Source organism: Myxocyprinus asiaticus, chromosome 42 (assembly GCF_019703515.2).
Source record: "Myxocyprinus asiaticus isolate MX2 ecotype Aquarium Trade chromosome 42, UBuf_Myxa_2, whole genome shotgun sequence".
NCBI lineage: Eukaryota > Metazoa > Chordata > Actinopteri > Cypriniformes > Catostomidae > Myxocyprinus > Myxocyprinus asiaticus.
This window is the reverse complement of record NC_059385.1, coordinates 28,088,450-28,321,766: the sequence shown is the minus strand read 5'-3', so window position 1 is coordinate 28,321,766 and position 233,317 is coordinate 28,088,450. Positions and strand designations below refer to the sequence as shown.

General features: G+C 39.1%; 3 protein-coding genes, 2 long non-coding RNA genes and 1 pseudogene across 15 annotated transcripts; 3 read left to right on the top strand and 3 right to left on the bottom strand.

Annotated features, from left to right (window-relative positions):
* The first annotated feature begins 41,045 nt into the window (after nt 1-41,045).
* On the top strand, nt 41,046-48,472 carry LOC127432677 (uncharacterized). 3 transcript variants are annotated; one of them, XR_007895777.1, is made up of 4 exons: nt 41,046-41,162; nt 41,337-41,471; nt 43,969-45,870; nt 46,205-48,471. It is a non-coding gene; the product is annotated as an uncharacterized LOC127432677 (long non-coding RNA). The 3 variants fall into 3 exon arrangements; XR_007895779.1 differs by having other exon boundaries at nt 45,806-45,870; nt 46,205-47,810; XR_007895778.1 differs by having other exon boundaries at nt 41,076-41,162; nt 41,334-41,471; nt 46,205-48,472.
* Nucleotides 48,473-55,952: 7,480 nt separating this feature from the next.
* On the bottom strand, nt 55,953-69,085 carry LOC127432680 (uncharacterized). Its single transcript, XR_007895782.1, has 3 exons — nt 68,913-69,085; nt 65,108-65,157; nt 55,953-56,882 (listed from the first exon to the last, which is right to left on the bottom strand). It is a non-coding gene; the product is annotated as an uncharacterized LOC127432680 (long non-coding RNA).
* Nucleotides 69,086-108,056: 38,971 nt separating this feature from the next.
* LOC127432349 (phosphatidylinositol 4-phosphate 5-kinase type-1 beta-like) lies at nt 108,057-137,276 on the top strand. 7 transcript variants are annotated; one of them, XM_051683304.1, is made up of 15 exons: nt 108,057-108,186; nt 114,643-114,713; nt 115,592-115,660; nt 122,548-122,678; nt 122,823-122,940; nt 127,846-127,998; nt 128,408-128,704; nt 132,153-132,349; nt 133,728-133,808; nt 133,899-133,947; nt 134,040-134,124; nt 134,271-134,411; nt 135,437-135,572; nt 136,199-136,304; nt 136,563-137,276. In XM_051683304.1, the coding sequence occupies exons 2-15, from the start codon at nt 114,690-114,692 to the stop codon at nt 136,563-136,565; spliced, it is 1,590 nt and encodes a 529-aa protein (XP_051539264.1). In that variant the 5' UTR covers nt 108,057-108,186; nt 114,643-114,689; the 3' UTR covers nt 136,566-137,276. The 7 variants fall into 7 exon arrangements, with proteins under 7 accessions (XP_051539264.1, XP_051539268.1, XP_051539261.1 ...); XM_051683308.1 differs by lacking the exon at nt 108,057-108,186 and adding an exon at nt 110,833-110,981 and having other exon boundaries at nt 135,533-135,572; XM_051683301.1 differs by lacking the exon at nt 108,057-108,186 and adding an exon at nt 110,833-110,981.
* Nucleotides 110,475-111,258, bottom strand: LOC127432656 (NAD(P)H dehydrogenase [quinone] 1-like; annotated as a pseudogene).
* Nucleotides 137,277-137,702: 426 nt separating the features above from the next.
* On the top strand, nt 137,703-194,758 carry LOC127432329 (tight junction protein ZO-2-like). Of its 3 annotated transcripts, XM_051683241.1 has the most exons (24): nt 137,703-137,994; nt 156,657-156,786; nt 170,437-170,490; nt 174,282-174,406; nt 175,415-175,517; nt 176,025-176,727; nt 176,847-176,950; nt 177,388-177,541; nt 183,459-183,570; nt 183,877-183,995; nt 184,154-184,256; nt 184,440-184,590; nt 185,894-186,002; nt 186,138-186,357; nt 186,448-186,632; nt 187,267-187,362; nt 187,455-187,534; nt 187,621-187,831; nt 188,834-188,934; nt 189,186-189,407; nt 191,122-191,223; nt 192,969-193,253; nt 193,534-193,616; nt 193,714-194,757. In XM_051683241.1, the coding sequence occupies exons 3-24, from the start codon at nt 170,446-170,448 to the stop codon at nt 193,871-193,873; spliced, it is 3,573 nt and encodes a 1,190-aa protein (XP_051539201.1). In that variant the 5' UTR covers nt 137,703-137,994; nt 156,657-156,786; nt 170,437-170,445; the 3' UTR covers nt 193,874-194,757. The 3 variants fall into 3 exon arrangements, with proteins under 3 accessions (XP_051539201.1, XP_051539202.1, XP_051539203.1); XM_051683242.1 differs by lacking the exon at nt 156,657-156,786 and having other exon boundaries at nt 193,714-194,758; XM_051683243.1 differs by lacking the exons at nt 137,703-137,994; nt 156,657-156,786 and adding an exon at nt 161,747-161,825 and having other exon boundaries at nt 193,714-194,758.
* A 2,392-nt stretch (nt 194,759-197,150) lies between these two features.
* Nucleotides 197,151-229,388, bottom strand: LOC127432689 (amyloid-beta A4 precursor protein-binding family A member 1-like). The gene is made up of 16 exons (XM_051684044.1): nt 229,247-229,388; nt 226,257-228,142; nt 225,993-226,121; nt 225,394-225,792; nt 224,944-225,318; nt 224,397-224,498; nt 224,250-224,289; nt 213,944-214,089; nt 211,105-211,137; nt 210,760-210,846; nt 208,166-208,369; nt 207,885-208,064; nt 207,372-207,584; nt 199,029-199,148; nt 197,801-197,941; nt 197,151-197,648 (listed from the first exon to the last, which is right to left on the bottom strand). Exons 2-16 carry the CDS (start codon nt 226,578-226,580, stop codon nt 197,577-197,579), a joined length of 2,565 nt encoding a protein of 854 aa, XP_051540004.1. The 5' UTR covers nt 226,581-228,142; nt 229,247-229,388; the 3' UTR covers nt 197,151-197,576.
* Between the last annotated feature and the right edge of the window lie 3,929 nt (nt 229,389-233,317).

Genomic DNA, 233,317 nt, shown 5'->3' with positions numbered 1-233,317 from the left:
AGAGACAGATTGAAGCAGAGCAGAGCAGCAAAATAAAAAAAATTTGCACACATGCATGCAAGCTCTATTTTTTTTCTTATGAGAAACACCCACACGTTTTATACAACCAACCACTTAATGATTTTTGTACTTACAAATAAGTTTTTATTTAAATGCAATTGAATCCTTTTTCAAAATAAGTTAATTCAGAATCAACCTTAGATTTGATATGTGATAGATTGATAGATTGATTTTATAGGTGAATGTAACAAAGAAATACCCAGGACATACACAGGCGGCCAAAGGTTGTAAAAATGTTGCTCTTATGGAAAGAAATTGGTACTTTTATTTACCAAAGTGGCCTTCTATTGATCACAATGTATAGTCAGCACATTAATAATGTGAAAAATTCACATTTTAAACTACTTCAAAAGAGCTCTCATCAAAAAATCCTCCACGTGCCGCAATGACAGATTTGCGGATCCTTGGCATTCTAGCTGTCAGTTTGTCCAGATACTCAGGTGACATTTCACCCCACGCTTCCTGTAGCACTTGCCATAGATGTGGCTGCCTTGTCGGGCACTTCTCACGCACCTTACAGTCTAGCTGATCCCACAAAAGCTCAATGGGGTTAAGATCCATAACACTTTTCAAATTATCTGTTGTCCAATGTCTGTGTTTCCCACTCTAACCAGCCCATCTGGCACCAACAATCATGCCACGATCCAAATTACTGAGATCACAGTTTTTTCCCCATTCTGATGGTTGATGTGAACATTAACTGAAACTCCTGACCTGCATGATTTTATGCACTGCACTGCAGCCAACGAATGGCTGATTAGATAATCGCAAGGATGATTGTTGGTGCCAGACGGGCTGGTTTGAGTATTTCTGTAACTGCTGATCTCCTGGGATTTTACGCATAACTAGAATTCTCTAGAATTTACTCCGAATGGTGACAAAAAGCATCCAGTGAGCGGCAGTTCTGTGGACGAGAATTCCTTGCTGAGAATGACCAGACTGGTTTGAACTGACAAAGTCTACGCTAACTCAAATAACCACTCTGTACCATTTATGCCGGTTGGCGCTGTTTTGGCAGCATGAGGGGGACCTGCACAATATTAGGCAGGTGGTTTTAATGTTTTAAAGTTGTGGCATATCGGTGTATATGTATGTGTATGAGTGTTTAAATATATACACACATACAAACACACATTCATATACACTATTAGAGTAATAAGAACATAATGAGAATAATAATTTTCTTTATGCTAAATATAATTTATTACTATTTTCTTTTAATTGTGGGGTGAAATAAGAACCTGGCATGATCTTGTTAGGTTTCGTGCAATTCACAGTGTGTTAGTGAAATGCATGTTAAAATCAACAAAACACAGGTCCAAGTATTCTTGTGTTTTATATTTACATACATCAGCATATAAATTCACAAGTAAAAATCCAGATGAAGAAAAAAAAAAAAAAAAAAAAACAGAAAAACAAATGCATATGATACCACTCAGGCCAGTCTCCGAAGCAGCACCTCGACTCCTTTTGAGTTCTGGATCTTCTGTAGTTCAGGAAGGATGGATTTCAGTGCAACTTTCGCTTCTTCAGCAATAGTCTTATCTGCACTGTGGAGAAGGCTGTGGAAACCATCAAACAATCAAAACCCAACATGGGGCCGAAACTTCAATCAAATTCAAAATCAAACAATGCAAAGATTCATGAACAGTTTAAATGCGGTTTCGTTGCTGCATGGGGTTCAAATATTTGAAGTCAGATTGCTGGAAAAAGGGCAATGCTATGTGGAAATATAAACAAATAACCCAGGCTGAGCAAATAATATAAAGAAACAAATCTCACACTGCTTAAAGTCTTAAAGAGATTATAAGAGGTCAGGCACAAAGACTGAGGAGTAGACAGGGAGTGGAAAGAACCCATAATCCATCGCAGGGTGTCTAACTCAAGGGCTCGCCTCCTTCAACAGCAGCGGAGAGCCACAGTTTAGTTCTTTATTAGCACGCAGACAATAGAACGGAATGAGGCAGGACTGTGGAAGATGTGCTTAACTGCTGACTGTAAAAGCTTACTGTAGGGAATTCCTCTAGGTTTAAAAGACAGCATGATGGAAAAGCAGCAAATTTGTTGTGATAGAGCCTTTGTGAACTCGGGTCATTTAAATATGAATGGATGTACACGGATGTTCTTTTTGTGTATATTTAGCATATTTAAGAAACCAACGCTGACAGAATAATGGCCGTTGTGGTATGCTCATGTCCACTAATTAGAAACAAACTTTACAGCTAATGAGTGAAAATAAAAGTGAGTATTTTTTATTTTTAGATCTGTTTATTTTTTAGCCAATAAAATGTCTGTGGTAATGATAAACACACCAATAGAGAATGATGGCACCACGGTTGCCTGAAACCCATGTCTTGAGATTCTCTATTCCAACCTTCTCCAAAAGAATCCTGGAAAAACTGTTGGCTCTGTGGACCAAAATAAGGCACACAAGGTCAGTAATCCCTTTTGCAAAATCCTGAATTTCAACAAATGCTGAAGGCTGAAATCAGTGTCTATATGGAGACCAACTGGACCTCAGTATCCTCTGTGGGCATGGCTTGGGAGGCACTTAAGGAGGTTCTTAGGGGTCGGATCATACAGTATGCCTCATTCATCAAAAAAATCCAAAGCACAAGAACTCGTGAAGTTGGAAGGGAACAATAAAAGTGCAGAGGCAGAGCTGAAGCACCGAATGTCGTCTGATGGCCTCAGAGAATTGACCCAATTGAAATACAGATATAATACTATTTTGTTGCGGAAGGTGGAGTTTTGGCTATTCAGGGCAAGACAGTCCTATTTTGAGTCGGGGGACAAAGCAGGGACATTTTTGGCTAGATATATAAAGCAGAGAGTCTTTTTCTACCATTCCCTCAGTGAAATCTAGGGTGGTGAAATATTTACCTCCGCCATTTATATTAATAGTGCTTTTAAAGAATTCTATCTTGATCGCTATAGTTCCACGTCTTTGTCTACTGATGAAAACATTAGAAACTTTGTGGAACCATTAGAACTCCCTAAATTGATGAATGAGCAAAACAATTCTCTTGATTCTGAGATAACTTTGTAGGAGCTTGGCAAGGTAATTAAGGCCTTGCCTACAGGCAAGGCTCCTGGGCCAGATGGCTTTGCTGCTGAATTTTTTAGATCTTATGCTACAGAACTGGCTCCTCTTTTGTTGGAAGTTTATACGGAATCATTAAAGAATGGAAAGCTTCCGCCAACCATGACACAAGCCCAGATCAGTATGATTCTTAAAAAGGGACAAAGCGTGTAAGAATTAACATCCAATTTCCCTGATCCAGCTAGACATAAAAATATTGTCATAAATTCTGGCTAACCAATTAAGTAAAGTTATGACATCTCTTATACATACAGATTAGGTGGGGTTTATTTGGGGCCACAGCTCTTCTGATAACAATAGGCGTTTCCTCAGTATTATGTGGTCAGTGGCGAATGATCAGACTCCGGTCGCGGCCATCTCACTTGATGCCGAAAAGGCAATTGATATGGTAGAATGGAATTATCTTTTTAAGATTTTGGAAATATACAGGTTCGGGAATACTTTTCTTGGATGGATTAAGTTACTTTATAGACACCAGGTAGCGGCAGTACAAACAAATGGACTAATTTCAGATTATTTTACTCTGGATAGGGGCCCCCGGCAGGGTTGCCCTCTTTCCCCATTATTGTTCTGTCTTGTCCTAGAACCATTAGCAGCCACAATAAGAAGGGAAGATGATTTTCCAGGGGTGGTGGTGGGAGGTGTAGCGCATAAGCTTTTGCTTTATGCAGATGATATTTTATTATTCGTCTCTGACCCTACTAGATCTATGCCTTGCCTCCATAGAATTATTAATTCCTTTTCTAAGTTCTCAGGATACAGAGTGAATTGGTCTAAATCCGAAGCTTTGGCTCTGACAGCATACTGCCCAGTAACGGCTTTTCAGCCGGGCACCTTCCAGTGGCCCAAACAGAGTATTAAGTATTTGGGCATTTTATTCCCACAGATTTGTCTGATTTAGTTAGAGTTATTTTTGGCCCTTAATAAAAAGGTTTTCGAACGATGTGGGCAGGTGGGCTTCATTACATTTATCTATGATTGGGAAGGTTAATGTTATTAAAATTAATTGTATTCCAAAATTGAACTACCTGTTACAATCTCTCCCTGTCCCCCTCTCTTATTTCAAGCAATTTGACAGCATAGCGAAGTCCTTCATTTGGAATGGTAAGCATCCTAGATTACATTTTAATAAGTTACATAGGCCGATTGACAAAGGTTGGCTAGGCCTACCATGATTTTGTTTTATTATTATGCATTTGGTCTCAGACATTTGGCTAATTGGTCGCTTCCACCTGAGAGAGCCCCTCCCTCGTTTTGTATTGAACAGGAAGTTCTTGCCCCTATTTTTCCACTGCAAAGCCTTTCTATCAAATTAATCGTAGAAGTTAAGTTACACCTCGTTATCTCGCATTTGCACTCTGTATGGGCAAAAGTGTCCAGAGTGTTTAATTCTGACATTTATTTAAATGTTGCCTTAAGCATATGGCTGAACCCAAAATGATGTATTAATAAGTCCCCTTTCTACTGGTCAGAGTGGATTGTGAGGGGGGTTACTACACTCGGTGACCTATACGAGAGTGGAATGTTGAGATCCTTTGAAATTTTTTCAACATTTTGGGATTCCCAGATCTCAGTTCTTTAGGTATTTACAGCTGCGCTACCTGCTCTATATTGTTTTTGGGAGTAGCACAACCCCCCCTTAAAGCAGCAGATACTCTGGGAGAGGTGATTACTGCTTTTGGGAAAGGTCATGAGCCATCAGTGTGTTACTCCCTGCTAATTCAAAGTCTGGGGGACGGAGCTTCAAGTTCTTTCAAGAGATTATGGGAGAAAGATTTAAATTTGGTATTGGAGGAGGGAGTGTGGGCTAAGATTCTAAAAAATGTCAAGTCTGCATCTAGAGATGCAAGGGTTTGCCTTATGCAATTCAAGATTTTACATAGATTCTATTGGACCCCCTCTAGATTGTATAGGCTTGGTCTTAAAGACACACCCACCTGCTGGCAATGCCAATCAGAAGATGGAGATACAACCCATGTTTTTGGGGGTGTGTTAAGATCCAAGAATTTTGGTTGAAGGTTCAGAGTTTTATATGTGACGTTTTGGGCACTCGAATTTCATTCTGCCCCAGACTCTGTATTTTGGGCGATCATAAATTTGGGGGATAAACACATACAAAATTGGGTTCTGACAAGCATTATGATTGGCAGGCAAATTATTTTAAGGGGATGGAAGGTGGATGGAGCGCCCTTATTTCCAGAGTGGTGTGCGGAGATGGGGAGGGTGGCTGCTTTCTAGGAGATGTCAAGCAGAAGGCTGGGGGTTTGGAATTTGTTTGATAGGAAGTGGGGCAATTACTTAGTGTTTTTGGGGGACTCTCAGGTATGGGCTGTGGCGAGAGATGTTTAGTTTTAATTATATATGATTATAATATTTATTTTTTGTTTTCAGTTTTTTTCAGTTTTTTTTTTTTTTTTTTGGTATTCTATTTGGGACCACAGGGGTGTTCGTTGGAGGTCAGGGTGGGATTGGTGATTGGGGAGGGGGATTGGTGATTGAGGTTGGGGGGTTAAATGTTGATTCAATGTATATGTTATGTTTTTTATTTTGTTATACATTTATGAATCAATTAAAATGTTAATTGGAAAAACTCTTTAGTAAAAAACAAAGGGTAGCCTCAAACTTCCTATGAATCTTTTAAGCCCAAAACTGTGAGCTCTGTACTTGCCCTCTCTCTCTGCCTCCATCTTGACATCTTGTTCAATCAGCCATTTCAACACCAGATACCCAGCAGGGTGTTCTGCCATATGCAGCTATGATACAGGAAACATAATCAAACAATAAAAAATCTCCTAACAAATTCTGAAATTTTAAAAAAGGCAAGCTTTTTAAAGGTAAAGTGTGTAATGTTTTCAATGTTAAAATACTTTCTTGAGCATTCATAATAAATACTATTTGCCACTATCTTGCCTTGTTATACTCATGCCATCCCCGATGTGTATAACTTTCTTCTGCAGAACACAAACAAAATGTTTTTTGAAGAATATCTCAGCTCTGTAGGTCCATACAACGCAAGTCAATGGTGACCAGAACTTAGACGCTCCAAAAAGCACAAAGGCAACATAAAAGTAATCCATACGACTCCAGTGGTTTAATCCATGTCTTCTGAAGAAATATGATAGGTGTGGGTGAGAAACAGATCAATATTTTAGTCCTTTTTACAGTAAATCTACACTTTCACTTCCACATTCTTCTTCTTTTGTTTTTGGCGATTCACTTTCTTTGTGCATATCACCACCTACTGGTTGGTGCTGGTCAAAGGTGAAGATTTATAGTAATAATTGACTTAGAGTTACAAATTACTTGCTTTTATCATCTGATAGTGGCTGCATTTCTCTTCTAGTGCTTTTAGATCTTAGTGCTGCCTTCAACACGATAGACATTCTCTTGAATAAGCTGGAGAATTATGTTGGCATTAGTGGACTTGCATTAGCATGGTTTAGGTCTTATTTATCAGACTGCTACCACTTTGTATGTGTCAACGAGGAATTGTCAAATCAAACAAAAGTATGGAGTGCACAGTAAGCCAAGAAAAATCTATTAAGAAAGTAATTAGGGTCTACTTTGATTTCATGATGACTTCGGGCGTTTTCAGACCTGTAGACCGTTTGCTTTGTTCTGAAACGGGGACTAAATTGTTACAATGTTGCATTTTCTTCTTGATTCGATTCGCTTTCACAAGGCAACATTTCAAAATGGATCAAAACTATGTCAATAAAAGTCATATGTGAGCAAGCTGTCCCCTTATTGGTCACTATGTTTATTTGCTGTTCCAAGATTAAGCACATCCATTGATATACCGGTTAAAATGATTGTAACAAGGAAGGACACCGGGAACTGGATTCTTCAAACACAGGTAGGGAACTTTTAATTGACCACTTCTCTGGTTTACAGATTCACAATAACACATCAGCTTCACACTAACTCATCAGCTTAACACTAACACATCAGCTTCACAATAATACATCAGCTTCACAGTAAGGCTCTCGACCCAGTCTCTCTCTCCCGATTTGGCACTGGCATGGTCCTTTTATGCCACTCTCCCCAATCTCAGTACAATTAGAGACAGGTGTTAGTCATAATTTGGCTCAGGTTTATGCACCCTTACCGCTCGCTCTCTCCCGATGGACGCTTGAACACGCCCCCACTGCCACATATCCCCACCACCTGACTCAGGCCGGGGAGACATCCGGACTGCCTACCACTCCCCCCCCATTTCTGGACAGAAAGTCGGCGACAGCCAACTGCGCTCCCGGTCTGTGGACCACCTTGAATTTAAAGGGCTGGAGTGCCAGATACCACCAGGTGATCCGTGCGTTGGTATCTTTCATGCGGTGGAGCCATTGGTGTGGGGCGTGATCTGAGCAGAGAGTGAAGGCCCGCCCCAGCAGGTAGTAACAGAGAGTGAGGACCGCCCATTTGATGGCCAGACACTCCTTTTCCACGGTGCTGTACTTTGTTTCCCTCAAGGAGAGCTTGCAGCTGATGTACAGCACCGGGCGCTCCTCCCCCTCCACCACCTGCGAGAGTACGGCCCCCAGCCCTCTGTCTGAAGCATCTGTCTGTAATACAAAAGGGAGAGAGAAATTAGGTGCATATGAAGCGGCCCCCCGCAAAGTGCGGCTTTAACCTGCGTAAATGCCTGTTGGCACTGCTCCATCCACTGGACCGGGTCTGGAGCTCCCTTTTTAGTGAGATCAGTCATCGGGCTGGTGACGTCCGAATAGTTAGGCAAAATCTCCTAAAATAGCCAGCCAGCCGCAGGAACTGTCTCACCTCCTTTTTGGTCTTGGTCTCGGGCAGGTCGCAATCGCCACTGTCTTGTCAATTTGGGGACGCACCTGCCCTTGGCCCAAATGGAACCCCAGATACCATACCTACACCCACCCAATCACGCACTTCTTAGGGTTTGCTGTGAGCTCCGCCCATCGCAGCAACCTCAGAACCACCCTCAGATGCTGCATATGCCGCTGTCAATTATTGCTATAAATGATGATGTCATCCAAATAGGCAGCGGCGTAAGCCAAATGCAGTCTGAGGATTCGGTCCATGAGGCGCTGAAACGTGGCCGGAGTCCCAAAAACAAACCAAACCGAAGTGTCATAAATTGGTGTAATCCGAACGGTGTGGAGAAAGCTGTTTTTCATGGGAAATTAGTGTCAAGGGGATCTGCCAATAACCCTTTGTCAAATCCAGTGTTGAGTAAAAACCGATCGAGCAACTCATCAATACGAGGCACTGGGTAGGCATCAAATTTAGACAACGCGTTGACTTTTCTATAATCCACACTGAACCGTACAGACCCGTCGCTCTTAGGCACTAGAACAACCGGGCTGGACCAGTCACTGTGCACATTCCCTTAGCTGAGTTTGCCTGTTATACAGTCGGCTCTGTCGTTCTTGAGCTTGGAGCAAATTCTCCTGTGTTAGTTGCCCCAAGGTGTGGAGTTTTGCTCTAAGATCAAGAACATACTGAATTTCATTCTTACTGTTCGAAGGTCCCTCCTCTCAAGCTTCGCGTATGATATCAAGCATCCCGTGCGGTCGCCGCCCATATAGCAGCTTGAATGGGGAAAACCTAGTGGAGGCTTGCGGGACGTCTCGTACTGCGAATAACAGGGGATCAAGCCATTTGTCCCAATTTCTAGCATCCTCATGCACGAACTTACGAATCATGTTTTTAAGGGTTTTATTAAATCGTTCCACCAGGCCATCTGTTTGTGGATGGTAAACGCTGGTGCGGATTGATTTAACACCCAATAATTCATAAAGCTCACATAGTGTTCGTGACATAAAGGTTGTGCCCTGATCGGTGAGGATTTCTTTCGGAATCCCCACCCGGGAGATTATTTTGAAGAGTGCCTCCGCAACACTTCATGCTGAGATGTTGCGCAGAGGCACTGCTTCCGGATATCGCATTGCATAGTCCACTAGGACCAATACAAAGCAATGTTCACATGCTGACCTCTCTAATGGCCTGATGAGGTCCATTCCAATTCTCTCGAAGAGGACCTCGATCAGCGGAAGAGGGCGCAATGGCGCTTTTGCTGCACACCACCTGCGGACATCGCCGCCAATGCCCGGCCAATAAAAACAGGCTATTAGGCGGTTCAGTGTTTTTCTTTCCCCTAGATGACCCGCCATGGAATTATTATGAGCTGCCTGGAACACCATTTCCTGACGGCTCCGCAGTATTAAGATCAGGGTTGTATCTTCCTTTGTTTGAGCATCCTGTGTCACTCTATACTACTGCTCATTTATAATTGCAAAATAAGGATATGAAAGTGCGACATTTGGCCGGAGTTGTTGACCATCGATCACTCTTACTTGATCAAAGGCGTGCTTGAGAGTTTCGTCTCGTGACTGCTCCAAAGGGAAATCCCCTTCGGGAAATCCCTTGAGGATGGGAGGGGCTGCAGCCTCTCTCCCCCTCACATCATCCTGACATGGAGCTGACAAAGATGGCCCCGGCTCCGCCTCCCCTGCCAGAGCGTCACACATTTCACATCTCGTCACTTTTGTGCAGGACCCATCCGCGCATATTCCCTTTAATACATTTCTGAATTCAGGCCAATTAGTCCCCAAAATCAGCGGATGGGTCAGGCGGGAACTAACAGTGGCCTCCACTCTATGCTTTGTTCCCCTAAATTTAATAACAAGGGTCACAACAGGGTAGTTATGAATATCCCCATGAACACATTTCACCCTCACCCTTTTAGTTGTGCCCAAAGCCTCGTGTTGAACCAAGCATTGGTGGATAGTGGTCTGGTTACAACCTGTGTCCACCAAGGCTTGGTGTGTACTCCCCTTGATTCTTACCGTTATCCTGTACCCTCCAGCCCGATCGGGGGCAGCCTGTGGTGCTTCGGGGATCTGGACTACAGTTCCCAGCTCCACCACAGGACACTGATCCCGGAAGTGTTCCGGATCCCCGCAACGTCAGCAGGCCAGCCCAGGCACTGCACTCGCACTTGTGGGGGCAGGGGGCTGCTGTTGTCCTGGGTCGCTGCCGGGGCTTTCTCCTGAGTGAGGAGGCTCCAAATAACCTGCTGGTCCTCTGCCTGAACTCTAAGGACCTCATGGAAGTGCCGTTCTTGATCCTGGCGGAGTTCAAGCAGAGCCTGTTGGTGGGTGTGATTTAGGTTGGCGAGGGACTTGATGATGTCAGACAGTGGGAAGGACTCCATGGGGCGTGCAATCTTCAAATCAGATCCCAGGTTTCGACACCAGTGTAACAAGGAAGGACACCGAGAACTGCATTCTTCAAACACAGGTAGGGAACTTTTAATTGACCACTTCTCTGGTTTACAGATTCACAATAACACATCAGCTTCACACTAACTCATCAGCTTAACACTAACACATCAGCTTCACAATAACACATCAGCTTCACAGTAAGGCTCTCGACCCAGTCTCTCTCTCCCGATCTGGTGCTGGCATGGTCCTTTTATGGACCCAATCTCAGTACAATTAGAGACAGGTGTTAGTCGATGCACCCTTACCACTCTCTTTCTCCCGACGGATGCTCGACCACGCCCCCGCTGCCACAATGATATGCCTGTAAAAAATATGTCAACCATTACAGATTTTTGAGAATTTTCGAGCGTCTCCAGTTAGAGGTTGTGCTCCAAATACAAATTATCCATCACTCGGATGGATATGAGTTGTAAAGTTTCCGTCATGGTTATTTTTATCTGTCATTAGTTGCTTTTGCATTATTTCTCCATTGAAACGTTCCTGTTCTAACAGATCTCTCTCTCTCTCTCTCTCTCTGTCTCCCTCTCGCACATACACACACACACACACACATAAACTGCAGAGTAAAGCCATTTAAAAAAAAAAATTATTTGTCAAAAAGTTGCTAACGCCATCCTACTCGTGTTTTGCCGCTATTCAAAAGAGAGAAATGATCGTACTAAAATTACCTCAGGAATTATAAAGCAGCTCCTATTTTCAACGTGCAATTATATCTAATATAGTTGCCAAAAGGCATTATATCCACGTTTTGATGATTACAGAATTACAGAGAAGTGCTGATCTACAGATGTCTTCTCCAAAGATCCCTCAGTTATGTTCATGGTTTTTATAGGGATATTGTTTGGTTTGTTGGTCCATTGGGTCAGTTTGCATTCTCACCACAAGCGAACCGCTCCAGAGTTCATTGGCACCTCGTTTATGTGGTCTTGGACCGATTGTTTTGATGCAGATCCGAGTGCGAATGCCGTGTTCATATTTGCCTAAACTAACTGAACCAGGGGAGAAAACCCACCAGGTTCCAAAACGAATGCTCAAAATGAGCCAGGTGTGAAAACGGCATTAAAAAAAATCTGTGACAACTAGAGATGGTTCCGGGCCAATAACACAGTTAAAGGGATATTTCACCCAAAAATGAAAATTCTCTCACTGTTTACTCACCCTCATGATATCCCAGGTGTGTATGACTTTCTTTCTTCACCAGAACACATATGAAGAAAAATAGAAAAATATCTCAGCTCAGTAGGTCCTTAAAATGCAAGTGAATGTAGATTTCTCTTTTGAAGCTCCAAAAATAGTTACTAAATTACTAAAGGTAAATTACACCCTGGTAAAACGGTCCTGAACTGACATTTTTAATTACTGAAAATGCAAATATTTGCTATATCAAGACATCAAGTACTGGTATCACAACAGTCAGTATGCTGAACAGCCTTAAATCATGAAGTCTGTAATCAGTGGATTAATTACCTGGCTTTCTTCATCGCCTGGTACGAAGGGATCAGCTGCCATGGCTGCCACAGTCTCCACAGCAGGTCTGAGATCTCCAATGGCGGCCCCGAGGATATCCCTCACAACCACACTGCTCACATTATCCATGACCATAGAGCAAGCGTTCTCACACAGATGTGGCAGCAGAGGAGACACAGCTTCCAACAGCTCTCTCCTCCTGACTGCTACATCCTTTTCAATGCAAGAGAGAAACATTTATTCTTCAAAAAACCTTTTCTATTTTGCATGATCCATTTCTGATCATTTTTTCACCCTCACATTGTTTCAAACCTGTCTGAATATCTTTCTCATGTGGAACACAAAAATAGGATTTCTAAGACTGTGCTTGTGATTCTTTTCTATGGAGTTACAATAAATGGGGACTGAAGCTTTCAAGCTTCAAATTAAAGGCAAAAAAGCACCATAACAGTATCATAAAAGTGGTCCGTATGATTTGTGCACTATATTCCAAGTCTTCTGAAGCCATGTGATTCTACTCATTATCCATTATCAACATCATGAAATCCACACTAGCTCTCCTTTACACATTCAGTAGCAATGTCCGTGATCTGTGAGCAAATCATTCTATTGGGTCGGATCTTTTCAATGAATTTGGAAAATCCGGTTCAAGCGACCAGGACTGTCTTCAAAATTTCTCCATTTGTGTTCCAAGGAAGAAACAAGGCAAATGGGTTTGGAATGACATGAGGATGAGTACATTTTCAGAATATAAAAAATTTTATGAGACCGAATTCTCATTTTTGGGCAAACTATTCCTTTAAGTAAAAGTAAAAATACCCTGAGACATACCTGTGTGCATTGCCGTCACCTTTCTGGAGCACCTGAATGATCTCCGGTAAGAGCAGCAATTTTTATCCATGTTTATTGCTGCTATATCAGACAAGGAGCTGAGCATTTCCTACGAGAAAAGTCATAAAAAAAACAAATACATAATGATGAGATAAATTACTAACTAATAAGGAATATATCAATAATAAATATCAAGTTCTACACTATAAAGAGCACTTACTGCAATAATGATTTGTTTAACCAACTTGGTGTCATCAGTGCAATCAAAAGCTGCCAATAGAACAAGATGAGCATATTCACCCTGAAAGAAACTAAATAAATTATCATTTTACTTCAACAAAAAACCTTCTGGGCTGAAAATAAGACAAAACTAAAACTATTTATTACACTATTTGGGTAAATCTTACAAAGCCTGTAATGAACCGGGTAATATTTCTCCAAAGAAAAGGGAAATTATAGCTTAAAGGGATAGTTCACCAAAAAATGAAAATTCTCTCAGAATTTACTCACCCTCATGCCATCCCAGATGTGCATGACTTACTTTCTTCTGCAGAACACAAATGAAGATTTTTAGAAGAATATCTCAGCTCTATAGGTCCATACAATACAAGTGAATGGTGACCAGAACTTTGAAGCTCCAAAAATCACATAAAGGGAACATAAAAGTAATCCATAGGACTCCAGTGTTTAAATCCTTGTCTTCAGAAGTGATATGAGAGGTGTGGGTGAGAAACAGACCAATATTTAAGTCCTTTTTTACTCTAAATCTCCACTTTAACTTTCACTTTCAGATGTGAAAGTGAAACAAAACCAGCACCACATGTAACTTTCAGATGTTCAGATTGATATTTTTTATTGGTTGATTTGCAAACACAATACAGAATAAGGCAAAGTATACATGCACAGAGACAACCATTATCCCCCTTTAACCCCCATTAATTCCTATCCCCCTCCCAGTCCCCAACCCCCAACAAATATCCCCATGTTCCAAGCCTTAGTATACATATATAAACACGAAGAAAAAAAAAAAAAGGTTTCTCTCCACCTGGTCCTCACCAAGAGACTTCCAGAAAGGTCATGTATTTGTCCCATTTCTTACCACATGAATCTAATCTGCCAAACTGTTTATATGACATCTTTTCGAATGCCGCCACCCTGCCCAATTCAGTGAACCATTCTTGAAATGAGGGAGTGCCAACTGACTTCCATCCTCTAAGAATTATCTGTCTGCCAATCATTAAACTAGTTTGGAGCTTTTTGCATATTTGTCACCAACTTTAATAACCACCCCCATCACCCAATATACACTGTCTAGGGCAGAATGAAATTTAGGTATCTAAAACCTCACAGATAAAATTCTGGACTCTTAACCAGAATTCTTTAATCTTAGCACAGAACCACAGCGCATGGGCTATCTCTCCATCCTCCAACTGACATCACCAGCAGGTAGGTGTGTCTTTTAAATCAAGCCTAAACAATCTAGATTCCAATCAATTCCAGTAGAAACTATGCATAATATTAAACTGAATAAGGTGTACCCTTGCAACCCTAGACATAGTTTTAAAAAAAAATTTTTTTCATTCTTTCCCACTCCCCCAATACCAAGTACAAATCTCTTTCCCATAACTTCTTAAGATCTGTTAAGGCCCCATCACCAAGACTCTGAATTAACAAGGAGTAATACACTGAAGCATCATGACCCTTTCCAAAGGCTGTGAGCACCATACAGAGTGTCTGCAGCTTTAGGGGGCTGTGTACTACCACCAAAAATAGTACAAAGTAAATGGCGTGACTGTAAATACCTGAAAAATTAAGACCTAGAAATTCCAAACTGCTGTGTTATATTTTCAAATGATCTCAAAAATTTGTTTTCATAAAGGTCACCAAGTGTAGCAACACCCCTCTCCAACCATTCTTTCCAGCAAAAGGGGTACTTGTTGATACATAATTTGGGGTTCAGCCATATACTTGAGGAAACATTTAGGTATCAAAATTGAACATATGGGAAACCTTTGTCCATATTGAATGTGTGAAATAATGGGATGTGTTTTTACTTCTCTAGGCAATTTAATAGAAAGACTTTGCAATGGTGAAACTGGGGCAAGGGCCGCTTGTTCAGTGTTGTACCAAGGAGGGGCTCTCTCAGGTGGAAGAGACCGATGGGCCAGGTGTCAAAGACTAAAGGCATAGTAATAAAACAAACTTTTGGGGAGGCCTAAACCTCCTTTATCAATTGGTTTATGTAACTTACTGAAATGTAACTGAGGTCATTTACCATTCCAAACAAAAAACGTAGATATTCTATCAAATTGTTTAAAACAAGAAAGAAGAACTTCTAGAGGGAGAGACTGCAGTAAATAATTGAATTTGGGGATGCAATTCATTTTTATAACATTGACCTTGCCAGTCATAGACAAATGTAGTGAAGCACACCTATCCACTTCACACGAGAACCTTTTCATTGAGTCAAAATTAGCTCTAACTAAATCTCTCAAATTTGCTGGAAATAAAATGCCTAAATACCTAATGCCTTACTTAGGCCATTGAAAGGCACCAGGTTGGAAAGCTGTGGCAGGGCAATGTGCTGTCAGAGCAAGAGCTTCCGGTTTATATCAATTCATCCTGTATCTTGAAAATTTGGAGAAAGAATTAATAATTGTATGGAGGCTAGGCATAGATCTTTTAGGGTCGGAGACAAATAATAATATATCATCTGTGTAGTATTAAAGGTTCATGCACCACACCTCCTACTGACCACATAACATTTATGAAACATCTAATATTATCAGAAGAACAACGACCACAAATAAACCCCACTTGATCTATATGTATAACAGATGTAATCACTCTGCTTAATCTATTAGCCATAATTTAGACAATATTTTTACATCTAACTGGAACAGGGAAATTGGACGACAACTTTTACATTCATCTGGGTCTTTATCTTTTTTAAGAATGAGACTGATCAGGGCTTGCATCATGGTTGGCGGTAGTTCACCTTTAATGACTCTGTGTAAATTTCTAACATATAGTAAGTGCAGCCAGTTCTGTGACATAAGATCTCAAATATTCTGTGGCAAAACTATCTGGCCCTGGTGCCTTACCTGTTAGCAAGGCTTTAATTACCTCAACAAGCTCCTCCAAATAATATCTGAGTCAAGAGAGTCTTTTTGATCATTCGTCAATTTAGGAAATTCTAATGGCTCTACGAAGTTGCCATAGACGAAGACGTAGATGTGGAGCTATAAAGTTCGAAATAGAATTCTTTAAAGGTTTTATTAATATCTGTGGCAAAAGTAAATATATTGCCTACAGAAGACTTCACTGAAGGAATGGTGGAAAACAAAAACAGTTTTATGTATCTGGGAAGAAGTTTCCTGGCCTCATCTCTCGACTCCAAGTATGTCTGTTTTGCCCTGAATAAGCAAAACTCTACCTTCTGTGACAAAATAGTATTGTGCCTATATTTTAGCAGAGTCAGCTATCTAAGACTATTGGATGACATTCGGAGCTTCAGCTCTGTTTCAGCACTTTTAATAATCTTTTCCAATTCCATGAATTCCTGTGCTTTGATCTCTTTAATGAATGAAAAATATTGTATGATCCGCCCCCTAAGAACTGCCTTAAGCGCCTCCCATGCCATGCCCACAGAGGATACTGAGGACCAATTGGTTTCTACGCAAACATGAACTTCTTTCTTTAACATCTGTTGAAATGCTGGGTCCTGTAGAAGGGATGTCTTAAAGCACCATCTATATGATTTTCTTTTCTCTATATGCGGCAACATCTCTAAACACACCAAAGCATGATCTGAAACTAAAATGTTCCCAATAGAGCAATCAGTGGCAAATGGAACAAGTGACTTAGATATATATATAAAAAAAATCCCTCCCAGATGGTTTCAGGAGTCTCCAAATGTCTGTAAGACCGAGATTTTTACACATCCTCTGTAGTGTCAACGTTGCTCTAAAGGGTCTACACGCTTTTGCATCACTTTGATCAAGGACTGGATCCATTAAAAGATTGAGGTCTCCACCCAAAATCATATCATGGAGGATCCCAACTGCTTGTAACTTTCCCTCAAGATCTATAAAAAAGTTCTGATCATCAGCATTGGGTGCATAAATAAGATTCAATGTGATGACTCCCCTGCTCTTACTTGAACTAGCACTGCAAAACACTTGCCTACCCCATGCCCTGCCAAGTTTTTCAGCTTCCTGTGGAGGAAGGTGCGTTTCTTGAAAGAACACTATATCAAATTTTTTACGCTTAAGATACCACCTTCCTTCTTTTATAGGGTGCCCCAGCCCACTAACATTCCACATGGAGAGAAACATTTTACTTTTAATTATTGATTAATTACTTATATTAAAGTGTGACATATTGACATGCAAATAAAAATTGTGTACCCAAGGCTAAATTATATAGACCACTATTCATCATTGATGTAACCATAAAATCCTTATTAACCCACAGAACAGAAAAAAGATGCGCTTCAACCCCATGCACAACAGTCCCAAATGGCATCCATCCCTCGGAAATCCGACAGTCCATGCATGCTCACGAGATTTTCTGCGACACTATTACTACCAGATTGCTCAAGTCTGGTGTTTTTTTTTTTTCTTTTTTTTTTTTTTTACGTAAACCATGCCATTAAATTACACAATGTATTCAATAAAATAGGCCCCAGTAAATAATAACATCTAACCCACAAAATGAACAAATGAACTCAACACTAAGGCAATAAAGAAAGAGAAAAAAATGAAAGTCAGTGGGCAGCCAATAGAATAACAAACCCTCTCAGACTGCATCAGCAAAATGTACGATGTGTAATCTATATTACTGATTAAGTGCAGGCAAAATTACCCACTCACACCATTGATTTAATGAAAGCCATAGCTTGTCATGGGCATGTAAAAGTCTTGCATCCATCCTTGGCGTCAATTTTCAGCTTTGCAGGATAAAGCAATGCAAAGCTTACCTTCAGTTCATGCACTCTTTGAATCTGTCCCGCTTCGCTTGCGTAGCTTTGGCAAAGTCCGGAAAAATCATAATGCTGTAATCCTTCCAGCACAACTTGCCTTTATTCCTTGCCGCTCGTAGACCAAAGTCACCCGACCGCAAGAATCTTGCCAGGATGGATCAGGGTCCGTCACCTGTTTTGGGAAGCTGACCGAGAGCTCTTTGTGCACACTCTCAAGCTCTTAAGCCGGCGGCCCGCTGTGTTGATCAAATTCGGTATGAGCCCCTCCAAAAACTTGACCATATCTTGACCTTCCTTTCCCTCAGGATTCCAACTAAACAAACATTATTACGTCTACTCTGATTTTCCATATCCTTTAGTTTTTCCCACACCCATTCCATGTCAGCCTTGGTAGCAGGCGGGTTAGCTTGTAGCTCTCTTTCCGTTGACTCCAGAAACTTGACTCGCTTTTCAACATCATCTATTCTTCTAATCAGGGTGGAAAGTTTCGCCTCCACGGATGTGGTTGCTCGATGTATTTCTGCGAGGCCCTCAATGTTGGTCGAAATTTTCGTTAGTGCTGCATAAATGTTCGCAATATCTTGACCTATGTCATGAAGCTTGCTGTCATTATCAACCTGTGTGCCCAGCTGTGGCACAAACACGCCCACACGGGATTGGTTCCAGTGGACTATGGGAACGAGATTCCTCCTCCCCCCTCCTCGGCCAATCTTACGGTGGGTGGCAGGAGCCAGGTAAGTGCTTCAATGTCCCTGGACTCAGCACGGCCACGGGGCTCGAGTCCCCTCGACGTGGCACCTCGAGTTCCACCCCGCCCGGCGAGACCCCACCCGCCGGTACGTCTGACGTGATCATTCCCTTGGTCCCCCTCGTCCCGGAGTTTGGCCGCATGGCCGCATGGCTTGCGTTTCCAACCCGTCATGATGGCTGACCCAGACCGTCTGACTCGGCTACGTGATTCGGTTTGCCAGGCACCCGCCCAGGTTCAGCGGCATCCGCTTCACCTCGGTGAAGGGCGAGAACACCACTACCTTGCGTGCGGAAATCGCTACCCTTCTGCGCAAGGGCGCGATAGAGCCTTTCCCTCCAGCCGAGATGAAGAAAGGGTTCTACAGCCCTTACTTCATCATACCAAAGAAAGGCGGTGGGTTGCGACCAATCCTGGACCTGCGAGTACTGAACCGGGCTTTGCACAAATTCCCGTCCAAGATGCTGACGCAAAAACGCACTCTAACGAGTGTCCAGCATCAAGATTGGTTCGCGGCAGTAGACCTGCAGGACACGTACTGCCACGTCTTGGTCTTACCTCGACACAGACCCTTCCTGCGGTTTGCCTTTGAAGGCCAGGCATACCAGTACAAGGTCTTCCCCTTCGGCCTGTCCTTGTCCCCTCGCGTCTTCACGAAGGTCGCAGAGGCAGCCCTTGCCCTGCTAAGGGAAGTGGGCATCCGCATCCTCCACCATCTTGACGACTGGCTAATCCTAGCTCACTCTCGAGAGTTGCTGTGCACACACAGGGACCTCATGCTCTGGCACCTCAGCCGACTGGGGCTTCGGGTCAACTGGGAAAAGAACAAGCTCTCCCCGGTTCAGAGTATCTCTTTTCTCGGTTTGGAGTTGGACTCAGTCTCGATGACAGCACGCCTCACGAACGAGAGCGAGCAGTCGGTACTGAACTGTCTGAAGGTGTTCAGATGGAGGACAGCGGTTCCACTTAAACTTTTCCAGAGGCACCTGGGGCATATGGTATCCTCAGCGGTGGCCACACCGCTTGGGTTGATGCATATGAGACCGCTTCAGCACTGGCTTCAGACTTGAGTCCCGAGATGGGCATGGCGCCGCAGGACACATCGCGTGACCTTCACGCTGATCTGTCGTGCCTCTTCAGCCCTTGGACCGACCTTGCATTTCTACGGGCAGGGGTTCCCCTAGAGCAGGTCTCCAGGCACTTCGTGGTTACAACAGATGCCTCCAAGATGGGCTGGGGTGCCGGATGCAACGGGCACACAGCCGCCAGCTCCTGGACTGGCACACGGTTGCATTGGCACATCAACTGCCTAGAGTTGTTGGCAGTACTGCTCGCTCTGCTGAGGTTCCAGCCGTTGATCCAGGGCAAGCACGTGTTGGTCTGGACGGACAACACAGCCACGGTAGCATACATCAACTGTCAAGGCGGTCTACGCTCCCGTTGCATGTCACAACTCGCCCGCCATCTCCTCCTCTGGAGTCAGCAGCGCCTCAAGTCACTACGAGCCACTCACATCCCGGGCGGCCTCAACACCGCAGCGGACACGCTGTCATGTCAGGTTACCCTCAGGGGAGAGTGGAGACTCCACCCTCAGGTGGTCCAGCTGATTTGGAGCCCTGAACAGGCTATGTGCCCAAGGTTCCCACAACTCCTTTTAGGGATCAGGTGGTGAACCTGCAAGCACTGCCCCAGGAGGAGGCAGACCCAGCCTTGGTGTTGCTGTGTCCGGTGCGAGCTTTACGCATCTATTTGGATTGCACGCAGAGCCTTAGAAGCCCCGAGCAGCTCTTTGTCTGCTTTGGTGGACAGCGGAAAGGAAGCGCTTTCTCCAAACAGAGGATCACCCACTGGGTCACTGACGCCATCACGATGGCATATCAGGCTCAGGACGTGCCACCCCCGAGCCCACCCTACCTTGTGTGGCGGCCTCTGATAGTTTCCCAAAATTGTTTCCATGTCCAACTATAAAGACAGGACATCTTCCATTTTATTCCAAATATATGATTAAAATGTAATTTCTACAACAGAATGAATGACAAAATGAGATGTGGTGGAAATGGCATTTGTTCATGATGGTTCAGGGGAAAAATGACAAAACCATTACAGAATTCTCCTGTGATGCACCTTTTGCTCTACTGAACAAACTAGTGTGAAAATGTGTTTTGAGGGAGTTTATTTTATAAAAGTCAGAAAGGGCCATAAGTGCCCATGGTTAAAGAAACCCACATACAAAACTGAACCAAATCAAACTACAGTAGGGGTAAAATCTTTCCAGTAGGGGAGACCTGCCACCGCCGCAGGCAGCGCTCACTCGGCTATTACTCGACCTGCCACCGCCAACGGCAGCTCTCACTCGACCTGCCATGGCTCTCACTCGACCTGCCTCGGCTCTCACTCGTTACCTGTGCCTCCCTCTCGATCCGTCAGCGTCACAGACAGCTCCAACTCGCGCCGTCACCATTACTTGCGCCTCTCTTGCGATCTTTAGTCTTGTTTTAAATATTTGTTAAGGGCTTATACATTTCTTAATCTTTAAATAAGTGTTCTTTGTCTCTTAAAGGATTCAAAGTTGCAGTCCAAAATGGTTCGGATGACTACTGGTATCTGCCTTGTAGCAGCATAGATCATCTGACAGGTGTCATCTATACATGCTACACAGGACTATATTCCAGCAAATTATACAATCCTCCTATTGATTCAGCTCACTTATTTGATTGGCTATCGATAGTTGGCATGTTCTGTTTTTACTTAAATTCTATGTTTTTTTTATACATTTTTATACCAAATGTATAAAAATGAGTATTTTTTAAGGAGATTTATTAAAGCAAGAGATGATGACATACAGCTAAACTTAAGCATATTATTTTCTACATATACTGCTTTTGTTTTATCATTAGGGGAGATCAGCACAGCATCTTACAGACAAATAAAACAGGCTAAATAAACAGGGGTAGAGTGGCACATTAACAAACACAAAAAAACATGTCAGTGCTTTTGCAAACCACAAACACTTTGCAAACAAATATGTTTAATGTTTTATACGCTGTGATACACAATGACTGGGGGTTTTAAAAAGGAGTGAAAAACATTAGGTTACTGTCATAACAAAAGCTATATATTTTCATTATACTACACTGTAGATTTTAGATAAAGCCTGTCCATATTGCGCTGAGCCTCTTTAACTGAATATGGAAACACCATAATGATTTTAATCCAAATCTTTTCTCAAATCTAGCCAACTGAATGTTAGATTTTGATGTTAAAATATTATATTATGTTATATAAAAGTTCTGCACCTGTGTATCTTGTTACTAGATAGACTAGCATATGTCATGGGATACATACAGCCGTACACCATTTCAATAAGCCAAAAGCAAAAATACTTTTTCTAAACACAACAACATTGGAGAGGGAGAGCTCTCACTGCCACGGCTCTGGCTCCACCTGTCACGGCTCTTGCTCGACCTGCCACGGCTCTCACCCCACCGCTGACGCAACGGATCGTGACGGATCGTGTGTGAGAGGTGACGCAACGGATCGTGTGCGAGAGGTGATCCAACGAATCGTGTGTGAGAGCTGGACTGATAATGGTATCCTATAAAAAATCTAACCCTAACCTAACCCTTTAACCCCATTGTTCTATATACATTTTTTAACTCATTATAAATTATTACTAAACTAATCTTTGTGAAGTAAACAAAAAAATTTCACCCAAAAAATGTTTTTAAAAAAATTAAAAAATCTTTCATTATTTACTCACACTAATGCCATCCCAGATGTGTCTGACTTTCTCTGTTCTGCTGAACACACACAAAGATATTAGAAGAATCTGTCAGACCTGTAAGTCAATAGAATGCAAGTCGTCACAGTACAAAATCTTTAAGCTCCAAAAAGCACATAAAGGCAGCACCCTTTATCTTGACATTAGCCGTATCCTTGCTGGTCTTTTCTGTTTGCTGCAATTGCAATATTTTTAGTGAAAAAGGAGTTACATTTTTGTCTGTTCTCACCCAAAAAGATGGTCTAATAAACAAAAAAATAAATAAAAAAAAAGATATTAATTAAGCCACTTGTGAGTTATTTATGGTGCCTCCTTTTTGGAGCTTCAAAGCTTTGGACCCTTTTGACTTGTTAGATATTCTTCTAAAATCTTTGTGTTCAGCAGAGGAAAAAAGGTCGTAAACATCTGGTATGGCATGAGGGTGAGTAGATAATTTTCATAGTTGGAGAAATTATCTCTTTAAATTTTACACTGGGATGTGTGGCAGAGCTCATTTCATGAACTCCAGTGGGAAAAGCAATATTTAAAAAAATTACTGGACATTGAGGTGGAATGTTTGTAAATGTTACATAATTATTTATGATGTAACAGTGTATAAGACATTTTATTTCAAAAAGTTTTATTTTTTTATAAAGATTTGCTAGATTTGAGAAAAGTTTTGGATTAAAATCATTATGGTGTTCCATATTCAGTTAAAGAGGCTCAGTGCAATATGACAGCCTTTATCTAAAATCTACAGTGTTGTATAGTGAAAATATATAGCTTTTGTTATGACAGTAACCTAACCGTGGCAGGTCGAGTGAGAGCTGCCTGCGGTGGTGGCAGGTCGAGTGATAGCCGAGTGGGAGCTGCCTGCGGTGGTGGCAGGTCTCCGAAAGATTTTAACCCCTCTCTCAAACTATACCATCTAAGAAATTCTTGTAGGTAACTGAAATAAGGCACTTACCGTCTTACAATTTCTCACACTTGCTTTGCTCTGTTTACAATCTGGTAACTGTCCTATTTATCATTCTGTTGGTGATTCTGTTTCAGCTTCTTCCCATCTCTGGGAGTGAAAGATTTTTTCTTGGCTTACACTCCATACTGAACTGCAATAGGAATGGCTGGTTATCTGTCAGTATATTGAACTTATGGATCAAATGCATTAAAAAACAATTAAAGCCCCAATCATACAACTATGTGGAAAATATATTATGTTGTTTTGTTCTCACATGCGTGTCTTTACAACGCCTTGCTCAGAAACGAGCACTGGCATTATACATTTTAAAAGTGCAGTAAACAGTTGTCGTAAAACATGACATGCGAGTAATCTAAAACATGTTCATAAACGTCACATTAAAGCAGTCCTAAAAAAGGAAATATCCCGTTATTCTTCAACCAATTTTTTTTTCTTTAACACATTTTACCTTACCCATATGTACGGACAAATGACTTTACGGCACTTGGGGTCCACTAGAAGTGTCATAATTAAGTTAAAGGGAGCGGTGTTTGCTAAATTGTTCGCTTAACTCGATTAAGTTAAAGGTCACAAGCAAATGTTTATAAAATCATCTAATAATTTGAAGAAAAAAACATTAAAAACAGCTCGTAAAGAAAATGGATATTATAGTTGCAATATATGCATTTCAGTTTTGCATAAACATAAAATATTTCCAAGATACAGTTGTTTGGTTAAAGGAATATAACATATAAATAAATAAATACCCTAAGTATATTGTTCAGTAACTGGAACGATGTTCTTTACCATAAAAGTTTTAAAATCAGTAAAAAACAAAACAAATCTCAAACAATTTTTATATATCCACCAGTTACATTTACAGTACAGACTGAATAAATAATACAAAGAGGTTAACAGTCATAAAATATAGAAATAAGCCTTAGATTAAAAAAAATTAAATAAAAGAACATAGAATAGAATAGCAGATAGATCTTTTCATCTGGAAAGCATTGCTTTCTAATTAGCATCTGCTAAACATCTTAAAAAGATCAGACAAACTTTCAAAATCATAAACATCTCAAAGACATCTGCTGAATGTCTTATTGACATCCAAGAGGAAACGTCTTATTCGTATTGCAGATGAGCAAATAACGTTAAAAAAATTCTTCTTCCAGATGTAAACACATCAAATAGACATCTGGGTGATGTATGTGTGCTATCAAGGGCATTACATAAATTTGAAAAGCTGTAGTAACTTAATAGTTTTTAGGAGATTTAGAAGTTTTTGTAGTTTTTAAATAGTGGTCTTGAGGTCAGTAGCGCAAACATTGCTCAATAGGATTTTGTGCTCTTCTCATTTCATAATCATAGCAGCATCCTTAGCTAAGATAATACATTTCACATTTAGAATATACTTTACATTTTATGATATGTATGGACTTCCAAGACAGCAAAATATCATATAGTTGCCAATTTTAAATGTCTTTATTGACTCTGCAGTGTACTTGTTCAAAAAAAGCAAAAAATATATTTATTACACTGCTGTTCCAAACCCTTTGATTTTGTAAAAGGAGATCAGAAGTTATGCAGAATGTCTTGTGAGTTTCAGTGCTGTTGTTTTGTCTCTCTGGCCGTGTGTGTGGTCTTAACAGCTTCACCCTACTGCATTAGTCTTTTGACAGTGGTTCCTCCAATATGTGGCAGCACAGAAAGAGTCACATTCTCTAAAGTGCTATAACAAACAAAATTATTATCAAGAATACAATTTTTGCCCTAATATCAAAGGTCTTACTAGAAAAAAACAAATTATTATCCAATGTGAATTTTCTTGATAAAAAAATATGATCGTGACTGGTAACGTGCATATAAAATGGCTAGAAATAGCATTTTAGCTTAGCATAAAGCTGACAATTTACACAAGGTTTGTTTCTATTTCTTCTGCTCCAAACTTACTTCAAACGTACTTCTCTGTCTGTTCGTATGAATGTAACACATCATAAGAAAGTGTTTCACCGCTGTTCAAATGCACTTTGGATCGCATCATTTATATGTATAAATGTTTTCCATCTGAAAGGACTAAATATTAAATGAAACAAATGACAATAAAATGCAAAGTAATCTCTTCAGTAATCAAAATACTTTTTGAATGTAACTGTATTCTAATTACCAATGATTTAAACTGTAACTGTAGTGGAATACAGTTACTTGTATTTTGTATTTTAAATATGTATTCCCGTTACATGTATTCCGTTACTCCCCAACCCTGTCTATGAATAGATATCTATGGTCACACCAGTCATATTTCTTTCTTTGTGTGCTGCAGTAGTCTAAAGAGAAAGCAGTCAAAATAACTCACATGCTCAGAATTATACCAAAAAATTTATTATGAATAGGATGGACGTTATGTCATCATAATTGTCTTTTTGTCATTAAATAAAGACATGTCTATTGTCTCTATTCATTCCAGTTCCACACGTCAGTTTCCCTTCTTTCATTCTCTGAACAGAAACAGTACATGTCCCACCTCATCTTGGACTCCCTCAAATATGCAGCAGCATGTCACTCAACTGGTCTGTCAGGACTGTAAGGGACTGGAAATAAAAAGACTACAAGATACACTGTCAAGCCTAATGTTATCATTACTAGAAATTAATTAAAACATTACTTAAAATGTCAAGTTTTGGGCTCATAACTCAAATATGTTCCTTGAAATTGTATATTTTTAAATTAAATTTTAAGTGTTAATAACTCAAATGATTGAGTACAGTTCTCCTTGTACATGTACAACTGAAGAACACACATGTAGTGTATGCATGTTTTCATTCAGTTAATTGAATGACTCACCTACAAATGGTTACAATCTTCTGTATTTAAGCTGTATTATTGTACTATTGTATTACCTAACTTTAAGTCAGTTCATCTAAAATTATTAATTATAACAACAATATTTAAGTAGAAAATCTGAATTAAGTACACTTGCATCTTGTTACCTTGACTTAAATACAGTAGTTAAGTTCACTGAATGCCAAGTTAATTGAACATAATTGCACAAGTTTTGTGCACTCTGTGCACTCATTGCTTTCTTTCAATAGTGTCTCATTCACAATTTTGTGTTTTGCTTTCCTGTTATAACAATTTGTTTCTAGGTTTCTTTTCCTTAAGGACTGGAAATAAAAAAGAAAACTCTGATTATCTTCATTTATACAGATTATAAGTGGTTGTGGCTTCACTGCATTTTCTGCCCAAATCTTAACCATCCTTTTATACCAATCAAATGTTTCAGTTTAATCAGTCCATTAACATGCATTCTCAATCTAAATTATTAAATGGAGAATTTATTAATTAACTCGTATTTCTGTAATAATATGTCTAACTAGACATAGAGTAGATCTACAATATAAATAAATAAATGTTACAAATGAGCATTTCATTGCAGGGACTTTTTTGTCCCCACATTCAGGTTCATATTTGTGACTTTCGGAGCATACATTTCAAATCAAAGACTATTTAGCCCAAGATAGACCACTTGTATTCAAATGAATGGAAGAAATTGGAATGCCTAATAGATGTAGAAAAGGAAGTCCTGCCTTTCAGGTCGAAGAGACAATCACTTTTCAGATACAGACATAGCCTGTCAGTCAAATCGAGAACGTGTATGCACATTAGCTGGACCAGCCTGAAAAATAGCTTTTTTTTTTTTTTTTTTTTTTGCGTAATCTGAGGATTATTGTCAGATTTTACTGCTGATTTTAAATATGTTCTTTGATGGTAATCTTGACCAACCATTTTGGAGATTTCGGTATTTCCCCATTTGGGAGCGTTCCAAAGATGGCCGCCGAGTGGACTGACTTGCCTAAAAAAGGAACTTTGTTCAAATAAAAAGCACATTGTTTTGAACAAAATGTTCACTGATTCTTGAGATAAGGGACAAAACATGCCATACATAAAAGTCTTCTTTATTTAAAAAAATCATGAAATTCATAATAATAAAAATACCGGAAAACTTAAATCTAAAGGAAATGTGTATACTCAGGGCATTTATTAATCATATTTGTAAATAATTTCATTAGAATTGTTTTAAAATGCATGCTCTATACTTGGAAACATGTCATTTAACCTTTCCTCAGCAAGAGGTTACAATGTCTGAGGTTCGACAATCGGCCTGAGTCTCCTCTCCAGCACCCTGGCATAAGCTTTCAAAGGTAGGCTGAGAAGTGTGAATTCTCGATAGTTGGAACACACCCTCCGGTCCCCCTTTTTAAAAATGGGAACCACCACACCTGTCTTCCAAACCCTAGGTACCACCCCAGACGTTCACACAATGCTGAAAAGGCGTGTCAGCCATGACAGCCCAACAACATCCAGGGCCTTCATAATCTCAGGGCGAATCTCATCCACCCCTGGCGCCTTGCCACTTCGGAGCTCTTTGACTACCTCAGTGTACTCTGCCAGGGAAATGGGTGTCAACCCCCCCATGTCCTCCATCCCTGCCTCCTCCACAGAGTGCGTGTTAGTCAGGTTTAGGAGTTCCTCAAAGTTTTTCTTCCACCGCTCAACTATATCACCAGGCGAGTTCAACAGTTCCCCACCCCAGCCAACAACAGCCTGGACAAATCCCCCTTTCTACGCCTGAGCCGCCTTACAGTTCATGCCAGAACCTCTTTGAGGCTGATCAAAAGTCCTTCTCCATGGCCTCCCCAAACTCCTCCCACACCCGGGTTTTCGCTTCCTCAACCGCTGCCCCTGCAGTCCTTCTGGTCAGCCGAGTCCAGAGTTCCTTAGCTAACCTATTCCGAAAACCTCCTTCTTCAGCCTAATGGCTTCCTTCACCGCAGGTGTCCACCAACAGGTTCTAGGATTGCCAACCCCGACAGGCACCATCAACCTTCCAGCCACAGCTCACAGTGGCCGTCTCCGCGATGGAGGCCTTAAACAGGGTCCACTCGGACTCCATGTCTCTAGCCTCCTCCGGGATGTGGGAGAAGCTCCTCCAGAGGTGGTGATTAAAAATCTTCATGTTTCGCCAAACATTCCCAGTTCACCCTCACAATCCATTTGGGTTTGCCAGGTCTATCTGGCAGTTTCCCCCGCCAAAAAGGAGGCCGCTGCAACACACCCCAAACAACCCAACGGGGGCAGCAATAGGGATCTCACCTAGGGTGCCAGAATGATCTGAAATGACCCTGAGTACATCACTGGAAGTCTCTCTGCAGTAGTTTGTAGTAGTAGTAGTTCATTAATCTTTCTGAACCCTTTAACTAGCGTGAAGGTCCAAAGGTGTTACCAGGGCCGTTTATAGCTATAAGCAGTAGAAGCAGCCGTTTAGGGCTCCCGAGCTACCAGGGGGCCCCGCAAAGCAAGATTTTTTTAAATATATTTTTTACATACACACATTCACGTGTGTTGAATTCATTTGTATTACATTTTAGTTGCTCTATAGATACTTGACTAAACTAAGCAGTTAACTTCTAGAATTGCAAGCTTGCCATCTATTTTAATATATGAATACTAAAACATATTTTGTTGGTCATTCTGGATAAAATGCTTATGATTTACGTGTCATAGTCTCAAACATTTTTGCATTCACGTCTATGTCCTTACAAACAGTACAGAATAAAGAAAAAAAACATTGACACAGAAAATTTTGTTTGCACTTCCTGTTGTAGTCCATAAAGAGAAGCAGAGAATTAGCAGATAATAAACTCTTGTACATTTTGTGATTAAATTATCAGGCATGTTTACAGGGCTAAACAGTAAGGATTTTTTTCTGCTGGTCAGGTTGGGCCTGTTCTCACATAGCCAGATCTTTGACTAAAACTGTGTTTAACTGTGTGGCAGTCCATGGGAGTGCCAGAAGTTCAGATTTTCAATTGCCCTGTATTTTTTTTCTCTGTAATTAGCAATAATAGCTGGACATGATACACCTATAATGTAACTCCATGACAGCTATACATTCTTAAATGCATATCTTCTGAAAGATGATAGCAAGTGATGCAAATCATCATTGATTGGTTTATAATTTTCAAACCATGCTGGTTACTTATGCTTTCACATGTCATTTTAGCAGTCCTTATTGTTGAGCTATGGCTTGTTAAAACTAGCCTACTGCAAACTTGCTCTCACAAATTAATTAATTATAGATTTGTTTTCTTGTATTTTTTTATCCTCTCATCACAACCTTCACTCGTTGCTCTCATGGGCTTGTGGTACTCCACACAGTGTGAAAACGCCTCTTACAGCTGATATAGAGTGTAAGATCAAGATGGATTTACTGTACAAGGCCTTTTATTAATAATATGACAAAAAAAAAAAAAAAAAGATGAAATCCATTAATGGTGGAGTAAGTGATTCCTGAGAAAGACTGTTGAACTCAACAGCCAAACAAACATACCCCTCCCTTCAGTGATCCTTCAGAAGCTCGCACCCCCCAAATTCATGCACGCACATTGCCAATGCTGTGTGATCGCAACAGTGGCCATGTTTACATGCAACCAAATAATCTGTTTAGAATCCAACTGATAGCTCAATCGGATTGAAAAGCCTTCTTGTAAACACAAGAATTATCCGATTGAGCTGGATCCGAATGAAATTTCCATCCGATTGAAGGGGGTGGTATAGACCTAAAATAATCTGATTAAAATAAAAATATTAGCCATGTAAACGTTTGAATCTGACTACTTTCTCGATCGTATTCAAAATACCTTGCGCTATGTATGTTTATGCATAATACTCTTTGTGTGAACCTACAAAGCAATGGCAAAACCCATTATTAAGGGGTATGCGGGCTCGTACTAAATATTCTGCAGGGCACATATGTTCTTTCATGACATCACATGAAGCAAAACAGAACATTCTGTCATTCTTAATAGGGACTTTAAGCAGCAGGTGCAGTTACGCCGTTCTGTGTTCTGTTACGTGAATGCGACATCACTCACTTCCTGACGTCGAAACCATAATTTCTGAATCATTTCTTCTTTGCCATAGTGACAGTCGATTGTACGTGACAGATTAGGAAAGTACATTTTAGATTATGTTTTACAAGATATGATGCAAAGTGAACACAGTAAATAGCCTAAACAACCACTCAAAGCTTGTTAAATTACACATGGTTATAGGCTTCGAATAAAAAAAAATAAAAAATATTGGTAGACTATTAATAATAATATCTAGGTTTTTGATGTAGGCTATTTATTTAGTACAAGAGTAAAACTCTTCTTCTGACAGTTACTTAACACTGCAGGCATCCTCTCTTACTGTTTTAAATAGCCTACCTTTTTTTCCTTGAATGATTAAATGCTCTGTTCTGCCGTCATTGTTGCTTAGTGATTTTTGCGTAGCGTTAAGTCAGACAAGGTATTAGACGCTGCTTCTAATTCATCGTTTGCCGAGTAGCAGAGGTGGGTAGAGTAGCCAAAAACTGTACTCAAGTAAAAGTACAATTACTTAAAAAAAAAAATAATTACTCAAGTGGAAGTAAAAGTACTAACATAAATAATTACTTGAGTAAGAGTAAGAAAGTATCCAATTAAAAGAGTACTCAAGTAGTGAGTAACTTGTTACTTTCACAAATGACATATTGGATGTTAACTCCCCTATATTCCATTACATAATATACATTTAACATGTATTACAGAATTATTATTTTTATTATTATTATTATTATTATTAATGGAAATTCTGTCATCATTCACCATCATGTTGTTCCAAAACTGTATTACTTTTTTTCTTCCATGCAACACAATAAGGAGATGTTAGACAGAATGTTTGCCTGAGTCACCATTTACTTTCAGTGAATGTGTTTTTTTTCTCCATATTTTGAAAGTGAATGGTGACTGAGACTGTCAGTCCCTAACATTCTGTCTAACATCTGTTAGGTTACACAGAATACAGAAGGTCATACTGGTTTGGAACAACATGTGGGAAGGGAAATTATGACAGAATATTAATTATGAACTATCATAATTTAAACTAACTAAAGTGAACTATCACTTTAAAGGGATAGTTCACCCAAAAATGGAAATTCTCTCATCATTTACTCACCCTCATACCATTGCAGATGTGTATGACTTCCTGTCTTTTGCAGAACACAAATTATGATTTTTAGTAGAATATTTCAGCTCTGTAGGTCAGTACAATGCAAGTGAATATATGTCAAAATTTTGATGCTCCAAAAAGCACATAAAGAAATCATAAAAGTAATCCATACGAATCCATATCTTCAGAATCAGAATCAGAATCAGCTTTATTGCCAAGTATGCTTACACATACAAGGAATTGTCTTGGTGACAGGAGCTTCCAGTGTACGACCATACAAAAACAATACAAAAACAGCAGCAAGACATAGGTAATAATAAAAAATAAAAAATAATTATACACATACCTACAGACACACACACATACATACATACACACATACACATGGGTAGTGCAAATCTAATACAATCTGTTATGTACAGTGCATATTTAATGTTTTTTTTTTTTTCTAGAGGAATGAAATGGCAGAGGAGGTTGGATGTGTTGGATAAATATAAGAAAGACTAAACTGAGTATTGCACATAGTTATTGCTCAATGGGGCAATTTAACTGTTCATGAGATGGATAGCCTGAGGGAAAAAACTGTTCCTGTGCCTGACGGTTCTGGTGCTCAGTGCTCTAAAGCGTCGGCCAGAAGGCAACAGTTCAAAAAATGTAGTGGGCAGGGTGAGTGGGGTCCAGAGTGATTTTTCCAGCCTTTTTCGTCACTCTGGAAGAGTATAGTTCTTGAAGGGGGGGCAGGGGGCAACCAATAATCCTCTCAGCAGTCCGAACTGTCCTTTGTAGTCTTCTGATATCTGATTTCATAGCTGAACCAAACCAGACAGTTATTGAAGTGCAGAGGACAGACTCAATGACTGCTGAGTAGAACTGTATCAGCAGCTCCTGAGGCAGGCTGAATTTCCTCAACTGGCAAAAGAAGTACAACCTCTGCTGGGCCTTATTCACAGTGGAGTCAATATGTGTCTTCCACTTCAGGTCCTGTGAGATGGTAGTGCCCAGGAACCTGAATGACTCCACTGCTGTCACAGTGCTGTTTAGAATGGTGAGGGGGGTCAGTGTTGGGGTGTTCCTCCTAAAGTCCACAATCATCTCCACCGTTTTGAGCGTGTTCAGCTCAAGGTTGTTTTGACTGCACCAGACAGCCAGCTGTTCAACCTCCCATCTGTATGCAGACTCATCGTTATCTCGGATGAGGCCGATGACAGTGGTGTCATCTGCAAACTTCAGGAGCTTGACAGGGGCTCCTTGGCGATATAGTCATTGGTGTAGAGGGAGAAGAGTAGTGGGGAGAGCACACATCCCTGGGAGGCACTAGTGCTGATTGTACAGGTGCTGGAAGTGAGTTTCCCCTGTCTCACAAACTGCTGCCTGTCCGTCAGAAAGCTGGTAATCCACTGACAGATAGACATGGGAACAGAGAGTTGGTATAATTTATTCTGGAGTATAGCTGGGATGATGGTGTTGAAAGCTGAACTGAAGTCCACAAAAAGGATCCTTGCATATGTCCCTGGTCTGTCCAGATGTTGCAGGATATGATGCAATCCCATGCTGACTGCATCATCCACAGACCTGTTTGCTCGATAAGCAAATTGAAGGGGATCTAGAAAGGGTCCAGTGATGTTCTTCAGGTGGGCCAACACCAGTCTCTCAAATGATTTCATGACCACAGACGTCAGGGCGACAGGTCTGTAGTCATTAAGTCCTGTGATTTTTGGTTTCTTTGGGATGGGGATGATAGTGGAACGTTTGAAGCAGCATGGGACTTCACACTGCTCCAGTGATCTATTGAAGATCTGTGTGAAGATGGGGGCCAGCTGGTTCAGGTTTTATGCTGAGGAGCCGATATAAGGTCCGGCCATTTCAGCGGGTAGTTCAGCGTTGTGGCAGGAGGGACACAACGTCTCGTTCCCTCCATCAGGGAACGGAGGTTACACAAGTAACCATGACGTTCCCTATCTGTCACTCACTCGATGTTGTGTCGATGTAGTGACACTAGGGGTCCCTATACGAAACGCCACAATTGGCTGAACTGTGTTACATGAACTGGCGGTGTGTGGTAGGCAGACTACTGTGTGCCTCATAGCCAGCACACCAGGTCGACACGTAACCTCCCCCAACATAGTTATGAGTGTCGAACAGCCCTTTGGGGACAAGTCGACTACCCAAGAGATAGAGACAGGCTTAACCCAGTCGTGAACGCTGTCTCTGCATGGGCAACGCCCAAGCACGTAAGACCGTGATCGTGGCCATTGGAAGCGGAAAGGTAACGACCGCAACCAGGAAATACACACAAACGGAGAGACATCTTAAAAAAGATGCTCTCCGTTAATGCCACTCTTTTAGAAGGGAAAATATACTCTTTCAGTAGGAAGAATATACTCTTTTAGCTGCTGTGGCGCCCAGTGGCATTCTCTGCACTTCACCAGTGCAAGAGTGGGAGAAGCCACTGTAATGCACCGTAAATCCAACAGCTTTTCGAGGTGAATGGATCGGCAGAGTAATTCAGCTCGCTGAACACAACCGCTCGGCTCCGAAGAGAAAATCTGAATGAGTGGTCGCAAGCCAGCTCCTTTTATACCCATATGTCCAGGGGGAGTGGCATGCAAATTCCACTCGCCAATTCCCATTGGCCTTTTCCCAAGAGTGACCCCTAGTGTCACTACATCGACACAACGTCGAGTGAGTGACAGATAGGGAAGCGTGGCTTAATGATTTTATCTGTACAGTGACAAAAGATGCTGCGTCCTGGCTTTTGTGTGTGTGTGTGCATGTGTGTGTCAGTTGGAACAGACTGACCACAGTGAGAGGGCAGGTAGGCAGGAAGACGAAGCAGAGCTCTTCCTCACAGCACATCAGTGTGTGTATTTTACTAATAATCCAATCTTCAGCAGTGGAAACTGACTTATTTAGACTTCTACAGGCTTTGGCCAGACTAGTTATAAATATGAGGATGAATCTGTACTGATCGCTACGAGGATGAAATATGATCTTTCAGGCCCTCTGCGGGTGCAGGGTGGCATGATTTGGGGCATCTTTCTCCCATTGCAAGCCAGGGGTGGGGCAGCACAATTCGGGGCACCTTTCTCCCATCGCGATCTTGCAGGCTCTGTGCAGGAGTGGCCAATCAGGTAACCTGACGTGCCGCCCCAGAGAGCATTGCCGCCCTAAGCGGCTGCCTATATTGCCCATTCCAGTATCCGCTACTGCAATGCGATATTGTGTTATTATTGTGTAATCATCTCTGTGCTCATTTTTAAATTCTCACATTGTTGCAGATTTTAGCATTGGACTCAAGCCATATAGAGACCTAAATATCATAAAGACTTGGGGTGGGCACTTTTGACTACCATCCCCCAGACATTTTTGCATTAACTTAATTGTGAACACATTTCCCTCTACTCCTACTGTTAGCACATTGTGAGAGCAACCTCCATAACACAGGTTCTGGTCCCATGGAAACCAGGAAGTAATTGGGTTCAAATAAACAATGGTGAGCGTGATTCAGAAGTTGCATTTTTGCTCAACTGTCAGTTAAGTTTAGGGTTAGAGTTTGGGTTAAGGGTCAGAGTTAATGAAATATGCATTCCTGTTGACTTACATAATTTACACCTATAACAAAACTTGCTTTGTAACCTGCTTTTGGCACCACTCTGTGGACATTTAATGCGGAAACTGAAAACTCACATGTGCCCATGCATTCAACAACACTTCCAGCCTTGGCCACTGGGGGCAGTGATTCATATTTCAGTTAGCAATGACTATTTTTTTTTTGTGATTTCAGCAGCAAAACATTTGACCTGTTGCCAAATTTAAAGTGTAAATATTTGCAATCACATAATAATTATCCAAAATGAAGAGGTAGACAGATAATGATGCTGACAGGAGCTTGAACACTGGAGAAGAGGAAGCCTAAGTGCTCAAGACATTTGAAAAATGTAAATGCAAATTATGTCAAGTAAAACTGGTTTGGTCACTCAGCAAATGTTAAAAATAGCCTGCTGCATAAATTGGAATTGTTCTTGCATACTTACCCACTAAGCACAAACTACAGTAGCTGTAAAGTAGCTGAAGAAAAATCACAGGCCTGATACATTTCTATCTACATTTGGTTTCAGTCCAAGTTAATTGAAAAGATGTCCCTTGCAGTTGTTGTTTTCCCCATTTCAACATGTATAGGCCCAATTCAAAGAATACAAAACATGAAAAAAAGCTGTATTAATGGTAATAAAAAGAGAATGTAAATTTGTATTGTCACACAATTGGACTAGTTGAATATGTTTTTATGAAGTCACCATCCAGCAAAATGGGGATTGTTCATGGATAATTTCTTACAGGGTTTCAAACTGCAAACTTTGGGTTACCAATCCAGCAGCCCAGCAAATCCCAGGCCACCAACGTACCACAATTCAGCGAGCCAGAACATATGCACCAACTTCCAGGCCTCTGCCCAAACACCAATTTCAATCTTTAACCACTAAACTACACCTTTAGTTCCTTAAATTCTTCATTTAGCCTTATTAATCCCTCCACTGACTCCCATGAATTATTCCTAGGATCCCTACCCTCTCATAATATGTCTAGCTACAGATCTGGGTTGGTAACCCAAAAGGTTTCATGTTCCAAATCTGATATGACAATCCATAAACATTCTTCAAGTATAGTGTCTTACTACAGTTGGTTTGTTTTTATTCATATACTGACATTCTATTTCTTAAAACCAAGTCATATCAAAGTCTCTTCAAGTTGATGCATTTTTTTTTTTTTTTTTTTTTTTTTTTTTACAATTTTATTTTACATAGCATCAAAAATAATAACTACAATAAAACTGTAACAAGAATGTTTAGTGTATCTTTATTTGATACTAATGATTGTTTGGCTACAATTCTTAGTAGTCGCCTTCTTTTTGTACCATTAGGCAACAAATCATTGAATATAAATGCATACGAAATACTACTATTTTGCACATTCAGCAGGCTGTTTGAAAACAATTTTTATTTTTGCAAATCCCTTTGGTGGTGCTAGTGGCACAGAAATTGCAGACTTCAGCTTTAACTTGCATAACACATTTGCACAATAGCTTCACATTAGTTGACTATAAGCTCTGTCAAATAGCTCTTAATCACACATTAAAATAATTTAGCAAAACCGATACGCCCCCTGCAACGTCACAGTTTGGCAACTCAGGTACCTAGTATTTCAAGTTTCCCATTGGTAAATGCACTTTGAAACTTGAGTGAACCCATCACGTGATGCAAACTGGCTTTTAATCTCAACCTGGGTATGATATTAACCAAAATGCTGGTACTTTTTGAACAGTGGCAGGTAATTTAGCTCATCTTCCCAACAACTTGTTTGTTTCGGACCCTGTTCGCTCCTGTATTTAGCGCTGTCCACTTGAGTTCTCATCTCCCGATATGGAAGATAATACCTGGTCTGAACAGAGTAAGAGTGACATTTGACAAGATATGTCATTGCTTACACACAAAGACGTTTGATTATAGAGGTAGACGATTAATCAATAGTTGCTTTTTGGAACTATTGGTTATCTGCTAAAATCCATGCCGATAATTGCCGATAAAACCCTTCTCTGGAGGGTTTTACAGTTAAAACGACTTGATTTTACAGTATAACAGAAGCCTCTAGAGATGAATTAATACAAATCATTGACACCGCATGGGGATTGGCTGTTTCTAATTCTTTCATCATTGACCGTATTCATTCATATTTTTAAACTCACTTCAGTGCATTTTTTGTAGATATATGAAGTTGTCATGATTCACTGTTGTTTGCCTTGTGTTTCTCCCCTGCCATCTATTCCTCCCGGACTACATGTCCCACAATTCCCTGCCCTCATCACTACCAGCTGTCCGCAATTGTTCACACCTGTGTTCCATTCCCTCATTAGTCTTTGTGTTTATAATACCCTGATTTCTGTTCATTCCCTTCGTAGATGTTTTGCTCTGTTGCTGTGTTTTCCCCTCGTGGATGTTTCTTTTGTTCCTATGTTTATCATGTTATCCTGTATTTTGTTTATTTTATTAAAGACTGTTTTGCTGCACCTAGATCCATCTCTCGTGACTTCTTTCCATACGTTACAGAACAACTGACCACAAAATGGATCTAGCGGTGTACTTCGTACAGCTGAGCCAGGCGGACCTATCAATAAGAGAGTTCTCCCATTTCTTCTCCACCGTTGCCGTCCACACTGGTTTTGATGATGACACCCTGAAATCCATCTACCGAATCGGACTAACAACACAGAGGGAATTGCCAGAGACCGGAGATTGCACGTGGGAGGCATATGTGAGGCTAATCTTAGAGACACTCGCTGCAGAAGATCCTCCTCTCTCAATCCCGGTTCTGGCTTCCAAGTCTTCCACGTCTGAGTCCGCTCCATGCCATGTCACAGCCATGCCTCAGCCTGCTCCATGCCATGTCACAGCCATGCCTCAGCCTGCTCCATGTCATGTCACAGACAAACCTCAGCCTGCTCCATGCCATATCACAGCAATGCCTCAGCCTGCTCCATACCATGTCACAGTCAAACCTCAGCCTGCTCCATGCCATGTCACAGCCACGTCTGAGTCTGCTCCATGCCATGTCACAGCCACGCCTCAGCCTGCTCCATGCCATGTCACAGCCATGCCTCGGCCTGCTCCATGCCATGTCACAGCCACACCTCAGCCTGCTCCATGCCATGTCACAGCAATGCCTCAGCCTGCTCCATACCATGTCACAGTCAAACCTCAGCCTGCTCCATGCCATGTCACAGCCACGTCTGAGTCTGCTCCATGCCATGTCATAGCCACACCTCAGCCTGTTCCATGCCATGTCACAGCCACGCCTCAGCCTGCTCCATGCCATGTCACAGCCACGTCTGAGTCTGCTCCATGCCATGTCGCAGCCACGCCTCAGCCTGCTCCATGCCATGTCACAGCAACGCCTCAGCCTGCTCCATGCCATGTCACAGCAACACCACAGCCTGCTCCATACCATGTCACAGAAAAACCTCAGCCTGTTCCATGCCATGTCACAGCCACATCAGTGTCTGCGCCACGTCATGTCACAGCCACGTCTAAGTCTGTTCCACGCCATGTCACAGTCAAATCTGAGTCGGCTCCACGCCATACCACAGTCCAGCCTTCCGCGACTCATTGCTTGAAAGCCTTCATGGCCCTTGTCTCCAAGCTGAATTATCCGCCACTGATATCGGTGCGTAGGGCCACGAAGACCCTTTCCCACAAATTTGTCAGTGCCCTTGCCTGCCACGGCCAACAAGCCGACACCCATGCCTGCCACGGCCAACGAGCCAACGCCCACACCTGCCACAGTCAACGAGCTGGAAGCCTCGTCCGTCCCAGAGCCAGCTTTGCCAGTCTCGTCCATCCCAGTGCAAGCATTGCCAGCCTTGTCCATCCCAGAGCCAGCGTTGCCAGCCTCATCTGCCCCAGAGCCTACGTTGCCTACTTTGGCCGTCTGGAGGAGGAGGAGAAGAAAGGCTTTCATTTCCAAGTCTCTGCTCATGTCCACAACCACAGAGGTCGTTTCCAAGTCTCTGCCAGTGTTCACGACCACAGAGGTCGTTTCCAAGTCTCTGCCCAGGTACACGACCACAGAGGTCATCTCCGAGTCTCTGCCCATGTACACGACCACAGAGGTCGTTTCCAAGTCTCAGCCCATGTTCAAGACCACAGAGGTTGTCTCCGAGTCTCTGCCCATGTACACGACCACGGAGGTCGTCTCCGAGTCTCTGCCCATGTACACGACCACAGAGGTCACACATGGTGCACATGTCTGATTCACTGTTTGTTGAGATGTTAAATAACAGCAGCACAAGCACATCTCACAGAACGTGCATATGAAGAGTTTTCTTTCTTTATGTCAGTGACCTGCAAACAGTTTTTTTCTATATGTGAGCACTGCAAATTATCTCAGACAATCTCAGGAGGTCCTCTGAGTTTAAATCACTTAATATCCAGCAGTTCACATTTTACATTACATGGATTGTGAATCGGATAAAGGTGGCTGTAAAAATCGAATTGGCCCGAAGTGTCAGGGGCGGAGCAAGGGGGTACCAGGGGTGGCCGTGGCCACCATGGACCGAAGCTTTACCACCCCATTGGCCACCCCACTCGCAATTGCCGTTTTGATAATTTTTTGTCTTGGGCACAATTGAGTTTTTTAGAGGTGGAACCGTCCCTGTACAACCGCAACACACAGGAGACTTAACATGTGCGCACACTGATCGCTGGCCCCTTTCTGGCCACCCCTGTGAAAAACTCCTGGCTCCACCTCTGTTTCATGGCCTTTTCTAAACCGAGATGCGGAAAATACCAAAGATCTGCCGTGGAGGCATTGTGGATATCACATGCGAGGGTGAATTAGCCCAACAATATTACGAAAATGCAATTGCAGGCTAACATGTATTTTCACTTGATCCAAATACACCATATTTTGCACTGCCTATAATCTGTGACACTTCCTGCATATTTATGAATGTAGCCTAAAATATGGGCTATGAGGTCTGTTACATTTCCTAATTACAGTTTCATTTTATGTTTATTTTACAACTCTTCATTTAAATAGAAGAACAGTGTGTAGAAGTGAGTTGTGGTTGATTTGTTTTAGGACTTAGGATTTTTGACTTATTCTAGAGGCTTTGCCTACCTGTTGCACACAATATTAGTTTTTAAGCCAGAATATTTTTAACTATAGTAAGGGTACGAAACTATTTAAAAGCAGATAGAAGAAAGGGCCAATAAAAGTACTTTTTTTTTTTTTTTTTGGCAACAGAATTACCTATTTTGCTTTCCTTATCTTTTATGGAACTTAATGTGTTTTATATGTCACAGTATGATGTTATACAGTTTACTATAAACATGTATGATGGTACGTATCATATCATGGCCTCTGTGTTGTGATGCATATCATATTGTTGTTGGTGATAGCCAGCTCTAGTAAATACAACTTAGCTGGGTCATTTATGTGCTTGTAACTCGTAATTACGATATTTGTGACTTCACCTGAAGGCCGCATTACTCCCCAACACAGCAGCATAGATATATCTGAATATGACTGAGTAATCAGCTAATCACAGCGTTGTAGTTACCAGTTACCACCTCCAGACTGAACACACTGTGAATTCAAACCACAGCCCTCAGTGGCCGAAGCACAACCCTAAACCTGACCATCAGTCAAGTAAACATTTTATTTTAAAGCGATATGCAACCTCCGAATCACGCTCACAATTGTTTATGAGAATACAATTACTTCCTGGTTTCCATGGTGGGACCAGAACTTGTGTCTTGTACAGTAGATTGCTCAGTAGCACCACAGGGAAAGGTGAACACATTTGAACTGATGCAAAAATTTGTGATGGGTATGGCAATAGTCAGTAATTCTGCAGAATGAGGTCGATTCCAAGCTACATTTATTGTACATTCGGAAGCAACATGTCAATTTCTCATGTGATCATGTTATCCCCCCACATTCACGCCACGCTATGAGAACTCTGTGCTTAGAGGAGTTAAAAGAGGCAAACTATCCCTTTAATGAATGTTTCTTTAGTGTCAGAGACATATTAGTCTCTTTTGATGCAAGATCTTCTTAAAAGGAAACCCAGCACTCCACAGAATTAGTCTGTTACTGTGTTGGTTACTGAAATTATCTAGATAACTGAATGAAGACAGTAGTTTAGACCCTCATAAATGTTCAATCCAAGCACACCTCCTGCACTTGATAATTGTTTCTGTGTTTATCAATATTCACCTGTTATAGAAGTTAATATGTAACTGCGACACAAAAGTGTGGCTGCGTAGGAATCTGTGCATCCCACCCACTACCTGTTTAACAAGTTCAAAGAAACATTTCCCAAGGTTTTGGCAGTAGAAGTGGGGCGAACCATTAGAGAACATACATACGTATAAATGCCTGCTGTTCAGGTGTAGCTTTTTCCCAGGTAAGAAACAAATATTTTTTCCATGTACTGTACAAATAGGTTTTTGAGTTTTACTTTAATTAATTTTTTACATTTATTTTCATGATGTTTAAATTAAAAGTGTAAAATGGAAATTGTGAGACTGAAGAGTAAGTAAAAAGTGTGCAGTACCTAAGACTGCAGTTTAATCAGCAGAAAGCAAGAAAAGAGAACAGAGAGAAAGAGAGTGAAAGATGGCGAGCAGAAAGGAACAATCACACAACCCCAGATCACAGGAGAAGGAAAAACGTATACTGACCAAACAGGACAGCATTGATAAAAGACTAAATTGTGAGTATAATAATAATTTATTTATACTGTGCTGTGTTTATGATGTGATTTATGACGAGGGACGTTATGCACTTTTTTTTTTTGCAAGTGACCAGTACGTGTATGTGACATGGTAGTTAAAACTGATGTGTGTAATTTTTCATGATTTAAATTACTTTTTTATCCCATCTAAATATGCAGAGAAAACTTTAAGTAAACCCTTTGTATAGGCTGATTTCCGCCTGACACAGCAACATTGACTCAACCAATGCAGTGAATTTGGGTATGAACTATCTATTTGTGTAACCAATCAAAGACATTGTTTAAAAACTGTTATTTTTGCAATTTCGCTACGTTTAGCTTGTGACGCAAAAATGCCACATTCCAGCCATTTTTCAAGACTACCTCTACAGCGCAGTGCTATGCAAAACGCGCCCAAGTCAGTGGGCATGGCCTTGAAGTTTTGTAATTTTCATGCAAGAATGCACCAAGTCTTGGAATAAGTGAGTTAGCAAAATTGTGTGTGTAAAGCAAAACAAGCAGTATGAATCAAGACAGCTGTACCAACCATACTGTAAGACGTTGGTAGCTAGTGAACGATAGAAATATAGAACAATTGTGTCTTGCGTTATTTTGCATAGTAACTGGGTCCTTCTTGAATGTCAGTTATACCATATGTGTGGAAAAGGTGGTGTTTATCGGGATTAACTGAACTGAGGCTCCTAAATTATAGAGAAGTATAATTAATCATATTGATCTACTGACATACACCACAATGGCTAGTATTAACTGTAGTTGTCAGGGACTGTAATTCTAGAGTTTGAACAGTCACTTTGATAGCACCAGCAACTGCAAATGCACAGACTGGGTTTAGACTTTGTGCTGAGAATAAACATGGTTCTCAGATGTGTAATGTGTAAAGTGTAATGTACGGTGACTCTGGGGTACATAACACAACAAAATTAAAGCAAAAAAAAAAAAAAAAAAAAAAACTGAAAACACAATGAAATTATGCCTCAACACAACAAAATTGTCTTTAAATAAAAGGCTTACCGGTAATTCCGTTGTGTTGTGTATTAATATTTTTTTGTTTCATCTTAATTGTGGTTTAATTTCATTGTGTTGTGGCTTAACAAGAATATTCCGGGTTCAATACAAGTTAAGATGAATCAACAGCATTTGTGGCATAATGCTGATTACCACAAAAATAAATTTCGAATCGTCCCTCCTTTTCTTTAAAAAAAGCTAATATTGATTTCCAGTGAGGCACTTACAATGGAAGTGAATGGGGCCTTTTTTTTTTTTTTTTTTTTTTGGATGGTTTAAAGGCAGAAATTTGAAGCTTATAATTTTATAAAGTTTTATAACATTAATTCTTCTGTTAAAACTCATGTATTATTTGAGCTGTAAAGTTGTTTAAAGGCATAGTTCACTCAAAAATACAAATTATCTCATCATTTACTCCTAGATTACATCTTAGATGTTTATAACTTTCTTTCTTCAGCAGAACACAAAAGAAGATTTTTAGAAGAATATTTCAGCTATGTTGGTCCTCACAATGCAAGTGAATGGTGAGCAGACCTTTGTAGCCCCAAAAATCACCTAAAGGAAACATAAAAGTAATCCATAAGACTCCAGTGTTTAAATCCATGTGTTCAGAAGCGATATGATAGGTGTGAATGAGAAACAGAACAATATTTAAGTCCTTTTTTATTCTAAATCTCCACTTTAACTTTCACTTTCAGATGTGAAAGGTTAAAGTTGAGATTTAGAGTAAAAAAGGACCTAAATTTTGATCTGTTTCTCACCCAAACCTATTACATTGCTTCTGAAGATATGGATTAAAACACTGGAGTCTTATGGACTACTTCTATATATTTTTGTAGGTGATTTTTGGAGCTACAAAGGTCTGATCACTGATTACATTGTATGGACCTACAGAGCTCAAAGATTTTTAGAAGAATATTTTTTGCATTCTGCTGAAGAAAGTCATACACATCTGGGATGGCATGAGGGTGAGTAAATGATGAGAGAATGTAAATTCTTTGGTGAACTATCCCTTTAAATTTTTATTTTTACAGTTGGATAGGGTTTGTTGACATTAATTACATCGTCATGGCAATGATGTTGTAAAATTGACTATAGCTTTACACTGAAAAGGTTAGTAAGTGATTTTATCAGACTAAAATCATGTTTACATGCATAGCCTTTATGTCTTGTGGCTGTACTTTTGAAACAGTGAGTATTTTAATGTTCAAAAAGTGGGCCCCATATTGCTTTTTATTTTTTTTATTTATTTATTTATTTTTTTAAAGAAAAGGCAGGGCAAGTCAAAATACATTTTTGTGGAAATCAATATTATGCCACAAATGCTGTCGATTGATCTTAACTTGTATTGAACCTGGAATATTCCTTTAATTGCATTGTTTTGTGGCTTAATCTTGTTTTACAGCTTCATTTCATTGTGTTAATTAAATCGAATAAAATAAATATGATTTGTTGTGGTTTCATTTCTTAGGGCGGCCCTAAGAGGCGGGGCGTCGATGACGAGCCGGAGGGGCGGATATGGTGAACAGTTGTTTGTGCCATAGCTGTTACTAGGAGGAGAAAGTTACACCTTAGCATTCCCATTCATCTCAAAATGACAGTTATTTGGGTGGCACCCCAGAAGTAAACCTTTCAATGCAACCTGGATTTTTTAAAGGAATGTTCCAGGTTCAATACCAGTTAAGAGCAATCGACAGCTTTTGTGGCATAATATTGATTACCACAAAAATTTATTTTAAATGGTCCCTCGATCTTTTTAAATAAGAACACAAATCTGGATTATGGTGTGGCACAACCAAGTGAATGTGGCCAAATTTGGAGGGTTTAAAGGGAGAAATGTAAAGTTAAGTCATATTAACATATTGTTTTTACGTCTCGTGGTTATACTTTTGAAACACTGAGTATTTTGATATTTACGGATAGGCCGCATTACTTCCATTATGTGACTCACTGACTGTAACCAAAATTTGTGCTATATTTGAAAAAAAATAAAAATAGGGACAAATTGTAATAAATCTGAAGAAGAAAATGTCCTCCACAGAAAATGTATGTGTTCTTTCCATTTTGTCAAAAATAAAACTACAAAACTGTACTCTGATGCGGAGGATGGATAATGATTGCCGTTAGACCAAGCAGTAAAGGCAAAATGTGTATTGTGTATGCAGGTGTTCACTTGGAATCTAAAACACTTAGCAGTCATATATTAACTTATTTAACAGCAGGAATTGAACATGTTCACCTGGAGTGAATCCACTTTGTGAACTAAAATGCAAAGGAATGGAAGCTTTGATACGTTTAAAGGTGCTGTTAGTGATTTTTTTCATGGAAGCGTATGCAAAAAAATTGTCCTGCTCCTTGAAAGATATTAGTAAAATAAGTGTTGTGAAATTTCTCAGCGATCTCTTTGACAGCTCTAGACTCTGTAAACAGCAAACAAAAATGTGTATGGTCACTCATGCTTTCTGCCTGTCAATCATTTTCTCGTTCATTTAGTATTGTACTTACAGCAAATTATTGAGGCTTTATGCCATTTTTATGGCATGTTGTTCATAACAGTTGTCAGTTGAGGGCGATATTTTGCTGCTGTTGTTTTTAACAACCGTTTCTGCTCTCAATAAAGCTCATTTTGGTATCTTTGGGGTGCAGGAAAGAGGGAGCACCGCTATTTTAACGGCTCAGTCTCTTGGAAGTAGAACGGCTAAAATCACTTACAGCACCTTCAATGTTTATTTATTTTTAAAGACACATTTAAACATTCTATTCAAGCGTTTTTGAGTGATACCAGAGACAGTTTAGTAGAGACAGGCCACTTCTATTTAAATGAATGGGAGAAATTGGAACACCCAACCAAGAAGCTCTAGCGCCCAACGGTCAACGAATGTAGAAAGGAAGTCCCGCCTTACAGGTAAAAGAGCCAATCAGCTTTTAGATACAGACATCGCCTGCCAATCATCTCGCTAACGCTCATGCACATTAGCTGTACAAGCCGGGAAATTGCGCGTTTTAGTGTAATACGAGGTAAAGAAACACAATTTATGATTCCAATATTTAAAATGTTATTGCTGTTACCCATTCAAGTAGATAGAAGCTGCACTGGCATGACTGAAAATAGTCTACCGAGAGTGTTGCAAAGATGGCTGATAGTGGACTGACTTTCTAGAAAGACTCTGGTGATACAACAGTGAAACGTTCCATTTGATAATATACAAAACATCAACACATTTGGAACGTCACTTGTCCAATCAAATTAGTGGACCACAACTGTTGTGTAAATGAAAATAATTATATGTTACCTTTTTGATTTTCAGTCTTGTATGATCATGGCGAACCAGTAAAGTGTCATTCTGGCATACCTAAGGCAGTCCAAGATAAGGTGAGAAATGTACAGTTCATGTTCAAAGAATAAACAAGGGAAAACTGACATGTGAAACTAAAATAAAGATACCGCCGAAATATGCCGGCATGATAATCGTGATATTTGTATGTAGGTCTGTGTCTTTGTTTATATCTTTGTATTTATTTGTCTATATGTTTCTATTGAGTTGAGTATTTTATTAATGAATTAATGCAATACACAACTCAAATTTTTTTTTGGCTGGAACAGTTATAGTGACATAAGATCACATCATATTCATAATTACATTTTTAGTATTCAACATTATTTGTTTATGAACGTTTATATTTATCAGACTCTGTATTCTCCATAGAAAACTCCAGCACATTAAAGAATCAGAATGTCATGACTCCACCACAAAGTGGATGAATGTGGAACTGCGTTTTCTTGCTGGTGCTGATGGTATTTTAGAGCTCCTTAGTGCTTATGAACTCTCAGTATAAAGCTGAGAGGATGATGGTGCCCATTGACTTCAGTTGATGAAGCTGTGAAGACAACACAGCTAGAGACAGACTATTTTTTTAGTCCCAGTCCTTTCCTATTAACCGTTATGCACGTGTCATTTGTAACTACTGGAAGTAAAAACAGTATTTGTGTTATATTTTAAGTGAACATATGCTGGTTTTGGTAATTCCCCACTTAAATTCTGCATATGGAATTATTGTGAATGTATTAAGAGTACATTGTGCATACGTTATATCTTTACAGTCACTACTTTCCCAGCGAGGTGTGATGCACACATGTGCTGACTTGCATTATTATTGTTGTTTAGATTATTAGTCCATCAGTATGGGTTATTCAGTGGCTGATTTTTCAAATGTGCATCACAGATGTAGAGACATTAGAAACCTTAGAGGTGTTATAAGAATGATGAAGGTGCATTGAAGCCGCACCCTGCAGCTGAGCAGCTCTGATGGCATTTTCACTGCTGTTGCCTTTCTTGTCAAAGGGACTGTTAAAGTCTGCGGAAATTTTACAAAATGTATTTTAACAGTTAGACAGTATTTTAACAATTCAACACTGGTTGTATGGCACTATTTTCTGTAAAGCTGCTCTTGAAGAGTATTCATTTTGAAATGCTCTATACAAATAAATCTGAATGGAAAATGTTTCTCTAATATTCTAATAAAGTTTTTTTTTATTATTATTATTATTATTCTTTTTAACTGTATGGGGTCTGGAGATGCCCAAAGGGATGCTAGAGGACCCAAGAAAAATTTGAGAGAGAAATACAAAGATTTTACTAAATGTATTTTTAGGGCTGCTTGTCAAAGGTAATGTGTTAATTAAATATCTGTTTAATTCTGATTTTTAATATTTTATTTTTTTCACATCCCCAGATTTTAACAGTAAGAAATAAAGATCACATCTGCATTTTATTGCTTATCTCTCCTTCCTTGTGACATACATTACGCACATCAAAGAACTGCATATGCATTGTATCTGAGTTACAGTATATCTACATGTCTATTTTCTATTCACTATCCTCTGTAAAACTGCTTTAGAATATTATTTATTGTGAAAAGCAATTCTTTTGGTTTATACATCTACCTTACTCTAATAGTGGGTAGAAAAAACATGCTGCCAACTTAATACAAAGTAATATTTTCCATAATATTTTGATAATTATTTTGGCTTTATTGTACAATGACAACATAAATGCAAATGATTTAATTTGTGAAACAACATGTCTTTGCACGCTTAATATTTTATACACATATAAAATATTATACATAGCTGCCTTTATATTTTTAAAATGGAAGGGGGCCTTCGCATGGGGGCCTAGCCTAAGACATTCTTTAGAATAGGGTTCTCATAAATCATTACTTACATTATAGGTGAGCCTGGGGCAAGTTGTCACACAGGAAAGTTGTCACGGGCTATATAACGTAGCTTGTAGTTTTGAGTCAAACGGCCAATTAAACTATTGCATGTTTTCTCTAGCAGTGATTTTGTATGTTGTTTTCAAAGAAATAGTTCAAAACTCTCTTAAATTAGGATCATTTTTCTTTTATTCCGTACCCCTAACAACTTAAACTACAATTCCAATATCATCATATTTCTGTTGGGTAAACAAGTTAACACAATAAAACCACACTGTCATACATTCATGCAAAGGTCATCTACGAAATGAAAGTAGATTTAAACCGAAAGTTTGTGTTCTCAGAATATCAGGTTGTGGCAAGTTGTCACATTTTTATTGGGTCAAGTTTGTCACATAAATGTTATACATTTGTATTATTTATTCATTGCAATATTTGTGGGCTGACATTTTTTTAATAATTAGTTTTAATATTACCTTTCACATTCCACAAGTTTCAAATGTGCTAGAAAGCCTACAATAGGCTGTTTAATGGCAGTTTTGATTGTAACAACTTACTCCATATAGTGTGAGATCAAACAGGATCAGCATGTGTTCAGTGAACTGTATCTTTTTTTCCCCTGTACAATAATGATGGGAATGTTCAATAGTTTTATGTCATCAAGACTTTATGCTATGTGCTTACCTGCTTCTCCCTAACTGACTTTAGAAAATAAACCTTTACTGAGAAATATTAATTGGAGTAAAATGTGTGAAAACAAGCCCCACCCACATACAAAAATCGTAAATAATTAGATAGAAATTTAGAATATAACAATAATAAAGTAAACATAAAAACTTTTAAGCTTTTCTTTCCGTACACTTTCTGCCATTTAGCCATGCACTGGCAACTCATTTGTTCCTTCTTTTTTCAGGATAAAAATGCATTAAGATAAAATCTCTTTTTTAAGAGTGACCTGTCCAAGAAGGCAGCAAAAAACACAATGACAATCTTTCAGTCTTTTCACTGATAAAACCTCCAAACTGGAAAGCCCAAGACTGCAGTCTGGAGAAATGTGTCACTCCTGCTTCATCCTCCGGTCCAAACTGCTCTATCTTCCTGAGTCCTGACTAATTGATGCCAGTTCTTGGTTATTTGTGCCCCAGTCTGGTGGAAAAATAGAAATTGATGACAAACTGCAGCATAAGTGTCACTGCAGTGGCATGGAGCATAAAGGCTCGATTCCGCCTTTGTCCCACTTTTTTTCCCATTCTGTTTCTTGATTTCACTCCTCATATTTCCTTTAATGCTACTTTTAATAACAGTAATAAAAATGAATATAAAGCTAGTTTTACTAAAGTAATAATGTAGTAATCATGTTTTTTGGCAGAAACTCATGCATGGGTTTTTAAAAACATGATTAGGTATGACTAATTAATAACTATATATAATTTAATTTTTCTAACTTGCTGTTAACAGTACCACTAGTTCAACCACTAGATGGTGGCAAGATGTTAGATCAAGTCTCGTTCAGTTTCAGCGAACCTATTTCTGTAAACTTGTTTTGGTATGCTGGAATATTGAGGGCCAAATTACTCCAAATTAAATCATTCAATAAATATTTAAATAAATCATTAAATACACAGTGAATTAATTAAATGCATCATTAAATATTTTAATATTTTAATAAATAATTAAATACTTATAATTAATTAATTACATGCGAAATTAAATAATTAAATACATATTTTGATATCATTTAAATATCACTAGATATATAGTGATAAATTTATATGAATGATATAAATTATAATTATATCATTAAATAAATATTTAAATAAAACATTTAATACATAATGAATTAATTAAATGCATCATTAAATAATTAAATAAATCATTAAACACATAGTGAGTTAATAATTTGCATCATTTAATAAATCATTAAATATATAAATAACTCATTAAATACGCAGTGAATGAATTAAATGCATCATTAAATCTGTACATAAAATTTCCCGTGTATTTCATTTCAGCACTAGCTTTGAATCAGTTTCATTTAAACAATAGCTCTCTGCCTCCATTTTCATTTAAGAGCTTGCTTTGGGATCTTTTTCATTGAAGCAAACGAATTACCGGCACGCCAATCAAAGCAGGTGGGTGTAATCATCTCTCCTTTAAGATCTTCCCATTGGCTGAGAAATGTCAGCAGTCCAGAGTGCGTAACGTGCAAAGTTTGGTTAAGAGTGAAGAAGAACAGAGACAGAAGCTGTCATATTGTCACATCTGCAAGAGTCAACAATAAATCTCGGATTGTACCAAGCCCAGCCATAGTTGCGTTGTGAGAGAAACGCGCCTAAACTAACCAGAAGGTCCAAAGAACTCGATTTGAAAGGTTTTTAAAACCCACGGTGGTTCAGTAACGTGCTGTTAGCCACAACCCTGAAAATGAAAAGACACGAAGCTCATGCGTAAATGTAAAATTAACTCAAAAAAGAAAATGGACGCAAAATAGTGCTAAAATTATATACCAGGTACATTTATTTATTTAATGATTTATTCATTAATTTAATATTTATATAGTTTTTTTTAAACAATTTAATTATGTATTTAATTAGATTTAAATTAGATTTAATTATTTAATGTCGCATGTAATTAATTCATTTTATATGTTTAATGATTTATTTAATTATTTAAATATTTAATTATTTATTTTATGATGCATTTAATTAATCCACTACTTATTTAATGATTTGTTTAAATATTACTCAATCATTTAATTTTGCGCTCTATACTGGAAAGATACCAGTACAGGGACTTTTAATGAACACTTACAAGATATTCTAAGATCCAACCAGACTGGATATTTAAATAACGCAATGTCATTTGCTTCCATCCAGATTGTGGTCGAACAATGCACAATTATCAGCTGAGAGAGAGAGAGAGAGAGAGAGAGAGAGAGAGAGAGAGAGAGAGAGAGAGATGCTAATAAAACCTACGGCTACAACAGTCTTTTATTGGTTTTATCGGTGTTCATTTGACTTATTAGCCTCACTGGAAAATTTAAGAGTCAGGCTATAGGGGTTTCTCAGACAACTGCTACAGCACAGTAAAGAATGAGAATGCAAGTGGTGCTTCATAACATCCTCAACCCTTTCTATGCTGTAGACCAGTGGATGAATTTGGTATTACATGTAAAGTTCATGAACTTCCTGGGTACTTATGATAAACACTCAGTGGCTGCGTCAGAAACCAAATGTAGCTGTCTTGTTGCCTTGCAGCCCTATTAGTCAATGACTCATCAGACAGCGTTCGTGTATCAAGTTACCTCCAGAAAAACTGGTTTTAGAAGCGTTATTCCTACCTCCATATACATCCTCTGGAGACAGCGTTTTCCTGGTTTTGGACGCAGCCAGAATAAATCCACTTTCATCATATATTTGTTATAGCACTTGGGTAAACAATAAAATGCAAACATTATAAAACCCCACTAGCATGCATTCAGACAATTATATTTTGAAGACAGATTTTAAACATAAGGTTTCAATATGTTCTTCAGACAAAAGTACTTTTTTGAAAGTCAGGTCATGACGTCGTCACATTTTTATCAGGGCAGGTTGTCACGTGTTTTAAATGCCTTAAATGTATAGGCTATTTATTCAATTACAATATTTGTTCATCAAAACAATGTTTAGATATTTTTTGAATGTCTTTTCCATTTTTGTTGTTTCAATCATTTCATGCCTTTTACTTTTTAAATGTTCGTTTTTATTTGTATGTAGGCCTACTGTAAAGTTAAAACAAGCTATAGATATGTGTATATGTGCATGACAAGAGGGGAAGATGTCTGTGTCTTAATATGGTTTGTACTGTTGCTGCAGTGTCCGTTTTCAGGTTCCTGTAGCAGTTCTTATTTTACAGTTCCACTTACTAACATTGTTATTATAATTTTTTACTTTACCATTTCATGCTTCATATGTTCAGTGCTTTAAGCTGTGTATTTCTTTGCTTTTGTTAATTTTTGTATTTTTATTGTTACATCAACTTCATTCTGTGTTTGCCCATGTAATACTTTTTCTTATTGTAAGACTGTACTGTAGATTGATTGAACATTGGGAGGTGTATTAGTGCACGTAATGGATTTATATTGGCGTATTACAAAACAGACAACTGGTGCCATGGATACACCCTTTTTCCAAGCCAGTAGAAGTAACAAGTTCAAGCACCATTGGAAACATCTCTGTTTTAGACCTAAACATGGTTTTAGATCTGTATAATGGCCCTGGTCACTTCTATACGTATTAAGTTATTCTTCTAAATAAGTTCATCAGTTCACTGAAAATGTACTTGGAGGATAAATGCACAGTGTGTTCTTAATTCTTTTAAGGATGAAAAAAAATAAAGCAATGTGGCAAACAACATTGCGCCAAACACCAGTCCAAGTATACAAAGATATAATCGAATTATCCAGATGCGTAGATCCAAAAATATGCAAAGGGAAGGAATGATGAATCCGCACTCAAAAATGGGCTAAATCTCACGTCAATTTATTTATACAGAGGCCCCAACAGAGTACAAAAATGTGTGCTCAAAAAGTGCCAAGTGCAGCAGCAAAATGTTTTCGGGTTTACCTCTTCATCGGTGCTAAATGTGATGAAAAAAAAATGTTATCTAGGTACCAAATTTGGAAACAAGTCGACATAATGACAATGGCTGTTTGTTCACTTATTAATTGCAAAACAAGTCATTTTTGTGCTTGGGTGCTTTCTCAATATCAAAAAAATTAAAAAGAAAGAAAGAAAAGAAAGGAGAACAATTGAAATAAGCTCATCAACTGGTAGTGCAACCTGACAATATAAATATTTGGAAATTAATGGGAGCTCATTGCAAAAATGCTACCAAAATTGACATAAATGTGGGGGTATTTACAAATACAAATACATAACACATTAAAAATATTCTTTTGAATATCTGATATACTGTATGAACTAAAATTTGATTGTAGGCCTAGTTATACATATTAACACACAAATTATGAGTTTATGCTAATTTAATTTTGTAGTGAACAACCAAATTACTCAGAATATATTTGTTAAATTCAGGTATTTTACATAAAAGGATGAGAATGAGAATGTGTTTTTATATGATTAGAAAAACAGTATATACCCCCATAAAAGTAAAAGAGCACCTGAAAACCAGATCCATCTGGGAGCAAATATTGCCCCTTAATAAAATATTACATTTCTGACACTGGCTTATTATTCCTCGTGGTACTATGAAGAATAAAAAAAGAACATCAAAAGCATTTTCTGCTCTTTTGAAAATGATAATAATAATCAACTGACCCATGCATAGTATAGTTTAATTCATAGTTTAATTAATACACTTTTAGAGAAAATATTGAAAATGCCTGAATGTATTTTTTAAAAATGCAAATGTGAATTTAACTGGCTACAATGAAAAAAGTGGTAATCTGCAATTGTTACCTTAAGGATCCAGTTCTACTTGATTGAACCCATAAAAATGACTTTTATTGGTGTAACTTAATTTGCCAAGTAAATTTAGTGAAGATAACACATTTTGAAATGTAATAAAAATCAGTTAATTTAGTTGTTACCGCATGAAGCACATTATTAGGTTATATCACAAAACGTTTTTATAGTGTATTTTAGTGCTATATTTTTATATGTTTTATTTATTTTTTATAGTTTTTTTATGGAGCTGTAATTATATTGTCTAAAAGTCAGTTTATTACAGGTTAGTGTTTTGTAGTGCAATAAAGCATGCTTTAATTTTATTAAGTTGAAAGCAATATAAATCACACAAATAAAAGACCAAGTCAAGTAACAAGTAAACTGTTTATTTTCAAATGGTTCTCAAGTCTTAAAAATGTGACCAAGTCAAGAAACCTGAACTCAAGTCCAGCTCACAGGAAATTCTTTCTAGACACTTAATCTGTGTCTGGGAAACCAGTCCAGGTTCATTTAAGGTCCAGGCATTTGAGGACATTCAGTTAGGGACAAGCACACACCAAGAACATACTTGATTCTTATGCAATATTTACAGGTTCTGCAGAAGGGTTTTTCATTGCTGTTTGAAGGCTCTAGAATGTGGCTTTAACTCTTTGACAACAGAATTGTCATGGGGGCCACACTCCTGTTCCTGCTGAACTGAGCCAGTAATGTACTAAAACTGATGTCAGCTCAGAAGGCACTGGAGGTCAGGTCCTGATGATGAACTCGACAAAGACTAGCATGTAACATTTAAAACAATAATGATAATCATACAGGTGAGTGAAAAAAAAATGGAGAACTTATAGGCTCTGTACATTAAGGTGGGATAGAAGAAAGTATTTAACATTGAAAATATTACATGCATCAGCTTTAATGTTCTTCTGCATTGAATGAAACAATTTCACGCAGAACAAAAGCTTGAGCCAACAGACACACATGGGAGCAGTGTTCTAGTTAGAAATTGAAACAGTTCTCTGTTTAAGCAAGACTTTTTAATTATGGTGTTTGAACATCTATCATCTTCAATTTATGTGTGTTTGTTTCTCATAAGAGGTAGATATAATTATCCACCATATGTACACATGTTTGGCTGATGTTGATCCCTTTCTTGGTAACAGTTTCTATATTGGCCAGAGTGGAAAAAAGTAATGTCTGATTTTAATGATTGTTTCAACATTGTCAACATCTGATAGTTCACCAAGCATGAAATTCTGTCATGTTTTACTCATCCTCATGTCGTTCCAGCCCCAAATGACTTTCTGTCTTCTGTGTAACAAAAGGAGATATTAAACAGAATGTCCACACTGCTCTTTTCAATACAATGCAAGCTTATAGCGACCAGCAGTAGCTGTAAAGGTAAAAAAAGGACATAAAAAATGTTCTATACAAGTATTCCATACTACTTGTTCACTATATCTAAGTCTTCTAAAGTCAAACGATAGCTTTGTGTGAGAAACAGAGTGAAATATGTAATTATTTGCTGAAAATAATTTATATTCAAACTTGGCTTGTTTTTAGTGACAACATACTGTATGCAGCAACCAATGACCTTGCATCATTGATGTCAGACACGTCTTAAAGTGGCAAGTTTGAAAATCCACAAGCAAATGAGGTTTATAAGAGCTGCAGAGGGGAAGATTTTCAATGAAAAACTACATAATTTTCAGTCTGTTCCACACACAAAGCTATTGAATGGCTTAAAACTTGGAATATAGCAAACAAGTCATATGGACTATTTTTATAGTCCCTTTGTGTGTGTGTGTGTGTGTGTGTGTGTGTGTGTGTGTGTGTGTGTGTGTGTTGTTGTTGTTGTTGTTGTTGTTGTTGTTGTTTATTTGGGGGGGGGGGTTGGTCACTATTTACTTTTGTTGTATGGAAAAGAGCAGCTTGGACATTCTGCTTAATATTTCCTTTTGTGTTTTGAAGAAAAAAAAAAGTCATACAGGTTTGTAAGCAACATTATAGTAAATTAATGAAGATAACTGTCATTTTTTGGGCAATCAAACACTTTAACAAAGTACCAAAATAAGGACACTAAACACAGAGACTATGCAGTAATTAACTCTGCTATTTAGAACCAGCACAAGGCATGGCCTCTCCATCAGGAAAACAACAAACTGCATACACTTATCTAAGTTTCCTTCCAAGTGAAGAACTTAGCCACTGTGAACAAAAAACAAACAGTACACGTTCACCAATCAGCTAAGCTCTGCACCCGCTCAGAAAGACATCACAAATGCAGTTGTTGCAGGATTGTTCAAATTTAAACACCCTAATGGAGTTCCCCCTTTGAAATTCTGCCATATTAGGTGATGCCTTTTTATTCAAATTTCCTCTGTTTTACTCAATTTCCTCATGAGCTGCTGCCAAGGCCATGGCAGTGTGGTAATCCCTGGCAATGTGATTTTTCACTACAGTCACAAATCAGCATGCCAGGAACCCACACAGCCACAACAAGCCGGTAACCCCCCACCATCCCACCTCAACTCTCATGCTTGGCTTAATGCTAGGTATTTCCTTAATTATCCTGTACACCCAGATAAGGAACTTGCTTGAATTTTCTCTCTATAAAAGCTAGAAAGATAAGGCTTTGAAATGAACAGTTAACATTACTTATTTCCTCCAATAAGAATATAATTTACTGTCTTTGTGAGGTAGATGTGGAAGGAGTAAGGAAAAGATGTTCATTAAAGATAAAAGCTTTTTTTAATATGAAAAAAGTTAAGTAGAAGCTATTGTGGTAGTTACAGTAAATATGATTAACTCTCTTAATACATTGGGAGTAAAGATTCATATTTGAAGTGGTTTGCCACATAAAAAAATGTACTGTGAAAGGTACTGTGAATTATTAAGGTACTGTGGTACTGTGGTACTGTGAAGTTGGTAGGTTTAGTCTTGGCAGATTAACTGCTGCTACACATTTAGACATACACAAGACAAGCTTCATCGAGCATGTAGGAAATGCAGCTGCTGTACAATTCGACACACAACCAATCCCCTCAAAGCAGATCAAGACAAGTGGTGCTGGGGAGGAGGAGAGTTTCAGAGAGAAAATTCTCATAGAGCGCTGCAGTGAAACCGGCTTACCTGCGAACAAACTGTGCAATTTAGATGTTAGACAAAGAGGGAGTTTGCAAGTTGATTGGCTAACAGAGTGCATGTCAAAGAACCTATGAACTATCAGCCTATCAAGAACCATAGCAATAATACTAATGTACCATGGCCATATACCTTGGTACTATGTAGTATGTGGTTTGAATTACAGCCATGTGGGCAGGTATATTGCATTATTACTACTCCCTTTATTGATTTATTTGTACCCAAGTTTTTGAGGAAACATGGGAAGTAATTTAAAGAAATCGCTCTGGACTTGTATAAACATGTGCATTTCATAAAGTGCTTTTTATGAGAATAATTTGTCAATTAAGCCCACCACTTGCCATTTTCAGATCTCTAAATTAAATGTTTTGCTTTTAATGTGTGGGGAAGGAAGTGTGAACTATGTAGATGCCACATAAAGTACGGAATGATCAAAAAAACTTGTAAAACACAGTGCAGTCTGGTGTTATGTGGAATCCATAAGCCTCTTAGATGCTCAAATACTCCAAAGCAGGACTGTAATTCTCTCTTGCTCTTCAGACATATCGAAAGATCCTTTCCAGGAGGATGGTCATGGAGTCTAGTGCAGTTATTAAGCAACAAAGAAAAGAAATATAAATTGGAGTTGAACATCCTATTCACATCTGTTGAATTTTTGTATTTTTGTGTTATTATTATTTTAATGAAAAAAAAAAACATTTAGCTGTGTCCTACAATTTGTGTGCAACCTAGTTACAGCATGTTGTCGCCCCTTTTAAAACCTAAATTGAGCATTCTATGAAATTTTGGTACCTATTTTCTCACTTTTTACACATTTAGTGTTGCATTTGTCAACCTCAAGCATTCAAACCTGTTACCAAAGTTACTGTAAGAACAACGATCAAACAAATATTTTCTTTACTTTATGGAAAATCAGCAACCCTGTTACTTACAACCCTGTTACCTCTTGGTGTTTAATATAATTTGGACCCTTTCTACAGCATGGCATCAAGAAAAGTAAACACTCTGATTCATTTTTCAAAGTTTTTACACAAATTATAGTGTAAAGTAAAACCATTCAACCCTGTTACCAAAAAGAAAAAAAATATCCTTTTTTTTATTTGTGGGTAGTAAAAGTTTATCAGTAACTACAAACCAACCATTTGGAGCCAAAACATTTGCAAGCCTCCACTAAGTGATAGCTAGTCAAATCTTAAAAGTGCTGTGGGCTTAAGTGATTTTTTTCATGGAAAAGTATGCAAAAAAATGTCATACTCCCTTAAAGATATTAATGAAATAAGTGTCCTGAGATATCTCGCCGGTCTCTGTTACAGCTGTAGACTTTATAAACAGCAAACAAAAATGACGCTTTTCACCTGTCAATCATTTTGCTCGTTCTCATAGTGTTGTATTTGAAGCGGATCATTGAGGCTGTGATTCATAATGTTTGTCAGTTGAGGACGCTATTGTGCCACTGTTGGATTTGACAGCCACACGAACAAACAATGCTGCTCTTTTGCTGGGTTTTGGTCTCAAAATTGTCTTTGGAGGGCGGGATTTTGGATTGAGGGGGCGTGGCTGATTCAACGGCTCAGTAACGTGAAAGCTTCAGAACGCTGAAATCGCTTACGTCACCTTTAAACCCTGTTACTTGCAACCCTGTCACCCATTCTGACATTTTTTTTTTATTAGTCTCTAATGCATCCTATCACAGGATTCCATTAATATGTTTATTTAGTTTTTATTTTTATTTATTTATTAATAGAAAATACCATGTATCACACTTTGGTGATGGGGTTGCAAAAATGTCAAACCTCAATATAATCTCAAATGTAAAATAAAAAAGCACAGATTTAGTTAAACTTCCTGGAGAGGTTAAGCACCCTCATTCAAAGTGTGTGGAAATAGCCTGATAGCATTCCCGTTCCGGCACAAATTATTTATTTTGTGTCTTTTAAAAAGAAATTGGGGGAGTATGCTTCTTCTATGTTGCTCTGAATACAGTCCAGAGTGTTTTCTTTAAGGACATGAACTCAGGCTTTGTTTGATAAGAATCTATAATGCTTTAATAATGTCATTATTGTGTCTGGAGCAGACCTTGGTTAAGGAGGCTAATCAAACGCTGCTTCCGTGCCCCTCTGTGCAGTGTAATGTGGGTGTGGAGGGGTGTAGGAGCAGAAATGGCCTTCTGTCGTCAACAAAATGGGTGAATATTACATTACGTGATGCATTGTGCATGTACGTGATGCAGCTGTATCCTGCTGTTCAGTATCACTAGTAATGTTATTACTGATTTGATACTGCCTTCTGTATAGCAGGAATATGACTTGATATACTATTAGACAATATTTGGAGTTGATTTCATAGACATTCCTTTTAGTTACAGATTTTAAATTAGATTTTTACATGTACTGAGTGGCGCTTGCCCATGCAAAACAGCCACAATGGTAGGATGTTGTGGGTGATTACTATGAAATTATATTATATAAGTTTTTCATGATATAACGGTTTCTAGATATACAAGTCTGTTTTCTTTTCACCTGTTTTAACATCAACCAGACAAAAATCATAAGTCCAATTGCTTTGAAAAGTAATAGTGAGCACCACTAATAACTAGGCTTGTAATTGCAAATCCAAGCACTTTGTCCCCAGTCCCAGCTGAGTTGTAAATTCTTTAAACGTTGCCTAAAATATGAGGTAGAGTGTAACTGATGCAATATGATCCTGAGACAGTTGCTTTAATGTGAAATAAATTATGAGTAATTGCATTACAGCTCATTTTTACCACAGATTTATGAAAGTCAGAAGACAAACTGTCAAAACTGGCAGCCAATGTTACATTTGCACTCTTTTCTTCAAATTTCAACAGCATGGTTGAGGCGTGAACTAAAACAAGATTCTTACATTTTCTGAAGAGAGCAAAAGTGGTGCTAAGCTCGCCGCCAGGGTGCTAGAATGTTTTGAATGATTGCAGGGTGTGCTAAAGTGTTCTGAGTGGTTTGTATCATGTTGTTATGTGGTTGCTAGGGTGTTCTGGCTGGTTGCTAGGTGGTTTCTTACACACCTAATTAAAAAGACAACATGATCATGGGAAGTCAGCATGTTGTTTCAAAGAGTTCCAGTACCCTAGGATCGGACACATTATAATGACTCACTGACAAGCGCCATCTCCCATCAGACATACTTGCTGTGGTTCAAGGGTTCAAGCATTTTCCCTCTAACATTACATTTGTACTTCACTGCTAGTTAGGTTTAGGTTTGGGGTTTGGGTTGGGGGCTTCAGTTTATAAAATATGCATTCCTCTTCAATGAACTACACCCTATACAGCTGAAAATATCTTGCTTTTGTCGCCTCTCCATGGACATTTTACCTGGAATATGGAGCTTACACATGCCCTTTCGCCCAACAACACTAATCGCTTTGGCCACTGGGGGCAGTTTATCGCATTTCAGTAAGCACAGACCGATTTTAGCTAAAGAAAAGTCAATCTACTGTTTCCGATTCCACAGTGAGATCAGTCAGATAAAAGCCCATCCCCAGGTCTCTATGAGATTCTGGTCCCTAGATATGGTTTGGGTCCCTCTTTTAATGTAAGTCTATCGTATTTGTTTGCCAAAAACACTTAGCACAAATAGCACACCTCTCTTCAATTAGCATGTACGTAGCACAAATGGTGTAGGATGAGTTACGCATCTAAGTTTAATACTCAGGGTTAGGGTTTTTTTTCAAATCCCTAAACCTAAATTTGAGTACCAGTAGTAGTGTTAACTCTGCTTGCCTTAGCAAGCTCCAACAACTAGGCTTCCAATTTAAACTCTGAGCCAATGACTCCAGTCCAAGCTAACAATGTCAACAACATCAAAGTTATGGGTCTGATTCCTAGGGAATGCACATGCTGATAAAAAATAAAAAACTAAATAAATAAATCTTTGAATGAAAGTGTCCTTCAAATAAATTTAGACCTAATAATGTAATGTAAAACAAGTGTAAAATGCAAAGGAAGTACCAAATTAATTGCTTTAATGCAAAATTAATTGTGAGTAATAGTTGTGTAATATATGTTTTTTTTAATGGCCCGTGCCAATAATAATATCTGCAGAGCAGGGTGGCCAAAGGTTGATGTAATGCAGATATATACATACAAGTTTATAATAACAAATAAGACAAAATTACACAAAATTGCTGAATTAAATGAACCACATCTGTTTATTGCAACCTGGTCTCATTGAATATTGTTACTTTACCTAAGTTTTTGCAAAATCACTTTTACGTTGCTCATTGTAAGTATTGCAACAGTTTCCAGTAATATAAACACTAGAGGCGCTACAACAACAATGAATTTTATAAATTGTATATTTTCATAAAAAACAAATGTAAAACGGCAGATTATCAGTTCATCAACACTTACTTTTACTCTGTTCCTCACACAATGCTATCTTATGACATCTAAACACTTTTACTATAGACCATGACTTACATTGCATGTATAGCATGAATTGCCGTTACATTTTGATTTGTGATACGTTTGCATTACATAACCAACTACATTTACAAGTGCTGAACTGCCATGATATGTGTAAGGAACCATGTAATATCATTTTGCAAAAATGTCGCCACAGCCACATAATTTTCATGAGGTCAGGCTTGTTCATTGGCCAATTGGGCACAGTTATTGGTAGAGGCCAAAAATCACAAAATATCGGCCGATTAATCGGCTTGGCCGATATGTTGATCTGTCACTAATTATGAGTAATTGTATCATAGATGGTGTTTGTAGTTGTAGCAGATTTATAAAACTCCAAAATCATATTTGTCGAAGCTGCCTGCCAAAGTTTTTGAACCCATTCAACAGAATAGTTGAGGAGACACATTCCAGTGTTTTAATCCAACCTAACTTGTGTATACAAGTGAATGCATGTCTTTTATGTTGAACAGAAATCACTTGACAGTAACACAGCATGGCTCCATCCAGAGAGACACCGGGCCCCACAACATACCCCTCATGATCTTCACACGTGATTTTTTTGTTTCAAAGCTGTTTTTCTGCCTTGTAGCCACCCATCTTCCCCTCTCTCACTCTCAACCCTTGTTTAAGTTTTCTAATGGTCTGTCCTGGAAATTAATGGCTGCTAATGAATGAGGGGGGAGGGCAAGTCTAAAGCAAAGTGGTAGGAAATTATCTTAGAAATTACAGGGTCTGCATCTCGATACCTTCATTAAAATCATGAATGTTCACTCTTAGTGGGTGTTTTATTCATGAATGATTCTGTGTTTTTGAATGAATATTTTAAGTTAATGAATCATTCTCACTCACTTCAATGCACTGATTTATTTTCATTCACTGAAGTCTTTCTTTCGAAAAGATGCTTTGGTGGGTTTTTCCTGCCTTTAAAAAATTACTTTAGCATAAACAAATTGCATTCGAATGCATTCCATGAAGGTGCATATCATTGGTTTGACCTACTGAACGAATACTCCCTTCACTGAACAAAATTAATCAAAACAGATCTGATTTTCAGACATTTCCTTTATGAATGAACTGAACAAATCTGCTGACCGACAATGAAAGAACGAAAGGGGGCATGTTGTTCGTTCAGTTCGGCATACAAGCCAATCTCGATCAGCAAGGAGAGAAAGACGGCAGAGAAATTATCCCAGAATTATCTGAATAATGATCCATTTATTTAAACTATTGTTGTCTCTTTCTATAGCTTGATAAAAGTCAAGCCCAGCAGCTGACAAAAAAGAGGAAATAAATGATCGATCTGCTTTGTTGTCATTTGTGAGTAAAATGTTTATGGTGCTTAAACACTGTTTCTCAAGTCTCTTAGTAGATCTGTCAACAAGCAAATTTTAATAAAGGAAAATAAGACTTGTTTCAGTTGTGAATGACATGAATGCTTTTAAAGTAATCTGTCATCCACTGACACACTCATAACACACAAAATAGCACTCAAGTACTCACCTACTGGTATAATTATGTAACCTACAGAAAGAGTCGCTTAACTAATTAATCTAAATGAAACATTCTGGTGAATGGATTTAAAAGATTCGAGTCACTAAGATCAAAAAGATTAAAAAAAATCCCCACCACTAACCCCTACCAACACTCTCTTTCCTTCTACAGAGAAACAACACTGACCCCCACCTCCGTCAAGACCACTCATCCTGAACACATAAAAGCCCAGACGACCCCAGCTTGACCTTATCATGTGAGAGAGCTGAGACTAGTGAACTTGGCCCCTCGGACCCCTCCATTCTTTCAAAGCAGAAAAACAACAGCTTATGTGGCAACGAGTCAAGGTTGCTTGTTTAAATTAGAGAGCAGCCTTTCACGCTTGACATTCAGTGCAGTGTATATCATGCCAGTTGGTTAACCTTATTTCCACCTCATCCTTCCGCCTGCAGTTCTGCATCCCCTGAGTCTTATTAACACACAAATGCTGTTTATTTTGAGCTGTTAATGTTCTTTTGAAATCAACCCCTCAACTAATAATACAACTCACTTTTGGCACCACACTGTGTACATTTCACCTTAATAATGCTTCCAGCTTCGGCCACTGGGGGCACTAGTTACATTTTAGTAAACAATTTCAGCAGCAGAACTTTCGACCTCCTGCCACCAAATTCAGTGTGATCAGTCTGAGCATCACCAGATGGAATTGCAAAAATAACCTTGTGCGACCCCTTGTATTTTGGCTTCGCTTTACACAACGCATAATTTAAATGAATCAAAACCAGCTGAATACTGTTCGCAAGACTCTACACTGTCATTTAAGGGTTAAACTTCTGCTGCATCGCGTCACGTGACTCAACAGCAAGACCTTGATATACAGGAAGTGCTGCTACTGGCACAGTGCCAACAAAAGTGCCTCTGGTAAGAAACCGCTTTAAGTTTTTTGAATGAAACATGTTTGGTTGTAAAAAGTAGCGTCTCTAGTTTCATTTGATATGTGGCTTTAAAAAATCCATTAATTTTTCACGCGCCAGCATGCTGATAAGTATGATGTCCACATATGTTGAAATTAGGACCGTGTTCCCACAAAAGTTGAAAATACATGTTAGTTATTTTGAATATTTTTCAACATTAACACATCTGTGGGTCAATTCGTTTCATTTTAATATACATTTTGTTATTGTATTATTTTGTTATCACTGTACAATATGGTTCTATTCATTAACATTATTAAATGCATTCCTATATATTACTATGCATTTTCACATTGAGAATAAATGTATGCATGCAAAAGCTAAAACAAAATAATTTGCTTTCAGAGGATTTATATGGAGTTAGTATGAACATAAGATGCATTTCTAACTGTTCTGAGACCAGTGCAGACAGGCAGCACACTGGAGGTTAAGTCATTCACTAAATAGGGAGCAAGGGTGCATCCTATAGCTTTCCATGCAGCTAAGTGCATTCACTCCTTAAATCTGACCAAAAGTTGAGTTTTTAGGCTGCAGATGATGTTTGGACCACTAAACATGTTTGGCAGACATGAGACAATGATAATCAGTATATAAATTTAGAATTTTAGAATGTACATTTTTATTTTAACATGGTTTGCAGTGATTTGATGATGCTGGCCATTACTTTTAATAAGAATGATTAATTCAGCTTTATAGAAAATCAGCTGTAATGTCTATAACATCTCAAAAACATCCTCCTGGACACATAATAAACTATTTGATGAAAAAAATCTGACTATCTATAGCTTGGTATTACTTAAAATGTCATAACTTAGTTCCGTTGTCCACATATGTGGACATAAATATTTATGAAAACTATTTGCTCTAGACATTTTTATTTTTTGCTTGTTTATTAGGTCCTACTAGTTACAAATCAAAAAGGGAATTGGAAAATGCACACAGCAGTCACACGGGGGTCTCAGGAGGATAATGACTGTTTTCAAACAGGTTTCCCAAACACTCATGTTTGTCATTGGTAAGACAAAAAGATATTCCAGCCCCAAACTGAACTTATAGTTATCTCTGCATATTAAGCTGAAATAGAAGAAAATATTTTAACATTTTTATTATTATTACACACTTCACCTTTGAAGTAAGCTAAATATTTAACAATTGTTAAATAACAGTGGTGCATATAACGACAAAGACTTGTCACCTTTCGCCACTAGTTCAAAATTTGACACAGTCAAGTAACTTTAGCAAAAATTGTTTGCAAATAGCCCTGATGATACTTAAATGCTGTAAGACAATGCTCTATAATAAGATATAGAATTACATACACAATGCACAAAATGCCAGAAAATGTCTATTGTAAGTAGGTACGTTAATACATGAAAAATGTGCAGTACATTCCCAGAGAAAAACTTATGTTATGTTTCTATTAAGTATCAACATTTTTGCAGATGTTTCTCCTGAAATGCCTGAAGAAAAAGAAAAATGGACACAAATAAGACACAAATTGTTACAGTAAGAGTAGAGAGCTAAATTTGTTGTGGATAGTGTAGGTCAAATCATTTGGTCTCAGAGGAATTTGATGAGAAATGTTTGAGTTCCTCAAATGTCTAATTGCAGGCTTTGACATCTTGGCAAATCTGAGCAAAGTTTGAGAAGTTGTTCTGAAACTCTATAGGAGATTACCGGAATTAGGAGAAAATTGTAAGCACGAAGCTTCAGTAAAAGTCTCTGTTTGCTCTCCATTTAATACCATTTCTTTCTAGGAGAAACAACTGCGATAATAAGGAGATCCCATTTGTCATTCTCCTTTCCAACAGGGGTGTAAGCTTAAATCTATTTTGACTAACCATCAGCTGAGGACTACATTCTAAAACCCTACATAATACAAACAAAAACCTTACCTTTACATTCCCTCTTTTAGCTTCTCCAAGATCAAAGCGAAACAGACTGCCTAACAGAGACAAATGTGGATTAGAGAATACTGAGGAAACTCCCTCTCCGGCTCGGCCAGTCTTCACATCATCTCATACTGCCCATTATAGCTTCACCCAGCTCAGGTTTCACACAGACAGTACAGCATCCAACACTGAATGACTCTGTGTGTGTGTGTGTGTGTGTGGGGAGGGGGGGGGGGGGGGGGTAAGGTTTAAGTGGTTTACGAGGAAATTGTTTAGGTTACAAACTGGTAATTACAAGGGTATTACGCTATAAATGTGGTTTATGAGGACATTTCTAGTGTTCCCATAATTTAAATCGCTTAAAAACCATACTAAACGAAGTTTTATTGAAAATGTAAAAATGCAGAAAGTTTTTTGTGAGGGTTAGGTTTAGGGGTAGGGTTAGGGGATATAATCTATAGTTTGTACAGTATAAAAATCATTATGTCTATGGAGAGTCCTCATAATGATAGCTGCACCAACATGTGTGTGTGTGTGTGTGTGTGTGTGTGTGTTGGAATAACTGACAGTAATCCTGTGAAAAGTTCTTCATCTCCGAGCCTTACTTTAATCAAATGCGCTCGTTAGATGAGGGGATCATAAAGGAGAACATGAGCTTTACAAATCACCGCTTTGCCTGCCAGTCCCACCCTTTTGTCTGTTGGATGCCAAGCATTGCTTTCTACATCTTTCTCTCTCTCTTTTTTACTCTGTGTTTCTCCCTCTGAAAGTTATAAGTGGCGTTTGCTAAGGCAAGCATCACTACTATTGCATGTTCTTAGGGTTAGGGATTTCAATAAACACCTCACTCAAAGTATTACATTTGGTGTATAACTTGTCCCAGGTAAGTGATCAGATTTTACTATTTTGCCTGACGGATGTTAAAAATTCCCAAACACTTATGTTGAATGAGATATCCGAGCCATTCCAGCTGAAAGGACCACCTTAAACTAGCCTAAGGTGGTTAGCTTGTCCCCCAGCCTGTTCAAGCTGTCTCTTTAGCTAAAGTTGCAATTCCGAGAAATTAAGTTGCAATTGCAAGATTTAAACTCACAATTGCGAAATGTAAAATCACAACTGAGAGATTTAAAGTAGTAGCTATGCAACATAAAGTAACAATTGCGAGATTTAAACTCACAATTGAGAGATATGATGTCACAATTTCAGGATACAAAGTCGCAATTGCAAGTTATAAAGTCGCAATTCCAAGAATTAAAGTCACAACTGCAAGATTTAAGCTCTCATTTGTGAGATATAAAGTTGCAGTTGCAGGATATAAAAGTCACAATTCCGAGAAATAAAGTCACAATTGCAAGATTTAAATTCACAATTGCAAGATATAAAGTGCCAACTGCAAGATTTAAACTAACAATTGTGAAATGTAGTCACAATTGTGAGACAAAAAGGCATAATTCTGAGAATAAAGTCACAATTGCAAGATTCAGACTCACATTTGCAGTGGCGGATTTAGGCATGGGCGACACGGGCATCTTGCGGGGGGGCAGCACGGTGTCACAATCACAATTCCATCACAATTCACAATTGTGGGATTTAAGCTTACAATTGTGAGATATAAAGTAACAATTGCAAGATACAGTATAATGTATTGCAAGATGTAAATACTATGAGAAATACAGAGATATGAAGCCATATAAGAAGATATAAAGCAATTCCGAGAAATAAAATCGCAATTGAACGTTTAAATCTCACAATTGCGACTTTATATCTTCTTATATGACTTTATATCTTTATATTTCTTGAGTTTAAAATATCTTGCAAGAAATAAAATAAAAATTGTGATATAAAGGCAGAATTAATAAAAATAAAAAATTATTCCATGGTGAGATCAAAACACCATACCTTAGCAACCACATAGCAACGCCATGGCAACCACCCACAACACCATAGCATAGTCATAATGGCAGCAAGTTTTGCACAATAAGAACCACTTACATTTAGTTAAGAAAATCTAAAAATAAAGTTGTTGTTGTTGTTGTTGTTGTTGTTGTTGTATTGCACTACACTAACAAGAGTACTCTGAAGTGTGACAGGAGACTTGCTTAACACACGAGCCTAAAGCCTAATCATGTGTGTAATGTGTAATCTGAACACTCCTCTAATCCATGCTTTCATGTAGTCATTGTGTGGATCTTAATCCCATGCACAACATGTAATAAGACCTTAAGACACACAGTAACAGCATATCCTGTTCACAGTTTCTTGTATTGGGAGAATACACTAACAACAGATTCATTACCGCTTTTCACCCCAGAGCATATTTCATCACCTGAATTCAGTGCAGTGAATCACAGTTGAGCCAGTGTTTGGACTTTAAAAAAACACACACACACACACATACACAAAACTAGATTTTTTTGGTGTTTGGCCATGCAAAACATGCCGCCGCAATGCTTGGGTGTTCTGACATAAATCTAGAGTTCTGACAAACTAGCCGCAAACTTGCCACAAATTTGCCACTCATTGTTTTCACATGCAAATGAGCTTGTGATTTGCCACAAATGTTTGCCAAAAGTTTGCAGCTCTTCACCGGTAGTGGTGAACCTGCAACAAATCTTTGGCAACAATGAAGAGTTTGACACAAAGCATAATTTGCATGTGAAAACAATCAGTGGCGAATTTGCGGCAAGTTTGTGTCAAATTTGCCATGAACTCTCGATCATATTCTGAACTCTAGATATTGCTTGAGCCCCTTCTTCAATGTAAATCTGTGTTGTTGTTTGTTTGTTTTTTGTCAGCCAGGTGAAAGTTGTTAGGGCCACTGCTTATGGTTTTTTGGAAATATCACAAACCTAGGTTTCTGAAGAATACCAGAGTGGTCCTTGCCCATGCAAAAATTGCTAGTGTGTTGTGGGTGGTTGCCATGGCATTGCTATGTGGTTGCTAGGGAATTATGGGTGGTTGCTAGGGTATTTCTAGGTGGTTGCTGGTGTTCTTGATGGTTAATTACTGACCCATGCCAGAAGAGTCCACACTTTAGTCTATATGATATTCTAGCAACATGATCTCATGGGAAATCGATGTGCTACTTCCGAATGCTCATGTACCCTGAAATTGACCTTCAAGTCTGACAAGTGCCATCCCCCATCAGACATTTTTTGCATTAATTCAAGTATGTGATGCTACTGATATTGCATCGCAAGAGCAACCTCTGAGACATATTCTGGTCCCACAGAAACCAGGAAGTAATCATGTTCACAAAAACAGTGGTGAGTGCTATTCTGAGGATGCTTTTTGCTCTAATATTATATTTAACTCCACTGGTGGTCAGGTTTAGGGTTAGGGTTCGGGTTAGGGCATAGAGTTAATAAAATATTCATTCATGTTGACTATGACATCATTTACAACAACATAAAATCAACTTGCTTTTGGTGCCACCCTGTGGAGATTTCACTTCAACAACAATTCCAGCTTTGGCCACTGGGGGCAGTGGTTTTAATTTCAGTAAGCACAGACTGATTTCAGTAGCAAAACTTTCAACCTAGTGTCACCAAATTTTGTATGATCGATCTAGGTCCCTAGATATGGCTTGGATTCCTTTTTCAATGTAAGTCTATAGGATTTTTCCCCCATTTTAAAATAATACATTTGATCGCTCTGAAAAGTAATAGCACACCTCAATATGAGCACAAATAATAGTGATGCTTGCTTTAGCAAATAATATTTGTATCATTCAGAATAGAACATTTGAATTGTGTAAACTGTATACATTCAGTATTAGTACACATTATATCAAACAAGTAGAACTTACCATACTTGCATCAAAGCACATTTAAAAACTAAAACAAAAAGAAATCCATGATGAAGAAGGTAAATCTTGTCCTTATGACTTGCTCAGATCTGAGACTGGAGTGTAAGGCGCCTGACTCCGCCGTGTCGTCCTCTAAATTGGGCTTTATACGTTTGCATTGTGCTGTTTGTGCATTAATCTTACCCCACAACAATTCAATGAGCGGTTTGTTGCCGTGTCCTATGTGACACAATGTGTTTCATTCACCAACTGCTCTCTGTGTGGGAAGTTCTGGACACTTTCTCTCTTTTTCTCTCTGACTGTCATGAGCTACTCCAGGCAAATAGTTTCTTTCATTCTTTATACCAGCTGCATCAAACATTCTTTGTTATTGCAGTTATATTTGTGTACAGGATGTTTATCAAACATGCAACGGTTGTAATTACCGTTGTTTAGAGGGTCTATGTCAAAGTTTGATGCAAAAACTACAAAGTAGCGTCATGACATCCTGCAGATCATTCATTACAAAGCAAAGTCACATAACAGTTGTTTATTTGTCACTGCAATAAATCTTTTAGTAATAGACTGAAATACTCAAATTTATATCGCCAAAGCACAATGAAAACATCTTAGCAGATCGTAACATTCCCTTAAAAGAATAGTTCATCCAAAAACAAAAATTTCATTCCAAACCCATATGCTGTTATTTTTCCTGTGGAACCCAAAAGAAGAAATATTGGAGAATTGTAATGTAGCTATTTTCCATAAAATTATAGCTTATAGAGACCACATCTGACAAGCTCCAAAAAACAAAAAACACCATTAAAGAACACTTTAATGGTGGTCCATATGAATTATATGTTATGGTCAACGTCTTCTGAAGCCATATAACAGCTTTGTGTGACAAATTTAAGTCATTATTTACCAGTGTTGGATGTAATCTGATTATCAAATCAATTTAATCAAATTACTTTGTCAAAGTCAAAATGTAATGCATTTTTATTTTAAATTCTTGTTATCAGATTAGAGTTACTGACTTTCAATTAAGGAAATTACTTTAACATACATATATTTTTTTTTGTTTGTTTGTTTTTTTACACATAATTACATCTATTTCTAAATTAATATTATTTATTTTTAATACATTTAAATATGAATATATATGTACATATGTATATTTGTTTGATTTTCTTTGACAGCTGAAGGGTGTGCGTCAATATGAAGTGTTAGTTAGGTTTAGGATTGGGGTTTGGGTTTGGGCTAGGGGTACGAGTTAAGAAAAATATATCATTCTTGTTGACTCTATTACATCATATACTCCTAAAGAAGACTAACCTTTGGTGCCACTCTGTGGACATTTCACATCAACAACACTTCCAGCTTCCGCAAACTGGGGCAGTGGTTAAAATTTTTGTAAGCACAGATTGAGTTTAACGGCACAACTTTTGATTTCTTGTTGCCGAATTTACAGTGTGATCAATCTGGTGGTCATTATGAACTGTTGCTGCATGGGAAAAAGATACATGAAGATTCTTCAAAATTCTTCAAAAGCTACAGAAAAAATAACAGCAATCAAATTTGGAACAGCAAGAGGGTGAAACAATAATGACAGAATTTTAATTTTTGTGTGAACTATTTCTTTAAATTGATGACTTCAAACATCTGTTATTCCCATCCTGCCACTGTTACAGACAAAGGGGAGACCAGTGCCCAATGCCAGACCACGTAATGCTAGCCAATGTACCCCAAAAATAAATATCAAAGAAACTGGGAGAGGGTGGAAGAAATAAATGTAGAAGGAGAGAAAGCAAGAGAGAGAGATGTATCCCCGGTCTTGCAGATGGTTTTAACTAATCAGGAACGCCGCCACTCAGCCATAGATGCAATCCACATGTGCTTCATGCTGTAATCAGGATGATCACAGAACGATTTTGTCTGTCTGCAGCAAAACCCTTGTGTAGTTAATGGGAATGGCCCAGTACTTCCAGTCTGCTCTTCTGCTTTGATAGGCCATGTGGGCCGACCTCTCCAATGTAGTTTGTATGACCTTCCTGTAATTTCAACACTTGGCACATTAAAATAACAAAGTCCAGATGTCCGATTAACGGGAACCCAAGTGCCCCCACCCCTCAACACTGGAAAAGTTTGGTGGAAAATTGTGTGGTGCTTTGAAAGAATGATGTTGGCATAGAAGTGACCATTAAGAGGCTGAATTTATTCTGCATATCATTTTCAGAATTAGGAGAAAGAGGATTTATAGAAAGAGGATTTTAGGGAGAGCGTCCATCATTACACAGGATAAAAAAGATACAGTTCTTGTAACCCAAAAGTGGGGCATGTTATCACAGAATATGGGGTAAGTTTTAACAATAGGAACTTGTCATTAAACAGCCTTTTCAGCAAACTGTAAACGTTAACAAATGTCATGAAACCCCTCTAATTCAGCACCAGTCGTTCACACCTAAAGAAAAAAATTGCGTTCAGTAAGGTACGTATTTGAAGTAAGCGGGTCCAATACACAAAACATTAACTACACACTGTTTTAAATGTATAGCTGCAATATTTAAACAAAATATATGTTAACATGACTATAGTGTAATAAAATTGCTTACTAATCTTGTCTGTGTAAAGTTATCCTGTATTTTAACTTCATTAGTGTACATCATTATTTATTTGCCTTATGATTAGTATTTAGCACGAGCATTCCAATGTCTAATTTCAGTTGATACCTGTTTCTCTAGCTCTGCTGCAGCTGATACTGTATCATGGTTTTATGTTCATCCATTGTGCACAGAAACAAATGTATTTCTGTTCTGTACGAAAATAGATTTCCAGCTGTTTATTATGTCTTGGGCAGATTATATTCTCGAGTGGCATTAATCATGTGGTTTCTATTGCCTTTAAAGGGGTCATGTCATGAGGAATCAAAATTTCCTTTATAATTTTTTCCTTTCCTTAATACATTTTCTGATATTTTGACATGTAAGAGGTTATTGTACTTTAAAAACATACTATAAGTTTCAGAACTCAAAACGTCCTCTCCAGCCCAAAAGAGCATTTATTGTTTCCACCCAGCAAAGACAAATTGGCCACATAGTAATGTCACAACATTGTGTTCATTTTAATAGCCCCGCCTCAACAACATACCTAATCGTTGTGGTGAAAGAGAGGGCGAGAGGTACTAAAATTCTAAAAGTGGTTACTGTAATTTGCTTTTAACCAATGAAAAGATTAAGATGTTGAGTAAGGTCCCCAGATGTTGTTGTGTTCCCCTTCTGTCACTCACTCGACGTTGTGTCGATGTAGTGACACTAGGGGTCGATCTCAGGAGCCCGAGACACCTTCAGATCTTTGAGAAAAGGCCAATGAGAATTGGCGAGTAGAATTTGCATGCCACTCCCCCCTGACATACGGGTGTAAAAGGGAGGCTGGAATGCGGATTCATTCAAATTTTTTCTTCAGAGCCAAGCAGTTGTATTTCAGCAAGCTGAATACTACTACTGAACCATTCACCTCTTCAGAAGCGTGTGCTGTTGGATATAGGGTGCATTCCATCGGCTTTCTCTCCACTCCGCACTCCACTGCAGACTACGCCCCTGGGTGCTTCGACAGCGCTTTTAAAGCGTTTATTTCCTCTAAAGAGTATATTTCCTCTATTAGAGCAGGCACAGTGACGTTCAACGTCTTTTTAAAGACGCGTCTTTTTAAAGATGCCTTCCGTCTCTGTGCAGTTCCTGGATGCGGTCCTTACTTCTCCGCCTCTGATGGTCACGATCACTGCCTCACATGCCTCGGCCAAAATCACGTTGAGGAAGCGTTCATGGATGGTTCATGTTCTCATTGCGAGAACATGACCATGGCAACGTTGCGGTCGCGGCTTTCCTTCTTTTGAGGGAAAGACACTTCAGCTGTCCCCTCCAGTGGTCCTTCTACCTACGGGTACAAGGCCACCCTGGTTGATGCTGAAGGTGATTCGGGGGCTTCAATGGGTACGGTTCCGCCGGGTAAACCCCCACGGACCGCCCACGCCCCGGTACGCTCGTTTGCGGCTGAACCTCATGCCCCTCGTGACAGCACCTCCCTGGAAAATTCCCCTGAGGAAGGACCTTCTTTTTCAGGGACGGGGCACCCTCTGGCACCCACGCCCAGACCTCTGGAATCTCCATGACTGGTCCCTGGATGGGACACAGAAGACCTAACTGGTCTACCGCCTGCAGTGGTTAACACGATCACTCAGGCCAGAGCTCCTTCTACAAGGCAGCTGTATTCCCTGAAGTGGTATATCTTCGCTAAGTGGTGTTCTTCTGTAGCGAAGACCCCCAGAGGTGCACAGTCGGGTCAGTGCTTTCCTTCCTGCAAGAGAAGTTGGACGGGCGGCTGTCCCCCTCCACTCTCAAGGTCTATGTAGCTGCTATAGCAGCATACCACGACGCTGTTGAAGATAAGTCTCTCGGTAAGCAGGACCTGATCATCAGGTTCCTGAGAGGCGCCAGGAGGTTGAACCCTCCTAGGCCGCGCCTCTTCCCTCATGGGACCTCTCCGTGGTCCTTTTAGGCCTACAGAGAGCCCTGTTCAAGCCCCTAGAGTCAGTCGAGTTAAAGGCTGTCTCATTGAAGACCGCCCTCCTGACCGCGCTCACTTCCATCAAGAGGGTCGGGGACCTGCAAGTGTTCTCTGTCAGAGAAGAGTGCCTAGAGTTCGGTCCGGAAGACTCTCACGTGATCCTGAGACCTCGACCGGGCTATGTGCCCAAGGTTCCCATGACCCCCCTCAGGGTTGTTAGGAATTACATGACGTTTTGGGGCATCTGGGGAGGCTACGTGCAGTCCGAGTGCATCTGTTCCTACACTCACAGTAGCTTGCCTACACCTGAATCGGCAGGTCACTTAACACAGTTCAGCCATTGTGGCATTTGTATAGGAACCCCTAGTGTCACTTGAGTGACAGAAGGCGAACATCTCGGTTATTGTCGTAACCTCCATTACACCACTGTAATGGCCAGGACCTTGTCTCGGCTCCTCAGTTCAAAAACCTGAATGAATCCGCATTCCAGCCTCCCTTTTATACCCGTATGTCAGGGGGAGTGGCATGCAAATTTTACTTGCCAATTCTCATTGGCCTTTTCTCAAAGATCTGAAGGTGTCTCAGGCTCTCAAGATCGACCCCTAGTGTCACTACATTGACACAACGTCTCGTTCCCTCCATCAGGGAATGGAGGTTACGACAGTAACCAAGTCGTTTCTGGTTGTGGAAAAACTGCATCTCTTCATAGCCTTTAGAAGAACCCCAACCATATTCAAATGAAATTCCTGAACGCATCAATATGGGATTATATGTTTGTGGCACATTTCTTTATGGATGCTTTTGAGAACCAAGATTCATGATTTGCAAAGAAAGTTGTATTGAAAGATGGCGTGGTGCTGTGCCAACAATATTAAACATGACAGTGATGCTGGTGAGTAACAAATGTTTATCTGCCTGTGTTTACACAGGCAGATAAAGTAAAGTAACAAATGTGAGTAACAAATGTTTATCCGCCTAATGTTTCATCTGCCTGTGTTTGTTTGATATGTAAAGAACTGTATAGTCAGCCATTTTTATCGCAACGTAACGACTCCAACGCGGAACAGATTGTGCTTATTGTACGGTTACTTGCCAAAGAATTGCAGAGTTGCTTACTAAATATATTTATTAGGGCTGTGAATCAATACAAATTTTTATTTTTTATCTAATTAATCACACAGTTTTCTGTAATCAATAGTGATTAATTGTGGTACATGGTACATTAAAACAAACATTAATATGAAAATATATAATTTATACTTTGTCTCAAAGAACATTAGTTTAATATAACCATGAAAATATTTAATTTATACTTTGTCTCAAAGAACATGAGTTAGTCATAATTTATTTTAATTATTTAAATATGTGCATGTTAAAATGTTCATTTTTTGGAGATATAGTTAACTGGACTCATTTTTAGGTGAAAATATTTGATGCAAGTATATGTATACATGCCATAAAATCAGTGGATTTTGCTGAGATTAAAAGTTGGGCAAAATCTTCATCCGTTTTCCTGTGTTTTTTAAATAACCATATTTGTGAACATCAGCAGGAGGAAACAGTGGTGGTGAATGGAAAAACACCCATGAAACGATATCAAGAAAAACCTCAATTTTGCTTTTTATTCATGCCAAGTCCAAAGAAAAGTTAATAGAGGTCTGAAGACAACACAAGTATTGCCAAATTGGACTTTTGCAGACATTTAAATATATTTTATCCAGGATTCATCTCTGTATGTCGACAAGTCTGATGTATGACCGATGAGTACACACCAGTACATCACCGTAAACATCTCTTATTCAGAAGTTACAAATGTTTTGTGTTGTTTTCAGGACTGATTTGGTCACAATATTACAAACTTCTGTAATATTCCCATCTGTATGAATGTAAGAGCTGCTTCAACTCCTGGAGAAGGCTTTTGTTGCATCCCACAGCGCAGCACACAGAAGGTATATGGAATTTTGGTCACAAACATGGTGGCGCAGTCATACAGTGACGTCACATGAATAGGAGCCGAGCGTCATGCTCGTGAGGTTGATTCTAATTAGAATTAATTAAAAACACCTGCTTAGCTTCGCTGACCACACGCCAGTGGACACTCACCATCAATAAGTGATTTCGGGAAATACAAAGAGATATGGCAGCTTGCCTGTAACTCCACACCTGACTCACCAGACTGTGGGTGAACTCACCATTCTCCATGTAGTAAATCCTCTTCCATGTTTATTATGCTCGAGGCATTGAGTGTAATGTAGCACAATCACTGCTCCACACAATCAGTTTCTGTGCTAGAATGTGCAGTGAGTCAAGCATGTACCTCCAATTTTAGCCACAGTAAGTGGGAAAAAATTGATACTGTATTAATTGCATAATTTATTTTTAAATGTTTTTACGTGTTAAACAGTCAACTCTTAATCACAGAAATGAATGCGTAAAATTTCACAGCCCTAATATTAATTTGAGATTTAATTATTTTATTATGTTAGAAGAACACAGCACAGAGTGCACTGGAAGACAACAGAGCGCAACAGTGCCTCGCCCACTAATTCAGCATCTGGGTTCCGTAAGTATTTTTTCCATTCTTTTTTTCCATAGACTTTTCCTAAAATCCTCCATAAAAGAGTTATAAGCCATGAACCAAACCAACTAGTGCCAAGGTGAATCACAACATCACAAACTTTGTTTTGAGGCAAAAAAAAGTATTTGAAAATCAGACAAAAAGACAAAGGTACAAGGCTGTGTATTTACCGTCTTTCATGAGGGTACAAACTACAATCCCATGAAGCATTCCGAATGATGTAATTTAATAAAAATCAATGGGAATATATCAAACTACTAATTTTAGGTTGTTGATTATAAGTGTAGAAACAATATATTTTAAGTTTATTTTCAAATATTCAGATATGTACAAATAGATAAATAGTTTAAGGGTGAAGGGAGACCGACTCGATTACGTCACTCACAGTCCATCATGGGAGTGGGCGGTCGCTCCGAGGCAAATTTTGTGCACTTTTTTGACCACGGTTCTCTGATTGGTGAACCATTCTCGCTGTACAATGGGTTATAAAGTTGTGCAGGAATTCAGTTATCAAACACACTATTTAAACAAAGAAGTTGAAATAACACCAACGGATGTCTTCATCAGAAGCATATACCATCGATAAACAACCTTAGAGCTCAAGGTATGTCTGTCTTCAAATGTTTATAAATTATCATTGAAAATCAATTCATCTATGGAAAAATTAAATGGGATTCTTACTCCAGGAACCAGACTGTTGTGCTCTATGGTGAAGTATGCTAGTAAGGCTGCCAGCTGTCTCAACACTTTCGCATTAGACAGGACATCCCGTATTTTGACTGAAATTGACACGTGGGATGCCCATTGTCCTATATTTAATGATCAAGGCAAAACTCCCTCCCCCCTGTCCACTGGCAATGCAGTTGGGGACTCCCCATAGCTGAATATAGATTTATTAACCCTTCGCAATTACACCTTCTGTTAGTCTGAACTATTTTCACTTGCGCCGCAAAGATGTTAACCAATCATAACAGTGGGTCTGTCATAAAGGTGAAGTTCACAGAAACCGAGCATTTTAGACAGAGGAACAGACAATAAAACGTCTCCAGTTACACATGTAACCTCGGTTCCCTGAGATGAAGGGAATGAGACATTGCTGTAAGCACTATGGGGAGTCCCTCTAGATGACCTTGTTGAAACCCATATTCAATCACGGCAATCCTCTAATTGGCAATTGTGTCAAAGCCCCGCCCTTTTAGGCGCGCAGTTGGCGTATATAAGCAGGTGCTCAGTCACCATTTCTTCAGAATTTTATGAAGATGAATAGTCCCACGTGGCGGATGTCAGATGGAAACTAATGTAGTCTGGGATCTATATGGACCATATAGATATACACAGTACGGATTATTAACCCTCGCACAACAAGGTTGGGAAAATAGGTTTTATTTCTTATGGGAGTGTTTATGACCTTAACAGAAGCAGTTCAACAGCATATAATTAGGTGGCTGTGTTGATTATTGTCGGTAGCCCACCCGTAATAAGGGCTTGGGCTCACCTGCTTGAAAGTAAGAAGCGCTCAATACAGAGAGTACTTGTGAAGAGATGGATGCCACGTCCAGGTTATAAAACCTCACAAACGTGTTTTGTGAGGACCATCCTGCTGCCAAACATATGTCCTGGATGGACACACCATTTTTCCACGCCCATGAAGAGGCCATGCCTCTGGTTGAATGCGCTTTGACACCAATAGGGCAATTCGCCCCCTATGATTCGTAAGTGACTGCGATCACATCAACGATCCAGCGAGAGAGCCTTTGTTTGGAGACGTACATTCCTTTTGTGCATCCTCCATAACAAATAAAGAGCTGATTTGACAGCCTAAACTGACGGGTGAGCTCAACATATGTATTCAATGCCCTCACCGGGCGTAACATATGCATAGATTGCTCTTCATCTGAATTAAATGGTGGGGGAAAGAAGGCTTGCAAACGAACCACCTGAGCCATGAACGACGTTGATAAAACCTTAGGCACATAGCCTTTTCTAGGTTTAATGGTGGATTTTGATAAATCTGGACCAAACTCCAGGCATGAGCTGTCAGTCGATAGCGCCTGCATGTCACCCACCCGTTTAAATGAGGCCAAAGCCAATAGGAGTAAGGTCTTTAAGGAAAGCAGCCGCAGCTCAATAGATTCCGGTGGCCTTCAGTAAGTTCAGCTTTCAGCCCCAGATTCAAGTCCTAAGTCGGCACCATAGCAGGGCGAGGGGGGTTCAAACGCCTTGCTCCCCTAAGTAACTTTATGACTGTTGTGTGCTACGTTCAGGAGCGGGTTTGGCCATTAGCAATAATTATCAAAGATAATTATTAATTATTAAAATCAATAGAACATTGATCAGAATCAATGTTAGCTTTTTAATCCTTTAAATCAACAATCAAAGATAACCATCAATTATCAAATTCAATAGAATATTAATTATTATCAAAGATAATAATTAATTATTATAATCAGTGAAACACTGAGAATTAACACTAGCTTATTGATCCTTCAAATTCAACAATCATCAAAGATAATTTTATTTATTTAAAATGTATTTATCATCAAAGATAACCATCAATTATCAAAATCAATAGAATATTAATAAGGATTAATCTCACCGAGGCACCACCCTGGAATCAGGGACTAATAAACAGACAGTATAACAGTCTCAGTATTAGATTGTTCTCTTAGGAAAGTCAACATCCGGAGAACATTGACGTTAAAAGGGAAACAATGAAGGCTTGAATCCGAGCACTGACATCCCCTGCCAGCCTTTGACACAGGTATATGCAAAACAAACCAAAACACTTCTCTTTGAAATATAACAATGTTTATTTCTGCAGTAATATCAATTAATAATCAATACAAAGCAGTCGATAAACTTCCGACTTACAACTACAAATTAACAGTGACATGATTAGATATGGTAACCAAAATAAGCCTATAACACATGAGAGGAAGGTATGTGTGTGTGTGTGTGTGTGTGTGTGTGTGTGTGTGTGTGTGTGTGTGTGTGTGTGTGTGTGTGTGTGTGTGTGTGTAAGGAGTGATGCACACAAACGTGACTCTCGTGGAGAGTACGTCACATGAGATTTCCGGCCAGAGAATATGGGTGGAGAGAAGCCAGTTAATTGTGTCTGCCCGTGTACCGCGTGTCTCCGCTTGTACGATAACTTAAGGAACAAAGCTGAGCTTTATCACTAAGTTATCTACAAGCCAAATGTGTGTGCAGGAATGTTTCTGAGGGGTCGCGTGTGTGTGTGGTTAGTACGAGAGAGAGAGAGAGAGAGAATAAAGTGGCGGCACCGAATCCGGTTTCGTGATCATGGGAGAGAAAGCAGCTGTTAGTTTATCACTCAGAGACGCGGTGAACGGCTCGTAAACCATCCCGTGGTCTTTGGTTCTTTAATGGATAAACTCAGTGTGCCGGTCTCACCCGCGATGGCGGAAATAAAAAACAGTCCAACGTGGCTGGACTACAACACAGCAAAATCTAATTCGTGATAATAGTACGTTACAGTAATACCTTAAATATTATTAGCTGCAATGAGCGGACTCGGCGGTCCGTAAACTGTACAAGCAATAACCATGATACACAAGAATAACACACTATAATATTCTGTCTCTGCCCAGACATAAACCTCTTACTTGGATCGCGTGAGGACGCAGGTAGAATGTGTGTTCATCCGTCCTTTAACACTGACTTGGTTCCTCGAGGCTGACAGGAGGCCGTTTCTTCGCTCTGTCAGCGGGCGGTACGGCTGCTGATTCTTGGTGGGCTGGCGGAGAAATCAGCAACGTCGACTCGGTTGAAAAGGGAAGAGAAATCTTCTTTCTTCACTTCTGCATGCAAACGGATGAAGATGCGTATTGCTCGGCAGTCTCCTTCGGATCCGTTAGAGTGTTCGGTGGAACACAGAGTAATCTCAACTCGTCCAGCGAGATGGAGATTGTATGGCCACAGTTTTAAGTCGTACGTTACTTCCTTGTGCCACGAGGCTACACCTGAGAGCAGTGATGAGCTGCGTCTATGCATGGCAAGCAAAGTTGCTGGAAACAATGCCCAGAAGGATCTCAGAGGTATTTCTACTCCCGATGACATCATGGTTGAGGGGCGTTCTGTCGTGTGCCTCATCCAATAGGAGTTGAGAGTTCGATCCTTTAGTAAGCAAGGCTTCATGGGATTTGAAGTCTGTTTTGGACTCCCTTTGTTTGATTTTGGCATGGTTTTTATCAGTAAGATTTATGACTTTGTGTGTAGGCCTCAGTCAGGCTTTACGACTGTGTTAGGCCTGCCTTTGTCTTATATCTGAATACATGAGGCCCAACATGACTATATTATGTTTGCCTATCAAAGAGCCAGCCTCCAAGGCGTGGTATGCTGAGATGGTCGCTACATAAACCTTGAGCATTGACGGGGTAAGACCAGTGTCCAGCCGCTCTTGAAGGAATGTCAAAATCTCAGCTATGGGGCAATTCATCAGGTCTTTAAAATGTGAAGGGCACCAATTTGCAAACACGCACAATTTAAGTGCATAGAGGCTATAAATGGTATTCATCACCAACTGAGCCAATTCTGGCTCATCCGATGTGCTCCATTCAGGGGCCACACATGTAGGTTCCACAGCTCTGGCTCGGGATGCCAAATCGTGCCTTGTGCTTGAGAGAGAAGGTCTCTCCTCAGCGGTATGTCCCATGGAGGGCGTCTAGTATTTCTATCATCTCTGGAAACCAGGAACTGATTGGGCCATTTTGGCACAAATAACAGAACTGTTTCCATGTCCTCTCGGACTTTACTGCTAACAGAATGAAGGAGGTGCACTGGGGGAAATTTTGCCGACCATTTGTGAACCAGCGCATCCATGCCCAGCGGGGCTTGGGACATGGAGTACCAGATGGGACAGTGGGCATTCTCCACGGAAGCGAATAGGTCAACTTCCGCTTTGCTGAATATTTCCCAAATCCTCATTACTGTTTGAAGATGAAGTCTCCATTCCCTTGGTAATACTCCCTGGCATGACAACAGATCCGCTCCGAAATTCAAAAGACATGTCGCAGGCAACGAGAGGAGATGACGCCCGCTCTTGGAGGAGGCACTGTGTCATGCTCATTAATTGTGGTGATCGGAGTCTGCCCTGGCGATTTATATACGCCACTACTGTTGTGCTGTCCAAAAGAATCAGAACGTGGTGATTCACAATGTCGGAATGAAAAGCTTTCAAAGCTAGAAAGACAGCCAGTAGTTCTAGGCGGTTGATGTGCCATGCCAGTTTCGCACCTCTCCAGGTGCCGAAAGCCGGGCATCCAACACACACCGCGCCCCAACCTATGTTGGAAGCATCTGTGGTCACCACTTTTCTTCTGAAATTTGACCCAGAATAACACCCTGTTGGTAGAAGGCCATCGCTGTCCATGGTGCTAGAGCAGCCAGACAGCAGTGAGTCACCACGATGCGCATGTGCCCGAGGCTCCAGGCGCAATGTGGAACGTGCCGCTTGAGCCAGTACTGGAGAGGTCTCATGTGTAACAGACCTTATGGTATGACGGCGGATGCTGCCACAATAAAACCCAGCATTCTCTGAAATGACTTCAGTGACAATGTTTTCCCCAGTTTGAACTGAGACAGACACCGGAGAATGGTCTGTACGCGCTCATTGCGCTCTTTGGCAGAAAATGTTTCATCGCTTGAGATTGCTTTTGCGCCATGATGAAGCAATTTAAAAAGCCTTCCACGGCGTTGCCAAAGAGACCGTTGGGTGACGAGAATATTGATATAATATATAGCCAAATATGCCGGTCCAGAACCACCAGGCTGCTCATCGCTTTGCCGATGGCCTGAGCGGTAGCTTTCGTGGCTCGCAGCGGCAAATTTGTAGCAGTGTGGAGCTCTTTGAACAGCTCTGGATCGGGGCATTGCTCATCCATTTGTTTGAGGAGCTTAGCTTGATATACCTGGAGCACCGACATGTTGTGGAGTGCTGAACCAGCTTGGACCGCTGCTGTATAAGCTCTTCCAGCCAGTGCGGACATCAGTTGACACGGCTTGTAGGGGTGGGCGGAGTGGGATTTCCATCCCATGGCAGTTTTATGGCAGAGGTAACCTGTGACCTGTTCCACCGGGGGAAGCTTTTGAGTAGCCTTTTTCCTCGGTATGGTCCACTTTAGTCAGGACGGAAGCATCTCCCACCTGAGTGCGCAAAAAGTAGGGCGCACCCTGGGTCTTTGTGAGATCCGTGTGGACCTCAGGGAAGAATTGTGCACTCCTCCGGACCATGGTCTGTTGCCGATGGCTGGTTTGCAAAAACCATTCATCCAGGTGAGACTTTTCTGGCTCTACTGGATGGAAGACTGAGCTCTTCAACTGCTCTTGAGAGAACGTGAAGAAACTCCTTGTCCATGAAGTGTACACGTTCTTCACCCTCGCCGGGGGAAGAGGCGGCAACATCCTCCGTGAACCACTCACCTGAAGCTGCGAGTGACACAGCATCATCCCCATTGTCAGAGCTGCCAAACGTAATGAGGCTGTGTGCTCCAATAGAGGGCCGGAGCTCATCATGTGCATAATGCACAGGCAAGGACATTAGACCGGAAGTTCGGGGGGCTTGCAGGCTTGCGCTGGCACAAGATCCTCCTCTAATTCTTCCAGCTCAACCTCACTGCCCCACTGTGCCTCCTCATGTGGTCCCTTGGGACATAACATAAAAGAGGCGGGTGGGTGGGGACGAGAGGCTGGATCTTCCCTCAGAACAAGGTCGATCTTTGAGCGCAAACTCTGGAGATTCATGCCCTTGCAGTGAGGACAGTCTGTCTCCACGAGAGCTGCTTGTGCTTGGGCACGGCCGTTCGAATAGGAAACACTTGTGGAACAACATTTTTAAAAAGACGTGTATCACACAAGTGGCTCTTTAGTTAATATTGTATATATAAAAAGACACAGTAACTACAGCTGGAGTGCTGTGGGAAGCAGGTAGATGTTTCGCTGAAGCACCGCGTTGAACCTGTTCACAGAGAGCATCTTTGACGGCGATGTGGAGAACTCTTCACCAGAACACACAAGGGAGCAGAAAGCCTCTCGGTGCAGGTGCTGAGCACAGGCATCGAGTCATCTTGTTCGTGTCTTGCTGATAAGTTCCATCCGCTGTAAGTGTATATCGACAGCAAAGCAGAAGGGTTCCAAGATGAAGACGAAGTTTATAGTCTTGAAGGAAGAAATTTCTGAAGAAATTGTGACTTATATAGGCCAACTGCACGCATAAAGGGGCGGGGCTCAGACACCATTACCAATAAGAGGATTGGTGCGATTGAATAAAGGTCTCAACAAGGTCGTCTAGAAGGACTCCCCATAGTGCTTACAGCAATGTTGAGTGAACTGAATCGAAAGGAAACTTTACTAACTTTAACTTTTAAATTGATAGGTGTAGTATATTAATAGTAGATAAAACACAGGTAAGAGTCCAGACACACCCCACAGGACTTTACAGCTTTGTGTTTTCTTCCAGTGCAGACATCACACTCCACATCTCCACATCTGAAGGTTATGCAACTGTCCTCCCCCAGTAACACCTAACAATCTGAGTGGCTATGATGTTTCGGATGACTCGGACGACCCGCGGATATACCGACACCAAGGCTTGCGCACTCGACAACTCAAGTCCCTCGCAAGGGACATAGAGCTCTTTGACCCGAGTAGTCGAGATTCAAACATCGATGATTATCTTAGAGAAATTGAGCCCTGCCTTGTTGACTTATCTCATGCTTCATTGCATGAAAAACTCAAGCTCATATGGAAGACCACAGTGAGGAGTGCCATGGAACCAATGTGTTCATGGAAATGTTACCGACTGGTACCTGAGACCGCTACTCAGCTCTGTGTAAAGCCCTACACGAGGAGTATTCACCATATACCAACGAAGCCTCCACTACCCTAGGTGCTTTCAAGTCTCTCTTCCTTCACAACCTCCACGAGAGCGAGCGATATGACGTCACGATGCACTACAGAACAGGCAACCCTACCATGCAGGAAATCAGAAGGTACGCACAACTGGCATGGGAGATGTGCGTGCGCCCTGCTCGAGGGCACAAAGGAGACGCCAGAGTCCTGGGGATCCAAGCCTCAGAAAACGCCGACCTAGCGCTTGAAGGCAACGAGATGCCTCGCGTTAAGGTGAACATTAGAACAGGACCCCAGGGGTGCTGACCACATCACAAGCAGGGTGGGCAACAGAACCAGGGGGGTGGTGACCAGACACACCCCCAGGATCACACCAGGCCAAAACAGCAAAACGCTTTCCGGACGAAAGGAAAGGTATGGTTTGAATGGAAATCCAAACAATAAGGTGAGTGGGAAGACAAGGTTTCAAACCCCCATAGAGGACAAAGTTTGAGACGGGAAATGGAGGGTATAATCAGGAGATGCCTGACGGAGACAGTAACGCAGCTTGACGTGCTCCGTCGTTCACTAGGGCCGCCACACTCCTCAAAGGAACACAGTGCTGACCCACGTCAGCATGATTAGACTATGTACCCCCTCCTGTTAATGCCAAAGTTTACTTTGTAGGTTGTGAAAGGGGAACAGGGGAGGCCAAGTTGCGCCCCAAAACAGTCACTCCTAACACCCCACATCCTCCTTTTCTGATCTTCTTGAGTGATCTGGGCCGTAAGAGCAACGCCCGACGCATATACACATCAGTAGTGGTGGAGGGTGCATCAGCTCCCACGCACTACTCGACACTAGTTCTAAGTCTGTTGGTTCCAATACCTTCACAGAGGTGGCTATAGTAACGCTGTCCCTCGGTAAACCGTTACAGATCAAGACCTGCAACATAAGCATCCGAAGCTAACTCAAGATAGGTCATCTATCACAAAACAGGCATGGATCGACATTACCTTTCAAGGGATTTGAAACTGGTACACTCCATTAACATATGTCCCATTAATATGGAACCATTGTTAATTGGCCAGGACCTACTGGACCGACTGGCTCCACTCATTGACTGCCGTTGTGGACACATGTAGGCTCAGGTTGACAGACCAAGTCCACTTGGTCCAGAAAACAGTTTTCCAGCTTCAGATGGACAAGTCACCATCATCCAGGAGTCCAGAGGTCCCTGACCAATGATCATGCATCCTCCAGAGCCTGACCCTGGCTCTGATCCTTCTTTGCCATCTGCGAGCCCACAGCCACCGCAGGTTGATAGTCAAAATTCATTTCATGATGACAAGTCTTTCCTTTATTCACTGAAGAACACAAACTTAACCCTGTACAGCCCCCACATAGTGGGAGGCATACACATCAATGATATAGCAACACCAGAAGCACTTGTAGTGCTCTGGTCAGAAAAGACCGCTATGAGCCAGGACCTATACGATGACTTGTGTCAACACAGTCCTCCTGCGTTCTTCACACCGTGAAGTCACCACATCCTTTCAGCAGGGTCACCACAAAGTCTCCTCAAAGCAATTGGGGTATGCACCCTCTCCGTACAGATTGGGAAAAGGCAGGTCATGCATTTCATGAGTGTAGTCCCTCAACTCCAACCCCTGTTCTTCATAGGGGTGGACTTTCTGGTCAGGCTAGGCACTCAGTTGGACACAGTCAACCAGGTTCCGAGGTCCCAAGCCCGGGCCGAATGGCATTCTTTGACCATTGAGGTAGAACACATGATATCCGGCCAGACCATTCCCCAGGTGTGCCAGGTTGCTAGCGAGGTAGATATGACTATCCCCACATGGACAGGAAGTGTTCCCATCCACCTGGTGATCTCTAAAGGACAGAAGAGCCCATCCCACAGGTTCACCCCAGTCATTTCCAAGGATAAGCCTTTTAACCTCTAACCCTCCTTTCCTTTCCTCTAACCCCTTTCCTCTAACATTTTGGTCCTAGTATCCATTGTCAGGTTCTACTATGATTTTTTGTTATGACCAAAGAACAGCAAAGGATTGTATAATGGTTAATGCTCTGCCTACCTATAACTTTTGTCTTTATGAGTGATGAATGTAGAAGTTTTAGTTATAGAACTCTATGAACTGTATGGACTGTTCAACCGTTTTCTTTTCTATCAAGAAGACATGGACGGTGTAACCCACAGGTTACTGTGAACCTACAGGAACTGTTTGGCCCTTCAGTTGCTCTAAAGACGCTGGACAACAATCAACTCTTCAGACCAAGGGGGAATGCTGGGCCTCATGTGCTCAGATAGGAGACAAAGGCAGGCCTACACACAGTCATAAAGCCTGACTGAGGCCTGTAGGAACACTCAAAGCCAAACAGCACCTAAATCAAACAAAGGGAGTCCAAACAGACTACAGATCCCATCAAGCCTTGCTTACTTTACACTTAGGTGTGAAATTCTGAAGGATTGAACTCTCAACTCCTATTGGATGAAACACACGAGAGAACGCGTCCCTCAACCATGATGTCATCAAGAGTATAAAACTCTGGAGACTCCTCCTAAGCTTGCTTCCAGCAACAGTATTTGCCAGGTCTAGTTGCAGCCCTGCTGCTCCCAGGTGTAGCCTCGCTGCCCAAGGAAGTAACGTACGTACCTGAACTTTGGCCATTTGAGCTGAGATTCTCCATGTTCCACCATTTATGCTAACAGATCCGAAGGAGACCGCTGAGCAATCCATGTCTCACCCTTTTGCCTACAGAAGTGAAGAAGATTTCTCTTCCTTCTTCACCCGAGTCGACTTCGCTGATATCTCCACCAACTTGCCGAGAATCAGCCGCCATACCACCCACCGTCAGAGTGAGAAAACGGCCTCCCGTCATCACCTGAGATTCGAGGAACCGAGTCGGAGTCAAACAACAGACGGACACACATTCTACCCGCAACTCAAGTAAGAGGTTCACATCTGGGCAGAGATAGTTTATAATAGTGTGTTATTCTTGAGTATCAAGGTTATAGCTTGTACAGTTTATGGACCGCCAAGTCCGCTCATTGCTGCTAATAATACTCAAGGTATCACTATAACTTACTGTTACCATGAATGAGATTTGCTGTGTTGTCGTCCAACTACGTTGGGCTGTGTTTGCATTTCCTCCATTGCGGGTGAGGCCGGCACACTGAGTTTATCCATTAAAGAACCAACGACCGTGGCAAACGGATTACGAGCTGTTCACCACGACTCTGAGTGATAAAACTAACGGTTGCCATCTCTCCCTCGATTGCTAAACCGGCTTTGGTGCCGTCACCCTGTTCTCTCTCTCTTGTACTAACTGCACACACACACACGACCCCTCACAAACATACCCGCATACACAGTTGGCGAACAGATAACTTGGCAATAGAGCCAGTTTTGGCCCTAAGTTATCATACCAGCGGAGACATGTGTTAAACAGGCAGTCGCCATTAACCAGTCTCTCCACCCACATTCACGACCACAGCCTCTGGCTGGAAACCTCGCATGACGCACTCTCCACGAGAGCCATGCCTGCCATTCTGTGCACTCCTTCTCTTCTTACACACACACACACACACACACCCACACACATACACCCATTCACACACACACACACACACACACACCTCTACCCTCCTCTCATGTATTATAGGCTTATCTGTTACCATATCTAATCATGTTACTGTTTAGTTTGTAGTTGGAAGTCATAAGTTTATTGATTGCATTGTATTGATTATTAATTGATATTACTGCATCAATAAACTTTGTTATACTTTAAAGAGAAGTGTTTTGGCATTGTTCTGCATGCACCTGTGCCAAGGGCTGGCAGGGGATGTCAGTGCTCAGATTCAAGTCTTCATTGTTCCTTTTTTGAATGTCGATGTTCTCCAGACGTCAACTTTCCTGAGAGAACTATCCTATATTGAGACTGCTATACTGTCTGGATATTAGTCCCTGATTCCAGGGTGGAGCCCTGGCAATATTAATTCTTATTAATATTCTATTGATTTTGATAATTGATAGTTAACTTTGATGATTGTTAATTTGAAGGATTAATAAGCTAATGTTGATTCTAATCAATGTTCTATAGATTTTAAAAATGTATAATTATCTTTGAAAATTATTAATTATTGCTAAAAACCAAACCCACTCATAAACGAAGCCCCAAAACTGTACCACTTTTTAATCTGGACAAGGATGCTTGTGGAGGTGAAGATTAGGGCACAACAGGGCTAATGGCACCCCTTGAGGAAATTTAGCTTCTTTTCTGGTCACAGAATGTATCAAGGTCAAACAAATAAATGTATTTATGGAATATTGATGGAGCAACATCATTTGTATGAAAATAAATAATTACAGAAAGGTTTTGATTAAAATTAAGTTAAATAAAAGGTGGTGAGGGAGTCTTTTACTCCACACTTGGGGTAAAAGTTTCCATCATATGGGGTAAAAGGCCGCTAGGGGGCTTAAAGTGATATCATGTAGATACCAGGAGATAGTTATAGGGCACAATTTGTCAACTTATGCAAATAATTTTGAGCAAGATGCTTTTTTGAGTAAAGAATTCAGATGGTGCTTACTCAAAATGACTACTTCAGAAAAAGTCAACCATTCCCTGTTAATTTCAAACACATTTGGCATTTTGTTACATCTCAAGTATTCTATAAACAAACTAATCTCTATTATGATTGGATGAGTCAATGTGAGCCCACTTTGAAAAATTTTCAAAACAAATCTATTCCCCCCATTTAAGAAAAACAATGTTTTTTATAGGGGCCTTTAGCCCCTGCAACAGGGGGGATTTCTACCCCAAATGCTATCCTTTCACTTATTGGTCAGTCACTTATTGTTTGATTTAATGACTTTAAACAAAACTGAAAAGGATAAATAAGTATTTTGTCTCATATTAAATGTGTCATTTTCATTAGCTACATAAATTTGCTATATTTAAAAAATAATAATGCACACGCAATGATCTCATGGAACAGGAAAATTTTCAAGTGTATAGTGACAAACAGGTGTTTAGGAAAGTGCTGTGGTAGTTTTTGGGAGAAAAAATAAAATCAGTGTAGCCTTTTACCCAGTGCTCGAATTGAATCAAGTCTTATGGGGGGTCCATAATTTATACAAAATATACAATATATTTATTTGATCATAATATGCATAAAAGAACAGGCTTTTGTTTTGATAAAGAATAAAAAATATATAAATTTTCAGTCCAATTTTATATAACAAAGAGAGATAAGCTACTATTCTTCTTTTAAATGGCTTACTCCAAGTAATACTGGATTTAGAGGGTGGCAAAGCAGCAGACCCAAAAGGGCAACTATGGCAAATATACCAGGGGACTACATATAAGGCACTTGAAGACCCGTAAAAGCATGTGACTTCAAAATACATTGAAATGTCTCAAAAACAGTAGAAAATAATCAGATGTCTTCCAGACTCACTAAGATTTCACAATATTACTGTTTTTACTGTATTTTGGATCAAATCAATGCAGGCTTGGTGAGCAGAAGAGACTTTTGAACTTTTGAATAGTAGTGTACATCCAACAGAATAATTCTAGCATTATTTACCAATGTAGTATTTACTACCCTAAAAACAACTGGGTGATTGATGTGACACATTGTGATAATAATGTTTGTTCCAAAAGACTTGTTTAAACGCATGAAACTAGTTTATTAGATATTAAAAATATAAATTGTGACAAGACAGGCTGTCAGTCTGTGTGTTAGTGTTGGTGGGATTTTTCAGTGATTTCAGTGCAGTTACATTGTTACGTCAGTAGGTGACGGCAAGGGACTGTTTTGAGTGTGTCAGTCAGCAGACTATTCAAAAAGGCTGCTTTATTCAGAAACAAACAATGCTATGGTTATCAATATGCACATTGCTATTTCAAGAGTGAATCCTGCATTTATATGCGGATGTAATTCCCAAAATTTTGCAGTGTGTACGTGGCCATTGGTCCTCCCCTTAGCAGCATGAAAAACAAGTTTTATACAAATTCTGAATGGATTATATATAGCCAGGCCCGGATCCAGATCAATATCACTGAGGGTGCTTCTGAAAATAGTGGGGGTGCTCTGTATAAAGTGGAGATGTATCATAATAACACATTTTGTAATAGATTAAATCGTGTTTAAATGCTACTTAAACAACGTAAAGAAAAGTTTGTTTTTTAATGTACAAAATATTTATTGCTTCTGGGTTTTTTTCCCCATGATCTGTTGCTGAAAATGAAAGCAAAATTCTGCACCTGCAGATTAGGACATACTGATTTGCAAAACCATGCATAATTTTTGATGCAGCATTTTGTGCCTTCACAAAATGCAAGGATTTTTGTGTGTTTGCTGGCATTCAAGAAAATCTGCTTGCCAATTTACAGTATTAGTCTTACATTTTCAATTGAGCAGGGGTGTGCAATTATTTTGGTACTGGGGCCACATCAGCCGTTAAGTAGAACATGGAAGAGAGAAGATAAAACTTTCTGCATAGTTTTATCTTTTAAGCCCAGACATGCACTCAGTGAATGATGCACAATTTTTTGAAGTGTATACAGACTGATGGGACCATTCTGCGATTGCTTTAAGTTTTGCTGCTATACTTTCTATCATGTGTTAGTAAAACTGAATAAAGGCTGAATAAAATTATTAATTTATTATTTTACCATTTTATTCAATGCAATGGTAATTTAGTATTCAATTTATCACTCTATATCAGGAGTCAGGTTTAAAAGTAAAATAAATTATTTGGAAAGAGATTCTAAAAGCTTATTTTAATGTTGGCCGCAAAGTGGACCCGTTTACTTGTTTTATTCTCAGAACACTATCAACCTGTTTACATGCTCATTGGTCATGATGTGGGTCTTGTCAATGTTTGGCACCCCGTTCAGCACACCACTGAATAACACAGGCTGCATGACACTGATAAATGATTACTGCCAGAGTAACATTCATATACAGGTGTGAGGGACTTCAGCATTTTACAAATAACACAAAGATTAAATATATTCCTCTCTCACTTGGTTTTACTCGCATGTACCCTCCGTGCACTATTGAGCGCTAAGTTGTTATTTGTTTGCTTGTTTTTTTTGCAGAGAGAAAGTGCATGCACTTGCATGTATGGTTGCCAGATTGCATAAATTAAGTATGACATAAGGCAAAAATCTTCCAATTTGTGCAAGTATAAACCTCTGATTGGGGTGTTGCATATATTATCTGGCAACCCTGAGCATATAAAAGCTTGTGGATGCACGATAGGTCCAAAAGCCAGATAAATGAAAGATCTAATAAAAAACTTTCATGATAAATCGACCCACGGGCAGTAGTTTGCCCTGGTCTGCAGTTGAGGATGCTCTAAGTTTTGATTGAAGGTACTTAGCACCCTCAAGCACCCCCGTAGAACCGGGACTGTATATAGCATAGAAAGCGCACAACGAGCGCTCCCTTTATAATCACTAAAAAGCTGTCGCTCATCTTCATCGCGATCTCTAGCAACCCCGTAGAACCAGGCCTATTAATAATGAAAAATTAGTAAGCCTAAATGTTTCCAATTTATGCAAGGAATACAAAAGCCCCAACATAGAGTGGATAGATATGGTAGAAAGATGTAGAGAAAGAGAGAAAATTACCCCTCAAAAACGTCAGTAAGAAGCTTTCTCTTCCCGACTGTGAGTGGAGGTTTATTATTCTCCATTTTTTAGCTAAAGTTAGCTTCACTGGAGCAGCGCCAAGCAAGCAGTCATGCCAACGATGTCATGTGCTTAGCGGTCTTTAGATGTGGGGCGGGGCGTTTACATTTTAAAGAGACATGACAACTAGCCTATAAACAAACTTAATATAAATTATTGTAAATAATTAATTCACGAAATTTACTGTATCCACTGCATGAATTTAATCAGATTTGTCAATATTATTTTTACTCAAATATAAGTATCTTGGGGATCCCCCTAAATCTATTTTTTACTTCTTATGGGGGGTTCCTAATGCCTTATGGGGGGTCACGGATCCCCCCAGCCCCACCTCAATTCGAGCACTGCTTTTACCCTGCTGTGGCAGGCCAAGCGGGACGGAGCGAGGACGGAGAGGAGCGAGGCCGAGGTGTGCACTTAGGGCGAATGATCTCGGCCAGCTGTGAGTGATGACACCGTGAGTAGGCGGGGGATAAACCAGGAGCAGAGCTGCAGTCGGGGGAGAGACACCTTGAAGCTGTGTGTGTTTATGTCATTATGTATTCAGTTTAATGTGGTGTTTGGATTAAAGTTCACTGAATGTGCATATGGCTCCAGCTTCCTCCTTTCCCGACCAAACAGAGGTCTGTTACACTGGTGTCGAAACCTGGGAAAGGAGGAAGAGCATGCTGTCCGGGAGAACTCCACTGGGGGCGGAGGAGCTCACTGCCATCCGCCAGGAGATGGAGGAGCCGCTGCTGTCCATCAGGGGATGGAGGAGCCGCTACCATCTGCCAGGAGGTGGTGGAACCGCTGCTGTCGGCCAGGGGGCGAAGAAGCCACTGCCATCCAATAGGGGGCAGAGGAACAGCTGAGGACCGGGTGGGCGGCGTGCCCACGGGAGCCGAAGAAGAATGTTTTTTGTCTCTCTCTCTCTCTCTCTCTCTCTCTCTCTCTCTTTCTCGACTGCAGCTCTGCTGCCGGCTTTATCCCCGCCTACTCGTGCCGTCATCACTCACAGCTGGGCGAGATCATTCGCCCCAGGTGCACACCTCGGCTTCGCTCCTCTCCATCCTTGCTGGCCTGCCACACAACCCTTTAAAAACTCTTACAGGATTGTAGTGTGAAAACAAAGAGCTACTTGCTGAAAAGTATGCCCTTTTTAAAGACAGAAATGTTTCATAAGAATTTTCCACCTGCAAGCGACATATCTCTCTGGCTGATGGGCTTGAGGGCTGTTCTCTAACATTGCTCTTTGAGACTGATTGCATTCAGTGTGAGTGGCACCCTGTTCTGCCACACATTCACTGATTTTTACGTGTTTATTTACAGTGTGGATTGGATTATATCACACCCACTGATGATAAATCATAAAACATGAGAGAAACTCCAGTGAAGGTTCAGAGAGACATGGAACTCTTCAGATGACAGCAGAGCTCATTAAAATACGAATCGAGCTTCATACACTGATATTTTAAATGGAGTGTTTATTAGACCAATATATTAACATGTACTGTAAGTAAATATGCTACATATCCGTGTGTGAATGTGTGTATATTTGTGTGTTTATACACTCTGTAAACTTGATGAGTCCAACTGCATCTTCCTGACAGGCAGCTTTGATCCTTCCAGTTTTTTACTGTATTTGAACAATAAACTTTTGGTAAATATCTGGTGAGTAAATCCATGAATAAATGTGTACATTTCTCTGTACTGTACTCCACACTGAACATGCAGGTGAATATTTCCACACGATTGTTTTACACATTTTTAGCACAGATTGCTGAAGCTCAAAGAATACAGACTGATGAACTGATTTAATATTCTAAACTATGTACTCACCTTACATCAGCTGATGAATCTACTATAATTTGACTGGAAGATCCATTGTCACTCTTCATGGACACACAGCTGGGTTCCGGTGACAGTATCGCACAGTAGTGACGGGAAGATCGGATCATTTTACTTACTTGGATCTTTGAGTCTCGCTCATCAGAATGAACAAATATTTATTCAAGTCATTTGTTCAGTTCGTTCATTTGAGCAGATTTAAATTAAAATTTTACATTTTCAATAGCCAAATCCCAAGGGCAGGTAGGCTACAATGTAGAATAAAAGTCTGAACCTTTATAAATTATAAAGAAAGTTATGTGTAATATTGTAATATATTTCCTGTTCCTAATCTAAGAATGATAACTTTAAAATGTATTAAACATTTTCTAAGACTATGCAATGTGACTTTTTTAGATTAGTTCACAAAAGGAAGTAAGCTTACTCAAATATACAAAAATACAGCCCATTCACCCTGTTTTTTGAAATACTGCTCCATTCACATCTTTGTCTGCAGCCTGTAAGCCATTCACACTTGAGATACATTGATTTAACTCTGTTTATATTTTTGTCAGTATTCTGCCCATTAACTAATCCTCTTAATCCATCTTTGCAGTAGCATCAAATGTCTTTCTTTAAAAACACGCATAAAAAACATTTTTCATGATCTTACGTGGATTATTTTTCCTTTACATTTGTACAATGTAAAGGAAACCAAAAATAGAGTTGATATGACTCTGAGTTTTCAGTTTCCAAAAATATTAGTTTTTGTATATACAGTATAAATATTTTTGGTATATCATAAATATTGTTTTTGCCAAGAAAAATACATTAAAAATTTTTTTTTTTTTTTTAAATTAATAAAAATAATAAATTGTATTGACTGGACATTTATAGAAAAATACCCTTGTCCTGAAAACACAGTTCAATCTTTTGGTAAAAATCTACCTTTATTATACACTGGTGGCCAAAAGTTTGGAATAATGTACAGATTTGGCTGTTTCGGAAGGAAATTGGTACTTTAATTCACCAGCGTGGCATTCAGCTGATCACAAAGTATAGTCAGGACAGTACTGATGTAAAAAACAGCACCATCACTATTTGAAAAAAGTTATTTTTGATCAAATCTAGACAGGCCCCATTTCCAGCAGCCATCACTCCAACACCTTATCCTTGAGTAATCATGCTAAATTGCTAATTTGGTACTAGAAAATCACTTGCAATTATATCAAACACAGTTAAAAGGTTCATTAAATGAAGCTTAACATTGTCTTTGTGTTTGTTTTTGAGTTGCCACAGTACGCAATAGACTGGAATGCCTTCAGGTCAATATTATGGCAAAAATAGCAAAAAAGAAATCGCTTTCTCTAGTAACTCATCAGTCAATCATTGTGTTGAGGAATGAAGGCTATACAATGCTTGAAATTGCCAAAAAACTGAAGATTTCATACAAAGGTGTACACTACAGTCTTCAAAGACAAAAGACAACTGTCTCTAACAAGGACAGAAAGAGATGTGGAAGGCCCAGATACAACTAAACAAGAGGATAAGTACATCAGAGTCTCTAGTTTGAGAAATAGATGCCTCACATGTCCTCAGCTGACAGCTTCATTGAATTCTACCCGCTCAACACCAGTTTCATGTACAACAGTAAAGAGAAGACTCAGGGGTGCAGGCCTTATGGGAAGAATTGCAAAGAAAAAGCCACTTTTGAAACAGAAAAACAAAAAGAAAAGGTTAGAGTGGGCAAAGAAACACAGACATTGGACAACAGATCATTGGAAAAGAGTGTTATGGATCTTAAACCCATTGAGCTTTTGTGGTATCAGCTAGACTGTAAGGTGAGAAGTGCCCGACAAGACAGCCACATCTATGACAAGTGCTACAGGAAGCGTGGGGTGAAATGTCACCTGAATATCTGGACAAACTGACAGCTAGAATACCAAGGATCTGCAAAGCTGTCACTGCTGCATGTGGAGGATGGTTTGATGAGAACTCTAAAGTAGCTTAAGAAGTTCTGAATTTTTTTTTTTTCAAATTGTAATAGTAATTTTTCACGTTATTAATGTACTGACTATACATTGTGATCAGCTGAATGGCACTTTGGTGAAGAAAAGTACCAATTTATTTCCATAAGAGCAAAATCTGTACATTATTCCAAACATTTGGCCACCAGTGTATAGTTGATTCTGAATGTATGCCAGAGTGGTCTTATTGTGTTCACATGTGTACCTAAGAGCTAATAATATGGATCAAATTAAAGTTTAGAGGATCAAATTCACAAAATCACAACCAAATAAATGATCATAATTTAAGGCAGTTTTTAAATACCTGTTTGAAAAATTACACAAAACCACTTATAGAGAAAACTAGCATTAATGTAATTTGTCATTTGACTCAAAACCTTACATTTATAGTTAATAAGAAATAGCCCTTATGACAACTTTCCCATGTGACAACTAGCCCCAGTCACCCCCTATATCATATAGGCTAAATTCAGATTAGCATGCTTCCTTACTACTCTTACTAATTCTATCTAAATGTGTACTGCAGAAATAGTAAGACTAGTTCAGTAGTGTGGTATTCTGAAATTAGCTACACATTTACTAAAGGTCATCTTGTCATTCTTTGAAGATGAAAAATCACAACTGTCTTTGGCAGATGTTTTCTGTCTTAATTTTCTGCAGGTGCAGTGATTGTCTGTCTTTTGTGTGAGTAATGCTTTCAGGAAGACATGCTTCATTTGTGCTGGTTTATTTAAGGGCTGTCTCACCCATCTCCTCAGGGCTTTTAAATACACTTGTTTACCCCTATAACAAAGTTCTTATATTACACAACCTATTCCATATGATTTCACAGTAAGGCTAAGAGAAAATGGAGCCAGGTAAGGCAGGCTGTTGTTGAACTGTATCTCGTGAGTTCTTACTCACTGAACGTGAATGGAGATGGCATTCCCTTCTATCATTGACTGGCATGGGCAAATGTGAGTGCCTGAAATAAAAACAGGAACCATGCTGCCATCTAGTGTTCAATACTGGAATTACTTGCAAAAAAGGTGTGTGAAACAATATAAACATTCAAGATTAGTATGCTATATTGCTATTTCGTAACCACATTATGTTGCATATTAAATTCAGTGAGTTGTGTTCAGTTATTATCTAGCAAATAAACATGTCTCTGGATGAATTTGTGAATCAGTGGATGAACATAGGACACTATACAGTTATTATTATTCTTGGGGATTTTAACAAAGCAAACGTCACACATGAACTGCCCAAATACAAACAGCACATTACATGCCCAACCAAAGACAGAAATATACTGTATCACTGTACACAACAATAAAGGATGCATATCGCTCTATTCCTAGAGCAGCTTTGGGACTATCTGATCACTGTCTGGTTCATCTTCTTCCAACCTACAGACAGAAATTAAAATCTGCTAAGCCTGAAGTAAGGACTGTAAAGAGATGGACCAACGAAGCAGAGCTGGAACTACAAGCCTGCTTTGACTGCACTGATTGGATTGTTTTTGAGGCTGCAGCCACAGACCTGGATGAGTTCACAGATACTGTTACATCATATATCAGTTTCTGTGAGGATATGTGCATTCCTACTAGGATTTATTTAACATTTAACAACGACAAACCATGGTTTACAGCAGAACTCAGGCAGCTTCGTTAGGCCAAAGAGGATGCTTACAGAGTTGGGGATAAAGTCTTGTACAATCATGCCAGGAACACACTGAATAAGGGAATCACAGTGGCTAAAAGAAGATACTCTGAGAAGCTGAAAAACAAGTTTTCAGCTAACGACCCTGCATCAGTGTGGAGTGGCATGAAACAACTTACGAATTACAGGACTCCTGCCCCCAACCCTGTGGTGGACCAACAACTGGCTGACGACCAGAATGTGTTCTACTACAGATTTGAAAGGCCCGATCTCACATCCCACAGCCACTCTGACCTTCACTTCACACAAACACCAACACCTCCTGCAACCCCCCCCCACTACTAACCAGCTGGCCCATCTTCACACAGATCTTCAATAGATCACTGGAGCAGTGTGAAGTCCCATGCTGCTTCAAACGTTCCACTATCATCCCCATCCCAAAGAAACCAAAAATCACAGGACTTAATGACTACAGACCTGTCGCCCTGACGTCTGTAGTCATAAAGTCATTTGAGAGACTGGTGTTGGCCCCCCTGAAGGACCTCACTGGACCCTTTCTAGATCCCCTTCAATTTGCTTATCGAGCAAACAGGTCTGTGGATGAAGCATTCAACATTGGATTGCATCATATCCTGCAACATCTGGACAGACCAGGGACATATGCAAGGATCCTTTCTGTGGACTTCAGTTCGGCTTTCAACACCATCATCCCAGCTATTCTCCGGACTAAATTACACCAACTCTCTGTTCCCACGTCTATCTGTCAGTGGATTACCATCTTTCTGACAGACAGGCAGCAGCTTGTGAGACAGGGCAAATTCACTTCCAGCACCTGTACAATCAGCACTGGTGCCCCCCAGGGATGTGTGCTCTCCCCACTACTCTTCTCCCTCTACACCAACGACTGCATCGCCAAGGACCCCTCTGTCAAGCTCCTGAAGTTTGCAGATGACACCATTGTCATCGGCCTCATCCGAGATGACGATGAGTCTGCATACAGAAGGGAGGTTAAACAGCTGGCTGTCTGGTGCAGTCAAAACAACCTTGAGCTGAACATTCCTCAAAACGGTAAAAATGATTGTGGACTTTAGGAGGAACCCCCCAACACTGTCCCCCCTTACCATTCTAAACAGCACTGTGGCAGCAGTGGAGTCATTCAGGTTCCTGGGTACTACCATCTCACAGGACCTGAAGTGGGAGACCCACATTGACTCCATTGTGAAAAAGGCCCAGAGGTTGTACTTCCTTTGCCAGTTGAGGAAGTTCAACCTGCCACAGGTGCTGCTGATACAGTTCTACTCAGCGGTCATTGAGTCTGTCCCCTGCATTTCAATAACTGTCTGGTTTGGTTCAGCTACGAATTCAGACATCAGAAGACTACAAAGGACAGTTCGGACTGCTGAGAGGATTATTGGTTGCCCCCTGCCCCCACTTCAAGAACTATGCACTTCCAGAGTGAGGAAAAAGGTTGGTAAAATCACTCTGGACACCACTCACCCTGCCCACTACTAATATATATATATATATATATATATATATATATATATATATATATATATATATATATATATATATATATATATGTTTATATTTGTTGTGTACTGGAATACAACTTCTTGTATATGTAAGCATACTTGGCAATAAAGCTCATTCTGATTCTGATTCTGATTATACGTTGTGTTGTTAATAAATGGATAGTACAGCCAAAAATTTTAATTCTCTTATCATTTACTCACCCTCATATCATCCCAGATGTGTATGACTTTCATTCATCTGCAGAACACAAATGAAGATTTTTAGAAGAATATCTCCGCTTAGTTGGTCCATACAATGCAAGTGAATGATGACTGGAAGACAACTCAGAAGGTCCAAAAAGGATATAAAGGCAGCATAAAAGTAATCCAGTGGCTAAATCCATGTCTTCAGAAGAGACATGATAGTGTGGGTGAGAAAAAGATCAATATTTAAGTCCTTTTTCATTATAAAACCAGTGGGTGGCTGAATGTGAAAGTGAAAGTCACTTCCACACCAGAATGTGGAAATAAAAGTGAAAGTGTACATTTACAGTAAAAAAATTACTTCAATATTTATCTGTCTCTCACTCACACCTATCATATCACTTCAGAAGACATGTATTAAACTACTTGAGTCGTATTGATTATTTTATTCTGCCTTTAGGTGCTTATGTGCACACACACACACACAAAGATGTTAAGCAAATTTTAGGGACTGTCAATGTTACAATCTCCTCTTTGGATTGTAGTTTTGTTTTGTTGTTTTCCCTTGTTTTGTTTTGCTGATTGGTAGTCTCCCTTATTGTCGCATTTTACGAGCCTGCCATGGCATCAGCCTCAGTCACCATTTACTTTCATTGCATATTTTTTCATAAAAAAATAAATAATACATTAATGGGTTTATAACAACATGAGGGTGAATAAAAGCTGAAATGTTTTTCATTTTTGGGTGAACTGACCCTTTAATTTTTCAAAGTGGTGCCATTTTCAAAAGTTCAGTTCATTGGTTACTTACATCAGACTGGACAGTGAGCAGCTAAGATATATGCCTATTTATCACAGGTGTCAAACCAGAGATACCCCACATCTATAAACACATACCACCATCTGCTGAGAGAGACCAAGTCTAAAAGGACATCACTTTCTGGACATTTGGATTGGCTTTTATTCACAATTTTTAACAATACAATTGTGATGCAAGATTCTTAATTACCCCCTCATACTGTAATGTTTAAATTTGTATTTCTTAAAACTAAATTGTGTGATTGTTGCGCCACTAGCATCATCAAATGGAATTGCAAAAATAATGACTAGTTTCAAACAGGTAACAGGCACATTAAGATGCATCGCACCAGGTTTCACGTAAAACGCCACTGGTTCTCGCATGTTTCGTAAATGAATGCAATGCACCAAGTTTGAATCTGAGGAGGTGTGAATGAGATTTTAGAGTTATAGTGCAGAGGGGAAGATTTTTTGCCAGCTAAAATCGGCCTATGTTTTCCAAATTTGATATTATCAACGTCAGCTCTTAAAACAGTCACACATGGCGGCCTCAAGTCAGCAACATACTAAGAGCTTTATTGATAGACATATAAGGAGCCTTACAGTTCCTAAATGTAGTTAATTAACAGAGGTTCGGGAGGAGCATGTTAATTTTAATCTGAAAAATCACAGCCCAAGAGCAGGAGTATATAAGCCACTGCTTACCTGCTTCCTGTGACAACTCTCCTGACAAGTGGGTCCCAGCCTCAAGCCAGCAAGATGTCCGAACTGGATCTCTTTCCCTCCGATGAGGAACTTTTCAACTCTCCCACCATTGCTTCATCACAGCCATCCGATTCCGGCAAAGACACTTCTCCGTCCAACGCCATCATCGATCCGGCTGCTCCAAGCCGAGGACACAGGGCTTCTTGCTCAGCAACCCACACTCCAAGACGGAGGAATCAGACCTCCCCTCAGCCGTCCAGATCACTCAGATCTTCAACCTCTGCCAACCACCCAACTATACCTGTAATTTCAAAATGGACAGTTAATAAACTTTGCCAAGCTCTAGCTGCTTCTAACATCCACTTCTCTCGCAGGCTAAGCAAAATCCAATTATATGATTTATATGTCTCTTCCCAACATGACATTCCTTCTACCTCTAAAACCCCTGCAAACGTGATAGCCAAATCCTTACCTTCTACCAGTTTCTCCAGATGCGAAGTTCCAGCTCATAAACACCCCGACCGCTCACAACCCTCCGGGGTTTCAGGTACAGGCCTCACCAAACTTCCATCCCGTAAAAGGCCTTCAGCCAGCGCGACGTCAGGCCAAGCGCCTAGCAAACCACCAACTCTCCTTTCTCTCTCTTGCCAACCTCCGCTCACTTCGCTCCCAACCACCGGGCACCCAGACGCAGGAGTCTGCCCACCACCACCGCTCGGTGTTTCAACAACCTCAGAGGCTCTAAATCCTTCTCCTCAACCAGCCTTCCCCAGCTCTTTCCCCCTGTCCTTCCCTTGGGCTTTCAGAGCGGAATCAAGCGCGAGGCTGCCTCCGCTAATGACCAATGCTCCAGCCCAATGTTTACCTTTTCCAGCTCCTCCCCCCTCACTCTATCCTGCCTCCGGAGCCACCCCAGGCGTGAGGATGCCTCCGCCTTCAGAGCCAGCTCCGCCCCACTCCTTCTCTGCAGGTCTCAACCAGCCCGCCACTCTACTTTCACCCTCCATACAGCTACACCTCAAGCTATTCCCCCAAATGCCACAGCCATAGAACCTCCGCAAGTGTCCAATAATCTCCGGACCCAGATTTTGTCAGGTGCAGATATAGACCTTTCTGCTCTCCTTTCTCTCTAACCCTACTTTTCAGTAACGCTTAAAACACAAAAATCGCCTCCACTCGTACGCTCTCCTTGGCAGAATTCTGTATTTTGTTCAGCCGTTATACAGAAGTTATTTGCTCTGTGTTTCCACACAGACGACGTGAGCTAAATGATTACATGGCAATCATTGCAGAGCTCTCTCTCTCTCTTTCGGTGGCAGACATTTGTACACCTACCATAAAATGTTCTCTGCCAAATGCACTGTTCGAGTCGTGCAGTGGAACCAGTGTCCATATTGGGGAGCCCTCGACTTAGATCTCCATAACAGAGTTTTCCTCAGGTGCCGCAGCATTTCCTGCACAGTATGTAGATCATCAGACCATCAAACTGAATTATGCCCTCTCATAAATTCTAACCTTCCCACCCAGTCAGCCCAAAGATCAGAAAACTCTACCAGCTACGTCCCACGCCCCTCCAACAACCCTCCCCCCGATCAAACAGATCGCAATTTCAGGGGAAGGGTAGTAAGAGTTTCAACCGGTAGACAAGTTTGCAATAACTTCAATGAGTTTGGTTGCCCTAGGAAACTCTGTCTTTTCCTGCATGTCTGTTCCTATTGCGGCAGCGCGCATGCCCGCCCTATCTGCCCTGTATCGAAATCTTTCAAAAATAAAAATCTAAAAAATATCTCAGCACTCCTGTCAATATTTCTTCTCTTGCTAAAGAACTTGCAAACCATCCCGACGCCCTATTTACAAACTACCTCCTGAATGGTTTAAAATCTGGCTTCAACACCAGGCTAGAAAGCTTGCCCTCCACTAGCGTTATTTGCAATAATTTGCAATCCGTGCTAGCTGAACCTGAAGTGGTGGATGAACTAATCCATAAAGAGCTAAAATCAGGTTTTATGATCAGCCCGTTCAAAGGCCCCCCCCTTTCAAAACTTTCCGCATCAGCCCTATAGGAGTAGCGACTAGAAAATTCTCAGGCAAAAAATGCATCATCATCGATCTTTTCAGCCCCACACAAATCCCAATACTGTCTGTCAGGCATTAACAGCCTAATTCCTCTCGAAGAATTCTCTCTCCATTACCACAGCATCGACCAAGCCATCCAAATGATAAAAAATGTCGGAAAAGGATCCTGGCTAGCTAAAGTCGACATCACTTCAGCGTTTAAAATAATGCCTATTCATCCTGATTTCTGGCAACTTTTTGGAGTTCGCTGGCGAGAGAATTACTATTTTTCTGTCCGCCTCACTTTAGAATGTAAAAGCAGCCCCAAGATTTTTGACTTATTGTCTGAAGCTATCTGCTAGATCTTGTCAAATAACTACTCCGTTCCCCACCTAATTCACCTACTAGATGATTTCCTCTTCATCTCACCCCCCGACGCCCCTCCCGCTGCCCACCTCTGTACCGTCCAGAACGTTTTTGCCGATTTAGGAATTCCAATTTCCCATGAGAAAACAGCAGGTCCCTCTTCATCCATCGAATTCCTAGGTATCATTCTTGATACAGACGTCTTTCAAGCCTCCCTGCCAAAAGAGAAAATTGATAGGATAATCATAATTATATCCAGCCTCCCATCTAACAAAAGCTGCTCTAAACGAGAGCTCCTCTCCCTCCTCGGGCATCTCAATTTCACCATGCGCATCATTCCCCAAGGCCGTCCCTTCATCTCGCACCTCCTCACCCTCACCTCATCCGTCGCTGCGTTAAATGACACAATAACCCTAAACCCATACTGCCGTGCCGACCTCCAGTTATGGTTAACATTCCTTAAACAATGAAACGGACTTACTTTTTTTATGAGGACTTCTTCTCATTTCCTGAAGACATCCAACTTTTAACCAATGCTGCTCCATCCGTAGGCTTCGGGGGATTCTACCAAGGTCGCTGGTTCACTTCCACCTGGCCCCCAAAGCTCATCAGCCTTCCACAATCAGCAGCTTCCTCAGCCCTGTACGAATTATACCCCATCATGGTCGCAGCCTTTCTGTGGGGAAAAGAATAGACTTCAAAAAGCATCATAGTCCACTGCGATAATCAGGCTGTAGTTCATTGCATCAACAAGGGCTGTACTCGTGCCCCCGAAATCATGCCGTTTCTAAGACGTCTAATTTGGATTTCAGCCTGTAACCAATTCATAATCTCTGCTAGACATATACCAGGATCAAAGAATCAAATTGCTGACTCATTTTCCCACTTTTCCTTTCAGAAATTCAGAGTATTAGCTCCAGAGGCAGACTTGGCTCCGATCCCGGTACCTCCCTGTTCGGAGCTGAGATTCCTATAGACCATCCCCTCAAACAACTTCTCACTGCATCACTCGACTCCATAATTTGAGCAGTCTCACCGAGAACTCTCCAAACCTACTGGACAGCCTGGAAAAGCTTCAAACAATTTCACCAAACCTATAAGCTGCAGTTCCCAAATTTTTCCCTACTAGCCATTTCATCTTTTATTTCTTTCCTAAATCAGTTCGAAGGCATTCAACCAGGTACCATCAAAGGCTATCTGAGCGGCGTACATTTCTTCCACAAATTAATATTTGGCAAGTCAGCCCCAGCAATCAATAAACCCCAAATTTCTCTGCTCATTAAAGGAATCAAAAAATCACAACCTGCACACCCAGACACCAGAATGCCTCTAACCATCGACATTTTAACAAAATGCCTAACAACCCTCCGCCTTGGTTACCATTCATTAAACACAGCCCGCACGCTTGACACTATGTTCATTCTAGCCTTTTCTGGCTTTCTGCGCTGCTCAGAAATCACTGTCAACACTCAATTCGATCCCAAAATCCATCCCACCTTCTCAGACCTGCAAATTATAGATAACGAAACAATCAGACTCTTCATTAAACAAAGCAAAACAGATCAATTTAAAAAGGGGCATTCAATTTACATTTTCAATTTGCCCTCCCCCATCCAACCTTACCAATCTCTCGCTTACAGACATTACCACATCAAGTCCCCTCTGGATCCACTATTTACCGATGATAATTACCACGCAGTTTCAAGATTCTGGTTTCAAAAGCACCTTAAATCAGTCCTCCTTCATTCTGGCATCCCGGCAAAATTTTACTCCAGTCATTCATTCCGTATCGGCGCAGCAACCACCTTTGCCCAAAAAGGTTTATCGGAACAACAAATTCAATCTCTCGGTCATTGGTCTTCAGATGCATATCACACCTACATCAGATCCAATCGTTTCCACATCAGGAAAGTTCATCAATCACTAATCAGCTAAATTCCTTATCAGTACCACCTGTCACCATCACGCGCGTCACCACCCGCCGCCTTGTTGATACATTCTACATGCACACGCGCGTACGTGCACACGTCGTATAAGCGCAGATGTGTGTGCGTGTGCGCGTGTGCACATGTATGTGCATGTGTATGTATGTGTGCACGTGTATTTATGCATATGTGTGTATATGTGTATATGTGGGTATGTGTATGTACGTGTGTACACGTATGTATATGTATATATATTTAAATTAGAAATCCTCCCATTTGAATCGCAGCATAATCCTCTCCTTCAAATGCTGCACAAACTCATCCACGTCCTTGTATCACGAGCTCTCCCCTCTGAGGCTCCCAATCGACTTTTGCTTCAGATAAAGAGTGGCACCCATTCGATTGCTTGCTCGGCTTACCCGTTCTAATGCAATGAGCGCTCTCTCCCAATAGAGCAGTCTCCCATTCGAATCGCAGTGTGAGCCCTCCCTTTCGAATACAGCGCGAGCCAACTCTCCATTTGACTGCTTGCTGCGCTTACCCGTTCGAATGCAGTGAGCGCTCTCTCCCAACAGAGCAGTCTCCCATTCGAATCGCAGTGTGAGCCCTCCCTTTCGAACACAGCGCGAGCCAACTCTTCGTTCAACTGCTTGCTGGGCTTACCCTTTCGAATGCAGTGAGCACTCTCTCTCTCTCTATAGTGCAGTCTCCCATTCGAATCGCAGTGTGTGCTCTCCCTTTCAAACACAGCACCAGCCAACTCTCCATTCAACTGCTTGCTGGGCTTATCCGTTCAAATGCAGTGAGCGCTCTCTCTCTATAGAGCAGTCTCCCGTTCGAATCACAGTGTGAGCCCTCCCTTTCGAACACAGCGCGAGCCAACTCTTCATTCGACTGCTTGCTGGGCTTACCCATTCGAATGCAGTGAGCGCTCTCTCTCTAAAGAGCAGTCTCCCGTTCGAATCGCAGTGTGAGCCCTCCCTTTCGAATGCAGCTTGACCAACTCCTGTGCTCATTTTCAAAGTTCGATTGCTTGCTGGGCTTACCTGTTCGGATGCAGTGAGCGCTCTCTCTCTATAGAGTAGTCTCCCGTTCGAATCGCAGTGTGAGACCTCCCTTTCGAACACAGCACAAACCAACTCTCGTTCTCATTCTCCCCATTCGACTGCTTGCTGGGCTTACCCGTTCGAATGCCATGAGCGCTCTCTCTCTATAGAGCAGTCTCCCGTTCGAATCACAGTGTGAGCCCTCCCATTCGAACGCACTACGACCAACAAGCGCTCACTTTCCCTGTTCGATTGCTTGCTGGGCTTACCCGTTCGAATGTCGTGAACGCTCTCTCTCTCTCTCTATTGAGCAGTCTCCCGTTTGAATCGCAGGGTGAGCCCTCCCTTTCGAACACAGTGCAAGCCAACTCTCATTCTCACCTTCCCCGTTCGACTGCTTGCTGGACTTACCCGATCAAACGCCTTGAGCTAAACCTCCCTCTCTTAGAACAGTCTCCCATTTGAATCGCAGTGTGAGCCCTCCCTTTCGAATGCAGCATGAGCCAACTCTCGTTTTCACCTTCCCTGTTCGCATACCATGAGCCCACCCACTTCTACGACAAGTGGTGGTCTCTCGTTCGAATCGCAGCATAGCCCTCTCGACCAGCAATCGTACAAGAACGCACCTTCAAACAAATGCTAAACGCACTCTTTCTGTACAGATTTTGGGGGAAGAACAATTCAGAATTGTTGCTGGCTTGCTGTCCTAATACTTCCTGCCATAGTCATGGTACTGTTCTTTCATCTTAACGCCTTTTTTGGGGGTTAATTGGAGTTAATTAACAGAGGTTCGGGAGGAGCATGTTAATTTTAATCTGACAAATCACAGCCCATGAGCAGGAGTATATAAGCCGCTGCTTACCTGCTTCCTGTGACAACTCTCCTGACATCCCACTTGCACCCCATCTCCACCTATTCTCTAGATTCATTAACTAAATAAGTAAAGTCCGGGGGGGTAATCAGGACTCGAGTCGAGTCTCGAGCTCCGAGCCCTCTAGTATACGGACAGCAAGCCAAATACATTTACTGCTTCAACACAAGATTACATTAGCATACGAACTACTGAAATGGAGTTAATTAACAGAGGTTCGGGAGGAGCATGTTAATTTTAATCTGACAAATCACAGCCCACGAGCAGAAGTACACTGTAAAAAATTTCTGTAATTTTAACAGTAAAAGACTGTAAAAATGCTACAGAAATAAAACGTTAATTGATTAACGAGTATTAACTGTAAAATATGCAGTAAAAATTTGTAATATATTTTAAAAGACAATACAGTAGTTTTTACAATAGAATGTTGTAAAAATTATATTTTTAGATTTAAAAATGATGATTTTCCTGTATAATTAATGGTAAAAAAAAAAATTTTTTAAAATACATGTTTAATAAGAGAGTACATTTACTTTTTACAGCAAATTATTGTTAAAATTACTGTATAAATCAGTAATCGGGCGTTCCCACAATTCCCTGCATGACCCATTACATTTCATTATATTTTATGGGAATAGTTATGTTTCTTCTTATTTTTAATATCAGTTACGTACATTGGGGTGTTCTGTTTTATATTTAATTTATATTATTTGTTGAGTTAATGTTTATTGCATTATTTTAAGTTCACATGTGTTACCCTGATGGTGTTTAGTGTTTGTGTGAGTGACACTGAGCACTGTCTCTACGTGTTTATTGGTCATTGCTCCTGGAAGAGCCACTATTGATTAAAACTTATTTTACACTGTAAATAAGCCGCAGCTTACCTGCTTCCCGTGACAACTCTCCTGACATCCTACCTGCACCCCATCTCCACCTATTCTCTAGATTAATTATCTAAATAAGTGAAGTCCGGGGTGGGGGGGTAATCAAGACTCCAGTCGAGTACTCGAGCTCCGAGCCCTCCAGTATACGGACAGCAAGCCAAATACGTTTACTGCTTCAACACAAGATTACATTAACATACAAACTACTGAAATGATAGTGGGGCGGTCTGGGCCTAAACATTTGCAAACTTTGTTTTGAAATGAAAATGTGCAAGTATTAAAAATAGGCTTTTTTTTTTCTTTTTCTTAACTTTTTTCTTTTTTTTTTTTTTTTTTTGAGTGTGCAGAATATTTATTTGTCCACAATGCCAGCAAGTAGTCTACTATGCATGCTTTATTGGTATGCATTGTGAATTTGCTATAAACGATTTTATTTTATTTCTAACCGTTCTTAATCCCTGACTGTGGAATTAAATATCTCAAAGCTGTAATACCGCTGACAATCATCTAATTAGTGTAAATGATGAGAACAGATGGTAACCCTAAAGACCTCGCTTCTTGTAGCCTAGTGTGCGCGCATTTCATGCGCTCGAGCGCGTGCGTGTGGGCGGAGAGTTTTGACAAATTGTATCTGAAGCGCAACACGCTCTCAAATGTTACTAAGACACAACTCAGACTGTGACTTTTTGAGGTGTATTTATTACTTTCACTTTTTTCACGAAAAGCACTGACGGTAAGTTCTATATCTCTCTTTAAATATTTCTTCAAACTTTGTAAATGTATATATATATATATATATATATATATATATATATATATATATATATATATATATATATATATATTTCATATATGGTAACAGTCATAGCTGTTTAATGATCACTGAAAATAAACACACTCTGTTCATTGCGTTTAACAGTTTAAATTGACGCAACATGCAATTATCTTGTCATATAGCCTTATAATATTCGCACTGTTAAAAACCTAATGACTAAACTAGGCTGCACTTTGTTCCCAGGGAAAGTCGTTTTAATGTAGACGAACATTTACTTCCTCAAACCGCTCTTGAACACTGCTGCACAGGAGCCTCAGATAATTAGCATGTTATGCATATAAAATAATAAAGTGACACGAATATTGCATCGAAAGTAGACTTTGGGAATTAGGCCTACAGGTTTGTTTGTTTGTTTGTTTGTTTGTTTGTAATGCCGATATACACTCTTAAAAATCAAGGTTCCAAAATGGGTGTATCTCAGCGATGCCATACAAGAACCAATGGTTCCACAAAGAACCTTTCAGTGAAAGGTTCTTAAAAGAACCATTTTGAAGACCCTTTTTCCAGTCTAAAGAACCTTTTGTGCAATGAGAAGGATGTTAAATAGCATCCATAGATGTTAAAGGTTCTTAATGGAACCATACATGCTGATAAATAACCTTTTATTTTTAAGAGTGTAAGTATATAATAGGCTATGATAGCTGTTGTAATATAATGTAATATAATATAATACAATATAATATAATATACAGTAACAGCAAATTAGACATACACAAATATGCTGAAATTAATAGGCTATTTATTACTTATTCAAACAATATTCGTTTAAAGGCTGTTTTTCATTGTGAAGGCTGTTGGTACTGTATATTTTAAAACTGACACAAGGGAAAGTAACACTTCTGATTATCATCAGGCATTGTTATCAGCCGATACCTGCATAATCTCGAAAGGCCCAAATATCAGCTAATTAACTGGGCTGAAAGATATTAGTCAACAGTGACAAGTTACAAGGTCTGTATACAGGTTCATATACACTTCATTACACATTCATATACAATTTAACCTAAAGTCGTGATAAAAAGCTCATGGGCATGTTATGTGTCAACCATATAGGCTTCTTTTACCAATATTAAATACAAAGGCAAACAATCAACATAAACTGTAGGAGTCACCTGGTGACATATTTGTACAGTTGTGAAGTACATACAGAATTTCACTGCATTTAATGTGCAAAAAAACAAAACAAAAGACAGTTCGGAAAAGAGTTACTTGATCACATTAAGCAAATTTACTGTGTGGTGTGATTATTGTGCTTTACATTTGCATATTGAAATAAATGGCATCACAGAGGCCATAGCAACCCACTAAACAGAAGCCTTTAGTTGTGTTTTTGCTTTCATTCATTGCTGTATCCTGTTTACACTCTTGCTATTTTGTAGGTTCCCCATGTTTACAGATGTGATCTGAGTGGGGTCATGTAATCCGTTTTTATGTTATGTGTCATTTGCATTGCCCTCACTCCACACCAAATGCAAACAGTCCTTATGCTTGAATCCACACCTCTCTTCGATGATAAAGACCTATTGTTTCAGTCCTGGCTGGGTGTGAGATGTGTAATGGTGGTGTGATAGCTTTAAAAAATTAAGTTATTGTGTATTTTGTTGGATTGGAGGAAATTTCAGCCCTGCTGATGCTGCCATCCTGTGATTTGGCTTGCCAATATCCTCATTTTTGGCAAAACCTTTGATCACTGTATGAAAAACAGGAATATACCCTCGAGTCCCACTCACCAGAAGGAACATCCAGTTTTTACTTTAGTTATTAAGGTTTTTTATCAATGCACTGCAAAATGGGAAATATGCAGTTGTTACGTTAAAGAGCTGATTCTACCTGATCTGGCCCTTCAGATAACCTTTTTTGGTGTGTTCTTATATATAAAGTTGATTCAGCCACAGATAATAATATTTTTGACTTTATTAAAGCCACTTAATTTAATGTTTTGACAGTGTGGATATTTTTACAGTGCACATTTCCAAATATTTTTGATGTTAATGGTCAACACAATACATGCTATTTGTCATAAAGAAATATGCCCAGACAAAGGAAAAAAAAAAAGAGAGGCAAGGAGGCAAGTATTGCCCATTAAAACCTGTTGATGCTAATGTCCCCTGTTGATGCCCCGCCCCAGAATCAGCTTTGATTGTTAAACGCATGATGGTGCAGTGCCGCCCTCATGTGGCCATGTCTCACACACCAGCTTTCATCTGGTTGTGGGGTGGCAGAGGTTTCTCCATGTGGTGACCCACAGTGAGACCAAACAGAGAATCAGCCTGCTTCTTTTTGATTTCAGGCTTCAACTGAAAGCCTGTGTTAAAGCTATCTGCAGGCAAGGGGAGTCTCGCTCAGCAGACCATGAAGACGAGTACGCCAGCTTTCCAACAGGTTCTCACGGAAAGAGGTGCATGGGTGCCCAAAAGATCTGTGGTGTTAGGACCTGGAAACCGCAGTAGTAGAGGATACCATTCTGAACTGGCCACAGTGTAACATTCATGTCTCCATTGATCCCATTAGGCTGAACATGGACTCATGAGAACCTGTGGTGAAGGACAACATGGCCTTCTTATCCCTGCAGATGCCCTGACTGTAGAGCTTTTCTGGAGTGTAGGCAAAACCAAGTGTAAGAACCTGATCCATCCAGCCCTTCATGATGGCAGGAATGGAGAACCAGTACATGGGAAACTGAAAAATAAAAGGTCAGCTTCTTTGAGTTTCTTATGTTCCTCAACAATGTCAGAAGCTAGTTGACCCTCCTGCCAGGCCAACATGGTCTCTTCTCCATAATGGAAATGCTCAGGATTCTTCACAGATCCAGTGATATCCTTCTCGGTTGCTGTGGCCTTGAATGACATTGCATACAGGTCAGACATGAGCACTTTGCAGCCCTGTTTCTTTAGGGGCATCTTTGGCAGCTGCATTGAAAGATCCGGTGCTCTGGTGTGCGTACACAATAAGCACGGTCTTTGCAGCCATGCCGTCTCTTTCACAGGTCTCAGAGCAACTGATGTATAATTTGTCAACATTATTAACAGTATATTAAATACATATGTTGTGAGTTTGTGAACCTTTAAGAAACTTTCAAGCTGTCAAACCATACCAAATAATGTATTAGCTTGTGTTTATAGTCATTCCATTCTAGATCAGTTATGTAATCACTGGGTCATGGGAGATGGAATTAAGGGTTGAGAAAGCTAAACTGGGAAAGCCTTGGACCACGTCACATTGACGAAAGTACCTACAATCATATTATTACAGTAAACATTTTGGGAACAGTTAAAGGGGTCATATCATGAGAAATAAACATTTCCTTGATCTTTTCAGAGAAAAGAGTTTGATGCACTATGAAAGCATACTGAAACTTTTAGAAATCAAAACTTGCTCCCCAGTCCAAAAAGAGCGTTCATTGAAATTAAGCTGCAAAATATGACTTGTTCTGGACTTATGATCTGTTTATTTTCAAAGGTACACTGAAAAACAGTAATAAAACTGTTTTTTGCACTTTACCCTTATAACATTATAAGTGGATTTCAGAGAGAAAAAAAATGCTTTATTGTAAATATATGCCTCTCATACCTTTGTTACACTTAGATATTAGTGTCAGATCTTACATGTCTACATAAGAGCCCCTTTTGGTTTTCTGTTGTGTAAAGCAACATTTAGATCTTTAGATAGTCTAATCCTCAACTGGTTCCTGCTCATTATGAAACAACTTGTTGATGACCTTACAGCACCCTTAAGAGCTTGTGACACGTTAACTTAAGTATAAAACTTTATACAACAAGCTGTGTGAATGTTTATGCAAAACCAAAGGGATATTAGAATCGTGTACTAGTCTGTGCAAAACTCACTACCACAATGTTAGGGTGTTAAACTGTACAGTATTTTGGTGCAAATTCATCTGTCACTTGAAAGAAGCTCATCAAATTAGGCAGATGCCAAAATTATGCAAGGGACAAGAAAATAAGACCCAGACTACATTAAAAATGGGTTCACTTACAACAGGGATAAACATGGTTTGTGTCGACCTCAATGTGTTTTGTGCACTGAATTCTCATCGCAAGACTCATCGCAACCTGAAAATTATTCGTATGAGGTTGTGTGCTGCCATGACATATAAGATATGAGAATGTTTATGATGTTCTCCAACTAGAAACTGCTTTCTTCTTAAAAGAATGTTCCAGGTTTAATACAATTTAAGCTCTATAAAATCAACAGCTTTTGTCAGTTTAGTCTTGTTTGATTTGTTATTTTCTGTTTTGTTTTGTTTACAATATTATGTAAAAAGTTTTGTATTTACCATGTAAGTCTTTGGAGCTAGGGAAATAGAGCTTTAAGAGCAGAAATTTGAAGCCTGTGTTGTTGTTAAAGCACATTAATTCTTCCAAATGTGTGTTTTTGAACTGTAAAGTTGTAAAGGGGTTCTGGATTGTTGCTAGGGCATTTCTAGGGGATTGCTAGGGTGTTATGGATGGTTGCTAGGGTGTTGCTAGGTGGTTATTATGGTGTTGTGCATGGTTGCTAGGGGGTTGCTAGGGTGTTCTGGGAGGTTGCTAGTCCAGGGCATTGCTAGGTGGATGCTAGGGTGTTCTGGGTGGTTGCTAGAGCATTGCTACTGTAGGTGGTTGCTAAGGAGTTAATGCCAAGTCATTAGAGCCCATGTCCAAGTCTCTATGATATTCTCGTTCCTTTATGTGACTCAGGGTGAGAAGACTCCTTTAGTGTAAGTCTATGGGTTTTATTTTATTTAATTTTACTTTTTACCTGTTTTTTCATCTGCCAGTCAAAAATTCAAATTCCTTTGAAAAGTAATAATAGCACACCTCTTCTCAACAAGCCGTACGATTTGAGGGTTCAGTCGTGTCTATAGCACAAATGGTGCAGGATGAGGTACACACCAAATTTTTATATTTAGAGTTAAGGGATTGTTCAAATCTCTAACCCAAATATGAGCAATAGTAATAGTGATGTTTGCCTTAGCAAACACCACAAAGTTTGTTGATATATGCCGTAACATTACATTATATTTTTATGGCTAAAGTGATTCTATTTACAACTTTGTATGTGTCAGATATTCACTTTACAGCTTATAGTTTGACTGATTTATACTCTTATCCAAGAATAATTGGATTTTTAAACAATTTTTTTACGAGTGTTTCCTATATCCACATTGGAGCTTTTGTAATTTAGAATCCCGATTTCAATCCCAAACCATGTAAATTGTGCTTTAAAGGTGGTCATAAAAACATTTAACTGTTTTTATAACTTTCAGAACTTTGTGCTCTTTGTATCCAATCACCCACATTGCTAGCACAGACCTTTATACCCAAATTAGCAAATCCTTGAATACAATAGCGCCTTAAGCAATATCCTTCTTACCTTCGTGACTATGCCTCAAGACTCAGGACTCTTACGTACTTCGCTGCAAATGTTTGTTTATTTTGTGGGCAGGGACATTAAGGAACAGGCCGTCTTAGGAAAGATTTCATGATTAATTGTTGCAAATCCGCCTTCTTTGGTATTAGAATTTACTGTGAGGAACCAGTTAGTACAGTACAAGAAGAACTTTAAGGCATTTTTTGCCTTGCAGCTGGCATTTCAGTTTGTAACAGTTACTGCAGCTGAGGTATGTACAACCCATTTCTCATTTCTGTTAGCTGAATAGACTGCCAAATATGGGCTCCTGAGTTTCACTGATGTCAACAGAGAAGCTTTAAACATCAGTTGACATTAGGATAGAGGGAGAAAATCGTGTACCAGTGATAGAAAGTAGCTCCTAAAAGATACTGTAAGAGAAAACAATTTCCATATTTTTAGTAGTTGACATCAAAGCCTCTCCGTCCAGTTAAACTGTACAAGTGAACTTCTCTCTTAGGTGGATAAAACTTCTAGTTACTTTGATGGTGGATGACAATAGAGCCTAATTTGTATATTACTTGGTACATTCCCTTAAAGCGGTCCCACTTTGAAAGAGAAATGAGATGTAGGACAGAAACACATTTGTTTAGTTGTCCTGTCATTAGTTTATTCAAGGGAATTAGGCTGCGTACATCGCCCATTAAATTTGAATATCTTGCAGAGTCTGTTTTATAATGTTCTTTGATGTGTGGGCATGTGTTTGGAAATTTCTAGAATAACTGAGCCACATTTCCTTACTAGAACAAAACTTAACATGTGTTTTATGTGTGTATGAACAGCTTATAGGTATCTCTTAACACCTTTCTTCAACCTCATAAACATATATCTTTGTTTACTTTCAGTATTTCCTTTGCCTGTGCACATGCAAGAGTGTTTCACTTTCAGTATCTATCAGTGACAGTTCTTGGACACCTACTCGTGTTCTATTTATTCTTCCTGTAGACGCCTGGGGTCAGTTTCATCTGGATATGCAGTGGATTTAACGTCTAATGAACAGCAGAGCAGTTTACAAGGTAAGGAATATGCTACAAAAAGTTTGAAGGAACACAAAAGACTCTTACAATGGTACTGTATATACAGTCAAACATATGGGTGGCTCTCAGAAAAACTGTCAAGAATACATCTGGGTTATATTTCACCACAAAATCAAAAGAAAAATAAAACATTATATTTTGCATAAAGAAAATTCAACATATTTTAGGACCACATTTTGCTGATGCAAAGTATATAAAATATATATAGAAAATACTGCATTGCAGTAATGAGAATCTAATGAGTTTCATTATTGAGAATACTGAAGAAAAAAAAAAAAAACTTAAACTTAAAAGTAAAACATCCTGGAATTTTTTCATGAGATTCACCTATAAAAACAAACAAATAGCTTTTATTGGGCCTTGAAGCTATTGATGGTTTTGTTTGGTTTAAGCACTGCGGTATGAAGAGGAAAAGCGGTGCAGGTTTTAAAGGTTTTTCCTTTCTTTCTTTGTTACCAACTTCCTGTCAAAAAGCAGAATTGCAACTTCTCTAAATTGTATGACATTATTCTGCATATGCTGCATTATATAGGTAAATGTGTGTAAACAATCTTGTCGGGAAAAATAAATAAATTAGCATTTCTGATGAGCTGCATTACAATTGCATCTCTTGCATCAGCAGCATCAAACTTTACTGAGAACAGGAAGATCATACTTCCTCATTTCCTGTTTGATGCAAAGTGCACTCTTCAACAAATGAAGCCACATGCCTTTAAACGTAATCGTATTTTAATAGTACTGTAAAGTTCAAGTTATTCTTGTCATTTTGTGGCTTAGAGAAACTAAATTTTGATTGTTTATTATGATTCTAAGTGTTGCAATGTTTGCATATTTTTTTGCACGTTTACTTTAAATAGATGACTTCAACGTCAGACGAGACCAGAGGTGGAAGACCTCAAAAAACTGCCAGCAAAGACCACAAAAAGGTGTGTGAATTATAGTATACAATGATATTTTCGTTTACCTGTCACTTTTCATTCGTAACTTTACTACTGTGCTTGAGTATATGTATCTTGACCCCCACTGTCTCAAGTGTTTATTGTTTATTATTGTGATTTTTTTGAGTGTTTTCTGTTTAGAATGGCGCAAATGCTTTTCCCCAATGAGAGTTTACAATTGTTTATTGTCATGTCTGTATGTAGCACGTTAGACCCGGTATTTTATTCTGCTTTATAATATATGTGGGTAGTATGACAATGAGCTAAATTTGACTAAATAAGTTTGACAAAGCTTTAAAAATATAAATATATAACTGTCAGCTGAGTTTTCTTTTCAGTAACACTTACAGTTTTATTAGAAAGTTGTGATTGAGTGGTTTGACCAATGGTCAACCAATATGGGGTTTTAATGGCGGATATCTAGAGAGCAGGGTGGCCAGTGGCCTATATCAGAGGTTTTTAAACTATCTGATAAGGACCACCAAATATGATGATATCTTTGCGAGGGACCCCCCTTTCTTAAAAAAAAAAAAAAATATATATATATATATATATATATGTATATATATATATATATATATATATATATATATATATATATATATATATATATATATTCATGTACAAAGACCCATTTTTACTATTTGAGAAAAGTAGTAAGCATGATATTATGAAAAAACATTTAAGCAAAACTGGTAACACTTTACAATAAGGTTCCATTTGTTAGCAGTAGTTAACATGAAATAACAATGAATAATACTTTTACAGCATTTAATAATCTTAGTTAATGTCTATTTCAACATATATGAATGCTTTTTTAAAATCTAAAGTTATTTGTAATTAGTACTTGTAAACATTAGTTTAGCACTATGAACATCAGCTAGCAATGAACAATAGTATTTGTATTAACTAACATTAAGATTAATAATGTGTAAAAAATATATTGTTATTTGTTTGTCCATGATACCTAATGCATTAACTATTGTTAACAAATGGAACCTTATTGTAAAGTGTTACCGCAAAATTAAATCAGTGGCGGATTTAGGCATGGGCGACATGGGCAGTTGCCCAGGGCGGCATCTTGCGGGGGGCGGCACGAGGCATGAGGGGGCGTCTTGAAGCGGGTTTCGCCCAGGGCGAACTGCTACTGAATTAAATTATTTACTTTTATATAGTTATTACACTGAAGCCAAAAGATATGATTAATATATATATATATATATATACTCTGTTTACAGTGCATCTCTTCATGTCATCTTTCATTATTGCTAGAAAGACATTTTCATTTAAATTTCTATGTATTTGTGTAGTGCTTTTTACATTTTTTTTCCAAATGTAGCTTTACAGAAAGTATCACTATACAACCATATATCAATGTGAGCAAGCTAAAGGTTCTAAAAATAATTTTTAATCACAAAAATATATGCATTTTTTTTTTTTACGGTTTAAAAATATGGCCATCAATAGAATAAAATAATCGTGATTAATCATGATTTTTGACCAGTCTTTAGAAAGCCGAATGCAACACAAATAACATCAAATTCGGTAATATCAAATTGTTTTTTTTACACTTTTTTTATTTTAAATTTTCCACGGGCCTCTAAGCACCCCCTTCTGCAAGAAATTTGACCTCAGTTTAAAAACCTCTGGCCCATATAATGCAGACATTCTGTACTATGAAATATTTGACAATTTGAATACATGTCGGCTAAATTTTGGAACTATTCTATTAATTGGCCTATTGGCACAGTTACTGGCTGATGATCTCAAAATGGCCAAATATCTGCCATTTAATCAGCCTGGGCCTCGTTTCCCAATTGCATCGTAGGCCTAAGTAGATCGGAGAATATATACATCTTAAAATACATCTTAGTTTTGCGGCCTGTTTCTCAAAGCTATCGTTACTGAAGTAATACTTGAAAATGCTTATAGATTTATGAGTGCTCTGGAGTAAACGTACAGCGCTAAGAGCATTGTAAGGACATTAAGTTATGCAGACACCTTCAAAACCATCGCAAAATTACACGTAATACAATTTAAATACCTATAGCTACACTTTGTGCTGAGACTTTAATATCAGGATATGTTTTATTTATTTTATCTTAAGCGACAAGGCTAATAATAATAATTAGGCTCATCATTGTATCCTCTTCCTCTCCGACACCCAAGGGCAGCACTCTTGCTTGCACCACACATTGTGTAGCACAGCACATGTTGTGTAGTATTGTTGGTACCGTTATCACTTTTGGGAGTAAAGAGCAGAACTCCCTTTGATTGGTGAAATTCACTAAAGCACATCTTCCACATATCTCCTTATTTTGCAATCCTCAAAAACATGTTGATCCTCATAATATTCAATCAGTGCTTGTGATTAGCAGGACCATACACAGGGCCTCCACTGTCTTCATTGATCCTGGAAGCTTTCACCACGACCCAAAGAGCAGTTTTTAAAATCAAAATGTTACAAATGCGGACCTGATGAAAGATATTTGAGCACAAAATTATTGCAGAAGAATTTGTAATTATGTAGTTAAATCGGTTGAATATTTAAGAACATTTCCTTAAACATTTCCAGTGAGACCTCAATGACTTCAATTAAGTTACCATGATGAACAGCATAATACAGTCACATTTCAGCACTTCACACATGGACAGAGACTCTTAAGTAGCAGTTAAAGTGAGTCATTGCATGTTCGTGTTACTGTAAGTACAGTTTAGAGAAATGCACATTAAAAATAACAGATGTTCTTAAAATCACTTGTAGAAAACGTTCTCAACTGTGAAGATCAGTCGTTATTAGGAAAGAGGCCCTCTTTACATATAAATTTAATTGCTCTTTCAAATGTCTGCATTTAATCTTATTGCTGTCTGAGATATGACAAAGATCTCGTTTGTGCTTTTTCTGTCTTATGCTTCAGCCTGTCCTGTGGTTCTATGATTCAACCCTCACTGTTTCTAGGCCTATGCTGTAGATTATTTCTGCTCAACCCAACATGTTTTTCTGAGCCACAATGCCGGGGCTTCTTTTGGGATTAAGTCAGATTTGATTTCTGCATATTCCACTCTGATTGGTCATTCTTACAGTCTGAAATACTGTTTTCATAAAGGTTGTTATATAATGGTAACCACAATGTAGCCATGGGCCATGTGATGTGGACTGTGGACAGGAGGCCATAATCATATTAGCGGATCATTGTGGATGTTTGCCCACAGAAATAGCTTAGGTTTAGCGAGATTTTTGTCATTTGTGGGATATAAACAGCAGCAGTAAAAGAGAGCAGGAAAAATAGGAATAAAAGAAAAAAGACAAAAGTGTGTACTGTATTAAATAAAATAAAAAATACTGATGGCAAAATCTCACCAAGCTTGTCAAGAACATGTCCAGGTCACAGTTCACCCAAACTTTTTAGACCATTAAGATTTTGTGCATTGTCACATTATTTTTATGGCAATTAAGCACATTTCTCCTCAAATTCTCTTTACTGTAGTGCCAAAAAAAAAAAAAAAAAAAAAAAAAATCATTGTTATTGTTATGCTGTAATGTGAAACAATTAAATATTTTATGAAATAAAGTAGTATGTGTATTTGGTAGCATTAGCCCATCTCTAAATCTCTATGACATTCTGGTCTCTATATATGGCAAGAGTCCCTCCTTCAGTGTTAGTCCATGGGATTTTTCTGGGATTTTTCATAAGGCTGATCGCTTAGAAAAGTAACAAGCCACACAATTTGAGGTGTCATTAATTTCCATGGCACAATACAGTAGGTCCAAAGTTTAATACTTAGGGTTAGTATTAAAGTATGTACAATAGTAATAGTTATACTTGCCTAACCAGTAATCTACAACCCCATTTCCGAAAAAGTTGGGACAGTATGAAAAATGCTAATAAAAACAAAAAGGAGTGATTTGTAAATTATATTCACCCTTTGCTATATTGAAAGCACCACAATTACACATAATATGATGTTTTACCTTGTGATTTTTATTTTTAATTTTTAATTATTTTTTTTAATGTACAGTAATTTCAAATCAGATGATTGCAACATGCTCCAAAAAAGTTGAGGCAGGGGCAATTTAAGACTAATAACAATTTGACAAGTTGAAATAACAAGGCAATGTGAAACAGGAGATGTGAAACAAGTGAGGTAAATGTGTCATAATACTGTATACTGTATAAGGAGCCACCAAAAACAGCCTAGTCCTTCAAGAGCAAAGATCGTTCAAGACTTGCCAACAGATGCTTTAGCAAATAATCCAGAACTTTGAGAACAATGTTCCTCAAAGACAAATTGGAAGGATTTTGGGCATTTCACCCTCTACAGTGCACAATATAGTTATAAGATTCAAGGAATGTGGTCAAATCTCGGTGCGTAAAGGGCAAGATGAAAACCACTTCTGAATGCGTGTGATCTCTGATCCCTCAGACATCACCGTCTGATAAAACATCAATCATCTGTAAAAGATATCATGAACATGGGTTTGGGATTACTTTAGTAAACCTTTGTTAGTCAGCACCATTTGCTGCTGCATCCACAGATGCAAAAGAAGTGCTGCCGACTTCTCTGGGCTCGGTCTCATCTTAGATGGAAAGTAGAACAGTGGAACTGTGTTTTTTGGTCTAAAGAGTCCACATTTCAAAAAGTTTTTGTAAACACAGCTGTCGTGTTATTCGGGCCAAAGAGAAAAAGGACCATCCAAGCTGTTATCAGCGTCAGGTCCAAAATCCAGTGTTTGTATGGGCCAGGGGTGTGTCAGTGCCCATGGCATGGGTAGCTCGCACATCTGTGAGGGCACCATTAATGCAGACAGATATGTAAAAATTTTGGAGCAACATATACTGCCATCCCTGCATTTTCCAGCAGGACAACTTCAAACCACATACTGCCCGGATTACAAGTGCATGGCTGTGTAAGCGGAGAGTGTGGGTGCTAGATTGGCCTGCCTGCAGTCCTGACCTGTCTCCAATTGAGAATGCGTGGTGCATTATGAAGCGCATTAGATGGCAACGAAGACCCTGTACAATTGTGCAGCTGAAGAGCCTGTGAACCTGCATAATGGATGAATGGGGGGAAATTCCACTTTCTAAACTTAACAAACTTGTGTCTTCAGTGCCCAAATGCTTAATAAGTGTTATCAGAAGAAATGCTGATGTTTCACAGTGGTAAACACTCAACTGTCCCAACTTTTTTGGAGCGCGTTCCAATCATCTGATTTGAAATTACTGTAAAAAAAATTGTAAACAATTAAATTCATGAGGTATAACATCATATAATGTATAGTTGTAGTGATTTCAATATACCAAAGGGTGAATATAATTTACAAATCACTCCTTTCTGTTTTTATTAGCATTTCTCATACTGTCCCAACTTTTTCGGAATTGGGGTTGTACATTCGGTTAACCATGGCCACAAGGAGAACATAAAAAACCCAAAAAAACATTTATCAGCTCGCATTGTGACACATTGCTGTTAAGTAAGGGCTTCTTGAAAATGTGTGACCAAGCCGATTATACACTGTGACTTCCCTGTCCTCAACTTCCTCCCATGTGTGTTTGTAGTACTGATAATAGTGACCATTATCTCTGCATGATGACAGATCCTCTTCCTGTACGTGTCAGTATATGAGTGTTTCTTCAACTATAAATAGCAGTTGATTTTAAACTACAAATTTCAACTCTGTCCTTTTGTGAGATCACATAAATTCACATTAAAACCCTGCTCACTGCAAATAGCTTGCAAATCTTTATGCAAATCTTTATTAATCAACATTTTGAGACCTTCATTAGGAATATGACTGACAGAGGTCTCTGACCGAATTGTTAGAATCTAACAGCTGTTAATTTATGATTTCCATCACACCAAACCATTTTCCCCCATAGTGTACTTTCGAAAAATCTTGATAAATGAAGAAAATTGGGCATAATTTCCAATTCAGCTGCACTTTTTGTCAAATTATGCAAAAAGTATGAAAATTGATCGTGTTAATTTAGGATTTATAAAATGCTAGCTATGAAATTAGCCTTAGCAAGACAAATGAATTGGCCAATTTATTACAAAAATGTTAAAAATTTCATTTCCATCAACATCATTTCTAGAATTCTCAACAATACTGAATTTGAGATGTGGTGGAAATGTTCATGACATTCAAAAAAAAAAAAAAAAAAAGACAAAAATCGCATAATGCTTCTGTGATGCATGTAAATACACTACTGAACATTGTTAGTAGACAAATTAAATAAACCAGTGAGAGTCTGAAAAGTGTGTATTTTCAAAAATCCACAGGGACAAAAGTGCCCATTGTTGAAGAAACCAGACTGATCTCACAATGAATTCAGAAACAGTAGATTGACTTTTCTTGAACTAAACTCGGTCTGTGCGTACTGAAATTCAAACACTGCCCCTAGTGGCCCCTAGAAGTGGGAAGTGTTGTTGAACTAGTTGTTTTTAGCTGTAAATGATGTAAAACAGTGAAGAGGAATGCATATTTTATTATATCTACCCACAAACCACAATTCCATACCTAACCGTCAGTGGAGTAAAATGTAATCTTGGACGGGAAAAAATGACAACCTCTAAATCATGCTTGTAACTAATTATGTGAAAGTGATTACATCCTGGTTGATGCAACGCACTTCCAGTCGCACCACAGGAGAAGGTGAATGTACAGTATAAGCCATTGCAAAAATGTTTGATGGGAGATGGCGCTTGCCAATAACTTGGCATAATGGGGCCGATGTCAGAGTACTGGAGCATTCGAAAGCAGCATGATGACATACCGTGTGACCATGTTGGAAGAAACACCAATCCGTCTGTTTTTTTCTGGCCATGATCTGAAGCCTCTTTTATATCAGTTTTATGTATGTGTTTGTCTGTAGCCCACAGCAGAAGCTTTGAGGGGAGCCATCCAGCTCGGCATTGGCTACACTGTCGGCAATCTGACCTCCAAACCAGACAGAGATGTTCTCATGCAAGACTTCTACGTTGTTGAGAGTGTCTTTCTCCCCAGGTATTTATGGTCCATGTACTGTGTTGTGGCATACTTGACAGTTGTCTTATTTAAATGAATGGTAATGTACAGTTGCTCATTCAAACATTGTGATGCAATCACTTACGTAACAGGTTTTGAATATTTGTGTCTTTTATCTTTCAGTGAAGGCAGTAATATGACTCCAGCTCACCGCTACCCTGACTTTCGCTTTAAAACGTATGCCCCTCTGGCCTTCCGTTACTTTAGAGAGCTCTTTGGGATTAAACCAGATGACTACCTGGTAAGACTGGGAAATCTTTTCAAATTGACCAGAAATGCAAGATGACTAAATTATTTACTGTCAAGAATCCAGAAATGCTAGATAGTAAGCAGATAATAAGCCTATTTTAGGAAGCGGTGCCATTTGTGCCAGAAAATAAAATAAATAAATACAATTTCATTAGAAACATTCAGATTACTGATCAACATATATGGGTTTTTGAATCAGATTCTTTGGGTGTTTTTACACTTGGTCCGTTTCAGGGGTCTGAGCGCAGTTCGAGGGATTTTTGGCCCATATGTGAACGCTCCAAACGATCTCAGACCCCTTAAAAGTGAACCAAGCCGAGACCATCTCGGGAGGTGGTCTGAGTACGGTTCGCTTGCAGCATTTGGTTCGGTTCGCTAATAACGTGCATTGTGAACAAAAAGCGCTCCGGGCTCACTTGATTTTCCCATTCACGTAATGTCAAACATTTTTGGACCTAACAGGTTCCCGTACTCAGGAAATGACAACGCGAGCACGGGAGAGAAGCGACAAGCCGCTTGCTTTGTTTCTATGGATATGACAGAGAGAGAAGCATATTAAAAACTATTGTAAACTGCACACGAAGCTAACTCAAAGGTCTTTCTTTAGTGTTCTGTGCAAATTAAGATTCGAGGGTTTAACCGGACGCATTGAAAGCCGCATGAAAGTTAAGAAATTACGACGGGAATATTTGTTGTGTTCTATGAATCAAAGTAAACCGAGGCTGTTAGTAGATTAAGCATAAATTGTGATTAATCTTATTGTTTGCGTTAATAAATCTAATCTACCATGATTTAATTTTGCCTTTAAATCCAGTATTTCTTATATAAAAATACAATGTATTCAGTTCAGTTGCATTACTTTTCTCTTTTAATGAATAAAAAAATATGTAATAATACAGAATTACATATTGATGCCAAAGATCAATACATGAACTTTTATTGAATATAGACACGTTCTTATACTGCTTATTCATTAAACATGTTTATACTATCTTATAAGTTAATACGTAGAGCTATTTGTACTTTTAACATTAAATATAGCCCTAATCATAATGATTATAATAAATACTATATTTTTTAAAGTGGGCTTAGTCCCACAAATGAAACAGAGTGTGAATGGAAAAAGTACTGGGACCCCGTAACTGGTAAAGTGGACCAAAAATATCTGAGCCCACTTACAAGGTCTCAAGCTGCCTTTTCACTGCGTACGACAGACGATAGACCGGAAGTCATTCATTTCCAATGGAGAGTCGCACGGGGCCTGCGTGAGGTTCCGACTGTCTCTGGAGATGATATTTTCGGATCCTATTTGAGCCTCGGCTGTGTTAAAATATTTCAACTCGTGCGACTAGACCGTATGTGACCACCCAACCGGAAGTGATGTATTCATGCAAAACTATCAGTGCGAACTGAGAAATATCAATAGATTTTGTCCTAAACTTTTTTCTAAATGCCTATTAATAATGTAGAAGTCAGAAATGATTGTTTACGTTGCAAATATCACAAAAAGCATTTGGAATTACAGTAAACGTGTAATTAAATGTGTACATGTGTCATTTATTTCACTCTGTCCACTTTTTGGCCTCCTTAAAGGGGTCTGAGTTTGGTTATTTTAAAGAGGACTCAAGTGTGAAAACCCTTAAACTGTTTTTCCCGATCTTAAATATCATACTACAACATTGTAATGGACCTCATAACAGTTATTTATCTTTTCTAGGGCTGTCAATCGATTAACATTTTTAACAGAATTAATTACATGATGAGCCGATTAATAAATTGAATTGTTCACAATTAATAGCATGCCAATATTTACTGACAAAGGCCCCCAAATCAAGTTAATTTAAAATAATTATAAATATTATTTATAGGCCTAATAAATATTATATTTCAGATAATTCAAATACATTACATCATATTGCATCATAAAGCATTTAGACAATAACAAAATTGGCTTAAAAAGTGAAAATATTGTTTGTTTTATTATATACATTTGAACACAACCCTATTATTGGCATAATAATATATATACATATATACTGCTTACTATATATACTTCCCTCTGTTCTATTTTGAATTGTTGCTCTATGCAGTCATGCATCAGATGGATGCATTTTTCACTTTAGTTGTGTTGGGTCTCTCTAGTTTTTTAGCGTCTCTAGTCATGAACACTGTGGTTTTAGGATGCTGTGTCAAGTTAACCCTGTAAAGCCTGACATATGAAAGAATTGTCAGAAAATTCAAATTTTTTGACATTAAACTGTTTTTAGTACCATTAGACAAAATATAAAAATAAATGTTGCAGGCTTTAAAGGTCATTATACTCCTGAGGCCCAGCCATTCATTTTTGTATAGGGCATGTGTTACTTATGTTTTTCCATAAATGCTACAGTGATAAATCTTGGGGTATTATTAGAGGACTCCCTGGGCTTTTCAGAGATACCAAATGTTTGAGAGTTTTGCCATGACAACTTCCTCTACTTGGTCTATAAATATGGATTGAAATGTATCACAGTTCAGTTCAGCACATCAAATAAAATATGAATAAAATATATATTTTTTCAATAAACAATTTTTATCATATGTATTTTATGCATCAAACACTATATTGACATTTAAAAAAATATAAATTATAACACTTTTTTCGCTGGGTCTCAGGAACTTATGGTAAGATGACGACATCATAGCTTGGTGACTGAGAGATATACCTCAAAAACCTATTGTATCATATTTGATACATGTAATTTCAACATGCTTTTTCAATAAAATAAAATACAAAAAGTTTATCCAAGCATAAGTTGCTTATATTCAACAAATACTCATTTTAAAGTATCAGTAACAATATAATCATTACTGTCACTTTTATTTTATTAAAATAAGCTGTCATTTATCCCAACATAAGAGTCATTTTTTGCAGAGGCCACCACCATTGTAAATAGATCAAAATAATAATTAAAACCACTTTTTTCACAAATAACCACTAGATGGTGCCATAAACATGTGAAACTTACATACCATTCATTTTTTTTGGCTTTTCAGCATGAACAGAAAGTGAGACAGGAGCCATCAAAGGTTGTGTAGCTTATTTGATACAAACGGAGTTATAGGGTTAAACGCAGTTTGAAACTTTGAAATACCCGTCTTGAGGTCCCAGCATTCTGTTGTGCTCGGTCCAGATGCCATTGAGCACAAGAGCGCATCATCTGTGGAAGTTTAAGCTGCCTGCTTCTCACTAGCAAGGCTTGTTGCCTATAGAGTGCAACAGTATGGTTCCTGAAGTAAAAATCCCATTCATTTATCCCATAGACTAATTTATTTTCAATGAAAACGTATAAACCATTAAAGGCAGACCTACCATGAGCTACATCATTGTTCATCGATGGTATATGCTTCCATTGAAGCCATCAGTCCGCATTATTTCAACCTCATTGTTTAAAAATCGTATTTGGTAGCAGAATTCATGGTAAACAACTCCATTACCCATGGTACAGCAGAGAAAGATACACCGATCAGAGAACCGCGGCCAACAAAACCCACAAAACGTGTCTCAGTGCGACCGTCTTTGCCCATGATGCACCCTGAATGACGTAATCGAGTCGGTGTCTCTTCACCCTTAAACAAGTTATCTATTTGAACATGTCAGAATATTTTGCAATAAACGTAAAATATATTGTTTCTATACATAAAACAACAAACTAAAATCAATAGTTTTAAATATTTCTATCATTTTCTATTCAATGGCAACATTTGCAATGCTTCATGGGATTGTAGTTCGTGCCCTCATGAAAGACAGTAAGTACACAGCCTTGTACCATTGTAGTTTTTGTCTGATTTTCAAATAATTGTTTGCCTCAAAACAAATTTTGTGTGATGTTGTGATTCACCTCAGAGCTGTTTGTTTTAGTTCATGGCTTACAACTCTATTATGGAGGATTTTATGAAAAATCTATGGAAGAAATGAATTGGAAAAATACTTCCGGAACCCAGATGCTGAATTAGTGGGCGGGGCACTGTTGCGCTCTATAAAGCTGGAGCGCTGACTGCCCCCTTCTCAGGTGGCACATCAAGGTGGCACATCAAGCTTTAATTACTCCGATGGTGGGGACATTCCTTATTACAGAATTTACGTACAGGTCGGGGGCATGACTAATTGCATTCATTTATTAACCCTTTATTTTTCATATAATTAATTGCACTAAATTAACACGTTTAATCGACAGCCCTAATCATTACTAACCCAAAAGTGCTACATTATTTAAACCTCTCATTATTTCAAAGAGAAGTGAGTACATTCTGGTAGTATCTCTGAGGTTTGGTGTGACTTGAAATAAATCACACATTATGAATACAAAAATACTATTAAACCATGACATTTCTCATTCAAAACTTATTTTGTGCCAACACTGTTACATTCAAAATGTTTTAGGGTTGAATGTTATGGGGTTGAAGATGCAAGAGTAGCTTATAATGGCCTTTACATGCAGATATCATAACACATTACATTATTTACAGTCAATATTTAATAAATCAGCAGTACTTTGTAGTACGTTTTTTTATTATTATTATTTCAATAAGCAAAATTAAGGTGGAATTATTGTAACATTTAATGATGATGAACAAGTCATGCAAACTGGCTCATAACAGTGTCAAATCAAATCTATCAAATAATGTGACATCGTACAGTATCCTGTCCAAAGCAAGGAATCAAACCCATGATCTTTGTGTTAATAGCACCAAGCTAGTTGAGCTACAGAAACTGCCAGTAATAAGATAGGGGAACACAAATGGCACCGTTACCTTAGAATGACCTTAGAATAAAGTGCACTTCTGTTTGTGGGTTGTGTCAAGTATTGTGTTGAATCTGTGACAAAAACTGTTTTTTGTTTTTTTATATTTCCAGTACTCTATTTGCAAGGAACCACTGATTGAGCTGTCCAACCCTGGAGCGAGTAGTTCATGGTTTTATTTAACCAGTGATGATGAGTTCATCATAAAGACTGTACAGCCCAAAGAAGCTGAATTTCTACAGAAGTTACTGCCAGGTTACTACATGGTGAGAGACACAATCCACAACATCACAGGAAGAATCTGTACAGCATATATACTGTATATAATTATGCTGAGTCATTCTTTTGTGACCTGCTCCATCATTTTGAGTCACTTTGAGCCAGGCATACATTTTGAGATGAATGAAGGTAAAACGGTCTCAGCTTTCTAATTAAATAATTATGTTTCTACTCCAAATCAATGCAGAGATTTCTGGGTTAAAATGCCTCAAAATAATGAAGCAGTACCTAACTAGCAACCAGTGTTGCAGCATATTTACTGTACAACACTAAATTTAATACAGTGTACATATTATATAATGTATAAGACATTGTGTGAATATATGGTATATAATAAGTTCCTATTACAGTCTTTTCTAGTTTGGAAAACTGATCTGTCCGGCCTTCTAATTGCAGAATCTGAATCAGAACCCAAGGACGCTCCTACCGAAATTTTACGGACTCTATTGTGTCCAGTGTGGCAATGTTAACATCCGACTGGTGGTGATGAACAATGTTCTGCCCCGATCTTTGAAAATGCACTACAAATATGACTTAAAAGGCTCCACATACAAACGCAGAGCCTCACGGAAGGAGCGCACCAAAGCATCCCCGACATTTAAAGATCTGGACTTCCAGGAGATGCATGAAGGGCTTTACTTTGATGCTGACACGTACAACGCCCTGATGAAGACTCTCCAGAGAGATTGTCGGGTCAGTCAATGTTTTTGAATACAGTGTTGATGAAAAGCAGTTCTTGAACACTGCAGAAACACTCCATTATAGTACTGACTATAGTAGATTTGTGATAAGATGAAATATGGAGGGCATATACAGTAATCTTTCTAGAAGGGTGAATCTCACGAAAACATGTCCTGGTCACATTTTACACCAAAATCAAAAGGAATAAATAAGATATTGTATTTTGCATAAAGAAAATGAACCCTTTTTTGCATATTTGCATACCACTCCCCCGGACATACGGGTATAAAAGGAGCTGGTATGCAACCACTCATTCAGATTTTCTCTTCGGAGCCGAATGGTCGATGCTCACTGAGCTGAATTCCCACGGCTGTTCATTCACCTCTGCTGGATCTGATGACGCATTTCAGCATCTTCTCCCCCCTCTGCACTGGTGCACTGCAGAGAACGCCCCTGGGTGCTTCGGCAGAAATAAAAGAGTATATTCTAAAAAAGAGTATATTTCTCTAAAAGAGCGGCACACACGGAACGTCTTTTTAAAGACGCGTCTTTTTAAAGATGCCTTTCCGTTTGTGTGTTATTCCTGGTTGCGGTCGTTATCTCTCGCCTTCTGACGGCCACGATCACTGTCTTTCGTGTCTGGGCGCTGCCCACACGGAGACAGCGTTCGTGGATGGGTCATGTACTCATTGCGAGAACATGTCCATGGCAACGATGCGGTCGCGGCTTGCCTTCGTAAGAAAGGTAGCACCCTACTGGTCCACCCAGACATGGTTCTCGGACCTCATGCTCCTTCCCCTGAGGAAGGACCTTCTTTCTCAGGGACGGGGCACCATCTGGCACCCGCGACCAGACCTCTGGAATCTCCATGTCTGGCCCCTGGATGGGATGCGGAAGACTTAAGTGGCCTACCACCCGCGGTGGTAGACACGATCACTCAGGCTAGGGCCCCCTCTACGAGGCGCCTGTATGCCTTTAAGTGGCATCTGTTCGCTAAGTGGTGTTCTTCCCGTGGCAAAGACCCCCAAAGATGCACAGTCGGATCAGTGCTTTCCTTCCTGCAGGAGGGGTTGGAAGGGTGGCTGTCCCCCTCCACCTTGAAGGTGTATGTAGCCGCTGTAGCGGCACACCACGATACAGTGGACGGTAAGTCCTTAGGGAAGCATGACCTGATCATCAGGTTCCTGAGAGGCGCCAGGAGGTTGAATCCCTTCAGACCACGCCTCGTTCCCTCGTGGGACCTCTCTGTAGTTCTTCAGGGTCTACGGAGTGCCCCCTTTGAGCCCTTGCAGTCAGCTGAGCTTAAGGCACTCTCTTTGAAGACTGCCCTCCTGACTGTGCTCACTTCCATCAAAAGGGTAGGAGACCTGCAAGCGTTCTCTGTCAGCGAAACGTGCCTGGAGTTCAGTCCGGGCTATCCTGAGACCCCTGACCGGGCTATGTGCCCAAGGTTCCCACGACCCCTTTTAGGGACCAGGTGTTGAACCTGCAAGCACTGCCCCAGGAGGAGGCAGACCCAGCCCTGACGTTGCTGTGCCCAGTGCGCACTTTACGCATCTATCTGGATCGCATGCAGAGCTTTAGAGTCTCTGAGCAGCTCTTTGTCTGCTTTGGTGGACAGCAGAAAGGAAGCACTGTCTCCAAGCAGAGGATGGCCCTCTGGCTCATTGACACCATATCAATGGCATATCACGCCCAGGACGTGCCGCCCCCGGCAGGGCTATGAGCCCACTCTACAAAGGGTGTAGCAGCCTCCTGGGCCTTGACCAGTGGCACCTCTCTAACAGACATTTGCAGAGCAGTGGGCTGGGCAACACCCAACACCTTTGCGAGGTTCTACGATCTACAATTTCATCCCGTGTTGTGGCACGCACAAGCAGGTAAGTCCGGGACAGCTGGCTGGGTGTATCACTTGCGCATAGCGCCTTTCACCTCCCCTGAGCTAAAGACGTGCGCTGTTGACTCCCAGTAGTGTTCACAAACTGTGTTCCCTGGATGATTTCCTCCGAGCCCTGTGGCAGACGAGTTTGCGGAGAAACTCGCTGCCGGCTCAGTACATGTGCTAACTAAGCCCTGTACTGGGGTAGGTGCTCCGCATGTGGTGGTTCCCCATAGGTAACCCCATGCGACATATATCTTCCGCTAATTCGTTTCCCTGTTGGTAAACTGCGTCTTCCTTTAGCAGAGGCCCCTCTTCCCCAGTCACCATGTTTGTAGAAACTCCTCCCCCATAGGGTAGGACCTACCATGGGACTTCTCCACATTACATACTTCCAACAAAGTTCGGCAAGACCATGTGATGTATTTCCACTCAAAATACCCCCCCCCTTTCTGGGTGGGGTGTGGTCTCCGTGGTGTCTTCCCCTTGGGAGGGACACCCCCCTGATGTAGACCTGGTGGCCCCAGTCATTAAATTCCTTTTTTTGGGGGGGAGAGGAAAAATAATAGGATAAGAGGCCACGACTGGGCTAGCCTGTTTCTATCTTATGGGCCGTTCGACACTAATAACAGCATTGGGGGAGGTTACGTGTCGGCCTGGTGTGCTGGCTACGAGGCACACAGTGGTCTGCCCATCACACACCGCCAGTTCACGTAACACAGTTCAGCCAGTTGCGGTGTTTCGTATAGGGACCCCTAGTGTCACTACATTGACACAACGTCAAGTGAGTGACAGATAGGGAACATCTTGGTTACTTGCGTAACCTCTGTTCCCTGATGGAGGGAATGAAATGTTGTGTCCCTCCTGCCACAACGCTGAACTACCCGCTGAAATGGCCGGGACCTTGTCTCGGCTCTCCAGCACAAAACCTGAATGAGTGGTTGCATACCACCTCCTTTTATACCCGTATGTCCAGGGGAATGGTATGCAAATACTACTTGCCAATTTTCATTGGCCTTTTATCAAAGACCAGAGGTGTTTCGGGCTCCCAAGAGTGACCCCTAGTGTCATTACATCGACACAACGTCTTGTTCCCTCCATCAGGGAACGGAGGTTACGCAAGTAACCAGGACGTTTTTTGCTCATTCACATTATTCTGAATAGTGATTCTCATTACTGTAATTTTTTTACATATTATTTTTTTAATATTTTATTAAATATTTTTAATTAAATATTTTAATGCTTTAATATTATTATTTTTGCCACAATAGAGACACATTTTAATTGGCCTATAAATAGATTTCATTTTCTGTAAGCAAAATATTATTTTGTATTTTGTATTCTTTTTTTTAGATTTTGGGATGAAATCTAATATGCACATGCAAGATAAGACATGTTCTTTACAGGTTTTGTGATATTCACACATAATACTGTATTTATTTATTTGTTTGTTTATTTATCATATTAATGTAGGCCTACATCCTGTATTTGTTGTACTTGGATACTTGTGGTTAAACCACAGCCAATTTAGAATTATTTGAGTGTTTTATGGTCATGATTTCCATGTATGATGTTACACAGGTGCTGGAGAGCTTTAAGATAATGGATTACAGTTTGCTGCTGGGCATCCATGTTCTGGATAAGAAGATGAGGGGGAGAGGAGGCAGAGGGGACAGTAAGCGTCAGGGTGGACAGAAGGTCCTGTACTCCACAGCCCTGGAATCAATTCAAGGAGACGGCAAAGCTGCCGAGCCCCTCCCTGATGCCGATGATGACACGTGAGTGGAGCTTCTCGCTGAGAACATGATTTTCTACAGTACATGTTAAACTCCTCTGGAGGAGTCAACTACAGTAAAAATGTATTAATGTTTACTCTTTATTAGGGGGTTCATTAATGGCTAATAAGTAATTTACAAATGCATTATAAATCATTCATATTATCATCATAACAACATTAATAAAAAGGGCAACTTTCATGCAGTTCTTGACAAATAGTAAGTATTTTAACTGTACATGTTATAAAAGCTTAAAAAATAAATGGAGACATTATATAATTTTGTTATAGTCTGCTTTGTGTTTATAATCACTACTGTAATGACTCATTTGTGTTGTCACTTTCCTTGTCATGTGATGTCAAAAGAATGATGCTTCTCTAAGTGGTGTCCTAACTTAGTCTTAAATACATAAGTCTTCTGCAAAAACTCTTCACATCTTCAAGCTCATACACAGCATACAGTATATCATATAATAAAGCCTGATAACCTTTAAACAATACTTATCCTTATGTACATAGTTTCCTTTATTGGTAATTCTTTAATAAAGGCTTGATGTCCACTTTACATATAGGTATATTTTCATTGGTTACTAATGTTGAATAAGTGATATTAAGCACTTATAACATGTGTGGTAAAATAGCTCACTATTTGTCATGTATTGCATAACAGTTGCCCTTTTTATTCATATTGTTAACTACATATCAATGATTTATAAGGTATTTATGAGTTATTGGTCATTATCGAAGCCCTTTTTGTAAACCCTTAACAAAGGAATTAATGTAAAGTGTTACGAAATAAATTAACTGGCTAATGCTAAAATCTAGAAAGCAAGGTGACCTATGGCCAATATATACAGTATATATACAGTATCCAAAAATCTGAGACCACATAAAAAATTTGATATTTTTTTTATTTAATCCTGCTAATAAAGAGAGAGTTGATATGATTTTGGGGGGAAAAAAATGAAAATTATGAATTTTGAATACAATTTTGAATAAAATTGTGAATAAAATGTTTTATTCCAAAATTATTAATAAAAAATATAAATTAAATGAAGACAAAAATGCTGAAAATCTCAAAATGGCCAAATATTGGTCAGTTAATTGGCTGAACTGATATATCAGTTTATCACTAGTTTCTGAAGCATCTCAGGCTTTTATTTGAGCATAACAGTCAGAATTTGTATCATTACCATAAATCTATAAAGCACTTCCTCATACATAAACCACAAGCAGAAAGAAATTCTGTGTAAATTGTACAGATTGTAAAAACATTATTTTGTAAAGTGCCATAAAAACTGAATTGAATGTGACAATCTACGCAAGACTATGGTTTATGACTATGTCTGGATTAGTTTTAAATAACCGGTTTTTGTTTCTAGAATGGGTGGCATCCCTGCTAAACACAAAGATGAGAAGTTGCTTATCTTTTTGGGCATCATTGATATTCTGCAGTCCTACAGGTGTGAATTACATGGCTATCAAACAATAATTACTGAAACTTTGTTTTTATTAAAACGGTTATTTATTGAATACTTCTTTCTCTGTTACAGATTTATAAAGAAAGTTGAGCATTCATGGAAGGCTCTTGTGCATGACGGCGTATGTATTTTTTTATTTTCTTTACTAAAACATACCGTTTTTATAGATGTCTGTTTGAATATCATCATCATTTGCAACTCTTTACATACTAGGACACAGTATCCGTCCATAGACCAAATTTCTACTCTGACAGATTCCTGAAGTTCATGGGCAGCACAGTATTTAAAAAGATTCACCGTAGGTTTTGGTGCTTCCTTATTATTTACTATTCCTTATTATTTTATTAAATGATTTTTTATATATAATTTGTAATACCTTAGCTCATCTCTCAATTTGTCTCCTTTTTTTTTTCCTTTTCTCATATTTTCTTTTCTTGGGTTTAGCTCTCCGTGGTGCCTCCTCTAGAAGAAAGAAAAACTCCATCTATTCATGTAGATCGGCTTCACAGGAATTTTTACCCAGTCTAAAAGAAGAGAGTAAACAAGAGAGGAAGGCGCAAAGCCTCGAGAACCTTGATGACAGTGGTACTCATTTTATAATCTGACTTTTTTATTAAACACCACCTTAAAATCTTACATGGTACTTTAAGGAATATTTCAAAAATTTTAACTTTGTCTTTATTAACACACTGTTATGTTGTTTCAAACCTGTATCCTGTTTTGTTTTGTGGGGTTTTTGGAACACAAGAGAGTTTTATTTAAAGATCTTCATGTAGCTCTTTTCCATACGACAGTTTCTAGTGACCTTGGCTCTCAAGGTCCAATTAAGGCTAAAAAAGCATCAAAAATCTTCAATAAACCTGGTCCATACCACTTGTGCGACAACTATTTATGCTGTTGTTCACTGAAAATTTTCACTTCATCAGTATAACTATCATTCTACATTATGTAAATTTTAACTAGCATGTCAGGTTTGGTTATAACACATGCAAGAAGCAATGCTGTTTGCCGTCTGTGATGCCAAATCTGGTGCTTGGCACATGATAATTTATTCTGAAAGCAGAGGTAAATGAGATTTCAGAGCTTCAGAGATTTTAAATGATTAACAACTTAAATTTCGGTCTGTTCCTCACCCAAAGCTATTGTATGATTTCAGGAGACTATGAATACAGCGTACAAGTTGTACAGACTACTTTTATATTGTTTTTTTGTTTGGGCTGTCAATGAATTGTAGATGTTTGGAAAAGAGCTGCTTGCAGAATCTTCCAAATTTTTCCTTTTGTGTGCCTTGGTAAAATAACAGTATATGGGTTTGGAACAAAATGAAGTTGAGTAAATAAAGATATATATTTATATATTTTTTTCATTTGTGGAAGAACTATTCTTTTTACATTTACATTTATTCATTTGGCAGACGCTTTTATCCAAAGTGACTTACAAAAGAGGGTTTTAAAACCAACATTTTAAAATTCATTAATTGAAGTAATACTATTTCACACTAATTAATTGCTTCATTGTACTATATTTACAGTTATGTTTGCATTTACTCTTAACACATTCAATATTCATCATTTCTTTTTGAGTGATACAATAATACTTTTCTATGACAGATACAAGCACTGCACAGAAACCTGATGTTATTCCAAGCTCGGCAAGCGTGAATCCAGCCATTTCAGTAAACGCCATTTATTCTGTTTCCTCTGTAGATGATGTTAAAGTTGAACTGGAAAAAGATTCAGACAGCAGGTATTTGTCTAAAATGTTTTCAAGATATTTGATGCCAAGGACCAAAATATAACGATTCCCTTGCAAGAATAAAATATAAAGGCAGCTATATATTTTCATGTGTACAAACCCATTTATACTTTGTGAGAAAAATGTGATTTGTGATATTATAAAGTCATGTTGTTTTCAAAATTAAGTAATTGGCTTTTTATTGTCCTAATCCAAAACAAATTATTAAAATGTTGTCTGGAAAATATTTAATGGCATTAAGTGCATCTTCTCTACCCACTATTAGAGTAATGTTAAATATATAAAGCTGATAAGCAGCCTTTTCAATTCAATTAAAATTTGTTTTGTGCTTTTCACAATAACTATTTTTCAAAAGCAGCTTTACAGAGAGTATTGCCTTACAAACAATGAGCAAGCAACAGTGGTGACACAAATACAATTTTTTGAAAGTGTGCAAATGTAAATACACAATGCAAATACTGTATAAAAAAAAACAGTAAATGTTAATAAATGTTAACTTCTGTAAATGTTTTTTTTTTTTTTTTACTAAGCTTCCTCTGTGCAACATCTGATAAATAAATAAACTTGACTGGCTTATGCTTTGTTTGTTTGACTGATGTCATTGTGTTTTTCCTCAGAGATGATCGTAGGACGTCCAGCTCGACTCTTGCATTGGAAGACAGTACTTTACCGATCTTAAACTCACAGGCGAGCACACCTGAGTCAGATCTTGATGTCTATTTGGTCAGTATTTGTCACGTCAAGTCAAATGTATTCCCATTTTTTCTCATTATGTAAAAAAATAATGAAGTACTGTATAGTTCCCCTAAAACACAAATGACTCAAAGAAGGATGTTAAACCTAGTGTGCAGTTCCTTTTAAGTAAACTGTACTGAGGTAGGGAATATAAGACATAGTGGTAACTGGTTTTAGGCTTTTTAAGTGAAGCTTGCTTACTTGATCCAGATCATTATCTGTGGCTTATATTTCTGTCTTTTGCAGTGATACGTGAACGGACCAGATCACCAAAACATCAACAAAACTGAGAGGCAGTGGACATATTTCACATATGTTGTTATATTATTATCAAAGTCAATTCACTTGGTAATGGCAAAGCTTGTCAAATGCTGCCTCATCATTCACTTGCACAGTGGATTTCTCTAGCTGCTAATAGACATTGTACTGAGAGAGACCTAGCGGAGTGATTGCCACACTATAGTACTGCAGTGCCTTGCACTGTCTGTGCACCTTGTACCCACTTGCAAGCACAAGTTTGTCTTAAAATATTAGTTACAATCCCATAGACCCATGTACTGTGTGATCACATGAGTGCATCGGTTGGTATGCATTGTAAAAGGTGTGATAACTGATTAAGGCATGTGCCCAGCACAGAATATCGAATTGATTATGTAATAATCATCTTGTGAGCACTCAGTGACATTGGCAAGAATGAATACAAATTAAGTGATCATGTTTTGGTCATGTGATTTTGGCGCACAATCAACACAATGGAATGATGTAATGGGGAGCATCATAATGGTCAATGTTACTTTGTGTAAAGATTTATAGGGGTTTGATAGTGTAAGACCTAAAATCTGTAAAAACTTTTATAAAAACATTATATATTTAATTAAATACACAATAAATAATTTAGATGTACTATGGACAATGTTCTGTAGTTGCTATTGTGCTATTAAAGGCTGCATCTTTACAATATTTTTCCTCATTTTTCAGTTGTGTGTATTTAACAAAATCTAAAATAGCAATTATAATGTGTCCAAAATGCTATTAACCAGAAATCTACTATACTGTATGTTTGTTTTTACTTGGGGCCACTCAGTGTCATCCACTAGGGGACGTAATATCAAGCAGTAAGATTTTTGGTGGTGTTTTTTTGATGTCCCATTTATTAACTTTGATGATGATGATTATAATATCTGATTTCAGAACATGTAATAATGGGCTATAAAAATGATCATCAAATCAACATATTATGACTTTGTATAGTATAGATACTTGGGTTAAGCCATTTATATTTGCTTGAAAACATTATATAACACAATATAACACCTCAAAACTTCCAAAACACAGCACTTACTTTAAGCCATTTTATATTCTCGAAAGTTGAAGTTATATTTTATATAAAATACAAATGACGGCTAAAATTTATAATTTATGAGATTAAATAGTCTCAAATACATGTAAAGGTATGAACCAGATCACCTCTTTGGTGGTCACGTGGTTTGGGAATGCGCTGCTACACTCACCTGCGCGCTCATGGACACGCCCATACCTGGAAGATTCAGGAAATCTGGGATTGTACACAAAGTGGTCTTCAGTCTCTCCGGTTTAAATGTTCAGCCATTTATACGTCACATTAAATCCTGTGTGTCTCTTGTAGAGTTTATGGAGTGTCAGCATTGGGCATAGTAAGGTACGTATTGTACTTTCACACTGACCCACTGACTTTGATGTGTCTATCTCTCTCTGTCGTCTATTTCCCTGTTATTGGTTTCGGTTGTCCATTGTTCAGAAAGGGTGGTGGTTGTAAACATACGCTAATGTCAGATGACATTTTAAAACAGCTGCTTTTAGACTGCATTTTAGTTTGAACATTTGTATCGGACTTTATTTACTTTGCTTTCTTTGAATGTAGTTCGCCTGCGTTTTACAACATAACCGGCCTACAGTTTATTAAAGCAAATCATGTGTTGTTTTTGTTTGTTTGTTTGTTTGTTTGTTTGTTTTTTTGTGCCATTGAAAGTTGAATATCTTTTCTAATTGTGTTGTAACGGGTGTTGTGTCGAAGTCTGTTTCCCAGTCAGATTCTGTTTCCCCCTAGCCCCGCCCCCGTACTAACGGCGAAAGAAGCGCGCGTTCTCAAAAAGCTCGCCCACGAGATGCTGTGCTCGTACCACTGAGGTACTACGGAGTGCGCTAAGGCTCAAAACTATAGTTTTGAACGAGTTTTAGCTGTAGAATGTTGTATTCTAGAAGTGAAATGCAAATTTCATGACAGTCTAGTTATATTTTGAAAATGGAGAACCTATGTTTGTTGCATTTTTTTTATGTCTTCATGAACACAACCACCTACTGTTATTTCTATCAATAAATAATTTTATATTTGTGAGTTTTCATTTTGAATGTTGTAGACTTTTGGAATAAATGTGTGCTCACATACATAACTGTGATTTTATAGGCTAAATATGCGACCGCTCTCACAAGGCACAATACCTGGACATATTGATCATATTTCTCTTTTTCCCCTTAGTCCAGCTTTTTTATTTATTTATTTTTATTATTATTTTTTATTTATTTTAGAAATGCAATTGCATGATTTGGCCACAAGAGAGCTTTGCTGTCCACTTTAGTTCAGATGTTTAGAGTAAACTAAGGGTGCTTTCACACTGGCAGTTCAGTTTGAAACACAGCACGGTTCGCATGAAAAATTGGTAATGTGAAAGCTGTCATGTGGACGGGGGAGCGCACCGCGGTACTGAACCCGAGACTACCTGTAGGAGGTGGTCTGAGTTCGGTTGCAATGGAACTGTAGCACGATTCGCATGAATGTGAAAGCAACACGGACTCGGGTGCACACTCGTTCAGGAAGTAAAGTAACCTGCGCATGTGTTTTAGCCGATGACGCCATCTATCTGTCTATCTATACACTTTATATATACACTTCTATACACTATATATAAATACTATTATAGTTTATAAATATAGGGTATAATAGGAGATGACAGTGGCGATAACTTCACCTTGGACATGAGCATCAGTAAGCGTGCAGTGTAAACAAAGATGCAAATGAATTCCTTGCAATCAGCTGTCTCCACAAAAAACGCTGTTTGCGAGCAGTAGCAAGCCGCCTTCCCCTGGACATCTGATGAGTTACGCCATGAAGCGCACATATACGCAGTTGTCATTCACTCTGCTGTGCATAATGGCACCAAAATAACAAAAAACAAAAAGTATGATGACTCGTGTTGTGTTCTCCATGCGTGTTTGTGATGACGTAAGATGAACGCAAATGGACCGGGGTTCGATTGAATCAAGCGAGTGTGAAACCAGACCAAAGCTGCGGGGGGCACCGGGAACAATCGCACTCGGAATCAGACCGCAGCAAATGTGCCCAGTGTGAAAGCCCCCTAAATCTGATGGTTTTCTGCCCCAACAAGTACACTTTCACCACAATTTACTGAGAAAAGGTCAAAACAAATTGTAGATAAAAAAAAATAACATCACACAAGTTTTTAGGTTTTATCTTTGTCTTAAAACCACCCCCATTATAACAGGGGGAATGCATCCTGACAACTGAGAAGAGCTTCCTCACCTGTGTAACGTGCCATCTTCCAAATGTGCAGGAAAGTGAATGAATCTGATTATGATACTTTATGCTTTTTAAGGCATTGTTGGGAGCATTTACCATTTGCATAGATTGCCTCAGCACATTACCAAATGTATAGCGTGCTCTGCGCATGGGTGTGATCACATTAGCGATAATTAGCTGAGCCAGAAGAAACTGTACATCTCCTTAGTTTCATACAGATTACGTTGCAGGAGAATATTTGTTTTAAATTTGAATTGTTTTATTTAAAAGTAGACATTTTAAGCTTTCTTTAGATGTACAGTTGTGCTCAAAATTTGCATACCCTGGCAGAAGTTGTGAAATTTTGGCATTGATTTTGAAAATATGACTGATCATGCAAATTATCTTTTATTTAAGGATAGTGATCATATGAAGCTATTTATTATCACATAGTTGTTTGGCTCCTTTTTAAATCATAATGATAACAGAAATCACCCAAATGTTCCTGATCAAAAGTTTACAAACCCTTGTTGCCCTGAATGTTTGGCCTTGTTACAGACACACAAGGTGACACACACAGGTTTAAATGGCAATTAAAGGTTAATTTCTCACACCTGTGGATTTTTAAATTGCAATTAGTGTCTGTGTATAAATAGTCGATGAGTTTGTTAGCTCTCACGTGGATGCACTGAGCAGGCTAGATACTGAGCCATGGGGAGCAGAAAAGAACTGTCAAAAGACCTGCGTAACAAGGTAATGGAACTTTATAAAGATGGAAAAGGATATAAAAAGATATCCAAAGCCTTGAAAATGCCAGTCAGTACTGTTCAATCACTTATTAAGAAGTGGAAAATTCGGGGATCTCTTGATACCAAGCCAAGGTCAGGTAGACCAAGAAAGAGTTCAGCCACAACTGCCAGAAGAATTGTTCGGGATACAAAGAAAAACCCACAGGTAACCTCAAGAGAAATACAGGCTGCTCTGGAAAAAGACGATGTGGTTGTTTCATAGAGCACAATACGACGATACTTGAACAAAAATGCGCTTCATGGTCGAGTTGCCAGAAAGAAGCCTTTACTGCGCCAATGCCAAATAAAAGCCCGGTTACTATATGCCTGACAACACCTTGACACGCCTCAGCTTCTGGCACACTGTAATTTAGAGTGACGAGACCAAAATAGAGCTTTATGGTCACAACCATAAGCGCTATGTTTGGAGAGGGGTCAATAAGTCCTATAGTGAAAAGAATACCATCTCCACTGTGAAGCATGGTGGTGGCTCACTGATGTTTTGGGGGTGTGTGAGCTCTAAAGGCACGGGGAATCTTGTGAAAATTGTTAGCAAGATGAATGCAGCATGTTATCAGAAAATACTGGCAGACAATTTGCATTCTTCTGCACGAAAGCTGCGCATGGGACGTTCTTGGACTTTCCAGCACGACAATGATCTGGCACAAGGCCAAGTTGACCCTCCAGTAGTTACCGCAGAAAAAGGTGAAGGTTTTGGAGTGGCCATCACAGTCTCCTGACCTTAATATCATCGAGCCACTCTGGGGAGATCTCAAACGTGCGGTTCATGCAAGACGACCAAAGACTTTGCATGACCTGGAGGCATTTTGCCAAGACGAATGGGCAGCTATACCACCTGCAAGAATTTGGGGTCTTATAGATAACTATTACAAAAGACTGCATGCTGTCATTGATGTTAAAGGGGGCAATACACAGTATTAAGAACTAAGGGTATGCAGACTTTTGAACAGGGGTCATTTCATTTTTTTCTTTGTTGCCATGTTTTGTTTTATGATTGTGCCATTCTGTTATAACCTACAGTTGAATATGAATCCCATAAGAAATAAAAAAAATTGATTTGCCTGCTCACTCATGTTTTCTTTAAAAATGGTACAAATATTACCAAATCTCCAAAGGTATGCAAACTTTTGAGCACAACTGTATGTTTCATGTTTGTGTGATAAGTATTCGCTGAGTTTCAGTTCATTTTTATGACGTGTTTCAGAAAGATGCTTCAGAAAGACGTCTGAAAGCGCACCTTGTTTATTTTCTTTATTTTACAAAAGCACAAGGTTTTGTTGTTATTGTGAGTGTACACAAATAAAAGTAGACCCTTTATGGTTTCTAATGATGTCTAACACTTATTTGTATGCCCAAAAATGACGGAGTATTTTAAGTTGTTTCCGCTGTTATGAGGAAAAAATCCAGCAAGACGCAACGGCAACAAGGGTGCTTTCATTATACTTTCAATGATTTACTTTTAAATAAGTAATAAGAATCCCAGCACCAGCTGCAGTAGCAGGGGGAGAAGTACGAGTCCATGCACGCTGTGGCCACGCAGAGGGCAAATAGGAAGAGTGTGTTCGTAGACGGGTGTATTCGTTGTGGAAGTCAGGAGCAGATCCGTAGGAAGTGTCCGTTGAAGCGTAGTGAGGTGCAGAGAACAAAGCCCAGATGATTTGGAGGCAGTCGTATTCCCGACACGCGGGCAGAGCTGAAGAATCCTCCACTGGTGATTTGTGGTCGGCAAAAACAGGCGTACAGCAAGCTGGAAGGTAACCACACTCCTGACACGTGGGCAGAGACGGGCAACCAAACAGATAGACGAGACAGCACCAACTGGATAAAGAGAGCAAGGTTAGTTGCTTGACATCACACAATAATCTAGCCAAGACAGTGAGAACACACAGGAATTAAGTAGGGAGTGAATTAGAGTAGAACAGGTGTTGCTAGCATGCTAATCAGTAGCATGATCAGCGTTTCCCCCAAATGTTCCCATGGAAACACTGATCATGCACGCCCGCTTCGCCTGCGAGACATGAGGGAGAGAGAACAAAACAAACAGAATAAACAGGATGGATACGTTGAGGTGGGGTTAATGACCTTGGCGATGGGAAACAGCCTGATCAATTTGGGACCCAGCTTAAGTGAGGGGAGTCGGAGTGGAATGTCCTTGGAGGACAACCAAACCTTGTCCCCGCACACGTCAGTTGGGGGCTTAGACCAGTGTTGGTCTGCTGACCTCTTAATGCGAGTGCCAGGCTTCTCTGGCGGCTTTCCAGGTGTGTCGGCACCTCTGCAAAAATGCTTGTTTGGGGAATTTGGGGAGGGGAATGAAATGAGCCGCCTTTGAGAACCGGTCCACTACAGTCAAAACGACTGTGTTGCCATGGTAGGGGGGGAGACCAGTTACAAAATCCATGGCTATGTGTGTTCAGGGTCTCGAAGGGACTGACAATGGTTGGAGGAGCCTGGCCACTATGAATATAATCTAGGTTCTTGTGATCAGTTCAGACCATGAAAGGTACCCCCGCACTCTCTAACCAGTGACGCTACTCACCCAAGGCCAACCAGACAGCTCGCAATTCTCGGTTACCGACGTCGTAGTTCCATTCAGCTGGTGATTAGTGGCGTGAAAAGAAAGCACACGGATGCATCTTTCCGCCCGAGGGAGAGCGCTGCAATAGGACTGCTCCAACACTAACCTCGGACGCATCCACCTCCACCACAAACTGATTTGCAGGGTTGGGAGTTATTAAAATAGATGCGGTAGAAAACTGCTCCTTTAACTTAGAAAACACAGCTTCAGCCCACGGGGACCAGCAAAAGTCAGTGCGGGTGAGGTGAGATCCATCAGAGGCACGGCGAGTTGGCTTAAGTTTCTAATAAACCTCAGATAAAAATTAGTGAACCCCAGAAACTTCTGCAATGCTTTGCAAGAATCTGGGGTTGGCCAATCGGAGACCGCTTTGACTTTAGCAGGGTCCATGCGCACTCCCTCAGACGAAACGATGAACCCCAGGAACGGATCCGACTGTGGATGAAAAGCGCACTTCTCCACCTTGATGAACAGCCGATTCTCTAGCAGTCACTGAAGCACCTGCCTGACGTGCTGCACGTGGTCCTGGATATTCTGGGAGAAGATCAGAATATCGTCAAGATAAACAAACACAAAAAGATGTACCATATCTCTAAGCACATCATTTATGAGCTCCTGGAAGATGGCAGGGGCTCTGACCAATCCGAAAGGCATAACCAAATATTCAAAGTGCCCCCTATGGGTGTTAAAGGCCATTTTCCACTCACCCCCCTTCCTGATTCGGACAAGGTGATAAGCATTGCGTCAGTCCAACTTCGTAAAGATGGACGCTTCCTGCAAAAGTTCGAAGGCTGAGGAAATCAACGGCAAAGGATAGCAATTCTTCACCGTGATGTCATTCAGCCCTCGATAATCTATGCAGGGTCTAAGCGAGCCATCCTTCTTCTCCACGAAGAAGATACCTGCCCCTGCAGGTGACAAGGAAGGGCGGATGAGACTGGTTGCCAGAGGTTCATTGATATACCCGTTCATGGCCTCGCTCTCGGGGGCCGAGAGCAAATACAGCCGTCCCCGAGGAGGAGAGGTGCCAGGAAGCAGTTCAATCAGACATCATACGGGTGATGAGGAGGGAGGGTCGCGGCGCGGGACCGGCTGAACACCACCCTCAAGTCATCGTGTGTCAACGGCGCTCCGGATAAATCCGCCGGTTCATCCTGCAACGAAACACAAGACTGGACAGGGGAGACAGCAGAATTAAGTGTGACGAACAGTAAGAACTCCACGCAAGAACAGTGTTGGTTGACCAATCTGTGTGTGGGTTGTTTGTTACCAACCAAGGATGCCCCAACACTACCGGGGTCGATGGGGATTGGATCAGATAAAAGGACAGTTGTTCTGAATAATTATCAGAGATGAGGGTGACTGGCTTAGTAGACTGGGTGATGACTGACAGGGGCGTGCCACTGAGGGTGTGGGCGGTGATGGGTTCATCCAACTGGACCCTGGGAAGCCGCCATTTGGAAGCCAAGTCGATGTGAATGAAATTCCCTTCGGCTCCGGAATCCACCAGGGCTGAGACCGTGTGACTGGTAGACCCATACTGCAGCCAGGCCGGGAGAAGTGTACGAAGACCGGGGGCTTTGTCCAAAGGTGTTGCGCTCGCCATTAACCCCCTTCCTACTGACGAGCAGTGTCTTATACCAGGGCAGGCAGCAGAGAAGTGGCCTGACCAGGCACAAGAAAAGCATAGTCCATTCACAAGGTGTCACTGCTTCTCCTTGCATGACATCGGAGGAGGTGATGGCGGTTACGGCATAGGGCCAGGCGTAGATTGACTCGGATTGCCGGGCCCACCAAGTCGTCGAAACGTGAGGGCAGATCCAAAGGATAGATCTAATCCTGGACATCGTCGGAAAGCCCATGCAAAAACCGGTCCCACAAGGCATGGTTGTTCCACTCGCATAATCTGTGACTCGTCGATCTCCTTGTTACAGTCTGGATAAGACCCTCCCTGCCTCCCAACCGTGAGCCATGTGGTCAAAACTCGGCGGAGTTCAGAGGAGAAGGCTTCAAAAGTAGTGCAACACTTTGATCTTGTTGATGCCCCAGCAGAGCTCCCTGCAGAGAGAGGGCGGAGCGAAGAGTAGATTCCTCCGCAAGGGTTCATATGAGGCTATATTATACTGTCAGAGTGAGAGCGAGACAAAGGGACCCAAAAGCAGAGGAACAGTTCAAAGGATTTATTCACAATAAATGTCAACATAAACTATGCAGGCGAAGTATAAGAATCCCAGTACCGGCTGCAGTAGCGGGGGGAGAAGTATGAGTCCATGCGCGCTGTGGCCCCGCAGAGGGCAGATAGGAAGAGTGTGTTCGTAGATGGGTGTATGCGTTGTGGAAGTCAGGAGCAGATCTGTAGGAAGTGTCCATTGAAGCATAGTGAGGTGCAGAGAACAAAGCCCAGACGATTAGAAGGCAGTCGTATTCCCACACGCAGGCAGAAACGAGGAATCCTCCACTGGCGATTCGTGGGTGGTGAGAACAGGCGTACAGCAAGCTGGAAGGTAACCACACTCCAGACACAAAGCCAGAGACAGGCAACCTAACAGATACATGAGATAGCACCAACTAGCAAAGCGAGCAAGGTTAGTTGCTTGACATCACACAATAACCTAGCCAAGACTGTGAGTAAACAGGGATTAAGTAGGGAGTGAATTAAAGAAGATCAGGTGTTGCTAGCATGCTAATCAGTAGCATGAAACGCTGATCATGCATGCAAAGCGGGCATGCATGAAAAATAGGATGCATAATATAATATTCAAAAATAATATAAAAGAGAACACAGGCTCACGGTCTTTATTTATATTATTGCAATACTTTGTTAGCCTATATTATGCTTACAATAAAAGTAGCAGTGTGGTTCTGCAATTTGTTTTTCTACAGTAAACCATTGCATGTAACAAGTCTTTTATGGGATATTTTATTACACGCTTAGTGCAAATGAATTTCCGAACCTCGCTGCTATTTTTAATGCCATGAGAATATAACAGGCACAGTGATATACATATTAAATAATGTGCATTAAGGTTTTACGTGCAGTACAATTCTTCTTGAAATGCAACTACAGTTGAAGTCAGAAGTTTATGTACACCTTAGCCAAATACATTTAAACTCAGTTTTTTATAATTCATGACATTTAATCATAGAAAACTGTCCCTGTCTTAAGTCAGTTAGGATCACTATTTTAAAGGTGCAATATGTAACATTTTTCATGTAATATTCACCTTTGGCAAAAAAAATAAATAAAATAATGTGTGAACGGTTTGTAACGCAACTTAAAAAATGAGCCCTTTCCGGACTTCCTAGGTTGCCTATTAAAGCCTGCAGGCTGATTTTTATGCGAAGGGAGTGGGTAGCTTTTTGCCGGGAAAATCCAAAGGATGTGACCTTTTGTGCGCTTCCGAGAGCCTTGCCTCGTTATCTTAAAGATGGAATCCAGCAAACGGCCGGTTCCAAACACAACACCGACTCCTACACAAACTCAGAGTAAGCCAAAAAAATAAAAAAATTTTTTTTTTTTACTGAATTCCGTCTGGCTAAGCAGGAACGTGATTGTTGTAGAGTGAAAACTAGAGTGAACATCGGCAGGACATTTGATTCCTGGAGGGACCTTCGTTTGGTTTTGGGGATCAGAACCGACCCTGATTTGGCATTCTTCTTATTGGACAGGTAAGCTTACATAACTGCAAAGCATGTGAAATATAGTGCCATAAGGATTGATCTGTGTAATTTTACTAACTTGACCTTGCCTGCTAACGCTGACGAATTGCAAGCTACCTTGCTTCGTAACTTTCAAATAACTTCAACGATCTTCTCTTTATACTAAGTCACGTATGCAGATTCACAGTAACTGACATAATGTTAATTTGCAATTATTCAGCAAGGTAAACTACAATAACACATTAAATAAATGCTAGACAATGTTCAAGATAATGTAAAAAGACCCATTCATTAGTGTAATGTAACTTGGTTATACAGGAAATATATACATTCATTTATTATAAAACAATAGCACATCGATATTATCAAAATGACAGTTGTGAAGGAATCACAATACTGAATTGTGTCAATACAGTATATTTTATAAACAGCTACTGTCATCATCCACCAAATTTAGCTAACAGCTATTGATAAAGCTGGCTAGCTAGCTAATGCTGACATAGGCTATCGTATAAATGCAGTCAATGTATCATGCAAAGAAAAGTGATTACTTCAAACTACAGTCTCGCATATTCAGACCTATATCCACACTTTGTTTTAGCCCTGCTCCAGCACTGGAGAGTCGAATATAATACACAGTCTCAAATTTTGTATTAAAACAATCATAACTGTGTAATTTTAATTATGCTACCTCATCTGTCATCATGATGCCGGTGAATCACGTTCAGTCTCTTTGTTTTGGTTGATGCTCGCTCGCGTCCCTATGGAGTGTGCGCACGCAATCACGAGCAAGTTGGCTGCAGTTCGGTTAACGGCCACAGGTGTCATTAAAAACAAGGGTTTCTGAATCTTACATACTGCACCTTTAAGAATGTGAAATGTCATAATAATAGTAGAGAGTATGATTTATTTCAGCTTTTTTTCTTTCATCACATTCCCAGTGGGTCAGAAGTTTACATACACTTTGTTAGTATTTGGTAGCATTGCCTTTAAATTGTTTAACTTGGGTCAAACTTTTTGGGTAGCCTTCCACAAGCTTCTCACAATAAGTTGATGGAATTTTGGCCCATTCCTCCAGACAGAACTGGTGTAACTGAGTCAGGATTTTAGGCCTCCTTGCTCGCACATGCTTTTTCAGTTCTGACCACAAATTTTCTATCAGATTGTGGTCAAGGCTTTGTGTTGGCCACTCCAATACCTTGACTTTGTTGTCCATAAGCCATTTTGCCACAACTTTGGAGGTATGTTTGGGGTCATTGTGCATTTGGAAGACTCATTTGCAACAGATCGTTAACTTCGTGGCTGATGTCTTGAGATGTTGCTTCAATATATCCACATACATTTCTTTTCTCATGATGCCATCTATTTTGTAGTGCACCAGTCCCTCCTGCAGCAAAGCACCCTCACAACATGATGCTGCCACCCCCATGCTTCACGGTTGGGATGGTGTTCTTCGGCTTGTAAGCCTCATCCTTTTTCCTCCAAACAAAAGAATGGACATTATGGCCAAATAGTTACATTTTTTTTCATCAGACCAGAGGAAATTTCTCCAAAAAGTAAGATATTTGTCACCATGTGCACTTGCAAACTATAGTCTGGCTTTTTTATGGTGATTGTGGAGCACTGGCTTCTTCCTTGCTGAGCACCCTTTGAGGTTATGTCGATATAGGACTTGTTTTACTGTGGATATAGATACTTGTCTACCTGTTTCCTCCAGCATCTTCACAAGGTCCTTTGCTGTTGCTCTGGGATTGATTTGCACTTTTCGCACAAATCTACGTTCATCTCTAGGAGACAGAATGTGTCTCCTTCTTGAGCGGTATGATGGCTGCGTGGTTCCATGGTGTTTATACTTGCGTATTGTTTGTTTGTACAGATGAATGTGGTACCTTCAGGCGATCTGAAATTGCTCCCAAGGATGAACCCAATGATGGAAGAGCGCAGTTGATAATTACCAATGCTGAGACAGAGAAGGGTACAGAGATAGGCTGGAGGTTTACCTAGTATAGCTTTAGAGATAAAAATATACCAACGCAGACAACAGCATTGGTATATTTTTATCTATAAAGTTATGCTAGGTAAACTTCCAGCTTACCTCTGTACCCTTCTCTGTCTCAGCATTGGTAATTATCAACTGCGCTCTTCCAAGTGGTTGCTTTTTAATGTACCACGGGTTGTGACAGATCTGGGGAAAACTGCATTTTCCAACTATGCTCCTTGGACATGGAATAATTTACAGAAAGATCTAAAATTAAACTTATTTATATCCATTGATGAATTTAAGGGCATCATAAAGAACATGGTGAAGGAGGCATGTGACTTTTTCATTAGAGACCACTGTGTTTAAATAGCTGTTCATGTTGATGTTTATAGGTTACATTTTAATTTGTTGTGAGTTTGTATGGCTGCTACCTTGGCCATGTCTCTCTTGTAAAAGAGATTTTTGATCTCAATGGGACTTCCTGGTAAAATAAAGGTAAAATAAAATATATATATATATAAAAAAATAAAAAAAACAGACTTGTGGAGGTCCACAATTTTTTTCTGAGTTCTTGGCTGATTTCTTTTGATTTTCCCATGATGTCAAGCAAAGAGGCACTGAGTTTGAAGGTAGGCCTTAAAATACATCCACAGGTACACCTCCAATGATGCCAGTTAGCCTATCAGAAGCTAATTGCCTAAAGGCTTTACATTTTCCAAGCTGTTGAAAATCACAGTTAACTTGTTCAAAATTCGGCAGCTAGGCTTTTAACAGGGTCAAGAAAGAGGGATAACATTTCAGGGTCGATTTTAAAATTCAGATTTTTGTCTACAAGACACTATCTGGTCTCACGCCCTAATATATTAGTGACCCTCTACACCCTTACTACCACACCAGAGCGCTCAGTTCTTCTGATCAACCTTTAGTGAGGGTTCCTCGTTGCCGCTATAGATCTAAAGGTGACTGTGCTTTTTCTATGATAGGTCCTAATCTATAGAATAGTCTCCCATTCCATGTGAGGTCAGCTTCATCATTAGCCATTTTTTAAATCTTCTTTAAAAACATATTTTTATTCTATAGCTTTTGAATAGATCATTGAATAGTTTGAAATGGATAAATACATGATGTTGTATTTAAATGTTTTTATTTATTTTATTATGTTTTATATTTAACTTTAAATCAATCTGTTTATATATCACTCTGTCATTTTGTTTGTTTGATCTGTAAAGCACTTTGGGTCAATTTCTGTTGTTTTTAAATGTGCTCTATAAATAAAAATTGACTTGACTAGTGTATGTAAACTTCTGACCCACTGGAATTAAAAGTGAAACAATCTGTCTGTAAACAATTGTTGGAAAAAATTACTCGTGTCATGCACAAAGTAGATGTCCTAAATGACTTGTCAAAACTATAGTTTGCTAATATAAAATCTGTGGAGTGGTTAAAAAATTGGTTTTAATGACTTCAACCTAAGTGTATGTAAACTGCTGACTTCAACTGTATATTTGTATATACCTGAATATTCTGCAGTAAACTTAAAATATTGTTACTATACTTACAATCAACAAATTTAAATCAATAGTTTAATATTTTGATTACATCATTTGCAATGCTTCATGGGAATCAGTTGCATCATATTATGTTATTTCACTGCTTGGTTGCCTACACACAACAACACATGCTGCTGTGTCAGAATAATCCTGTTTTTAGTCTGAGATGTAAACTGATTAAAATTTGTTAGCTTTCACATTTAAGGTTGAATCACTTTGACTTATACCAGAGCCACTCTGTCAAAATGCAGCTTGTCAAAACATGGCCCATGCCTGTTTGAACAGAACGTACATTTGTACCCAACCCTAAAAATAGATGGTTTCATTTGCAGGGCTTTAGGTGATTTGGATGTGTAGAAGTGTGGTGGGGATTTGGCAGTGCAATCTCCTCCTCCATAATCCAGATGTGCAAGCCACTGGACGATCATTTCATCCCTCCGATGTCACAGTGGATGGAGGAGAGGCATGGTTGCCTGGTTACTCAACGCCATGGAAACATGGATCAGTGGATGTTGGAAATCATGCGTCGGGTGGTGTTTTTGTGAATGAACAAAATGTGTGTACGTGCGTACGTGTATACGGGTGTTGGGCGCATGATATTGGGTGGAGGCTAAACTACCAGTGGCAGAGGGATTACAGAGGAACTGGCCAGGGTGCGTTCATGATCTGTCACGGCTTAGTACCACAATTATCCCTCCTTGTAGCATTTTCATTAGACTAATGTTTGATCTCCAGAATTATGTAAGTGTGACGCTCTGCCCAACGTGGTTGTCGTGTTTTCTCACTCTTTTACCCCTCCTCTTGTCCTACGAGGAGAACCAAATGGGCATCTGTTGGATTCTAGAGACCAGGATGGATAGTGTGATGTTGAGTCTATAGACAGAATGACCATTTACTGCTTTAAATGAGATTACGCTAAGCCACTAAAGCATTGTCAGTGATGTAGTGAAGTCTGTGTTGGTAAATAGAGCAGTTAAATGTTGCTGAGATCCTTGTAGTACAAAGGAACATGTGAGAACTTTAAAAATGAAGTACAAGAAATTCATCACAATCATGCAGGCGGCTATTGGGGTTGCGCCTCTCAACAAACAAGAGCTGTTACCACCCGGCAGAAGGTTGTGGAGACCCTCAGGGTGAGTTTTATAGAAGACGGAATGGAAAAACAAGATTCTTTGATGTTGTTCATGATGTGCTTAGTTCTGGTTTATCTGTAAAACTTTGAGTCAGCGCTCAATGATTGGATGTGTCTGAGTCTATATTATTGCTCTTTATATATAATCTCAGCTGTTTTTTGTGTGGCATCTCTCCTCAAATGACCCTGAAGAGCATTTTTTGTTGCATTTGGGTTTATACACTAGTTGAGCTTTTAATATGTTCAGTGTGAAATAAAGCAGTAAGCCTTTCGATGCTGTATGTTATAGCGTTTTAACCAATAGTAAAGGGTGTTCTTATGCACGACATGAAGCAGAGTGCCTAAATCTCTTTATTTGTGGGAAACACTGTAATGCACTGCACCTCATGGCTTATTTTGCTTTTAGAATTCAGATTTGTGACTGTCTGTTTTATTCAGGCGTCAGTTTTGCACTATTTTCGCACAAAACTATTAAGCACTATTCTCATTCTTTATTATTTTAAAATGTAAAAAAGAGAGTGATAATAGAGTCATCAAAATTATAAACTAACACATGGAAGTATGGAAATTTTGCTGTGACAAAATGTATATCTTATATGTGGATTAGTCAAAATAATTCAGGGTTGGCTGCTTTTTCTTCCACTCCAACTCATACATTATAAAAACACTTCTTTTAAATTAAAATTTTCATTTTGTAAAGAAAAATATTCACACACACAAAGTAATTCATATGCACAAAGTCAATGGGCATGGCCATGAAGTTTTGATATTTTTATGCAAACATGCGCTAAGTCTAGGCTCAAGTGGTATGGTGAAACCATGGGCTGTGTCAAGTGCAATTTAATTCTGAGGTTCTTCTCCGGCTATTGCACCATCAGCATCCTATTTTATAGTCCATTCCCAGTCAAGGACCAGCGATATAAACAAAAACAGCACATTCATAAGATGTTTGTAGTGTAAATGGGATGAATGCACTGCTTTCCCAGCTCTGTTTGTCGCCTGCGTTGCTCCAGACCGCATTTATGTGTTGTTTGTTCTCTATTGGCCTCTCTGGAACTATTGGCTCTTGTCATGCTCACCTGTGTCTCACCTACTTGAAATATGCTTTGCTTCTCTCCCATTGTTCCTCGTTTTGTAATCTATATTTATGTTTCACTGTTTAATGTTTTATGTTTAATTTATGTACAGCGTCCTTGAGCTTTGAAAAGGCGCTATACAAAATCAACTTTTAAACTCTTTTATTATTATTATTAGTCATATTGATCTTATTGACATTCAAATCATGGCTAGTATTAAAAGTGATCGATAGCTCTATGATATCATCTGCTGGTGTAATCCCCAAACTGCCGATGCAGGAACTGAGTGTAGACTTTGAGAATAGATGTGCTTCTCAGACGTCTTAGCACAAATGACCTATTTCTCAGGAAAAAAGCAAATTGCGCTTTGCTCCACTTCATTAACATACAATACACCCACAGTATGCATTACTACACCCACAGATAGCACAAACACTCCCACTCACGCCCACCCGTGCTTTGTGCTGGCACGAAAATTTCGCTTAGAATTAGCGGTCTGTGCCTAGCACAGTCACAAAAATAGAGCCCTATATTTAAAGAAAATATATAAAATTGAAACAAATAGATATTTAATTTTATGACAAAAAAGTAATTATTAAGAATGAAGACAAACTTCACTTAAAATCAAATTAAAAAGCGAAAATCAGAAAAGGGCCAACTTATACATATTCTGCAAAGATTCAGATCTATTTATTCCAGAATATTGTAGATTGTCCTTAAATGAAGAAAGATGTCAGTTAATACACTTCAAAGCATTGTGATTGTAGCTGCTTTTGACTCAAGTCTTCCCATTGCATGTGACTGATGTTGAAACAGTGAATCGTTTTGCAGAGCAATTCAAATTGATTCGAAGTTTCGAAAAGCATTGTTTTCCCATCACTACCTTGAACTGGATTTCTAACATTACTCAAAATGTAAAGCAATTATAAAGCAACAGATAACCTATTACTTATAAGTACTTTGCTGACAAACACATTGTGAGCAAGTTTGATCGGTTATGCAGAACAGTGCAGGTAATATTGACTAGTGTCTAACCAAAGAGATCAAGTGTACAGCATTGAGAGCATGTGCTTACTCTTTAGACATGCTCACTTTAGACATGTTTTTGTGGTAAGTGAATTCTGCAAGCCTCTAGCCTTTGCATGTACCCATAACATCTATGACCCCATTTCCACCTGGTTTTATGATGCGTTTTTGGTGATCGGTCACATGTGGTCAGTGCTAAATACAGGCCTAAATTGGGTCTAAAACGTTTTGTGATCGGATCACAAAAACCACATACGTATGTGGTCAAAAACGCATCTGAACGCATCACATTTGAGGTGTAAATGCTAATCCATCATGAATGCATCCTGGCAGCAGCGAAGCACCACCCCTCGCCTGTCAGTCAACCACTGCGCTAAAACAAGAGTTTAAACTTTGCTGGTTCAGAGGGGTTTAAAGGGAAATAACCGTCCGATCGGAAAATGAATAAAAGCGGATATATCCAACTTATTTTTCAGCTAAACTAGGGCGCCGCCATTATCAACCTTGAATGTGGACCACTTCTGGTATAAGCCACTTCCAGCTATTTTAGCTATACAAAAATACGAAATAATGCTGCTTTATATTACAGGCCGGCAATAAATGGTGACATATTATTATCATTTATTACGATTTTCATAAACTCATTGGTTTTGTGCGCATTTAGTTTTACCTTTTATCGCATTTTGTCATCGTTTTATCACACACTGTTGCACAGGCAGAATGAATGAAATCAGGCACTGACACGGACAGTACTCTGCGCCGTCTGACATGCCTCCACAAACTTTACACAACCAACAGAGAGGAGAAAGATGTTGGGAAAGTGCTGCTTCAACTTTCTTTGCATTAAAACGGCATCTTGTTTCACATTGGCAAAATAATAAATGCACAATTGTCAGAGAGCATTCTCTCTTTCTTAGGGGTGCATAGTAAACAGACACGCAGATCAAGCATTCAGCATGCCTTTAGAAATAAATAAATAAATAAATAAAGGCATCATCGGAGGTTATGCAGGTACATATAAACGGACGTTTACATGGAAACAAGAAAGACTGCATCGTCACGATCTCAGTAAAGAAAGAAGCAGATATAATTACCGTCACTTCATTACAACAACACAATTACAAGTGAATACTTACTCTTTTACTATAAATGCTGACGTTAGAAAATTATCCGACATTGGCACATAATTCTGCTGCACATCCTTTGGTTGTGTGATAGTTTATAAGCCCATATCACTAGATTCTGGTATTATAGCCTTCTATTTATTTACACTGTGGTCAATTCCAGCGGAACTTTGTCATATTCGCCGAAAACGCAGCTGCTGCTTACTTCTGCGTTGCAAAATAAGGTGGATACACAAGCATGAAAACTTCACAGATCTTCTTCAGTGTATCTGAGCTGAATAGTCGGTTAAGAGCTAATGATTAATCATTGCAATAATCGCCCGAATAGTCGAGTAATCGTTCAGATAATCGTTAGATTAATCGAATATCGAAATAATCGTAAATTTCAGCCCTAATCTGATATCAACATGCAGGGACACTTTTGAGAAGCACGAACATTTGTAGCTCAGGTTAATACAAATAATCCACTAAAATAATGGACAATTCTGCTCGAAATGTTGATTTTGTGCTTAGATCAAATTTCAGCTGCATCTGAGAGAAATAGCGTGCCGTCTTTTCGCACTTTCTTTGTTGACTTTGATGTGGTTTATTATCATGCAGGAACACACTGACATAGTGATTGATTTATGTCATCATGAAACAGAGTCCCTCCCCTCCAAATCTGATGGCAAGTGGTCACAGACGACGCATTTAAACGACCAGGTGTAAACAGTGATGTGTCTCACCTGACCACATGTGATCGGATCACCCGAGACGCCAGGTGGAAACGGGGTCAAAGAGTTCACATTTTAAATCTGGTATTCAAAATCTAATTTAAACTTGGAAATAAACAAAGTTTTATGTTTTACTAATTGAAACTAATTTCCAAACGAAAGTGAACAACTCAAGCCCTCCACCGAAGGGCCCTTCCATAAGGCTGTAAGCGAAGGGTATATGCGATGGTCACTTCGAGGAAGTACTTTACCATTTATGATCACGTGACCCTGGGTGGCGTGTCCTCGGGATATATTTTAAAGCAACGTTGTCAATCAGAACATATTACATGTTCAAACGCTCGGGCAAGCACTATAGCCCTTTTATAACAGATACTTCTCCTCAGTTTACATTCGTCCTCATACATAAGATAGTAGACAGCCATAAGCAGAGAGATACTTCAAAAACAGGGTCCATTTTTTTCCTGTAGGCTAGGCTAAAACCTGAGGTTTATTTTTTATTTTATTTTTTTATTAAGACCTCTTGTGCACCAAATAACGTTCGGCAGGAAATGTTCATTCATGTATTTTATATACATTTATGTAGTACAGATATAATACTGTTATTAATATTATTAAAACAGCAACAGTAAGCAATTTTAAATAAGACACAAATTTCAATATTTAAAAAAACATATTACAAAAAGTATATTTGCAACAACAAATTAACAGCAAAGAGATTCCTGTTGTCAGAACAGCTGTGCTGCGTCATCATGGTAACGTCATGGCGAAGATAAAGTGAAAGAGATGTATGTGTTTATTTACTCCCTTCATCAAGGGTGTTCCAAACAGCCATACATGAGACGGGAGTGCCCTGTTCCCTCCAGAGTTCCCACTTCAAGGGCTCAGCCCTTTGGAGGGAGTAGGGCATAGTGATGCTCACTTCCGTTTGGAATTCGCCCCTGATCATCAGGTTTTGAGTGCATGCTGTCATTAAAGGGACATACCATACATTAAGATATTCTGAAAGTGAAAGGATGGTTTATACTCAGTTTTGCTCTGAAACTCACCTACATCTATATCATTTTCTGTTGACATATTTATATACAGTATGTAATCATGATGAAAAATGATATTCATTGAAAGTATTCTCTTACAGTGACCAGTCCATTCAAATTGAATTATTCCGCGCAAGTTGCTCCAGCTATCAAAGATTTTCCGTGACCCACGAAGCTCAGTATTTGTGTCTACGGCGCCTTTCTGCTCCAAGCTACCCAGCCATCCAACAGGTATTGTACTTGAAAACATTTTCTCATGAGGAACAATGCAATTATTCTTAATGAACCCCATGAAATGGCTTGATGATGAGCACAGTTTTCTGTACTATGTTGGAATCATTTCTTATTGAAAGTCAAAGTTTGGGCAGGACATATTGAAGGGCTTGTTGAACCATGATTTTCTACTTGTTATTGTCAGTCAAAAGGGACATTCTCATTATAGAGAGCATTTTATCGGACAGAAAGTTGGATACGTCTGTGACTTTAAGATGCATTAATATTTTTGTTCCATTTTTCAGGAGAAAGACTGTAAATTTTAAATGCGTACGGATCATTTTGTCCATCTTTATGAGTGCATGAGCAAATTGATGGCCATAAAGCAAACAGATTTGGACTACAAGCCACAAAACTCCGTGAATGATCACCATTATAGTTTTTAAATTCTCCATACCAGTTTTGTCACTAATCCTATATTAATAATGCTTTATTATGTATGTATTGAAACTATTTGTATGACTGAATTATTGTATATCATGCTAATTTATTCCACATCTTACACTTACATTGTACTGTGACACTATCCGGCAGTGATGGTATCAGATAATACCATGGTGTTTATAAAAATGTGTACCATGATTCTGATTATTATATTCATTCATGCCATATTACCAATGTATTTAATACCACCATGGTAATACCATGTTACATGTCCAAAAAACATGGTATTGCCATGATATTAGGGCATGATATAACACTGTGGTAGTGATTGTGTGGGGAAAAGTATGGTTGAAGACCTGCTTTTAATCTGAACACTAAACAATAGCTGAATTAAGTGTAGAAGACTGTGTTTGCTGTTACAGTGATGTAATGTGCATGTTTGAGGGCCTAAAGTTATTTTATAACTAAAACTCTCAAGTGGTGACGTTTCGTAACTAAACACGTGTAAACAGGGAGACTTACGGTTGGAATTTCAAAGGTTTTAACCCCACTGGACTCCACTGTGAAATCCCACTGTGACTGGAGAGATTATCCCATCGCAAATTTACAAGTCGCACTATGGCTAAGATTTGGCTCATGAATATTAATTACGTGACGTGCCTAGACGCTCTTGTAAGGTTACAAAGCAACTCCAGCACGATGTAATTAATATTCATGAGCGAATACTTAGCTGAAACGCTACAGTTGATTGATGAGGAATTTTGGAACCATCCATTTAACGCAAAGGGGACACGGTGAGAGAAATGCAGAATTTCTCTCTTGTTATTTCTTAAAAAGACATTGAACCGCGTATGGGGGAAAATGAAAACTAATCTAATGTGGAATACCGTGCAATTGATTTACTCTATATTTGAAACAGTGTAGATTAATGTTTCTCTCAAAACGGTTTCCCTTGTATTTTATTGGTACGTTCGGGATTTACAGTACAATAGCGTTTGAATGTTTAGGCGCTTATGTGTTTTCGCCATTCGACGAGTTTCTGAATTGATTTAAACTATATGTTTTATTCACTTACAAATAAAATATTTAACTTTTTCATTTAAACAATAATCTTTATTTGGTTTCTACCGGTAAACCGTAGTTTGTGAGATGCCCGTGATCGTGGAGAGACGCCTCTTTCTGAGTAGAAATGTTGAGGACTTTATTCATGTGAGTACTGTTAAAAATTGCTAAAACTTGGCCTTTTTCTTCAATTCAGGGACCGTAAGTTTTAGTTGAACATATTCGGTTGCTGCGGCAGGGAGCAATAGATGCAACAAACACCTGCTGCCATGTGTAATCATATAGCGATGGCAACAATGCATCTGCACTTCATTTTAAGGTTATAAATAAGCCTATAAAAACATGTATAAAACTGAATTAAGGACACACATTCTCCATCGCAAAAGATGTTTTGAGACGTTAGTTAGATCACAGATAAACGATAGCCTACAACCAAATATAGAGTTTTGGCTAACGCTTTATAAATGATCCGTCATTAGTACACACTCTGTAATGTTTGACAGATCAGTCGTTTATTGTACTTTTATTCCATTATGAATATACAGGTATATCTGAAAGTATATTAATATACATTTCACGAAGTTTAATTTCTCACTACACTCAAAAAAATATTTTGCCATATTTTTAGGATATACACATTTCAGTTGCATAACAAAATTCCATCAAATTAAATTGTATAATTGAAAATTTAATTAATAACACTTAAAAATATTTACTTTAATTTTATTTGGTTAACAAGTGACTCTTTTAATTGATTTTTGTTATGAAATTGAAATGTGTTACTCTTAAAATTATTTTAGAGTGTATTTAAATTTGCATTCTGTTAAGAATTATTTAATGCAAATAATATAAATCATTACCACTTTTTGTAATTTTCAGCCTAAATCAAGTATGCTTACTGGAAGACTAATATAATTGATATTTGTTTATTAACTTCACCTTAAGGACTTACCATTTAAGCCCAGAAACTTTAATACATTAATTACATATTGTAAAAGGAGAAAGAATTGTAAAGATTTGACAACGCATATTACGACAAGTCTGAAGCAGTTGGTAGAAATACCAGTAGAGGGCTCACTGCTCCCAATCAAATTGAAAACTGAAAATGTTTCACATTTACACTCCTTTTACTCCTGGATTGAATTTGTGCTTTTTACATAATATATACAAGTCTGTTATTTAGCAACTGAAAGAACACCTGTCTTATGTGTGTGTGTGTGTGTGTGTATGTGTGTATATATATATATATATATAGTGCTGTGGAAAAGTATTTGCTCCCATCCTGATTTCTTCTGTTTTATCTCATACTAAATTGTTTCAAAAATTAAAACAAACTCTTACATAAAACAAAGGCAGTCTGAGTAAACACAAAATACAGTTTTTAAATGATAATGTTATCTATTGAAGCAAAAAAGTTATCCAACTGGGCCTGTGTGAAAAAGTATTTGCCCCTTAGTTACTAAATCCCCAAATCTATGAAACTGCATTCATAATGGGGTTCAGCTGGACAAGACACACCCAGGCCTGATTACTGTCAGTCCTGTTCAATCAAATCAACACCTAAATAGAACTTTTCAGCAGCATGAAGTTGGCTAAAAGGTCTCACCTAGTAGCACACTATGCTAAGGTCGAAAGAAATTCCAGAAATGATGAGGAAAAAGGTGATTGAAAAAATCAGACTGGGAAGGGTTACAAAGCTATTTCAAAGGTTCTGGGACTCCAAACAACCACAGTGAGAGCCATTATCTCCAAATGGAGAAAACTTGGAACAGTAGTGAACCTTCCCAGAAGTGTGCGACCATCCAGAATTCCTCCAAGAGCACAGCAACTCATCCAGGAAGTCACAAATAAGCAAAGGACAACATCCAAGGGACTGCAGGCCTCTCAATAAAGTTCACCGTTCATAACTCCACTATCAGAGAGACACTGGCCAAAAATGCCATCCATGGAAGAGTAGTGAGGCAAAAACCACTGCTTAACCCTGAAGAACATTAAGGCTCGTCTGAATTTTGAGAAAACACACCTTGATGATCCTCAAACCTTTTGGAGAATGTTCTGTGGACTGATGAGTCGAAAGTGGAACTGTTTGGAAGACGGGTCCCGTTACATCTGGTGTCAATCAAACACAGAATTCAACAAAATGAACATCATACCTACGGTCAAGCATGGTGGTGGCAGTGTGATGGTGTGGGGATGCTTTGCTGCTTCAGGGCCAGGGTGACTTGCAATTATTGAGGGAAACATGAATTCTGCTCTCTACCAGAAAATCCTAAAGGAGAATGTCCGGTCATCAGTCTGTAAGTTAAAGCTCAAGCACAGCTGGATCATGCAGCAAGACAATGATCCAAAGCATAGAAGTAAGTCCACCTCTGAATGGCTCAAAAGAAGCTAAATTAAAGTTTTGGAGTGACCTAGTCAAAGTCCTGACTTGAATCCGATTGAGATGCTGTGGCAGGACCTTAAATGAGCAGTTCATACTCGAAAACCCTCCGGTGTGGTTGAACTAAAGCAGTTCAGTAAAGAAGAGTGGGCCAGAATTCCACCACATCATTGTGAAAGACTGATCTCCAGTTATCGGAAGCATTTGGTTGCAGTTGTTGCTGCTAAAGGTGGCACAACCAGCTATTACATTTAAGGGGGCAGTTAGTTTTTCACATGAGTGATATAGGTGTTGGATAACTTTTTTGCGTCAATAAAAAGATATACACTACAGGTCAAAAGTATTGAAACACTTGACTGAAATGTTTCTCACGATCTTAAATTCTTTTGATCTGAAGGCGTATGCTTAAATGTTTGAAATTAGTTTTGTAGACAAAAATATAATTGTGCCACCATATTAATTTATTTCATTATAAAACTAAAATTTAATAAAAATAAAAATAAATGTTTTTGAAATGGATGACTTGGACCAAATAATAAAGAAAAGCAGCCAATAAGTGCCCAACATAGATGGGAACTCCTTCATTACTGTTATATTGTTATATATAATATAACATATTATATGTTATATAGCATCATAGTGTGATACCTCAAGAAGTTGGTTGAGAAAATGTTAAGAGTACATTTCTGAAATTTCTAAGGCAAAGGGTGACTACACTGAACTTGAATCGTATGTGATTACACTCTGAATGAAAGCTTACTGTGGGTCACTGATTTCAGACTGTTTGAGTGGACATAGACAGCTAAAGCTGCTTATCTATAATTCAGAGAGGGAATACTGTCTACTTGTGCTGTCTGGACACATTGTGCCTGTTCTGTACAGCAGACTGTGTACGAGTCCATGTATTTCTTGCCGTATGGATGCCTTAATAAACGTAATCTTTTTTTATTAGTGCTTGGTGTGAAGGAATTGTACATTGCTTTACAGAATTGTGAATGCTTAAAAACATCTCCTTGTAATTTATTATGTATTTTATAATTTATGAAGATCTTTGCTACTCATCGAATCATATATACTCTGGGGAGCATATGTATTCATTTAGCCAGAGTTAGGCTAATACTTGGCCTGATCTCCTTCTGCACTGTTTCCAGCTGTAAGCCTTGCTCTTTGGGTGAGTTGTTATCAGCATTGCACATCTAGACATCAATATTTTGCATATTGTTTTTGGCTCCATCAGTTAGGATGGGGCCCGTTAGCTTCATCAGTTTTTTTCCATCTGTCTTTATGGGTTTTCCAATCCCTTGCAGACATTAGCATTCTTAAAATATGACGCAGTCAAAAAACACTTAACACTGAGAGTCAAAAGTTGAATTCTGGTCTCGCAAAACATTGTTGAGATCTTAAGTGATTTTAGGCAAACTCCATTTCAAGTCTTTCTGTTGGTCACTCATTCAGTTTTAAAGGAAGGTCAGTTTTGTTTCGAGGTGGCACTTCAGGACCCCGGACCATTGCATCGAAATTGCAAAGCTCTATCAGTGCCACATATGTCATAGGCCCCATTCACAACTGGTATTAAGATGTGTCTCTGGTGATCCAATCACATGTGGTCAGGCGAGACACATCGCTGTTTATACCTGGTCGCTATATGCATCTCATATGTCGCTATATGCATCTCATATCTCATAGGATTTTAAGGGGAGGTTCTCTGATTTCATGACGACAAGCATCTATCACTATGTCATTGTGTTACTGCAGGATAGTAAACCAGGTAAAAGTCTGGGAAGATATGGAAAGTGCGAACAAAACCTGCATACTGTTTCTCCTAGTTGCAGTTGAAATTCAATCTAAGCACAAATGCAACATTTCAAGCAGAATTCTCCATTATTTTAGTGCATTACGAGTATTAGCTAACCTGAGCTTAAGATGTGTGTGCTTGTCATCTTTGTCCCTGTATGTTGATATCAGACACCCTAAAGAAGTTCCATAAAGTTCTCGTGCTTGCTGCCGGACGCATTAGGACAAATTAACGTTTTCACCTCAAATGCGGTGTGGTCATGATAGTGGGCGGGGTTTGTGTGACATCGACGTGTGAATGCAGATATGATGACTACACTGCGTTTAGATTACATTGATATCCGATCACAATGTGTCAGAACACATTCTGATCACAAACACATTTATACTTGTCTTTCAATAGCTGTGTCTCGTTTTGAAGGCTGCGTGCTAGGTAGGACATGTCCTTTGAAGGTTGCAGTATACTGAGCGTCCTCCTTTAAACAAGTGCGACAAATGCGACCTCCGGAGGACGTAGCCTTCCAAATGAGACACAGCCAGTGTGTGTGGACAACATCCAGATTCAGGTCGCATTTTATGGTAAGTGTAAACGGGGCCATAGAAGTATCACAAAATTACGTGGTCACTTTAACAATTGCATTTTTCATGTCATATTTGCTTTTTAAAATGCTATTGCTATAGGTTTATTTTTAGGGTAGGGAGATAGAGCATTAATATCAAAAACCTCATCTGTTTGGGGCGAAAATAGTTGAACTTCCTTTGAGCTGCTGACATTTCACCTCTAAAATGGCCGACACATGTAAGGAACCGCGTAATATAATTTTGCAAAATAGTTGCCGCGGTCTTGTATATAAAAGCCTGATATAATTTTCATTTTCCTCATGAAAATTACAAGTTTTAAATACACTATGTTTAAAAAACTTCCATGGAATGGCATGACGAGTGATGTTTTCTTTCTTGTATTGACATATTTCCTCTTAAACATGAAATTGGGGCGAAACATATCGAAGGGCTCCTCTCTTTTGTTTTTATCACAACCATGAACCATTATTTGCTACTTGATATTGCTCGTAGAAGCCAGGCAACTTTGGGGGATGGGGTTTTCATTCTGTAGAGCACTTTATTGGACAAAATGGACATGTCCCTGAGTACAGGATGGGTCATCAACTTTTTTTGGAGTACACTAGCAAATAGCTAGATGGTTTCAAAACTTGTCGGCTTGGACTAAATGTTACAAAACTCCAATTTTGATTTCATGAAGTATTTTAAGAGGAGTGAACATGACTCAGTGGACTACATCTCTTCTGTTCCTGCATTTTTATAATGATTTCTCCACATGTATGTACATGTTTTAGTAACAGTAGTATTCAGGTACAGTATGTGAGATCAATATAAAGTACTAGCTTATAATATGAATGCATCTTTTGAGAGGACAGAAGACCAAACTGAATCAGATTCACTCCTCGGGTCCCTTACTAGGGCCTTAATCAGTAAAAAACTGTTGCTATGGTGTGGGACTGAGCATGCTCCATCTGAGAGAGCTGCAATTGTAGAACACAGTGCTACACGTTCAGTTACAGTGAGAAATCAATTCTTTGACATTGTTCTTAAGTAATCCATCCTGGTTACCACAGTAATGAGAAATGGGGCAGCTCATACGCCACAAATTAATCCTCTCTTGGATAAGATTTGAGGCAGAGTTAGAAAGCCATTATAGAACAAACAGCCTTTATGACATTTAATTCTGCACAACGTACTAATATTGTACTATTATAATACATTATTCTATTCTATACAACATTCCTCTTAGCTAATGACAGTGCTTAGGTGCTCCGAACCCCATAATCCTTCTAAATTGTAACTGAAGTGAACCAGCCTCTCTTGTCATGTACGCCCAGAAGAAAATCCTTATCTGAAAGCATTGGTCTTGATATTCCAGCACATTGGAGTTGCTACTTGCTTTCCATTATCCACGCAAAGCTTTTAATGTTAATCCAGATACAGCTGCATCAAATTGAATTTTAATTTAATACCTTTGCAGTAGTCAGCTTCTCTGCCCCGTTTTTTTTATGGCGTGGTTGGCGTGGTCTGCTGTGGACAGTGGGATTTATACAGAATGTAGGCCAGCTGCATCAGTCTTACGTCAAAGACAGACAGATGCATTGTGTTGAGAGGTGATGTGCTTTGGCCCAGAAACATTGTGTTCACGGTAGAGGTGACAACATGAAGACGGTACTCTCGCTGCACAGGAAATGGGCGCACACCATCAAGGCCATTCGCATCCTCCAGGGCATCGTAAGCAAGCTTTAAGTACTATCACTGAGGGTCACAGCTCCACCTGTTAATGTCTTGTACAGTTTGTGTGAAGAAGTGTAACTTTTTATTTGAGTTTAGTTTTCATTTGTGTATCTGGGACAGTTAGATTTAGCCAAATAAGTCTGTTTTTTATCTGTTGTACCTGGACAGGTTGATGTTTAGGGAAGGGAATCAGCAGGGACCTGGTGATCTGGGTCGTGATATGACAATACTGTGATTCTTTATGTTTTAGTCTATTACGATTGAAAGCTGTGATATTGCAATCTTTTATTCACATATTTCTCATCTTCATTGGACTTTGGTGCTTTGGTGTACAAGTGGTGAACTTCCTGCTTTATCGTAGAGCCATAGAAGTTGCATAGAGCATCGGTGTGTTAGTGTCAAAAATAAATAAATAAATGGAATACTTTAAAGTACATATTTTTTTTATTTTTTTTTTTGTCTCCACCTCTATGCTTTAGTATTTGGTAGGAGTGTAAATACTGATGGGCAGTGCTGTTTACAGAAAAACTGTTTACAGACAGATTGTTTCACTTTTATTTGACTATATCACAATTCCAGTGGGTCAGAAGTTTACATACACTAAGGTAATTGTGCCTTTAAGCAGCTTGGAAAATTCCAGAAAATGATGTCAAGCCTTTAGACAATTAGCCAATTAGCTACTGAATTTGAGGTGTACCTGTGGATGTATTTTAAGGCCTACCTTTAAACTCAGTGCCTCTTTGCTTGACATCATGGGAAAATCAAAATAAATCAGCCAGGACCTCCACAAGTCTGGTTCATCCTTGGGAGCAATTCCCAAACGCCTGAAGGTACCACATTCATCTGTACAAACAATAGTACACAAGTATAAACACCATGGGACCATGCAGCCATCATACCACTCAGGAAGGAGACGCATTCTGTCTCCTAGAGATGAATGTAGTTTGGTGCAAAAATTGCAAATCAATCCCAGAACAACAGCAAAAGACCTTGTGAAGATGCTGGAGGAACAGGTTGACAAGTATCTATAACCACAGTAAAACGAGTTTTATATCGACATAACCTGAAAGGCTACTCAGCAAGGAAGAAGACACTGCTCCAAAACCACCATAAAAAAGCCAGACTACAGTTTGCAAATGCACATAGGAACAAAGATCTAACTTTTTGGAGAAATTTCCTCTGGTCTCATGAAACAAAAATTTAACTGTTTGGCCATAATGACCATTGTTATGTTTGGAGAAAAACGTGTGAGGTTTGCAAGCCAAAGAACACCATCCCAACCGTGAAGCATGGGGGTGGCATCATCATGTGGTAGGGGTGCTTTGCTGCAGGAGGGACTGGTGCACTTCACAAAATAGATGGCATCATGAGGAAGGAAAATTATGTGGATATATTGAAGCAACATCTCAAGACATCAGCCTGGAAGTTAAAGTTTGGTCACAAATGGGTCTTCCAAATGGACAGTGACCCCAAGCATACCTCCTAAGTTGTGGCAAAATGGCTTAAGGACAACAAAGTCAAGGTATGGGAGTGGCCATCACAAAGCACTGACCTCAGTCCAATAGAACATTTGTGGGCAGAACTGAAAAAGTGTATGCGAGCAAGGAGGCCTACAATCCTGACTCAGTTACGCCAGTTCTGTCTGGAGGAATGGGCCAAAATTCCATCAACTTATTGTGAGAAGCTTGTGGAAGGCTACCCAAAATATTTGACCCAAGTTAAACAATTTAAAGGCAATGCTACCAAATACTAACAAAGTGAATGTAAACTTCTGACCCACTGGGAATGTGATGAAAGAAATAAAAGCTGAAATAAATCATTCTCTCTACTATTATTCTGACATTTCACATTCTTAAAATAAATTAGTGATCCTAACTGACTTAAGACAGGCAATGTTTTCTACGATTAAATGTCAGGAATTGTGGAAAAACTGAGCTTAAATGTATTTGGCTAATGTGTATGTAAACTTCTGACTTCAACTGTGTGTATATATATATATATATATATATATATATATATATATATATATATATATATATATATATATATACACACACCGATCAGCCACGACATTAAAACCACCTGCCTAATATTGTGTAGGTCCCCCTTGTGTTGCCAAAACAGCGCCAACCCGCATCTCAGAATTCTGAGATGCTATTCTTCTCACCACAATTGTACAGAGGGTTATCTGAGTTACCATAGACTTTGTCAGTTCAAACCACTCTAGCCCTTCTCTGTTGACCTCTCTCATCAACAAGGCATTTCCAAAGAATGGCCAGACTGGTTTGAACTGACAGTTGTGTTGAGAAGAATAGCATATATATACTGTATATATATATTACATTTTAAGACATTATATTTATTGATGGAATACATGGAATTTGTAAATTTTTAAAAAGCTAAAATGTGACCGAAATGATAACCTAATGATGCAATAAAATTTGTAAAATAACATTTTCATAATGAACCAAGTCAGAAGGTCCCCTGTTATACTTAAAATATTAGATGTGAATTTCTTTCATAAGTAAGCAAAATATTACTGAAATATACCCAAATGAATAGGAATCATATCAAATCAAGAGCTTGTGAATCAGAATCAAATCGAATCTGTATCAATACCCAGCCCTACAAAAAACCTAATTCAGTTTTATTTATTTTTTTGTTTACTTTACAACTTTTACAACTGAAAATTGCTAAAGAATCAGAAATGAGTGCATCGAACATTGGATAGTATTATAGCAATAATAGGCCTAATCGATTAGTACATTTTGTAATCAATGCATTTGCTTTTTATTGTAACACTGATGCATCACATGATGCATTTTTGCACTAGTATTTGGCATGTTACTTTGGTGAAGAAATGTAATGTTTGACTGTGAAGAACTTGGTTGAAAAGTTATCTCCAAATTTATCACAATCAATATGTGGTGCTTAAGATGATAGGTGGTGACGTGTTATGATTTGTTTTTCTGAGTTTACCTGCAAACACAACAGTTGGCTTCCTTTTCAGACAGGTGTAAGGGTTTGTGGTAATCAGAACGTACTACAACAGTCGTTAACAACTGTGTTGAGTCACAAAAATGGCTTGGAGGCATAAATTCTTCAACATGTTATATCTTTGACTTTTTAGATTTTTCAGTACAACATATATATATATATATATATGTATAGGTTTTTTTTTTTTTAGTTTATCTAGTGTCTAAGATTAGTGCATGCAGAAAAAAGAGGTTGAAATCGTTTAAACATTGAATGTTGGGCAACAATTTTGCCAGTTGTGGATTCTAGAGATAAGATTTATTTAGGGCAATATTGAGATGCATATTTGGTTGAGAAGATTGAAAAACAGCAATCATAATCACTTTGTGTATGTGCGCATGGGTGAGTGAAGAGGTAACTTGAGACGTTTCACAGGGCAGGAAGTTATGTGGCTTTCAGACTCAAGCAGAGGGTCATATTTATAGTGTTAAACTCAATGACCTGCCTTCCTTTTAAAATAATTCATTTCAAATATGGTAGGCCTATTATTAAATGGGTCATTTTATACATTTTTAATCTGTTTTTTTTTTTTTTTTTTTTTATCCCAGAGGTCCATTTATAGTCTTTTGTTAGTCAAGGTTTTTTTTGCACTAAAAACAATGTAAACACCCTCCTGTGAAAATGCCCTCTTTACATGTTAAATGCTTAACAAACAGGGTATTAACATTTTTTCATATATATATATATATAATTTTCTTAATAGTCTACATATAATGAAATGTGTTTCATTTTATAATGAAATGTGTAGTTACAGAAAAAGTGGAGTCAGCGCATCCCTAATAATAACATTTTAATTTGTTTAATTATTCAAAAGAAAGTCTAATTTAAAATAGTAATTTTAAGTTCTTGGTTTTGGTTTTCTGTCAAGTGTCCAGAATTTTCGCCCAAGAATTTTCTTTTCAGAGCTTTACAAGTTAATATCAGTCTGGAATGATCAGGGACCTTGTTAAAAATAAACTTTAGCCACTTGTTTGAAACATTGGGATTCTTTAGAACGATTGTTAGATCATCCATCCACTAGACCTCTCTCTCTGTCAGAAGATATCCAAATAACAGAGTTTTGTCTGATATCGAAAACCCAGTCAACATCAACAGCTTGTTATGTTAACTTTTCTACTTCTTCCAGCCCAGAGCTAGGCATAGTCAGCATGGGAATCGAGCAAAAGACTGGAGACGAAGTGACAGTAAAAATTAGTTTATTGAATAATCTTAGTTTCGTCTTTCTCAATGCTCAGTCTGACTTCGTCTGGCCAACACAAGTTCAACAAGTGTTATTATATCAAGCAAAGACAATGGAAATGTTCTGCTTCACAACATCATCCTGTGAGATTGAAGACCTTGAAATGGAGACAACTCTTTATCTCTAACTTGAAGACAATACAGCACACAACATAAGATTATACAGAAATAATAAAACAAAGCAGGAGCAAGAAATAATATAGAAAGAAAAGTAATAATAAGTCAAATTGAATATATAATATAAAAATAAAAAATGAGTAAATAAACAAATAATATGAAAGAATTAAAGAAACAAATGAAGTACAACACAGATGTATGTTTGCTCTCTTGAAGTTGCACACACTCAAGCCCAAAGTATACTTCAGTTTTGACGCGAATGGTAAGCATCTGCGTACAGTCGAACGCTAACCTTTCAAATGATACTTCATTTGACTGTGCATGCCTACACAGGCGTTTGGCGCATGTGCGCTACGACTGCTATAAGATACTGGACTATTTCTCTTCAGGAGTTTAGACCCATAAAGATGTCTTTATATTCCTTCAGACTCAAAAACGGAGATATATCCTGACTATCTCCTGATGTTTAGTGCCAATTTTCTTCTTCAAGCACTTTGTTACAGCAATGGCTCAATTGTGAGTATTGCCACCTTGTGGACCCACTAGTTAGTGCAAATAATTCCTGGTGCATTTGCATACTAAAATTGAGCCGCACGCGTTCAGTGCTCGAGCACATTGTTGATGACGAATTTTGTGTTATGCGTTAAGTATGAAGACACCTAGCGTTCCATCTGAAGTATACTTTGGGCTTCAGGTTGCCATTAAAACTCAAATTAGATCATTAGATCATCACCATATATGCAGAGCTGTAGGTGCTACACACAGCCAAGAATAGAACAAGGTTTTGCACACTTCACTACATTTTACTCTCATCATTATTTCTTATGTTTTTTCTTTCTCTGTATTTATTATCACATCATGACTGGGTGTAAATGTAGGCAGTCATGTATTAATGGATTCATCAATGTTACATTAAAAAGTTGCAGAAGTACGGAATGAGACGTTTTTGCAGCTTAGTTTGAAGACATGGTCTTTTGGACTGAGAAGGAAGTTTTGAGTCTTGAAATTTACAGTATGTTTTCATTCTAAAATTAACTCTTACTTAAAAGGGAAATTTGATTCCTCATGACTACAGCATTTTTTTATTCCTGTTAATATGATTATTTCTGGTTGAATATATGTGTTTTTCATTGAGTAATTAGATTAACTCATATTTTTGGGTTGAAGAGAAACTGTCATATACTTTTTCACTGTGGCAGCGCCACGCTGCAGATTTTGCCTGACAGATCACTGATTTCTGCTGTAACTTGACTCTGTCCATCGTTGTCCTACATAACAGCCTGTTCTAACTGTTTCAGAACCCAGTCATGGAGGAGACGGTGTGGGAGCAGTACACTGTGACCCTACAGCGGGTGAGTACTTCACTATAAGTCTTTCTGGAGTGCAAAATTGATACCCATAATAATGAATTGGTTTGATTCATGCTTCAGAGTAAATCTTGCTCTGCTTTTGAATTATATTATGATTTTTCATCTGGTATATAGATTTTTGGTTTACTTTCTGATGTCTTTAACCCTCTGGGTTCTGAGGGTGTTTTGGGCCCTGGAGAAGTTTTGACATGTCTTGACATTTGTGCTTTTTTCAGTTGCTTAAAAACATATTAATGGCTAAAGTCTGATAACACTGTATTCAGCACAAACTGGGCTACAATAATATGTGAGCAACATGTATGTACATGTTTGTATTTTTGAGAAAATAATGTTTATGCATGGTTTTTGAAAAAACAAAAATTAAGTCACTGAAATAAGGCCATATAACACATACTAAACATTTGTTCACAAGACTTTTGAGAACTGGATCTTGTAGCCTAGAGTTTTTGCTACAAAAATGATGTGAAAACCATCCTGATCACTCATTGATACAAAACAATATAATCATTTAACTTCTGTGAGACACTTTTAGTGTTAGAAAGGCCATATGCGAGGAGGCGTGGATGATCATGAATATTGATGTGATTCACACCTGAGGAGACAAAGACCCCTCCCCTGAGAGAGAATGAATGTGAGGAGACTTAATGATTGAATGTATTGTTTGTAGCTTATTCACAAAATCAAGTTTAAGTTAAAAGAAGTCATCTGAATATAAATTTTCTTTACATAAAGAATTTACTTAAAAACTTTAGACCTACACTACCGTTTAAAAGTTTAGATCGGTAAGATTTTTAAATGTTTTTAAAAGAAGCCTCTTCTGCTCACCAAGGGTGCATTTATTTGATCCAAAATACAGCAAAAACAGTGATATTGTGAAATATTTTTACAATTTAAAATAACTGTTTTCTATTTGAATATATTGTAAAATGCAATTTATTCCTGTGATCAAAGCTGAATTTTCAGCATCATTACTGCAGTCTTCAGTGTCACATGATCCTTCAGAAATCATTCTAATATGGGCATATTTACAGCACATTTTACACATTTACACCCGAACAGATATTTGCAAGCGCAAGCTTCGTTGATGATAATGAGGCAGCATAAACACTAGTTAAATATTCATATTATTTTTATATCATATTACATATCATATTTATATAATACAGCATACAATTTAAATACCTGCTTTAGCCGAAACATTATTTAAATGCAACTAAAACTTGCCTCTCAATCCTGGTTGGCAAGTCTAGAAATAGTCAAACTAGTAAAATATGTACATGTTTATATAAAATAGCATGTCAACTAATATGTAAGTGAAACTAAATGACTTACTCATCCGAAATTGTATCCTCGGCTGGATCAAGTCGCTCTTCAAAATGGAAACGTTCCTCGTTGGATTCCCACTCTTCTTCTGAGGAAAATGTGAACTCTGTCACTATCCAAGAGCTTCCTCACCTGTGTAGCATGCCATCTTCCAAACGCACAAAAAAGTGAATGAACTTGATGTTTTTTAAGGCACTGTTGGGGGCGTTTACCATTTGCGTTGATCGCCTCAGCACATTACTGTATGAATAGCGCGCTCTGCTGGTGGATGTGATCTCATTAGGGATAATTTGCTGAGCCAGGAGAAACTGTACATCTCTTTATTTCATACAGATTACATTGCAGGAGAATATTTGTTTTAAATTTGAATTGTTTTATTTAAAAGTAGACATCTTAAGCTTTCTTTAGACTTATGTTTCATGTTTGTCTGATAAGTATTCGCTGAGTTTCAGTTCATTTTTGTGACGTGTTTCAGAAAGATGCTCGTGGAGACAGAGACGGCTAAAAGCGCACCCTGTTTATTTTCTTTATTTTACAAAAGCACAAGGTTTTGTTGTTATTGTGAGTGTACACAAATAAAAGTAGACCCTTTATAGTCTCTTATAGAGTATTTTAAGTTGTTTACGCTGTTATGAGGAAAATATCCAGCAGGACGCTCCGGCGCGTCCGTCGACCCCAGAGTGTTAAACATTCTGATGCTTAAAACTAAGTTCTTAAATGGCATAGTGCTGCTGTTTATCCAATTCACCATAGTGAACAATCTGTCATTAATGGTGTTTGCTAAGGCAAGCATCACTATTACAGTTGCTCATACTTGAGGACCGGTTTTCTAACAAACCCCAATTCCTGTATATTTAAGTTTGGCGTGTAACTTGTCTTGAGGAGATATGTGCTATTTACTTTTGTAAGTGATCACACTTGTTTTTATTTTATTTTATTGGCCTGGCTTTTTTTTCTGCTCACAGTATCTCTCTGCTATCATTCTCCCCTTTCTGTTTTTGCCTTTTGTCTTTCTGTTTGCTCCGTTTGTCTACTTTTCTCTTCCTCTCTCCCTCTGTCTCTAACAGTAGGCATGTGCTCGAGAGACAGAAATGCTGTACACAGAGAGAGCTGAGCTGTGATTGTTTAGAGTAGAGGCAGGGTTGAAATCTCATCAGATTTATTCTGTAATCTGTTGAGTACAGGAGCAGATACATAGCTGTACTGTACACCTACTATCGCTGCTCTCGCACAGTAGTAAATGATTCAAAATTATTCTTGAAGTATTATTTAATGCATGTATTATTATTATTATTATTATTGCATGCAAACACACAAAACTTAATTCCTGTAATTATTATTATCATTATTGGCATCGTTATATCAACAAGGATATAAGGGTGAATCTCACAAAGAAATGTCCAGGTTTTATTTCACCCCAAAATCAAAAGAAAAACATAAGAAATGATTAGGGCTGCCAAATTTACATGTAAATTCATTGTGATTTAATTATATAAAAAAATAACACATTAAAAAAATGAACACAATTAATCATGCCCCTGGACCGTAGTAATGAATTTTCCTGCAGTCGAAGCAATTCAGGTTTGAAGTTCCACCTTCATATATTTACTAATCTGAGTCAGCAGGGGGCAGTAAGCACAACTCCAGCTGTACAGGTGACAAACCTCACATATTGAAATATTAATAGACAGCACAAGATGAGGATGCACTCTTGCATTCAGACGCAGCTGGAGAGATCGCAACCCCGAATGCAGGCGTCTCGGAAGAAATGTTTGTCTAAGTTTCAAACTACGCTTAACTTGACACAATGCCGTAAAAACGCTCCAAAATGTCCGTCTGACGATTGCGTACATACAGGGGACCTTAGAAAAGTCTTTATAATAAGGCTACTTTGGACTGATTGATGAATTCAGTTGCAAAATGGGTTGCTGGGGACTCTAGGCCAATTATATATTCAGTAATATGAAAAATAAACAATATATAGCCTTCTAAAGCCACTTTTTGTAGTGCCTAATCAGTGCTTTACTCGTCTGCCTCAATTTTATGTATTTTTAAAATGTCTAAATTATGATATTTATTTATATTGATATATGCGATGAATTGCAATTAATTTGATTAATTAATAGGCAAATCATGTAATTAATTTGGTAAAAAATTGTAATCAATTGACTGTCCTAGAATTTTTTTTTTGTTTTTTTTGTTTTTTTTTGCATAAACAAACTCAAGTTAAAAACCAAACCAAAGCTTTTAAAAACCAGTACATTTAAGTTTTTGCATTTTTACATGATTTTCATGATAGTTAAACGCATTTCTTCCTCAAGTTCTCAATCTCTTATTTTTTTCTTTAGATTTTTTGGAATGAAATATTACTGTTAAAAGTTTTCATGATTTTTACCCTTAAAATGTGTTAACACTTTGAATAAACAACGTGCAAATGTGCCTTTGTCTAGGACTCCAAAATGGGGTTTGGCATCGCAGTGTCTGGAGGACGAGACAACCCAAATGAAGAAAGTGGAGAAATGTCAATCGTCGTTTCTGATGTGCTGCAAGGGAGTCCTGCAGATGGCTTGTTGTTGTAAGCAATGCAATAATTAAGCATATCCACACCCATGGAAATTGGGAAAATTGTTTCCAAGGGTTTAAATTGTTAACAAACACATTTGTTTAACTACACTGTAAAAAATTTCTGTAATTTTAACAGTAAATGACTGTAAAAATGCTACAGAAATAAAACGTTAATTGATTAATGAGTATTAACTGTAAAATATACAGTAAAAAATTGCAATATATTTTAAAAGACAATACAGTAGTTTTTACAATAAACTGTTGTAAAAATTAAATGTTTTTATTTTTTTAGATTGAAAAAGTTTGATTTTCCTGTATAATTAATGGTAAAAAATGTACATTATGTTTAATAAGAGAGTACATGTACTTTTTACAGTAAATTATTGTTAAAATTACAGTAAAAAAACAGTAATCGGACGTTCCCACAATTCCCTGCGTGACCCATCATATTTCATTATATTTTATGTGAATACTTATGTTTCTTCTTATTTTTAATATCAGTTATGTACATTGGGGTGTTCTGTTTTATATTTGATGTAGTTTAGGTAATGTTTACTGCAGGATTTAAATTTCACATGTGTTACCCTGATGGTGTTTAGTGACACTGATCACTGTCTCTACATGTTTCTTGGTCATTGCTCCTGGAAGAGCCACTATTGGTGAACTTCATGTCATCATGTGATCTTCTGTAGTTACTACAGTGATTAACAATACCTTATAATGTAAAAAGCAGATTTTTACAGTTTCAGAAGGCTAATATTAAGTTTATGACTTTTTTTGCTGTACATTTAACAGAATTTTATTTTTTTAATTTTTTTACAGTGCCATCGTGGTCATGTAAATTCCAACCGTTTTAAACTGTAAAATGTACAGGTTGTTCTTTACAGAACAAGTTGTTTACATTTTTACTGTATTTTTTACATAATTATTCTGGCAACCACAGCTGCCAGTTTTTTTTTTTTTTTTTTTGGTAAAAACAACAGGATTTTTTTTACAGTGTATGTTTTATATTGTGCAGTGAAAATGACAGAGTAATCCAGGTGAATACTGTGCCCATGGATGGCATCCCACACTCCTTTGCAGTGCAGACTCTCCGCAAGTGTGGCAAAGTAGCCAAAATTGTGAGTGTAATGCTTTGAATTCTTCATCAATGAGATTAACATTTTATTACTTGTATTTTAGATGTTGTCACATTAATTTGAAATAAAAACAGTATTATAGTATTATATATTACTAAAAATCTGTGATTTTAAATGGTCTTAGTACACATTTTGACACAAAATGTGAAAAATTTTCATGAAAACATTATTTTATTATGTACCATTCTTCCAATAGAAGATATAGTCCCTGACATGTAAACTAAAGTTTAGTTACATGTTTAGTAAATAGTTGGCCTCTATTAGTGCTGCACAGCTAGGTGAATGTTTTTTTCAAGTCATGACTATATTGTGTATTTTAGCACGGTTGGAACACTGTTTTGACCAATCAACATCCAGGATCAGAACTGTTTGTTTTATAAGAAGAATTTGATTTTAGAACAACATTTTCGAGCTAACATTTAGGTTGTATTGGCAGTTGAAACATTGTTTGAAGCATTGAATTGTACAAAATTATGCCCCCTTCTCCAGACGGTAAAGCGAGCTAGAAAGATCCCTGTCAGCATGCTTAAACGAGCCCCATCTCCAGACGACCGCGTCTTCAGCGGTGACTACAATGATGACTATGACCAGGACCGCCGCAGCGTTTACAGTGGGCGCAGCTACCCTGATCGCGATGCCAGTCTAGAACGGGAGCGAGGCGGCTATGCAGACGACTACGATCGCAATCATGGAAGGAGCATGGAGCGAGGCATGAGCCCCGACAGACAATACCGACGAGATGGCAGCCGCGGACGAATGCTGGACCGTGAACGTAGCCCTGATCGACATTACCGAAGTGACCAAGCACTGGATCGCGACAACAGTCCAGACCGACGTTACCGAAGTGATCGGACACTGGAACACAATAACAGCCCAGATCGGCGCTATCGTAGCGAACACAATCTGGGCAGAGAGCGGAGTCCAGACAGGCGATACCGAAGCGATCGAACGTTGGACCGATCGCACAGTCCAGATACGCAGTACAGGCCTGAACCAACTTGTAGATACAGCAGAGATAATTTAGCCAGCGACCATGACCGCAGAAAGTACGATGCTTGCCAGGACGAATCAATGAAGAGGAGTAACAGTCGGGACCGGTTGGACCATTCGCCCTCACCTCCCCCACCACAACGCCATGAACCTTTGGAAAAGCCCCTCAACGTTACTCTTCTGAAGAACCGACCCAATGATGGTAGATACATACCACAATAATTTTCATGCCTGTTTGTTTCAAAAGCTCAACTAAAGTTAATGGTCCAGTGTCAACCTCTAGCCCAGCATCTAACATTCTATTTTCTCATATTTGTCCAGAGTATGGTCTTCGTCTTGGAAGTCAGTTGTTCATCAAAGAGATGACGAGTACAGGCCTGGCATCCAAAGATGGCAAACTACAAGAAGGCGACATAATTCTAAAAGTATGTCTCTGAAAGGGCTCGAATGTTTTAAAGTCAACATGAAATCAAATTTGACATTTTTGAGTTTACTTTCTTAATGCACATTTCTGGTCTTTTTTGAACGATTCATTGGTGCACGTTTTTCAAAATAAAAATAAAAAAGTATCAAAATGGCATGACACCTTGCTCTGCCTATACTTTCCTCTTTTGATGACGATATGAATCCCTCTTAATTTTATTCTTAATTTTATATCCCCCACCCTCCAAAAACATTTTGGGACCACTTTTCATTATCCAATCAATTCCGATTGGATGAAATCAAGTCCTTACATTTTGTCTTACATAAGTAAAATGGCATTTTACGTTTATTTTCAAAGCTTTGCTTATTATTGAGAACCTCAAGTCTTTCATCTGTTTTCTCAGATTAGTTACTCATTCATTTTCTCTCTATGTCTCAGATTAACGGTACGGTCACTGAGAATCTATCTCTGAGCGATGCAGGAAAGTTGATCGAGAAGTCTCGTGGAAAGCTGCAGCTGGTGGTACAGAGGGATCGCAGTCAGGTGCTAATCAGAGTCCCACCAATGGCAGACAGCGACTCGGAAATGGACGGTAAGTGGATCTCCAGAACCTAACAAAATGTGTAGCCATCTGCATATAGACTGGTCCACTTTGCAGCTTATTCTGGCTAAGAACTGACCAGTTAGATAGGAAGAGATTGTGTGACCGGCATTTAAAGTGACCAACCACATTTTGTTTTGTTTTAAAAGGGTCATGATGTACTCTTTTTTTAATAATTTTATTATCTTCCCTGTGGTCTACTTATGATGTGAGTAAAGGTTTATTGCACCAAAACAGCCATTATTTAATAATAAATGATCATTTTCCACCCTGTCTCTGGCCCTCTGTCTGAAACGCTTGGTTTTAAGCTATCTGGCCCTTTAAGACTTCAGTGTAAACAGCCACAGTTATGATTGGCTAGCTTTGTGCAGCCACTCAAATTCAGCCATATTTGAAACTCAATCGAAAGAAAATGAACAAGCTTCACATTATAATTTATAAAACTAAATTTCGAGGTTAACACATAACGTACACTCAACACATTGAATATATGACATCTGAATATACTGTATCAAAATGTTTACTACAGCACAGCAACTATCAAACAGTCATGATATTTGAAACATTCGTGAATGAAACAAGTCATATTGTGACTGGTTCACAAGCGGTCCACGCTGATATCAGCCGAAAACACATACAATCCACACTGAAATGTTCTGAATACGCAAACGTATTCAATCCACGATGGGTGCTTCAACAGGCCAAAGCAGATACGCTGGTCTTCACATCTCATGTCTTTGTTTACACACAGAATGGCATGTGTTTCTCCCAGTCATTGGCAGCAGCAAAATGAGATGCCTTTTTAAAAGTTGCGCTTGTACCACTCATCAAAGGTGACGCACTTCGCTGGAAACGCATTAAATCGATCAAAGAAGTCCATCTAGTGGATGTTTACGAAAGACCAGGACACCTTCAAAACAGCAAGACATGGTGCCGCTGAATTAAATTGAACGGAGGTCTCCTTTTTAGAGCTATAACTCTAAAAAGTGTAATCTCCTTTGCTGTAGATGAATCTCTCATGACAGGCCCTCTCTCCTCTTCACCTGTGTGACTGAGCAGTGAGCTCCAGTGGGCGGGGCCAAGAGTGCAATGACAAAAAATAGGCGTTGAAGTCTTGCTGAAGAGCCAGTCATAGGCAGATGTATTAGGTCCTTGTGAAGTTCCACAAATTTCAAACAAGCCATTTCTACAGCCTGGTTTAAATAAATGCTCTTTTTCTATTAAGGAGGAAGTTTTCAGTTCAGAAACTTAAAGTATGTTTTTATTGTACAATGAACTCTTATATGTCAAAAAATCAAGGACAATTTTATTCCTCATGTCCTGACCCCTTTAACATGCCTTTTAGGGGCGGATAAATCTGAAATCGACGATACCAATTATAGACCAGTGTAAAAATAACTAATGTTGCTGTTTTCAGACTAACTATTAAAATTTGTTTAGTCTAAAAGACTGTTATATTATAGCAATGTCCTAGCAACCACACAGATGTCCTAGCATTGTAATGGTGAGTTTTGCATAGGCCGTATTCTTTATAAAATTATAGTTGTTGTATAAAGTGGGCTATATTTTAGTATGAAATCTCACATGTCTATTGTGCTTTATATCAGTCAATATATTATAACTGAATGTGCCATTATGAATAGATGGGAGTATTTCATGGCTAAGGACATCAGTAAACTCATTCTAGGTTCATGGTTTGATCAACAAATGAGTATATAGTATTGAATAACAAAACTTGGTCAGTTAGTAAAAAAAAATTTGTCCGCAGTCAAAAATAGATCCAAATGAAATTGTGGTGTATCATTCGTAAACAAATCTGTGTTCTATGAATGAAGCTTTTATGTGAATGAATCGTTCTCATTCACTTCAAATGTTTCAGGAGTGAATGACTCAAATCAGTTGAGTCAATGACTCACTGACTCACTGGTAGCAAAAAGACTCTCTTTTGCTGCACCTGCATGAAGTTGGCCCCCCACCCAACGCAAAACGTCTGCAAAATACTCTCAATCGTTTGTGCTCCGTTTGTGCTGTAAAAATTTTCGTTTGTGCTGCTTCGGTTTTTTAAATATTAGACACTGAATTACAGGCGAATTATAAATGCTGATATTTATTGAATACAACACTGACAGAATAAAATAGATCACTTAATGGTCACAAAAATCAAATATAGGTTAGTAGCAGTCTCGGTCATTCTGATTACTATATATTAGGCTACTATATTATATATTTCTAAAATAGGTCTATCTTGTTTTGTGTGTAGTCAGTACGATTTATGAGCAGTGAGCATTTTATTTTGGGTTTGTCATTTCAAACTCTTACCAAAATGTTGGATGAAGATGTTTAAATAGAACAACAACTCCTTATCAGTGTTTTTGTAGTCACTATGGTGTTTATTAAAAACCTATTGGTGTTCAGACAGCAGCAGCTCAATATTTATCAGGTGTCTGTCGGACTCTTTTTCTGTCACTCACTTTCGCTCAGCTCTGGGCACAAGAACAAAAGCGCAAATCTCCTCGATGTGAACACACTTTTAGAGTCGAACTGCTGAAGACTTTCAGTCAAGACTAATCATCACATCATTTGTTCAATAAACAATTATCTTTACTTCATTCACTGGTCTTTCCTGATTGAACTTTTTCTTTATTTACATGGAGTATCATCTGCTACACTTCACTGCCACCACTAGGCGCAAGTGACACTTCTGTTCAAGATGCTCTTGTGGAAATTAATGTAGAGTTAGTAGAGAAAAAGTCGATATAAATCAAACTACAAAAGTCGTTACTAACTCACATTTCTGGCCAATGTAAGTACAATGTTTTAACACTGTCAGTTACAATATTATTTGTTAACTTCAAGAATAATGGTACAACATTCAAGCGAGCTATGATTGTCAATGTTTATTGAACAGAAAACTCATTGCTAATACTAATATATGCTAATTACAGTTGCACATGTGACCCATGTTAGTTTTTTGAATACATTGTGTATCTAGGGGTCAACATTACCATATTGGTCCTAATATAAGATATATTATCCTTATCTATTATTACTATATTATATTATCCTTATATTCGGACCAATACAGTAATACATGAAAACAAGTTTATACTGAACATGACATTTTTTGAGTCAGGATTATTTAAGTGGGTAATTATATTTTGCTTATGCCAGATGCCCAAGAAACCAGCAGTCGACAGAGATTCCATTTTCACAGTCCTGTGTTCATCAAAAGAGGCCATAGTCCAAAATGGCAACATAGCTACTCCTAATCTGGACAGAGCTTAGTAAGCAGCTAGAAAACAAGATCACTGCAAAGGCTTTATACATGTTTGTTAAATTAAATAGACACAACATCTGGACTGTTTTAGGGTTTACTCATGAAACAAATGGAAGTAGTGATGACACTGATTTTGAGCCAGGGTCCCTTTCACCCAGACAAAAAGATTGCTGGACTTTTGATCTTGAAGTTCCATTTCAGAAATGGATTGAATTCATGCCTGAAACAGTTAAATACAACAACAAGTTCTCTAAAACACAAAAAAGGGAATACACAATTTTGAAGCCTGGCATCTGGACACGTGTGATAAATCATCACATGTTTTTAAGTTTACATTTTTAAAGGTCCATTATTTGTGATAATGGATGTTCAATAGTACACAGTAATTAAATTTCAAAAGTAAAATCATTTTGGCTTAATTCTTAATTAATTGAGTCATGAGTTTCCACATACATATGTATATATATATTAGTACTAGTCAAAAGTTTGAAAACATTAAGATTTTTTAATGTTTCTGAAAGAAGTCTCTTCTGCTCACCAAGGCTGCATTTATTTGATCCAAAATACAGTAAAACAGTAATATAGTGAAATATTATTCCTGAATATATAGTAAACTGTAATTTATTCCTGTGATCAAAGCTGAATTTTCAGCATCATTACTTCAGTCTTCAGTGTCACATGATCCTTCAGAAATCATTCTAATATGTTGATTTGCTGCTCAAGAAACATTCAGTATTATTATCAGTTGAAAACAGTTGTGCTGCTTTTTTTTTTTTTTTTTTTTTTTCGTGGAAACCATGATACACAACCATTCAAAGGTTTGGGGTAAGTAATATATATATATATATATATATATATATATATATATATATATATATATATATATACTTTTATTCAGCAAGGATGCATTAAATTGATCAAAAGAGACAGTAAAGACATTTATATTGTTAAAAAGATTTCTATTTCAAATCAATGCTGTTCTTTTTACCTTTCTATTCATCAAAGAATCCACACAAAAATTTATCACTGTTTCCACAAAAATTTTAAGCATGCAAAAATGGTTTTTAACATTGATAAAAAATAAGAACCATTCTTAATAATTGAGCACCAATAATAATTGATAATAGTTGAGCAAAAAATCAACATTTTACTATGATCTCTGAAGGATCATGTGACATTGAAGACTGGAGTTTTTTTTTATTTATTTTCTTTTTATTATGCCAGTCAAATTACAAACAATGAACATGACAATACTCATTCCAACACATAGTATAAGATATAAAGCATATATAGACTACAAATAGAAAAAAGAATATACAGTATAATTTATAAAATAAACAATACAAGTAAAATAAAGAAAAACAAAAATGAAATTAAAAACAAACAAACAAACCATTGAAGACTGTAGTAATGATGCTTAAAATTCAGTTTTGACATCACAGAAATAAAATTACATTTTAAATTATATTAAAACAGAAAACAGCGATTTTAAAGTGTATTGTTTCACAATATTACTGTTTTTACGGTATTTTTTTAAATCAAATAAATACAGCCTTGGTGAGATTAAGAGACTTCTTTCAAAAACATTTAAAAATCTTAATGTTTCCAAACTTTTGACCTGTACTGTATAGGCCCACACACACACACACACACACACACACACACACACAGCCTATGTATGTATAAACACAGACCTACAGCAAACAGATTATGGTGCCTGTATTTATGACAATGTTTATATTACTACTGTTATTCACATAACTACATACAGTAACAAGTAAAAACACTTACCTTGGAGTTTGTGTTACATTCCACACATCCTGTGATCTGCTGTGTCCGTTAAAATTTGAAAACGCACAGTGGATAGGTAACAGTTAAGTGAATGCGACTATTTATGTGATTTGGTTTGCCATTTGGATCTTACCTTGTTACTTCAACTGTACTGTTAAAAAAAAAAAGACAGTCGCAAAAATGAAACTTTTACTGGCACAAACGAAGCACAAATGATTGAGCCTATTTTGGGTGAATTTGGAGCATGTGGGGGGGCTGGTGACGTCATCGCCTATAATTCAATGTCTAATACTTTAAAAACCGAAGCAGTACAAATGAAACTTTTACTGGCACAAACCAGCACAAACGAAGCACAAACAAACGAGACTATTTGGGGTGAATTTGGAGCATGTGGGGGGGCTGAGTGACCTCAGAATGACCTATAAATATAATTTTAATATCTAAAAAAACCGAAGCAGCACAAACGAAAATGTTTACAGCACAAACGGAGCACAAACGATTGAGACTATTTTGCTGACGTATTGCGTTGGGTGGGGGGCCAACTTCACGCAGGTTTTTGCTGCCACCTACTTGCATAAAGATGTAATGCAGAAATGGTCACTAAACGAATCAGTGAATAAATCTGAACTAATCTCTTTTGTGAGTGGATTCAAAAGATTCGAGTCACTGGGATAAATCTACTATTTGTAAAACAGCAAGAACATACAAGTGAAGTATTCAATTACTGAAGCATCCCAGTGCTGTTATACTTAATATCAGCACTCTTGGAATGCCACTTGTCCAATGTAATTCGAGGACCAGAACTAACTTGTCCAATGACATCTGTTGTGTGTGTTGCAGATATCTCAGAGATTGAGTCGTACCGCTCGTATTCTCCTCAGGATGAGCGACGCAGTCATCATTCTGATCTCTCCTCACATTCCTCTAATGAGAGATTACAGGACAAAAGCAGGTAATATTCACACTAACATACTCATGAGAATGAAATTATTATGGTCATTGAATTATTGCTCGCAAACACGAGTAGCCAACCAACAAACCTACCATAAACTTGGGCCAAAGTCTACAGTGTGACAAAAACTACACTGCTAATTATTGGAAAAAGTAGCTTTTTACATTTTTTTTTATTTTGAAAACAGCTGAGCTACTGTGAAGCTACTGAAAATTTTTGTTAAGCTGGTAGTGTTGCTACTGTTTATATCAACAAACAAGCGGTGTTCAAGATGGAGACTAACTCTTGTCAACATTTTGTTGGTAGAGATGAGCCTCCAAACAGACTGGCTAAAATGGGAGCGATGCCGACTCCATTCAATGCAGCTCCTGTGGAGCGGCCACCTCCACCCATAGAGAAGGAGGAGCCTCGCAGTGAGTCGCCAGGTACCCATAATACCTTCACCCTGCACTGAATTCTGGGAAGTAGTGTCTTTTAATGCAATCGTGATTCGCATGCCCAGCAGATTTTCTAATTGTGCACAATTTGTCTGAGAAATATTAGAACAGATTTTAAGGAAGTATACTTTGTGGTTTTCCAACAGTTTCAGTGGTAAATGTTGCTCCAAAAGCAAGTATTCCAGTCAAAGCCAAACCTCTGCCAAAGGTATCTCTGTGGCCCAGTCAAGAGGACCAGCAAATATATGGGTTTGTACCAAATTAACTTCTAAATTCTATATGACTATGTTATTTCAAAATGAAAGCTTTGTTCTCACTTAACCGTCTGTTAAAATTCCTTTTTGAATCTCCTGGCAGTAAGTTAGTAAAAGCTGTTTTTTGATTTTGGGGAAGAAAAAAAAAACTGATTGTATTGAAAAATTTCACCCATAGTCCCAACACTGTGATGGTGCGCTTTCAGAAGGGGGACAGCGTTGGTCTGCGTCTAGCTGGAGGAAATGATGTGGGCATTTTTATCGCAGGCGTTCAGGAGGACAGCCCTGCAGAGATTGAGGGACTCCGCACTGGAGACCAGATCGTGAAGGTGCAACATTGCTCTCAAGTGCTCTATGCTTGAAGAATATATGCCTTCTTTCATTTATTTTAGTGATTGTTTAATGGGATAGTTCACCCAAAAATGAAAATTCTCTCGTCACTACTCACCCTCATGTTATCCTAGATGTGTATGACTTTCTTTCTTCTGCAGAACATAAATTACGATTTTTAGAGGATATATCTCAGCTCTGTTAGTCCATACAGTGCAAGTGAATGGTGACCAGAACTTTTAATCTCCAAAAAGCACATAAAGGCAGCATAAAAGTAATCCATACAACTCCAGTGGTTAAATCTATGACTTCAGAAGTCCTTTTTTTTTTACTATAAATGTCCATTTTCACCAGCCCTTCTAAGCGCTCCCTTTTGTTTTTGGTGATTCACATTCTTCCTGCATATTGCCACCTATTGGGCAGAGAGGAGAATTTCTAGAAAAAAGGACTTAAATATGGATCTGTTTCTCACCCACACCTATCGTATCGCTTCAGAAGACATGGATTAAACCACTGGAGTCATGTGGATTACTTTTATGCTGCTTTTATGTGCTTTGTGGAGCTTCAAAGTTCTGGCCACTATTCACTTGCATTGTGTGGACCTACAGAGCAGAAATATTCTCCTAAAAATCTTAATTTGTGTTCCACAGAAGAAAGGAAGTCATACACATCTGGGATTGCATGACGGTGAGTAAATGATGAGAGAATTTTCATTTTTGGTTGAACTATCCCTTTCAGCAGGTTCTATGAAAGAAAGAAAGTAAATCAGGTTTGGAATGACATGAGGGTAATGATGACAGTTTTTGATTTTGGTGACCTGTTCCATAAAAAATAATTAGGTTGTCAAAATGTTAAAATAATGAATCACAGTTCTACCTTACAAAGCCAAAATGCAGTAAATACACAAACACTATAATTGAGAAAAATGGCTTTACATTTTTTGATTATCCAAAAAAGTTATTATTAATTGTTCTCACTCTGTTTTCTCTGAATTTAAGCATAGTAAAGCCAAACCATTCTGTCACAGGACAGTTCACTGTCTAAGAGTCCCGATGTCTTTTATAACTCAGTTGTGACTAAATATGTAGCCACTGTATTTTGCCTTTGCAGTGCAGAATTAATTTCATGATTTACTTGCAGTTAACGCCTTAACACATTCAGTTCTGTTTTAAGGAAATCCTGTATTATACGAGTTATGACCACATTTCTTTTTTGGGGTCAATAATTGGGCTGTGAGGGTACAAAAGACATACAATTGCATTGTAATCAATTGATAATGTGGAATGTTTTTTTACTGTGCAGGTGAATAATATGGATTTCAGAGGTATGGTCAGAGAAGATGCAGTTCTGTATTTACTGGAGATTCCCAAAGGAGAAGATGTGACTATCTTGGCTCAAAGCAAACCTGATGGTACTTAAACACCTCTGTAGTCAAATCACTGAGTGTATCATTTGTAATCTACACATCTATACGTTTTATATTAAGAATGTCTGATCTAAGTATAGTACAGTTAAGACACAATATGATGTAGATTTTTGCTTTAAGTTTATAAAGACATCCTGGTGTCTGGGCGAGGAGATAACTTCTTCATCAGAACTCATTTTGAATATGAGAAGGAGCTTCCTCAGAGCCTGACCTTCTTTAGAGGAGAGATCTTTAAAGTAGTGGACACCCTGTATGATGGGAAGCTGGGTAACTGGCTCGCCATCCGCACAGGCAGAGATAATCAGCTACTGGAGAAGGGTGTCATACCCAGCAAGAGCAGGTGAGACTCCAGAGAGATTGCGTGCTTGTGTGATTTATGATGCAATAGTTTCATTTTTGGGGATGTTTCTATTTAATTGTGTACTATAAGGGCGGAGCAGATGGCAAATGTCCAGAATGCACAAAAAGGTGCTGGCAATGATAGAGGAGACTTCTGGAGGCTGAGAGGTCAAAGGGCAGCCAAGAAAAAAGATCTGCGTAAGAGCAGAGAGGATCTCAGTGCCACACCAGTCACTACACGCTTCCCTGCATATGAGAGAGTGGTGCTACGAGAAGGTACAGGCAATCACACATGAATGTTATAGACAGAAGCATCCGAATCCTGTTAATTTTTTTCATCCATACATTTGTTTGTACATAAATTATTATAATTCTGTATATATGTATATATAAATGTTTGGAATATTTTTTTTTACATATTATATGTATATATAAATATATATATGTGATATTTTAATTGAGACACTCAACATGTTTTAACTAATTTGTATTTTGTTTGTTTATATGTAAATATTTTAGTTCTATTTTTAAAAAAATATATTTTATATACATTTTTAAAAAAAATCCTAATTTTTAAAATATTTGTAAAAATGTTTTCAATTAATACAATAAATTTTTTTTTTAAATAGCTAAAAACGTTTAACGTTTTTTGTGATATTTTAATTGAGACACTTATCATGTTTTACCTAATATGCATTTTGTTTGTTTATAAATACATGTAAATATGTTAGTTATAATTTTTTAAGAAACTAATTTTTAAAAATACTTTAGAAAATAAATGTAAAAAAATATTTTTTTAAATAAATAAAAAAATATATATTTTTTCTTTGCTTTAATATATTTTTGTGTAATTTTAGTGTCACTCAAGTTTTATGTATGAAGTCTTTTAACACTGTCTTTCCTTTACCAGCTGGGTTTAGACGACCCGTCGTATTATTTGGCCCAATTTCAGATGCAGCCAATGAAAAACTTGCCAACGATCTTCCAGATGAATTTATCATTGCAAGTAAGCCATTACCAACTAATATGACATATCTCATCGTGTGTATTTATGTACATTGCATGTGACTTGATCTCTGTGTGTTTGTGTCATGACAGAGACTGAACCTAATGACGCGGGCACAGAAAAGTCATCTGGTGTGGTCAGACTAAACACTATTCGCCAGATCATTGAACAGGTGAACACCCCTCACATTTACTTCTGAAACTGTACATGTAACAAAAATGTATTACTATCTGAGAAACAACTTTTTCTTGTTTCCAGGATAAACACGCTCTGCTCGATGTCACACCCAAGGCTGTAGACACCCTCAATTACACCCAGTGGTATCCCATCGTCATCTTCCTGAATCCGGACAGCAAGCAAGGGGTGAAGACCATGAGAAACCGCCTGGTTCCTGGATCCAACCGCAGTTCACGCAAGCTTTACGAGCAAGCAGTTAAACTACGGAAAACCTGCACACACTTGTTCACTGGTTAGTCTGAAAAGCCATTAAATCTACTGTCCGATCAATGTGATCAGCACCAAGAATACAAGAAAAGTCATCTGAGATGATTTAGGGACAATAAATGTCTGAACAGTTATTAGTGTTTGCTAAGACAAGCATTACTATTTCTATTGTTCATACCTAGGGTTTGGGAGTGGAAAAAACCCTTAACACTAAGTATTACAATTTGGCACGTAACTCAACCTGCACTATTTGTGCTACGGACATGCAATTACTTTTTTTAAGCAATCAGACCTATGACTTTCACTTGCCAGACAATAAAGGTAAAAAAAAAAAAAATCCCACTGACTTGCATTAAAGGAGAGATCCGAGCCATTTCAAGAGACCAGAACACCTTAGCAATGGCATAGCACCATGCTAAAGACCCACACACCTTAGCAACTACATAGTTCATGCTAAAAGACACTCAGACCACCTTAGAAACCACAAAGCAAAATGCTAAAAAAAAAAAAAAAACACACTCCTTAGCAACCACATAGCAACATGCTAAAAGACACTCAGACACCATAGCAACCATATAGCAACATGCTTAAAAACACTCAAAAAACCCTAGCAACCACATAGCAACATGCTAAAAACATGCACCTTAGGAACTATATAGCAACATGCTAAAAGACACCTTAGACGGCCTTAGAAACCACATAGCAACCTGCTAAAAAAAAAAAAAAAACACTAACACCCTAGCAATCACAAAGCAACATGCTAAAAGACATTCAGACCACCATAGCAACCATATAGCAACATTCTTAAAAACACAACAATAAAAAAACCCTAGCAACCACATAACAACATGCTAAAAACACTAAGAACACTTGAGCAGCTGCATAGCAATCTTGGCTGTGAGTTTTGCTAGGGCAAGCACTATCACATTTTTTTTTCAGAAAACCCCTTCAGAAAATGTTAAAAATGTATTTATAATATGCACTTTGTAGATTCTGAACATGTTTGCCTGAATTGTTCCTTGTACAGCTACCATTGATCTGAACTCTGCTCATGACGCCTGGTTTGGAAGTTTGAAAGACACCATACGAGAACAACAAGACAAAGCCGTCTGGGTCTGTGAAAGCAAAGTAAGTCTCTGTACATCTAGGTTGAGCTGCACCAGCTGTGTATAAGGTCTCACCTAAGTTGTAGTGTAATGGTGCAATGCTCAATATTTGGTAGTGCATAAATTGTAACTTAGTGCCCAATTTATGCCATAACTTCAGTACGCATAGCTGGTGCAACCGGCCCCTGAAACATAAGCAGAGTTTGAGATGTGTTATAACATGTGAAATTACACTTTATCAGACCTTATTAAGTTCAGTTGCTGTTATTTCAGCTTGATGGATCAGAGGAGGATCTGGATCTCCATGATGACCGTATGTCATACCTGTCAGCCATGAGCGCAGACTACCTGAGCATGGACAGCCGTCTGACCAGCGATTATGATGACACGGCTGATGAGGGCGGAGCTTACACTGATAACGAGCTGGACGAGTCCACAGACGAGCCACAGCCAATGTCAGCCATCAGTCGATCATCTGAGCCTGTTAGTGAGGAGGTGAGTGTATTTGTGCACACTTCTTAATTTCTTGTCTCGTCCCTTACAGACACATCCTCAGTGTTATTTTATGATTGGGTGGAATGTATTGTATTTGCCCTACACCAACACTTCCTGGTAACATTTTAATAATGGAATTTACAACTGTAATTTATAAAACGTTCTATTTATTCATGCTACTTTAAGATTCAGATTGTCAGTGTTGCGATAAGAGCTCAGTGAGTATACATTCAATTTCCACTATAGTGACTGCAGTGTGAAATCAAGCTTTAAACACACTACCCCCAACAGGTCTCTTACGAAACTGCATTTTCCACACACATTCAGGTTGAATTGGAATCTAGCACATTATCATTAAAAAGAGTGTTCGACTTTGAAAAGAACAAATCAATGCAGAGAATTTCTGGTGGACAAGTCTACCAATAGCAAATAAGTATTTCCGAGATGACGAAAAGGAAATATTCTTTAAAAATGCAAGTTCTTAGAAATTACATTTTTGTATTCATGTTGATTTCATACATTTTCAAAAAGAATGTATATAATTTTTTTTACAACGTTTATATTTACTCTAAAAATGTCAAATGGTGTAACCATCAAGAAAAGTAGTAAAGTAATTTCCGTACACCTTAAATACATGCGAGATGTGAGTATACACAACTTAATCGATGAATTCAAAAAAGATTTTCAAACATGTTTTTCAAGGTAAAAAACAATATTATTTTACAGATATAATTTTTTTTATCATTTATATCATTAAAAGAATAATTCGCCTAAAAATGAAAGTTCTCTCATCATTTTCTCACCCTCGTGCCATCCCAGATGTGTATGACTTACAAACGAAGATTTTAGAAGAACATCTCTGTAGGTCTTTAATGCAAGTAAATGGTGACCAAAACTTTGAAGCTCAAAAAAGTACTTCCATAAGACTCCAGTGGTTAAATCCATGTCTTCGGAAGCGATATGATAAGTGTGGGTGAGAAACAGATCAATATTTAAATCCTTTTTTACTATAAATCTCCATTTTCACATTCACACTCATCTTTTGTTTTTGACGATTCACAGTCTTTGTGCATATTGCCACCTACTGTGCAGGGAGGAGAATTTAGAGTAAAAAATGGGCTTAAATATTAATCTGTTTCTCACCCACACTTATCATATCACTTCTGAAGATATGGACTAAATCACTGCAGTCGTTTGGATTACTTTTATGATGCCTTTATGTGCTTTTTGAAGCTTTAAAGTTTTGGTCACCATTCACTTGCATTGTACAGACCTAAAGAGCTGAAATATTCTTCTAAAAATCTTCATTTGTGTTCTGAAGAAGAAACATACACATCTGGGATATCATGAGGGTGAGTAAATGAGGAGAGAATTTTCATTTCTGGGTGAACTATCCCTTTAAGTTTTCTTGAGGTTGTACCATTTTACATCTAACAACCCAAGCACTAATCTTCCCAAGTCTTAAAAATGTTAAATAATCTGATATTTTTAAGAAGCTTTCAGACCCTGACATGGTCCTGTGGACCTTATAGTATATAAGCAATGTACGGTAATATTAATGTTATTTTTAGCCTTTAAATAGCTTTTTAACTCTTTAGTAAGTAACTCATTTTTATTAATCAATAATAGATTTGAGCAACAAAGAAAAAAGAAATGAGCATCAGTCACTGACCCAGATGTCTTATACCATAATGGCATTTTTTCGCCCACCCAGAGAGCCATGCCTGTTCCTCATGCTCGTGTGAAGAAATCTGGAAGCAGAGAGGTGCTGCGGGACCCAAGCCCACCTCCCACATTTGTTCCAGAACCCCCTAAGGTGAGCTCCTCTATCTCTTTCCTGAAATATTCTTTGACCCCATAACAAGCTCAAAACTACAGATGTACTTATAAAGGCTTTTGCACACCAAAGGCAAATTTTCACCGCAATTTCATGTTTTCCATATTGCTGCATTTTTTTGCATTTGCGTTTAATCTAACGCAAGTTCTCTTTTTTCTCTAATATAACATATATTGTATAATATGTTATCCTTTTTAATAAACAACTTTACAGATCTTAAGTGATTTTCTTTGCCAAATATTAATAACAATGCTGCTGACTTGCAGTGCACTGTTTGTCTTTGTATCAAAATGCTTTTGTTTACCAAAAACGTGGTATTGTCTCCTCAAAATCTTTATTTCTGTGCAATTTTGAATAGTCATTAACAGCTGTCGTTGGCAAGTATTAGTAGCTAATAATGGGTCAGACTGAAGATGGTTCATTGGATGAGGTGTTGTATTTCTTGCATTATTTAGACTCTTTGAGTGTTTAAATGTCGTCACGCTTAAAGGTGCACTCAGCGATTCCTGAGAAACACTGCTGATATTCGAACTCAACTGCCAAAACAAACACACCCCTCCCTTCAGTGCTCCTTTGGAAGCTCCGCCCCACAAATTCATGCACGTGAGACGGTTTTACGCACACCAGCTCCAGACACTCACAACTCTCCTGCTACTAAATCTAACATCACAACAACAGCATATATGTGTTCTGTGAAACATAGCGAAATGTATGCTACCCACCTATCAAGAAGAAAAAGAGCAACTTCTGCATCCATCTTCAAGCCTTTTACCTCTCGGAGGTCTCTCCACCACTGAAAAGCCTTACCGATGTTGATGCGACTCCTAGCCCTCGACTTATCATAATCCTTCTGTTTTTAGTTTATATTCGTCTGACCTTTTTCTCTTGGTCTGTTTCTCAGCAATTTGTCCTCCTTGGAGTTTAGAAAGTTTGCATCAGCCAGATTTGCCATCGCTCTTCTAATGAGTTTCCCTCTCGCTCTGCCCCCACCCCCCACCCTGTGCACATGCAAGAAGTACCACCTGTTGCTGACTGGCTGGAATAGAGTTGTTGTGTGTCTGATCCACTTTGTTTTTGTCCCATTTACAGAGCCAGGGCTGTGTACAAATACTAGATTTTTTTCAGCCCACCCACAGAACGGACAGCTAGCTGACTGTGAGGAGATATTTGCAGAATTTGACTAAAAGTGTATTGGATTAGAATTACTGAGTGTACCTTTAATTAGTAATATGTTCTGAGCAAATAATACACATACAATAAGATACAATCAGTATAGTTCAAATTGACAACATCTGTTACAATAGTCATTATATGTGCATTACGCAGTGATTCAAAATTTTGTACTCATCATACATGCATGGTAGTGGCCTATAATCACTATTCTGAGATACGGGTTGGCGCTGATTGGCGGCACGTGGGGGACCTACACAATATTAGGCAGGTGGTTTTAATGTTGTGGCTGATCGGTGTATATTCAGTTATAAAAGGGACAATTACACTATTTACAGCTCTCAGCTTGTTTTGGATGTGTAGGCTACATAAAGAATAGGGCATGCAATTGCCGCAACAAAAAAAAAGTATTTTAATATACATTGTTTCAATGGACAATAATTGAAAATTATTTTTATCTTAATCATGCAGCCCTTTTTTATGATCCCTTAAAAAATGACAAACAAGGGTTATGAAAATGTATGAGCAAGTTCAAACCCTTCCTGTTACTGCAGGTCAGATCAACATCACATGCCGCAGACTCCAGAAGCTTTGACTCGCGATCCAGCAGTACAGTGAGCAGCGATGTGCCCGTCAGTAATAAACCTGCTCCACCGCCGGTAGCTCAGAAGCCCAGTTTCAACATGCGGTCAGGCCCTGCCGATGACACGACCTCTGAAGACCCTGCTGAAGACCCCGCCAACCGCTCATTCATGGGAAAGGTGAAGGCTTTTGAGAAAATGGACAACCTGGCCCGAGCCAAACGGATGCTGGAGCTGCAGGAGGCCGAACAAGCACGGGTTTGTGTCTCATTAACTTTCGTATGCACATTTTCACATACTAATTCCCAAAGATATCTGATAGAGTGAGTTTCATTTTATTTATGAAAAAAATAAAATAAATTGGGGGATATGACAATGGACTGAAATCTTCACCTAATAATGGCCTGATACTTTCTTATTGAGATTCACCCACTAATTAATTATTATTACAATTTTAAAACAAAACTGTTTATTCTAGAATAGTAGAAAATCATTTAAACTTATAAACAGACAATCCTCTTGTCTTCTTGTTTAACAGCTGGAAATATCTCAGAAACATCCAGACATTTATGCAGTTCCACACAAACCGAAGCAAAATCAGAACAGACCACAACCAATCGGGTAAGTTTGCTTTGAAGCTCTCATTCCAGCATGTGTATAATTCCCAATTGGATGCCAATGTGCAGTTTTCCCTCAGTAATGACTCTCTTCCCTTTAGCTCCAGCTCAAACTCTGAATCGTTGAGCTCATCCTCCAAACCACCATACTCTCACTACCATGCCGATGATGATGACGAGGAAGAATACAGACGCCACTTAGCCGATCAAACCCGCAGAGGCTACTATAATCCTCAGAAATACAACGACACTGAACTGTAGCGCCCAGAAAACTTGTAGGCCAAACGGTGTGACAACATAACAGAGCTGAATCTCTTGATCGCATTGGATCTGTGTCAGAGTATTTCTTGCGCATGTCATTATTAAAAAAGAAAAAAAAAAGTGGTTAGTTATGTAATTTAGGGTGATCAAAGTGTCACTTGAAACCATGGACAAATCAGTTGCAAAACTGAACATGTTTTTTGTTTGCCGCATGCATTACATGCAGTATAAACATGCCATGGCAAGATGGTCTATAGGTCTTTTTATATCTGCCATGTTTTTATATGAAATATCAGTGTATATTTCATGTCTGTTTGTAGCTGTCTTGAGCAATTTGTGTGTCTTTAGCTGGTTTTATTTTCCCACATTATCATGTATCAGCCTCTAGTGAAAGCTACTAGATGGAGTTGAAGTCTTCACACTGCAATTTGCCATAAACCAAAAGTGAAAGTGGTATAAATGTTATTTTCTAAAACATTTGCTGGAGTGCCTTAATACCACTGATCAAACATGTAAGTTACTTTAAGTTGCTGTTTATATTTCTACTATACTATGATTTTGATCCAAAAAACAGGCTTATGTTATAAAATGTGTGTAACATCTTTTATATTGTTCAGAATTTGGATTTATTTACAATATAATTCACATTTTAATAGTACAGTGTGAAATGTTCACACTTATCTATGATCAATACTTTGTGCTAACAACTAATACAACTCAGACTTGTGGAAAATTATGCTATTTTTAAATTTAAAAAACAAAAATAAACCGTACTTTTAATATTGTTACTTCCTTGTCTTTCATTAGTGGTACTTGCTTAACTATTTCTATAGCTCATACATGGTATTATTAAAAAAAAGTTTTAACCCTTGTGTTCTGTTCATAGTGGTGTAACATTCATACTGTTTCCAGACAAAAATGTCTGGAACAGCCTTCGTGTATCCTGTCTTTTCCAAAATACGAGATTACACGTTATTGACATTTTGTTTGTCACACCCCTAACTGCTTTCATAAATATTAACAAGTTTTTTGCATTTTTAGGGGGACTGTATGGCTTAAAAACTCAATTAGCTCAGATTACACTATTACATATTTATGAAAAATAAGCACATTTTTGTTACCCTCAAATCAGTCAAAAGCAAAGTTGAATAATTATGAAAAGGCTGCTTTGTGTCAAGCATTAGAAGTGTCTGCAGCCATCTGCTGAAAAAAAATATATATGTATTATAAAATTGTACAATTTCATAGCAATGTCAAGTATAGCCTATAAGTGGCCTCAGTATTCTACTTATTGTTGAACAGTGTCTGTAACCGAGTGCTGTTACTTAATTTATAGATATTATCACAAGTTATACATTTGGATTAGGGCTGTCAACTGATTAAAAATTTTAATCGAATTAATTACAGTACATGACATGCAGATTAATTAATAAAATTAACTGCAATTAATTGCATACATAATTACAGTATTTGCTGAGAAAGGCCCCTAAATAAAGATAATTCATTTAAATAATGCCTAATAATTCAAACATTTCTAAATATAATATGTAGGGCCTATAATAAATATATAGTATGGATTGAAATTGTGCTTCCTCCTGAGTGGTTCTCATTCAATGGCTGCACTGCTTGTGAAGTTTAAGGCACAGCCTCCTATTAATACAGCTTGTAAAAAACAGCTGTACATCAAGTTTGCTTGTATTGTATTATTCTTATAGTATAATTGTATAGTATTATTCTTATAGTATAATCACTTGCTCTGGATATTCAGTTTTTGCAATAATAGCTCATGTAGTGCTCAATGTACAGTCAAACCTGACCATGGTGTTGCAAAGAGAAAACTTAAAAATAAAAAATAAAATTATCTACCACTTATTTTGCAAACATCATTCAATAATATCATTCATTAAACTCTTTTGTTTTGATTTTTTTTTTGCATGGGAATATAAGTTTTCCCAGACATTTAGTGATGTTAATTTTAGTGTGTGTGATGATGTGTGTGTTCTGCATTGTGGCTGTGTCATAGTCTCACCCATTCATTTCCATTGATTTCTGTCTGTCTCTGTGTGTTCGTGGGTCTGTGTGTATGTAGATGTGTGTGTGGGTGTGTTTTGCACTGTGGCAGTGTAGTCTCACTAATTCATTTCTGTGTGTTTGTGTGTCTTCTGCATTCTGTCTCTCTGTTCTGGTCTCTATTCTGATTTCCCCATTGATATATTTGGGTCAGACAAATTTGTCTGAGAACAAACAAGTGTGACCATTTATTTAAAAAAAAAAGTTTTGTGAATTTAGATGGTGGAAGAGGAATAAGAGGTAAAGTCACAAACACCAGACCACTCTGATGAAGGATACACATTTTTGATACTTTTATAAATGATCGGAAATGTTTGCTTGTAGGTTGATAAAACAAAAAAATCTTATAGAGGGTTTACTCCACTTTTGACATCAAAAAGTTACAGGCTTGCAAACACTGGATAACCTGGCAAGAATGCAAATAAAGGTGTGTATGTAATCAGCAAAAATTCTGTTTGTGACATTTGTACAGAGCGGTTATCTGAGTTACTGTAGACTTTGTCAGTTCGAACCAGTCTGGCCATTCTCTGTTGACCTCTCTCATCAACAAGACATTTCCATCCACAGAATTGCCACTCACTGGCAATTTTGTTTTTTGCACCATTCTGAGTAAATTCAAGAGACTTGTGCATGAAAATCCCAGGAGATCAGCATCTACAGAAATACTCAAACCAGCCCATCTGGCACCAACAATCATGCCATGGTCCAAATCACTGAGATCACATTTTCCCCCATTCTGATGGTTGATGTGAACATTAACTGAAGCTCCTGACCCGTATCTGCATGATGTTATGCACTGCACTGCTGCCACACGATTGGCTGATTAGATAATTGTATGGATGATTGTTGGTGCCAGACGGGATGCTATTCTGAGATGCGGGTAGGTGCTGTTTTGGTGGTACGAGGGGGACCTACACAATATTAGGCAGGTGGTTTTAATGTTGAGGCTGATCGGTGTATATTCACTTATAAAAAGGGACAGTTACACTATTTACTGTATGTAGGTGCTATCTTGATTTAATGTTGTGACTGATCGGTGTATATTGAAAAAAGGGACTTGAGCCATTTCTATGGACCAGAATATCAAAGAGTCTTGGGGTGGACTACTTTCACTTGGGTCACTAAACTTCCTAGCAACACCTTTGCAACCACAAAGCAACACTAAAAACTTTGGAGTTTTCCAAATTATGTAAAAAAGAGGAAAAAGTTTTGTTATTTGATTCCTTTACTTCCATTTAGTTCATTGTTGACAATCGTACAGCTCAGATCTGTGCCAGTTACATCAAATAAAGACTTTATAAACATTATATCTGTGCTCAGTGCCACTCGTCTTTCTGTGATAGTTTAGGTCCAGTAGTGTGTTTGGCACATAATCATTTACCATTCAGTTTTCTTTGGTACTTGGATTAACACATTTAACTGATGCCAGTGAATTGATAATGGGCTTTCACATGTCAGTACAGACCCATAAAGTTTAAGGCAGGTCAAATGCTAATGGAATGGTTTGGTTTATGCACAAATGGAATCATAAATACATCCAGTTAAATATGTAAACAGTTATATTCATATTTAAATAAAGAATTAATCTGGATTATCATAATATATGAAGGTGATGTGGTAGCCCTGCAGATTTTTAGATGTACACAGGTTGTTCCTGGGCGGTGAGCAGGCGGTACATGGCTGCTGGCATAGTCTTCATATGGATCTGAGCAAATATTAATGCAGCGTCAGCTCTCATTGCAATACACACTTTGCATCAGAAAGACAAACAAGCATCTTTGGGAAATATATTTGTTGTTAGATAATAGGCTGAAATACTATTAAGTGTTTTTCTTAATATTATCAAGCGACTTTTACCTCTCCCACAGCGTTCGAGAGGATATGAACAATCTTCTCATGAGGTGTGGCCACAACGCTCTGACCGTTGATCTCAATGATGCGATGACCGACGCGGACTCCTCCTCTCTCTGCAATCCCCCCTCGCATCAGACTACAGATCTGAGAAAAAAAAACAAACAAAAAAAAAACAGTGACAACTAGCAGCACAACATAAACTTTTGATGTTAATGCCCACTAAGTCTGTCAAATTAAAATGCAAATATTCTGCCAATTTAAATGTGCACTCAGTAATATTTTCCACATTAAACAAGTTTTACTCCTAAAGAAATGAACTGTAATTTTGAAACATATGGATAAAATCATGATGAGATGAAGACTTTAGTCATATCAGTGATGGATAAAAGCTGTTTTATTCTACATGGGGCAGGGGTGCCCTCATGGGGGCTGCCATTTTAGAATCACATGACCAGCTTAATTTCAGTAACCGTCTTGTTATTGGACACTTTCACTCTTGTATTAAATTAATCATGGCTGATTATGAATAGGGAATTTCTACAATGGCATCTATAACTGAAAACTATTGATTTTGAATGATGCTGCATCCACACCACTAGGTGTCAATGTAAGTCCAAGATGACATGAGCAAAAAGTTACTGAGTGCAACTTTAGGAAAAAAATGCACATTTGAATGTTAAAACTTCATTCGCATTCAAATGACTTAAGCCGATCATGTTCCTACTAAAAAATGCTAGACACAGCGCAACGATTGCAGTTTAACACTATACACAATTTATTTTTAACTTGACATCTAAAAAACATGGCAGTCCTGCGTGAGACGCTGAAAAACATTGAAACATGGCACAACATTCAAAAACGTCCATCTAGTGCATGTTTACATAAAAAACAATTGTAAAACTGCGCAGATTGATGCAAAAATGCATTCGGTGTGAATAGCCCCTTGGGGGAATGTCTTTAGCCGTTGTGTCTTGCTCCCTGTCGGCATCTGGCAGCATAAGCAATGCGTTATTTGGAAAAGTGCATCTTGAAATTCCTGTGTTTCTATGTATTTGATGCGCCCTCTTGTGGGCTTAGGAGACAACGTCAATTTAAAAATTTGGAGGTCTTGTTGGTTTTTTCCCCAAACTGAAATATTGTCCTGAAAATTCAATATAATTCGTATTTTGGTCATGTTTTGTGAAAAATTCCAATTTATTTTCTCAGCCCCATTGACAGCCCTAATACCCACAATGCCATTCTGTACACTGAAGCCCAGTTGATATCGGAGTTCTGGTCTGCGGATGAGTACCATAGTCACAGGAGGACACCTGACAATGTTCAACTTAATCCTGCATTGAGACTTCAGCCCCTGGACACAGAACAGGTCAAAAATACAAGCACATTATATCATTCTGCTGTAATACTGAGTTACATATTAGATCTGTTTAAAAACATAGTAACCTCTAGACTGCAGTTTTAGGTTGTAGCACTGCCACATAAGGTGAAAATGTACAGTATATGCATTGTAAATGAAAAAGTGTCATCAGTGTTGAAATAATCATATAGTATAGTGTAGTATTGTGCATAATTTTATTCATTTCATGTTTATTCCATGTTTATATGGAGACCGGGAGTATGTGATTTTTGCATACATATGGCTTCAGTTGGTCCTCAATTTTATCGAACATTTAAAATACATTTTAGTGCAAACCTATTGATTTCAGTGTCAAAAACATTCATATGCAGATTTCAAGCACAAATATGTGCATACGCATGGTTAGTGAATGTGGCCCACTATTTATTTATATCTGTTTGATCTGTTCAGTGGCGTAGAAATTAACAATGTAACTTCAGTTTTTCCAACTCTTTACATTTAACAAAAAAAGTTTCCCTTGGCACCAACTACGATGATTTTGCGAACGAGTCTCGCGTGTGACTTGAAATTATGTTTTGCTGCGGCGGTACATGCAGAAGTGGGTTTAAGATTTCTGAGGCCCCAAGAAACCGATTAACCCGGGGCCCCATTTTGACATTTTTGGCTTAAAAAATAACATAAAATGTATTTTAAATCATAATTTTAAATTCATCCTATCAGCCTTTGTAGCCAAGTACATTCAAAATGTTTTCTGAAACATAAAAATCTAGTCAAAGTTAATTAATGCATGTCTTCCAGTTCCCTATTTGTCACTCACTCGACGTTGTGTCGATGTAGTGACACTAGGGGTCACTATTGGGAGCCCAAGACACCTCTGGTCTTTGATAAAAGGCCAATGAAAATTGCCGAGTGGTATTTGCATGCCACTCCCCAGGACATACGGGTATAAAAGGAGCTGGTATGCAACCACTCATTCAGATTTTCTCTTCGGAGCTGAACGGTCATGCTCACTGAGCTGAATTCTACTGTTCATTCACCTCTGCTGGATCTGACGCCGCATTTCAGTGACTTCTCCCTCCTCTGCACTGGTGCACTGCAGAGAACGCCCCTGGGTGCTTCGGCAGAAAACAAAGAGAGTATATTTTCTGATAGAGACTTTTTCACTAAAAGAGTATATTTCTCTAAAAGAGCGGCACATACGGAACGTCTTTTTAAAGATGCGTCTTTTTAAAGATGCCTTTCCGATTGTGTGTTATTCCTGGTTGCGGTCATTATCTCTCAACTTTGGATGGTCATGATCGCTGTCTTTCATGTCTGGGCGCGACCCAAACGGAGGCAGCGTTTGTGGATGGTTCATGTTCTCATTGCGAGAACATGACCATGGCAACATTGCAGTCGCAGCTTGCTTTCGTAAGAAACCCCCAGTGGCTCCCCACCTCAGTCCTTCTACCTACGGGTATGAGGCCAGCGCGGATAGCACTGGGGGCGATTTGGGGACCCCAATGGGATCGCCTCTGCCGGGTATCCCCCCGCAGACCTCCCATTCCCCAGCACACTCTTCTGCCCATGTCGGGCTTCAGGATTAGTTCGCTGGCTCGTCTCACAGTGAGTCTGGCTTCTTGTTCGGAGCCCACGAAGATGATGAGCTCTCAAGCGCAGCATCGGAGAGTGGGCTTGTCCAGTTGGATGCAGAAGCCTCAGCTGGGCTCCCCCCCTCGGGGACGATTGTCCAGTCACAGGCTGATGCCGAAATGATGGACACACTTTCCCGGGCGGCTGCGAGCGTTGGGTTAGAGTGGAACCCTCAGCTCTTCCCTAACCCTCGCGGCTTGATGATTGGTTCCTGGGCTCACGGCACCGCTCAAAGCAGCCATGCCCCGCTCCAGTGCCTTTCTTCCCGGAAGTGCACGAGGAGCTGACGAAATCGTGGGAGGCACCTTTTACTGCCCAGCCCCGATTCCGCAGTTCCCCCGCTCTAACTACCCTCGATGGCGGGGCGGCCAGGGGCTATACGCCGATTCCCCCAGTGGATAAGGTGCTAGCGGTGCACCTATGCCCGCAGAATGCCGCCACCTGGCACGGACGCCCTAAGCTCCTGACGGCCAAGGCCTACAGTGCTGCTGGACAAGCCACCTCTGCCATGCATGCCATGGCTCTCCTGCAGGTCCACCAAGCCAAGGCGTTGAAAGAACTGCATGAGGGTAGTTCCACCCCAGATTTGATGCAGGAACTGCGCTCGGTGACCGACCTCGCTCTCCGAGCAACGAAGGTCACGGCACGGTCTCTCGGGCGGACGATGGCCACATTAGTCGTCCAGGAGCGCCACCTTTGGCTCAACCTGGTCGAGATGGGCGAGGCTGACAAGACACGGTTTCTTGCTGCCCCCATTTCCCAGGCTGGCCTATTTGGCGACACCGTCAAGGACTTTGCCCAGCAGTTCTCAGTGGTGAAGCAGCAGACGGAGGCTATCAGGCACATCCTGCCCGAGCGCACCCCATATGCTCGTCACCAAGGGCATCCCCCTGCGGTGATTGCACCGGCTCCGCCACAGCCCGCCCCTTCGGCACGGACCCGGCGTGGAGCCCACCGCAGGAAGCAGACGCCACCCGTCTCACAGTCTCACTAAGAACCCACGGAGGTCGTCAAAGCGCCCCTGAGACCGGCGACCCAAGGACAAAGGAACCCACTCACCTGGAGATGGTAAGAAGACCACTCCATCCCCCGGTGGAGGGCCGGGTGGAAAATCTTTTGTTGCATTTTTGTTTGATTTTGCCGCATGCCCAATAGGCTGCGGTACACAACAGTTCAGCAAAAGAGCGGTTTCCTTCCTCCCTGGGTCACATACCCGGTGTGCACAGTCGTCATCACAACTACCGTCCATGGGTTTTTCCTTGCAGGATTGGCGCTCCAGCGGTGGTCTTTCCGCCCCTGAGCGCCCAGCTGTGGCACACAGCCGCCCCCTATGTGGCAGTCTCCACGGGTTACAGGCCTCTTCCTCCCCCAACCCAGGCTGTTCTGGGGGTGGTCACAAGGAGCCAGGTAAGTGTTTCGATGTCCCTAGACTCAGCACGGCCACAACGTGGTGTGGCACCTCGAGCTCCGCCCCGCTGCGAGGCCCGACTTGCCAGTACGTCTGACGACGTTGTCCCCTTGTTCCCCCTTGCGCGGAACATGGATGCGTGGCTTGCGCTTTCCAATCCGTCACAATAGCTGATCCGGACCGTCCGATTCTGCTACGCGATTCAGTTCGCCAGGCACCCGCCCAGGTTCAGCGGTATTCACTTCACCTTGGTCAAGGACGAAAACACTGCTTATGCATATGAGACCGCTTCAGCACTGGCTCCAGACTCGAGTCCCGAGATGGGCATGGCGCCACGGGACACATCGCGTGGTCATCACGCCGGTCTGTCACCGTCTTTTCAGCCCGTGGACCGACCTCTAGGTTCTACGGGCAGGTCTTCCTCTAGAATTGGTCTCCAGGTGCGTCGTGGTCACGACAGACGCCTCCAAAACGGGCTGGGGCGCTGTTTGCAATGGGCACGCAGCCGCCGACCTGTGGACGGGCCCGCGACTGCATTGGCACATCAGCTGCCTCGAGATGTTGGCAATTCTGCTCACCCTGCGGAGGTTTCAGCCATTGATCCGGGGCAAGCACGTGTTAGTTCGGATTTAGACAACACGGCAATGGTAGCATATGTCAACCACCAAGGCGGTCTGCGCTCTCATTGTATGTCACAACTCGCCCGCCGTCTCCTCCTCTGGAGTCAGCAGCATTTCAAGTTGCTATGAGCCACTCACATCCCGGGCAAACTCAACACTACAGCGGACGCGCTGTCACGGCAGATTACCCTCAGGGGAGAGTGGAGACTCCACCCTCAGGTGGTCCTGCTGATTTGGAGTCGATTCGGACGGGCACAGGTGGACCTGTTCGCCTCCCAAGAATCCTCCCACTGCCCGCTCTGGTACGCCCTCACCGAGGCTCCCCTTGGCATAGATGCGCTGGCCCACAGCTGGCCCCCTGGCCTGTGCAAATATGCATTTCCCCCAGTGAGCCTACTTGCACAGACACTGTGCAAGGTCAGGGAGGACAAGGAGCAGGTCGTCCTGGTAGCACCCTACTGGCCCACCCAGACATGGTTCTCGGACCTCACGCTCCTTGCGACAGCCCCCCTGGTGAATTCTCCAGAGGAAGGACCTTCTTTCTCAGGGACGGGGCACCATCTGGCACCTGCGACCAGACTTCTGGAATCTCCATGTCTGGTCCCTGGACGGTGGTAGACACAATCACTCAGGCTAGGGCCCCCTCTACGAGGCGCCTGTATGCCTTTAAGTGGCATCTGTTCGCTAAGTGGTGTTCTTCCCGACGGGAAGACCCCCAGAGATGCGCAGTCGGATCAGTGCTTTCCTTCCTGCAGGAGAGGTTGGAAGGGAGGCTGTCCCCTTCCACCTTGAAGGTGTACGCTGCCGCAATAGCAGCACACCACGACGCAATCGACGGTAAGTCCTTAGGGAAGCACGACCTGATCATCAGGTTCCTAAGAGGCGCCAGGAGGCTGAATCCCTCCTGACCGTGCCTCGTTCCCTCATGGGACCTCTCTGTAGTTCTTCAGGGTCTACAGAGAGCCCCTTTTTAGCCCTTGCAGTCAGCCTAGCTTAAGGCACTCTCCTTGAAGACTGCCCTCCTGACTGCGCTCACTTCCATCAAGAGGGTAGGAGACCTGCAAGCGCTCTCTGTCAGCAAAATGTGCCTGGAGTTCGGTCCGGGTTACTCTCACGTGATCCTGAGACCCCGACCGGGCTATGTGCCCAAGGTTCCCACCACCCCTTTTAGGGACCAGGTGGTGAACCTGCAAGCGCTGCCCCAGGAGGAGGCAGACCCAGCCCTGTCATTGCTGTGTCCAATGCACGCTTTACACATCTATTTGGATCGCACGCAGAGCTTTAGGATCTCTGAGCAGCTCTTTGTCTGTTTTGGTGCACAGCGGAAAGCGCTGTCTCCAAGCAGAGGATCGCCCACTGGCATATTGACGCCATAACTATGGCATATTACGCCCAGGACATGCCACCCCCAGTAGGGCTACGAGCCCATTCTACCAGGGGTGTAGTGGCTTCCTGGGCCCTGGCCAGGGGTGCCTCTCTAACAGACATTTGCAGAGCAGCAGGCTGGGCAACACCCAACATCTTTGCAACCTCCGGGTGGAACCGGTTTCGTCCCAGGTAGTGGCACGCAATACAAGCGGATAAGCCCGGGATAGCTGGCCGGGTGTATCACTTGCAGATAGCGCCTTCCACCTCCTTTTGAGTTGAAGACATGTGCCATTAATTCCCAGTAGTGTTCACAAGTTTTGTTCCTTGGTTGACTTCCTCCGAGCCCTGTGGCAGTCGAGTTTTCGGAGAGACTCGCTGCCGGCCCAGTACACGTGCTAACTAAGAGTCCTGTTCTGGGGTAGGTGCTCCGCATGTGGCGGTTCCCTGTAAGGCTAACCCCATGCGATATATATCTTCCGCTAGTTCATTTCCCTGTTGGCAAACTGTATATACCTTGGGCAGAGCCCCTCTGCCCCAGTCTCCATGTTTGTAGTAACTCCTCCCCCATTGGGTAGGATCTACCTTGAAGACACTCCACATGGTTGGAAAGACCATGTGACGTATTCTTCCACTTAAATATCCCCCCCTCTCTTTGGGTGAGGTGTGGTCTCCGCGGTGTCTTCCCCTTGGGAGGGACACCCCCCGACTAGACCTGGCGGCCCAGTCGGATAATCCCCCTTCTTTTTTAGGGAGTGGAAAAAGAGAAGGGGAAAAGAGGCCACAACTGGGTTAAGCCTGTCTCTATCTTTTGGGTAGTCGACTTGTCTCCAAAGGGCTGTTCGACACTCATAACTATGTTGGGGGAGGTTACGTGTCGACCTGGTGTGCTGGCTATGAGGCACACAGCGGTCTGCCCACCACACACTGCCAGTTCACGTAACACAGTTCAGCCAGTTGTGGTGTTTCGTATAGGGACCCCTAGTGTCACTACATCGACACAATGTCGAGTGAGTGACAGATAGGGAACGTCATGGATACTTGTGTAACCTCCATTCCCTGATGGAGGGAACAAGAAGTTGTGTCCCTCCTGCCACAACGCTGAACTACCCGCTGAAATGGCCGGACCTTATATCGGCTCCTCAGCATAAAACCTGAATGAGTGGTTGCATACCAGCTCCTTTTATACCCGTATGTCCTGGGGAGTGGCATGCAAATACCACTCACCAATTTTCATTGGCCTTTTATCAAAGACCAGAGGTGTCTCGGGCTCCCAAGAGTGACCCCAAGTGTCACTACATCGACACAACGTCTCGTTCCCTCCATCAGGGAACAGAGGTTACACAAGTAACCATGACGTTTTCCACAATACAGTGAAAAAAAACAAACATTTACCTACATTTATTTTTACAAAACACTTTTTTTTATGAATAGGGTGTGTAAAACCTACTACAGTTTTTATTTATTATTATTATTATTATAAGCCAACAATTATTTATTGTTGTCCAATTTGTCATTATAATTTGATACAGTATTATTATTATTACTTTGAGGATTTTTTGTATACAATAGTAATATATTTCTGTCTTATTTAATTTACTTTCATCTGGATCTTATATTCTGACACTGCAGTGTATTGTTCATCATGTTGCAAAAGGCTGTATTTTATGTAAGCATCACTGGCAAAATTTGTAACAGTATTGTAACAGTAAACATACAAGGCACGGCGGCCCCTCAGCACACTAGAGCAGAAGGAAAAAAAAACATTGCTGAAAGCGCTGAAAACTTTGCTTTGTGCAGAACAATCTGGAATAAATTTTAAACATTATAACAGTCACCTCTTTGCAACCTGAACTTGTTCAGAACGTGAAATCTTTGTGACACCTGCGCTAAAAAAAAATCTAGACGCAATTTGGAAAGCCCAATACCCAATGCACTCTAAGTCCTCGTGGTCGCATAGTGATTCGCCTCTGTCCGGGTGGTGGAGGATGAATCCCAGTTGCCTCCACGTCTGAGACCGTCAACCCGTACATCTTATCACGTGGCTTGTTGAGCGCGTTGCCACGGAGACATAGCGCGTGTGGAGGCTTCACACCATCCACTGCGGCAACCACGCTCAACTCACCATGCGCCCCACTGAGAACGAACCACATTATAGCGACCACGAGGAGGTTACCCCATGTGACTCTACCCTCCCTAGCAACCGGGCCAATTTGGTTGCTTAGGAGACCAGGCTGGAGTCACTCAGCACGCCCTGGGATTCGAACTAGCGAACTCCAGGGGTGGTAGCCAGCATATTTTACCACTGAGCTACCCAGGCCCCCCTGAAACAGCATTTTTGAGACCTGAAATTCTTTTTAACTTTTGACAATGTGTCTAAAAACCGGTTCGGTCCTGTGAGACACTGAAGAAACAGTGAGACACAGTGCAGCAGGCATGGAGGTTCATCCAGCGCGTGTTTACATAGGATAACAATGGAAAAACAGAGCAGATGTGGGCAAAAAATAAGTTCGGTATGAACGGCCCCTAACTCACCCATTCGCACGTATCTGTGAGTGAGAGCGCGTGGGCGAAACAAGTTCGGAAGGCCTGTATATTTTTTTCATAAATTACAAACCCGAATTAAAAGTCCTACTTGAATAACTGACCCAATCCGGTGGACCTCTTACACTGACAACAGTGTATTCACGCATGACAAGCGGTTTTTGCAGAGCTTTCCTACTGGGGTCCCCCGATGTCCGGGCACCCGCGCAATGCGTGGTTTGCGTGGTGGTTAAAACCGCTACTGGGTACATGTGGCAATAAGGTTGTTTTGGTCCGATTAACTATGCTAACCAGTCAAACCTTGACCCCTTGGTTAAAAACAAAACAAAAACGCTAATGGAATTCCGTGATGTTTACGCCAAAAGCATACTTTGTTTTTTACACATACGCTAGTGTATGCATAACATAGAAAGCATTGATAGACAGTACACACACTGGCTTAGCGTAATACAAACATGCCCCAGAGTGGCAGCTCTCTAGCGTTGTGACTGGCTTTAGGCGGTCACGTACCGTTACAAAGTAGCTGCCTATGTAGGTTGTGAACGGTAAAGCAGTTCACTAGGTTTTGGAACGGGGCTAATATGTTTGTTCAGACAGAAATAATAAACGTTCCGATATATGAAACAAAGCAGAACAAATGAATCGTACTTTAATGATGCTCTGACATGTTGAGAGAGGCAGTCCGACCAGACTGGTACCGTTAATGGTCATGATCTGATCACCGATGTTCAGACTTCCAGACTTCACTGCATGTCCGCCGTGCATTAGACTGGCGATAATGACAGTGGGTAGGATGGAGCCCCAGCCCGACTCCACGATCATTACACCCAGAATCTCACCTTTCTGTTTCTCTATATATACCTGACAAAAACACAAATCCCAAATACAGACGGATTGTTCTGAATTGAATTTTAACATGATCTAATTTGTATTTGAAAGTTGAATACGTTGAAGAAGCTGTCTATACAATATTGTATTTTCCAAATGTAAAAAAGTTACATGTGCAAGACTAAGCTACCCTTCATGTCATACCTATGAATACCAACAAATACTAATGAGATAATCTTAGAAACTAACTTCTGCAAGGACACAAAAAATGTGTTGACTTGTATATTTATCTACTTTTTATTATACATTTACTGTAACTTTATTGTCACTTACATCTCTGCAGTTTTCAGATTTAGAGAAGTGAATGAGGTCGTCGTTGTACATGTCCTGAGTGTTAAGCAGGTCACTGTACTCTCTCTGGCTCAGGTCTTCTGGGTCAATGCCATTGGCTCTCAAGAACTCCTGATACACAATGCTGAAAGCCTGACCAATTGACTGAGCAATCAACTGAGCCTGATGCAGAGAAAGAAAATGCAAGAAACATCAAGAACAAGAATTTGTGGCCAATCCGCAAACATCTTTTCAGGAAGAACATGATTAAATCATCCACGCACATCTTCTGATTCGAAAACATGGCAGATCATCTTGTACTGGCGTCGGTCATCGTGCACTGGGGTTGTGTGTTGTGTCTCGGCGATGTCTAAATTGTCCTGTGCACTCTGAGAGCGAATCATCTTCCTGCGAGCCATCAGCACAACCATGTTCCCGATGTTAGCTATGTACGAGATGGTCCTCAGCGGATGGTCCATCATGGTGTCCTGCTAGAATGAAGATGCTAAAGGTCAATTTGTGTCAACACTGATGACTGACACGTTAAGTGACCAGTAACAGTTCATTGTGTTTTTTTTTTTGCTGCACTTTAGGGAAAGGTTTATCTGAAACTGTTGATGATACCAAAATAGCATGAGTTGGGGAAAAAAATGTCTCAGCAGTCTCAGTCCGTGAACCGATGGACAGAAATTATCACAAAGTGTGTAGGTTTAAGTAAAAGTAATAAGTGCACATTTTTTAATGGACACAAAGCAGAACTGTTTGTGCAGATCTCATTAATTTGCTTTCTCAAACAAAACTCGTTGAAGATTTGATGCCACTCAAAACCTCACAAAACTTTGGCAAATCCAGCGATAACTTCTTCAAAAGCACTTATCGTAGCAGCTTAGTACACAACTTTCTACCTTTTGTAAACAGGACCATTTCCAGTCTGGTGCACTAGGGTTGGATATCAATACAGATTTCCAAATTCGGTTAGATTTCAAATCACAAGCTCTCGTTTTTCAGTTCGACTCGATTCAGATTAATGTGGGCATATTTCAGTTATAATGTCCATTTTGCTTACATAATGTATGAAGCTTCATATGTACATACATACAGTATGTATTAGGAATGTCATAAAATATTGATACATCGATTATTGATCGACACGTTATTTTCTCATTTCGTTTTTGAGGCATAGATGTAGACATTAGCTGATGGCTCCTTGGCGCTGCAGAATTTTAAGCAGCTTTCAGAGTCGTAGCTGGGTGCCATCGACCATCTGACTAAAGCAAGAAATAGAAAGACAATTTTGAAATAATTCTTGTAGGCGTAACGAAACATACTGTATATCCTTGGTATATGATTGGCAGGCCCAGTTGAACAAGCTCCTCCTGAGCTAACGTATGGAACTTCATTTTTTAAGATTGTCTTAATTTGTATAGTTTCTCTCTCTATCTTTTCCTTTTGGGTTGTTAAAAAGATCAACCAGTGGTTGTCTTGCAGTTGACCGGTCAATGTAATGAGCACTGCTGACATAGAGTAAAATATCGATATTGTGATTTTAAGAATGAATATTGGGATCGTTCAAATGAAGATCGCAATTAATCGGAATTGTTTTACCAAGACCTATGGTGCACCCCAGCTTCCAGAATTAGCATAAAAACTTCCAGTCAGATCAGAGCTTGTGATTTTGGCACACTTTGACTGTAGGTGTACTATCTGAGACTACAGTAAAGGCCCCTAAACACATCATACAAAATTGAAGAATGAACGGATGTGACGTCATGTGTTTTTGAATTTGTTTCAGTGGTTCGAAACAGCTGGCCAGCACGCACTTTCAGAAAAACTTCTTATCAGCTTCTAAACTTCTACTTACTGCCATTGGTCCACGTCATCGGTAGGTGTGACCTGGAGCTCCAACTACTTTGAGGCCAACAACTGATTCCTGTTCAGTCAGTTAAGATCAGTAAGCATGAACACACCAGCGTGCAGAGTTATTAGCAAGCTAGTGTAAATCTGTACAATGGTTCGAGTAGAGAAATGTTTTTGCTTCTTTTTTAAAAAACATTTTTTATTAGTCTATAAAAGGAATAATATCTAAGTTCCCACTGACTTTGTTGTTTGATATCCTGCTTCACTCATGTGCCATCTGCAGCCGAAAGTTTTTTTTCTGTATTCTACCCATTAACACTCTTTTATACACCAATCATTACAGCAGTATCAGTGTCATCATAAATGACAATAACAGAGTGTAACCAGTGCATATTATGGCTGTGTATAGCGTGTTAGCACATTAGCGCCATGAATGCAGAATGTAAACATTACAAATTACACATTATCTACTGCATATATATTTCTTTAAATCATCATTGAGTAGTTAAAACAGCTTCTTTTACTAATCTTGTAAGAATTCTACTCACAGAATAAGTCATGAAGTCACCGATAACACATTTTAATGTCATATTAGTTGATGTTTTACATGAAATCTTGAGCGTCCTAATATTTTAATGTACATATAAATGCCTCCCCCAGTGGTGTGACGGGTGTCTAAATGTTCGGAAACAGTACGTTGTTGCTCAGCTGTTTCAAACTTCTTTTTGGCTCTGAACAAAGAAGAACTATGCTGTGAGTGTGCTCAGGCCTTAATGGTATCATGTATTGACATTTTTTATTTTGTCATTTTAGTGAAAATTCACTGAAATTGGGGATGGAAAAGTAAGAAGAACTGTATTTAGAAAAGAGATCCCAGTTACATTCAAGCACATAAATCAACCATTCTTACAGTTGCATGTATATCTATAAATAAAGAACGTAAGAGATAGATGTACGTATAAAGTGCATGTATACCACATAAATATAATATATATAAAGTGAGACAAGGTGTGTTGTGCACCTGTGTGTAAGCACTGAGCACTTTGATCCTCTGAGTTGATATAAAGAGGTCCACTTCAGTGCTGGATGGCGACACACTCTCTGTGCCCTGCTGATACAGAAAGAGAAGAAAAACAGTTATTCTCCTTAAAATAGCACATCAATTCCTGGACTAGCCAATACATCACACTATATGAACACAGAGGTTTGCCATAGAGGTGGTCAGCATTAAGAGATGATTTTTGATTTCAAATGATATAATAAAAAAAATTAAAAAAATTAAAAATGCAGAAAAATACATGATACTGTGAATACAAATATTTTTCATAATAAAACCAGCATGTCTCTACAGGAACAGATACTGTACCTTATCTCTGATTTTAGCCTGTTTCTGGACTGTCTGCTAGGCAAGGAACAAATAAAAACAGAGACTGGTCAAAGAAAGCCTACAAACATAAATGGAAACGGTGGGGGTGTCAGACTCGATGTGATTGGTTTGGAGGGGATAGGAACGCCCAAATGAAATAAAATAGGATAGTTTGGCTGAAGGTGGAAAGGGTGGGTGGGATATCATGGTAAGGAGTCTCATGTATTGTGATAGGCTGAATGATTGTAAGAATCGCAATGATAAGTTCAGCATTGATCAGAATGACATCAGCAGCCCCAGAGACAAAAACTGACTTTTGTAATCAACTAGCTGTCACTCAGGTCTATTTGTTAACACATGGACTGTAGATATCCAGAGATCTTTGTGGCATGTTTTTCCTTCATAACCCTAGATAACCTTATATGAATCCAGCATCTCACCAAATTCAGTTTATTGGTATACGGTACACTTTGGTGCCCCATGACTTCTTTCAAAGCATTTCAAAGTGACTTAGCACACGTTGTGCCACCTATTGTGTAGGAATTAGATTATTTGAAATTACAACTGCTATCTAAAACTGAATTTTAAATGTTTGTATGCAGAAATAAAACATTATAAGGTTGATGGACAACAAAATGTTGTAATCAGTCATTCATAAAACATGTACAGTATTCCTATTATATATGATATAAACTACATAACTAATTACACAGGCGTTTATGCACAATATTAATATATTTTATGGTCTGAAAAAGACAGGCAATGGCGATGAAAGACAAATGTAAAAATGTTTTAAAAAAATTGATAATTGAAAACAATGTTTGTTTGTTTTTAGACTTAACTGGAAATGTACATTTTAGTTCACTGTATACTTAAAAGGATAGTTCACCCAAAAATGAAAATTCTCTCATCATTTACTCACCCTCATGCTATCCCAGATGTGTATGACTTTCTTTCTATTGCAGAACACAAACGAAGATTTTTAGAAGAATATTTCAGCTCTGTAGGTCCTCACAATGCAAGTCAGTGGTGACCACAACTCTAAAGGTCCAAAAAGCACATAAAGGCAGCAAAAGTAATCCATACGACTCCAGTGGTTAAATCCATGACTTCAGAGGAAACATGATAGGTGTGGGTGAGAAACAGATGAATATTTAAGTCCTTATTTACCAGAAATCTCCACCTTTTACCAGCCCCGACCAGTAGGTGGCGATATGCATTAAAACAGTGACTCGCCAAAAGAAGAAGCATGTGGAAGTGAAAGCGGTGTGGAGATTTATAGTGAAAAAGGACTTAAATATTGATGTGTTTCTCACCCACACTTATCATGTCGCTTCTGAAGACATTAACAACTGGAGTCGTATGGATCACTTTTATGCTACCTTTATGTGCTTTTCGGACCTTCAGAGTTCTGGTCACCATTCACTTATATTGTGAGGACCTACAGAGCTGAAATATTCTTGATCATCTGAAAACTACACAAATGAGTGGCACCCACATATAATTTTGGTCAACACAATGAACTGTGCATACAGAAAGTATCTTCACTGTGTTTCTGTCATTTCATCAAATCTTACATGATTACACCACAACTGAGATTAAAGAAGTACACTACAACAACTTGAACAACTTCACATTATCCACAAAACAAGGCTATTATTGTCGTGTAAGGTGACATTTACTGAACCAAGATCTGCCTAATAAGGACCTATAGGCATACAAAATGAACAGATTAAATTACAGTATATGTTTAAAAGTGAATAGGTAAGAACTGTCAGCAATATGCTGGGTGCAAAATTTAACCATTCATACAAAAGTCATTTAGAGATGTTGCCAACACTTTCCATAAATTAGCTGCATGTTGAATTGCTAGCGTAAAACAAACCCTCAATTTAAGCTCTTACTCGAGTCATATGACAATCCCAAGTCGAAATTTAAAAATACAAATTTGTGAAAGAAAATAACTAATGTAAATCAAAGATGAAAATCCAGAAGCATTGTTTTATTTTAAAACACATTCAGTTTTATCTTTCTGCTAGCGCTTTCAGCTGTGCTTTTATTATGGAGGAAGAAACTCCCTCAGCGCAAGCATGCTAGTGATTGGTGGCATTTTCTTTTCTTCTTACTGTAAATTCCCTACCTGTTCTCTATGAAACATTAGTTGTTGTTTTACATGTAGCCTGTTGTCAGGACAGTGTGCGTCTTATATTTAAATGCTGCACTAAACACCAGCCCCAGCAGTGTGGGCAATGTTCAAATGTTCGCAAACAGTTCAGGCATTTTTGGACTTATTTTTGGCTCTCAGTGAAGACCAAAAGAATAACTATACTGTGAGTATATCAGAGCCTTTCCTTTCAACCCTGTTAGTCATTCTGGCATTATTTGTTTATTTATTCAAATAAATGTTTCATATATATATATATATATATATATATATATATATATATATATATATATATATATATATATATATATATATATATTAATTTTGTCTATATAATGAAATGTTGCAAGGAAATGACAAAAGCACACAAATCAAGGTTTAAATTCTTTTAGACATTTCACAAGTTTTCATGGTTGCAAACATATAAAATGAATATCAAATAAAACAGTTGAAATGATATTTAGTTTATCCTGAGATTGAAGTTCAGCATTTTCTGACGAATAATCACGTCCTTTCCCTGACCATTTGTTTAAAAAAAAAAAAAGCCCTATTTTGTACCGTATTCATGGAAAGTGCCTATCACTGACTGACGCACTGAGCAAAGTGAGTATTTGTGTATGCATGTTTGTCTTCGTTACAAAATGAGAACAGACAGGAATGACTAATAATCCTCACCCGAACACGGCTCATGGCCTCCTGGGCTTGCTGCATGCGGGCACTCTTTGTGGCCGTTCTCTCTGACAGCAGCTGAGTGGAACCCAGGTAGTTTGCAGCAAAAATTATGCCGTCAATCAAATCCTCAGGGTCACAAGGGCCTGGAACTGTGGAAACAGTCACACCATAAGCAAACAGAACATCAAAATTGTTACGATGCATTATATTTTTTTCAGTTTATTAAAAAAAAAATTAACTGCAACATTGTCATGACAATTAAAGGAATATTTAATTAAGCTCAACTGACAGCATTTGTGGCGTAATGTTGATTACCACAAAAATTTATTTTGACTCATCCCTCCTTTTCTTAAAAAAAAAAAAAAAAAAAAAAAAAAGCACAAATCTGGGTTTCAGTGAGGCACTTACAATGGAAGTGAATGTGGCAAATTTTTGGAGGGTTTCAAGGCAGAAATGTGAAGCTTATAATTTTATAAAAGCACTTACATTAATACTTCTGTTAAAACTCATGTATTATTTGATCTGTAAAGTTGTTTAAACTGTCATTTTTAAAGTCATTTTAGGGTTTGTTGACATTACATTGTCATGGCAACAGAGTTGTAAAATTGGCTATTACTTTACACAAAAAAGGTTAAGAAGTTATTTTATCACACAAATATAATGTTAACACACATATTATTTACCTCCTGCTGCTCTACTTTTGAAGAAGTGAGTATTTTAATGTTAAAAAAATCGGCCCCCATTCACTTCCATTGTAAATGCCTCGCTGTAATCAAAATTTTTGCTTTTTTTAAAGAAAAGGTGGAGCATGTCAGAATTAATTTTTGTGGTAATCAACATTGTGCCACAAATGCTGTCGATTGAGCTTAACTTGTATTGAACCTGGAATATTCAATTAAGCACAATCAACATGATCATGCATGAAATCCCGAAATTGACCCCTTTCTTTTACTAACAAACACCATCCCCCATCAGAGTTTTTTGCATCAAATTCAAACGTGTTCACATTTCCCAGAGGCGCTCCTGAAAACGTGCCATGTGAGCAATTTTTGAGACATTGGTTCTGGTCCCACGGAAACCGGGAAGTAATCACCAGTGTTGCCAAACCCCTTCTGAAAATCTCCAAAACCACCCTCAAAAGTCTCCAAAGTCACCAAATAAGAAAGCATACTATATATAGACCTAACTATGTGTGTGTATTTAATAAAAAACAAGTTCACCAATAAAGTGTGGGACAATTAAATGGACTGTAAGCGATGTTAGCGTTCTGAAGCTTTCACGTGACTGAGCCGTTGAATTAGCCACGCGCCCTCAATCCAAATCCCCGCCCTCCAAAGATAATTTTGAGACCGAAACTAAGCAAAAGAGTAGCATTGTTTGTTCCTGTGGCTGTCAAATTCAACAGTGGCACAATAGCGTCCTCAACTGACAAACATTATGAATCATAGCCTCAATGATCCGCTTAAAATACAACACTAAGAGAATGAGCAAAATGATTGACAGGTGAAAAGCATAAATGTCCGCAGTTCACAGACACATTTTTGTATGCTGTTTACAAAGTGTGTCAGAGACAGCTGTCACAGAGACCGGTGAGATATCGCAGCACACTTATTTCATTAATATCTTTAAGGGAGTAGGAACATTTTGCATACTTTTCCAAGAAAATAAATCGCTTACAGCACCTTTAAATATTTTTTTATCAAGGCAGTGCATTTGGTCCTGTGTAATTTGACGGCAGCAGCATCTTTACAACAGACAAATTCCTAGGTGATGCAAATGAGACCATACGCACCTGTCTCTGATAGAAAAAGCATTTTGCACTTGCGATGTGCTTGGCGGTCAATGCATGTTTTGTTAGATCTGACTTCTTATCACATAGTATGACTTTGCATGTGTGTTTAATAATTAATCACAATGGGGGAGTACGGTGACGCCATGCGAAGGGCAGACGTGTGAGAGACAGCTCTGCGCACTTTGCTAATTTTTTTTATTATTTTCATGATATAATCCAGTGAAATTTGATACACCCAGTTACACATTTACTGTTTGAGGTAAACATGGCAAAGAAGTCAAAATCATCGGGCTCTGGAGACATTAAAAAACACTTACGGGTTCAAGATGAAAGCCCAGACAGGCCTGTGGACCGGGGACTTGATTTGGATGGCGCGGCGGGAGAAGGAATCCAGCGTCAACTGTCCAACATGTTGGTGATGTTGACGAAGGTACTTGCGGACTTGGAGGATCTCGCTGTAATACGTCGATCGATTACGGCGATGGAAAAAAAATTCTCTGAGCTAGTCACAAGAGTCATCAGAGAGGGAATTAACTGCTAATCCGCCCGCGACCAAAGTTGATTTGGAACGTGTTCTTGAAAAGCTTGAAGATCTTGAGAATGGAAGCCGCAGGAATAACATTCGAATTGTTGGAATTCCTGAGCATGAGAAGGGCAGAGATATGGTGAATTTTCCAGAGTCTGCTTGACATAACAGGCCACAAGCTGGAAATCGAGCGAGCTCACAGAGTCCCAGCTCACAGATCTGCTGAGGGAGGAAGGCCCTGATCGATTCTGGCCAAATGTTTGAAATCATCCAATAAAGATCTCGTGTTGCACCAGGTGAGGAGCAAAGGAAAGATTTCTTGGAAGAATTACAATATTTTCTTGTTCCCGGACTTTGCGAACTCGACAAGAGAGAAACGCGATCGGTTTAAGGAATGCAAGAAACTCTTACATCAGCGGAAGATCACTTTTGCTCTGATGTTTCCAGCCAGACTGAGAATAAACACCAAGGACGGCAGCAAAGTATTGTCCCAATCAGGCAATGTCTTTTATTGAAACAATGGGTGAGTAACCATTGGGTGTTTTTCTTGTTAGTGGATTGACTCACTGTACATACTCTGGCTTTCGGAGGAAGCTGGTCGCCATTTTTGTTTCTTTTTGCGTTGGCTCCGCTGTGTGGTTGGAGTTTGTTTTGTTTTGTGGATTAACACTTTTCCTTAAAGAAACTTTTGCATTGACGGAAGATCACTTTTACAATGAACGGATGACCGCAAAATATCTACATGCCCACACAAAGGATGTCTTCTATAAAGTTGCCAGTCTGTGTAAATCATGGGATATACTTTTATTCGGCCTCCGAGTGAATTGACTCTTGACCATCCGAGGACCGGGATGCATGTTTCGTTTCCTTTTGTGCTGGTTCCGTCTAGCGGTTGGAGCTTGTTTTGTTAAATAACATTACTTCGTGACAGTTATGGATGAATCTGTCAGTTCCTTGTGCTTATGTCTCCTGTTGGCTGCAGTATGATTTGTGGAGTATTTTCGTGGGACATTGGAATGATTATGTCATCTGCTGCACTCATCAGCTGACTCACTGAAGATTCGTTTGTCTGACCGAGGAGAATGGCTTTGTATTGGCTGGAATTTGTTTTGTGAAGGAACACACCTTCGAGACAGTTCTGTGAATGAGTCTACACAGTCTTTGTGTTTATTCTGCCTATTGGCTGGGGTTTGTTTTACAAAATATTTGATGTTATGTAATTTTGCCTTTTGAGGCAAAATTGAGCAATCCGATGGCAAAGTTGTCGCGGGGGCTCTCGTAGGCGTACATGGACTCTTTGAGTTTAGAGGGATGGACACCGGTTGGTGCTGTCGTGTGCGGGGTTAATGCGCACGTTTTTCTTTTTTCTGTTTGTTTTGTTCGGGGGGAAGTTCGGGGGTTTATTGTTGCATTCATGTTGAAATGTGGTCTTCATAATTTTGTTTTTGACACACAATTTATTTTTTCTCTTCAAAATCAAAATGTCAAATGTTAATATGAGTGTACTATCTCTCTCCATATGGAATGTGAATGGGTTGGGACACCCCATAAAAAGAAGGAAGGTTATTTCTTTTCTTAAACGTAAGAAATATGATATAGTGTTTCTTCAAGAAACTCATCTTTCCCCGCAGGAAGCTGCAAAATTTGGGAAGATATGGGGTGGACATGTTTTCTTTAGTGTTGGCTCAAGTAAGAGCAAGGGAGTCATTATACTGGTAAATAAACATTTACAATTCAAATGTCTCAAACAGTTTAATGATAAATTTGGAAGAGTCATTATTGTTTTAGCAGAAATTCAGGGGCAAAGACTGATTTTGGCTAATATTTACGCACCTAACGCTGATGATCAGGGCTTTTTTATAGATCTTGAAGGGATGTTGCAAGCTGCTGGCACAACTCATGATATAATTTTGGGAGGAGACTTTAATCTTTTGATGGACTCAGTCCTTGATCATAGTGAAGCAAAAGTGTGTAAGCCCCTTAGAGCAACATTGATGCTTCACAGGATGTGTAAAAATCTTGGTCTTACAGATATTTGGAGACTTTTGAACCCATCTGGTAGAGACTATAAATTTTTTTCATCAGTCCATAAGATTTATTCTAGAATAGATTTTTTTTTTTTTTTTTTTTTTTATATATATATATATATATATATATATATATCCAAATCCCTCATTTCATCTGTTGTTGATTGCTCAATTGGAAACATCTTAGTCTCAGATCACGCCCTGGTGAGTTTAGAGGTGTTGCCACATACAAAAAAGAAATCATATAGTTGCCGCTTTAATGTATCCCTTTTGCAAAAACCTGATTTCCAACAAATGTTAAAGACTGAAATCAGTGTTTATATGGAGACCAACTGGTCCTCGGTATCCTCTGTGGGCGTGGCTTGGGAGGCACTTAAGGCGGTTCTTAGGGGTCGGATCATACAGTATGCCTCATTCATCAAAATATCCAAAGCACGTGAACTTGTGGAGTTGGAAGGAAATATTAAAAGTGCAGAGGCAGAGCTGAAACGTCGTATGTCATCTGATGGCCACAGAGAATTGACTCTGATTGAAATATAGATATAATACTATTTTGTCGCAGAAAGTGGAGTTTTGGTTATTCAGGGCAAGACAGTCATACTTTGAGTCGGGGAAAAAGCAGGGAAGCTTTTGGCTAGATATATAAAGCAAAGAGAGTATTTTTCTACCATTCTCTCTGAAATCTGCTGGTGGTGAAATTTTTACCTCAGCCATTGATATTAATAATGCCTTTAAAGAATTCTATCTTGATCTTTATAGTTCCACATCTTCGTCTACTGATGAAGATATTAGAAACTTTGTGGAACCATTAGATCTTCCTAAACTGAAGACTGAGCAAAAAAATGCTCTTGATACTGAGATAACCTTGGAGGAGCTTGACGAGGTAATTAAGTCCCTACCTACTGGCAAGGCTCCGGGGCCAGATGGCTTTGCCGCATAATTTTTTAAATCTTATGCTACAGAACTGGATCCACTTTTGTTAGAAGTTTATACTGAATCATTAAAGAATGGAAAGCTTCCTCCAACCATGACACAAGCCCGGATCAGTTTGATTCTTAAAAAGGACAAAGATCCAAGCGAGTGTAAAAGTTACAGTCCAATCTCCCTGATCCAACTAGATGTAAAAATTTTGTCAAAAATTTTGGCTAACCGATTAAGTAAGGTTATGACATCTCTTATACATATAGATCAGGTGGGGTTTATTCGGGCCGCAGCTTTTCTGATAACATCAGGAGTCTCATCAATATCATGTGGTCAGTAGCGAATGATCAGTCTCCGGTCGCTGCCATCTCACTTGACGCCGAAAAGGCATTTGATATGGTAGAATGGGATTATCTTTTTAAGATTTTGGAAATGTATGGGTTCAGGAGTACATTTATTGGTTGGATTAAGTTACTTTATAAACACCCTGTAGCAGCGGTATAAACAAATGGATTAATTTCAGATTATTTTACTCTGAATAGGGGCACTCGGCAGGGTTGCCCTCTTTCCCCATTATTGTTCTGTCTTGCCCTGGAACCATTAGCAGCCGCGATAAGAAAGGAGGATGATTTTCCAGGGGTGATTGCGGGAGGTGTGGCGCATAAGCTTCTGCTTTACGCAGATGATATTTTATTATTCGTCTCCGACCCCACTAGATCTATGCCTTGCCTCCACAGTATTATTAATTCCTTTTCCAAGTTCTCAGGATACAAAGTAAATTGGTCTAAATCCGAAGCTTTGGCTTTGACAGCATACTGTCCAGTAAACGGCCTTCCAGCCAGGCGACTTCCAGTGGCCCAAACAGGGCATTAAGTATTTGGGTATTCCCAGCAAATTTGTCTGATTTAGTCAGAGTTAATTTTGGTCCCTTAATAAAAAGGTTTTTCGAATGATGTGGACAGGTGGGCTTCATTACACTTATCGATGATTGGGAAGGTTAATGTAATTAAAATTAACTGTATTCCATAATTCAACTACCTGTTACAATCTCTCCCTATAGATGTCCCCCTCTCTTATTTCAAGCAATTTGATAGCACAGTGAAGTCCTTCATTTGGAATGGTAAGCGTGCCAGGTTAAATTTCAATAAGTTACAAAGGCCGATTGACAAAGGTGGGTTAGGCCTACCCAAGATTTTGTTTTTTTATTGTGCATTCAGTCTCAGACATTTGGCTCATTGGTTGCTTCCACCTGAGAGAGCCCCTCCCTGGCTTTGTATTGAAAAGGAAGCTCTTGCCCCTATCTCGCTTCTGCATAGCCTTTCAATCAAATTAATCGGAGAAGTTAAGTCACACCCCGTTATTTTGCATTTACACTTGATATGGGCAAAAGTGTCCAGAGTGTTTAATTCGGATATTTATTTAAACGTAGACTCGAGTATATGGCAGAACTCTAAACTATGCATTAATTAGTCCCCTTTCTGTTGGTCGGATTGGATTGTGAGGGGGGTTAATACACTCGGTGACCTATATGAAAGTGTAGTAGTGAGACCTTTTGAAAATTTGGTTCAAAATTTTGGGATTTCCAGATCTCAATTTTATAAGTATTTACAGCTGTGCCACCTAATCTGCACTGTTTTTGGGAGTGGCACGCACCCCTCTAGTGCGGCAGATACTCTGGGAGTGGTGATTACTGCTTTTAGAAAAGGTCATGAGGCATCAGTGTATTACTCCCTGCTAATTCAGAGTCTGGGGGACAGAGCTTTAAATTCCCTCAAAAGATTATGGGAGGAAGATTTAAATCTGGTTTTGGAGGAGGGAGTGTGGGCTAGGATTCTTAAAAACATCAAGTCTGCATCTAGAGATGCAAGGGTGTGCCTTATGCAATTTAAGATTCTACATACATTTTATTGGACCCCTTCTAAATTGTATAGACTTGGTCTTAAGGACACACCCACATGCTGGCGATGCCATTTAGAAGATGGAGACACCACCCATGTTTTTTGGGGATGTCGTAAGATACAGGAGTTCTGGTTGAGGGTCCAGAATTTTATGGACGACGGATTGGGTACTCGGATCTCCTTTTGCCCCAGGCTCTGTATTTTGGGTGACGGGGCGGTCACTGATGTAGGAGATAAGTACATCCTGGCCGGTGTTATGGTGGGCAGACAGGTTATCCTTAGAGGATGGAAGTCAGCTGGAGCCCCCTCGTTTCGTGAGTGGTGCGAGGAGATGGGCAGAGTGGCAGCTTGGGAAGAATTGTCATATAGAAGGCTAGGCAACATGGATATGTTCATCAGGAGGTGGGGCAGCTATTTGGCCTTTTTGGAGGGCTCTCAGGGAGGGGCAGTGGAGGAAGACGTGTTGTTTTAAATGTGTATGTTGTAGCCTTTTTGTTTTTGAACATATACTTTTTTTAATGTATTTCTAAATATTTTCTTCTGTTTTATTGTTTGTTTGTGTGTCTTTGTCAAATACAATTGACAAAGACACACAAACAAACAATAAAACAGAAGAAAATATTTAGAAATACCCTAGTGTGTATCTGTTTGTGTTGGGTGGTGGGGTTAATGTTCAGGAGGAATACATTTTTTTTTAAACATATTGTGCACTTTACAACTTACAGATGTACAGTATATTGTGTATACATTTACTATATGCACATTTTTGTTAATTCGTTTGTTTGTTTGTCTTCTCTGTTTGTTTAATTGAGCACTGTTTTGTCCTGCATAATTTTGAATCCACATTAAGATATGTTTACTGGAAACTCAGTACTTTAGAAAATAAATAATAAAAATTACCATATTAAGACAAAAAATAAAAAATAAAAATAGTGCAATTTGGGATTATTACAAGTATAACATCATCTTCAATCCATGACTGGCACTGAATGTGAAAGTCATGTATTCTCAGTAGTGAATCAGTTGCACTTTTTGAGGAATGATGTTATACTAGAATCTCTGCTCTTTGAATTGTCATTATTCTTTGGCCATTGTTTACGTTTTGTTTGAAATGTCATTTTTTGTCATTATTTGTATGTGGTTAAATAATAAATTGCTTTTGAAAAAAAAAAAAAAAAATCACCTAGAATCGCCAAAAATATCACCAAATAAAATTAAATCTAGCCAAAATATCTCCTTGTCTCAAAACATCATTAGAAGTCACAGCAACCATGAGAAAGTTGCTAAATATGGTGACAAATTCCCCAAATTGGCAACATTGGTAATCACATTCACTCTAAAACAAGGGTTTGGGTCCCATAGAAACCATGAAGTAATCATGTTCAAATAAACAAGGGTGAGTGTTATCCAGAGGTTGCAATTACATTTTTATTCCACTGACTGTTAGGTTTAGGGTTGTGGTTTGGGTTAGGGTGTGTGGTTAATAAAGTATGCACTCCTGTTGATTGTATTACATCATTAACAACTAAAAATATGACTTGCTTTTGATGCCACTTTGTGGACATTTCAGTCAGAACATTGTCAACAACACTTCCATTTTCGGCCACTGGGGGTAGTGGTTTGAATTTCGGTAAGCACAAATCTATTTGAGCTGAAGAAATTTCGACTTGCTGTCACTGAATTCACAGTGTGATCAGTTGCAGGTTTTACCCCCTGGGGGTGGGGGTGGGGGTGGTGCTTAATTGTCATGAAAGTAATACTACAGGGGTCCAAACAATAGGCTTCATTTGTTACGCAAATATATATGTTTATATACACTGGTGACCAAAAGTTTGGAATAATGTACAGATTTGGCTGTTTCGGAAGGAAATTGGTACACCAAATTGGCATTCAACTGATCACAAAGTATATTTAGGACATTACTGATGTAAAAAACAGCACCATCACTATTTGAAAAAAAGTCATTTTTGATCATATCTAGACAGGCCCTATTTCCAACAGCCATCACTCCAACACCTTATCCTTGAGTAATCATGCTAAATTGCTAATTTGGTACTAGAAAATCACTTGCCATTATATCAAATACAGATGAAAGCTATTTGGTTCGTTAAATGAAGCTTAACATTGTCTTTGTGTTTGTTTCTGTGTTGCCACAGTATGCAATAGACTGGCATGTCTTAAGGTCAATATTAGGTCAAAAATGGCAAACAAGAAACAGCTTTCTCTAGAGTAATGAAGGCTATACAATGCTTGAAATTGCCAAAAAACTGAAGATTTCATACAAAGGTGTACACTACAGTCTTCAAAGACATAGGACATCTGGCTCTAACAAGGACAGAAAGATATGTGGAAGGCCCAGATACAACTAAACAAGAGGATAAGTACATCAGGGTCTCTAGTTTGAGAAATAGACCCCTCACATGTCCTCAGCTGACAGCTTCATTGAATTCTACCCACTCAACACCAGTTTCATGTACAACAGTAAAGAGAAGATTCAGGGGTGCAGGCCTTATGGGAGGAATTGCAAAGAAAAAGCCACTTTTGAAACCGAAAAACAAAAAGAAAATGTTAGAGTGGGCAAAGTAGCAGACATTGGACAACAGATAATTGGAAAAGAGTGTTATGGATCTTAACCCCATTGAGCTTTTGTGGGATCAGCTAGACTGTAAGGTGCATGAGAAGTGCCCGACAAGACAGCCACATCTATGGCAAGTGCTACAGGAAGTGTGGGGTGAAATGTCACCTGAGTATCTGGACAAACTGACAGCTAGAATGCCAAGGATTAATTATTATTAGTAATGTCCTGACTATACATTGTGAACAGTCGAATGCCACTTTGGTGAATAAAAGTACCAATATTTTTCCATAAGAGCAAAATCTGTACATTATACCAAACTTTTGGCCACCAGTGTGTGTGTTATATATTTATATATATATATATATATATATATATATATATATATATATATAATTTTATTTTATTTATTTATTTTTTCTGGTTGAATTATAAAATGTTCTTGAAAGTTTTTTTTAGGTCCAGCTAATTTTAAAACTAAATGTATTGGTACATTTGAATCATGTTTAACAATAAATTACTAAGTTCTACTTGACAAGTGTCATAAGACCTAGATTTGCTTGAACTTACCATCAACATATGTAGGAAAAGATGCCAGATTTCTTCTCAGCTATGAACCAAAAAAATAAAATATTGTTACAATTACAGTAAACATGTATGGAATAAAGAGAATCAAGAATAAAACAAAAATGGGTAATCTGCAAGTCAGTTATTCACCTCTTCATCTGACACACTGGAACTGATGTCTACATCCTGGTCCTGATGATGGACTCCAGAGGATTCTGCTCCAAGAGAAAGTACAGAATCTTGAATTGGAGCCTGTGAAAATGAGAGAACCATTCTTGTTCTTTTCAAATATAATATATTCCATTGTGAATATTTAATTTGAATAACTGGACATACTTAAGATAATTTATTCACAGCATAACACCAGTGATAGCGTTATCAACACCATTTAATCAGCTTTATGAAGAAAGACTAAACTTTAAAGACCATTAAAACATCAAATTGTGTTAAAATCATGTATTCCATGGTTTCCACATTTTTCTATAATATTGCACTCACAAAGATAAATTTCTAGGCAATTAAACATTTTAGCTGAGAATAACTAAAAACTGTCACTATAGACAGTAACTACAGAGATTTTCATGACTTTCCCAAGATTATTAACCACACAGTCATCTTTACATACCAAACAATTCAGATTAAAAAATCTAGTTTGTTCAATTACCTCCAGCAGAACTAAACAGAAAAAGTCACTCACCGTGTACTGTGGAGAAAATTCTGACTGTTGAGATGGTGATGGTGGATATAACTGGATCTGAGGTTGAATCTGAGGGTGGTACTCCTCCACAGGGCTCACATCCTGTCTCATGACCCACACAGGCTCTGTGGGCTTGTCGGGCAAGTAGGGTGAACACACTGTCTTGGTCTTCACCTCCTCGATGGCTTCCTTAATGTCCTTATTGGCCAAAAACACAGCATCTCCTGTAGCTCTGCATGACTCTGTAGTTTGATGCAGGGTTGGAGTGGAAGACCGGTCAGTTCTCTTCACAGTTTCTCTCTGCAAGTCAGGTGAAAGATGGGTAGATTCAAATTCTTCCTGTGAAAGGCTGTCCGAGCTTGAGCTCTTCCTGACCTGGGATTTGCCTCTCCCTTAGCTTTCGTCTTCATCTCCTGAATGTTCATCATAGTGGTGCAGCCTGGACCCCACTGAACTACGCTGAATGATGTCTTCCTGTGGGTCGCAATTGTCATACTCATCCATGGACATGTTCTGGTTGTTCTCAAAGGTTTGAAGTTCCTCAGACTCTGGGTTAGGCTCTGTTTGATCATGTTGGTGTGATTCCGTATCAAATTCTTTTGGAATCTCTTGGTAGGACTCAGGATCTGGACTTAGTTGCGAGTATGAATCAGAGCAAGCCTCAGGACTAGAGTCTGAGAGGTCATCTTGGTGGTCTACAATGTGATGTCCACTATCAAGTTCTGCTTCCTTGCTTGAGGAAATGTAACAAATGTTAAAATGTGTAGCGTTGGACTTTGGTTCAGTGTTGTAGGTCCGAAGCGACTCAGGGAGGGTTCGTTGAGACTGAAAAAGAGGCTTGTTCATCATCTGATGAAGAGATGTGTCAAACGAATGTCTACTCTTAGAGGGTTAGTTCTTTTACTTTCAAGGTGAAAGCCATTTTTTGAGTTATTCTTATCTGAAACAAAGTCCTGCTCGCTTTGCTCAGGTATTTCTCTTGAATAGTCCTTTTTTTTATTTTTCTCTTTGAATTCCTTATCGCCAAACGTTGACTCTTCACATGGCACCTTCTCCTCCAACAGTTCCATTGATGACACTGTACGATCTGGTTGATCTGGACAATGATCAATCTGTGTAGCAAATGAATGGGAAAGGTTCGAACTATCTTTGTCCAGTCTATCAGTGCTTGGTTCATCCTGAGGAAATGGAGTCAACAGTTCTTGAGAGGAATCTTCTGGTGATAAAGTTTCAGTAAATGCTTGTTCTTTTGGAGAAGGGTTTATCGCCTGAGGTTCTTCCTCTTTGTGCTGCTGTCTTTCTCCACTTCATTGGTGTCTTGCCGCCCTCAGCTTAGGCTGTTGGCCAGCTTTTGCTTCTGTATTTCCACTCTCACTCTGCCTGCGCTGTGCGTGACCGGGGATATGCCGCCTACGGTGGTGTGGTGGAGCTCTGCTAGATCCAGACTGGTTGGTTAGGTGATGGTGGTGATGATGGTGATGATGATGGTGGCCTTGGCGTTCTACATCTGGATTGTGGAGCTGGCATGGCCTCCATCTTGGGCGAACTCCCTCTAGAGGGGTCCCATTAGGTTGCTTGCTGCGATAAGGGGGAGGACCCCTGAGACCCACCTCCTCCTGCTTCTCCCTATGGCTCATGGCTCCGCCCACTCACTGCTCATTGTCTAGATGCTAATGAATAGCCCCTGCCCTTCAAAATATATGCGAAAACAGGTTACATGGGTGATACCAATGTGACTAACCTTGCTAAGTTGAATATTATCCTTGATCTTTTGGCTTTGCTTTTCTTTGCTACTGTACAAAAAGCCATAAAGCGTGGGTTTCCCCTTACATAAAAGTAGTGTGATAGTACCATTAGTACCAGATGGTATCAGAGGGTAATACCATGGTACGTTAATGTGATACTACTGAATGCTTACCATATTCATATTCAGTGGTATTTACATGGTACTTCAAGGTAAATCAAAGAATACCATGGTACTACTAAGCAACAATCATGGCGTGACGAGGAGGAGGGCATGGCCAGGCCGTGAGGGTACATGACCGGCGCTGAATCAGCTGATCAGAGGGAGAGCGAGATAAAGGGTAGCCGGAGAAGCCAGTTCGAGAGAGATGCACGCAGCCACGCTGCATGTGTGTCTGTTTGTATTATGTTTTATGTTGTTTTAAGTTCATTTATATCATTAAACTTTATGTTGACTGTTCAGCCATTTCCTGCCCCCTCCTTGCCCGACCTTTAACTGTTACACATGGTAATGCCATGGTGCTTTTGGCACTTTTTTTGTTAGTGGAATTGTAATCCAAAATGTATGTCATCACAAAATAGGTCTTACTGAACAAGAGTTCACTTCATGACTCACACTATAGCTGGCCAAGCATTTTTAATCTTTTTTACCAGATTAAAAGGTGATTTTCACAAAACCTGTCAAAAAATGTCCTGGTCCTATTTTGCCATAAAATCAAAAGAAACAAATAAGAAACTATATTTTGCATATACATCATGAAGCCTATTTTAGGCCCACTAAGACTATTTTACATTTTGTCAAGACATTTTCGCACATTTTCCACCCAGTTCTCATTAACTCAACACAGAAAAAATAGGTCATTCTAATATTCTTATTACCGCAATGTCAAAATATATATACATTTTATTTACATTTTAAGTATTTATACATCAAGGTAGTACTCCCTTGGTACTGCTTTTAATTTTTGCTGATTTCAATTTAAAATCTTTTTGCACAAAAGCAAAATATTATAATATAAAATGACTGTTACAGTAATGATAATCATCAATAAAAACAATGGGAATAGTAAAAGTATACTATTTGGATGCATTACATTAACGAGGGGGTAAAATGTGCTTTAAGTATCCTGAGCATAATGCCGCAATGCAAAAATTCTTAATGGTGCTAAATGTAGGCTTCATTTTCTTTATGCAAAATAACATTTCATATTTCCTTTGTATTGATTTGGGGTTTGCATTAGATATCAGTGTAAACAAACATTACATCCAGCTGAATGTCTAATCATTCAATGTGAATTATACATGTCTCTCTTCATGTACTGTATATAACTGAATTGCACATTGCATTTCTGTTCATGCACAGAGAGATGGTTCATCGGCAAATGGCCTCAAAGTGGGCATCCATCACACTCCATACTCCACCAGATCTGGAGTTCAGCACATTCATCTGTCAAACCTCAAATGAAAACACAAAACAACAACATTTACCTCTCTATTGACCCAAAGATACTGTATGCCACTTTCACCATGCAACCTCTCTGTTTTGTTTACAACTGAAAGCATGCATCCATGCATATTCTATAATTGTAGTGCAAGATGCTCTCTCTTACTTTCAGATGGCAAAAAGTTAGCTGCAATGTGCACAATTCCTATAGAAATCTATATAAGCTGTGCCTTAAAATACTTTTGACTGTAACTTTGAAAATTCTATTGTGAATCTATTTTAAATTATTTTGATTTTGAACAATGTGAGTGGTTTCACCCTGTTACAATGTTTATGTTCTGAAGTTAAAATTTATTTGAAAATATCAATAATTGAGTGATATTACGCACAATGTTAGAATTTTTCTTTTGTAATTTCATCATCTTAAAAAATAAATGTAATTCAAAAAAGTAATTTAGTTGTGAGTATGTGAAATATTGTTTGTTTACTGTTCTACTGTCCACAAACATTATAAATGATATATCTGAATCACGAGATTACTGGGGATAGAACAATAACTATTTTAAGAACAGTGATCTACATTTTCTAAAATTCGATTAATGCGCATTGGAAATAAGCTGCAATGGATATATTTGTCTTAATATTAGACAAACACCTCTAAGAAAGCGACTTAAAAACCAAAAACATCAACACCTAGCACTTATTAGTCTATATCGTACGAAACGGCACGGTTATTCAACTATCGATGTATTTATTCTGCTGCAGTCACGTACAGGTAACACTGACCATTAGTACAGTACACTGCCCTAATATTATAACCTGATGATTTACTTAGTATATACACACACATAATAATAATAATAATAATAAAACTCAAATAAGATTTATCTTTGTGTTTTGTAAACTTTCCAGCGCTGATAATAGTTAAAAGCATGTTATTTTGTATCGTAACGGGCCTGTGCTATAGCAAAGACATCCATCCCCGATGAATTTATCCGGCAGGTGCACGTACGGTACGAACAATGACAGTCAATAAAAGACGTTATCCAGTCTCACTCGGTCGGTTCTTTACAGTATAATTCATTATATGGCTTGATGTTGCGAGGTATCGCTTACCTGTTATGAAAATTGGCAACGAAGAAGTGCTGTTCGGTTTGCCCTCATCATTGTCGGTTGTTCTTGTCAACACATTGGGATTAGGCGCGCGCAGCGCCGGTTGTGTGCCTAATTCCGACCGCCTGGCTGGAGCCCCCCTTTGCTCGCACGCGCACAGTAACGCTGTGTTTCCTCTAGATGGCAGTAAAAACTCGGAAAACTTGTTCAAAGGCTTCACCCTGTTCAGTTGAGTGGGCAAATCACGTTGTTTAACCTGTAGATGGCACCATAGACTCAGAAATTAAACTCAATGGCTTTCAAACCTCCTAATTTCAAATTTACATGCCAAACACGCATTTGGCCACAGTTATATAGGTGTTTCTACACAACTCATGTCGTTTAACACGTTGATGATTTGAGGTCGTTTTCTTGGTTTGCTTGAAAGTAAAATTAGTATGAGTAGAATTTTACACAACTGTGTCAGCTGCTCATGAAATATTTATATATTTAAAAAATATATATTTTATTTGTCATTATTACATGCTACTAACTCATGCAATAAAACGATATTGTACAAATTCACAAATTTGTGTGTTTAACATGCATGACAATTTTTTTTTATTTTTTTTTATTTTAATACATAAACCTGTAAATTCTAAATTATACATTATACCCGAAAAGTGCTGTAATTGCCTATCTTGCAACATTGGTGGAAAAACAAACAAACATTGTCATATACCAGAATAATATCTGATTATTATGGGCGGAGTCATTTTCAGCACCTATCTAGATTCTAACTCCCTCATTCTTCTGCCTGGATGCTCAGATGGTCATAAAAAATAGGTTTGGTGGATTAACAGGCAACACTGTAAGTCAAATGAAGAATTTGACTCTTTTGACATAAATAGCCTCATTATTCAGGGGGTAATAACTGGGCAGAGTATTTTTAACCTACCTGTCTGAATTCTACCTCCCTCATTCTTCTGGCTGGATGTTCAAATAGTCATAAAAATAGGCTTGTGGAATTAATAAATGCAACACTGTATATCCCATAAGCACTTCATTGTATTGAAATAAACAGCCTTATTATTCAGGGGGGTAATAACTGGGCGGAAGCATTTTTACTCAACTGCCTAGATTCTACTTCCCTCAATCTTCTAGCCGGATGCTCAGATTGTCATAAAATATGTTTGGTGCATTAACAAATGTCCTATTGAGCATTTGTATATTTTGACATAAATAGCCTCATTATTCAAGGGGTAATAACTGGGTGGGGTAATTTTAACCTAACTGCCTGGATTCTACCTCCCTCATTCTTCTGTCTGTGTGCTCAAACAGTCTTCAAAATAGATTTGGTGGATTGACACAAGCAACCCAGTATGTCCCATAACACATTTGATTCTATTGACATAGTCTCATTATTCAGGGGGTAATAACTGGGTGAGGTCATATTTTCCCACCTGCATGTATTCTACCTCCCTCATTCTTCTGGCTGGATGCTCAGATAGTTATAAAAATAGGTTTGGATGATTAAAACAAGCAGCACTATATGTTCCATAAAGTATTTGACATAGAAAGTCTTATTATTCAGGGGGGGTAAAACTGGGCAATGTCATACTTTCCCACCGCCTGGATTCCATCTCCCTCATTCTTCTAGCTGGATGCTCAGATAGTCATAAAAATAGGTTTGAATGATTAAAACAAGCAACATTGTATGTCCCATAAAGCATTTGACTTTTTTGAAAAAGAACGTCTTATAGCACAGCACTTTTTTGGAATACATTAATACCTTATAGAAAGAGTTTAAGAATTAGTTTAATGATGGGTGAATTTAATAGGAATGTTTTGAAAATACACCCCTCTTTTACAGTAGCAAAGTAATTAAAAAATGCAATTAATTGTCTTACAGATATATATATATCTATATTATATATATTATATATATTATTATATATATTATATATTATATATATATAATCAGTCATAGTAAGTCCATAGCTAACTTTCTGTCCAAATACACAATTACGCATATAAAACATTGCTTTACCCTTCCTAAAAATGTAGGGAAAGATGGGTAAAGAGGTTAATTGAATAGTTAAATAGTGATATGTAACATTCTGTCATGCTGGATATTAAATGTTTTGTGGACACAGAAATTTATGTAGATTTGTGGACCAAAAAATAATACTTTTTGTCTGAAGTGAAAATGTAAAGTTAGACCCATGGTGTAATACTGTATGCCCCCCTCAGAACTGGGGCTGAAGACCCCAGTGGCAGGGTGTTATGTTGGCCAGTTGGTGGTGTTATTATTAATTTAATAATTATGCTAGTTCATGGGGTTATTGTTTATTAATTATGTGCATTAGATGTGCATTTCTAACAAGTTCAGTATAACCTACAGGTTAATTGAGTTCAATTATTTAATCTGATTACATAGTATTACTATTATACCATCACTTCAATTAATATCATGGGCTTCTATTATTTACAGGTCTGTACATATTAGATATTGAAATATTAATAAGACTGTATAACTTTTATAGTGATGTTTAGTACATTAAAATGACTTCATCTGAACAGAAATTGTTGATTTAAAATTATATGATGTAATGCGCAAACATGTGTATAAATATATCTGTGGAGCGGGACGTGGTCGTGTGTCTGTCACTGGGGAGAGAGGAAGCGGTAAGGGCCATCACCTGATGATTAATGATGCATAACACCTGTTTCTCGTTACAGTGAGGACAGAGATGGGCTTGAAAAGGCCGCTGAGAACAGTGAGACAGAGAGAGTTCCAGTTACACAGACCTGCTAGATTGTGAACCTAAATGCTGCAGAGCTGTTAACCTAAATTATTTACGAGTTTATGTTGCCTCTTATGACTAAAGCTAGAGTAGATACCTTGTTGTGAAGCTGAAGAGTAAATGCGCTGCTGTGAAGCTGAAAAGCCAAAGACAGTTTGTTAGACCGGGAAACCATTAAAGATTGATTTACCTGGACTGCCTTCCCGCTTATTGCTGATACCTCTACAATATCCTTATCTCCTATCTATAAAAAATTTTAATGATTAAAAAATTTAAAAGGTTTATGCTGCCATCACAAATGAGGGCTTTGTTCCTTGACCCCAAATCTGAAACGATGCCAGGATGTAACAAGGTAGTTTTAGTTGTTAATCTACAAGATGTGCCTTTCATGTGCTAAATCAATAGTTTCTTTCAAAATAAAATCAGTTGTTTCAATATTACGATAATGATGATTTTCATATGTTAAGGGCTTTTTTGCGACACAAGGGATGCAATGTGTCAAGGTGGTCAAGCGATGCACTGCCTCACTCAAAACAACAAGATGGCACATCCTGTGACGTCTTTGCTTTGAAAGAAAGTGATGGAAAATAGCTCATGTATGTTATCCTTCTAAACTGTCAATCCCCTAAAGCATGACCTTAATGAAACACAATGTAGAATAATTATGGTGGATATTGTCTGCTGATGTCTAATTTGTTTGATTTCTCAATATGATCAAATTGCTTCTTGTCTTTTTTAATTTTTCTGAATGTGTACTCAGCGAGGAGCTAAGTGTTTTCTTCAATACGGCAAAGGGAGTGGAAGAATTAAAGAAGGAAATAGCTGTCACTCTTCTCCAAAACAGTGGTATGTTTAATATAACTGCAATGTATTTTAGAAAAAACTTTGATTTTCCAGTGTGCTAAGATTTGTTTAGCAGAACTTCACCTGTACCACTTAGATTTAAAAGTGTGCACAATTTATTTTACAATGCATAGTGTACATTGATGGAGTTAGAGCATTCATGTTATCCTTCTCACTTTAATTGTTTATTTTTAGATGACCTGAGCCAGCTACGCCATGCCTGTGGGGAGGAAAGTGGTGAGATAATAACTGGGTAAGTACCCAGTCCACCAGCAGTCTACCAACAGTTACAGTATCTGTCCATAACATTGCTGAAAGATCATAAGATTTTGCCTAATTTCAGATTGCCTGTGACTGCTGCAATCGGTGGTACCACCAATCATGTGCTCAGGGACATCAAAAGTGCATTTTCTGTGTCCTGCCTGTTACAATTATGCAGACGTGA

Coding starts and splice junctions, on each gene's coding strand:
- LOC127432349 (XM_051683304.1), top strand. CDS start 114,690: ATGAACAGCAGAGCAGTTTACAAG. Junction 128,705..132,152: donor CTCTCCAGAGAGATTGTCGG/GTCAGTCAATGT, acceptor GATGTTACACAG/GTGCTGGAGAGCTTTAAGAT. Junction 133,948..134,039: donor AGGCTCTTGTGCATGACGGC/GTATGTATTTTT, acceptor TTTACATACTAG/GACACAGTATCCGTCCATAG.
- LOC127432329 (XM_051683242.1), top strand. CDS start 170,446: ATGGAGGAGACGGTGTGGGAGCAGTACACTGTGACCCTACAGCGG. Junction 177,542..183,458: donor CAGCGACTCGGAAATGGACG/GTAAGTGGATCT, acceptor TGTGTGTTGCAG/ATATCTCAGAGATTGAGTCG. Junction 193,617..193,713: donor AACAGACCACAACCAATCGG/GTAAGTTTGCTT, acceptor TCTTCCCTTTAG/CTCCAGCTCAAACTCTGAAT.
- LOC127432689 (XM_051684044.1), bottom strand. CDS start 226,580: ATGAGCCATAGGGAGAAGCAGGAGGAGGTGGGTCTCAGGGGTCCTCCC. Junction 224,499..224,943: donor AATTTTCTCCACAGTACACG/GTGAGTGACTTT, acceptor TCATTTTCACAG/GCTCCAATTCAAGATTCTGT. Junction 199,149..207,371: donor CATGTCAGAGCATCATTAAA/GTACGATTCATT, acceptor TTCTGTGTCCAG/GGGCTGAAGTCTCAATGCAG.